Below are 240,467 nucleotides of genomic sequence, written 5' to 3'. Positions count from 1 at the left end.
CCGCCCAGCGGCGGCTGAGGGGGCTGAGGGGGTCCGGGAATGGCGGCCTCGGGGTGGGCTCCCTGCGGCCGTTCCTGGCAGCGTTTTTTGCGTTAATCCCGTTTGGGCGTCAAATAAAGCACGCTTCTCCCAGTCACACAGCATTTCTGGGCAGGGGGCTTGTTCTTCTCACTAGCATGATGTTTTCACTCCCATGCTGCTGCCCACAGTGTGTTCCACAACCACATTTAATAAAATACTTACACATTTAACAAAATAATGTCGATTCTCACCTTCATGGCTGTGGGTTCAGGTGCTGAGGGCTCAGGGCAGGCGTTGCACAATACCAGAGCCTCAACCACTGCATGGCACCAGTTGGGCAGTGCCATGATCTGAACTCCCTGGATCCGGGTTTCTACCCTAAAAAAGGCACTCAAATTGCTCAAACAACCCCCCAGGTTGGCAGCAGTGGGTACAGGTCCGTTTCTGCATCCCCCAAAGGCCTGCATCTCCAGAAAGGGCTGCCCCTGGGGACCGCAGCCCTGGGAGACTTCCTTCCTCACGCCAAGTTTTGTAAAGCCATGAGATGAAAGCCGTGCAGGCACACAGCTTGTGTTTGTACTTCAGTGTCCTTTTTTTTTTCCTCTTTCCTTCCGAATAAACAAGAGTGTTCTTGTTTCTTCCCTTTCTCCAGTATTTCTTCCAGTTCTCTTTACCGCTTGCCCTTTATGGCACAATTGTCGTTGTTGTACTGAAGGAGGTTAATGGCCATTCCACGCTGGTTCATAATATTTCTAGTGTTTCCTTCAAAGACAAATCTGAGGAAATTTGACATTTCCTTAACTGTAAACCTTTTTGGTGTTGTGCCTAGTACCATTGCAGGCACAACAACAGTTGAATGGATGGCCCTGGTCTTAAAAGCAACTATTCATAAGCTCACAAAGTCATTACACTGTTTCCGCTAGGGAAAATTATATAAGATGCTCTCTAGATTGACCATCAGGTAAGGACAGAGTCTCACTCCCATAAAGTCTACCACGACTATATTTTTTTAGTTAATTTTGAACTGCAGTAATAAAATTAACATTCCCAAATACCATGCCTATTATTGTTCCAAAGGTCAGAAGTTTGTACAAGTTCTTTGGCAGAACATGTTATCCTTTTTCAACTTTAATAAATAAAATGTTATTTCCGGTAGTGTGGGAATCTTCCGAGATCCCCTGCCAGAAATCCAAATCGAGGAGAAGTGGAAAAGAATTGGAGCATGAAGCCTTCTTTATTAAATGATTATTTTTCTTTTTTTTTTTTTTCCTTCATGCTTTCTTTAACCAGAGATCTAAGAGTGAATCAAGCAACTTTTTCTTTATCAGCTCAGTTTATAGTTAGGCATCATGTAAAAGATTAGTTAATATTCCCCAAGTGCAATTGGCTAAGAAAAAAACTTAATGGAAGACAGAACAAAACGTGTAACCCGAAATCTACGCCATGGAAGTTCTCATGGATCTGTAATAATTTAAATCCTAATCCTGGCTGTTAGAAATTAACTCATTCTACCAGCTATTCTAGCTGTTTGGCATTTCTGCAACCAAAATAATGCAGAAATGGGTACTCGACCTGGGAATAAAATTAGTGGCCTAAGAATCCCTTTCTCTTTTTCCCACAAATTCTCTTGCTTTTTGTACATCAGCCAATGGACACACATCGAGCAGTGTATGTAGAGGTACCAACTAGGATCAAACGCTTCTATTCCCATTTAATTGCTTAGCTCAACTGGCTCGTGAAACGAGACTTTCCTCACTCCAAAAATACCTGAATTTGGATGCGTAATGGCTGTAATAGCTGCAATTATTCCAGGGGCTATTTCAGCTGTCAGGTTTATTTTCCCAAATATCTCGGGAACAATGGAAATGAGTGTCATGATCCTAACTGCTTACTGGTGTTACAGCTAATGTCTCCACATGGTGAAGCCTATGTATTTAAATACAATTAAGAGGCTTTCACAAGTGAGTAATTTCAGGGCTGGGATTAAAGGATGTGGTCAAGCAGGATGCCTGTTGTCTGTGTGGAAGGGAAAATCTGCTTCCCTTTTGTCTGGATTGTATCACTACCCTAATTAAGCATCACCACATCATATTTTATTTATCAAAAAAATAATCATATGTGTAGCCGTACATATAAGAAGCAAAGGTGTGCTGCTATTTATACAGATAAATCTCAATCTAAGGAGATTAAATGTTTCTTCTTCAATTGTCTGTGACTTTGGAAAGATCGGCTAAACTGCGTAGTGCGTGGCCTCGTGCTGATGTGTGCCTGCGGTCGTTTGGCATCACCGCCACTTGCAAAGTTGCCTTTTCATCTCACACCTCTCACCATCATGCACTCGTCCCAGGTTCTTCAGGGTAAAAATCAATTTCCTCAGCTCTCCCAGTGGGAAAAATGCACAATCATCATACACCAAGATATTTTTTCTTGTATTTTCAAGTATTATATACAATTCTTGTTCCCATGTCATCTATTATAGCCGGCCAATTTCCTTCTTTGCTCTCCAATATGGCTTTTAGGCTATCGGTTTTGATTTCTCAGCTTTAAAATGAATAAATAAACAAACAAACAAACAAACAAATAAATAAATAAAAATCCCCTTCAGAGATTCATTCACATCACTGACAAAGGCTAGTTAAGGATATGTTCACCACACCGCAAGGAAGGCACAAACTAATTCTCCGCCTGACTACAGTAAAACAAAATGTTCTGGGGTCCCCCAATGGGAAGACACTGTTCAGACAGCTTTACCATGTTTGCTTATTCTGATGATTAATTTTCTGTGTTTGTTATGGCTCAGTAAAAGTGCCTGAAATGGTGAATGCACAGAGACAGTTGGGAATTTTGTGCAATTTTTCGCAGGGCAGTTACATTTCTGCAATGTTGCGACACCAACCGCCTACCCAGATAAGACTATTGACCTTCCCAAAACAGCCTTTTGCCACTCCAAATTTCAATTTCTGAAATTACGTTCCAGAAATTGTAAGCTTGCACATCATTTTTGCAAAATGAGAAGTGAGCATGAAGCAGTCATTCCGTATTCTACCACTTACTTTGCCCCTTGCGAGGCACAGCTCCCCACGTGCAGTGCAAAGGGTCAAGGTAAAATGTCAGAATGCATTACAATTCTGAGATCTTTAACTTCACCTTTCTGCTGTATGATAACAAAAAATTTAAACATAAAACCCATCTTTCCTCTTCTGTTTAACTCAACGCTAGCACAGGTTTCCTTTCCCACACACACTTTCCCCAAAGGCTGAAACTAGAAGACCGCTTACATGCCAGCAGCTATAGAGGTTGTCATCACAGCCAAACCTTTATTTTTCAGCCCTAATCATCGAGATGGGAACAAATGGGAAACCTAACGATTTTTAAATACGAGGCACACGATTTTTCTCTCCTTACGCTTTGCCTCTGGTGACAATTTCCCTGGATTTTCATGCTCCCTGGTCCCTGCTGTTCCCCAGGAGCTGAGCGCTGGTGGTGGGCATGGGGATGGGGATGAGGAGCCGGAGCCAGAGCTACTGTGGGTGAACACGTCCTGTGGAGATGGTGATGGTCACTGCACCCTGGTTCTGGGCAGCTTTGGGCATTTCTTCTGTCCAAGGGCATCTGAGGGCATCTCCATGGGCAGGGCTTTGTGGTGGGGATGGGAGCCAGCAAGCGGCTGCGCTCCAGAGCCCCTTACACCAGGCGTTGTTTTGGGCAGTGCCTACACGGTCGTGCCTTTGGGACCGCAGTCCCGTGCTAGGCACAGCCTGTAAAGCAAACAGCGAGCGAGGTTGTTTGCTGCTGGCTTGCTGACCTTGCTGTGAAAACAAAGATGCCCATTAGACACGGAGCCTGAAATCTGCCAGCGAGGACAGGGAGCGCTGCTCGTATCAAAGCCCTACCGGCTGCCCCATGGCCAGCAGCACTTGCTAGCACACAGCTCCTCACCTGCCTCTGACATTTCCGTGTCCAAATGTGAGAAGGCACCGTCGAGAGGTGCGTTGCCCTCTGGTGAGTCCCTGGAAAGGCTGGGCTGAAGTCAGAGGGGGACAGCTGGGTGCCCGCAGGGCTGCCAAAGGGCCACGCGCCAAGGGCAGCAGCCGGGGCACCAGGCCCTGCTGTCTGCCCCATAAAGCAGAGTAAGAACTGACAAAACCATTCAAAATTGCTTTAAAATACCGTCTGAAATAAAACCAGCTGATTTGCTCAGAGCCAGAAGTTTTTACCCCACCAGAGACTCGCACCGTGGTGGAACAGCTCCGTTTCCTTCTGTCTGATCAGGCGCTTTTATCGAAGGGCTTGTCTTCCTCCTGCCGTTTCACTCTTTGTGCACAAAACCTGGACGTATTTGATTCCAGCCTCAGCACTTTGCTGGCAAAAGCTAAAAGAGCATATGGACCTGTCTGGATATTTGAGGCATCCAGCAACAGCATACAGATGTCCAAGCTCTAGGCTGAAAAAAACGAAGACGGGGAGGGGGAGGAGGGGGAAAACCTGCCCTGACAGGAAGCAATCTGGAGCCAGTGACTCCACATTTGCATTTCCTTTGTTGTTGTAATCAAGTTAAAACCTTAGCTGAAAGATATTCCTCGTTTATGGGAAGCCCTGTGCCAAGAGCCACTAGAAAAGGAAGGGTGGGCAACAAAACGGGTTGATAAAGCTGAACACCAAAAACCAAAAGAAGAACTGATTCTTTCCAGGGCTAACCCTGCACCAGCAATCAGTGGCCAGTTCAACACATCTGATTCCAAAATCTGTCATTACTTCCTTAATTAATGAAAAATTACCGTAATTAATTTCTGGGTTCTGCTTAGAGTTGTACATTTAAAGGTTGCAAGATGATTTCACAAACGCTGGCGATTTCGCGGCTGTGACCTGTTATAACCCGGAGAGAACAAGTAATGTTATTTGTATTTTTCTCCTGAGTAGCTATTTTCAGAGGCATAAAGCCAAGCACTTGCATAACTCAATGTTATCCTTCCCTGCATCTCTGACATTTGCAAGTGGACAACGCTTTGGCTGACAACGCCGAGCCCACAGAAAACACGGTTTGCCTGCGGAGGGGAGCCAGTTCAAATATGATAAAGAGCAGAGTAAATAGGATTGCAGCCCTCCCCCCTTTTAAGCAAACGGAGTAATTCTCCGAGCATGTGGAAGAATAATAAACAACCCCCGCGCTGCCAAGCGCCAGGCCAGCAGTCTAGACTTTTTCTCAACTTGCAATCAACTCGATTAAGAAATTGCTAATAAGTGCCTGACAAGCGATTTCTCCGCTTTATGCAGCAGAAAACAGAAATCGTGCTCCCCGTCGGTGACACGCTACGAGAACCACACCACCACTTGAACAGAGCCCGGGGCCGGGGAAGGCTCTCGGCATTTCCTCGCTGCTGGCATCAGCATCCGCGACCCCCTCGCAGCCACGGAGCCTTCTCTCTGTCACAAATGTCCGTAGGAAGAGCCGTGGCCGGGTGTTAGTGTCCCTGCCCGTGTGTACAAACTATAATTTGATTACGAAGAAACGTTGCATAGTTGAGGAGGCTCCGAGCCGGCCTGGGAGCCAGGAATGCGCCGTGAACTCACTGCGAAGCTATGTAGGCCAAAATTCCCTCTATCATCCTCTGGTTTTAGTCACATCTCCATGCTGCCGGCCTGATTTCTCTGAGGAGCGGAGGCTTGAAAACAGCTCCCACTGACACGAGTGAGCTCGCAAGTGCTCAGCTCCTGCACGCTGCTAAATTTTGTCCCCAACACCAGGGCAGCCCTCGGTAGCGGCAGCTTTTATCACCTCTCCGCACGGTGACAGAGCTCCTCGTCATCCCCTCTGAGCTGCTCTCTGGTATTTAATGACCCCGCGGAGCTAACGAGGTGTTTGGTTCCCCCACGCAAGCACAACCACAGGGGTGCGATGCTATCAGGCGGCTCGGCGAAACCATTCGATCTCAGGCATGCGGAATAGCCAGAAAGTTCCCATTTTTGGCATGGTGCTTTTGGCCTTCCATGGCAGAAGCGTGCAGCGTGCTCGCATGCCGTCAGCAGCACAGCAGAACAAGCCGCCTCCTGCGAGCAAAATCCTCTTTATTTTTAACTCCGAGAAGACATGCAGATGACTCTCCTTCCACTCGGTGTGGTTTTTCTGCCTTCCTCCCCTCGGCAAAGTCTCCCGGCAGTTCCGCCTCGTGGCAGATGCGGTGGCAGGAAGGCGACTGGAGGTGGCAGCCGGTGGTGGCTTCTGTCCCCATCCTTTGCAGCAGGCACCACGGGCTCCCTTCCACCTCCAGCACCAAAGAGCCCTGACTGTGTCCGTCCTTTCCCAGCTGCAGGGGGGATGCAGGAGGGTCCAGGCACAGCACCAGCTCCTGGAGGAGCCGCTCATGGCTCCTTCCAGCACACAGCGTGGGCGCAATGCTCCCCACGGACCCAGACATCCCACCCCAGCCCCACAGAGGGAGCTGCCTCCTTAGGAGGCTGCACCCCAGGGGCAGAGCTGTGAGGGACAAGAGACAGCGCCTGCAGCGTGCATCGCACCTGGGGGAAACGGGAGGGGAGAGGGAAGTGCTCCTCCGAGCTGCGCTTTCCAGGCAGCTCCCTCTGTGATTCTGATTGCGCCCCTTGGGTTTTTGTGTGCTGCAACGCAGCCGCTTGGGGGTCTCCTCGAATGAAAGGAAGCACCGTGTGCAAGACACAGGAAGAGTTTCTCTGGCTGCAACCTGTGGGGAGCAAAGGACAACGAGGTGGAACAGAGGCTAGAGGAAGGGCAGGTGAACACATGAATCATGCGGTGACGCCAGGTCCTGAGTGTGCGGCTCCATGCGCCATCCCTGGAACCGGCTGCCTCCTGAGCACAGAAATACCCTCCTGTGGGCACCTGTATGGAAGGGATTCCTCTTGCCGAGGGCAGAATGGGCTGTCTTTCTTGCCTTGCTTTGCTTCGTGCTGCCATGCGGTGAATTGAGAAATTGGACAAGATCTATCGGGTGGGGCAGCAGTGATGACACCGAGGCAAAAGGAATTTATTTCCATTTTCAAGCACTCCACCTAGGAGAAAGCTGAGATGCAACCATCCCCTGGCCTGAAATACTGAAGCAGTGATGGAGGCTGCCACCTGGGTGTCAGCAGAGCTGCATCTGCAGAGGTGTTTGGTGTTTCCATCAAAAGGGGAACACGATGAAATTCGTGCAGAGCTCTGCCTGGCCTGGGGACACTCACTTCCAGAAGTACTGCAGCACCAAGAGTGATATTGTCAAGGAAAGATGAATTTAATAATTGCATATGCAACGACTGCAACTGAACCAGCAAACTCTGAGTCTCCTGGGCCGTGCAGTCGGGCTGCCTGCGCTCTGATACCACGCCGAGGAGCTGCCCTGCGAGCGCCCCAGGAACGCTCAGCGGCATCCCAGCGAGCGGAGAGCCGGGGGTGTTACCAGCACGCATCGCAGCAGCTGAGCTCTTCAAACCGTTCTAGTGACTAATGCTCCTCTCCGAGTCTTGGCCAGTGGGCAGATTCTTTCCACAGATGTCTGCCTTGCGTTTAAACAGTTGGGTTTCACTGCTGGCTTTGTCCAGGGCAGAGCTGCCTCTGCAGCAGAAGTGTTTTCTTTTACATAAACACTCGCAGTAGCAGTTGCTATTTTGTGAACTACTAATTGACTCTGTCTCCAGGAGGGAGTTACAAACGAGCTGCACTTTTTAAGAAGAGACCGAGAGAAATGGAAACAATTTGTGGGCTCGTAGTTAAAGAGACCTTGAGGTAGCAGGAACCACCCCGGAGATTTTTCCAGTTGCGGTCTCAAAGCGGGATGCGCACAAATGGTAAAGGAGCTGCGACCGAGAGCAGCAGCAAGAGTAATTCAATAGGAAACTGAAGAAAGCAAAGCTCGACAGGAGCCTGCGCCCAGGAGGCAGAGGAGGGAGGGGTGGGAAGCGCCAGCAGCACCGGGGCAGCTCCTGGGGCCTGGCACCGCCAGCGGTGAGCGGTGCCGGGTGCCAGCAGCAGCACAAGGGGGAGGTGACAGCTCCACAGCCCTTGGGGAAAAGCGGTCCGGAAATCCTTGGTGACACGGGCACGCTTCGGCGAGGAGGGGGCTGCAATCCTGCTGGAGAAAGTAATTTCCTCCCTGCGCCACCAAGACCGCCACACGCTGCAGTAATGACGCTCAGCTGCCTCCCCGCTTGATGGTCCAAAGGGGAAACAGCCGAGTCACAAATTAATTAGAGATGCCTAACGAGCTCCTGTGCTGACTGCAAGCAGGGAAAGCAGAGGGCAGACACTGCTGGTGGAGGACGTTTCCCCTCTGACTGCCCCAGCTGAGCGTGTTACAAACCCGGGGCCTTCTCCCGTGCACATGCGGGCTCCCAGGAGCGCTGCCAAAAGCCGCGGCTCCTCGGCGGGGCGGGGGGCAACCTGCCCCAGGAAGCCGCACGCAGCGGGGTCAGCACTTTCCCAGCGAGCAAAGCCTGGGAAAACACAGGCGAGGATGTGACAGCCCACTACGACGTCTTTGAAAAGTTGTGTTTAGGTTAAGGACTGTTTCCCCTCCCAAAAGGGGAATGGGAATGCACGGCTGCGAGGGGACGCAGTCGGACAGATGCAGCGCGGAGCTCTCCAGCTGAGGATGGGGTCCCTGATTTTAATACCGAATCACTTCAGTTCTTAAAAAACTCTGTTTCCATGGGAAGAGCCGGGTTTATCCTAACCTATAATTTAAGAAATGGTTCGCAGATTTAAACCCTATTTTGCAAAATAAATTTGCCTGCAGGCTGATGGCTTTTGCAGCCTCACCAGCGTCAGGACAATGTCATGTGAAACGACAGAGATCAAGACCTTTATTGAACTGTTTGAGCTGCACAAGAAAAACAAGCCCGTGGAATAAAGTGCGGGATCATTAATTATTGCAGCACAAGGAGCACAGCTGTAATTATCTTGGTCGCCAAGAATATCTCCCTCCAGTTCTATCAGGCTTCCTGGTAATGCGTGCAAACAGGAGCCCTCGTTCTTTCTGCTCTTTTGGTAGTGATCAGAATTAGGCAGGATGTCTAGTTACAGCTGCTATTAATAAACCTACTCCTTGAAAACTTGGGGCTTAATTTCTTAGGATTCAGTGCGCCCAATAAGCTGCTGGAAAACATAATTGCCTGTGGCTGTAATTCTGAAGTAATTGTGGAAGAATTACCACGTCTGTTCTTTGCGAAGGAATCTGAATTCTCCGAAGTGAGAAGTGGCTCTGGCAAGAAAAAAAAATCCAGTGGGCAGCCCCTTTTGCACCCTGTTCCCCAGCTCACCCTTCGCAAGCACCTCTGTGGCGCGGTGCTGCCCACGCGGGGGCTGCTCAGCACCAAAGCTCGCGCCAGGGAGGTGAGGAGGGAAACGAGCCCCAGCTGAAACGTCTGGTTACGGTGGTTGGAAACCGAACAAGAGCAGCCAAAGGCGGGCGGTTGAGGAAAGTTCCCCTCTCTCAGCGCTTCGGAAAGCGTGGGATAGGTGAAGCCTGGGAACAAAGCCCCCAGCACGGAGCATGGCCCTGCTGGTGGGGCCGGGGTGGGAGGTGCACCTCACCGGTAACATCTCCAAGCCCTGGAAGAGCTACGTGCTGGCACTGCCTCCTTTCTGGACGTTTTTCTGGTGCGCAGTCCTTACGGGTGCTGGGAGCGCCCGGTGCCCTGCCGAGGCTGCCTGCCCCGGAGCGCAGCTGGAGCTGAAACGCACGCGGTGACGCCCGCCCCGCCGAGCAGATGTCTTCAGCTCCAGCTGGGAACAAACAGCTGGAACAGGCAGAGGTTTAAAATACAGCTCTGCTGCTGTACAAATATTTTGGGTAATGAAAATAAACAAAGAAAGGAGCGTGACATGGGTCCATGTGCTACTATGCTTCCAAGGCGGAGATGGGCTGCAAGAGAGCAGAGGACCCGTGCCAGACCCCAGAGGGTGGCACGAGGCCGAAGGCTCCTCAGGAGCGGCTCCTTTCCAGGATGCACCCGGCCACGCGGGACGCACAGCAGATGGTGCCCTGGCAGAAAATGCTGCCCAGCCGTGGTACCTTGGGTCCTGCCAGGGCAAGGAGAGCTGCAGCACCTCCCCGACACGCTGCCCCTCACTGCTGCTCCCCGGCCCGTGTCCCAGGGGCACCCGCAGCCCCTCGGGAGGCTCCGTGGTGGCAGAGCCCACGTTGCTGGGGAATCAGGTGCTGTTCCAAAAGCCTGCAGAGATCCTACCAGGGTTTGTACTTTCGTTTCTTTGTCAAAGCTGAAAAGCAGCGATTCCGGGAAAACAGCATCTCCAGCGAGCCAGCGACACATCCCCAATCCAAGCACTGATGCAGTTCGAATTGCCTGTAGCGATAGCAAAGATGATTTTGTTGTACACAGGCAAGACAAGAAGAATACGCAGTTGGTGTATGAAGCCTGTAGCTGTTATTGTAGCACATGAAAAAAGTCAGGGGATGGCTGGAACAGAATGTGCACACTGCAGAGCATAAACAGAGGCGTTGCTTTCAGCACACAGCCTCGGAAAGACACGCGCATCCCCAGGGTGCGTGCTTGCATTTAACTCCAGTTACAAGGCCACTGTTTGGAATGGGAAACGCTCAAATTTGAGCATCACATTCGCAGAGACAACACAAGAGGGGTTCAGGACGAGCTGCCCAGCAGCACCGTGCTCGTGCAGACCTCAGTGAGGGCGCGAGCAGCCTCCCACCCTGTGCCCCCGGAGCGGTGCCGCTGTTACGGTGCCCTAAACTGCACAGGACAAAGCCACTGCTCCTCTGCGGAGCCGTGGGGAATCGCACAGGGTGTGCATGAAGGGTGCTGCAGCACTTGCACGCCTGCTTTTGGCCAGGCAGCAGTTAGTTAACTTCTCCTGTGTATCAGGAAAAATCAAGGGAATTCCAGAAGAGGAGCAATACAGGAAAAACCAGGGGCTAGCGAGTGCCGTATCCCTGTCTGGCTGGAGATCTAAGAGGGAAATCAGTTCTGGGCATTACCATCAGCATTTTCTGGATGCTGCAGCGATTCTATTGCTGAATTTACCGCTAACAATCTCTGGCCAAACACCCACATGGAGACACATGATCCCCACTAACCTCGCGCATCCCCTGTCAGGAGGGCACCTCATGATCATTGCTCTGGTAACACCGAGTTCTCCGTGCAAAATTCTCTTCTCTTGTAGGGAAGTCACTACAAACACCCTGCTAGGGGACACATTTCGGAGCGATGTGCAGCCCAGAGAGGAGCACTGCTTTTAGCACACATCTCCTCCAGCATCAGCAAAGACGCTCAGGACCACCTTCCTATCTGATGCCATTTTTTCCACCATCCCCATTCACAGCCAAGGGACAGCGAGCACAAACCTCCATCCGAAATGGCCAATTCCTTGAGAGACCCCAAAGTAAACAGCTGCAGCACCACGAAGCAGACCTCAAAAGGGACATGTGGGAAGAGGCGCACAGGTGTCAAGCTTGAGCTGCTTAGAGATTTTAGCATCACCAGCACGCTCTTACTGCAAGCATAAAAAATACAGAAAATGTTCCAGGAATAAATTGACATACTGTATTTATTGCACAAATTTCCCCTAAAATTGGGAATGGTTATTATAATACAAGTGCACATCTTGGGAAATATATACAAAAACAGAAGAGAGAACAAGTATGTACATTTTACCCAGCATTTTACAAGTACCACCATCTAAATAATTTAGAGAAAGCAAAAAAATTGTCATAAAACATCTATAATATCTCATAGGGAAAACAGAGGCAAGGTGTAAAATCCTTTCTTTGAAATATTTTTTGTTCTTAGCAGCCCAGTGTTTGCCAATTGAAACAAAAAAAAACAAACGTTTGCTAATTTGCGTGCCTAGTACACTTTGTTTTCAGCCAGAAAATTAAGACATGTTAATGGAGATTGATAATAGTGGAACAAAAGAAACCAAACGCATTAGTCGCCTATTCACATAAATAAACAACTGTGATATACTTTTTAAAAGCCAACGCTACAGTCCTGTAAAAGATCCCTTTTTGTATTATTCACCAAATCGACACACGTACCACGTTGTTCACGTACCCGAGAAGTTCACTTCCAGAAAACCTCTCCAGCACACAACAGCTTCGTTCGCGTTTTCCCCACGATGGCAATAAATGAACACGGCCGGCAGTGCCGCGGGGAGCTGGCAGCCCCGGGCACACGGCGAGGAAGCTGCATCCGTGACCTCCTCTCCATGGAGTGACCCAACAAATCATTGCAGCGACGGTAATGGGCTGCATCAGGCAGAAGGCAGCAGAGGAGGATGCCACCGAACACCAGCTCTCTTCTCAATGCTAATCTCAAGCTGTGCCAGGGCTTCTCGTGCTCCAGGGTCAAATCCGCTTCAAAGCACTACCCATGACTTGCCTACTGATGGTTACATGGAGAGCATGATGCGTCCTGTCCCAGTGCGCTGTAAGCACAACCGTGAGGTGCAAGGATGATGGTGCAGAGCTTCCCAACCAAGCCCTCAGGTTGAACACATCCGAGCACATACCACAGGCAGCAGCAGCAGCATCCACCGGCGGCTCCAGCATCGGGACCACGGCACCAGCACCCGGCAGCACCAAGCCTGGCGGCTCCGCCACGATGAGGTTACGGCTGCAGATCCACGAACGACGTTCAGACTCGGAACTAGCGGCTACACCATGGCAAAGAGTTAAAAATTCGGATTCTGAGCTCAATCCTATATTTCATTAAAAATGTGTTTACACAACTGGGCCCCTGCATTCTGTGCTCATTCCAAAAGCCAGATGTAACAATTGTGTGGCGAGGAGAGGACGCTTAAAGAATAGGGGAGAAACATTTCCTTAGATCACACAATAAACACAAGTTTCTTCCCTGCAGCAGTCAGCATTAGATTTTATATACAAAAGAGTTTCAAATGACACTGCCTGTATTGAAGTCGGGTTTGCTCGCTAACGTTGACTCAGTCCTGCACGGAAATTGGTGTGGGTTTGCCCATGTAGCTCTTCCCTGGAACAGAGTCTTGAGTTACAGATTTTAAATATCACTGAAAAAACACCCTGGGTGCAATCTGGCCCCAGCAAAGGAAGGAAGGAGAGTTTTGTCATTGACAGCAGCGGGGCAGGGATCTCTCCTATTGTTTTCAAGTTTATAAAATGGTTAAAATAGATTGTATGTAAAATAACTCTGCAAACAACAATAGAAGGCGTGCTATGCTATTGAAAATATGATTACAGAATGGCATATTTGTAGAATCACTTATGCAGTTCAGTGACCAAGTGAACACGTATCTCCTACTTCTGTGGATAATCCATGAAGCTCGATATACTGAATGCAATCGATGAAAACAGAACCAAACATCAGCAACATGAATTGGCTGCTAGGACAAATAAGCAAAGAAAAGCCCATAATGAAGTGTCCAGTTAAACTGAGGTAGTAGAGCCTTTGAAAACATAATCCACCTACCACTGGATATTTACATTACTTACACCAGATTGGTTCCATCAGCTATTCTTACAACTGTTGTATATACAGTGACAAAACGGTGATGGCTGAGTAAAGGAGAAATGCTGAGAATAAAATAAACAACATTTCCTGCTGGTAATTACACGAGTGAGTAGAAAAGGGATTAGAGCCATCTGCATCGAGGGTATACTTTGTCCAAAAATAATTTTGATATTACTACTCTATGGAGTAATCAATGTTCATTTTTTTTTGTAGAATGGTTTTAAAAAATATATCAATTAGTTACCTGAGCAATTAAGGGTAATAGTCTGTTCATTTTTTCCCCAATGCTTTGGTACAGTTACTTCTAGCTCATTATTTCAATAGCTGGCTGACTGCTGTAAAAATAATAAGATGTTGCAAGAACATTACAGACCGTAAAAAAGTTAGAGGTAATAGTCATGTCGTTCTGGGGGCCCCATGGGGAAACTTCAGCCAATGTTCTTTTTTTTTTTTCCCTAACATTTTGATTATGTTGTCAAAAAAAGCATCACTTAATATAAAGCAACATTTAAACATTATAAACATTTAATACTGGTTACGACATCCAGCCAAGAAAGAGAATCTCCACCTTTAGCTCGCCCTTTGGCCTCTCCCTGCCTCCTCCCTGTCCCCCCACTATTCCCTCTCCTCAGGAGAAAGATCATAAATAAATTTTGGAGCTGAGTGTCATTCATTAATAAGCTTTTTACAAAACAAAACAGTCCCCCTCCAACCCTTGTTCTTCCTCTGGGAAGTCTCCAGAATTTGACTACCAGGTGAAAAAGTAGAAGCTGTTTACAAATTGTTGTAGCTTGAGAATTACAGATCTGAACACGATCCTCATCGATATAAGCCAGTCTGAAGACAGCTGCTGCCTTCTCTTGGTAAGTTTATAATTGGCAATAGCATCAAATATTTCTCAAAGCAGTTCTTCCTTGCGTTCCCCGGTATAAATTACAGTTAGCCATTGTGGCAGAAACTGATAAAAAAATGCAGATCTTCAGCTTTCGCTAAAATCTTCACTTTTCCATGGTTGAAATCTTGGGCTTACTCATTTTCCTTTTTTTCCTTTCTTTATCCTTTTTTTTTTTTTTTTTTTTTTTTTTCTACAAAAGACCAAGTGGGAGAGGAAAAGTCTCCAAGCATTTGCACGATGTGCAGTCATATATGGAGATGGTGCAGCTCAGCGAGCAGGCTGTTTCGGCTGCTGCAAAGAGAAAGGATCCAGAACAAGTTGTCTTCCACTTTTGTTTCCAGGGGGAAGAGGTAAACGTCTGTGCCCTCTGGCATTTTAGAGCAGTATCTGGGCAACATACGGAGAGTGAGTGCTTGCTACAGCTGCCAGTAAAGGGAGGTCGCTGGATTCAATCCTGAAAGGAAGCAGAAGAGTCACATTTATCTGACCCAAAACACAGCTGGGCTGAGCAAGTGCCTTAGGAACTCTGCTGCCTGCCCAAGCCCGAGTGTTTGTACTGGGGCTGGGAGTGTGCACAGCTCGGAGTGGCAGGACATCCCCCAGGTAGAATTAAAGCCAATCGTGCTCCTCTCCTAATGCAGTACTGCCCGCTGGGTTACAGACTCCAGCCATCGGGGTGTTTTAGCATCCAGCAGTGCCCGCTCAGACTGAGAGGTGACAGACCTGCACCAGCACCGCTGCACTCTGCTCCTACCTGCCTCGCTTCTCACAGGGGCAACAAAGAGGTGAGGTGGCAGATGGAGGGAGGAGAACCAGCACATCCCCTCCTGCCCTCCACGCAAGGGCAGCAGCAGCTGGGGAGCAAAGCACAGGAGCAGAGGGCCAGGCTCAACTCCTGCTGCTACCAGGGAGCCCTGGCACAGCGCTGCCGCTGCTCCCTGTCTCCAGCTCCGTGTGCCTTGCTGCTCACCCTGCTCTCCTGCACGGAGATATTCTGAGCCTTCCTATAAACACCCCATAAATAGCTCCTCTGCCTGCGCCCCACGCCCACGGAGACATATTATGTGCCTTACATGACACGGAGGGTGCTTTCTGCCATGCAGGGAAAGTCAACCTGGAGGACTCGGGTGCCCCCCGTTGCTCAGTGCTGACTGACCAACTGAGGGACGACTCCGATAAGCTCTGGAGTGCTGAGCCCAGCTTCCTGCCCGGAGGGAAGAGAGAGAGGCTGGGGGTTCCTCGGGATCAAGCAATGGCTAAGGAGAAGCCTGCAGCCATGGGTGATTTATGCCACACCACGGTTCCAGTCCCATTTAGGAATCCATTCTCTGTGCTTAGGACAAACCCAGGCGGAGGATTTGGCACCAGGAAACCCAGGGCAGCACTGCTCTGAGGAAGTTTGTGATCGTACCCCAGCACAACACCCAGCTCTTTGACGTGAACTCTCATCTGGCCCTTGAGATATTCAGACAGCATCTTGCTCTTGAAATAGAGCTCCTGCAGCCGATCTTCCAGGTGCATAACACACTAGAAAGCAAAGAAAGACGTCGTGTCAGGGACAGCACAGCACTGTGGACAAACTGCACACAGCCCCAACACCCCAGACTCCAAGCATCTACTGCCTTCTCTTTGCCCGTGTCTAGGTGAATAATTAGTAACACATTAGCAGATATTTCTTTACTGGCAAGACTCCCACTTTTGAGCAGAAGTTTTTGATTGCTTTTTAAATCAGAATTAATGAGACAGCTGTCTTGGATACAGAGCAGGGTTTAAACAGACAGCTCAGGCAGCTACAGCAGGGGATGTGCTGGCTACTAAAATTGTGGCTATGGACAACTAAACTAAGCAACCTTACAACATCTTTAGCCTCTGAAGTGAAAGGATGCTTTAAGAACATCACCCCCTCGATTTTCATTCATACTTACGAAGTTTGGAGACAAGTTATGCTTGTAAAGCTGCAGAGTGGAATGAAGCAGGTTAGAGACGAGGCTGGAGACTAACACTTCTTTTCCCAGCTTGTTATCGATCATCCGTCTCTGGCTACTGGCCACTTGCACCGTCCATTTGTCCGTGTCTGCAATAATGCAGACGGCTTCTGCAATCGGCTCATCCAGAACAGGGTGCTAGGAACAAAAACAGAATAGCAGACCTCTGAGAAAAGCAATTGACAAGGTCTCCTCACAAAGCATCGCTACCCTGGACAGCAGGGGCAGCATCCCACACACTGCCTCATCGAAAGCACAGTAACGTGCTAAGGATTGTGCTCCATCCATTAAAAACAGACCTCTATTGTAAGCAAGGCATGGTCTTGGAAGGATAGTTCTTATTAAACATTTTATCCCAGGCTTGAGAGCGTGGCACTGGCTGACAATTTTATCTTTTGGTATTTGATATAAAGAGTTCTGACTGAATATAGGCAAAAATGAGCATGTTTAAAGCATATTTTAAAGTATATTGTTTGTATTTTAAACCCCTAAAACCGAAAGCACCAGAAACCCTACTTGCTTTTGAACACGGGTGTGTTCATGAGGTCAGCTCTGTTCCCATTTGGCACTGGTTTGCTGTGAGAGGAGGGCCAGCAGAGGGAGCACCCAGCTCAGCTTGCGCTCAGCTCAGCTCCTTCCAGCCTCCTCTTTAGAGGAGGAGCCAGGGAGGTTTTAAAAAGGGAGCTCATGGAGCCCCAGTGCATCTTGTGGGTTCAACAAGCCCGCTCAGGATTCTTGTTTGATATCAATCTCTCCTCTCCCTACAAAGCCAGCACCCTCAGAAACTGTGACAAGCCTGAAAGGAGCTGGTGTCCCTGCAGGACTGGGTGCTGCTGGTGGGCTCACCACAGGAACACGTCGTGCCCTGCGAGCAGCAGCACGGTGGCCAAACGTGCACGGAAAGGGGGTGTCCTGGGGGAGCACAGGGAGTTCAGCACCACTGCTGCACACTTCCATGCCTGGGAAGGGAAACACAGCAGTCTCCGTGTTTAATCTGGTTCAGCAGCATTGCATCCTGTGGGCACTCAGCTCTCAGCAGGCTGCAATGTCTGCAGGACTCCAATTTCTCAGCGGCTCAGCACAGAGATCCATCTTCCCAAGGCCACAGGCCTCTCGGGTTTATTTAAATTTTTGTGCTCCAGATTTGCAGGGAAATAACAATGTTTTTCAGATACATTAATTGAGAAACGAGAAAAAAAAAATGGTGATCTGGGAGTGGAGACACCTGAAGAGAGCTGTGACTGTAAGCGCTTCCCCTTCCTGCAGATCTGTGGGTTTGAAAACATTTACCTTTCCTACTGCGACAAACACATTTACCAAATATAGCTTAATTACCTGCACAGCGTGAGACAAATCTGACACCAAACAGTGCCTCAGCTTTTCATCACTTCCTATTCCTTGCAAAACAAAGTCAGGGACATACGACGAACAGTAGCCACCTAGTAAGGATCTTCCAAAATTGGCGATACTGGGCTGGACAGAGTTCACTTCAACTAATTTTGACCTGCAAGGAAGGCATATCAGGGAGATGTACAATCGTATATACCAAATTCAGCTTTCAAAGAGGTTGCACTCGCACATTTATCGTATCTACTTTAACTTCCATTCAAGCACTTTTAAAAAAGAAACATTTTAAAGTCAGCTTTTGCAGTCAGCCATTGCGGAAGAAAAGGATATGAGCCAAGATCACAAAAGCACAATTAATATTTTTTTCCAGACCACTGATCTCTCCGTATTCTTTTACAACCAGCAAGCTCAAGAGACACTTTTCCAACCGCTGATGCCAAGTTAGCCTGCATTCCTCCCAACATGTGACATAAGAGGCTGCATCTTTTTTGGTCTCTGTTACTGCTGAATAGCACTTACCCGGGAAAAGGAATCTCATATTCTTCTGCCCAATCTTCCTGCTCTCCTCCGTAATAGTTACTGCTTGGCCTGGTTAGATCATGACCAGCATCCTCGCTTTCACTGTCACCCAGGGCACTATCCGAGCTCTCATTTCTTGGAATGTCCCAATCAATTCCCGGGGCGACCTTTTTCTCTGTGTTTTCTCTGTCCCCATGGGGGACACGAATAGAGATTTTCTCTCTTTGGTCCTGCTCAGCAAAGCAGATTTTGTACGTCTCCTGTTGAACGGAGTCCATAAATTTACAAAATTCACTAGGTGGTTTGCTAGTCTTTGTACACAGGTTTTTAGAAAACTCTAAACTACTGTTGTGAGCAAGAAGGTCCGTAGCTGCTTGCCCTGGAATATCATCAATAGTCCGGGTTTCAATTGAACTGTCATCAGTAAAATATTCATCAAACAGACTCATGCTCTCAGCGTTGTACGGGTTTGGATTCCAGCTCTGATGCTCGTTAGCAACTTGAGGAAAGGGTTCAGTTGTCCCACAGTCTCTATTTTGGTCCTCACCAGTTTGTTTAGCTTCACAGTTCTGATCAGCAGACACTCCTCCTTCCTCCGCTGCTGGCGGGCTGTGATGCCTCGCAATTTGTTCCACTACTGCCTGACTTCTGAGCTCAATGTCTGAATCAGGTGACATGGAGTCTCCGATGAGGAAAGTCACCTTTGTCTGAGCTTCAGCAGCACTGCAAGGAAATGCATCGCAGAAGAGCTTATCCGGAGGCTTCTTTTCCACAGCTATACCGGGTGACCTTGTTGCACTGACTGCCTGGTTGCCCGATTCCAGCGGGTCTTCATCCCTCCACACGTTTGCTGCTGGCTCCAAACCAGATTCTGTCGATACACGTTTTTCTGGTGAAGCCGCCCCTGCGCACACCACGCTCTCCAGGTTGGTGTCCAGGCAAGTTCTTGGTGGCTTAACATCAGCAGCATCTTCCTGGCAATCATCAGGAACAATAGTTCTGCTCTCGTCTGAAGACGTTTCCAGCTCTACCTTAGGAGTGTTTTGCGTGTCTTCTCTCTCTTGCTGTGAAACACCTTCTATGTTTTGTGCGAGGGAAATGGGACATTTGCAATATTTACAGCTACAGTTGGGAGTTCTCGTTTCTTCAGACTCCCTCGGCAGCAAGTTGCCCCTGTTCTTGTGCATTGTGACAAGCACGTACTCGGATTCTTCTACTTCTCCTTTCTCCAGCGTGGTCGTTATAACAGTTCCAGGCATGACTATGGCTTCATCTTCCCCATTTTCTAGAAGATGTGTCTCCTGAAGTTCTGAGCATCTGATGAAGTAAGTGAGGAAATAAAGCAATCTCTGTACCAGGTCGTGCCTTTTGCCAACCACAACTGTTTTTGCTAATCTCACAGGTGATCCGATAGCCCCGTACAAGTCACCTAGAACAGGAAATAAAACAGACAAATGTTTTGCATCTTTAAAACAAATGGTTCCTCTAACGGACAACTGTTGTCCATCTTTCAAAGGCCAAGCCCACAGCAGAAAAACACTGAATCAGAAGAGGACAGCTATGCTAGTATTTTGGTTTTAATACAGAGAATTCTAACTAGGCTGCTGGTATGGTACGTAAGGTGACACGCTGGTAGGAGACATCTGATCTCATCTATTAGGGAGTATTTGCACCACCTAACTTCGGTGCCTGGCTCTGGAGGCTGGTCTCCCAGGTTCCTTATATAGCTAGGGAAGAGAGGAGGCATCTGCTCTGAATTACCCTGGATAGTCTGGAAACTGGGCTGAACTTTTCCCTACCAAAAGAAAGCTGTCAGTAGACACAATCCTATGCCAAGAATGAAGGCAAAAAGTGTCAGTGGCAGGTGCCTAGCTGAAGCTGCCTTCTTTCCCTTCCCCTTGAGCCCTCCGATGGGTCATAAGGGTTTTTTGACAGCTTGGAAGACCGGGCCCCAGGTTCACCTTTGCCTGCTGTACTGACAGTATGGCCACTTTGAGGATGAATTTCTTCGATTTGTTCTTTCTAGAATCAGGCTTATCAATAGCAGCATCCCAAAATACCAAAACGGAGTTTCTTTATAGAGAGAGGAGAGGAGAAGGACCAGGATCCTCCATCATCACCAGGGCAGGTGACCTTAAGAGACCTGGCATAGATGACTAAAGAGGGCTTTACTTTTTGGGTGCCATTTTACAGTTGATACTGCAAAAAAATAATACAGCATGTATAAAAAAATACAGTGAATACCTGAGCCTGAAATACACGCTTTTGTTTTGAGTGGGAAACCAAAAAGTTTGAACATGCGGGGGGAAAAGAAGCAAGGATCCATAAAAATCACCCCGCTCGTACCCACTTACACCGCGCTGTTACATGGTTTAGACGTTTGCCACGTACCGAGCTGTGCCCACAGCGGGTTGTAGGGGTGAGTTTTGGCCAGCATGTCCACGCTCTGGGAAGAATGCTTTTCCAGGAAGATTCGTATAGGCGGCTGGCCGTTCGGCATGACCGTAGGGACCCAGGCCAGGTGGTTAGTCAGGACTGCAGTCAGTAAGGCTGGTAAGAACCTGAAAGAAAGATGTTCGACAGCATGTTTTCCAGGTGAACACTCAGCATGTTAAACTGACAGCACTTCCATGGTCTGCATGGATCCTGGATGGCAGAAACAGCCTCATGAAGGCACAGGACTGACCTTTGGTCCTCTCCCACACCTGCAGAGCTCTTTTTTAGAACACACATCTGAAGTAAAATGAAATAGTTTAAACTTGTGGCAACCCAGTTCCTCTCTTTGGCAATAATTATGAGACTTCCTATTTTGAAAGCTCTGTGTTGTAAAACACCTCAAAACCGACTTCTGCTGTTCACTGAAGAAGACAGTGGCACTCTGTGGCCTCTGACATGACCGCTCCAAGCTGCAGGTCCCACATCCTTAAGGTCTGGGACTGTTGATGAGGAGGAAGGCTGTGATATTTGCTGTCATACCTGTAAAGTAGCTAGGTACTGTGTTGTTTCATAAAACTGTGATGCAATTTAAGCACGTATGGCTGCTCCTTTTCAGAACTACCACCCCCCAAGTTCTGTAACACCATCAGGAAAAGAAAGACAGCTCAGCCTGAAAGGCTCTGTCCTTAACCAGGCTAATCAGTTTTCACCAGCTAGACAAAAAAACCTTTCTGAAAAGTGTTAATTATCTGATTTTCTGTACAGTAGAGCACAGTTTCTGCTGCCAAGGAGGACAGGACAGCCTTTCCCTCCCAGGCCCCCTTCCCTGCAGGATGAGCATGTGGCAGCTCAGCCCAAGATCCTCCCGCGCACCGACAGATGGTGCTGGCGGCTGCTGCAGCAGCTCCAGTGCCCAGGGAGGAAAACAGACAAACTTCACTGAGCCTCAAAATAACGCTGCTTGAATATTTTACAACTATCAGAATCCCTACGGCTTAAATTTAGCCCTGCTTCCTGAGCAGAGACAGCCAGAAGAGGAAAGCAGACTTAAAACCAGACTGCAAAGGATACAGAGCTTGATTTTCCTCTGGCTTCCATCAGTGTGGATCTTGCTATATTGAAAATAAACCAAACAAGCCCAAACAAATGGCCATTTAAATGTAAATAAGAAGCACAGAGCTCAGAGTGACAGGGACTGAAAGAGGCTAATCCTGGGGAAAAGCTTCCAGTGCAGTGGGAACTTGTTGTAGGAAGGTGCATTTGAACCCCCTCACAAATCCCTACAGTTTCTCCCTTGCACTGAGGCAGGAGAAAGCACACACGCTGCCCACTGACTGTGTCCTTCCCGTCTGGGGGAGGGAAAAGATGACAAAATTACCCCTGGGTGGCGAAGCTGAAGGCCGTGAGGAGCAGCGGGTGCCACCTCCCCTGCAGCTGCGCCTTCCCCACCGCACACCAGCACGTTCCCCTGAGCTAACAGCTGGGCTCTCTGCTCATCCCCACTCAACTCCACATGTTTGTGCTCGTTTTAGGATTTTCAGTACAGCCAAGCACTTGAAAAACTTCCCCAATTCATGCCCTGGGGAAAAAGGATGAACTGTTGACAAAAGAGTAAATTTATTCAGATTCTGCTGAGTTTATCGAGAGCATTCTCTCTCTCAGTTTTTAACAACTGCTCAGGGCTTTGTCCAGAGGGCAGAGAGGTGAATGCTAGCGAAGCAAACTATTTCTTTAGGGACATTTTACAGAAGTCAGGTTTAAAAGCAATTTGCGGTCAGACAGCACTACACACGTGGCTCTCTTTCTGAATGTCTAACCTTGCTCATCATATGATAACCGATTTTGAAAGGTAGATGAATGCATTTCACAAGGTATGTTCATCCCCTTCCAGACATACACACCCATCACGCGCTTCCTATGGACGCGTTTCAAATGTTTAGCCTTTACCAGGATTTAGAGGATTATGGAAGGAGGCTTTTCATGGGGATACTTGCTTACTACACTTCTGTTTAAAAACTAAAGCACTTATGGATGGCCTTTTGATTCTTTCTCACTTACTACCAAGATCTAAAAATTGATTTTAAAATTGTTTTTTTTAAAAAAAGACATAAACACATATACATGTAAGAACTGAAATCCACCATACTGGTTTTTAGCAGCGTTTTCCATCAAGAAAGTGAATTCCTTCATGAAGCGATGGCACAGCTGGTTCTTCTCCGGTGTCCCCGACATCATAGTAAGCCAGACGGGCTCCCCGATCCGCGGCATCGTGTAGAGGTTGCAAATGGTCGTTCTAGGAAAAAAAGAATAAATCTGGAATTAAACCAAACAACGAAAGGCAGAGATGGAGATGGACGGAGATGAATGAGTTTTTGTTGTGGTTGCTTCCCTGCTTTCACTACATTTCATTCAAAACACAGAACTCCTCCATAGCTGGTTTGTGACTGGTGTGAATTTATGTGCATCTGCTTTATAAAAATGCTTTATAAATGCTTTAAAAAAGCTCCCCCCTTGCTTTAACAACCAGTGCATCTCCACCCCAAACCTACCAACGTGTGGCTTTGCAGGGAAGGGGCCCAGGTCCCTGCTTTAACTACAAACATATCAGCTACCCCACGGCTTCAAGGATTTTGCACCTACCCACATCCTTTTTGACTTCACAGAGACCAGTAAACGCATGGTTAAAATACTGCCTTTGCAGCAAAACGCCAGATTAAAACCCCTCAGATCACTGCCAAACTCCTGATCTAAACCAAACGATGGCTTTGCTCTGAGCATAACGCCTGCCTTACGACACTGCACGGAGCTACGTTTCCATCATACTAACAACATAAGCCTAAAAACAAAACAAAACAAAACAAAACAAAAAAACAGAAAATCCAACAAAGGAAATGGCTGATCGATTCAGGTGTCTGCCCACCTCAGGTACTGCTTTTTCTAGAAGAGAGATTTTGTGTTACAGGACACGGATTTACGTCTCGGAACGCCCCAGATTTATACAGATCCTCCTTGGACATGCTGGCCTGAAATTCACAGACACTTCCAGAACTGAGGCAATGGCTGAGCACGGCAGGCAGGCAAATGCTCTCGAGCAGCAGCTGCCAAACCTTCGGTGCCTGAGAGTTTAAAGTGAAAGCCTGCAGGAAGCAGAGCCCCACGCGTTTTTGTGCACCGAGGCTGCAGCAAGACGGGATGGGGCGAGGAGGGCAGGTGGGAGAGAGAGAGAGGGGCTGGGCCCCTCTCTGCCTTAATTTTTTTCAGCATTTCTCGTTAAAAACAACATCCACGCTACGTGCTGACAGCAGCCAAAATCAGCCCAGTCTTCCTTACAAGCCGGATTTTCTGACAGCTTCCCACTGGAGCAGGAGGAGAGGCAGGGACACCCTGGGGCTGGCTGGGGAGGGGGAAACCGAGGCCAGGGTCACATCCAGCAGCCCCCCAGCACCCGGCTCAGCATCGGGCACAGGCTGGGAACACACAGCCTTGGCAGCAGAGAGCTGGGGCTGGAGGTGGGATTATTGAGAGAAAGCTTTCTGTTCACAGCCCATTAACTGGAGCAGAGGCTAAGGAGGCCCTAACAAAGGGAGAAACCCCCCAAGAGTGGGAATTTCGGAGCTGGACGAGTTTCAAAGCCCAAGCCAAGTATCAAAATGTACAGCGCAGTTGCAGCTGACCAGAGAAGCTGAAGATAAATGAAAACAACTCAACCTAAAATAAGGCTGGTTTCTGCTTCCTATGCAAACTAACCGCGCCGAGCCTCTTGCAGCAGCTCCGCTGTTTGGAAAAAAGAAACTACTTCTAAACTAAACCCAACGTATTAAAATATTTGTTTTCGTTGAAAAGATAGACCGGGTCTTGTGATTCGTTATTTACTATTCTGGTAACCCTGGCTGCATCTGCAGCTGATAGTGTTTCCTCAGCGCGAGATCAGATTGCACTGGCGGGCGGCCAGCAGGCATGTGACTGCAGCGCAGGGAACCCTCGCTGCTGAGCAGCCTCGGCACACACCAAGGGCAAGGATTAATGCCTCCCAGCTCCGCGAGCAGGCGGGGAAACGCTCTCCTTCGGCTGCTAAAAAAAAAAAAAAAAAAGGAAAGAAAAAAAAAAAAAACAACAACAACAAACCAAAAGGAAAAATACCAAAAACCAGAACAATAAAAAAATATAATAAAATAAAAAAAACACACTGCAGGAAGCTAACCAGATTAAAACCCACTAGGAATTAAAGCTGAAGTCGACCCCTCCCGACCATCTGCAGCAGCAGCCCCCTCCCCTCGCTGTGCTCCAGCACCCCCGTCCCCGTGCACACAGCACACCCTGCTCTCGTTGGGCTGCAGTGCATTAAAAATGGTTGAAATTTGGAAATGTTTCTTGGAGGCTGAACCCAGCACGGGCAGGAGCGAGGGCTGGTGGTGTGCAGGGGCTGGGGGGCTCCTCAGGAAGCACCTCTGCACCCTGCACAGCTCGCAGCTCAGCACCAACCAGCCGAATGAAAACAAGACCTGAACAACCTCCTCCCGGCAGCCCCCTGGGGTTTTGCCTGCCCTGCGGGTGCAGATGGCTGGGAGGAGAGCGGCACAGCCCAGCCCAGCCCTGCTGCCAGGCACGAGGCTGCTGCACTCAGCTTCCTGCTGCTGCGGGACGGATCTGCTGGTGCTGTAGGGCCCACGAGGCAGGAGCTGCTGGACAAGGGGCTGGGGGCTCTCTGCAGCTCCCCGTCCCCACCAGCACAGCGCTGCTGCCCCTGGCGTGGTGCTGAGAGCTGCTCTGCTACCCACCGGCTGCGAGGTTATGACAAAGCCAAGCATCTCTTTGGGTATTGCTTCCAAAGTGAAAATACAACAGTGGTTTGTAACACAGAGCAGCTGTGAATTTGCTCCCTTCCCTCCTGCCCTCGATCTTTCCCCCCCTTTTTTTCTCCCCTTGAAAATAAGCTGCTTAAAAGTTACTGGCATAAAACAGGATCAAACGTGGCTGCCAGAAAGTGGAGAAAGGTGTTTCCCTAGGCCTGTGTTCAGGGCTCCCTTGCCAGTCTACGTCTCTGCCACGCAGGTATGAGCCAGCTGCACCCGCAGGGTTGTTGGTGTGCGGCACTGGCCTCGGGGACCGGGGGAGTCGCAATGTTTATTTCAGAAGTCATGTGTCTGCACATCTGACATCCAACGAGTTTTAAGCCTTTAAGTCAAGTGTTAATAGCTAAATCCATCGCTGCTTTACAGAGTGAAAAGTGTTGCAAAACGACTCATGGCGCAAGGGTGGGCCTGGGGCTGGGCACCGCGCTGATGGCAGACGTGGCGATAGCATTGGTTTGTGGAAGCAGTCTAAGCCTTTCAGGGAAAGCAGCTGTTTTCCTTTTTCCTTTGAAATTCCATTAAAAAAAAGTCCTCCTTCCAAAGGGGAAAAAAAAAAAAGAAAAAGAACACCTGCAAGGAGTTAAAGCAGCATGGGATTATGTTTTAGAAACACCAGCCCACTGCAGTCAGCGCCCTTCTTCCCTCCAGCGGAATTTGCTTAAGAGGGTAGAAATCAACACAAGTCTCAGGTTCACCAAAGGACTCGAGCTCCTGACTTCCCCGTGACTTCAGTGGGAACGCAGACGCCTAAAGAGATAATAGTGGCCTAAATGGGTTTGCTGAACCCATGCCAAAACAACTTTGCATCCAGCCTCTGGTATTTAAATACGCCTTTTTTTCTTACTATAGGCATATTGCTCTGCTTTGAAAGGTTCCTGCACGGTACAGGAAGGCTTTCCTTACGGTACAGAAAGGTTTTCCTATCATCACAAGACTTTCCTTTTGGTGAGCAGCCTGCAGTGCAGGGCTCGGGGCCGTGCCAACCTGAAGGACCAGCCGGGGGCACTGGCTAGCGCTGCGTCAAAAAACGCAATCGCCCAAGTCTGCCGCCCCGGGAAATCCATTTATACAAAATTAAACTGGGTTTAATTTACCTCGCTATGCTATTAAAGAGTAATATTTGTATCGCCATGGAAACCTCTGCACCAAGTAGCAGTTACACACGTGCTCCCGGCGCAGGTTACGCAATGGCCGGGTCATGCGCGGGACCGCATCCTACAACGCTCGGCGAGACGAGACGAGACGAGACAGCCGACCCTGGAGGGGATGGATGGGACAGGACACGGGACTTTACCTCCCTGCCCTGCAGGGCACAGCCCCGTGAACCTCCCTTCAAGGAGGAAAAAGCCAGCACGGTGTTTTCAGGCTCATTTTTCCTGCTTGTGACTCTGGACACAGTGCCCCTCTCCACCGCCCCGAGAGCGTTTAGCTGGGGAGGAAAAGAAGGGACAAAGTCCACCAAATGTATCTGGGGGGGGGAATGATCTGGGGGAAGTTTTGGGAAAACAGCTGGGCAGATGGTGTTATCAGGGGATGGGAATGCAAAGAAATTGCTCGGGGTGAGAAGGGGGAGGAGAGGAAGAGGGGGAGCAAAGAAGCCTGTGGCTGCTCAGAGTTGCTTAACCCGTCCCAGGCCCCCTGGGCAGAGTCTGCGGCTCTCAAAAGTTTCGTGCTCCCTCAGCTCCAGTTCTTGGCACAGCTCATCCCATCTCGTTCTTGCTGCGGGCCCACGTGCTCTCTGCCTTGCCTCCTGTCCCTGCCGAACACATCCTGTGCCCTCCCTCGACACTTCCCTGGGGAGAGGTTCTAAAAATAAAATAAAAAATACTGTGCCTTCCTCCTGCAACACCAACTAGTTCATGGCATCCAGGTAGCACACAGAATTACAGAAAAATCGGTGAGAATGTAAAGTAAAATGCATCCTGATGACAATTTTCTTTGTAAAGCATCAGAGCCTTGTCTTGTGTAACGTCTTTAAGAAGTAGCTCGACGCTGGTTGTAAAAGGAAGCATGCTGCCACTCCCATCTGAGAGGAGATGAATCACTTGAAACAGACGGATTTCATTTTATTTCCCTCCCCATTACTTAAACTATGGAAAGAACACACGGTTAAATGCCAGAGATGTGCTTATCTGCATTACTTTGTATAGTAACTGCTGAACAGAGACTCTCTGCAGGTACTGATAGCAAGAGATTACAGCAGTGCATTTTTCTGTGTGAAGACGATAGTCCTCCTTCTTCGTAGCTGGTTATCTGAAACTCATTTAGAGCAAAACTTAGAGCAGGGTAAAGGTCTTGTTTTGTTCATACATCAAGAAAATACCAACTAGAGGAGGATTTCCCTAATGTGGATTTGCAGTTCGTATCCCCCTCTCACTGGGTCTCAGTTTAAGAGGTGTCTGGGAGCTTCGTTACCACTTAATGCACAGAAAACCTTGGTCACTTACACCCTGCTCATGCTCAACCCTTATGGATACAAGCACTTGACAAAATCTAAAACCACACAAAGAATAGACTGGCTTGCTATCACCAATACATTTATGGCACTTAACTTCAACAGAAGACATTGGACATCGTACTTTTCTAGGTGTCAAGAACATTTTCCTTTTCAGATAAGAACTCTAAGGGCTGAAAAATCCTGCACTGCGGAGGAGGTCCTTCTAAACCACTTCAGTGCTTTTGAAGAAACAGGCGTAAAAGACACAAGACAAACTGCTCACCTGAATTCATTAAGGGCATCAACAATTCTGTTATACGCCAAACTCCGCTGACTGGCATCAGCTGATCTACGACTCATTTTCATAGCCTTGAAAACAATCATTAAACAGATAAGTAACACCAGACATAGTTATAGAAGCACAGAAAATGGAAAACAAAGTCATGTGTTTGACTTTATCTTCCATGGAACCAGTCATGCAAATAATTTTTTTTTTAAGTGATAAAATGATGGTACAAGTGCCAACTTTCATATCTGAGGGAAGATAGGTGAGGCACATGCATTTGCAGCCTCTGATTCTTCAGTGCTTTTCATCATTCAAGGCATAAAAGAGGTCAAAGTTTTTATTGCAGTGGTGAAGTAACCACTAAGTATTTCCTAGAAGAGAGATTTGAAGCAAATCTAACCACATGTTTGAAAGTTTCCTACACATCAGAATCAGGGGCTTAAAACAAAAGGGGAAAAAAAAAACATAGGGAAAGTGAGAACTTGATATTTATTTACACTCTGGAATATCCTAGAGATAGGCTCTTATCTTGCAATCCACAATGTTCAGATATAGCTGAAGCAGGGAGGCAAAGGTGGCCTTAAAAGCAGCTTTCCCCATGGCTGATCCTGGGCTTGCTGGGAGCCAACACAGCCTACTGACTGTTGTAGCTTTCAGCAATCCCTGCAGCACAATGCAACATGTCCTGTCCTTACCCCAAGTTTTGCTTTTTCTAGCAATAAGAAACATCAAAGATGTTGTGGAGCAAAGTTCCTTTCTGGTGCAGTTCCAATAGCAGGCAGCAAATTGATCCCTCTTTTGTAAACCAGTAACAAGAGTCAGAAATTAAATCTGAAAGGGCTGAGGGGGAACGTATAGCAACACAAGTGCAAGAATCAAGAGAGATTGCATTTACCTGTTCTATTGCACTCTTCAGTTTGTTCATGTGACTCTCAAAGAGTGGAAAATGTGAGAAGAAGAATTCATTAAATTTGTTGTTCTCATCTTCATCTCTTGAGAGTGAAAAAATAACTCCAATTGCTATCTTTTTCTTCCTAACAATTCCTGGGCTAGGACCAGAGCTGTCATCTGACAAGTTAAAGCTTTCATCCATGGACCTTGAAGCATAGAAAAAATAGAAAGTTAATGTAATCCACTGTTTAAAGTTGTACCTTGGTTTCCTGTGCAATTAAATTCTAGAACATTTAACTTCAATGAACACCATTTGTTTGCACGTGTTGTCAAAGCAGTAACACCCTTCAATAGCACCCATTTTGCAATTCTTTAAAAGCAATCATTAATTAATCCTGCAATCACAAAATCTGGAACCAGGTTCAAAGCATTTGTGGGATTAGAATATGGCATCCTAGTTCTCCTTTACCTCTGCCAAGAATTTGAGTAGGATTTTAGGGCTTCTCATCCTCAAAAGTACAGCCTACAGGTTTATGTTTTGCTAAAGGTTTTCCCGTTAGTGCAAAACAGTGACTGGCATGAAGAAAATGGACACTGAAAAGATCAGGTATTGAACTGCAGCCTGACTTACACCTTTGTAAATACCTCATGGAAGCAACAGCAAGAAGAGGGGTATATATGCAAGAGCAGAATCAAGCTGACAATGGTGGGAAATTATGGGAAGCAACCCGCAGTATCACTCCCAGCTCACCATCGAGGGAAGACCCCGTTCTCCAAGCTGGTGGTCTGACTGCGACGCCACCGCCGCTGGTAGCTGCTAGCACAGCTCTTGTTAAACGAAGAGCCCGGAGATGGAAACGGAGTGATGAGCAGACTGCTCAGAGATGCTGCAATAACAAGAGCAGTAAATAAAAATCTCTCCAGGAGAAAGAATATTTGGAAAATAATACCAGCAACTTAACTATGACCCTGAACATAAACTGGCGTTGCTCATGAAGAGCCTTCTCTTTTGCTTATCAGTGCTTCTTATCTAAAAACAACCGGTTTATAACAACATTAACAAGCTATACAAGCACTACAAGGGTGGGACAGTCCTGCAGTTGTATATAATAGCCAACTTACAGGCTGCACCTTGCTCATCAACCCCAAGCAGCGGGAAATAAATTCTTTGTAGATAGGAGTAATATTAATCACATCTTTTAAAGGTCTTTCCACCCCCAGTGCCCAATACCCTGAATGAGGGAGGAAGGGAGGGGTTCTTTGAAGGCAAACTCATGTTTTAGCATCAGTACTCTCCTCAATTTGGTAAAGACATAACAAGTGTTGTATAGAAATACTGCAAACTCATTTCAATATTTAATCTGGCTTGTTTATTTGCAGTATGCTTTAATAAACCGCACTGCTGTTCAGATTAGCTCTGTGACGTTCCTAATGGAACACCCTGGATGCCTAAGGTATTTGTCCATATGTACTATGTACACATTAATGCTTATATATAACAAAAAAGAACGGTCACATTTCAGGAAAGCTATTTGATGATGTCTAGATGTCTCAGTAACAAGACAGATGACAACCTAGTCAATAGTACTTAATATTTTCAGAGTCTATAGGGTTAATGCAGAACTGACATTACCAGATCTCGCTATACCACTGTCTCTGTCCTCATTCTGCTCCCTCCCAGGCATATCCATAGGGTTGCTGTGAACTGTAAAACAAGGAACACCAATTAGCAGGGGAATATACAGTTCCTTTCTTGTTTGCAGATCTCCGTGTAATTATTGAAACAAAAACATGCTCATTAATTCAGATCAACAGCACTGCACAAGGCCATCACCAAGAAAGGCTTCTTAGCTGAACAAGCCAAGGCACTTATTTGAAAAGCTCACATGTAATTTTCTGCAGTCCATACACCTACTTCAGTACAAACTGAACCAGGCTCACTTTCACTATTTCTTTACATGGGTATTTTTTGATAAAATTTTAGTAAAAGGATGTTAGCCACATAGGTAATATTCAGTGTATAAACAAAAAAAAAAAAAAAAAACAAAAAACAACACAAACCAGTATCAACAAGATTTCATTCATATACTGGCCTTCTCGGCTCCTATGTATATAATTTTAAAAGGATTTTACAATGATGTCTTGAAGAAAATAAATACTTTGAAATGGTGAGCAGTGTATTGGCTGTTCATCTAAGCCATAAGCTATCCAGATTCACAATCTGCATATACAGAAGATCAAAAGTGTATCAGGCTTAACAGACTAAAACGTGATGTATTTTACAAATGTGCCTGTGAAATAGAAGCTACTCAGCCATGGAAATAAGACCCAGACACTAAAGGCAAGAAAAATCCATTTTGTATCAAGCTAGGTTACTTTTAGATTTTAGTTGGTTTGAAACAAGTCCAGATCAAAATAGCTTGACGCTATTGCGAAATATTATTTCTAGAAAGATGAAATCGGGTATTAAATCTGTGTAAGTCTTTCAAACAAAACGAAGCAAAAAAGCAACCAAGCAGCCCCAAAGAGGACTATTTAAATTCCTGCTGTCCTCTGGGGATTTAAAGCATGTACCCAAACAGATAAGAGAGCAGAAATCACTGTCCCTTTTTGTATTAAAAAAAAAAAAATCTTATTTCCAGGGCTGCACTACAAATCCACGTTTTGTCACCCCAGCTAGACTAGCCACACAGCACAGCACACAGCAAACTGCAAACCTGCAAAGAAAGAGGCGCTCCGGATCAGGCGGAGCGGACCTTGTTCAGAGAATGCCCGCCTAGGGCTGCAAAGCTGTGAAAGACCTACATGGCAAAACGTAAAATACACATGAAAGAATGAGGTTAGTAAAGCAGAACAGTCTGTAGGGAGGGGGCCAAGGGCAGGGAGAAGATATAAGCCAACGTAAATGCAGACTAACGTACGCAGGAAAATAGCTCTTACACTTAACAAGAACGTTGAGTCAAGGAGTATGGCTTATAGCTGAAATCCACAGTACGTATAGAATAAAAATAATAGAGCCAGCTTTACACCGTCTCCCATATAAGGATGGGCTTCTGTCCATGGGCTTTTATTTATTTTATTTTTCTCTGTTGAAAATGATTAATTTATGCAGGCTCGAAGCCGAACTTGATCACAAACAGGAGATTCATCTCAGAGCACAATGTTTGTTTTAACATCCACACTGGGGGGGTGTCTGAGGAACGCCGTCGCTGAAGGCGATGGGGGAGGAAGGGAGGGAAGGCAGGAATAATTCGTCTTGGTGGAACCAAGAGAAAATTACAGGCCGAAGTAGCTGTTCTGAGAAGTACATCGGGGTAGTGAAATCGTATAGAAAATAAAATGTTAGCAGCCCTAGCGGTTTGGATTAAAAGTAACACTGGGGCATAGATCTACAAGGGGCAGAGTGTATTTACTGTACACAGAGCTGGAAAAAATAAAGGGGTAGTTTTAATGAGTTAATTGCCAGTCCCTCTCCCAGATTCGAAGCTCCTGCTCCAAGTTTACTGACTGCAGAAAACGTGAAGGCTGCAGTGCCACAAAGCTCCCTTCCGTCCTCCTGGGTCTTCGCTCCTCATTAGAGGAAAGGCCATGAGTAGCCCTTTTTTTTTTTTAAACCAGCATAGCTAAAAAAAGCAGCTTGTAAATAGTTCCCAACCAAAACACATAGAGCCTTCTCCTATCACAGCCTGGCAAGAGTCGGCGAGTCAGGAGCAGCCTCTGGTATTTAGCAGAGTTGTCAGAAACGCTGCAGTTACAGATTAACCTCTGTGCCTGCCTTACCCAAGGTTCCCTCCGCGCCGAAATGGGAACTGTAAACAAACGCCCTCCGACAGCCTGAGAACCACAGGGCTCAGTTACAGACATTTCAGCATCCTCCTCCAGCAGCCCCCTCGTTGCTTCTTGTAGGTGCCCAGCAGTGCTCCTCCTGGGAGCACGCAGCTGGCACCGAGACCAGCTTTGGTCTGTGCCTGAGCTGCAGAAGAGCATTTAAGCTCAGGCTTAGCTTCAAGAATTCTACACTGTGCGTTGAAGTCAATGGGAAGGAGAGAAGTGGACACTTGCATCCAACAAGAATTAGGACCATGGAAGAGCCAGAGACCCCGTCAGGGTAACAAAGTCATCAAATCCACTCCATACCTCCAACCCTAGATTTTACAGACAGCAATATTCTGTAATGCGTAAAAAGAAGTCCCTTATTCCACCTACCACAAAAGACATTTTGTTTGGAAAGCAGACCGTCTAAGCCAAGGGAAAGGGAAGACGTGCTTCCACCTGAGCACTGAAGTACAGAATCTTTACTATCAGCTCTATTGCCTGCATGGGGAAAAGTCAACATCTTTCACTCTGTTACCTAAAGCTTGTGAAGCTTTCACCTACAGCAATTCCACAACAGCTGAGAATCAAAGACTCCAAATCATTTTTCAAGACTGCTTAACTTCAAAGATCAGACCAAAAAAAAAACAAAACACCATCATCCATCTAATCTGATCAAAAACTAAAGTGCAACTGTGCAAGGTTAACTTTGTACGGAATATGCAACCACATGTGCTAAGGTGGCCAGAGTACAGAAGGGAATGGAAATTATTAACAAAAACAAAATTGGGGAACTAAGCCAGGAAGAATCAGTCCTGCCTCATCTGAGATGTGCTGCTTAGAAGTTCTACAGATTGTTATTTTCCAACACATTTCTCTATGTATTTTCACATACACATGCATAGCTGCATATATTATTCCTCTGTCAATTCCTTGAACTAATTTATTCTCCTCCTAACCTCATCAACATTAATTTTCTGTAAAGTTCTTAGCTTCCTTGTTTTTTTATTTGATTCTACTTAGAAGACTTTCATATTCTAGAACCTGTGATTACTCAATGATAATAGGAAATAAAATCATTTTGTAATTACCTATATTCCCGAGAAGTCCATTCATAATCGTACTGTGGTCGGGCTTTAACGTATTGCTGTCTTGATTAATGAATTCAAGACTGTCCTGCAACCTAAAAAATCCAGAAAACAAAACATACAGCAAAACCTGTGATTTGTGTTTCAGTTTAATACAGCATCACTTCATCATGGCTCAAATGGAACAGACAAGGTAAGAATGCAGACTTACACTAGAACAAGCCACATTCTGGGGTGGGTCAATTAACACACAGAAAGCAAAATATCAAACAGTCCAAAGCCCGATGTTTTTGTAACATCTTTTTCTTCATCTTGGACTGAATTCCCCAACTCCACTGTTCTGTTCTCATCCCGTTCTGTTCTCATCCCGTCTCCTCTGTACCTCACAATACCAAGCTCCAAAGGAATGGCTCATTCATTCGCTTAAAGCAAACTGAGGTGAAGACAACCACAAGGGAAAGGTGAGGAGACCCATGGCAGGATATAACAGATGGCTATTTTTCCAAAAAAGGTCTTCCATGTTTTTTACATTCATCTGGTCATAAGCAATAGATAGGATTTCTAACAGACTCACGTATTCAGACTTCCATAGATGCTGCTTCCAGTGCGAGCTGTGAAAACTTTGCTGAGCATGAGCTGAGGAGGTGAGCTAGAGGTCAAAACGGAAGATGTCAGTCAGAAGCAGTGCCAGGACAGGCTTTTCATCTCCATTTCACAACCTTCCAGATTTTATAGACCTAAACACAACTTAACAACCTTTTGTGTACAAAGTGACATCAGAATAGCTTTAAAGCAAACCAGAAATTCCTTTTCATCTACACTTGCAGCATTCAGTTCATTCTAAATTGGCACCGAGGATTAAATCTGCTGAAATGACCAGCAGTAAAAAAATGCAACTTACCGGATCTGGTGAATTTTCAATGTGGAGCCCTTATAGCTCATGGCCACAGAGCCAAACATCATCTCTCCAAGCATGTTAGCATCTGAAGAGCACCGAGAACCCTGAAAAAAAATCCACTTGTTTTTAGGCATTTTAGTAGCACATTTCCATTTGAGGCAACATAAACCAAAGGAAAATAGGCCTCATGTAAAAGATGAACATGCAAAATCTCTCTCTGTATAACACTGTCAACACTAAGTTGAACAGTTCAGTAAAGATAACACTAGAACAGAAAGTGATCTTCAAATGGGCTGTGCAGCAGACCACTAAAATCATCCAACACACCTAACCCATTCAGGGCAGGGGGGCAGATTCAGGCTGCACTGAGCCTGGGGACTAAGAAGTTTAAAGGGTGTGATTACACACTTGGATGAAACAGAAGCAGTAAGCCCAAACCTCGTAACTGGTGGACAAGAAGAGGCACAAGTTCACTGGTGATCTTACACAGATTGCCCACTGGAGCCATGCTGGACCTGTGGTTTCTCAACAAATATTGATTTGTAACTTAGCCATGGATGGTGTTTTGTGCTTGATACATCTTTCTCTCTTGTTTCCTGGTACCTTCTCCTGCGATGGCACCAGGGAAGAGCTGCAGCTCTCCGAGCTGCATGCCATGCTGGAGATGAGCATTTCCTGCTAGCTGGCTGGCCAGAGCCTGCTGTAAGGCACGCTGCCCAACTACAAAGGAGGAACGCCACTGCTCAGGATCACAGGCTAGATCAAACGCTGCAAACAAAACCCTAAAATTACAAGGTTACTCAGGGCAATCAACTGCAGACGACTGCTCAGATGACAGTCATCTAATTTGTATGCTGTCAATGCCTGAGATTACCGTCCCTTTATGCAGGGCTGTTTCTTCTCTCGGCTAGCAGCATGCTAGCACTGGCTCTCCATTTGTGCCTTGCCCTGATTAATCTGAAATACAGTGGTCCTGCACCCACAGAGCTCAGGCAGCTCACAGATGAGGTACTTTGGTACTATGCAAGAGAGCAATACACCTCCTCTGAGGTGAGTGATAACTCAGATCACTGCCTCAGAGCAATCCTTCCAAAAAATGTTCCTAAAACCAGCCATGGAAATAACCTTGTTCTTGGAAAATGCTAGGTGACGTATCCCCGTACCCCTTATCAAAGCCCTGAATGCGCAGGATCCCCACTCGGATTCCTAAATAGGCTTGGAATATATCTCGATGTTTGCCCAGCGTCAGGCAGTGAGCTCATAGCACAATCAAGGACAGGGTGTCCACACCACAGATTCCTACCAGGAATAAGGAGTGATACGGAGACGACCACTCAATGCTAGCCCGCAGAACAAGGGCAAGAAGAAGGAAATGCTAATCGACCAAAAGGCAGCACACTTGTAACGCTCCCTAATTTCCAGCTCTTCTCAAGCACTCTCAATTAAGATGACAGTCCTTTAACAGACATCCTATTAACCTCTGAAGTCTGCTATCACTGCAAGAAAGATAGGGGAGAACTAAAAGGAGCAATCAGAGTTATAATAATGAGGATGTAATTGCAAGGTTTGCTCGTGTTCATATGACAAGGCAAAATCTGGTCGTCAGCTGAGTCACACAGAAATTTCCACCCTTACTTTCCAAGATACCTCCCTGCCTAACTGTCTGGGTGCACTGTAGGTAGGACTGGAAAAACTAGACTTGAATCAGTCAGCAGGACCCAGAAGCTCCAGGGAAGTACAAGAATGAAATTTAATGGCTCTGGGAAACGATGGCTCTGTCAGCATCACGAAACCTCGACGCGAGGAAACTACCAATTATTACAGCCAAATATTCTGATTGCTGTTTTTTAAATCTGCCGCAGATCTCCAATTGAAGGCCTTGTTCTGAATAAATGTCAAGCCCTTGATGGTCAGTTTTGGTTTCTACTTTCTGCTAGTGTGAAAATCTATTTCTACAGCTGAGGAAATAAATGCTTGAAAGTAAAATATTGATTTTCCTTGTCAAGAAACCAAATTAAAAAAAGCAAGTGAAAATCAGCTGCTTTCAAATTTAATTATAGGGGTTTCCCTTCCCTCTGAGAGACACAGACAAGCAATGCTGAAGGCAAAGAGTGTGGTAAGATGCACCCATGGTCTCTTTCAGTCTCTTTTCATCTACACTTCATGGCAACTATTAAGCTATGCATAACAGAAGACGCACATCTTTAATGCACTCAATATGGAAACACTGCTGCAGCTCAACTCCTTGCCTTTAAATCTGCAAAATAAAGGTCACTTGAGACCAAAGTAGAGTGCAATCAGCTGAGGAAAGAGGTTAAATATTAAAAACTCAAATGAAAAATAGCCAAGGAGCATCTGGTAAAAAGGGCAGAACCTCCAGCATTGACAGCTTGGACACGAACCAATTCCCTAGGTCATATTTACAAGCTCACGTTAAAAAAGATCATAAACCACCAGTAAGTGTTTGTTACTGCACATTACCATATTGGAGCTAGTAACATTTGCATTATTTGGAAATTACTTTTCTTAATATAACACCTCAAGCATTTACTATTCCATATGCTGTACATATTGTCCTATTAATAGCTAAGTACGTATATAAATCAAAAAGGCAATACGGAGATAATCTCAAAATGTTGTGATCAACAGTTCTAGAAGACTTTCAGTCTTGAAAACATTGACAAGCAGGTACAGAAGAGGTAACGCTAGTGTAATAATGTCCAAAACCTTAGATTTCACCTTCCAAAGAACAATTAGAATTGCCCATCTCTTGTCAAAGTGTACTGAAACGAGGAAACAAGAACTACGTAACCGTCCTATTAACATTGTATTATGTGGACTTCCATTTTATACCATTAAAAAAAGCAACAGAAGAACTTATAAATACTGCAAACCCATTAAGTAGCTTCTGAAGGTACAAAACAGAGCAGTTAGAAGACAGGAAATACCAGGCTGATGGACGCCTGGACAAACTTACTAGGGCCCTTCCATATACATGATAAATTACGATACAGATTTTATCATGCAGTAAAGAACTCCTGTATTTATGGATCTCTGCTCACTTGCTGAGGAGGCCTGGAAGGAGTACTGGCCTCGCAGTAAATAATTTACAGCGAATACTCTGTGGAAGACCAATTTAAGCTGGAAGATTCTCGCACACTTTCCGAGCCAGACACATGGCCACGCATCAGTTCACCTCGGTGAGATTTTGACTGGGAGATATGCATGAGGAAGTGAGGACTTAAAAGGGAAAACTTTCCACAGCTTTAAATTACGCTGCCGTGCTAACCACTAAAATTAATTTCCTTTAATAACGTTGGACGTTGTTTGTAGAGAGGCTGCCCAGCAGGAGAGAAGATTTCTGGCTAGCGGGGAGACATCGCTTTTCTTGGTCGCACAGTGCATGAAGGGGGTCACCCCGTGCTGGAAGAAAGTTCTTCCTTCCATCACCATGGCTAAATGCCCTTCCAGGAAGGGAGGAATGGAAAACAGACCTTCAGGCACCTTTTGAAACTGTAGAGAAGCATGTGACGTGAAAGAGAAAACAAGAAGAATCTGCAGCTCACCAAACACAGCGAGAGCTAGCAGGACAGCGGGAAAGTCAGCACCGAAAGCTTCTTCGTTTCTATCTACAGTAGATGAAGACATCAGTAGTACTGTACTTCAGAATACGTCGTGGAGATAGCAGCCTCCCTCAAACACACAATTACTTCATTACAAAGAGTGGAAGGGCTTAGTTCTATTTCAGGATGGCTTAATATAAAACACTTGTGATCCATGGAAGGGGAGATGACAGAAATATATCCGTGTCAGATGACTCTAGCTACTCCCAGAGCCAAAATCTCTTATGTAAAATGTAACTCAAGTGTGCTGAAACCCTCGTTATAAAGCTGTTACCCAGACTATCCTTTCACACCGCATATTTCTGTGTTGCTTCCCTGGCATTTAGCTATCAAGTAAAATACACTACCTCACTGGTACCCAGATGGGATATTTGCGCCAAGTCTGCTCGCACTGACTGAGCGTTATCACCCGGGTCACAGGAAAGAACAAACGTCCTGAAGAACCTTCTGCTATTGAAGAACCATCTGAGAGTCCCAGCTGGTTGGTTTTAAACTTGTTCAAACCCAAGGCTATAGAATTAAATAAGGATCAGCCAGAATCAAGTCTGATTTTGACTAGAAATTGCTCTCCCCAGCCAGCATTTAATTTCAAGTGTTTTAAAACATTCAATACCTCACCTGTTGTATGTATTTGACATAGTTATATAAAAAAAAAAAAAAAGGAAGAGAACTCACCTGATATTTTGGGCATTGTTCTTTTGCATCAGAGAACGAGGAGGATGAATTGATTGAACTATCCAAGGAAGAAGAGCTGTCTCCTCCGGGCTTCAGTTGGCAACATTTCCCAAAAACTCGCACCTGAGCATCGCTGCAGAGTTTCTGAAACACACAACATATGTGCCACACTGAGACCCCCAGCCACAAAATCACTGATTATTGTGATGTTTATTGCACTTACCTGTCTGTGTAAAACATTTAAAGACATTTAACAGCAGAACGGCTTATGCACCAAGAAAACTTAGCAGAGTAGTTATTAGCATCTCTCACAGCCTGGCTGTAGGAAAGAAAGCTGAGCTGGTTTACTTCCAGTTAGCCAGGAGCCAGCACATCACTCCAACTCCATTTTCCTAAGCAGACATCCCTCTCTGAAGCTCTACCCATCTCTTTTTTAGGCCCAGGATTACGGGAAAGGAGGGCATCAAAGTGCTCAGAGGACAGCAACAATAGGCTCCACCTGTTGCACCCCACTGCCTGTGCCCACTGGGGCAGAGGTGGCAGCGGTGTGACGTGCACAGCCAGACCACACCACAACACAGCTCCCGATGTACAGAAAAACACCCAGACTGGGAATGGCTGAGCCAGAGCAACACAGAATTCGGGAGGGATTAATGTGACAGGCTTAAGTGGGAAGAAAGGTGTTACTTTACAGATTTCTTTCTAGCTGCGTCCATGTCCCCGTGTCTTTCAGAGCAGTGGCACGGAGGGGACGCGTTCCTTTCCTTCTGTTTTCAGTATGAGCGCACTGTGAGGCTGAACACGACAGCTGAAAACCACAGCTGGTGTTACAGAGAAGCCAGAGGAGTTCCACAAAAGGAGGGAGAAATGGTCCAAGGGTGATTTCTGATGCGTGATTCAGACAGAAAGCACAGCAAAAAAGGGAGCTAGAAAGGCTCAAATGGAGCTGGAACTGAAATGTGGGATCACCTGGGTGTAGGAGTGTGACTCTACACACACATCATCATCCGTACTAGCACTGGAGATGCTCCACCAATATTTTGTTCGAGATTCAAAAATATGACTTCACCTGCGAATCCCAGCAGCCTGAGCAGGATCAGCCCACGTCCATGCCATTTACACTGGTATTAGGCAGCCCTCTGCACCTAGAGATCTCAAAGGACTTCTTGTATACTCATTAAACTTGGAAACACCCACGCAAGGTTGACATTATTTACATTTGCTAGTGCACAGCACTGAGAGACAGAAATAGTCTACACGGCTTAAAATTACATAGTAACGCTGCCCTGAGACTTTCTCAATTAACATTTCCCATACAATCTCCCAACCAGGGAGAGCAAGCTGGAAGCAAAGAGCACCGCAAGCAAGGTTCAAAGGAGAGATGGAAGCAGCGACGTGCCATTACGGGGCACAGCTTCATCTCTGGGCTCACGGGTTTTCATCACGAGCTCCCACTTCAGGGAAAATCATAAGCATGTCTCAATCTTTAATAGCTAGAGAAAAAAAGGGCGGAATAGGGAAAGTGTGAAATACCCAGCTCATAAGGGTGGTAACTTCATGTCTCCGCTCCACAGTCAGCCACACGTGGACAAGGAGGCTACCCTGAGGGCTGGGGAGGGCTGGCAGATTTTGGTCAGGGACAGGATGGGGATCCCACATGTCCATCCCGCGCTGTGCAGGTTGTTGGTTTGTCCGTTTGTCTTTTCCCCTGCTGTGTGGAACACCTTAGACACCGGATGGCTTTTCCTTGGCCCTAACTATGGGAAGATTTAAGCAAAGCAGCAGCAATGTCAGGGATTATTGAGCTCCCCACTGAGCTGCTGCTGCAGTTATAGAGCTGCTGCCACAGAGAGCCCGGAGGAGAAATGTGCAGGCAGGTCAGCAGATCGGTGGCAGAGGGGAAGGAAGCATTCACCAGCCACCAGGTTCTGTGTTTTACTGCCTTGTGCACCCTCCACAGTAGTACCCTGTCATTACGACACGCTGCGAGTACGTTGGATTCCTGCAATACGTGGATTTGCTCATGGCAAGTATCTGTGGCTCGAGCACAGTGCACAATGGCTGGAACATGTGAATGATCATCATATGACTGCAGTAGGAACTCGTGAACTAGAATTGCATTTTATCTCTGACACAAACAACAATGTCCTAGGCTAGGCAAGCATCATGTGATAAAACCACATAAGATCCACAGGGTTACAGAAGCTTTTGCAGGCAAACCACATTTCAGCTTGCATTTTCCATCAGATGTTGAAAGTTCCCTCTAAAAAGCTCCCATTGTGAGCGAGCTTCCTTGAGACTGTGAAGCCAGTAAGTGCATTTCTACAAGTGACAAATGTTCTGTGCGCTAAAAGAACAGGCTTAGTTTGCAAATTACTGACATTTAACTAATTTCTTTTCCTTTCCACTGCATTTTTCTGCACAGCAGCTTTCCCCAGACCCACTGCTGGGTCTGGTATCTTGAGGTAAGAGTTGCCTAATCTAAATAGGAACCAGGAAAATAGTCACTTGGTATCTGCAGTGGTATTTAATGAACCAAGACTCCTGTGAGGCGTCTGTAAAGGTCAGGATCTTTCAGATACCCAACTTTTTGGAACCTTGCAAGCAGTAAATCCCTCCTAAAATGCAAACCACTGGCAAACTTTGGTTGTTGCGCTGTTAAAAACTTACCACGTGCTCAAGAGTAACCTGCTGGACAGTGAGATCAAGTACCTGCAATGCCCCTCTCCTCCGCAGTCACTGACTCCAAAGGTCAATGCAACGTTAGGTGCAACCAATCCCGAGCTAGTACGCCACAAAGGAGTGGGGTTACTTGCATTCAGTGTAACAGCTGAAACATATTCAAGCCAGGTTTCCAAAACTAAAACGGTAACCGAATTATTTAAGAACTGCATAAGGACAAATTTCAAAACTCTGCATTTTCTTTTCAAATATACAGTTACAGTAAAGCAGCTCTCTAGGCACGGCGCTCCTGGAGTGCTCTGAAATGCACATTTTGCTGGAGAGCAGCACATCTGCTGGAAGGATGCTGCGGGCAGCTGCCGCTCCCGGCTGCCACGCTGCCTTCCCCACTGCGACCGCGCTCTTTGTTCCTTCTCTGCCAACTCTCTGCAGATACCCACAGCTCCAAAGACTTCCCGACAGGCACAGTTCTTACGTTAGAGGTCATAATTTGCTGCGAGTCTTGGAGACCTACCAGGTAGTACTGAAGGTAACGTACAGCAAATTACCTTCATAGTAAGGCAGGGTACAAAATAGGTCTCTGCCACGGTTCTGCTTCTGGAATCTCTTTTCTGCACCTCTATCAGCAAAGACCTTTAACTCTTTGCCACCGTGTCTATAAATTCCCCAGTGAGTGGAAAGAACATGCACGGTGCTGTGCACAGGAGGAGGAGGCAGAGGAATTTCCACTGAGCAAGTTCTGGTTCGGGGATAACAAGACAGTGAAAAGGAGCCTGGTGCACTGAACTAAACCCAGGCTGCGCGTGTGTGTGTGTGTTAGGGGCTGTGAGTAACAGAAGGAAAGAGAAATGTCATCGTATGTTTTATATTCCTCTACCTCTCTGCAGCAGCCTGTGCTCAAATACCACTGTGGCGGTGGCGACAGAGAAATCCATCTACTCAGATAAAGCCACCATTCTTCGGGAACTCTGTACCCCACTTCCAGAGCACATTATTCAGCAAAGGGAACTTCACAAAGCTGAAAAATTCCTCCAAAATTGTTAAGTTAACTCCTTTGCTTTATTTTTTGGTCTAAATGTGTAGTTAAATGTGTTTCTGTCTAGGACAAGAGAGTAGCCTGAACAGGCACTCACACTTTCCCTTTGAGTCCTGCTGTAAAAATCCAGGTATCTTTCCTAAAGGCAGCTCTCAGGGGCTGCTTTCTCACTGTTTCCAGAGTTGCCAAGTTCCTCTATTTGTCATCGGTGAGTGAAAGAAGTAAAAGGACAAGCTGCTGCTCCCCCACTGGCGTGCTGTTTCTGTGCAGAGAACAGGCAGAGCTCCGAAGGCAGGGCTCCTGCTCTTACAGCTGGGGGCTTTGTCTGCTGGCCCTGGCTCGCTGGAAACCTGTCCACTGGGAGCGAGATAGAGCCCAGAGTCTTGATTTCACACAACTCACCTAAAAGCAAAGGGCTCGCTATCCGATTACTAATCCCTCAAAGCAATTTACTGCTCACCATTTATCCAGTGCTGGAGTGTATTAGAACACGTGGCTAATCCCCGCTTGTTTAAATCAGCATGCCATTTTTCTGCTTTGGGATAAATGTGACATTTGGAGTGAAAGAAATTGCCGCAGTAGGAGATCAAATATCATCTGACCTTTCGGTTATGTTATCCCAAAGATAAAGACAACTAGGTTACATGGCAAAATGAACTTTTTGCTCTCCAAATCCAAACCCACTCTTTTTTTTTTTAAGGTTGTACCTCCAGATCTCAAAGCGTGCACCCTTGGCCCTCTCTCTCGCTTTCACTTCTTCCAAACAAACAGCTTCTGAAAATCGTCTTCTGTCTCTGCATCCTGGAAACAAGCCACGGCCCTTTTCCGATTCATTGTCTTTCCCCCTTCCCAGCCAAACCACTCCAGCTCTGGATGTGAGCTCAGCACAGTGCACAGCTTGCCTCTTGCTTTCTTTTCTCCCTCCTCTTCCCCTTTCTCATGGTCCCTCTGAACCCTTTCTTCCACACTTTCCTCTCGGCTGATCTTTAGACGTAGGAAATCTTCTAGCTCCTTACATGTCAACCAGCACCTCTCTTCAGTCAAATCCCTGGCAGTACACGTCGCCTTGTTTTGGACAACACAAAAAGAAAACAAGCAGTTAAACCAGACAACTAGAAACCAAACTTGTCCTCAAACTCATTCAGTTTAAGGAAAACACCAAGGCAAACTCCTCTCTCAGCTTCTTTATTTACTCCACACCTTGTGGACCACTCCTGGGGCATCCTTATCCTGTCTTAACATCCCAGTTAACATCCCAGCCAGACCCAGTACAGACTGGCAGCCCTTTCTGTTTCAGCGGGTCCTTGCACCATTTCTGTGACATAACCCGTGCACACAGCAGCAGCACAGCGAAGTACGCTCACACTCTTCGCAAGGGTTCGTGTGAGCAGTGGTTGGCTTCGTGGTTGAGAAGCCAAGCACTCAGGCAAGGGCCAGGAAACGCAGGGTGAGGGCTGAAAGCTGGCCCAGCTGGTGCATGCACCCCGAAGGAGCTGCCTGTCACGCCTGGCCTGCAATTCAGCCCTCAGAGGACCTGTGGGCTGAAAACTGGGCAGGGAGGTCTGGGCTGGACCTTGCATGGACACGGGGAAACGAGCAGGGAGGTGAGATGGGCGAGGTGGTACGTGTGAGCAGGAGGCAGGCGAGGAGACGTCACAGGAAAAAGAACAGACAGAAGTGAGTCTACCAGCAGAGATCTGTCACAGGCTGCAATACTGTCACCTGCAAATCAAGGAATCCAGCCTCACTAGGAACCAGACGCCTATCAGCACGAGGAGCAGCCTCAGACTTAGTTCCCTAGCGGAGGATTTGGAAGAAACCCACCGGAGTGCAGTGGAGGTGCATCCCCATCCAGTGAGGCAGCCCCGGGGACGCGGCTGTCTGGGTGGGGACCACGGCGGTGAGCAAGGGCGGCAGCGGTGCCCACTTCTCCTGTCACATGCTGCCCTCGTACACCCAACATGCAAACGCCTGTGCTGAGACATCTGCTCATGATCTGGTGTCACAGGGCTGAAAAAGGCAGGCGAGCTCTTACGGGATCCCCTGACAAAGCTAAAAGAGGAGAGTTAGCTAATTTTCGGGTGTTTGTGGGGAAAGAGGCAGCTGTCCAGGCGCTGCACCAGGTATCTGCTTGCAGAGCCCGGCTCATCATTGGCCATCCCCTGAAAAGTGGGGGAAGAACCTCTCGTGCTTCGGACCAAAAAAGGTGTGGGGCTCGCAGAGGGGAATCTGCCTCCCTCCACAAGCCAAGTGCCCACAGCTGCCTAGCGCGGCTCCGTCTGGGTGGAAATGCCTGGCACAGCCCGGGGCCAACATTCCCGGTGCCGAGTCACCCGGCGGCTTCGCAGCTTTGCTCGTGAAGCTTAACTCTATCGGGACCCGGGGAAAACACGGTGTCTCTGCAGCGTGTGGCAGGGCACGGGCACCTGCCGTATCAGCGTCCCCGAAATTAGAAGTGTGCTTAACGAGCCCACTGGGAAGCAGGGTTATTTACCAGTCATTCTCTCTCCAGTCCTAAAGTCCTGGGAAAAAGATGTATTTTACCATTGCTACAGAGACTCTAGAATTAAATTTCCAGCAAATTTACCACCTTTTAGCACAATTAAAATATTGTAACAGCAATACCAGGAACCTCTCGGCTGCCTTCTGTCTGCCTCTGCACAATAAGCTCTCTCCAAATTCTTGTTTACCTAATATTTAGCTTTATTGAAGACAAGAAGAGGCTGATTTAATGTCCAATGAAAACACAAAATCCTTATGTGCGTTATAATCACATGTCCCTCACAGAAAATATAGACTCGGTAATGCTTTATTAATTAAAGCCTAGCTTGGCATGAGCACAAACTCTGTGGTTTTTACTTACCAAAAAGTTGAAGGCTAGTTTTATTTCTTTAAACATCTGCCTCTGGACAAGTTTGCCCTAATGCTCCTTGAGTTTTATAACTTTCCCTTATGGAATTCAAGCGACTGAGCCTTGGTGCACTGCACGCACCTCCTGACATACACCGAGTTTAGATATGTAAAATATAAAATAGAGAAAAATGTATCAGATGTTGCTGCAGGCATACAACCCAAATTATAATTGCTTTCAATCAGACACTTGTTACACATCTCAGAAACAACAGAGGACAGGAACTGAAGAGCACAGCTGCCAGCACAGAGCAAACTGGCACGCACTCGGCTCTCTGAGCTACACAAACTGGTCAGACTTTAAGCAGAACAGCCTGGCCACCGCCGGGCACTCTCACAACCTGCCCCTCGGTGTGTTTGTAAATCCAGAGGTATAAATCATGGTAGGAAACGGGGGGCGGGGGGAGAAGATGCAGAAAGCGCTGCCCTTTGTGGGCCACTAACAGATAGCCTTTCACAAGGGAGAGCGCCCAGCCCACACACACGTCTCGCTGCAAAAGGGCAAGAGTGCCTTGGAATGTGCTTAGAGCCAAGATCTGGCTTTGTACAGGCAGGGTGTGTCTTTGCTAATGAAAATCGTGATAAAGAACGAGGAAAATAAACAATGCGATTCCTTGAAAATGGCCAGTGTGTATTGCTAGCTGTGCAAGGCTGTACTCGGCTTGCAGCGAGCTGAGCCCAGGACTTGTGCACATTTTCACCTGCTTAATGTTTCTAATAATGCAAAGTTTTGTTTTATGAGGGAAGAATTGCCTGACATTACATTATCTGAGTGCTGCAGAAGGCAGACACCATAGCAAGAAAAGGTTTTCGATATACTCTCTTTCTAAGTCTCTTAGTAGCACAGAAAAGAATGAAAATGTACTGACTTACCAGACACAATCAGGGGCACTTCAAATACTCTGGGAACAGTCTTTCTCCACCAGCCTCACATACTCGTATCAAAGGGAATGTGATCATAATTTATTCCCCTCCCCCCCCCGCCTTTCCCTTAATGAAGAAAATAAAGAGGAGATAATACGGAACCGTATTAGCCTCATTATCTGCTGTTTGTTCTGTTGCTACTGAGCTGCCACAGACAACTGACTGTGAAATAACCCGAAACAATGAACTTTGCAAGCTAACTGTGCAAGTACAGATCTATCTTAAAGAGGCTTTGGGCTTTCAAGAAATCAATTGAAATACAGCAAGAGGGTTCATGCTGCACAATGCCTTTCCTATTAATGAAGAAATGGTAATAAGCAAAGCCAGCAATTAATCACAATAAAGCTCTTTAAAGATCTTCTTGAACATTTGTTCAACTTGCCTTACGTCACACATTCTCAAAAAGAACTCGGAAATCAGGCCCTCAGTTCATAATACAACCGTGCCAGTACAGGCACGGTGCAAGCCTGGAAGCTGGTGCCTGATGACACACAAATCGGCTCCCCGAGGTTAGGATATGTGGAAGAAGAGCTCAGAATCATGATGGGAAGCATCAGGCTTGCAGTATCCAGCAATGGGCTGGGGGAGTTCACAAAGCAGATGAAGAGCCTTCTTCTGGCTGCAATCCAATACCCAACACGAAAACCAGGGCTTGGAGGTAACACGTTATTTCGTGTTCTCCTGCTCACAGAACCCAAGAGGTCTTAGGGTTAAAAGCAGCTGTGATCATAAATGCCATTTCACGCAGTGCTCTCTGCTTGCAGAACTTAAAATGCTTTGCAAATGTTTGCAGAGATGGTGAAAGGGAAGTTCAAAGCAGTGAAATAAGTTGTCCAACCTCACACAACCACTTACAATAGCACTGTGGCTAGAAATTAATCTTCTGGCCAGAGCCCTTAGAAGGAAGTATCCTCCTCTGACTGCATCCATTACAGTTTCAATTAATAGATTACCATGCAAACCATGCCAAAAAAAAAAAAAAAAAAGTTTTCAAGTAACTTTGTGTGAGAGCCGTCAGCAAAGCATGGGAACAACAGTTGGCAAAAGCTAACCAAACAGGACATGAGAGGACACGGGACTGGGAGCACTTTCTGACTCAGAACACAGGTCCCGCAGCGGGAAGCGTCCATGTCATAAAAGCTTGTCAATAAACATTGGATTATGCCCTGCCTCTGCCTCCTAGCATCGCCTGCTGCAGCCCCGCGGAGGAATCCTTCTCTTGGAAAGAGCAGAAAGTAGAGAGCACAGGAGGAAGAAGATCACTTGAGTATCTAAAGCTGTTAAGAGTGAAATCAGTGGAGCCTGAAAAATTTGCAACTTCACAGGCATTTAAATATAGCCCTGCATAACACCGATGTTAATATGGCTAAACCGGAACGTTTGTATTTTATCAGTTTTATATTAAAAAAATACAGAATACAGCCACGTAAATCGCAATACTCACCGACACTGAAACGTCCTCGATTTTCCTTTTAGCGCTGGAGTCAAACAAGACATTCCGTCCTCTTCTCTCGCAGTCCTGATACACAATCAGTCGGATCTGACTTGGGTCAAACTCCGGCAAAGGCCAGCTTTAATTAAAAAACACCAAAGAGATCAAATTACTACAACTCTGTAATACACTGCTCTTTCTACATTATTTCTATATCCAACTTTATTAAAGCATAAAATCCAGCAAGTGCAATGTCATTTCATCAAACGCTTTGATCCTGTAGCCAGAATTGTGTCTTTTTGATTTTTTTTTCCTACACTTGCAAGTAGCCAAATTACAGTGGCATAAAGGGCACCAGTCTGCTACAGCCATTGCACAAGGGTGTGTGCGGCGTTACAGCTCTCGTGCTCTGTCTTGTGGTACTTAACGTTTTCCTCAAGTTCCAGGTTCCTGAAATCAAAGCCATAGGAGAACTGCAGTAAGACACACGTACAGAGCTAACTGCAGCGTTATGAACGACATTGAGACCAGGATATATCTGTCACGATGCATGAGCAGACAACCACGCATAGCTTGGACCTGACTACACTCAGGTCCTTGCTATATTCAGAGCCAGAAATAATCTCCACTTAAGCCACCGTGATTCAAGGCCGTGTTCCTGCCCGGGTCAGCAGAACGCCCACGGCAGCCCTCTTCTAACACACCTATCCCCAAATTGCTCCGCAGATGGTGAAGTGCAGCAGGGCTCTCCCAAGCCTCTGCCTTCCCTCGTGCCGCTGACCTCGGAGGAGCTCTGCATCATCCTCAATTCCCAAGGCCCAGAACAAATGGCTTTCTATTCTAAGCAGAATGGAAAAGGACACGCGTTGTGACACCACAGGGTGTGTTTACAAACAAACAACAAAAACAATACTAGTAAAAAAAAAAAAAATCATCAAATATTGCCAACCAGCCCAGCAAGTGTTATTACCCTTGGGCCTGGGAATTCATTTTCGCTGCTACCTGCTCAGTGCTTGGCAGACAGGAAACAAGATGCCTGCTCTGTCCACGAAGCCAGGCGGAATCACCTTTCAGCTACTTACGAGCCATTTCCTAGATCAAGTGAAATTCTATCTTGCTTATCCCTGGCTTTTAGGCAAGCAGCATTAGCACGAAACACCAAGAAGTGAGAAATGAGAACCTGGAAATTTCCAGCCGCTAACGGAGGATAGCGGCTCCAAGTTTACGAGAAGGAGCAAAAGACTTTGAGCAAAAAGACTCCTGTTAATGAGAATACAGAGTAAAGTAATCTAGGCATGCTAGACTCCAAGACCATGGTAAATTTTACTCTCCCCTGCCCTCCTAATTCACAAAAGCAAAGAAGCAAAGTCGTGTTCTCTGTGCCCATGCCTCACATCATCGCTACGTTAATGATGATTGTAGCCAACAACTTTTACAACAGGTCACAGCAGAGAATCAGTTCGATTGCCAAAGCCACGGATGCCCATCAGAAGCTTTTAAGACTGCCCAAGATAAATTCATGGGCCTTACAACTAGAGTAGTCCCAGCTAGCTGAAACCAAGCACCACTACATACAGTTACTCAGCCTTGAGAGAGGAAATCCATTTCCTAATCCTCTCAGCCCCACCATTTAGCAACCGAAGAGAAAAAACAGAAGCTGTAGAGGAGATGGTGTGCAACAAATGTCCAAAGCGACTTATTACAAGAAAAATGCTTGAGCAACTTGAAACTGAAATAACTTGGTTTAGCTTTGGGGGCAAAGAGCCCTGCACCCTCTCTGCTAGGGCACCGAAAGCAGTGTCTGCAGAGGGACACGGCCACACGAAGAGCTGACTGCCACGATCTGAGCAAACCGTACCAAAACCCAAGCACGATGGCATGATCAGAGCAGAGTTTACATCAGCAGGGGTCCCTGCTAACAAGCCCCATCTTGCATTTCAGAAAATGTAAGAAAACCAGCAGAGTTTGGGAGGGCTCCTCGGAGAGCCTGAGATGGAGGCGCACGAGGCTGCCAGCTAACCTGGCTTCCCGGGGAGCCATCTCCTCTTATTCTGAAATTACCAGAGGGCTGGAAACTCATCGCTCGAGGTAAGCCACTGGGGGTCCCATAAAGAAGCGGGATGTGACAGGAACAGCAAGCTGCTTGCCAAAAAGGTACTGCCACTCGCTCCACCCTTGCAGCACGTTTGAGTTTCCTTCATGCTGGGACAAAGGCCTGTCTTCCATTACCTCGTACTTCTGATATTTGACTTTGAAATTACTGGCAAAGAAGGGCAGTAGCTGTTCCAGATCTTAGTAAAGTCTACTTATAAAAAGCTCCAAGAGCAGATTACACACTAAGAGGAGAGAAAGCTAAATATAAAACCCTTGCTGTATTCGGAAACATATTTGATCAAGGTAACAAGAGCTTGTTTACTTCTCAGCTTCTTCACATGACATTTCCACTTTCTCTAGACAAGCATTTAGCAGATATTTCAAATCATAATTTGTGATAATTCCAAATCGCCGCTATCTCTGTTACATAACCCGGTCCTCAAGCACGTTGCAGCCTTGCAAAAACATTCCCTGGCAATAGCGGGCCGCTTCCCAAAGCAGCAGAAACTTTGAGAGAGCTGGGGGAAAGTTCATTCAGACAGACAGTAAACATGGGCAGCCTGGCACCTCCGACTCGCCCCGACCACCTCCCACATTTGGGGAGGAAAGGGAACACGGAGAGGCTTTGCTTTGGCTGTTGACAGCTTGAAAGCAGCGTTAAGCTGGCTATCTGGATAGATTATCCCCAGAAACGCATAGATTCCTGCGTGCAATACGCAGGGCACGTTCTCAAAACAAATAGAACAGGGCAAAACTCCAGCGCCGCTCTTCAGCCGGATGAAAACTGACCTACATCTTCTGAACATAATTAGTTCTGCTTATAAATGGAAACTAACTTTGACATTTAGCTGATATTTTCTCCAGATTCTTGCAGCAATCTAGGAGATGGAGAATCAAGTGTTCCAGTAACGCTAAGGAGAGGTGAGCCTCCACCTCCTGTGCTGTTCTGGCTCTAGCAGCTGTCCTAACGAGGAGCTTCTCCTGCATCACCTGTCTGCTGTTGCGTGGTCTTTCCTTGGAGCCGATTACATCCAAAAATATAAATTCCACCCTTTTCACCAGTGCCTTTGCCACAGTTAGCACTGTAAGGGCAGAAACCGCGATAAATGGTTTCTGAGCAGGATACTGGTCCTGTGGTGATCTCTACCAAACAGAAAATAATTTGGCTGCTGGAGACCCTGAAGAGAAGACCCCGGCACCTCTCTGGGTACTGTGCCAGGGCGAAGCACTGCCTGGTGTTCGGGGAACCCCCTGTGCTCCGGTCTGTGCACTCTTGTACTGGCACTGGGCACCACTGAGACGGGCCCGGCTTTGTCTTCTGCATCCCCTCCCCTCATGTACTTGTACGGATCCATGGGACCTCTTTACATCTAAAAGAAAAAAATGCAAAGGAGACTAAATTCAGAGGATTACCAAAGGCTGGTTGGATACTGGGCTGGATACTCAGCTCTGCCGAGAGACTTCACACCACCAGAGTGAGTTTAGCTGGAAACTGCTGTAATCAAGTCATGTATGTAGCTAAAATGGATCGCAAAAAAACTGGAAAGCCAGGGCCCCTTCCCTCCTGCGGCATGGCTGCACAGACACTGATGCAAACACAGAGCATGGACAGAAAGGAATAACTGGACAGCACAGCAAGCTTCCACTGGACCAGCAAGGAAATTATTAGAAACTAACGATAATGAAACTAAGGCCTGGTGAATGCTATTTTAATGCACGTTCACACTTACACCCTACTATTGGTCAGCTTTTATCTCTCTCTTGCCCCACTTTGTTCTGTCTTTTTGCACCTAACCTCCAGGAGTATCTGCAGTTTACATGAGCAGATCCTTTACGTGCTCTGCGACATCTCCACGAGTCGCCTGGCAAGCCAACTCCCAGCTCTCCCCAAGGATGGATTTTCTCATGCATCCAATTCCTGCAATTTATTACTGCTGCCATGGCCATTTGTCAGCAAGAGGAAACTGAATGGCTTTAAACTGATACTACTACACTCCGGGCAAGTTTTAATAGTTGAAAAAGCAGACACAGAAATCCCTCGTTACCACGCCACCAATTAAAACACGAGGTTTTCACCTGTAATGGAAAACAAATACATTCCTTCCTCCTTGCTTCCACTACAACACAAACAGCGCTTTTTCATTAAAATAAGGGTGTAGTTTAATACTATTTTTCCTTCTGCTCAAGGCTTAACTTTTCAAACTATTTTATGTTAACACAACTTAGGTAGTGACTGATTACTTTTTAAACAATTAACAAATACTGTAGAATGCTAAAAGAAGAACAACTGAAGCAAACTGATCAAAATATTAATCAGAAAGGAATTGCAGAAGAGTTTTCTAAAAAGTAAAATTGCTCAAAACCAGACCCTGACTAATTATTGAAAAAGTAAGTTGCAACTATCTAACTATTGTTTTCCTACATCATGTTACCCATAGTTATAAAAATCGCCCGGTGATGAATCACTTCAAACTATTTTTAAATGCATCTACGCAAATGATATTTATAGTTTATGCTAGCTTATCTGTTCTGCATGTTTTTCATGTTAGCACCTTTTTAAAAGGCTGACAGGGACAGCCATGGCAGAGCAGACTGCAGGTCTACCTTGTCCGTGCCCCCCTCGTGGGCTGGGCTCAGCAAACCAGCAGTAGTAAAACTGTGTGGAAGGAAATGCTTTCCTTCACTCCTCTCTGATGAGCAGCCGAAGAGAGGTCCAGGGATCCCGAGAGCTTATCTGGAACACCTGCACATGATGTTCGTCACCTCTGCTGTTACGGTGGCGCTTATTAGACCCAGGCAACTTCCACATAAGCATCCTTGTGTTGAAGAGCTTGAAACACAAGCCTGCTCCAAGACGTGCACTGGGACACTTCAGATGCCGATTATCCACAAGTTCCCCAGATGTTTACACTCACACAGAAGCACAATCACTTGCACATATATGGCCCAGTAGTATATAGGATCCTGCAGCTGCTTTGTTAAAGGGAAGGGTGAACAGAAGCACGAGGCAAACAGTCCTTGTCTAGCCCAACCACTGTACCATACAACTCTCACCTCTGAGATGCCTGCTGCAAGGGATTCCCTTCTTCTGCCCAAATTCCTCCACACATTTCTAATATCTGCTACTGGAATTTTTTCTTTGAGAAGACACAGTAAAAGTTGAGTCTATAGGACACGCAGGGAGGGTATTCTATACAATTTAATACCTTCTTATGCAGTTCAATAATTCCCTTATTATTTGACCACCGTTAAACAAAGACAACAGTGTAGATCTTTCTGAAAGAGCACAACTAAATTGAAACCAGAGAAAACAGCAATGTATGGCAAGTTAATAATGCTTCCAGCTTTGGAAGACCTTTCATTAACTGAGCATTTTTTTTAAGCAGGCATGGGCAAGTTATTTAATTTTTAATAGGAACACCTGAAATGCAAAAGAACATTATCAGGATTCACACGATAAGGACGATCCAGACTGCATCACTAATTTGCAAAGTTGGCATTTTCAGTGAGAGATTCCATGTAACTCCTAGTGACATGACATGGCCGTAAGGCCGGGAGGAGGAAGGAGATCCCTACGCTAGAGAAACCGCGGGCGTATACTTAGAAAAAAAATTTTGCAAGATAATTGTCTTTATAAGAGCTGAGGTCACTCCAGGGTGTTGTGGTGAATGCCTGCTGATTCTGCAGGGAAAGCTGGTGTTTGTGACTTGACCAAGGCCACTGCGGGAGCCTGTGACAACTGATTGCGAAGGAGCTTACCGAGCACTTCGGGTGACGCTGCCCTCTATCACTCTGACCTCAGCTGGGGTTTCGCAAAAAGCAAAGGATCTGTCTCTGGGTAGCCTGGAAGAGCTGACCGAGAGCGGATCGCCTCAGGGACAACCGCTCACCACAAGTGCCTGGTTCAGCAAGGACGTTTTTAAGGTTTAGCATGAGGAAATAACATTGCTCTGAAAATTTAAAAAAAGAATCCAAACCACCTCCTTGCCATTTCTTGAAGGAAGGATGAGGTGTCCACAGGCATCGCCGCGCTGCAGAGGTCAGCTCTATGCTAACATCTATAAATCTGCCTCATTCAGTTACCAGCTTAGCAATCCTCACCTTGAATAGCTGCACTGCTTGAGATCCAGGAAACTTTTGCTGCTTGTGCTAAGCACCCTTTGTACGCTAGGCACAGTCACTCAGATATTTCACACACAGTATAAGAAACTTGGACCTAAACGTCAACTTCCTTCCACGGTCCCTGGCTCTGTCCAGTCCTGTAGCTGTATATGAAGCTGACTTTAGTTTGTTTTTATTTTTTCTCCCCCTCTACTAAGTCACTCGGCTCTCATTAAGATACCTAATTTATACTCCGAAGTCTAATACACGAGCCAGCTGCCTTTCCACAAGCAAAAAGGCGGAATTCATACAGGTTAGGTGCAGTCTAGTCAACACATTAATCATAACCTGCAGTGTGATATCAAAAATAAGTAGGCTGGAGGTTTTGTTAAAGGCGTGTAACACGTTCAGGAACTTTGCAACCTGCACGGCTTCGGGACTGGCAGTCAATCTTAGTAACTCGATAAAGTATTTTGGGGACTATTCCATACGTGTCACTCAAAAAGCACCTGTTCGGTGTCTAGATGATTTAGGCACATATGTGGGTGCAAATATACGCGTGTATGCACACGCACAGGCTCCTGCTCTTACAAAATTCAGTATAAATTTCTGTAAATTAATTTCACCAGAAGACAAACAAGAAACACCTCCTTTCAGTTAAATGCCCTAGCGCTACACACCGGCTTTCACATTATCCATCGCGCTCCCTTTTGCAAAACTACAAGGCGAGAACCCACCGAGGGCGATCCCTTTGCCGATACCCCCCTGGGGGCAGTGGGCACGGAGCTGTGACAGGACCCTCAAACCCCTGAGGCTGCCACAGCCTCGCTGGGCTCCCTCACGAACCCCTCTGAAGGGCTGCAAGAGCGGCGCGGTGCCCGTACCTGGGAAGCATCGCTGGACCCCCTGGCTCCCCGCCGCTCGGGGCAGTGCCGTGCCGAGCCGATCCGTGCCGATCCCAGCGGATCCCAGCCGATCTGAGCCGTGCCGAGCCCGGCCAGCAGCGGCCGCCAGCCCCGGCCGGGCTCCCGGCACCGCGGGGCCGGCGGCCCTGAGGCAGCCTCCCGGCAGCCGCCCCGCCCCGCCCCGCCCCGCCCGGCCCCTCAGGGGGCCAAGGGGGGGGGGATCGGAGAGCTGAGGGAGCGGGGAGATGGCGCCCATTGGGGGCTCCCGGCCCTCTGAGGGTGTACATGGGGTTCTCCCCCCCACCCCGGGCATGCCGCCAGCTGGTGGGCTTCCTGCTCGCGGTGTGGGAGAAGTGATGTGCCTCACAGCGATCTTGCCCAGCTTGGGTGTCCGTGGGGCTAACCGCCCGCCTCATGCTCTGTGTCCTCTTCAGACATCAGGCAGCAAATGGATATAGGCAGGGGAACAGCCCCACAGCTCCTGCTTCCCTTCTTTTATCTGACAGCCCACCACTGGCTTCGCCAGCACTGCAGCAGTGGGAGACCCATGGCTCTCCTGTCCCCAACACAAAGCATAGGGCTATGGGCACACAACAGCTGAGCTCCGTCCCCAAAATCCAGCAATGCCACCGCCCCAGGCACCAAGATCCTCTCCTGCTGCACATCCCCTGGACACAGCCTGTGAGAGGTCCCTAACCTACCTGCACCACAGGAGTTTTGCCATGGCCTTTTCTGTGGAAAAAATGTCTTCGTCTTTGGTGCTGTGCAAGGGTTTTGATGCAAAAGCAGTGAAACTATGACACAGAGACTTGGTTTCAAAGCCAGAACTATGATCTGCTGCGAGCACAGGTGTTTCAGGGGAAATTTCTCGTCGTTGAGGCCTTGATCCCACAAGGACAGACACCACAGGGTTGGCTTTTCGTGTGCGAGCAGTGCCAGGGAATTCAATGGGATTACTCACATGAGTAGGGCTAAGCATGTGCGTGACTGCAGGACCCATGCCTTACAGCCAAGCCTTGCCTTTAAAGCTTAAAATGCCACCCCTTGGGACCTGGAAGCAGCAACATTTGACCTCTGTCTGCTACCTTCGTGGTGCAGCGAAAGGAATGTGCCGTACACAGAAACCTCCTTTACCTGTGTGGCAAGCGCACTGCTCTCTAAAGGTTACTGATGTCAAAAGTGACCTTTTTCTTAGAGATGCAATAGTGAGAAGTTCAGTGTGATGTATTATGTAAACATTTATTTACAGGAGTAACATCTAAAGTTTCCATTTTACCTCAGGGTAACCCGACGCGCGCTGAAGACAAGTGCTTTGAAAGCAGACCCAGCCTCCATCCAACAACTGACCAAGAAAAATTGTTGGAAGGAATTCCTGATCAAACCCAGCCACAAAGCCGACGGGCAGCGGGCTTCAGCCTCAGCCACACCACCAAACATTTATCGCTGGGGGAAGGACTGGTGCTGCTCGGGGCTGCCCCACCCCCGGACCCAAAAAATAGGCAGCCCTTTTTAAGATCAGATGTGCACCACGCGCTCCTCCAGGTGAGCATCCAGGCAGAGCGAACCTCCTGGTCAGAGCTGGACCAGGGGAGAGACCTGCTCAGAAATACAGTCTCTTAAGATAGGGAGATTTTCTGGGCACACCTGGAGGTACGTGGGGTATTTCAAAGCTGAGTCCAAGCCCGCACTCAGATCCTAGGCTAGGATCTGAGGTGGTGGCTCCTTATTAAACATAAGCCCAAATCCTCAAAACAGCACAGGAAAAGAAAAAAAAAAGTTACTTTCTTCATTTTATCCACAGGCACTTCTGAAAACTTAATTTAAAACTACAGCAAAGGCTCATATGCAACTTTTGGGTATAAATCAACCGTTTTTAAAGTCAGCAGGCAACAGTTTGCTCCGACCACAGGCTAAAAAAGTAATGAAATGATTCATTTTTGTTCTCTGCTGCCTTAACAAGTTTTCTTAGTCTTTCTCCTGAAAGAAGGCTTCCCTCACACACGTTGTAAAAGCACACAACAAAGAACCAGTAACTAAGCCAAGAAATGTTTATTGCTTAGTAATGCATGAAGATAGGAGCTGGAAGCCACACCAGACAAAAAGAGAGAAAACCAATTAGGAGTTTATTTGAAATCTGACTAGAAATACTTGGATACCATTTCTCTACAAATATTTGCCTTAGTAGAATTACCACTGAGCTAGACTTTAAAAAAATGTGCTTTCTGTGCATTTTTGTATCCCTGCAAGAAAAAATAAAATTCCACTGAATTCCTCAGTGCTGGAGAGGAAGAGTGGACAGCATTAAAAAAAATAAAATAAAAAATAAAGCGCAAGCCCTCTGTATACAGGGAGCACATACCTGCACATACCACAGACAGGCACACACAAACACAAGCCCAGGCAAAGGTCAGTAAGAGCCAATACGACACGAAAGAGCACTGCACGTAGTCCATAGGTTTTTCAAAATCTAGGCACAATTTCCTTTAAAGCAAATCGGATTTTAAGGAAACGAAGTGCTTCTGATAAGCAATTTAGAAACAAGCAAACAAGCACGCGCTTAACACCGGAGCAAAGCTTATAAACTCTCTACCCGCAGGATTCACACTAGCATCAGGTCTCATGACTGGGATAAACTGTCTTTACGGGAGGCAGAAAGGAGCATCAGCATAAATACAGATCTGTCTCGGAGCATTCCTGGAGGGTGTGATAGGGAACATTTCTTTCTTTTAAGAATGTGGGTACTGAGACCTCAGCAGCTCGACCATCCCTTTACAGTTATAATTAATTGTTCAAGTCCTGATAAAAGCTGCTTAAAATAAAAATAACCAGCAGAGTAAAAACCTGGTGCACGGTTAAGCTACTGGAACACTGGTGTTTGTTTTGTATCACATTTCCAATTGCAATCTCCTATAAATAAGCCACCAAACAAACCTCCATAATACCAACTGGTACTGCAAGACAAGAGGGCATTTTCCCCCCGCCGAACAGTTCTGGTATTGTGCACCCTCGGGTGTGCAGAGCAGAATAATCTTTCACTGCAACTATTAAAAATAAATAGCTCAGCATTGTGCGTGTCTAATGAAAAGTTGGGGAGAAAATAGAGGCAACACACATTTCTCCTGATGCACACAAGTAGTTGCTGGAAATAAATAATTTGCTGAAAGCTCCCAGCATTGCCCGGGCTAGCAGAGGAGGGCTCTGGGGGAAGTCCCCCTTCCTCCCCTAGCTGTGCTGTGGGATTCTGGAGATGTCAAAATAGGTTTTTCAATCTTTAAATCCAGACATAGAACTAACTTTTGTTTTCCACCCCCCTCTTCAAAACACAGATGACACACGGCACGGGGGGACACGCAGCACCCAGCCTTGCCTGACACGTGGGAGTTTCCAGTAGACAACGAGGCGCGCTTCACGCAAAAAACCCTTCTCTATGCCACATGAGACACCTGATGCAACAGCAGTACTTGGTGAACAATCCTAAGATTCTCATCTTTAATACACAAACACTGAATTCTCTGAATTTATCTTCAGCTTCAAGTCTTTAAGGCTTGTATTTTCTGCCTTGCAACTGTAAGGGCTACGGCAGATTTTATTTCTTTTCACACAACTGAAAACTCGAGGTTCTCACTGCGTTATTTCAGAATGAGACACCGCACAAAGCTCTAAGGTGCACGCACAAATCAGATGTGCTCCAGCTACGCCCGACACACCATGAGATTTCTGCTCCAACACCGAGTAATTTACATGTTCAAATGGCCATTTCTAAAATCGGAGTGATGTCTCAAGAAATAAGCAACTTCTGCATTCTAGCTTTTGAGCCTTCTAATGGCCGATTTTTATTTTATTTTCTCGATGCTTTTCAAACCAGAAGCTGGGCAGCTGTGCCCAGGAGGTCGAGCGGGGCTGGGTGCTGCTGTGCCTGTGCACCCTAGGGCAGCTCCTGGCCCCCGCTGGCCCCAGCACTGCCCCGAGCCCCCCGGCCTCGCAGGCCAGGATGACCCCTGGTGGATAGCTTCAGCTGGGAACGCTGCACCCCGCAAACACCCAAGCAGCCACCGCTGCCAGGGCACGATGGCAATAACTCCACTGAGGACCAGGGTGTGGGTGGCACGGCCCAGCCAGCCCCATACAATGCCCAGGAGCCCACTGCGGTGTCAGGGTGGTGGGGGCACCCTGCTCATGGTGCTTAGGGCACCCTGCTGCACTCATGGGAGCTTTTACGGGAAAGCATCGCCTCAGTGGTGAAAGTAATAGAGGCTGAACAGGCAGCTTGGAGCGCTCCTTGGCGGTAGTCCACCTCCGTGTAATTGATTAAGGCGGCTGCACTTGTGACTGAGTGAGAATTGAGAGCCCAATAAATCTCCAGATAAGTATTTGCTGCTCAGATGTGGAAAGCGACTCTTAAGGACCCTTTGTAACTTGCTGCAACAGATTTTGAGAACATCCAGAGACCTCCCCGACCACTCAGGACAGCTTACTGTGCTCCCTCAACCAGCAATCACATTTTCAGATACAGCATCAAACCTGCAAGGACCTCAATTTCAAGCCTTCAGCTCAGCTATCCCCTGCCCAAACTCGAATCATTTACACTTCCCACAAATTTTGCCCAGTGCTTCCAAAAGCGTTCTCTTTCCCCATAGCCAGCTCTCATTTATCTGCTCAGACAGCACTGCTTTCTCTAAAGTTTATGTGAGCTTTTTTTTTTTTTAAAATAGAAGAAAAAAATTAAAGAAAAAAGCTGCAGCTGTTCAGGGTTCCTCAGAGAAGAAGGCAGACAGATGTAAGTAGTTATTCTCCACGGATTCACGACGATCAGTGCATGAGCAGCATTTTACTCTGTCCCTCATGTGACTGTTTAATTAGGTGTTGATTCACTCAGTCATGAGACACAAGGAAACAGGGCTGCAAGCCCTAACGTCAAAGGAAAAGTAATGCCTGTTCTGCCAGTTTCTGTATTAGCAAAGCACAAAGGGGACATCCAGTTCTGAAAAGCAAAACTCATGTTTCCTTGCCCATAAGCCAAACCATCGGATCACTTCAACCCTTCCGCATGAAAAAGAAAACACCCTGAGCTACGCTGGAGGCAGCTGCTTGCAGAGCCCCCATTTTTCCCCCCCCAGGAGAGCTGAGACCAGGCTGAACGCCGTCCCTACAGGCTTGGAGCTGAGCAAGCCCTGCAAGCAGGGTGCGCCCTTGTCTGGTGATCCAGGTCCAAGCTTCGGGACACAATGCCTGCCTTTTTGTTGTTGATTTTTTTTTTTTTTAAAGGAATACCAGCCCTGCTGCTGTGCCTTCCTTCCTGGCTGTAACACCATTCCTTATTACCAAAGAGCTTTTCTGTTATGGGGTCCCGTTGCCACAGCAACAGGCTCTTAAAAATATCACAGAAATTTTCAGCACATGGTAAACCGATTTCTCAAACTCCGTAGATTTGTAATAGGAAAAGCTGGAGGACAATTATTTATATGAAGTCGGTCCAGCCGAAGCTTGATGTACGGATAATCCCCAAATGCTGCTTGCAGCCTAAAGCCTGGGTTTGCACGCTGGACTTCAGCTTGTTATGTTACCAGGTCACTACCAGAGTCACACAAAACCATCAAAGGTGATCATTTTTCCAACAAAGGCCACCTTTAAATTCAGCGTGCCACCAAAATGTACTAAATGCCAAAAGCTTTTCTCCCACAGAACATGACGTTAACCCTTCAGCAACATTCAGCAACATTTTCGATGTGTTTGCAGTCTCACCCTCACTTGGGTAGATCTTTCTCAAAAAAAAAAAAAAAAAAAAAGCATTAGGCCCTGGATCAGCAACTTATTTAAAACACATGCCTAATGCTAAGCACATGAGCGGCCGCGTTGGGAGCAATGAGGCTCCTCACGTACTTAAAGCAAAGCACATGGCTGGGGCTGAGTGCTGACTCAGTCCTATTCCCCCCTCGGATTTCACCAAAACCCCGTCTCGGTTACAGGGGAACAACTGCAAAAGGCGGACAGAGGGTAACTGTACGAGGCAGTGTGAGAACCTAGCGCTTGTGGAACAAGATCCCGGTGTGTGTACGAGGTGCAGCAGTACCTACAGCTGGGAAAAGCCACCGGTGCTAGCGTGGGGCACTCCCAGGAGCCAGCCACAGGGACACCACCGGGACGGCCCTGCTGCTTGTGACCCAGGCATCCTCCAGCACCTGTGTGAAGCCCATCACGATCCCGGCCCAGGCCCTGCAGCTCCAGTTTCTTGCTCCAGGGACAGCTCTGCACCGGGGAGCCCTCTGCCAACCCCGCTGCACTTCAAGGTGAGTGCCAGGCCGACCCAGAGGCAACCACGCAGGACAGCAGAACTCCCCCGCAGCCAGGAGGAGCAGGGAGCAGCCACGCGGAGGGCATCGTCCTGCAGGAGATGGGCTGCTCTCCAGGAGAGGAGCCTGCTCTGGCTCGGCTCCCGCTCGTGGCCGGAGCACCGCTCCCCTGCTGGCTCTATGAGCCGAGTCGAGCCTGCTGCATTTGTGGAAGGGCTGAGATCTCGGTTTGTGGAGCTGCTGCAAGAGCCCTAAGACAGCTGCGAGGAGCCGAGACTGCTCAGCTCTCCAAGGCGAGAGTCATGCTGCTGGGTTGTTTTCCAAATTAAGCAGGCAAAGGTGACCTGAAACTATTTCAGGTAGATCTATATAGAGCAGACAGACACTGAAGGCACCGCTCGACTTCGCTTTTATGTAACTCGTGAGGACATGAGGACAAATATAAAGCAGATGCTCAGACAAGCCACCCAGCCACACAACTTCACTTAACGGTAGCTAAAAAACCAGCCTGGCACCCAGCACACATGCCAGGACCAGGAGGTTTTGGTGCCCCACCGGTGGGGGTCCCGCTGGTTTTCCAGGAGCTGCTCCATCACAAACCAAGCTGAACAAAGTCCCCTGCTGGGTCTGCAGCACTCACCGCCGCTCGCAGTTCTGTACCCTACTTTCCCGGTGTCCCCTTTGGTTTTCTAGGTCTTGCTCCATGCTCGCAGCCTTGGGTTTCTAAGAACAGTAGGACAGTGAAGGACTGCCCACTGTCTTGTGATTCTTAAAGAAAAAAGAAATGAGGAATTACAGCCTCGAGCATGTCAGGAGGTGGGACCAGCTCAGGGCTTCTCAGCCCTACCTCTGCCTTTTGGTAATTACTCACAGCTTAGGAGGGACACAGCAACTTCCAAATTAGCTACTCATACAGGATCCGCTGTTCTACCAGCCCTAAGACGAGCCCTTCAAGTTAAGGGACTGAAGCATTTAGAGGAGATAGATTACATACAAAATACATTGTCACTCTTTTTTTTGGATAGCATTTATTCAAAACAGATAAAGGGCCTAATTTTCATGATGAAACAGACAGCGAGTTTTTAAACTCGGGAGGTTCCTTCAGGGCAAAAATTGCAAAAGAACTCACATGAGATTCCAGGGCTATTTATCCCAAACCCTAATCCAAATCTAATCCAGATCCAGGCTCTTCAGGTCAGTACTATATAAAAATAGCCTTGAATGTCAAACATGCTGAGCAAGAGCGGAGCATGGCCAGAATGGGCTTTGCGCAACGTGTTTTAAGGAATCCCACTGCTGTCCCCATCCACTCTGAGGCATTCAGCGGCTCTTTTGTCCCTTGCATGTGATCCGTGCGCTTGGCTGGGGTCAATGAAAAGTCCAACAGGAGAGCACTAGACCTGGAAAACAGCAGGGCTGGATCGCTGCTTTCTGCCTTGAACTTCTGATTGTGCTCTGCACACCGCCACAGTGCAAGGAAGACTATGCAAAGAACACGTGTTATGCTTTAAAATAGTTTAAGAGATCAAAACCAGAGAAAAATGGACTTGAAAAAAAATAATGTGTAACAAGATTTTCAAAAACTTGGTAAACCTGAGACCCCTGAGTAAGGGCTGATAGCCGGTGTCAGCCAGCCGAGCACCCAGCCTCCCAACTAAATTAACCTCCTGTAAAGGTGCCTTGAATCGAAGGCACAGCACGATTTTATAAACCAGGCTGGTGTGTAGCACTTACGCATGTATCAAAAGCACTTCTGTTGGTTGGATGCCTGTTCTGTATTTCTTCATGAGAAAGAGCCTCCAGTGACATTTTAATAGTCTCCAATGGGCAGGAAATTCTAGATATTTGAGGCCTTCCAACACACACCTGCCCATCCAGGGGGACTTTCCGGTGCGGAACAGCTCAATTAGCCAAGTCTTACAGAAAATTCCACCTGACAGATCCGTGCAAGCTCTGGGCATCTTTTGGGACCAGCCCACAAGGCTTTTCTTACTCCTAAAGCCTTGTTCTGTCTGCGATAAAGAAATGGCAGGTTCAGACCCACGTGCCCTCGCTGGGTATCGGCACCAAGGCCGAGCGCACCCCTTCCTCGTCACGGGATCCTGCTGTGCACAGGCTCCGACCCAGCTCTGCCTCACAGAGTCAACAGCAACGCCTGATAAAGCCAGCACTGCCACCGGGAGAGGCTGCACTTCATCAACACATACACCGAGCACATGTTTGGGAACCCCCTTTTTGACAGCTTTGGGGAGAACGGGGTGCGAGGCACTCCGGGACGGCACAGCCAGCCAGCAGGTGAGGGGGGAGCAGCTCCAGCCTCCCGGAGGGGCTCCCCTGGGGCTGCAGCACACCAATAAGCCCTTCCCAGGAGAGCTGCAGTCAGCTCAGCATCACCACGTGCATCTTCTGCGGTTCACATACCGCAGCCTGACACGAGCAAAACCAGCTACTCCCTCCCCTCATCCCTACGGAGCGGCACGTCCACTCTGTGCTCTCACCCAAAAGCGTTTTCTGGCCTCATCTCTGCTCTCCTGACTCTGCCCATCCACGCGAGCATCTGTAAGATGTGGGGACTGGAAGAAACCTGGCGCTGCGGGTACCCCGCTGCGAAGCAGTACCAGCCCCGCAGGAGGCTATTTATTCTGCTGCAGCAACAGGAAAGAAAGATCACGTGCTGGACAGCAATAGCTGTCAGTGCCACCGGGATATTTCAGCCCGGGTTGGTTTTTTGTTTTGGAAAGGAGCTGTTGGCAAAGTAATCGCTCACTTGGCTCTTCCTTTCTCTTTTCCCTTCTCATTCCAGTGCATGTCATTTAAAGTGACACAGCAGTGACCCCAAACAGGATGCGCCCAACTGCTTGTGGCAGGAGGAGGAGGGGACACTACAGTGCCCAGGGGAAACCTTCAGAGAGGAGAGGCAGCACTGCAGGTCTCAGACAGAGCAAAACTAAGAAAAGAACAGAAAAATGGAAAAGAAAGCAATCTGGCCTTTAACGCTTTTATTCCTCTGCATGCATATACCAGTTTCCAAAGCAAAGGACCCAAAAGGGTCAGTGACATGGTCAGGGAGAGCACCACAAGGCTCAGGGAATACCAAGCCCATCAAACACGTGCCCCGAGTCATGGCAGCACCCCCGGCTGCTTCCAGCTGTGCTCACACCCGGATCCTCCTGAGCGCAGGGCAACTCCGAAATGCCACTGCTTCATACTCCTTACACCCAGCTCAGCATTTCCAGCCTCTGCTATACACAGCAGCTGCTGTTGCTCATGTCACACCTTCCCCCGTGCCCCCTGCACCTCTCGGTGCTGCTGCCCAGACGGGGAAGGAGCCCGGGCCATGGCCAGCACCCGCCGGGCCCCTTTCCATCAGCAGAGCCCCGTGGTGGGCTCCAGCTGCTCCCGGGCAGCGAGCGCTGCACTGAGCAGGCAGGGCACCATCACTTCTTGGCTGGTGGACAAGAGAAAGCGATCGAAAATAAAGATTAGTTTTCAAAAAAGTCTTCCCATCTCTTCCGCTGCCAACATCTCCGCTTATGTTTATTCAGCACCTATTAGCGCCATCAATCCTCACGCTGAAGGCTCACAACAATACTCTTCTGATCAAGGAGGGGAACGAGTCCGTCCAGCATGATATTAGACAATTTCGGCCTACCTGCTGTGTACACACACACCCAATTTAGCTCTCACCGCCTGGGGGAACACACAAGGCCTTACTACAAAGCAGCGGGCGCTGTGCTGGCCGAGGCTCTCACTGCTCAGCCCTCTGCCTCGCGTCGCTGTGGGCGCACGCATGCTCTGGCCACGGGCAGAAAGCAAAGATAGCAGGGAATGTTCTGAAGCACACACGTGTATGTACACACACAAGACAGAGATCTGAGGACAGGGTCCTTCTTGCTCTCTGGGACCTCTTTCCTTCCAGCCTACATCTCCTCTTGCTGAGCTCAAGGCTGAGACACCGAAAGCCTTCAAACCTCACCGAGTTATGCCGAAAGTGAGGACGCTCACCCCTTAGAGGGCTGGGCCTTTTTGTATTTGTGTTAATTTCCATTTGTTTCTCTTTTAAAAATGTTAAATGGAGACAACCTCTTGTCAAACAAAGTGCCTATTCCCTCTCCGTCTGAGAACAACTCCACTCATGAAGTCCTTTCCCCTGGCATGGCTTTTCCTCCAGCGTGGGCATCACCGGTGTCACCTCTTAAGTGCAATTTAGCTTATTTCTCTGGTGGCTACCTATAGAAAAGACCAGTCTTTAAACAAGCTTACACCAAATCCAAGTGAGTAACTGAATAAAAATGACTTAGGACGTGGTGTTAAAGGGAAAACGGCATTTAGCACATGCTCAGCTCCTGAAACCTTACCTTCTGACCCCAGCATGGAAAAAAGGCTTACACAACACCCAACCAGAAGCCACCTAGCAGCTCTGTGACTGCTTTCACCGACAAGGTAATGTGATGACACGTTTTAAATAGATATGCTTTCAGACTAACCAAAATAACCAATTTGGAGACAACTGTAAATAGGATACTATGAAAAAAACACTAGAATTTGAAGCAGGTAAATTAAAGTCAGCCTTATACCAAATTGGTATTTTGCTTATCTGAAAAAGGAAGCTTACTAAACATTTTGTTCACATAAAATATAATTTTGTTATAATCTCATAAAAATTTATCTTAAGCTGTTTTGATTTTTTGCTCTATCAATTCCATACTTTGCCACTACGTCTGTTTTGGAGGAAAAAAAAGAGACCATCAGTTCGTGACTGGTGCCTCCTGCATGCCCGGGAGATGCACGCAGTTCAGAAACCAACGTGCTTGTTTTCACAGCTTCTTAACCCTCCACGCTGTCAGTGGAACAATTTCCTTTTCTACCAAGAAAGTAATTTCCAGTAACTCATAGCAACTGAAATATGTTTAGGTACTGAAGGAAAAAAAAACACACACACAAACCAACACAGCACCTTTCTCTGACTGCTTCAGTTTTGTGTCAGAGCTGGGACTGCCTTGCAACAGTAAGGCAGGCAGCACTGGAAGCCAATTCACTGTCCGAAGACTTGACGTGTTTCTTTCAGTCTGTCTTTCAGGGGGTAATGCTGCTCTTTTTCCTGTAGCAACAGGAAAATTCTGGCAGAAAAACTGCCTTACAGATTCTGATGTTCAGATAACGTCATTCAACGAGAACAAGCTTCTGAGGAAAGTGCGCTCACCCTGTGTTTTGCAACTTATGTTCTCCGTGCACACAACCACCCACAGTTCATCAGCTGTACCTACTTTTCATTAACACCTGAAGTAATACCACTTTCCTACCAATTCCTAGTAGACCAGGAGTAAATAAACCATTCAGCTGAACTCTACGAATTGAAAGAACATCTTCTAGGTAGGTCTTCCTGGGGGCATCACAGCCAATAAAATTTTTAAAAATAATCTCATTTCTACTGGATAATTCATTTGCTAACAGCTCAAATGCTTTCTTATGACTTACCATCCTCTCTCACAGCACACTGTGCTGAGCCCACTGCCTCTGGAGGCCTGTTTTTGCCTTGGGATAAAGCTGTGCAAGGAAGGCGTAGCAGGCAAGAGAAATCTGGGCAGACGGTGTGTATTTTAGTTCTAGATAGAAAGCAGAACCACCCAGCAAATGGAGATCTTGATATTCCAGTGTTCACAGTAACCTGGGAGTGGCCTTTCTGGTGGCTGTCCACAAAGCCACACAGCGGGTGTCACCTCCCAAGCCACCCAGACTCTGCCTGTCCCCACGTCCCTCCCGACGTGCCCGCCGCAGCGCATCGCCCGCCGGAGCACCGTGGCCACCAGGTGCCCGAGGGGACACCCAACGGCACCCGCACGATTTTCAGTACAGGTACAGAAACCGAGCTGGCTCACACTTCTGTTCTCACAACCTCCATCACACATGACCGAAAGCGACCAAAAGGTTCCGAAATTGCTAAGAGGGCAGCAGCAGCACCGCATAAGCCACCGCTTCCATAAGCACCAAGGCTAAAAACAAAAACAACACAAGCATACAGCAAGGCGACAGCTCCTGGGGGCGATGCTCAGACAAGACACTTTCTCTGTTAAAACGGAAAATGACACAGGAATTTGGGCGAAGATACTGCTCTGGCTTGAACAGGCACAATGCCAGGATCTTAAGTCAGGGCTGAACTGAGCTCGAAGTTTCTTCATTTATCTACTAAAACAGATGGCAGAGAACTGCAACTTGGCTCCTGTTTCTTTCCAGTTATATATCACACAAGCTGAAAGGGTAGAGGCTTTGATATAATAAAAAGTGTTAAGTTTTGTTGACGTTTTAGCTGGGCCAAGGGAAAGACGCTGCTAACGAAGAACACATCTGGATTTGCGTCAAATACCATGAAGGGGCAGGGCACAAACAGTACCTGTGTTACAAGAAGTACAACCATTTCTCTGATGGCTTTTACTCATTTCAGGTCAAAATCGCCAATGACGATGTTGTGGAAATATCCAGAGCCGATCAGCAGGGTGTGAGGATCATTTCCATGTGTCAAGACAGCTCCTTTCAGCAGCCCAGCGCTCCAGCTACCAATGTGGGGCTGCTGCTGGTTCACTCACCTGCTCAGGCTGGAGCAGACAGAAGGTGTCTGCAGCACAGCTTGCTGCCACTAAAGGCCACGGGCAGCACTGCAAAGAGCCCCTCACCTGTACAGAGTGAGGGTTTCTTCCAAGGCCATAGTTTCAAAGAGAGAGCATGCACAAAAGGCTGAGGTTACCTAGGCTATCGCCCCAAAGCCATCAGGCAAGGCTGTTTCAAATAAAGAGCTTTTGGTGTAGTCAAGCTACTTAAGTCCCAAAGCTTAACCATCTGATATCGGCCACAAGATCACTTCTTTCAGAAAAGACAGAAATATTCCGAAGTAAAAATTCCACTGTACTCATGGCCACGTGCTGCACACACACACCATGTAGATCCTATATGCAGTTTGTGTAGCATTTTGTATAATTCACATGTTTGAACAAGTTTCTCTGTAGTGCATTGTGTTCTGAATAATAATATCTACAGAAGCTATCAGTTTCAGAAGAGGAAAAGGTGGAACTTCTTACGTAAAGGTGCAGAATTACCTCCATTAAAAGCTTTGGTAGAGCACCAAGCACCAGCACAATGCATTGTTGCAAAAATAAATAAATCATTTTTTGATACAAAGACTACATAGTAACCGTTCACACTTCCACCCGCACAGAACACATCTGAGCAGGTATTTTTAGAAATAAGCGAGTAACCCTGCAGAAAGGACTGCTCCTCTTGAATGGGATCTTTATGGAGAAATTCCTTAAGCACAGCAACACCGCGTGCATTTTGTGCGAGGTTCTCCAGAGTATTTCCCCTTCGTGAATCTGTTACTGCTCGGTGTAAGGTGGAGCAGCTGGTGCATTAGCAAGTCATTTACAAACGACTAAAATTACTTCCTGTTTTTAATGGGCACAACTTTTTTCCCCCCCTCCAGCAAACAGTACACACAGGAAGGTTTTCTACGCGCACCACCCGCTCAAACTTTTTGTCAAGTGCTCGGAGAGGAGCTGTGCTCTCAGCTGATTCTGGAAGTCCACCGCAGCCACCCTGGATGTGCTAGCGAGACCGAGCTCTGCATTTTTCCTGCCGTTACTCACAAACATGTGATCTTGCAGACATTCTGCTCCAGATGTAGCAAGAGGAGAGCGCACAGCCGCCGAGCACGAAACCACCGCGCGCGTTACTTTCCACTTGTACAGCACGTCTCTACAGCGGTCGCCTCTTGCATTAAGCCAAAATTACAGCAGAAGTTTCAGGCTCCGAGTCACATTGGGCCGGTTTATTCCAGCACAGAAGCCTGAATTTGTCCAAGCTGTCACTAGGAGCGTATGCTTACTCTGAAGTGTGCACCCACCAAAGGATAAACCCCTCTGAAAACACATGGAGGGCAACCTCTCAGTCACTAAAGGAGCTGATCATTGCAGGAGAGCAAGGTCTGGGACCTGGGTCAGGTAAAAACACCTTCAGTCACCAGAAGACAAATGGTGGAACTGCTTCGGAAGAGAAGGAAGAGCTCGCAGTGGACAAACTGGAACAGACACCTCTTTGTGCCCCTGCGACCTCATCTAGAGGAGGAAGGAAAAACCAGCACCTGTAGCTCTGCAGAAACACCTCCTTTCAGCGCTTGCCAAGTCTTCTGTAAAGCACACATAAAGGAGCATTTTTATTCCAGCACAGCTACACGTACGCACAGGGACCGTGACCAGAAGCCTCCCACCATGGCGATCAGGTGCCAGCTCACCTCGGCTCCACAGGAGCAGAGCCCACGTCACGAGACCTCTATTTTATTTTATTTTCGGCAGCAGGGACCCCTTCAGATGACAGAGGAATGGCCCAACCCGTGGAGATCCCAGTGCTGGAAGGCACCGCAGGGCCCACCCGCTGCAGCCTCCCCTCAGAACCATTTCTCCCTCAGAGGAAGGAGCTGAGGCGCTGGAAGGGGAACAGAGAACGCCGCCGCCCCGGGAGCAGCACGGCCAGCCAGCCTCTGGCACCTCGTGCCATCCGTGGCGAGGAAGCGGCCACGTCGCCTCACAGGGCTCTGGAGGCACCACCAGGGCCTTGTCAGCACATGAGGAACCGACATGAAGGGCGCTAAGGCAAGCTCAGGCAGGGCCTGGCACCCGACCGTCCCCAAAGCGTTTGGTCCCTGTGAGATCTGCAGTCACACACCCCTCACACCACGGGGTTGCTGCTCCTAATTAACTCCCGGCACCACGCAGTAAAACACGAGGACAGCCATCACAGCCAGGCTGCTGAAAACCTGCCTCATGGGGCAACGCTGCTCCTCCAGGCACCATAGCCCCGGCTCCAGGCCTGACAGACATTTCTGACAGACATTTCTGACAGACATTTCTCCATGACACGCTGGATTCGGCAGCCCGTGCCCACCTGGAGAAGCACCGGGAGACCTCCAGACCTCCTTCTGGCTTGGAGATCTTCACCAGAAAGCGTCAAAAACCCTCCTGTCTCCAGAGGAGCTTACTGGCAGCGATTCATTTGCATCTTTCTCCTTCCTCGACGAAACTCGACTGAAAGCACTGGAAGGTATGTAAAAGCCCAGATGACAGGAAATGCAAAACAGAATTTGGCAACACGAAGTCCTCTGGAAAACAGTGATATATTTCAAAACACAGGCCAAAGTCATCGTAGCAAGAGAGAAAACTGTGCATAAATCAAACATCTATCAAAAACTGGCTGCACTCAAGCTAATGAACACAACCAAAAAGCCAAAAACTCTTCCAGAGATACTACAGAAGAGACAGACAAAAAAAAAAAAAAAAAAAAAAAAACTTAAGGGACATTAAAAGGCAGAAATGGGCTTAATAAAAACACAAGAAAATTTCTGGATTTCTTAAAAATTATGGGACAGCAGCTTTTAAGATTCACCAGATAACTGGAAATGATGAAAAGCAGGAGCTATTATAAAGCAAAGTCCAGCTAAAGCTCTTTTTGGAGGTGTTAAGGCTGTGAGGTGGTAATATTTCAGTAATTTTACAGCCCCGGTGAACAATTTGTGGAATGGCAGAAGTGAACAAATATCAACACACAGCATTTCACTAACAGCAGTTGTTGGCCAGACTGGCTGTCACGGAACAGCCTGAAAAAGCCTCGTGAGGTGCTGTTAGGCTAAGAAATTTGCAGGCTGTGCAGGACTAACGTGGCTGTGTAAGAGACTTTGGGCTCGGGCAGGCTCTGGTGCAGCAGAAAAGCCCCTCACTGGGTAGACTGGGATACCTGGTTTGCTGGAGGTAAATCCAGTAGGAGCTCTGGCAGTGGTTTTACCAAGCCAAATCTCCTAGCTCTCTCAGACTTCGGGTCTGATGACACCACGGTGTCCACATGCTGCTAGCTCTGAACTCCTGAGGCTTCTAATAAAGCCATACCTAAAAACTGCAAAGCAAGACAGTAACCTTTGCTGGTTACCCCTGCTCAGAGCACAGGAGGAACAAACGCAAAATAGTCCCTGCAACGATACCACACCATTTACGTCAGCGCTAGCTACCTTCAGAAATAATGCGAGCGCTTACCAAGAAGTTCTGTGGGTAAAACTTTGACTGGAAAAAGAACGTGAAGACAACTTTCATGTTCCTCCTTTACCTTACTCCAGCCTCCTTCACAAAAAGTCCACCATAACATGTTGCCAGCTGTCTCCAAATCCCTTTGCAGTTTAGATCACTCTAGAAGAAAGCAGCTCCTGGCTCAGCAAGCAGTTATGTTGGTGTAAGAAAGCACGCAGCATTCTTACTGTGCAAGGCCACCAGCTCTGCAGAGGAGCTGCCTGGCGAGGCACCCTTGTATCACACTACCCACTTCCAACTCTAGGTTTATTGCAATTCCCTTGATGAATCCAGCTGCCAAAAGCTATGTGAAATGAAACAATTCTCAGGATACCACTTAAAGTCACTGCCACAGCGAAATAAAAGGAGTCTGGCCTGATGGGGGATACTTGTCTAGACAGACCCCAGGAAACACCACCTTGCAGCCAGCCTCAGGCCCTTCATATCTTGGGAAATACCAAAATACCGCCAATAAAGGCACAGCCCCTCTTACAGAAAAACCCCCAGAAAGCACTCTTCCAGAATGACTGGAAATGGCCTTCTCCATGTAGAAAGAAAGTAACATTTAAAGTTACTTACTCCTGTATCTTCCCACTTGGAAAACTGCTCTTGTCCTCAGAAATACCCAGAAACCCAAAGCAAGCTGCTAAAGGAAGAATGGGCCCAAAAAACCTCCATACGGTTGGTAAGACTCGAAACTAGAAGGGGTTCTTTCAAGCTTGAACAATTACCACACAGCTGTACCTCTACAACAGGTGCTTTAACAAGAGCAAAACAGAGTTTGCAAACATTAGTGGAATGCCCCTCGGGGTGAGATGGTTCTTTAGAGCTCCCTAGGTTAAAAAAAAAAAAAAAGACACAAACTTTTATCGAGGATCAGTGTAAAAAGAACTCCTAATTGATAATCCCGTTAACCTCTCACTAGGTGGGAAGGATGTCTAGATATCCAAGAGAACAAGCACTGAAACTTGATGCACAGGATGGGAAGAAGCACTGACTTTCCACCCATAACCCCAAAATGTTCCAATACTGTAATTCTGTACTACAGGAGTATCCCTCTCCCTCTGCAAGAGGTTAAGAGTGCTGCAACCCCAATTACTGTCTCAACAGACTCACCCTCACACAAAGCTTCTGCTGCAGCCCTTACAGCTCTATTTACCATCAGAAATACCGTCCACAAATTTAACAAGTTAGGAAGAAATGTTTCTTAACAACAAAGACATAAACTGAGACCTCGCAGCAACTTCCTGAGCTTTGGGCTCATTCTATGGAGTGAATTTTGAAGAACAAAAGGATGGCCAAGGTCTCAGTGCTTTCACAGCTCCCTCCTCTCCAAAGCACTGAAGTGCACAGCGAGGAAGCCAAAAAAATATCAGCTTGTGAGCAGCTTCTGTGGCAGTCGGGAATCCAAGAGCACGGTGGAACACTGTGTGAGCACGCACAACACTCAGCAGAAACCTGGGGCTGCTTCTGCTTAGCTTAAGGAAGTTTTTGAAAGGTTGCGTCCACCTTACTGGGGAGATTGATCAGAAACAGGGTTTCTAATAGGGTTCATTTCATTGGTATTTAAAAATGTATCTACATTTTAGACACTTGCACAGCACACGATTCGTACAAACAGCTTTGTGTATTTTTATAACATGAATACTTTGCCTCTGAAATTCTAGAGAAGAGCATACCTGGAATCTCATGTTCCTAATGACCGTAACAGCCCAAGCCTGGGCTCAGCTAGTCCCGTCTCCTGTCACCAGCAGCGGCCACTGCCAGATGCTACAACGCAGCCAGGGGATCCTATTTATAGCTGAAGTTGCCCTCGGGGAAAATCCACTCACGTGAGTATTATTTGCAGTAGACAGCTGGTACTCTACACCTTACAGCTTAAGGGGTTGTCTCTTCTCTAGAACACTTGCAGGTGTTCCTTGTAAACAGATTTTACTATTAAAACTTTGAATGTTTTTGCTCTTCCTGTGAATGCCTCGCTGTGCAGAGACATTTCAGTGTAAGGACCCAGTCTGCCAACTGTCCTCAGCCAAGCTGCAGGGCTGAACTACCAACATGTATTGGATCTGTTGTGACTTCCTGACAGTGCTCCCATAACATAAATGGCTCCTGTATGTGGGGAGAAAAGAAGACAAACTGGGACAAATGCTTTACAGCTGCTAACTCACTGGTCCCATCACGGAGTTGTTAACTGCTCCAGCACCTAGCTCTGAAGGACCTCTGGTTTGGCTGGACTCACTCTCAGCACCCAGAGCAGACAAAAAGATTCTAGGCAGAAAAAAAATACTAAAGAAAATACTTTGCACCTGAAAAGCATTATGTTATTTTTGAAATAACGTAAGCTCAGATAAGTAGAATTTATGCCCTAGTAAATTTTCACAATAAGCCTGAATGAAATGCAAAGTATATTCACAAACCAAAAAAAAAAAAAAAGAAGAAGCATCAAAATCATCCTGATATGTTTTGTTATACTGATATCGTTGCCAAAGTAGCTAGACTTTTAAACATATTAATCCCTAAATATATTAAGTGAATTCATGTATTTTTTTATGGGTGTTCTACAGCCTCCTCAATAAGAGGACCAAGCTTTTGCAGTGAAGGCAAACAACAATAACAGAGTTCACAATATTTGGAAAAAAAAAAGTTTTGCTATTTAGAACATAAGCAATAATAATATATGAACACAATTTTGTATCACTGAAACCAATGAGAGTGTTGCCCTCATGTTTGCTGGAAACAGACTAAAAATCCAGAGCACTTGTTTGCAGTCTCTAAATTCACAGCCGTACTAAGTAATGGTCTGTGTTTTGTGCATTATCCAAAAGTTTCACCAGTAACTGATAAGACCATATATAGTGAGGATTAACTCCAGACTTATCCCCATTTGGAAAACAAAAGAAGCCATTAGGCACCATGCCTAGAGGGCATCTGTATTAGTCCTCGAAATATAATACTTGGCCCTTGTAAGAGAAAGCCAGGTCTCGCACACCCCCCAGTCTCCGCCAGGAGAACCTTCAGCCTCCTCTTGGGATTTTACACAGGTCTGCCAAAAAAATAACTAACAACTGCAAATTCACTGGTTACTGGTTGACAGATCACATCACAAAGAGAAACGGCTCTACGCAGGCGGAGGAGGGTAAGGCAGACGGCGTGACATATCTTTCTGAAAATTCACATCCAGTTTGGCACAGAACGATGCTTGTTGAGAGGGAAGAAGAGCCGCCTCCTTGCAGAGTACTCACTTTCGCTTCTTTCAACACAGGCGTGATCCCCACACTTCTGCCCCAGGGTCTGCATTGCAGCTGTTGGATTAACCGCCAGTCTCCACACAAATTCATCCTTACCAGAAGTCTTAACAGAGTGGAAAAGGCACGGCAGTTATAGAGACCAGCCCTAGCGACCCTCCCCATCAAGGGTCCTGAGCCAAGTATTAAGCTGATTTCAAAAATTGGATGACATGGATGCAATTGTGAAGTTTTGTCTCTTAAAAAATACTACAGAAAAGAAGGGACCACCTTCCAGTAAGTGGCAGAGAGGCACAGGAGCAGCTGTGACCAGTGTCTGTGGAAGGCACGCTGCACCAGATCTCACGCAGCGTCCAGCCACGTTTCCTGCCTGTGTAAGGACACCACGGACCCGTCAGCAGCGGGATGCCTCGGATACTGAAGTTATGCTCCTGACCACCTGAACTGCTGTCTGAAATTCTACCAGGGCACTTAAACATGCCACCACGCAAGCTGAGCGCGTCAGCCAGGTATCTCCCCTTACAGGACAACCCAAGGGCTGGTCGTTTCTGAGCTTGTTGGTTAAGAAATGTCAGGACGAGCTGGAGGAGTGCTTTATGACATTGGCAGAAGACTTTCAAGAAGCTCGCAACTCTTAGAAGCGAAGCGCGTTTGATTTGCATTCGAGTTGCAAACTTTGCACTTTTAAACGATTTTGCAGGCTACCTTTTGGCCACTCCAGCCAAGCCTGGGACCGCGTCGCCTTCCAGCGGAGCAATTACCTGGCTGGGTAACAGCAGCACCTCGTTTCGCAGCCACAAAACGCTCCCATCCCTACCCTCACCTCTGCACCCAGCCCTGGGCAATGTCTAGGCCCCGGTGTAGGGGTGCCAAGGGAAACGTCCCCCTGCACAGCAGGAATTTGGGGGGACCCCCAGAGCCCAGCGTGTCCCCGGCGCAGGATGCTGAGACGGGGGCAGACCCCAAGCAGCCCCTGGGGCTCAGGACGGGCTCTCCTGCAGAAAATATTCCCTTTTTTAACGCCTGCCAGTGTCGTGCTTGGCACCTTTCGGTGGATCCAGTCGCGCTGCGGTTAGATCGCGACAAACCCCACGGGTAACCCCAATTTCGGCTCGGCTGCGGGGGCAAACTCGGCGTTTCCGAGCCCTCCCCTCCTGCCCCCCTTTTTGAAGGCTGCTCCCTGCGGATCACGAGCCCGTGACAAGCGGCATGGCCGCCTCCTCGCCTCCACCCCCAAGAGCCCCGAGCATCCCCCGGGGCCCCACAGCGACCCCGGGGGCCTCACAGCGGGGTCCGGGGGGGGGCTCCGGCTCCAGCCCCCGGCGTTGAGGGACGGAGCCCCGGGGCCGAGGCAGCGGGGGGAGGCTGAGGGGAAGCGGCGCCAGGAGGGGCCCGGAGAGGACTGCGGGGGAAGGGGCGCTGCCGCCCTTCTTCCTCCCCTCCTCCTCTTCCTCCTCAGCCCCTCAGCGGGTGCAGAAGTTCAGGGCTGTGGGTAGGGGGGGGGGAGCCCCGGCCCTCTCACCTGAAGACGCAATCGTCCCTCGCGTCCCTGGCGGGGGAGACGAGCCCGTGCTTCTTGTTGAAGAGCTTCTGGAACAGGGTGGGCGGCATCTTGGGGCCGCTGCCCCCCGGCCGTCGTCGCCGTCGCCACCGCCACCGCCCGCTGCTGCTGCTGCCCCCAACACCGCCCAACGCCGCCGCCGCCGAGCTGCGCCGAGCTCCGTCCCCTCCCGGCGCCTGGTTCCGCCCGCCCGCCTCCATTCGGTGTCACAGTCATATGACGGCCATTAGTCACCCGCCGCGGCCAACAGGGGCGGGACGGGGAAGGAGCCGCGGCCCCCGAGCCCGGCAGCGCCCAGCGAGGCGAGGGGAACGCGGAGCCCCCGGCCGGGGGGTTGGGGGGAGAGCCCCGGGGATCCGCCAGGAGCGGCCTCGCTGCCTCCTGCCCGGGGAGAGGCGGTCGGAGCCCCGCTTCAGAGCCTCTCGCAGCCCCGCTGAGGCTTCCCTGCCTTCCCGTCTTCTCCCTTAAAGCCTGGAGCTGCACGACCCCCGGTTTTGGACCTGCAGCTGCCCCACAAACCCGCTTTCTGCCCCCTTTTCTTCTTGCCCGGCCGGGGGCAGCTCGCAGCCGCTTCTCCCTTCCCGCAGCCGCGGAGCTGAGCCCTAGCCCTAGCCCTAGCCCCAGCCCTCCCCGAGTCAAAGCGCCGGGCAGGAAGGCGGCCCGCAGGCATTTGCATGCAGAGGAAGCCATCATAACAAATCCAACAGCCGGCTGCAGAACGGCCCCGGGGACGCGATGCGCTGCGGCTGGCTCCACAACAACTAGAAGCCCCCCAGAAAAGTTCATTAGCTTCTATAAAATCAAAAGGAACTGCAGATTTTTTAAAATTATTTGTTTTTTTTTTTTTGCAGAACTGTTGATTAATACAGCTTTAAACGAAGATGGCAACACTGGGTACAGTTAACAGCCTCCTTCACTGTCTCCCTCTGTAGACACAAGACCAGCAGAAAGTTAATTAATTAAGAACTGGGTAAACAGATGCGATTCATTACTTTCCCCTCGTTTAGTTCCATTTTCTAAGGCAGCATATGATGTAATGTTAAATTAAAACACTTTTAAACAAGGATAGTTTAGTGGGTAACACATGCAGGGGATCACTCTATAGATAGATGTAACCAGCCACCTGGAGGAACTCCGGCTTCTCACATGCTAGAAGTTGATGATGATTATAACAGAAACTAGGAATTAATGTTCAGATGCATCTTTTCCCCTGTGCTCTGTGTGCAGGATACACCTGCCTGCTGCAGATACACAGACGATTGATCTTTGGGCTTTCAAATGGTGAAAGAATATAATACCTTCAAAGTCAGCACAGAAATACAGTTTCAAATAAACCCTTCAAGTAGGGAATAATACAAAATCAAAGAATTGGGCCAGGAAATGCAACTGAGCTTTCAACAGTTCCATAATTTACAGCATTGAAGACAGAGCTAATCTCAAGTGCATTAAAATTCAAGTTGACAGCGTCCCTTTAAAATATTAATCTGTTCCCAAAGCTCCTAAATTAACAGCAAGGGATTCTGAGGCTTGGTTAACATACCTTCATCAAGGTAGCAGAGATGATGGACAGTAAGAGAAAATGAGATGAATATGATTAACCATTCATTTTCCTGTAAAAACCTCCCCACAGATAAATCCTTATACCTACACAAAAAACATGAATTTCTATTTATCTGTCCAGTCTCCATCGCCTTGGGCATCGGGCCTGGCCTGTCTTTACAAAGATTATGGACCAAGATACGGAGCCTCTTGTGTATAAGGGCTTTACACTCCAACAGCAGGCACACGTACCCTGTAGCATTTCAGTGAAGAAGAACCATCCTTCATCATCTCCAAGCACTTTGTCTCCCATAAGTACCATTTGGATCAAAAGTAACCGAAAAGTATTAATGAAAACCTTCTTAGCGTTTTTTTGTATAATACATTTCTGAAACATTTGTCTACAATGCTGATTTTCCAGTGACAAAGCACTATCACAGCTCTTGCACAGACTGACTCACTGCGATTCCTTTCAAGCCATTAAGATTTCATCATGTCTAGGTCTGTGACAGAGCAGCCCTATTGATATCGAGCGGACTTCTTTCCTGAATCACTGCATAAATAAGCTCTTACCATCCATTAGCTGGCTGTGACCCGTAACTTTTATCCACTAACATGGAAGAGCCAGTTTCCACTGTGAATGAAATTTTATGTAGTCATTCTTCAGTTTGAAACCAAAACATGGGAAAATGCCTACCCTTTCAGAAAAGGGGAACAAGAGGGGATATTGTCGTAGCCTCAAAATGATGAAGATTTCCTTCCCTCGGGCAGAGTGCTAGCCTTGCAATTAATTATACTTTCTCTAAGAGTCAGACAAAAGATGAAAATAAGAAGCAGCACTTTCGTAACTGAAGGGAAGGACAAGATCGTGGTTCATGGTATTTCTGTCTTCCTACATAACCCCATCACACTGAGAAAAAACAAAAGCAAAATTTGTCAGTTTTCAGGCTGATCCAGCCAACCCCCCAGTTAAGAGTTGCTTTTTCCTCTTGCACTCTCTAATTAGTTTGTCAGCCTATTTCCTGAACAGAAACTAAAAATGCTTTGGGGACAAAATAAGTTTTTTCCTACGACTCTGAGAATAACCCTTACAATAGACACCTCTTTTATTCTGGATCATCCTTTACTTTGAACAATCACCATAACCACAGCTAATTAGATACATAACTTAATTTTCCTTAAAGCTGTATCAGGGAGCTAACCTGCATCTCCTAGGGGCTCTAGATTCTTGCATACCTAATTATCAGCAGCTTAGCATTTGTAAGAACAAGGATATCGATAATTAGAAGCTTTCCTGAGAGGGCTTCAACAAGTTACTGGCAAGTTACTTCCCTCTGCTAATGCTTAAAGGAAAAATAATGTAATGGCATCGTTCTTAACCTTGAGCCATACAATATATTTATACAGTATTTGTTTGTAGACTAAACCTATACGGATAATACTGAGAAACAGATTTCACAGTGTCTAGAAAGATAAACTTATTTTAAAACATGAAAAAACTTCCTTTATTTCTACAAAAGAGCCTGAGCAAGGGGTGTTGTTAGTGAGAACTTTGTAGGGACCCAAATTACTTTAACTTGCAGTAAATACACGTGGAGAATAGCCGAATGACATCTACAGATTAACAATCCACAAACTGAACAGGAAGCACTGGGAATCTAACCTATGTGCCATGGAGCACGAGCATAACTGCAAAATCCAGAACACCACCAGCCAGTGCTTGACACAATTCATCTAATTAATCTATGAAGGTGGGTTTATTTTTTTTTTTTTGAGTTCTTGTATTCATGTAAGGCACCTACTTGCTCTGCACAAGTCTGAAGCTACTATAAGACACAAGCAGCTGGTCAGCTTTGGCTATCAGATAGGCCTTCTGAGCCTTTATCCACAGCTCGTATCACTCCTCATCCACAGAGCATCAGATCAACCTCTCTGCCAAGAAATTACACTGTATCACAGCATAAATTCAGTGTTGAGATTTCCTATCACACAAACAAGGCTCAGACTTATGAAGTTATTGCTTCACTGTGGAAATCCATCAGTATCAGCCCAAAATTTGCACCACAAAATAAAGGATCAGGTCCACTGATAACTGATATAAGCAGTTCCAGCCTGCTGATACAATACAAAGTTAAGCCAAAAGCATAAAGAACTGCCAAAAAAAAAAAAAAAGTAGGGAAGTAGAGAGCAACCTGGGAACATGATGGGGACATGAGCCAAGAAATTGTAAGAAGCTACAGATGACTGATGTAAGCACCCCAAAACTGGGTATTCCTATCTCATGCAGAGGTCACATCTTTAAATGCTAATAGCACTAAGAAAAATATCTGTAAGTCTTGGCACAACAAGAACCAAAAACAGATCCATTAATGCAATTTGGTCTGCTGTCCTTGAATCACGCTTTTTAAAAATCTAAATGAACTGAAGAAGCGTCTTTATAGAGTTTTTAAAGAACAATGCCCAGAACAAGATCTAGTTGCTTGTACAAAAAATTTAATATTAAAGTGTACAAGTAAGGGATTTACAGACTTACTGCAAACAGTATGCCAAGTTTCAGATAATGCATATGCCAAAAAATATGGCCATTAATTACTCATTAGTACTTCCGTTTCACCTCCCTTTGCTTCTTCTGTTGACTCCTGCCGAAACCCAGAAGCCTCATCTGCGTTTACAGATCCAATTTTTGGTACTTGTAATAATATCTGGGAACAAAAACGACAAGTTAAATCATATTTTCAAGTGTAAGAGAAAGCTTATTACTCTGACAAGCTGTTGAAATGTTTAAGAAAGTTTATTTATAACTTGTTTGGAGTAACCTAAATCTTCTAAGTCAGTTGCCAGTGAGAAGAGAAAAAGTTTTGAGCACACGTCCATTCCTAATGAAAAAAGAGTTATCACCCAAAAGACTCCTCAAGTAGAGATGGAAAGAACCAGCATACAGAAATCCCCCCACCCTTAAACAGTCGAAGTTAATTCTTGATTCCCAGATTCTTCTAGAAAAGTAGTAACAAAAGAACAACTTCTGTTCTGATAACAACACTTTCTAAGATCCACTCGCCTCCCAAGTATGACCTATGGTCAGTATTGCCACAATTCTCTCAGGCACATGACCTTACATCCTTGTCACGCTGAGTTCCCTGATCTGTGCGGAAGCATCACATGATGGCCATTAGTTAACACACACACTCAGAGCACTTCCCTGCATTCTAGATGCTGCACACACTCAAGCTGTGTTAAAGCAGGAAAATACATGTATGTGGAGCTAGAAACCTGCAATTCCATCGAAAACTTGTGCATATTCAGCATTTCTGAACGCTATTATGCTTATACAGCATCAGTACACTGAATTAAAACAGCATACATGACGAATACAGCTTGGAGACACAGTCTGTAAAGAACTGTTTTAAATTTAGGAAGACATATGCCATCCAGTGGCGCACTGAGAAACTTCAAGAGAGATCAGAAAGGGAGGGAGTTTTAACTCTGTGGTAGCAATGAGACAATTCTGTACACAGTTCTCATTCTTGTTTTAAAAAAATCTAGGAAGTGAAGAAAGGAGCTTCCCCCTGTGCTGAGGGTCTCAGAGAAGAGAACAGAAACCTTTAGGGAGAAATAGACAATCTTTAAAGAAAAACATAGCCTATTACATGAACTACTTTCAAAGGAAAAACGTGGATGCTAAAGAGCTTAGTTTAGCTGAGAAAGACATAAAATCTGCCAGCAGCTGAATGCTAAAGTCACACATCTTCACCTTAGAAATAAGATAAAGGATAATAACTTACTAAACAAATTGATTTCTTTTCTAGGGAGTCTCCATATGAAGCTCAAAGCAATGAAGCTCAAAGTTGTGTTTAGGAGCAACTTGAAGAGGTGCAGATATTCCCTAGTAGCACCTCCTGTCTCTAATGATCTAGCCTATGAAATGGAAACACTGCTAACAGATCTGAATAAACTGACACTAAGTTAAAAATGCAAAAAGTAAACTGGAGATGTGCAACGCAATGCCTTGTTCTGGAAGTTTAATCACAGCTTTGAAGACAGATCAGACAAAAGCAGCTCTTCTTAAATACCCGCTAGGGACAGTCTTTCTATACAAATCTCTCTTTCCAAAAACTTATACATTAGTGTAAATTAGCCATACTGAAGTGCAAAGCTTTAGTTTTCTTCAGAAGAATTCACCTTCAACTTGTCCTGTACCTTAATCAGTAACATAACGCCCAGTGCCCCCTTAGTGGCCAAGAGCACAATTTTGCTGAGCCCTGTAATAGGCAAATATTTTCCAGCACATTTTTTCTGCTACAAGAAAACACTTAGCAGAAGTTTCAGAATATCTTGTCTAAGAACATCGAAAGTGAAGCTAACACTACAGACAGGAAAGAGGGTTGTTCAAATACAATTTGTTCAACAGCTGATATCTTAACAATGCCAACCAAAGTTACTCCCATGATAACGAAACAGAAAACATGAAAATTTTATGAAGAAGTTGAGATGCCGACTGAGTAGTTAGCAAAACCTGTTCTGTACCATCTTATTGACTGGGCAGTGGGAGAAGCAGCTTTAGGTACTTAAAAGATGAACAGATAATCAAGACAGATAGAAAGTTATCGGCTTGTAAAGACAAAAGATCTTATTTTAGTATTACCTTCCAGTCCATACTGTGACATTTCTATAGGCCAGCTGGGGAAAGAGTCAACTGACTGTAGTGAGACGCAGGCATACGGACAGTTTGTGAACTCTTTCCACTGTTACACTGGCAGGTAAGAAGCCTTTGTATTCCTAAGACTGTCTGCATTGATATATCAAAGACCCTTAGAGCAGAAAGTGTTAGTGTAGTTTGTTTGTAAGTACTATGGGTAAACAGCGTTGTCAGGATTTGAAGTTTTCATGGCATTTTACCCTTTAATGCTGTGATTCTTCCAAATATTCAGATTTTTAAAAAGCCTTTAAACATAAATAGATAGTTATCATTTACAGTCAATCAATTCAATATTCCATTACCTTCAGGCACTCCTTTAGGAACGCAGAACGCTTTTGTGTTAACTGGAATTTGGTGACACCTGGAAGACCTGTGACCTGGTGAAGTTCTGACAATGGAGCAGATTTCTTTTCCATAACACAAAGGCTGAAAAAATAATGACATTTCATTCACACAACTATTTAATAGTACTGTACACACTAGCACATAGAGACTGGATTTAAGGAGTGCCATAACATTAGAACTCTTTTCTTCTGGACTCTGAAGATTTTCTTTTTCTGAGCTCCGAGATGCACAAACAATTTCTTCTGAATTTACATACAGACAGGTGCTATTCAGGAATAAGTTTTCCCCTGATGAGGCTGGTGACAAGCTAAGCTATAGCTCCATCAAAATACAAAACATGCAGCAATAACCGCCCAATGAAAGAACAGACAACAATTCAAATTAGATAACATTTGTTGGCTCACATGAAAGATGTTCTATTGCTTCAAAAATGTGATTTAGGACTCCAGCCTCCTATTTCTTGTTTTCAGCCTATAACAAGACCCTGATCTTCTCTATTTGTTAATCTAGTGCTCATAAACTGGAGCTTGTTTGCATCAGTATATTAAGTTCTACAACTTAAATCCTTCCAAACCACCTGGTGCAAAATAAATGTATCGTTTTATTTAAAGTTTCTCTTTTTCTACAAAAATCACAGTTTGCTGACTTGTTGGGAGCTATGGCATGAAAGTAACACAGACATTACTTCTACTCCCATACTGACAGAAGTTGTAGTACTACTTTTACTGACAGAGAATCCAAACTGGCATTTAAATAGCAAGGTTTTTTTTGGAAAGAAGAGGTAATGCAAGTAAGGCTAAGTGCTGCTTTTCCATTAGAAGATGTCGTAAAAATGCAAAAAAAAATCTAAGATTTTTTTTTCTTTTAAACTGTTCAGCTGATTGTATTTAACAGTTTGTTATGTAGTTTGTATTGTACCATCAGCATAGCAAGAATTGGATTGTGCCACAAAGACCGATTTGTTTTTAATCACTAAAAAAGGTATAGCAGGATACACACTCACATCTAGCTTTGCACGCTGAACATAATCAATGTTTTCCAGGGCTTTATTTTTCTCCATGATCAGCACAGTAGAATTCATTTGCTAAACAAAAACAGAGAAGAATTAAATACAAAATTCTTGTCTACTCATTATTATTCCTACAGTATTCCCTTAGTAGACTATACTGCTTTATAGGAGCTACATTAAAAATTACTAACAGTTCTTAGCATTTAAGTACTGAATTCCAGCTGTTTGCTTTTTGTCTCATGCACTCCAAAATTAAGACAGAGAACCAGTTCATTGCAGCCCAGAAAAAATACTTTTGAGTTCCCCTTAAAAGTAGGGGATAAACCACTTCCTAACACTTTTCCTATTTAATTGCTACTTTTGCCATGATTCAGAATTCTCACTTCAATTTTATGCCTTTATTCATCAGCAGAGCACAATGGAAATACTTACCACCACAGCATCTGTCTGTCTGGATGGCAGTGCTTCTGCTGGCATCCTCACTGATTTGGCTGAAACATTTGCTGGGACAGATTCAAGCTGACTGAGTGATGATGCATCATCTTCTAACGGATTAGAAAACTCTTCATTTCTCTTGCACTTCACCCCTTTGGGTTCAGCAGTCTGAATGTCAGGCTAAAGGATGAAACGATTATATTTTATGTTCTAAAGCAAATCTTTACAGCCTGGTAAGCACTAACAAAAAGAATCTTAGTGTCATACTTGAGCTCTGCACAACTGGGTTGGTAGCAGTGACACAATCAGTCTGAAAAAACAGTGAGCCCAGGGAAACAGCGAGCCCAGGGGCACTACTGGAGCTATCCAGAAATACAGGCAAGCCACAAGCTATGTCCTCACTCTGTGCCATTGCCTGCAAGCACTCCTTGCATGGGAACTACACTTGAATGCACATCAACAATTTCAGGTGGGGACTTCCACCTGTACAAGCAACAGGCAAGTCATTTGTGTCACAACCTAGCTGCTTTACTGAACATCTTTCACCTTTCTTTCCGGTCCTATTCGTGAAGAACAGCGCATACCAGTTTTTAGGTCTGGAGTTCTCTCTCTTGCAGTTGTAATTTTACAGGCTTTTTTACCTGTGATAAATTTCCAACAAACAAATTAATTTTGAAACAATGACCATGGCTACTCTTCAACCCATGTCTTACAGGATGGTTTTTAAATAGAGATTGTTCCAAATCCACCCATAGAAATACCTACTTCAACATAATTCTTATTCAACATAATTCTTTCTCCCTCCCCCCAACAGGGCAGCTTTACTCCTTTACTCTCCCTTTCCTTGAGGAACTAAGGTTGCTTATTAATTATATGCTCACGTGGTTATTTACTGCTACACACACATACTATGGGAGCAGAGGAATTGCATAATCACAGCAGTCTTTGCCAGTGGCAACTTCTGCTGCTATTATAGGCCAAATTAAGCAGAGGAAAATTATGTGGTGCCTGGGCCAGAGCCAGAACTGCATCAGTCACCTTTCTGAACTGTAGTTACAGGAGGGACTCCTCATGCTGTTTGTGAAGGGTGACAGAACCTAAGTTAAAGTAAGTAGTATGACTCAGAGTTTTGCTGTTGGGTAAGTTAAATAAGAAAATGAAGTTTCACTGAGCATCACAGGTGATTAAATGTAACAATGCAGTTTTATTTTTTGGCATCCCCTAACAAGTTAGTTAGAACCAAGTCTTATCTGCGTGAGATTTTCAACTCACACTTTCCCTTCTAGCTACCTTGAGCGTACCTCGTGATACTTCACCTGCCAGAGTAGTTGAAACACTTAATTCTGAAGACCTATCATTGCATTTTGATGGTCTCTTTCTAGGGGAAGAGAAAAAAAACAGTCATCTGTTCTGAACGAACATTAATGTTCATAAAACAACATACAAGAAAATCATAGGAAAATACAGAATGAGTGAAACGGGTCTGTAAAATTACTAAACACACTTCACAGTTACTTGTTAGGTTATGATCTATCATCAAGTAACAGCTTATTCTGAAGATACTTGCTATTTAAAAGCTACAAAAGACAGTCACTGAAGAAAAGTTCTCAGCATCGCAACGTGCTAGGACAGAACATATTTAAGGAGGATGCAGGGGAAAATTTAGGATCACAATAAAATTCAGATTGAGTTGTGTAGAGATGTGTAACATAGTAAGATTGTATCAAGATCATTTACACAACATATGAATGGAAATGTGTGTGTGTAAAACTGAAAACAGCAGCACAAGCGTTATAAGAAAGGATATCATTCCAAGAAACAAATATGAGGAACATGAGTCTATGCCAGAAGCACAAGGCCTGCACTGTGACAAAGCCAGCATATAGAAGGCCATGCATTGTGATAAAAACCACAGCACAGCTGATTTGCCAAAAGAAAACCTGGCATCCTAACGACGGGAGGACAGCAACAGGGTTGCAGCACATCACATATACCGTTCCTGTTAGGGAAAAATACAACCCCAATAAAACAAACAAAACAAAAATAACGGGCAGCAACCTGGCCAAAGATTTATGAAAGCTGAACTCAGCAAGATCCTGAAGCAAAGGAGGGCCCCCATGTTAGCTAATGACTCCCACAGAAAATAAAAGATCTACAAAAGGCTAATTTTGTCCTGTGCAAGCACTGAAAATAAGGAGCTGATAACAGGTGCTCCTCTCAGTCTGTACTTCACAGGTAATCCTGACCAGACCACCTGGGCATACACACCTCATGTTTTCAACTGAATGAAATCTGACAAAGGGAGTACAAGTGGATAAAAGCAACTTATTCAGGGATTATGCAGATAAACACCCACTTCCATGAAGTCCTGTGCTGGGTTTTCTGTCACCAATTTCCCTACAGCTGCACTACTGAAAGAGAAGTCCATAAAGCAAACTCATACCTGCTTGTCTTAATGCATCAATTTGAAAGTTAGTGGGGACACAGGCAGTTGAAACTCACCAGAAGTGTTTGCAGGATCACATGCTTATTCATACTGTCCAAAATATCATTTAAAAGAGGAAAAACCTAAGAATTCAGGTGCATCAAAAGTCTGCTTTGCGGATTACCTTGTGTATTGGTCTTGAAAATCTTCCAATACAGGTTCTAAAAAACACAAAATCTAAACTTTAAAACAAAAAGCTAAGCAAGCCAGACAGTGTGTATGCTAATAAATTATAAAGCAAAATATTAAAAGCAAACATAGAACTCCAGCAAGATGCTATTCCCCATTACTCAGACACGTGTTAAATAAAATGATCAATACACATTTCATACAGGTCCCTTGTACTACAGTGAAATTTGTTTATGGATATATTATTTAGTATTGTAGAAAATAATTACCTAATATTGCTGAAAGATTTGAGATCTGTGGTATCTCATCTATGGCCACTGCTTTGCTGGAGTCCAGGAGCGTGGAGTTCTTGTATTTAATGAAGTCCTCAAAGTAAGGGTTACTTCTCCCTGGACACAGAAGATATAAATGCAAGCTTCCCATACTAAAATTGAGTGAGTAACTAAAATTTTGACCAAATCAACAGAAATCCCATTTGCAAGACAACCTTATTAGCTGGTCATTCCCTTCAAACAGCTTGTATTAACAGCAAATACTTTAAGCTTACAGTACAATTCAAATTAGATCAGGTCCCGATTCACTCTGGATTGGAAGATCAGACGTACAGTTTCTACATTAAGCACAGTTTGGCTCATGGCAAAAATCTGTCCTGGTGCATCACACGAACAGAGACCACTAATCTTTCTATTGTAGATAGTTCCCTGATTTTTTTTTTGGCATCAAACAATTCAAAAAAAAAACTGAAGTCTCACCTAAACCTTCGTCATCTCTGAAAGTTTCAGGGGATGGACAACTGCTCAGGCTTTCACTTGCACCTGTGTTATAATCTTCAGTTGAATCTGTATCTAAACACTCCAGGAGAAATGTTGAAACGCCTGTGGGAAGAGTCATTCCTGTATCTGGAGAGAGAGGCAAAAAAAAGGATTCCAGATCTTGTACAAACCATTATGACTTCCTTATCTAAATTCCACTCCCGTGACAAGTTAAATATTACCAATTCAATATTTTTATACTGATTCATAATACAGTTAAAAACAAAGGACATCCTGAAACCTGTTTTATACTACCATAAGCTACTAGAAGACACCTTCCTTATCCAAGGCTCACTAGAAATACCTGAAGAATTTAGCCTCTGATAAACCTCAGCCAGATTTATCTTCTGAAGAACCATTTAGAAACAAGCCTTTAAAAATGAGTGTTTGAGTAAACTGAAGAACTCATGTCAACAAGTAGTTCTGTCAACAACGAAACCGAGATCATGTGGTTTCACCAGGCTGGACTCAAGACAGTCTCAGGTGTTGTAGCCTTCCCCTCAGCAGGTAATATTAATAAGCCTCTTCCCCATTCCTCTCCCCTTTTTTCCTAATGAATAAGCTAGACAGTTCTCTCAGAAGATTTTAAAATAAACACAGGCACAGGAAGTTTGAGATCAGTAGCTTTTTGACTTGCTGGAAGTATGCTGGCCATGCAAAAGACCTTAAAAACAAGGCACACTCAACTGCTTGGAATACTTCCTGTGCTGTTTTGGCTGCCTACAGCCAAGTCATGTGAACCAAGCACATGCTGAAATAAGAGGCAGAAGTCTAGCCAAAGATCACAACACCTTTACTGTTTCATAACATACAAGAACAGCACACCAATACTATTCTAGAAATACCATTACAATTCAATGATGATTTTTTACATTTAGTTTTATACAGATACAATTTATTCTGTAATATAATGTAGTATCACCATACTCACCCGAAGTAACATCAGCATTTTTCAGACTGTCTCTACTTTCAAAGTCGATTATCAGAGATTCCTGAAATTAAATGATCAATACAAACAACTTAAGAAAACCGGACGTAGACAAATAAATGCAGTTACACGTATTCCTGCATTAACAGACACTAACAAACTTCCTGTCTGGTACTTTATCGCCTAAACTCGCTCTTCAGAGCATAATTTGCAGCACTGTTTTCATGTGCCATCAATGAATCTGCAAGCTGACATACAGTTCTAAAATCCATAACCAGTACCCATTAATTTGATCCTACAGGCTTTGCTGGGTGAGAATTCCAGTGACATTCTGACATCAGCTGAAGTTATACGTAAGAGCAGTGGAGTTATGACTTTCCTTGTCTTGAGTTTTAGTTAGGCACAACTCATGCTGCACGTTTTCAGCATCCCAGACTGGTCCTACAAACACAGACAACTATACATGGTTTACACAACGTATTCTATGAAACATTTGCAGGATGTGTAAATTGGCAGACTCTAAGAGAAAGCTAATTTTTTTTTTTTTTGAAGTAAAGTATTTTAATCACTATTGCTCAATGCCCTTGTAAAAGATTTCACTTCAAACACACATGATGACCTATTTTTTATGCAACTGCAGCGTTAACTGTCCTGGAACAGTTCTGCTCAGTCCTCTTGAAATTCTTTGTTCCAGTTGTACAAATGTGGGGAATAGCACAACAGTGGCTTGCCAAAGACAATTTGTTTGACTCGATGATCTTGAGGTCTCTTCCAACCTAGAAATTCTGTGATTGATTCTGTGATTCTGTAATTTGCATTGGTGTTCTGCCATGCTACCAACAGCACCAACAGCTTCTCTGCTGGCAAAACCACAGGAAAATGCCACCGAACTAGAGGACCACATTATGGCTGGAAAATGTGTGCACGCATGTATATAACTCACAAGAAGCTCTGCTTGAGTAGAGAAAGAATTTAACGTCACTTTTCAGTGTTAGGTAAATACCAAAGCAGCTTTCTCACCTCCGGCGGTACAGTGCTGTCTTCTATATTCTCCTCATTTTTTTCCAAGCCTGGTATTTCTTTGACATTCACTTGTATGCTGCATTTGAGAAAGCAGAACAGAGTTCAGCTCAATACATGGAGCTAGAGGAAGCTGACATAAACTAAAAAATGTGTTTATGAGCTGTCAACAACTAGCCTGAGAAGTATCAGTTTGCCAGGAATTCAGACTGTGCATCTCCAAGAGGCATCTCATAGAGGCAAAACAATATAAATTATTAGGTAGCATTAATTATGGTGCATTTAAACATATTCTAACAGACCTTTGGTTGGATGAATGGCTCACTTCGGTGGCTTCAAGACCTTCTTTAATTTTTGGTAAGGTTTTCACACTGGATTTTCCTTTCAGGCCTAGGGAACGAGAAGTATTTAGTTTGGCAGTTTGAGTTTTAATGTTAGCATTTAACTGAGTATTTCTAATTACAACACCTTTAAGTATCTTAATCTCTCTTGTCCATGCTCACAACAGTTTTTGACCCTATTTTTTCACAAATACAGCAAAGTCTAGATTTGGTTTATTATTTCTACCCAAGCTTTTTTTTCCATCAGCCTATCAACAAGACCAAAAAACAGCAGCAGGTGTTTTAGAAATCTGTTAATTGAAAGAAAAACAGACCACCTTGGAAGTGACCTTTGTTATACCATGCCCAAAAGAACTTTGAGTCTGAACTAGCTTTAAATGGAGTTTATTAGTAACATCATAATCTACATACTTCTACATAAAAATTGGTCCTCACTGTATATAACCCAAAGGTGATGGAAAAATTACTTAAGAAACAGCAAATTATTTAAGAAACAGGCCAGGCTGGATGGGGCTTTGAGCAACCTGGGCTAGCAGGAGGTATCCCTGACAGTGACAGGGGTGTTGAATTAGATGATCTTTGAGGTCCCTTCCAACCCAAGCCATTCTGTAATTCTCTGATACATATCAGAGACACATTTTAGTATTTTCAAGCTAGCTTTTGAGGCTTCAGAGCTTTATGTTTTATTTTCAGTAGCCTAGAGTTCGCAATAGCCTACCTAGAGTCGCACATTTAGGACAGCAAGTTAAAAAAGCATCTCCATGCTAAGAAACACATCTGAGTGCTGCATTGCCCTAGCACCACACAGGGCCCTTCAGCTAAAACTCCCTGGGTTTCAGGGCTGGACAATGTATGCTCAGGACTCACCCCTTTCCCTCTTTCTTCCACATACACCCAAGTATAAGCAAACAGACCCCAGCAGCTGCTTGCTGTACAAGAGAACCACACACCACCACGAGCACACGCCAGCAAAGCAAGGCCAAGACCAGAAGCGATGCTCACTGCACCCTTTAAACTCTCTAAATTCCTTTAAACTCTTACCCATAGACCACGGAGACATCCCACACTGACCTTCCCCATTTACGTTAGCAAGTCCCGAGACTCCTGTCAGTTTTTAATCCCGTTCTGACCACATTTTTTTTTCTTTAAAGCCTCCAAATCCTAACGGGAGATGGGCAAACTTCTACACTACTGTGAGGCCGCTCCTTTCGAGGAACAGCTTTACGCAAATTTTTAAAGCCTCCTTCCAGAGGTGGGCAAGGGCTTTGTCACGCTGTCTCCAGAGGAAGTGGTTCGCTGGCCAAAAATAGAGAAAGAAGTCCCTTCCGAAACAGAAAACTCCTTTTTATTGCTCACTAATGGCTAGGACAGAGCAGAGGGCCATGCCTCCTGCCCCGCTCCTCCCAGGCAGTGAGGCAGAGGCAGCACCAACCTGCTCGGCCCACAACGAGCACAACAAACCCAAACCAAGCGACCCCAGCCCGCCCAGCGCCCCAACCTGCCTCCCAAACTGCCCCAAAACCCTCCATTTTGGGCCAAACCCCGCGCCCCCCGCCATGGCGGCGGGGAAGGAGCGGCGCCGCTTACAGGCGGGCTGCGGCCCGCGGGGCGCCGCGTTCCCGAACAGCCGCCGCCGGCAGGGCTGCAGCGGCCCCGGCCGCCTCAGGGCAGCCGCTCCGCCGGGCAGCGGAGACGAGGAGCGCTTCTTCCTCGGAGCCTTGCCGCCGCCCGGCCTCCGGCACCGCTCCATTGCCCTCCGGGGAGCCCCGGGGCCGCCCTCTCCACAGCCACCCGGCCACCTCCAACCGCCCCCGGGCGTCGTTGGGCTGGGACAGCCGGAGCCCGGCTCGCATGCGCGGAGCCCGGAGGCCCCCCGGTGTGGCTCCGTCCCTCTCGGTCCCCTCCGTGAGGGGAGCAGCCCCCGGGGGTGCTCGGCGTGGGGTCGGGGGGGCGCCCGGCTCGGCTCCACCTGGGCTGAGGTGGCTGCGGAGGAGCGGGGAGGGGTGAATTTTCCTGGGCGTTGCATCAATAAATGTTGGGCCTGAGGGGGATTTGTGTCGGCAGGGGGAGAAATCAACGGCTCGGGGGGGCGTGAGGGAGAAATGGAAGCTGAAGGGAGCTGCCCCCGGCTGGGCGCGCCCCTGGGCTCAGCCCTGGGTTCCTCAGGCTACGGCCGGCTGGGAGGTGCTGGCAGGCTGCAGCTGTAAAGCCAGCGCCAGGCCCTGGTTTCTGGCGAAAAGTGAATCACCAAAAAGTACCATTTCCCATGAAACTTCCCGCCCCGTCCCACTCTTCCGTCTGGTGGCTTTGGCTTGTGGGCTCGGACCGTGACTAACAAACCTGCAGGTGGATTTAGGTCGGCGACACGCCCCGCAGGCAGAATCCTTACCTTAAAGTCCCTTTGGTGATCAGACCAGATGCTTCAGCTTGTGGTTACAGAGCAGAGGAATCTCGTTCCTTCTTTAACAAGGCACAATAAAATAATAAAGGCACAATAATAAAATAATCCCTTGGCATTGCCGGGTGAGCAGCGAAGGGATAGATGCAACTGCACGCAAAAACTGGAATGGAGACTGAATGCTTTTAAAGTTTATTGTTTTAGACACATAGTCTGAAAAAATACTATGCATTCCCAATTGTCAATTCATATTAAACAAGCATATACATTTTGTTATATTATTATTGATTTAAAATAATAAAAAAAAATGAAACCATTACAGAAAGACTGCTGCATCTTCAGAGGACTTTGCAACTATTTTTTTTTGTAGAAGATTGCTAAAATCAATCTCAGGTTCCAATATTCCTTTGGTCGTTATTTTATTATTTTTTTGTACAACGCGTTTCGTATAGGCACACATTCTGAATGACTTCATACAGAGGACAGAGTGCTGGAGTAACAACAGATTTTAAAAAAGAGATTTTATTGTATGTCAGTCAATGAGAAAATCTTAGGAGCAGTTCTGAGAAATGTGACAGTTTAATTCTTTACAAAAGTTTCCATAGCTGACTTTTTGATATACATGCTAATATACCAAAACGGAAAAATTTACAGTTAATTATTTTTTTTACACAAATGTATATGTTCTATTTTGATCCCTTCACTTTCAGTCAAAAATAGAATAGGCAACACTTAGGAAAATGCCTCATTTGTTTGCTGCTTGTACTTTGCTAAAATATATAACAAAAGCTGAAATGAAGTGAAGGGCTTAAAGGGGCTCTAGATGCCTCAGAAAACATTTTATTTTGGAACAATTCCACAGATCTGAAGTTGTATTCCTCCCAGTTACTACAGGTATCCAGATCTCTCCTCCAAAAAGAATAGGTTCAGCTTCATCATTTAACAGGAGAAAGTACAGAGTAGAAACCATTAAATGTGCAAAGTACTGAAGAATGTTAATTCCAAGAAGAAACAAAAATCTAATTCTGGTATCAACATTTTTTTTCCCCCCACAGACAAAACCAAAATGAGATATAGAAACAAAGAGTATGCAGATAGAATTGCCTCTAAATAAAATGCTTTGCCAAATTTTACATAAGGCATCAAGAGATCTTTAAGTAATCCATTACCATGCAAAAATAGTATATTATTTCCCAGTTTACATTCATCTTGTAGCAATTTATTTACATATAGATCACCAGTTTGTGCTTTTAACACATGGAAAATAATAATAATAACATTAGTTGATTTGTTTCATTCCAGAAGATTGTGTAAGTCAGGTTATTTTGTTATAAGCAAAAAAAAAAAAATCATATCCATGGCAAAAAATGACATTGGACTTTACTGATGCGGATACATACTTACTAATAGTGATGATAGATTGCAAAATAGTACTTTATCAATAAACAACTCACCATTTCTCTTTACCTGATCTATATCAACTATTTTAACCTGTAAATGTGCCTTTCAGGACAGAATAATTCTGTGCAATTCTGCCAACGTGGCATTAAGACCTTTAAGACTGTCTCATGGTTTCTGTGCACACTTGTGTGTGTCTTTGACCATTTCTGTGGCAGAATGGTATTTTGTCTGTGCAATATATTGAGCAAAGAACATACAAAATATATAACGAAGCAATATTCTCTTCCTGGAAATAGTATGTTACTCTGATTTTCATATACAAGCACTGGAGGCAGTCTTCCAGTGATTTCACAGGCATAGCACCAGGCCCAGGAAGAACCTCCCATTTTTAACAAGTCAGAGAATACAGAAAGTCGCAATCTGCAGCACACAAACTACCAAGCCTTCTGGGGAAAAGGGGCTGTAAAATTACTTTGTCACACTTGACTGCTCAAGGCAAAGGTGTTTTTTGCACAAATCCCACCTGCAGTACCAGAGCAGAGCTGTGCTGATTTCAGCGGGCTGGTTGTATTTTCTCACGTACTTGGTTGCAGAATGAACGCCGTAACGACAGTAGTTAAAAACAGTCATCTTTAAGCCATCAAGAGTAGAGCTGTTTACAGAGGAGCGTAACATGCATTGCCGTTTGTGCAATGGCTCTTGAATCTCAACTCCTTAAATAAGAAGTGTATTAGAAATTAATTTTGTAATTGGTTATCTTGAGAAAAAAAAAATAAACTGGTTCCTGGACAACCCTGGGGGTTTCCTCGGTGGTCACAAGAAGTAGATGAGTTTAAGAGAGCTCAAAGAAAAACAAACATTCCTGGAATTTGAAGAGAAGCATGTTTATGCCTAGCACATGCCTTGTGCATGTACTCATGGCAAGTTTTAATCTCTTGCAACATTTGTTATGGTTATGGTGAGAGAGTCATCGGCAGAGGAAAATCTGATTACACAAGAAAGTAATAGAGACAGCTTTTAGTTTATTCGAACAGCTTTCCACAAGCTCTGAAAATAATCACACTTCAGAAGTGAATTTCTCTCAAATTTATCTCAAATTTTGCTTCATCCTATTGTGGTCCATATTTTTCCTTTTATTATCGAGTAACAAAGCAGCATTACACGCTTACAGATAACAGCCATCCAAGCCTTAAGTAAACTCGTGCTGGGAGCTTCCCTTCTTGTACAGAGTTCAGTGGTCCAGAAAAGTCTGGTAAACTGAAATCACCTTAGGAGAAAATTGAATTCAATTCAGGTGGTAGAAAAAGGTCAGTGGAAAACAGCTTTTCTATACTTTCTTCGATGCCTAGTTACCTTTATTTTAACTCAAGGGAGGGAATTGTACTGAGTCCAGCTCTTCCTTGCTTTGAAGCTTGTGACTGCTGTCTTTTGGCTGATACAGACAGGAGACGGACTAGACTCCTCAGAGATTAAACTCCTATGTGACCTGATCTAAAGAGCCAGATTTTGTACAGTTATTCATGCCACACACCCAAACTCTCCGGAGATGCTGTTGCTGTGTATATTGGAAAAAAATGAACGTACAATACCATCTGGTCACATCAGTGATATTTCTGACTTGCCTTGGACTGATATGAATCATTACACTGGAATCAAATGAGGAATCGGGCACAAAAGGGACTCAGACAAACACTTCCACATTTGATAGTTCAGATTGCCTTGTTCTGTGTGTGAGTGATTATGCTAACAGATACCATTTCCTTCGTACCACTTTGTTCTGAAATTACTGCAATAAATCAGTCTTTGTGTAAAACTAACTCATTAACTCAATTTATTTAATTTTTAAAGCATGCAGTGGAATTTCAGAGGGAAAATGAGAGATAATTCAGATTAATAATTTAATCTTTTAGCTTCAAAAGCCTACAATGGATTTCAGTCTAAGAGAAAAGAATGTGTGCTCTCACTGTCCTAGCAAGGAAGATCTAGCAGGCACAGCTCCATGCTAGCACGCTCTGGTGCAACAAACAGCAGCTATTAACATACACGGATATGTGTAGGACCCTGTTCACAGGAGGAAGCCACCAACAGTCCCAGTATTCACAGTACCTGACATTACACTTTTCTGGCTGCTTTGTACTGTGCTTTACATCAGGAGAGAGCTCCAGCATCCGTTCCTGTCCCATGGGGGACTTGACCCCTTCCAATGGCTGCGGCTGGTTGTGAATCCAAGGCTTCATCCCGAAGTTTGCTGCTTTTCCCAGAGAGGCCACTGGCAGCGATGTCAGTGGGAACAGAGGCTTCAGAATGTGGGGATGTTTTCCTAGCAGCCCTTTCTGCAGCCACGTCCAGGGCTCTACCACGCCGCGTCACCTTGCAACCAAAACAGCTCTCGCAGCCCATCCGGAGCAGTGTTCCTTCCTCATCCCAGTGTGCCCGAGGATATGCTCCATCTCCATAGTGCTGTGCTGAAAGGGAGCTGGCCCGACCGGACTATGCAGTATTAGCAGCATGTAAAGTAATAAATTAGGGACCGAGAGCACATGGGTTAATGCAAGCTCAACTGCACTGGCTCTCGTGCAGGCTTTTTTGCTTTGCTCAGCTCCACAGAGCCAGCAGCACTCCAGCAGCCTTTGAGTCGCTGGGATGCCCACGAGGGCTGTGCTGGAGGAGGCCCTGGGGAGAAGTCAGCATGCCGTGGGTGGGCTGGGTTTGGATGGAGAGGAACAGGGGGACTTCTACCCTACCGCTTGCTAGAGTGTTCTTATAACCTCAAGGTAATATTAATCCCTTAGGTGCAGTATACTACTAGGCCTGTTAAGTACAAATACCAGGAGATTTGTTCCTATTTCTATTCTGGTTGTTAGGTCATTAATGATTAAATCAAATCGATGTAATTTACGTCCTGGAAAATATAAAAACTATCACTTAATATATAAACCAATATCCAGCTTGAAGTTCCAGATCAGGGAAAATAGGCTTTCACCATCAATCACTGATAGCTTGAGGTAGACCACATTATTGAATTATGCACAATTTTAGTCTCTAACATGTTAGGTTATATACAATCAAATATCAACAGACATACCTGAAGTTTTCCCTAGTTTAATTTGAAATATTTGTAGTTATTAATAAGATAAGTTTCCATAATTTACTTGGTCATGGATTGAAATTGCTGTATATTTCGTGGCAACTTAGCATAATTCTTGGTAGTGCCCTACTGTGTACATAGAGTAAAAATTGTATCACACCTGATGGAAAAAAAAAAAAAAAAAAAAGGAAAAGGGAAAACATGGTTAGTGGTGAAATCCTAAAACAAAAGGCTCAAATGTAAGATTCAGATGCTTATCCGTTTCAGCTGTGTCATTCTGGCTCTGTACTTTTGAGTATTACTCTAATATTGCTACAAAGTCCATTATTCAGAAGATTCTTCCCGTGGTTTCAGATGGAGATGCTGGAATATAGCTCTTCTATTTGTTTTTTGAAGTAATCTCTCAGTTCTGGTCTCTTAGCCTTTAACGTTGGTGTCAACAAACCGTTTTGTACTGAGAACATATCAGAGTGAATGTAAATGGCTTTTACCTGGAATGAAAAAAGGGATATATTTGTAGCAGAGATCACAGGCACCACATTCTGTGAGCAAGACTTCGTACAGCACCTTGTCCCTCCTGCATTCCTGGGACCCTTCGACAGGCCCCCAGGATTTCCCTCAAGTGCCCAGGTGGTGACACCGAATCCTGCCACCGCACCTGGCCTGTTCCTGCACTGGCCTGCCCCCTGGAAGGGACACTCCGAAAAATGGAGAACATAAATCTCTTTTCTGCATGAAACCAAAGCCAAAACCTGGGGAGGCAGAGCACCAGGGACAGCATTGCCACATGTGACATCGTGACTGCAGCTTCACACAGCTGAAAAACCATGCAAGAGAGGATAGAGGAGGAGAAGAAACATCATGCTAAGGAGCATCACCTTTCTGAAGAGCAAATCAAACTGCAAAGAAAGCAAGCACCACTGATTTGGTCTTGCAAAATTACCACGCAGCTTTGCAGGCACAAGGAATATGCAGGAGGATCGTCTCTAAAAGAAAAGAATTGATGGTGTCCTACAGGCTAATTAAAACGATGTGAAATCTCCTGTCCCAGGCAAACAATGCCACAGGGCTGCCCTCAGTGGCTGCAGTGTCAGAGCCCATCAGGGAGCCTGCAGCGCCAGTAGGAGCCAGCTCATGGGAACAAGCAGAAAGCTGCTGCGTGGCTGGTCACAGGCCACCGAGTTCAGGCAAATTCCCCAGCCATCTGCTGCTTTGCTGATTTCCCAAACCACGCTGTCTAGCATATTGGTAGCTTGGGAGTTGCAGGAATATAGATTGAGGATCAGTTTTAAAATCCCTTTTATGTTATGTGATTCATTTTTTCCCCTGTAAGCTTTGTTGAGCAGTGCCTTCCCCAGGGACATCCTTCCCAAAATCAGCGTTGATAAAAATCAGCGCTTCCTCCGCTTTCTGCAACAAATTTCAGAGAGCCTGCTCCCTGGAAACATCTGGCTACAGAAGCCAGAGCTGTCCTTTCACAGCCCAAGGTCCCAGCTCAGGACTCTGGTGCTGTGGACAAGGACAGAGACAAGAGAGTGGCCCTTCTGTGTGTAAGGGATCCCCTCCTACAAAATCACTGGCCATATGATCTGGCTCAAGGGTGGGTTTTAAGATTACCTATTGCAACAAAGATCTAATTTTGAAGGCCTTTAGTTCTGAAGTTAATCAGATCTTAATTGTAAGAAAGATGGCAAGGCTTTCCTCACTACTTTATGAGCTGCAAAATGCTGATAGAGTAGATGGATTGAGAATATTTCATGCTGTGAATGCCACAGCAGGAGCAAACCAGACTTATTACCACAGACAAATGTGTGCTGTAAACCATGTTTATATTGAATTTCCTTTTAAAATTAATTTCTTTTTAATATCATTTCATTTTCATGTGTAACAGGGAAATGAAGAATAACAAGTTTATGTTTTACGTTGCTTCTGCTCCACTCAGATACGGTGAATTACTCATTGGAGTTACCACCCAGAAACAGACTACACAAAAGCAAAAAGCCCCTTGCTACTTATATGTATTGATTAAGATGTTCATTATTTTAACAGAAATATGTTATTTACACGTTTTTTACTGTATTTTTAATGCTATATATTTCATTATTGATTTCACATCTCTCCTGAAGTGTTTGTCGCTCTTTTGCAGGAATATTTACACAAGCATCAGAAAACGATTAGTGCACAGGCTGAAAATAAACAAAACAGCAGCATTTCCTATGGCAATTATAAAAAGAAAAAAAAGGCAATTACAGCCCCATTTTCTTATGGTGGGAGAAGAATCAAGAGTCCTCCAGGTATTCATCTTGAGTCCTGCCTATCAGACTGGAGACGTGACCCATGCACCTGGGTTGGATTTTTACCTCTGCACACACAACTTTCACTAAATTTAATTCAAATGTCAAGCATGACTGGAAGGCAAAATCATGGCATGTATATTCTTCAAGGGAACAAATCCAGCTTGTCAGTGTTAAACCTCTTTTTTAAAAGACCTTGTATGCCAGCTACAGGAAGAATATGCAATAACACAACAAATGCTACAAATCTGTTCAACATACACAGACCAATCCATCGCCTGTCTGACCACAGTGAACAGTGTATTAATTGTTTCATTTTACCTGCTCAAAGGAGTGAAGTCCGCTCTCCTTACCTAACCGTACCATGTCTTCCATTATTGCTTTCTTCAGTTCCTGGGTTAAAACATAAAAATTCCCCATGAGATATCAGAAACAACATCACATGCAGTTAATACCACTGGTCATCATTAAACATGTTTCTGAAGAAAGTTCAAGTGCCTTACTGACAGCACATAATTAGCAAATACTCTAATAAAGCAAGGTACAAGCATTAAAACGAAGTGTGGTGATGTTAACTCTTTCCTCAGTAGGAAATGTAGGGTTAGTACATCCACACAGCGAAGGGCTGAGGGGTGGATGATAAATCTGCAATCCTACAGCCACTTGCCAGACTTGGAGGCAGAATTACTCCTCGCAGACACCCATGGGGGGACACAGCAGCACCGGTGCTTGGTGCTGTGATCCGGCTCAGTGAGCCAGTGTTGGAGCAAGGCTGGGATCCTTCCTTAACACCTACACGAGCACAGCCTCTCCTGCTGCTGTTCTGTTCCCTGCTGGGCAGACATCAAGACCCCAAGGCCCACAGCACTGCGCCCCAGTCAGCCCTGCCTAGAAGATGGCTCCTCAGGGCTGGCTTCCCGTGACAGGACAGTTTATGCTACTGCAACCACCAGTAGCAGAGACCACCTCTGACGAGGTTACACACAATGACACAAGGCCGGACTGCCGACAGATACAAAAACAAACCTTGTTTTTACAGAGTTCTGAGTATGTTCCATCAAACCCTCTTTTCTTTGCCCAGCCTGGCATAACTTCGGAGTCTGGCACCACAATTCCCACCAGGAAGGCCTGCAGGTGAAAGAGAGCAGCAGTTTCAGGCAAAGGCTGAGCCACGTTTAAGGCACCACGCTGAAGTGAATGCATAAGCAGGTTGAATTCACTAAGTGTTTATCACTTTTTGCCCAATTACATCAGTAAGTCACGGAGCAGCAGTGGTTTAGTTTTCACCTGGCTTACCAATGCTGGCATGGCAAAGGAGGGCTTTACAGAATCAAAAGGTGACACCAAAGCTAATTTTAAGGTGTGAATTTTGGCTGCAACATCCCTCAAGCTGCTTAGGGTCACACCAGCAGCTCAGCTCCAGAATTGGAGAGGTGTTGAGAAGTGTGGCATGACCCACCCACACTGTCCCCCCATTCACGCCCAGCCCTCTGACTAATAATTACAAGGAACAAAAAAAATTTTCTGAAAACCTCATTTTTACCTGCAGGCTGTCTCCATGGACATAGATCTGGGCAACAGGATCACTACGGATATAGATATTCTCTATCTTCTCTGGTGCAATATATTCTCCCTGAGCAAGTTTAAATATATGCTTTTTCCGGTCAATAATTTTAAGAGTCCCATTCTGTTAGGAGAAAAAAAAGAAATGACAGTTCCCAGAGAAGTTATTTAATCACAGAGGCTTGGTAAACAGTCTGCTCTAAACTGCGCTGTTTAAATTGTCAGAAAATGCTTCACTGATGCATTGAAATTATTCTGAAAAAAAATAAGCTTAATCCTTTGTAAAGGTATATCTACTTGGAAACTTCAATATTTGAAAATTTATGTGGGATAATAAGATTGGCATGAGAATGAGCAGCTGGTCAGTACGCACAGGTAACCATTTCCCAATGTCTCCAGTATGAAGCCAGCCCTCCTGGTCCAGTGCCTCAGTCGTCTTCTCCTCATCTTTCAGATAACCCTTGAAAACATTCGGTCCTTTCACACATATCTGCAAAACAGTCAGAGTTGCTAATAAATTATTTTATTATTCTGCTGTAATTGCCGACAAGCTAAGTAGTAATTCACTGATACTGAAATATGTTAAAGGTTGATTTAATGACTGTGTTCCATGAAACTAAAATATATGGAGTTATAAAATGTAAATAATATATGGAGTTATAAAAAAAATGATTTTCATTCATTTTGCAGTTAAAACCAAAAAAGTTATTTCAATAAATTTAATTTCTATGCGATATTTAAAAACAAAAGTAATGTAGAAATCATAGAAATTTGGGTCCTTCTGGCTGGACTAATTAATTCAGTCTTAGCTTTTAAAGTAATCAGGCATGACATTGGCTGAAGGTACTGTTGTGGCCCTCTGCTAATGAATGCTTCGCTGCTCTGTTGGTGAATTGGTGTTTTCCTTCTGGGATGTAACATGCAATAAATCTGCAACCGTACACCTTGGAAAGGTAAAATGCTTCCATAACTACATTGTGACTTAATAAGGGAATAACTAGTGTGAATTTTATATTAAAATATGAGTTGTTACCTCTCCTTCTCCTTTGGAAGCAAAATAATTCAGCTCTTCCACATCCTTCAGTCTGATTAAGTTGCAGGGCAAAGGGGCTCCTACATGACCTGGAAATCAAAGACTGCCAGTCACTTGTCAGCTCTCTCACAGACATTTTATCAGCATTTCAATAGCAGTTGCTTGCATGGTTGTAGATACACTTGATTTTCTTGCAGGAATTGCGTCTGTGTGCAGAAATAATTTGGAAAAGGTGGAAGAAAATAGCTACCTGATGTCCAGTCACCTGGGGTGGTGAAGGTGCACCCAGCTGTGCACTCTGTTTGGCCGTAACCTTCATAGACCTGGCAAAGAAACAGGCACCTCTGAAGCAGCGCGTGTGGTTGCACCGCTGCAGAACACAGTGCTGGGAACTGTCCTGCAAACTAACCCTGCCTGCTGCAGTGCACAGGCACAGCTTTAACACACAGGTGCTTTCCCTGGCCCCTGCTGTATACAAAATTACCTCTATTTTGCTATTAATCACTGTTGCTGTGTAGAGCTGAAAATAGTGTGAAGACAAGTTCAGCAATTAGTTTTAAAGCCCAGAAGTATGTTACTCTGCAAGAGGGAGGTGTTGGTGGGGAAAAAAAAGTGTTATTTTTCTGGGACATTTTGAAAATACACCTTTTAATGTTTTTACACTTAATTTTAGGCTCTTGAATGAGGCCTTTTAGTTGCTTGGGGCTTCCCAATCAGAGAGAAATAACACAGAGGAGATCTGAACAGGGTTACATGGCCACCTGAAGGTTACCATTCCCCGTTTATATATAGAACAAACCTCATGAAGTTCCTAGCACATGCACGGGCCTGCTTAATTGCACAGTCAACCAAATGCTGGGACAGGTGGGATGACTTGATGCTTTGTGCTGGCAGCTGCCCGCAGTGACAGCAGTGCCTGCCTGCCCAAGGCCACCGGCTGTCCCCTGCTGCCCCGCCGCCACGGGGACACCGGGCTGTTGTGGCCACAAACCCTGCTGTCACGACAGATGCTGGCAGTCCTGAGGTCCCAGCCCAGCTCCCCATCTCCCCACGGGTACCCCCGGCTCACCTGGCACCCGAGGGCTGCCCGCAGGAAGCCCAGGACGGTGGGAGAGGCAGGGGCAGCACCGGTCACTATCATGCGGACACAGCCACCGAGGCTCGCCTGCTCAAACACCAGAAAATGAAATCAGAAATACATCATGGATCAGGACAGATGGCAAAAACCAGGCGTATTTCTCCTGCAGAATCTGCACAAAATGGCCCCGCGTCTGCTCCCTCTAGAGCAGATTCAGCCGTGCTGTGGAAATGTGAACTGACCCTGAACCTTGCCTCAGGAATAAAAAGCCAGCTAAATCTTAAAAGCAGTAACTCTGCCCTTCAGGCAGAACTAATGCCAAAGACACAGCTCTTGCTCTGTCAGATCCTTCCTGTGCTGGGGGCGAGCATCCAACGCTCTCCCTTTTTAAGGGAAATGACTTTCCAATACTTGTGAAAGTTACCACACCCATTCCCATGCCAACTTTTACTTCTCCCCCCCCCCACTTCGTTTCCTTTTTCTTTTTCTAAGAGTAAAACGAAGCAAGCACAAGACAAAACAGCTCCTGACTGGCACGTGGGCTCCCCAGCTCCCGGAGCACCCTGTGGCCCCGCTGCCCTCAGCACCACGAGCCCTGCTCTCTGCACACTGCGGTCACCTAATCCGCAGTTGAAAGACACGGTCAGTTTCTGCAGTTAAAAATGAAGTGGCGTGTCTTCAGATAAGTTATCCAATTAAAAAGTGAAGTAATCAGAGCCTCCTACAGCAGTACAGTGCCTGGAAAACCTGATTTAAAGCTATTTTATTTTATTTTAATTACCAAGGGGATGTATGGCATGCAGCAGGGCACTCTGATTTCTTTCCCCTGTTGTTAAATAAAGATTTACACGTGCATTTTTCTCTACACCCTTATTCTCATTTTCCTAGGAAAACAAGCAGTTTTCAATATACCCAGCTGAAACCCATCCCTAAATCCAATCGTTATCTGTAGAGGATTTGCAGGGAGCTTTGGAGCCACATCCCTTCGATCAGTCACTCCTCCTTCCCCCTCCTGAGTTTCATCCCCTCCAGGAGGACACAGGAGCTGCTGGATGCCCTCATCTCCCCCACCCCTTGGCAGGGTGTGAGAGGGGAGAAACCCTTTACCTGTGGGGCATGGGCAGAGCCCAGATAACAGAGGAAGAGCAAAATGCCCCAAGAGCAGTGCTGCTGAGTCCATCACCTGTCCAAATGCAGGCTCTGGCATCATGCTGTGCCTTAAACACAGCTTCAGACCTCAGAATGAATATATAAGCAAAAACAGAAACGTAGCAAAAGTTAATGGAATGACAAACTGCTTCATTTCCTTTTTCTATTCAATTTTCACTCTGCAATTTGCCAGTGAGCAGCAATTGGCCCCAGCTCGCTGCAGACAAGCAGATCACACCAACTTCAAGGAAAACCAGTCATTACTAGAAGAAATGACAGTTCTTTGACTTTTGACTTACTTCAGAAATTCCTTACCTGTATTTTATTAAAGAACAGCTTGTCCCACAGGCTGTCGTTTCTGATGATCCCATTTCGGACTTCTGCTTTTTTCCGCTTGGCGGCAAACTCCAGGATCCAGCGCTTCAGGGAGGTGTCTGCCTGGCTGAAGATCTGGGCAATGGGAGGGAGAAAGCATCACAGACTCAGTGCCATCATCTCCTGCTTGTACAGTTACAGCCACACAGCTCTGCTGGTGCCAGCAGGGTACAGGGATGTCAGAAATACGGTTAAATAAGATGTCACTGTGGCTTTGCTGGGGTAGGGAAGAGGGCATCCAAACCCTGACTTTACACGCTTAACTGCAGGGGAAAGTCAGCCCAGTAGCTTGTGCTTTAAGCCCATCTTTAAAGGATAAATCTTCTGAGGAAGAAATATTCCCTGCTGCTCAAACAGGGAAGACGATGACCAGACATCTTTCTAACATAGTTTTCAAAACCATCTCTTTGTTTAAAAAAAAATACCTAGATGCAGAAGCCAACCTCACATCTGCACTGCCTAAATCTTTCTCATCGTTCTGCAGTTCCCAGTTTTGAGCTGTCATTGGCACCAGAAAGATCCCAGTTCCAAAGCCTGTCGAAGGGCACGAAGTGTCTCAGTGCGTGCAGGTCTGACTGGTGTTGCCCCGCCGAGAAAACGCCTCTTCTCCAGCAGTGCCACTGGCAGCCTCAGAGAGAGCAGGGCAAGGGTCTACACAGAGGGGTTTCTTACAGCCACATCTGTGCCACACCACATAACACAGCCCCACAGATCAGAGCAGCTCTATCGCTTACACAGGGTAAGAACGTGTGTGCAATAAGGCAGGAACAGTATAACCCGCCAGGGAAATCCCCAGGACCAAGGGAACTCTTTCAGATATGCACTAGAGGGACAGAAACGTCCCTATTACAAGAAGAACAAAATGCAGCTCACCTTGTCGTACATCCTGTTTAACAGCCGTGGCACGACGGGGAAGATGGTGGGACGCAGAGCCTTCATGTCGTCCGATAAGAGGCGGATGTCTCCTTGGAAGAACCCAATCCGCCCCCCGTGGCAGTACACTACGGACTGTGACGGGAAGAAAAAAAGACCCCATGTAACCTTTTTGCTTGTAATTCCCGTGGTTCTGCATCCCTCCCAAACGCAGGAACGCCCTTCCTGAAATCCTGCTCTCCAGCATGGCAAAAATGGTGCTTTAGAAGTATGTATATATAAATTTTACAGACAATTTAGCACTGAATGGAAACGTACACGTAGTTCTGGGCACTTATCAGAATTTCAGCATCCACCAAATTTGCCACTGTCTGGAAAAGCAAGGAGCCAAAGCTTTGGGAAGGGATTTTCCCTGAGGTAGGGTCAGACCCGGGTCCGGACTTTACCCCTGAAGCCCGGACCTACCCCTGCAGCTCACGGCATGAAGACTTAAGGTTGGTAAAGAAACACATATTAAGAAACGTGAAACACAGTGAGCAGCAGACGGTTTTTAGATGTTAATACTTTAGTTTTGTTTAAACATACCGATACAGACTACGTTAGCAATACAGTGCCTGATCCTGTATCCCAGAAATAGGCGCCTGCTTCTTAAAAGGTGCTTTGCTCGCACAGATCCAGAAGTTTCATATTTGGCAAGAAAAGAGGCCACTTGGTTCATCAGATGAGCAAAGAGCTGGACGGGCAGTAGAGCTGTGATAAGCCAGCTGGCAGTGGAAGGACAGCCCTGGTAGCCAGTTACTACCTTGCTAAAACTGGAAAGATGTGGTTTGTGCACCCACTTGAGTGCGTTTAGGGATGAGCATCCCTGTCCAGCTTGGACAGGGAGCGTGTCCTCGGCCAGGCACCCACGGTGCTGGGAGCTGAGCCCAGCCCCACTGAGCTGTGTGCTATCCCACAAGGCTGGAATATGGTGAGAGCATCAGCTCCTGCTGGAGCACTCTGCTCCCCCAGCAGCCAAAACGGCTAACCATGCCTTAAGAGACACCTAAGTTTTTCTGTGCTGCGCCCAAAAGCCTGCCACAGCAACCGGAGCGCTCTCCCTGCGTTGTCAGCCAGCGAGAGGCTCCCTCTCCATGGGCCGAAACCACAGGAATTTCATACGTGTGATGTGGGTTTAACAGGCACCGCACTGCCAAATCGTGTGCTACATGGCACAGGCATGTGAATACGAAGAAAACAAAAAGGAAAATAACATCACTGCGGGCTCACTGGGACTTGCGAGTGACCAGCAGAAAGCTTTAACGAACAGATCTAAGTTTAGCTGTAAGTTCCAGGAACTAAGAATGCCAGCTAAAACCAGGGAAGCTGATACGGTCTTTGCTGTGCAGAATAATTCTGGGAACAATTTCTTAGCCCTTTTGAAAAATCTCTACGTTAATGAGCTTTTTCAGGAAAGGGTAAACCTTCCTTAACCTTTGAACTGCCTGCTTCGGAGGGCTGCCCCTGTCCGCCTGGCAGCATCCTGTGAAAGGAGGTGATTTCAAAGGCTTCTATTTTTTTACCCCATCAGATGACTTTTTAATAATTACATTCTTATTAGCTAGCAACGAGGTTTGCCTGAGCAGCGGTGGCATACTGACCAACTTGCCTCTTAAAATTAGGCTTTCAAGCAAAAATATGCCGGCTGCAATTCCCCAAATCTTTCATGGGCTTTCAGTTCCAATTTGCAAATGTTTTAACGTGGCAGAATGTATTATTTCTGGCACGTTACTGAGAAGCGGAAGGCTCATATTGGGATGCCTGTCTGACTAGAAAGCACGCTTCCAGCCCAGAACAGCCCTCCCTGAGAAAACACAGAGCCACTGCTCACACACTGAATCGGTTTCCAGCCCCCAGCTTTTCGGGCTGAAGGGCTGATGTGCTCCTCTCACCTGACCTGCACAGCACGCCAACCACAGCACAAATTTTCACCTGTCTTTTCAGACAGAGATGCAAGAAGCCAGCTCTGCAGGCTGGCGAGAACAATGGTGCAGAATTGGGTTTGCTCCCACGATCGCTGACCCTAGAGCGCTTCGCGAGGCTGCAGGTGACTCCTGCCCGCTGACCAGGGGCCGTTTCCCAAACCCACAGCTTGGGAAACGCTCCCGGCCCCGGTGTTACCACGTGGCACTTCTGGAGTACAAGCTTTTTTAGTGCTACGAGATATCACTGGTTATTTAGTATTTTATTTATTTTTTTTGGCGTGGAAAAAGGCGATTTCCACTGACGCTAGGACCTTACCTGTACCATTCTCTCAAACATGTGTGCTAAAGGCAAATAGGAAATGTGTACATCCTCACAAGTAGGAGACCACTGACTCTGGAAGAAAGCACAAGGAGCCCCACGAGGCCTCGTCAGTTCAGGCAGTTTCTTACCTGTATAACTCGTTCAAACATGTGAGCCAGAGGCAGGAAGGAGATGAGCACATCGTCCTGTCTCGGAAAGATCACTTTCTGCAGGTGGAGGGCATGGGAGACAGAAAGGAAAGAAACACTGACAGGAAGACAACAAGAAAGTCATAAAACGGTAAAAAGAAAAATGGCACCAGAGGAGCAAAAAGGGGAGAGATCATCGAGAGAGGAAGGGAGCAGCGCACGAAGTGAAGCGTTAAAGCCACAGCGTCAATGAGCTACGTTAGCAGGAGGAGTACAGAGCACGGAGATGTACACACAGGGCACGGAGAGGCTCTCCACGGCGAAGGCACGCCGTGTCCATACAGCTCACACTGGAAACAGGCGCTCACCCCGACAGACAGCCCTGCTGCCTGCCACGAGGTGCTCAGGCCACGCTTTGCACTCTCGGATTCGTGCAGACCTGCCAGAGCCTCCCCGAAATCAGCAGGGCTCCGTGGACACATCATTTTTCGAGAGCCCGTCAGAGATTCCCAGCATTATTTCAGTCAAAGAGAAAAGATTTTTCCTCCCCCTCCCCTTAGGTTAATCATTGATTCGAGGCAGCGTATGTTGGATCACTTAGCTGCAGAAATTAACGATTTCTGTTAGTGTTTCTCATCATTTCATCGATTCGAATGCGATTTTAAGTGCATTATCACTGCCCCGCAGATGGGTGCAGCAGGGAAAAGGAAGGCAAAAAAGTTATGCAAAAAAAATACGTAACCAAAGACTTCGGATTGCCAAGGTTTTAATTCTGTCTCAGAGGCTGGACTTAGCAGTGGCCCCAAGAGCCTTACTTGGTCCATGCCCCGAAGGAAAGCAACCTGCCTGCCTGCAGTTCCAAGGCTAAGGCTTGCCACAACATTATGGATTAGAAAAACTGAAAGCTTCATTACCCACTGACTTGCACCAAGGCCAGTGGTTAGTGGAAAATGGGTATAAAAGCTTTGGGCTCCTGGCATTAGTGGTTTATACCCACTTTGCATCTCCACTGCTGTGACGGAATCGGTACTCCGTGGCCTGGGACACGGCGGTGGACGGAGGAGCACCACGTCCTTCCTCGGGAGATGTTTTACTGGGGTTAAATCTGGGCAAGTCAGCTTTGGGCACGCTCTCCCGACCATTACCTAGTGAAGTCAAACAGGATTGACCACCCGGGTGTTTTCAGCATCCCGATCCTTATTATGTGTCAATCTGATCTGCAGATCTATTTATATATTATTCCAAATTGGCCTCATTTTCTGCACGCGCCGTAACGTAAAACCATTAGCACCACTAGCTACGCTGCTCTTTTCGCACTGCTTTAAGAGCCCAGACAATAAATGGCTTGTTTTGAAACTGGAGCAAAACGCTGCGATTTGCTAATATTTCACAGTTGGCACAGCTGTCCAGTTAAACAGATAAAATGAAAACAGCTTCTTGGCTTTTGAGAGTAATGTTGTAATAAAGCTCTAAGTTCACGTATTTTTTTCCGTTTAAGGAAATCACTGCACTAAGGAAAATTGTCCCAGAAATATGTAAGCCCCTCAGCTTTCGGTATCTGTATTTCACTACCTGATACTGCTGTCAAGTGTTTTGCACTTTGCTTGACTTTATTGCTGCAGTCAGACATTGCCCTTCCCTTGCAGGTTGGCTGCGGGTGTTTGCACCGTGGCCAGCGGTGCCCTGGTGCCCGAAGCTTTGGGTTGACAGCCACACACAGCAGACTTACGTCTGAATCTGATACCTTGGAGATTAATCAAAGAATCCCACTGCCGTCACTGAACACTGAATCCATCTCTGTGGGCCAGTCCTGGAAGACGCCATGTTCCCTCAGCTCCCTGCAAAGTGGTTATCTTCCAAAATAAACGCTCCTGCCCTTTGAGTCTCAGAGACATCCAGGCATCAGCTTCCCTTTGCGCGTCTCGCTGCCTCCGAAGCCAGAAAAGCTCCACACTGCAAACCCCGAGGGCTTGCTGTGGTGAACACAGTGACATTTCCTACAGCAAGTTACCGGAGTCACCGCCCTACGAGCGCTCGAACAGGGGAGCTCAGGGGGGTTTCATGTCATGTGTCCAAGTTTCTTTACAACTGTGGCCTGGAAATCTCAGAAAACTTGAGGATTAAGATAATAAGGCTGCAGTATCTCCAGCACCAACCATAAAACAAACAAGGGATTTGCTGTAATAAATTGTGCATCCCATGTGTATGCTGCTGCTTTACAGAATTGCCCATTTACTGTGAAAAACTGGATTATTTGTATTTGATAAGCGCAAGCTGCATATAATTCTTTATATGATTTGCTAAAGCAAATGTGCTTCCTATACTATTTCTAAACAGAACTTTCCATGTTGCATGAACCATATTATACATCTATTTGACCAGTGCTGTTTTTTTTTTCTTTTTAAATGCATATCCAAAACTAAAGTATACTTTAATATTAAATTGACCATTCTGTTAAAAATAAAGAAATAAATAAATATTTAAGTTCCCATATACACACACACTTAACATGCGGAAAGCTTTCAAATAAAGGTTGAGATGTTGCACGGGCATCCCCAGGAGCGGGCACTACTCTCTCAGGCACCAGTCACAGCTGTGCAGGATTTGCAGGAGCCAGCATTGCTCCTCTGCAGCACTTTGCACCCTCCAGGGAGCCCGTGCTTGTAGCATGGGGATGTAATGCCCACTCAGACCTCCTCCCACTGCTGTGAATTTGGCCCCAAGTAAGAGAAATCTGGCCCGTTATCCAGAGGGGCACATCCCCAGCCCTTGCAGGGACACCGCTCAACCCCACACTCCGCACACATTCTCCAAGTCAGGGTATTCACCTCCGTCACTTTCAAAAAGCCTGAAAAATCGGCGACCACGTTCCCATGAGTCAGCATAGCACCTTTGGGGTTTCCTGAAAGGAAACAGAGAGGGTGATTTTAAAAGCCAGCAGGTCATTTCCAAAAGCTTAAAAAAAAAAAAAAAAAAAAAAAAAAAAAAAAAAGCAAATTGTTAAAATGTTAATTTTAAATGGATTTTAAAACTTGTGTAATTTTCAGTCATTCATGTGCAGTAATATTTACCAAAGACACTTATTGCAATGTTCAGAAATTAGTAAAATACTGCAAACACACTATATCATGAATATTTTTCTGTTGGAGACACTGAACAAGGGTTTCCACCAGAAGCGAGGTGCACACACGAGGCAGGGCTCCATCCACAACACCCTGCCCACAGCACTGCGTCCTCCTGTCCCAGCACTGTCACTTTGCATCACCCTCAAGGGGTTTATTTCAGAAAAGAAGGTGTAGCTCAGCTTAAATAACGATTACAGAATCACCCTCCCCCTGCAGTGTGTTTTTAAGCAGATTGCTTTAATTTGATCACGCTGCTGCAGCGCTGCACCGGGTGGAGGCAGAGAGAGGAGCTTCAGCTGCAGGCACCCTGCACGGCCCCGGTACGGCGCGCACGGGGACACGTGCCAGGAGCTTTGTGATGCTGCTAATGACGGATGCAGCAGCCTCAAAAACCTGTAAGTCAGCCAGATTTTGAGTCTGGCTTCTGGCAGTGCTGAGCCCTGTGCCCTGCGGCCTCGCTGACACTGCTTCACTCCTGGCACCCCGATAGTTAAATAAAGACCCAAGTGAAAATAATGATTACTGCACACGTTTATTGCAGGGCGTTTTGAACACGACACAGTTTACAAAAAAAATCCGTACTCGGTGTTCCAAGTGCCTTTGAATAACTCAGTCCCGGATCCTTAGAGCTGAACGCAGCCCACAGGAGGCTGTTTGGTCTCGCGTACATCCGTCTTCCTCCAACGCTCCCAGGAGGAGCTGGCATCTCTGCCAAGAGCTCCCACCCCAGCGCCTTGAACACAGGCTCACCAGTTGTGCTTTGAGGCACTTATATTCACAGCTAGGTGCAAATCCAGCCACTTTTTTTCCAGCCCTCAAAGCTCGAGCCAAGGCCCGTTGTTTGTACGTGCACGCCGACCACCCAGAAATTGCTCGTGGTGTTCTGGCTGCGTCTGGCCACGGGTGCTTGCTCAGCCTTGGTGGGTGCAAGCATCTCTTTGCCTGCAGGCATGCTCAGCGCTGCTGTGGGAATTTCTCTGGCTTTGCTAATGGGATATCACAAACTGCAACTCTGTCAGCTCAGCCGTCCTGCGCCCTGACACAGCTCCACAGGCTCCTTGGGAGGTTCCTCGGGTGCTTTGAGACCCCGGGCTCTTCATCAGGAGAAATCCAGAGCAGATTGTGCTGCCACCAGGGAGGGGAAGCCTTCAGGGCTGGAGGATTCCTGTGAATTTTCACCCTCTTTAGTTCCTCCGGCTGTTTAGGAGTTAAAGGAGTAAGTGCCCCTTGCCACGAGCCGTTTCCCAGAATGACCACTTCTGGAAGAACAGACTTCATGGCACTGCTTGTTCTTTCTTAGAAGTCCATGCCACATCCCTGACACTGCTCTTAAGCTTGAGTTTCCTCATAAAGACACAGCTTGTCCAGCCTGTGATGGAAACGGGAGCACGGCGATCCCGGCCGGGTAATGGTCGGTATGGCAGCTTCTCTTTATCTTGGTGCCAAGCTGCTTTGTCAATTTGACAATGAAGAAACTTTTTCCACATTACTAAATGGGTCTTTCCAATAGCACCTCCAGCGCTGTCTCGGTGCTGTGCTCCATCAGCATGTCGGGACACAGGCACCTTCCACCCCCGGGGACCCTCCACTGCCAGGCTGTGCAGCTGGGAAGCATTTTTTTATCCAAACACTTACAGGAGAACCCTTGTGGAAATGGCTTTTCTGGAGCAGCTGGCATGCAAAATTGTATTCTGATGTTTTGGGGGCATCTGTGCACCTCTGGTCTGTCTGTGAGTGCCGATGATTTCTTGGTGCAATAATGAGAGTCCACCTCGTGCTCCCAATCTCTCCCTTGTCCTTGTGGAGGCAAGTGGGCAGCTGAGCCTAGCAAGGAAAGAAAAGCATGTGTTCAAATCCACTTCTGGTGCTTTTTTTATTTTCTTTTCTTGATAAACAGCTAAAATTGCTCCCAACTCCACAATTTCCGCATTAAAAACTCTACAGCAAAGATTGGTTTCACATCACACGAGTATACTTGGAGACCTTCAGAACAGAAAAAGCCCTTGGGAACATGTTTCTTGGAATAAAATTCTAAATCTGGTCATTAAAAATATCCTAGCATGGTCTATACAAAAGCCAGGCATTTTACAACCAAAACAGAGCATGGAAAATGGGTCAGAGCATTGATACAAGGCCTGGAAAAAAAAAAAAATAGAAGGTGATGTGAAAAGCACGGGGATGAGACGGTGCTTCACGAAGCTTCCCATTGCTCTGGGAGAATTTAGTCTGCAGATGGCACACAAACTGAGCTTTGGGTGGGAGAAAGCGAAGGGGCTCCCTGGCTGTCCTATTTCTGTAACATCAGACACGGTGCCAGGAAATGTAAAAAGCCAGAAACTGGCCCATGACTGCACTGCAAATAAATAAATAAATAAATAACTTTTCTAATTAGAATAAAGTCTAATTTAGAAAATAAAATATCAATAAAAAGATGCAATTTGAACAGGTAATTCAACTGGACTTTAACATCAGCCCTCTCTCGTTAGGTTCCCACCACCAAAGGCTGAGCAGTCAGGCTCCTTTCACACCGTGCACTGCATTGTGCAGCCCAAAATGCACAGATCTCAAAAGCCCTCCAAGTAAAATGATGTACGAAGGCAAAAGCAAACACAGCTTTTTAACACAAACCGAGCAGCAAGGGGTTGTACTTGATAAAAGCCACTTACCTGACTGCAATATTGATCTTCTTCCAGAGGCAGGCGATGTTTTGGGCTCTGCAGGTGTCAAACAGCACCTCCCACCTCCTAAGCCAGCAGGGCCAAATCCAGGGTGCTCTGCGGCAGCACCAAGCGCTAGGCAGTCCTGAGAGCCCAGGGGAACCTGGAAGAGCTGCTCCAGGGGTCCCTGGAGCTTTGTCTTCCCCTGCAGGGAAGGGAAACGCTCTCCCAAGCGCTCACACCTCGTGTATCTGAGCTCTGCTGTCTCTTCGTCTGCCTTTGTAACTTGTTGGTGGATGGCAGAGTTTGCCTTTCATGTCTGCCCCAAGCAGGAGAACAACCTGCTCATCCTCTGCCAGGAGGCCGGGGCTTGGCTGGGGACGCCGGTGTGTTTAGGAGAAAAACAGAAAGCTCTGGACGGTCATTTCTCTTTTTAAACGTCTGCAGAAGATAAATATCCTCCAGCCAAGGGCCTCGTATCTGCACTGCAAAATGGGAGGCAGAAACGTAGGCAGATTCCCAGACAACCGCAAAATTGTACTGCCCAAGTGTGTGTCAGGGGATTCCAGCTGCAATCTACAGAAACGTAGGTATACCCAGATACTACAATACGCACAGATATCATTGTCGTGTCAGTACAGCAGCATGTTTGCACATATTGATGTGGTACTAATAACAAATCCGATAATCTATTCCACTATTTCATGAATAAAATGCCCATTCCTTTACCTGTAGTGCCACTAGTAAAACAGACAATTGATAGATCTTCTGGTCGAGGAGGCTAGGAACATGAAGAAAAAAAAAAAAGAAAATCACATCAATCAAATGCACAAGGGGTAGAATGTTGTCACTGTATAAACATAAAGATCAAACCAATTATACTTCAGCTCTGCTATAAAATGCTTTCCTTGCCCTTGGCAAGTCTCTTTTATCAGGTGTCTTCGCTTGACGCAGACCCTATTCCTCCCTGATGATCTGCTCCAGCTGCATTAAGGTTGTGCTTTAGCGTAACAAGGCTTTGATGGAAGGTTTGCATCTCAGAACACGCCCCAACACTTCTTAGTGCAAAAATTCCACCTCCTTAAAACGCTGAGGTATCTGTATTGTACCTGATATCAGTGAGAGTATTTGTTAGAAATATGGCCACACAGGAGACAGTAACAAATGGTGTTTGCTATTCCTAGGGTTTTGATATCAGCCATAACTAATATTTCAGCATTTTGAAAATGTGCATTTTTTTCTTTCTTTTTTATTTATTTTTTTTTCTACTGGTGATTGTGTAGCCATAATCTCCACCCAGTCACCAGCATTTTTAAAGGCACTGTCAGTACCCGTGGGTGTCTGGGAAAATTTAGTTCACTGACTTCCAGATAAATGCTGGAAAAGTGTGGTTAACCACAAGAGGGGACAACTAGCTGAAGCTGCTGGTGGCTCACATTCCCACTAGCATCATTCTCAGCACCACGGTGCGTGCCATTTTGGGTCACCAATGATTAAATAAATGACCTGAAAATTAGAAGCCTCTTCTGAAAGCTTTGTAAGAGTATGAGCACCCTTGGTGAAAATATCAATGCAGTTTTCCAAAAGGAAGTATTGCCAAATATTTGAGTGAAAGGCACCCTGCCACACAGCCAGTGCTACAAACACGTCCCACTGGCACCACCGGGGTAAGGCAGCGGAATTAGTGTGGCTTAACACTGGCATTTAATTACTGTCCTGCTAACACGTTCAGCAAGGATGAATTATCTCATTTAAGAGTCCCAGACGGAGCGTATGAAGCAAACACCGCACATCTCCAGTGCTCAGCACTGCCAGCCCCTGAGCTCCCTGGCTGCCTCTGCACAGGGGGGGGTTGTGGCACGCTGCCCTGACCCACACACGCCTGCTTCTGCCCCGAGCAGCTCGTCCCTCGTTAGTGAAACGAGTTTGACACAGCCAGCTGCAATCCTGAGTGGGAAAGCCAGCGTGACAGCACTCACCACAGGCGCATGTCGACTCTCCCGGCCACAATCCTGAAAGAGATTAAAGTAACACAAATGATTTCCACTACCATTCATGTGGTGTAAGCCACTTGCTAATAATCTGCAAACCACTAAGGGAGAGCAGGAGCCAGAGCAGAAATCTTTGCGGCTAGCACTTAGGTCATCCTTTGTGTCCTAAACTAACTGCAAAGGTATCCCTGGATTCAAGCAGGGCTTGGGCTGGTTGAGCTGGAGCCAGGCTGTTTCATAAGAAGCGTGAGGACATAAGCCTACAAGGAGGAGGACTCTGTCTCAACCAGGCTCCAAGAGCAGCTGATGTCTTATTTGAGCCGGGAAATTTAAAACATTGGCTATCCTGTCAATAAGGGATAATACTACGGGGAACTGCACTGAGCCACGCATCAATATCAACAGCCACGAGCCCCAGAGGCTGAACCTGCCACGCAGTTCACAAGTCCCAGCATTTTTTACTGTCTCTGCAGAAAATACAAAGTGTATGGAAAGGAGGGGGAGAGCAGGCTTACCTCCACCTCCTGCATGGTCTGGATGCGGACCCCACAGCGCCTTCCCCTCTCCAACAACTCCTTCTCGAATGGGTCCATCAGGATGATGGAGCTGAGACCCGGCGTTTCTCTCCTCTCCACGTGGTCGAGGAGCGTTCTGGCTTTTTCAGGTTTGTCACAAATGACTGTGGAAATGTCAGCTGGAAGGAAAGCAGCCAAACAAGTTGTTTTCAGTAAATCTTTTTTTAACACAAGACTGGCTGCTCGCTCATAGCTAACATCATGTCAGTGCTGGTACTCACTTTGGGTTCACATCAGAGCTCCTAGAACATAACATATTTCTCTTAGAAAACCACTGCAATTTTAGCTAGCATAAATCAACACTGAAGCTGTAGCTGACACCAAGGAGTAGTCTGGGATTCAGTTAAAAATGCCAAAATTACACACCATGTGGGCTAGGAAATCTAGGAGGCAAAACGTGAGGAAGTGCAGCAGTGGGGAGCCCTGCAGCAATTCCCCCCACACCTGAGGACAACCAGGCATGGGAAGTATAGGGGCAGCCCTGACCTGGTGTGGGGCACAGCGGCCCCCCAAAAACCTCTCCAAGTGACTTTAAGACACTTGGTGAGTGAAACCACCCATCTTTCGGGAAGCATACGACAAACGGACCATTCCAAGCAACAAAGCTGTTTCTGAGAAGATTATGCTAATTTTGTTTTTACCTGTGTTGACGATGTAACGAATGGCTCCGGGGCCCAAGGTGTCGTAGAGGGGAACCACCACCATGGAGTAGGTGTAGCAAGCCAGCTCGGAAATGATCCACTGCCAGGGGACATCAAAGCACGGAGGTGAGAAGGGGGAGGTGGGAACAGATTTAACACACTTGAGAGCAAGCTTCAGACATAAAGCAAGCTCACAAGGCAGGAACATTAGTAAGGCAGCATCAAGTTAAAATTAATCTCACCTCTGGGCGGTTTTGAGCAAAGACCCCGATGAACTGCTTGGTGCATGGCTTGCAGCCCTGCTGCAGCAGCCCCGAGCCCAGAGCTTCTGCTCTTTCAGCCACCTGGAAGATGGAGAGAAAAAGGTCCACAAAAAAGCAGAACACAAGCAGCAGCAATTAAAGAGAAGACTTAACTGTGTGGGCAGGCTCTCCCGTTACTCCATCGGCTATCTAAAAACCCAATTTTTCACTTTATTGCTAGCCTAGGATGCCTGTTCACCCATTCCTTTGCAGGAAGGGCGAGAGCACCAGGGGATAGGGCTCTGGGGGGGCTCACTTCCAGCTCACCTCTCTGTATGACAGCCACTGGTACGGCTGCTTGGGCTTCCTGAACCCCAGGCAGGGGCCGTTTTCTGCAAGACACAAGCAGAGACAGAGGAGTTAGGGGGCAGAGCTGGGAGCTGGTGCCCGGTGTCGTGGGGCTGCAGCAGAGCCCTGGGAAAACAAAGCTGTCAATACCGGGGTGGGATGAAGCTCACAGAGAGCACCATCAGCCCAAATGCCAGCTCCTGAAGCTTTCCTTGCCTTTTGATATCAACGCTTCAAAGTGAAAACTGCTATTTTTAACACAGCCACTTGGGAGAAGGGCAAGACAACACACGACACTACGTGACAGGAGGGCTCGAGGAGTTTAGTTCATCTTTCTGACTACTTGCCTGCATAAAACCCACCCCTCCGTGCACCTACTGAGCTCCTGATCTACCTGTCTCGTGGGGTGGAATATTTGTGTTCCTCTGAGGCTTTCGGTGGTACCAGAAATAATAACCTGGTAACAACACCGGTGTGTTCAGCAAGGCGGGACATGGCAAGCAGCAGACAAGAGCAGACACAGATCCCTAATGATTACTCAGTTATTCAGTTATCAGTAGAAGAGACACTGAAGCTCTTTGGGCACCTAGGGCCAGGTAAGTGCTGCGGCTCTCCTGGCCCAGCTCCCACAGATAAAAGTGCTGCAAAAGGCAGGGGGAAGCGTGGCAGGGAGGAGTGGGGTAGGAGCAAACCTGCACCCAGACCCTGCCCTCTTCTGGCCTCCAACACTCTCCGTGGGCCTCTCACAATTTTCTCCCTTCCTGCACTATTTGGGCTGTAAAAACTTTCTTGGCTTCCCACGTTTTGGGCCTCTGAAGTCTTTCAGTGACCACAACGTAAGGGCCTCATACTCTCATTAGGTCTCTACCCTTTTGGGGCCTCCCACATGCTCTGAGCCTCCCCACCACCGTGCTCCTCACCGGAGATGCTGAATCCCCTCCTGAAGACCTCGTACATGGTCCTGGCATCGTCGTAGTAGTGCGTCAGCAGCTGCGGGCTGTCCCCGATCACCGAGCGGCGCGCCCCGTCCAGGCCCTGCGTGACAGACGACATGGCACCACAACACAACATGGCACCATGACACGACACCATGACACGGCACAGCCATCAGCACTGCCTGGTGCTACCTCTACGTCCACTGCTGTGTTCCTGCCCTGGCACCCGAGGGTGCCAGAGGGGTGTGATGTGAACCACAGCACCCATGTAACGTGGGGAGCCGTGTCACAGGGATGAGCGCTTGTCCTTGCTTGTCGGCAGAGGACGTGGCCGGTATTCCCCAAAGAGGAGTTCTAAATCTCCAGATAACATGAGGAAAAAAAATATAAATAAATAAATAAATAAATAAAAATAAAAACAAAACAAAATAAAATTAGATTAAATTAGATTAAAATAAAATAAAATAAAATAAAATAAATAAAATAAAATAAAATAAAATAAAATAAAATAAAATAAAATAAAATAAAATAAAATAAAATAAAATAAAATAAAATAATAAAATGCTGGGCTCAAATTATGCCAGATGGAGCTGGGACGTTTGGGCTGGTGAGGATGATGGAGTGGGGACACCCTGGGGGGAGTGATTGCTCCGGGCTCTGCAGGTCCCCAGAACCACAGGCACCTTGTCAAGGACATCCAGACCAAAAGGAAGGACATAAAGCAAGCTCAGGCCACCAGGAGATAACGGCAGGAAGATAAAAGCAGGGCTGACGCCACAGGCAGCCAGATAAGGAGGGAAAAGACAAGGAGCAGTTCCTGGTGGCTCTCCCAGAGGTGGGGTAGGATGGGCAAACAGATGCCACCATCTCTGTCACACAGCAATTGAACAGGGACAGTGCTGCAAGTCAGAAGGGAGGCTTGGTAAAGCCCCATCCACAAGGGGAAATTTTCTGAGAAAAGCTAAATTCCTCCCACCCTTTTAAAAAGTTGTTGGAATTAAAGATAGTAAGGTTTCACAGGGGGCACAGGAGAAGACTTTGAATTCTTGCCTTAGAGTTTCAGACATGAATTTAAGTTGAAACGATTTTCAGAAATATTTCTCCTCCTTAAAATGGAGCAGCTTCATTAAACTTTAAGGCCTCTTAAAAGCCTGAAAATTAATAACTCCTCAGCCTCACCCATGGATCTGGGTATATTTTCTTATCATTGCAGAACTTGCAGCAGCCAGCACCAGGAAGAGGAGCTGACCGAGAGGTCTTAATGCTGTTGCAGGGACAAGGGGCTGTGGATGTGTCCTGTAAATGTGCTGCTGGAATTTTCAATCATTGGAGGTAAAGCAAAGTTATGATTAAAAAGTTATTGAAAATCTAATAATCTAATTTATTAAATTAAAATCTAACAAATTAATGGGCTGGATTCTAGTTTTTTACTTTACAGAAGAAGGTGAATTAAGAAGTGAAACAATCCTTAGCCCAGTGCACCATGTGGCTGATTACAAGGTGAGGCTGGAGAGCTAAACATGAATAAAAACACCTCCCAGCACCCGCTGTGGTCCCAACCTCAGACCTGGTGGAGGCTGGAGGCACCTCTGGGTGCCTCTGGCCCAGCCCCACTCCCTCAGCACATGTCCAGGTGGATGCTGGAGACCCCAAGGAGGAGACCCCGGCACCCCTCTGGGTACCATGCCAGGGCTCCATCACCCACAGAGCACAGAAATGCTGCCTGGACGTCCCCCCCTTGCAAACCCCGGGTGAAATCCAGCCTCCCCCGTGCCACCCCAGCCTCACCTCGACCTCCTCCGACTGCATCCGCAGGTCGCAGGGCGGCTTCACGGCCTTGGGCCGGCTGGCGAACCAGTAGGCCACGACGGCCGCGAAGGCACCGATGCCCACCAGCGCCGTGGTGGGCAGGTTGCGGAAAAACTGGCTGAGGTCATCGAATTCGGGGAGCCGCAGGCTCCGCAGGATTTCCTGAGCTTGCATCTTCTCCACGAGCGACACGGCAAACTCTGCAAGAGCCAAGAGGGGAGCCTCTTCAGCCGCTGCCAACGCACCGCTCTGCCTCCTTGCGGGGCTGCCCGCCAGAAAATACTTAATGTGAGGAGAACGGCGTCCATGGAAGAGGTGCGAGAGGAGAGGGAACATCCCTGAGAGATCCCTAAAGGACACCCGAGCACCGGCAGTGCAGCCATGCTGAGCCCTGGGACCTGGCTAGGAGCACAGCGGGGAAGCCGAGCACTCCTGCTCAGGACATTGGGGTCGGGCCATGCGGTGCCATCTCCAGCCCATGGCACACGTGGAGCAGGGCACAGCCAGCACGGCTCGGAGCACAAAATACTGCACAGACATGCTCCCAAGCACCGCTTTTTCTTTGTTTATGCCAGCTTCGCGTTCTCAGCTTTGAGCTCCTTATGGTTTATGTCAGGTTAAATTATAGGTGATTCGAGCCAAAGAGAGTTTCACAGCGTCGCTTCAAAGTTTCTTGGAAAAAAAAACCACCCGGGAGTGCTGGCTGGGGATAAGGGAGCGCCGGGTATCAGGCTGGGCACAGGCACCACTTGGTCCCACCCTGCACCACCCTGGCTGCTCCAGGGGGCCCATGCCAGAGCCCCCCTTGGGCACAGCCCTGGCACGGAGAGGATTACACTTCAGCTGACAGCAGGCAGCCGAGGGGACAAATTTTGGGGCACAGGACAGCAGCACTTGATCCCCAGCTCTCTCCCTTCGTACCCGCCCGCGTGGCTTTGCTGCGGGTACGAGGAGGGCGGCTCGGCCAGGCGAGGCCGTGCTCCAGGGACTGGTGGCTGGGTGCTGGGTGAACACGAGGCATTTTAAAGAACTTGTATGTGCAGTATCAGCTCCCTGCCAGGGAGCCTGTAGCAACTGCCAGCCCTGCAAGAGACAAGCCAAGCAGATGCTGCAAGGGGAGGGGGGGATCCAAACAGTTAAGGTTTCCTGTTAAGCCCCACGGCGCTATTTATGACTCTACCAGCAGTCAAGATCTTAAAGAAAAAGCTTTTCTGCCACGGGAGCCTGGGCAGCCCCTTCCCCTCGCCCTCTGGTCTCGCTCCAGCTCACAGAGGCACTGAGTGATGAATGGAGGGGCTTCGCCCCCACGGGGCCCGGGGCCCCCCACACAAAAGCACCACTGACGTTAACACAAACCAGCTTTTTTCCTCCTGGGAACAGTGTCTGGGACATGCTGAAGGTCAGGACTACCCGCTCGCAGCCCTTCCCCGTATTCATGCAGAGCGAGCTCCGGAGGCTGCCTTGTGCCAGCTCACAAATAGCCCCCCCTGCACCGGGCTGTGGGGGAAGTTTTCAATTTTGCAGAGCACAAAGACACAGAGAACAGCTCACCTCGCCAACTGGGCTAAAGGTGGGAGCAGCACCTCTCCCTTCTGGGGGCTCTGGCCCTGGCCTCCCCATGGGCCAGATCCTGCAGCTGCCCAGCTCCCCCCCAGCCCCTCCAGGACCAATTGTGATGATCACAGAAAATAAAGCAGCATCTTGGTGATGTTTCTGGGCCGTGCCCACCCAGGCTGTAATTTTCTCCTGGGTTTTGAGCATCTCTCCAGAAAATTGCTCATCTGGTACAACCTGGCTGCAACGACGGCAGGATGAACGGAGGTGGAGCACCGGTCTCTCCCCTCACGGTACTTCTCTGCACCAGGTGATGAAAAGCAGCTTGCAAAACACATCAGTACAAGCAGGCTACAAAAAATGAGGGAGCTCTTCATTTACAAATGAATTAACTATTTGTGCAAAAGGATCTGGGTTAGTCGCACTTAGAACTGCCTGCTCCCAGAAACACAATCAGTCCCACCAAAACTTGCCGCGGTTACTGGTTACACTCAAAACTTGAGAAGACTCCATCCGCATCAGCCTGGGAGCAGTGATTTGCAGCCACCTGTGCAGCCAGGCTGAAGGCAGAAGTCTCTGGGAAATGGGAAAGCAGCGGCAGTGCTGGCACGGGGGCAACTGGGTGCACCAGTGCTGGGCCCTCCCGCACATCCATCCCAGTACAGGGCACTAATGGGCACTGGGAGCTCACAGCACCAGCAAGAGCATCGCAAGAGCCAGGGTTGTAGTAAAAAGAACAAGTGTTGGCAGCCAGACCCAGCAGCACACCAGAACACAAGTATTGCTGTTATAATACGGGTAATGGGGGACGTGTGATCACACCTTCCCTCACTGACTTCGCATCCCTCTGACATATGTTAGGGTGAGATTTACATCAGTACCTGGATTTGGGAAAAAAAAAGTCATCTAAAGACATCAAAAAATGTGCTTTTCAACTCTGGAAAAGACAGGATGCTCTAACACAGAAATAAGGATCGCTTGTGATTACCAGGAGGTATTCGGCTTGAGCAAAGAGAGGGGCACAGCACAGCCTGGGTTTGCACAGACCTTTTTTTCTTCCTACTGCAGCAGCAAGAGTGCTAGGATCCCTGGGAGAGCTAAATACAGCTGCTAGCATGGCAAGTAGCACCACGCAGTCATCTACTTGTATTCTCCTCTTTTCATTTAATAATCTAAGTTCAATGAGGACTCAGTACAGAAACTGAAGGCAGGACCCTGCTCCCAGGAGAAAGCTTACTCCGTGCAGGGGACAGCCCGGCACCTCTGGTTCCTCCCATCCACCCAAGACCTGTAGCTTCACCCACCGACCCCAGTTTCCAAACACAGTTGATTTTGGCACTTCAAAGATCACCCGGCTTGGCTTTTGCAACAGTTAATCTTGATTTTCCATCCCCAGGTGCCTCACGATGAGCCCGTACTTGATGGGCTCGGGGCAGCGAACCTGCTTCGGGATGGGGGCCAGGAGAGGGGCCCAGGCGTGTCTGAGAGGAGCCGCGCTGCCGGGCACCCTGCTGCCAGGACAGGTTGTGCCTCCCTTGCCTGTATTCCTCCTATAGATCACATAATTAAAAATAGTAGTAATATGAATGAAAAAAATCAGCACATTCCTTGGGTTTGGTTTTCTACTAGCACCACAGCATCACACACCGGAGCACACCGTGAGCAGCTGCTGCTGTCACCCCGGTCTCTGCAGCAGGATGCTCTCCGCACCCCTTCTCTGGCAGTTCTGCCCCATTTCTGTCACCTGCGGTGAATCCCCGGCCCTGCAATGAGCCCTGGATGCTCGGGCTGTGAAGTGGCACCTCTCACCCACAGGGGAGCTACGGAAAACAGCCCTGGGAGCTTCACATGGAAGCACCAACACGGGCATTTGCTCCATACCGCATCGCCACTTGTGGAGTACCCCCATGGCAGAGAAAAGAGACACAAACCTGAAAAACAAACAACCAAAAAAGCTTTTGAAAAAGGACAAACCCGGGTTACTTGCTAGGATTTAAGAGCTGTGTGTGAGAGGGCTGGGGCTGGCCACAGCATGCCTGACACCTCCAGAACAGCACGTGGATGGGGGTGAAAAGGGCTCTGGCCAGCTAGAAGAGGCGCTGCGCTCTGCACTACCAGCCAGCTTTGTGAGCAGCAGGCACCACGGCGGCGGTTCCGAAATATTTTTCTGGCACGCAGGATACAAACGGCACTATTGTGTGAGTCGGTTTTGATCTGATCCTGCTGGAAGTGATGCTGTAACTGGAGATTTGGCGGCACGAACCCGCATGGGAACAGTCTCAGCCTGCTGCTGTGTGCACGATGTGTGCACAGGGAAGCTTTGCTCACCCCACGCAGGCTGTGCCATCATCCTGCTGCCTATTTGGGAAGGAGAACACCTCATGAGATGGCCTCACCAGCCCACCACACATCCCCAGCAGGTGGGAATGGGGTGGGATGACCTGTTTTGTGCTGGAAACAGGCAAAGTTTCTATGGCTCTCCCTCTATCCGAGCACAAAAAAAGGCCATTTGCCCACGGCTGCACAGGATCAGCCGGGGCTGGCTGCGGCTCAGCTGCTCCCTCCCCGGGGCTGTGGCACCAGCAGCTGCCCTCTTTCTCCAAGGACACGGAGTCTCCAGGATCTCAGCTGTCCCAGTCCCAGGAGGCAGATGTAGAGGAACCTCCCTCCAGTGGAGCAGCACAAGATTTCCGTGCTCTGAAAGATGCCTTGTCCCTCGTTCCGGCTCCATGGGCCCCAGACTGAGATTGCTGATCCCAAAACAGGGTCAGTGGCAAAAGCTCTGCTCAAGGAGGCACAGCAGAAACTGAGTGGGATTATCAGCCGGTGCAAGGTTAATACTGCCTAAAACTTCCTTAGATGTTACCTGCTTCTGCTCCTGTGCAGTGGCATGGTTCACTACAAGGCTTCTCCTTCAGACGGCTCACACTGAAGCCAGCTCCTCATGGCTTCCTCGTGACGTATCATTGCTTTGATCTTTGGGACACTATATTATCATCAAAACTGTGCTTTCTGTTAAAAAAAAATGTCCCCAACCCACCAAAACCAGATCAAAACAAGCTCTTGCACGTGCTTGATTTTACCAACTGTGAGCAAAAGTGGTGATTTCCAAGTACATAAAACACAATTACCATTCTTTACTTACACTATACCTAATTCTTTGCAGGGTCAAGTCACAAAGATATATTTCGTTCAAGAACCAACGCAAAAGTACCAGCCCTCGTGGTTGCATTACAGCTCAGTGAGTCAAGATTCAAAAAGGGAAAAAAAAAAATCAATTTGGGGGGGATTATTACACTGGGACTCAGCATAAGGAGCAAGAGGCAACTGATGCAGAGCACGGATTTGCTCTTGGACAACTATTTCCATTGCTAGCGAACAAGGGAGGAGAGGGACACAGCGCTGGTGAGGTGCAGCATCTCTCCAGGGACACCAGAGCAGCACCCAGCAAGCAAGAAATGAAAGAGAAGCACGATGCGAGTCTTATTTTTACTAAATGAAAAACGTCCTTCTCCCCTCCCTTTGGGAATCAGACACGTCCAATCTGCTCGGCTGGCCTCCTGCCAGCGGGACTATTAAAGGCTGACGTTTCGATGGTACACAAGCCTCTTCAGCCCCAATTGCTTTTGTGCCACAGAGCCGGGGGCTCAGATGGATAGAGCGGGGCTGGGGGAGCCACGAGGCCGCCTCCTGCCACCCCCCCCCAGCCAGCACAGCGGTTATCTGCCTCGGAAAGGGGGCGTCACATCCAGGCCAAGCCTCTTTGATCTGCTGAGAGGAATCAGGCAAATAAAGTTCACGGCGAGGGAGCTGGCGATGCTTTGCGTGACCTTTGGTTACTGCAGGGAGAGGACGCGGAGGGACGAAGGGGAACGGGGCAGCACGGGGCCGGGCATCAGTCTGGGCTGGTGGTGTAAGGACTGGGTCCTAGGGGAGGTGGGCAGGTTCATGCTGGGTGCAGAAAGCCTGCTTCCAACACAGGGCTTCCGAAGGACTTTCTAAGGCACTTACATACGTGTGTGTATGTCCATGTACGTTTATATATGCACACACACGTGTATCACTTTGGGGGAGTGATGCTTCCCACTAGTGCTCCTGCAGAGACGTCTCATGCTCCTGCACCGTGTTCCTGAGCAAACTCCTCACCAAGGGTCTGGTGCACGAGCAGCACGGCTCCTCCGCAGCACCCCGCACAGCACCGTGCCACTAGGGACATTGCCCAGCCCCGCCGTGCCACCAGCATCCTCAAACCAGCGCCGAAGGACAGGAGCAGACAAAGGACACAAATCTCCAGGCAACCCGCAGGAGCGGCACTGGCCTCCTGCTCCCGGCCCTGCTGAGAAATGCATTTGCAAGGAAACGCATTTGCAAGACACAAGGGCCTTGCAGCCATCCGCTAAAAAGGGAAAAATGCTAACAAGGGGCTCCACGTCCTGACGGGCCAATTTTACAGAAGGAGCACAATGATCACAGCATAAACAGAAGTATTTAAAGTATCTGAAACATCTACAGCATACCAGCCACTTGCCAAGAGAAATTACTCGATGAATAATTCAGAGGCTGTGTGGGGATCTTACTTTACGTGCCCGTAAAGCTGCAGAGAGCAAAGCCCACCGCCGGCCAGCAGCACCCCACGGCCTCATCCCTCTGTGTCCGTGCCACCTATTTGCCAACAACACCAAACCCTCCCCGGAAAGCTTCATCCTCCACTGCTCGCCTCCCCGCCGTGCTCAGGAACAGCTCACAGATGGGAACCAGCCTAAAAATACGTCTGGCACCACGAGCGGCTCAGCACAGCGGTGCTCCGGAGCCACCGTGGCTGAGGAGTGCAGGAAGGCTGAGGCTGTGGGGCTGGTCCCAGTCTGCCACTGCTCCGATGGGGAAGGGCAAGGAAGCCCTGCAAATATTTCAAGATTCCCACCAGAATGGGAAAGCTCATGGGCTCAGAGCTCTGGTTTCTGAAGCCTACCAGACCCGAAGGCACGGCGAGGAAGCGGCTCACCTCCGTGCTGAAGTGCCCTCCGCCTCATCGCGAGGTGATGTGCTGCAGCCACAGGGCTCTGGGCTTTCAGGGGACAAAGCTCAGTGGTGCCTGGCCTATTTCTGTCCCCATCACAATGCTGCAACCCTCTTGTGCCAGCGCGACGTCTGCGTGCTCAACCCACGCAGGCTCAGGCGGCTCCTCCAAGCCAGCCAGACCAAACACAAACCCCAAAGCCGGGGGTGCTTCTGGCTCTTTGGTCTCCTGCCTGTGCTCGGCGCAAACCCCAGAAATCCTCATCCATAATTTCACCCTGTGAAACCACAACCCGCAGGCTGCCTGCAGCCTCTCAGCACCACGGAGGTGCCAGGAGCACCTGGAAGAGCTGAGCTGGAGCTGCCAACCTGGGGGTTTGCTGGGGCTCGCCCTGCCTGCAGCCCCTGTTTGGTGCGGGGCTGTCTCCTGTCCCGGCACTGCACCGCGTGCTGCTCCTGCCAGGGCTGGGCTTCAGTCCTGGAAGCCGCCTCCAGAGAGTCTGCAAACCCTCCCTGAGGACCCTGGTTGTTTGCAAATCCTATTTCTTGTGAAGGAGACTTGTTTTGCTTTTTATTTTTGAGTGGCATTGACGCTCGATTGTCCTGTATACTATATGGTGCTCGGATGCCGCGTGGCAGGCAGAGAACAAACAGCTTAAATAACTGCATAAAAATAGTTATCTGGGGCAGAGCACAAAGAGAAGCCCTGAATAGGGAGGGAAAAGCCTTCTGCACCCGCGGCAGCCAGCTCTGCAGAGCAGGGAAGACGGAGGTGGCTTTCTGCACACAGCCCGGTGGCTCGCTGCCAGGTGAAGTTTTGCTCTTCGCCTGCAAACATCGGCTGGATTTAAGCAAACCCTAGCGCTGCCTTTAGAGGCCAAGTTCCAGCTCAGGACCTCAGAAACCCAACTTGTTTCCCAGCACGGCGCAGGGCATTGCACAGGCACACGGGCTCCAACTGCAGCACCCAGCACGCGCCTGCCCTGGGGACGTTCAGCTCCAGCCCTTGCTAATTCCCACCTCAGTGCTCTGGTTTCTGTATTTTTAATGAAGAGCACACCTTTAATTGCTCGGTGGAGGCTGTAATTTGCAGCAGTGCTGTTTACCTCAGCCTCAGCTGCACCCGCACTTCCAACCCTAACCCAGGGGCATCCCTTCTGTGCTCCTGCAGACCCCGCTCCCCGTGGATGGATCCACACAGTCAGCATGTGCGAGGCTGGCAGAAGGGACCAGGGGGGTGAAGGGAGGCCAGGAGGCAGGAGCTGGCTCTGGCTGCTCTCCTGGTGTGTGCACTGCTTGCACAGGGCCCGGGGGACCCAAACCTGCTGGATGTGCCACGGGGCTCCCCCCCACAGGTGGGTGCTCTCCTCCGCCTTACGGAGACCTCCTGCCCCCCAGGCAGCAGCTGACAGCATTTTCTGAATCCCAAAATAAGTGCCCTGCATGGCCACCACGCTATATTTGGGCAAGCATGGCAGCCCTGGCAGCACAGCCTCCAAAGTGACGCAGAAACCTAAACAAGCTGCTAACAAAAAACCTTCCATGAGGCTGAAGAGAGCGCAATGGCACGCTCGGAGTTAGTCCTGCAGGGGATGGAGACGGACAGAAGCGTTTTGTACAGCGCTTCTCAGCGAGGCGTGTGCCTCCCTGTCAGCTCAGTCTGTACCAAAACTGACTTGGTCAAATCCTAATTTTGTCTCATTCTGTAATACTGAAAGTTCTGTAGGAAGCGGGTGCAGAAGGGCTCAGCCAAGCTGTAGCCGTGAAGCGTGGTCACCTGCGCGCGGTGCGCTCCTGGAGCTGGGCTCGGGGCTGCCTGCAGGATGCTGCCCATAGGATGCTGCCGTGCCACGGAGCTGCACCCGCTGCTGCAGGACACCTGCCACATAACAGCTCAGCACAGCGCTTATTATTATCAGGAGCAATGCTCTTTAAGCCAATATTACAGCTTCAAGAGCTCCCAAACTGACCGACCTGCCAGCGCAGAAACACAAACACCCGGACAGACAAAAATCTTCCATGCGTTGTGCCAAGCGTGCGCCCATGAAGGCAGCGCCGTGGCTGTCACTGGAACCCGAAGCTGGAAAACTACACTGAAAATGGCAGCTTAAAAAAGTAACAGTCGTGTCATGATCCAACTATAATAAATACAGTTGTATCCCTCCCAGTAAGCCGTCTATAATTAGATCAGGTTAATTACCAACCAAGTGCCCTGCAAATTGCAGAGCTTTCTGAAGGACCCTGTGTGCGCAGAGGGGAAGGAGCAAAGACCTCGAGGTGCACCCAAAATGAGCAGGGCTGCATCCTGCCTCTGTGCTTGTGCAACACCAGAACCATGCCAGCTTTACCCCAAACCAACCAGCAGCTGGAGGTGGCTTCGAAAATAACTCGGAGCTCCTCCAGCAACTCGGCAGTGGAGGAAGGGGCAAGAAAACAAGGCTTAACTTGCCAAAAGACCCGAAGGCAAGCAACTGGCAGACGGGGAGGCTCTGCACCACCACGGCTGGGGCGGGCAGGAGGAGCAGACACGGCACAGCACAGCACAGCCTGCCGCACGGAGCTGCCGCATCCTGCCCGCCTGCCTGGGCCCCTCGCCAGCCCCCGTGGGCATCGCCACCACACCGTGCCTGCAACCAGCCCCAGCTTCTCAAAATAATCTCTGCATGGTTTCTGCACACGAGGATATCACGGTGCCATTAAAGGAACACTGCATTGCTTCCTCGCTTGTGTGTGAGGTCAGTGAAAGCTGGCCCTTCTCTGTAGACATTGCTTTAGGGACTGCTCTCACTGCACCATAAAACCACAAATAACCGGGTCTGGCAAATAACTGGGCAGGTTTTGAGGATGCCCTGCAGCTCTGCACAGGCACGGCAGCAGTACCGACCTGCCACGCTGTAATCCTGCAGGAGCAAAGCCCTCTGCCCTCCAGGAACATCCCCAAGCCCCTGGCAGCACCCTCCTCACGTCCCCGACCCGTCCCCAACGGCAGGCACACACCAAAGCAATGCAGCAAGGGGTATTTCACGGCCACAGGTAAGTTTTTCATTCTGTGCTTAACCTCCAGGGAGCACCCCGATGAGCGTCTGCACCCCACACACTGGCAGGCTTCTCAGATGGGGCACCCGCACGGTTGTGTGCTGGAAGGCAGTGTGAAACCTCAGTGTTTCGAAATGGATCATGCATAAATTTAACGCTTGCAACCCACGGTGCCTGCAAAGCTTTGGCAAAGACACGTCACCGCCTGTACCAGGAGATCCCAGCCAGCTTCCCCGTGGCCAGGCCAGCACGGACAGACCCACAGATGGCTACAGCCATCACGGAGAGCCTGCCTTGAACTCAGGGTGCTAAAAACTCAATACACGCACAGCCTAGAAACCCGCAGGGTGTCAGACACAATGAAATGAGCTTGCTGGTCTCCTGCTATTCAAAGCAAGCCGTGATACCCACACCGGGGCCAGGAGCTTTGGGGAGTAAAGCCCAAACCGATGGCTCCAGCTGAGCCCTCCCAGGCAGCCCCGGGAAGCAGCACCCCTGTGTTAAGTGACCTTGTCCCCAGCACGTGGCCGGGGCAGCGCTGCACCCACGAGGTGCTCCAAGGCACGGGGCTGGAGCCCCAGGCTGGATGGAGAAGCCACCGCCGCTCCTGTGGCTGCAGCTCCCAGCCCGCACGGGGCTGTGAAATTCAGCCGGAGCTGTGGCTGCAGCATTCCCCCCTTTCAGGCTCTTAGGAACATCTGAAAAAACAGGAAACTGCAAAAGCCACAAACCCTTTCGGCCACTTGCGCTTCATCCCCATCCTGCCGGCAGCACCACCGGGCTCTCCCCTGGAGCAGCCCCGAGCAGCGCAGCCCAAACCACCGCTTCCAGCAGCAGCAGCAGCGCCCGCTCCCTCTCTGCAGCCCAGCTTTGTTTTGCTCAGCCCCATTTTGGCAGTTTTGTTTCGCTCAGCACCCAGAGCTCTGCACACCCCAGATGGAGCAGGGGCTGCGGGGGCTTCCCCCACGCTGCTTGCAGCCCCCTGGGGTGCTCGCAGGGCCAGAGCCAGTTGCACATAGAGCCAACACATCGCAACCAAGCAGCAGCAGCAGCAGCAGACTCACCAGCGGCAGCAGGCCGGCCGTCCTTCGCTCCCTTCCCAGGCAGTCAGCTCATGGTTGGGGCTGCCGCTGCCAGCGCGCCCGTCCACGTACTTGTTGAAGAACTGCTGACTCCAGGACGTCCCACCCCCTTCCCATCTGCAAACTGCCGAAAGAAGTTAAGCTTGGCTAATATCAGCTTAGTCCGTATTAGCGCAGCGGCAGCGCCCGCCTGTAACCCTTGAGGCACTGGAGATCCGCAGCTGGGATCCTCAGCCTGGCTGTGGGAGGGTGCGCGGAGCTCGCTCGCTGCAAGGCTCCCCCCCGGTGCTGGGGGCTGTGGGGTTTGGACACATCCATTTGTCAGCCCTCCCAAAAGCTTTACAGCTCCTAGGGGAATCCAGACAAGTTTTTAGGGTGTAAAACTACAAAGCCTTCCTGCAAGTGCTTGGTTTAAAATGAAAGGCAGCATCCTTTTTTCTTTTCTTTTTTTTTTTTTTTTTTTTTTTTTCTCTCTGAGAAATCCCATCACGAAATGAAGTTTTACAGAGCCTGACAATGATAAAGTCTGTGCTGCCAGTCCTGGTCCACTAAATTAAAAACTTCAGAGCCATAGTAGAATAAATGTGAACCACATGAATCAATAACACAGTAAGGGGATATAACCATGGCCAACATATTAAAAGCAAAGCAAAAAACAGCATCTGAGCCCCAAATAGGTTCTGTTATGTTACGCTGATAACAAAACAAAAGCTTCACAATTCACTAATGCTGCTTCTCTGCAGAGTCCTCAAAGAACTCTGAGCATTCATGAATGAAGGGGCACAGATATTTAATGAGATTTTGGGCAAGTCAAACATGATGCATTTGGTTCAGCTGTGGCTATTCTGCAATTAGACTTAATTTATCAAATTGCCAGAGCAAGGCTGGGAGCACCAGCCTAAATGGCCTGCTGGTGTAAATCAGCATCACATCGCAACTTTCATGGGAGCTCAGCAATTTTTACCAGCTCTGGTCCTTGCCCCATCGTTCCTTATGAGCTACAGCTGGGGCAGGAGCTTGGTAATCAGCAAATAGCTCCGGTTGGGAGCAGCCCCATCGTTTTCCACCAAGAGGTTTATGGAGCAGAGCAATCAGGAGAGTGTTTTAGGGGAATACAGTTGTCTTCCCTTTTTCAGGTTGGCCACTGAGGAAAGCTGCAGATCCAGGCGGCTTCTGCTCCTGGAGAAGCTGCCAAAAGCTGGCCGTCACCCTAGCGAGTTAAGTAGCAGGGGTGTCTGTACCCTGCAGGTACAAAGGAAATAAGACTTCACCTCTTGTGCTGATTACTGCTCAGGGTAAAGCCCAGGGAGATCCAACTACCGGTAAAATCAATGGGAAGGCTTCAAAGGACTGTTATGTGCTTTGGCTGACACCCCACCTGTTCAGTAAAAAAATAATTAAAAAAAAAAAAAAGTGATATCATAAAGTCACAGTGCTTTTAATGCTCGTGACCGAACATAACATGAAAGAAAAGTATTGTCAGAGAGAGAAACCTGTTGAATTTCCCTATGCTTTTACATTTTATCAAAGTTAATGAGAAACACAGATTAAGGCTGAGTTTTGAACCGAGCGATGCTTATGGCCAGGAGGATGCAGCGCCGACCGAGCAGCTAACCGAGGCTGCACACCAGGAAACCACAGCCAGAGGTGCAGCCACTGCTCCTTTCATCCCACGCAGCACTTTGAGACCAGGTGGATAACACCCCAAAAACCAGTACCTGGTCTTTCAGGACATCCTGTAGCCCAGGGCAATAGGTTCCTTAAGGGCCATCTATGGAAAATATTGCCCTGACCATGATTAAGTGCAGAAAACAGCAGCTGATGAAAATAATGAGTCACATCAAACCGAGAGACTGCACCTTTATGTTTGACTATTTAGCAGGCTCTTTTTCCTTCCTATGACTTTTGGTCAGACATTATGCTTGTATTGATTATGCAGTGTGTATTTCTGACCACTTGCAAAGAGCATCAGGAAGGAAAAATGCTGTATGAACAGAGAATCGATTCAACAATTAGGTGTGCTAATATGAGCCTACCAGACCAGTGTTTGTGACCCTCCTCCTACCAGCCCTCAGTTTCCACACACTGCAAGGATGCCGATGAGTGGCAAGGGAAAAAAATAAACCCACAATGATGATTTGGTTGCTGATGCATCTCTTCCCGGCTGCCACCCAAAAAACACCTTCCAGGTGCCGAGAAGTGGAGCATCCATTTTGTGGCTGAGCACAGTGGGCAGGGCCCTGCACAGCTCCTGCCCTGCTGTGTGGTGCTGCTGCCCAGCGCTGCACCAGAAAATGAGAGAAAAGGGTGTGTGGGCATCACCACAAGGGAGGTTTTTGAGAAATCTGGGGCTGGACCGTGCTTGGAGGTGTTCCTGGATACCCAAAGTTAAATACTTCACTGAACTGATTGCTTTTCTTTGGGTAGTAAGAGCAGGTGGTTGTACTGTTTGAACGTTTTAAAACACTTGGATTACGTTTCAGGATCTTTGCTGTTGATTTAGTTTGGGGAGATCTTTTAAACGTTAAACTAAGCAGCAATTAGCTGGCTGTGGTTTTGTTTCTAGTGAGTTCTGCTTTCTGATTTTCACACCCTGGAGCATGCCCTACGTTTGTGTTCCTGATATGAATGCGACTTGCTTTTATCCAAACTCTATTTTCACAGATATCCTCAAGTCATCTCAAAGACGTTTCTGCTCGTGCCAATTTCAGCAGACTCTCCCCGGATCTCTACAAATGCACACAAACAAATTTACAGTCCAGAGACACGTGGGAGCTCTGCCTCCTCCTTGCCGTTGGGCTCTTCTTCACCAGCACTTTCCCCTTTCCAGCCTTCAGAGCCTCCTTTCTGGGTGTTTTAAGATGTCTTTCTCTACAACATTGCTGTTTCTTGCCCTCCTTGCTCTGCCTGGAGCAAGGCTTCAAAGAGTTAAGGTGGAGGGGGGGGGGCTCACCCTCAGCCCCTTCCTCCGTCTCAATGGCTGGGAGCTTTTGCCTTTTCAAATGTGTTTAACCAAATAAAGCGAATAGAGGATATGCAAATGCCTTTTCCCAAGCGAAACACAGGCCTGAATTGTTGCTGGCAGGTCACAGCATCACACCACCCTCAGCAGCCTCTCAGCTGAAGGGATTTGCTTGGCCTGTGCGGCCGCCGGGAGCGGCAGCCAGGAGGAGGCCACGCACAAATCCCCCTTTCAGGCAGCTCCAGACGAGGGCCGGGGCACCACGCAGCGCCGAGGTCACTGGGGATCGCTCACCTCGCGTCCCCGGCTGGCCTCTGACCCCGTCCCATCACGGCCAAGCAGAGATCGGAGCCAAAAATTGAATTATTTCATAAAAACCGCCCTGGCGCCCACAAAAGCGATGTGGGGTGTGCCAGGGAGGGGCCCTCCAATGGCACCGAATGGGCACGATGGAAGCCACTTTGTGAGGCTTTCATGTTCATCAGGCTGCCGGTACAAGGCAGGCAACCCTTCAAAGCAGCCGGCAGGAGTTATCTGAACGTTTTTCAGGATAAAAGCGACCTTGCATTAGCTCATCTCCAGTTACAAATAACGGTTTTGCCTAAAACTGAACTGTACTGCACATAGAAGCTAAAACATATTTAGAATTCCAAGAGGGATTCTGATATATATATATTTTTCCCCATCATTAAAACAATCTTCAAAAGATGTCTAAATAATGTTTTCCACTTGCTATACCTAAATACTGCTCTATGCAGAATTCTGAAAAAAAGACATTGAACATCATTCACATCATTTGTTATTCCAGTGCAAACGTGGCTCAGACCAAGTCATTGAAATCAACAAAATAATGGTTTGCTCTCTTCCTAGATGTCTCCAAAGGAGAGGAAAAAAAAAAAAAGGCATTAATCAGCTTGGTAATGTCAGCACGCCAGCCAAGTGAATGCGCGGCGGCTCTCGCATGGTGCCACCTAGCAGACACAGGCAGCACGATGCGGCTGTCCCACCCCACCCCACCCCATCCCAGGCAGGGTCTCCATCCCCAACCACATCAAGGGGGTGATTTTTTTTTTTTATATATTTTTTTTTAAATTTCCAAACAGAAGCACTGCTAGGGCTGCAAGACCCCCGCAGTCATTGGTCTCAACTCCCCGCTTAGCAGCGGCATCACCCACCTTGCTGGTGGGTCTGATCCAAAGGGTTTGGCAACCTGGGAGAGGAGCTGGGGATTGATCTGGAGACCACAGGGAGACCCTGGCAAATCCTCCCTGGGGTAACTCAGCCCCCACGGCTCTCCAAGGGAAGCAAAGGAGAACAAACGGATCGGCTCAGCCACTGCTCTGGCACCCAGCAAGGCAGGATCTAGACTGGTCACAGGCCAAATTGGGTTGAAGTTTAGATTTCAGAGTCTAGAACAGTTACTCTGCCACACAGGGACCATTGGTCCCGGTGCCAAATGACACCGCTGTCCCAAGGGAGAAAAGCCAAATAACGAAACCCAGACATCCCTGGGTCGCCTTGACCTCCCCAAGGCCAACCCACCTTACACTGATTTTTGCAGTGTTACTTAGCAGTAATGAAGTGGAAACTGCTTCCCTGTGGTGTGGCCTGTCTTCAGATCGTATCTACACCACAGCAGCCGCACGGTTGAGCAAATGGAAATGTGAGCTGCATTCTTGCAACACCATCGCACAGAGATCTAGATGTAAAAACTTTTTCTCCCTTCGCTGGGGGTTTCCCGATGAGATGGTGTTTTCCACCGCACGATACGTTTCTTTGAGAAGCTTCCTGTGGTGCAAAGGAAGGTGGCTTGGACGAGAGGGTTGGATTTATCTTCTTTCCGCATTTTGGAAAGGGGGGCAAGGCTGACGAGCACCCTGCTGGCTGACAGCCCCCACCGAGCTGGGGTTGCGTTTTGAGACGGATTGGGTTTTCCAAGGCATCTGCAACACTCGGCAGCATCATCACTGCCCGTAAAACCCCGCGGGTGGGGTGGGCAAAGCGTGGCCGCAGCCCCGGAGCTCGGTGACCAGCACCAGGCCCTGTGGGATGAGCAGGGACACGGCTTCCCACGCGGCTCCGAAGCTCTCTTCTGGCTGAAAATCCCCTCTTGTCCCCCTGCCTTCCCCTTCTCATCACCAGCCACCAAGTTTTCCATCGTGCAGTCTCCAGTCCAAAGGTTACATGATTTTATCTATACGCAGAGCGCATGGAAGAAGCCAAAAGCCGAAATTCCTCCTTCCTCCTGCCTCCACCGGCCACAGGTCACCTTGAAGGCTCTGTGACAATGTTTACAGTGAGAGGAGCATCCGACACAGCGAGCGTCTTGTCATCAATAAGCGCTGATAGCACACGCTACGACGATCAATCTGAGCTCAGCAAAACACCTACCCATGTCACGCTGTAGGGAAACAACGCTCGGTTCCTCAGAGGCTCCAGAAAAAGGATTTGCAAGGACTCGGAGTCAGCGCGTCTGGAAGGAAAAGTCCCTTGGGAGCCAGGCTGGGCTCACAGCAAGCTACAGGGAAGCTCAGAAAGAAGCGTGAGGAATCCCACTCTTAAGGTGGGGTTTTATAGATTTGAGTGATAAAATTCAAGCCTATTAATCCACAGTACAAAGCCAGGTGCTCTCTGGCACACCTCACTCCGCTGCATCTGACCAGCTCCCATGGTCTGGTTCATGGGCACTGCCAGCCCCTTGTTGAGAGGGAGAGGAGCAGAGAGGCCGAAGCAGTTTGGGCACCAGGAGCTTCTCCGGAGGGCCGAGGGCAGCAGCAGAGCACAGAGCACGTCGCTCCCCATGGACCTGGTGCCTGCAGCCCTGCAAAACGGCACGGGGACAGCTCGAGCCCTGGTGCCAGGGACCTGCAGGGCTTTGGCTTCGCTCAGCAGCACAAGGGCCGTGAAGAGCAGCCATGAGAAAACCTCATTACTTGTATTGATCCATCGCCAAAGGAGCGCACGCAGAGCACTTAAAAATACAAATTGTATTAATAGATGCTCTTCTGTCTTCTTCCTTGATGATAAAAAAAGAAGGTGATTAAGCCGATCGTTTTGTTTGGGTCTGCGTGGAGGACTAATCTAGCAAAGCCAAGATGAAAGCCATGGGAACAGAGCCATGCTTGGTGCCTGCATCCTGCTGCTTCCCTCTCACCCCGACCTGCTGCCAGGTTGCTTGCAATGGTGTAGTGTGGAGGAAGGAAGATGCTGATATTCCTCTCAAATTCCTCATAGAAATGTAATAAAAAGGAAAGGTTTAAACCCAGTGGTACTCTGCAGCTCTTGGTGACGCGAAAACCACGGCAGTTGTACCCTTACTGGAGCGATGTGGTATTTCTTTGTCCCTGGCTTGCTCCCAAGGCAGCTTTCCTACATCCACGGATATTCAGTTAATTCAGTTTACCATCTGTCTTCAGAGCTTTTCTCCTCTTTTCATTACTTGAATATATTTATTATATCCACAGTAGAGTGAAGACAAAAATCAAATCAATGTCTAGATTAGTCCAGAGCAGCAGAGAAAAATTGCTGTGCGCTGCCTTCCCCCCGCAAGCAAGCAGAGAAATCCAGAAACATTTCCTCTTTCCTTTTGATGGTATCTAGCAACTGTTCAAACAGGAAAGTAATAGAGAGACGGAGAATAAAAGCAACTAAATATAACCCATCAAATGGCAGAGGTTTGCCTCCCCTGCAGCAGGAGCACTCCATGGGTTGGTCTGAGCAGCCCTGGGCATCCGCTGTTTCCCACACAAAGCGTGGCAGGAAACGTTCCTTACCCTGAGACCTACATTTTGGGGCATCCTCAAGGACTCCTGTGTCACAGTGCAAGAACAGGATTTAGAAAAGGGACTGTGGAAGTCTCTTGCAGCGCCACGTTAACCTTCTGCTTCCTTCGCAAGCACACACTGACAAATATTTGGGGACGTAGCGGTGGTGGTGGGGCAGAGCCTCCTCCTTGTGTCTCCACAGGTCCTGCTTGGCCAGCAGGAGTCAGGGGAGCACAGGGCCCCCCTCTGTGCTGAGTGGCAGGGCTGACGCAGGGACACAATGACATGAGGTAAGGAGGGAAGAGAAGAGTGGGGAAGTCTCCGGGATTCCCTGTTTTCGTTCAAGGGGAGAGGAGCAGGGGACTCAGCTGTAACCTCATCATGCTTCAGTCAAACCAGCCCAAGGCACAGCTCCCTGGGGCAGGGGTTGTTGTTGGGCTTGTTTGCTCTTACACCAAGCCAGGTAACAAAGCTCATCTGCACATTAGGAAAACTCTGTCTTTGTCCTTCTCGGCCTTACACCTTTATTTCACTGAGGTGAGCACTACAGACCCATCCTCAACTACTCAAAACCTTTGTAAAGACGCAAGAAATTCACTTAAAATAACCTAGAGTGCTGGGCTGGGCTGTGATGGCCACCCAAGAGCACCTCATTCAGCAAATCGGCACAGGCACCGCGTTTCCTTGGCAGCACGGAGCGGTGCCTACGGGATGGAGCCACCAGAAGACTGAGACCACGAGCAAGAGCAGCAGCCAGAAACATGCAGCTGAGCAAACGTGGCACTGCCGGGTCGGATAGAGCCCCCCTGTGCCAACAGGATCCGTCTCCCTTAGGTGAGTTGTGCTGTGTCTGCCAGAGGCAATAGTGGCACATCTGTCTTCCAAGGACACCTATTCCGTAGATCACGTTAGGCTGAAGTCCCCACCCACTCTAAAATCAAATGGGCAAGGAACTAAGGGAGGCCACGAGCCAGGGCAGTGCCCAAATGGAGGAACGCTTTGGGACAGCAGGAGCCAAGAGGGAGATGCATTTGGATGCAGCAGAGCGAGCACTGAGACGGGAGGCACGGGGACGCGCTGGGATCGATGCCGCAGGGTGCGCACGGAGGCCTGGGAGCAGGTGCTGGCCCACGAGAGGCATCCCCAGCCCGCCCTCCTCTCCTCCTGTTGTCATAAACAAGCCTGCCCCAGCCGGTAATGGAGCTCAGAGCAGTCCCTGGGGCCCCGGGCCCAAAATACTGTAACAAACACTTGCCTGCAGCCTCCCAGCCAAGTCCTGCTTTCTGATTCACCCATCTAATTCCCTTCGGGCAAAATTAGCGCCGCATGAGTTTTGCTACAGCTCGGAAGCAGCTGATTCAAGCTGCTGATATAAGCAACTGTAAACCCACCGACTTTATGGGAGCTGCCAGGATATTTTCAAAGACAAAATGCAGGCCAGCAATACTGGGGTCCCTATTATTTTCAGGGTGAAACGTTCCTTTTCAGAGTCAGAAGCAGCAAGCAGACATGCACATAAACAATCGCTGTATGTTTTCCATTCCTGGTGCTACCCAGCAGAATATTTACCTAATAATGCGAAGATGCTGTCTTTAAAAATCATTTTCCCTTTTGTACTTCTTCCCCTTGGAAGTCTGCTTGTTTAGAGGAAAGCTGTTGGACAAAGGGGAAACAGCACAGGCATTGAACCTCACCTTCCTTTGGAAAAGGCACCGCTCCCGGATTCAAAGCACCCACACCTGAGCGAGTGCAGCAGACCGCTTAAAGCTGAACCCCTAAACACCTGCCAGAGAGCCTCCTATCTCAGACCTGCGGTCATTTTCTAACCCAGACACGCTTAGAAGCGCCGTGCCTGCCCACAGACAATGGGATTTGAACACAGCCCCCTGCCCAGCGGGTACAGCGCACGAGCACGCACACGCATCCACAAGCACACGGACACCGCCACGAGCACACGCACCCCTAGCAGCACACCCACGCACGCTGCCCTATTTCCCAGCCCCACTCCAAATAAATCACCGGACCGAGAACCCCTGGGACATAAATCTGGGGGCTACTTGGGGGATGGATGAAGCAGCGCGCCCGGCCGAGCCCCCACCGCGCATCCCCAGCCCCGGAGCCGCCCCCCTCCGCTCGCCGGCTGCCGCGAGGATGTCGCGATAGCCCGGCCCTGTCGCGATATAGCGGCGGGGGGGGCACTCACCCAGCAGCAGGCAGCCGGAGCCGGCGGAGCCCAGCAGCGGGCCGAGCATGCCTGCGGCGCTCCCCGCTCCGCGCACTGCGGCGCGCTCACTGCGCAGCGCAGCCCGGCCCGGCGCGCTCCCCCGGCACAGGGCGGTATTTTTAGCAGCCCCCCTCCTTTTCCTTTTTCTCCTCCTCCTCTCCCCATCCCGGCGAGCCCTCCGGCTTCGTCTTGCCAGGGCCGGAGCATCCTTTCCTTCCCCTGAACGCGCAAAGAGGGCATCAGGGGAGGGGGAGAGGAAGGGGGGAAACTTTGCTCCGCCATGGCTGGTGCTTCCCCTTCCTGGTCCGAGGGAATCTCTGCTGCACAGGAGCGGTCCTGAAAGCCCTGCCCAGCTGAAATAGCGAAATACCTCCAGCTCCAGTGCCTAGGAGACGGATGAGCATCGCTTCCAGATATTTTAACGCCTTAAAACGCAGTGAATGGCTGTGCACAAAAGGAGATAAAAGGCGCTAGTGATGGCAAATAACGTGAGGGGGGTGTGGGGAGACAGCAGATTTATGTTCTTAGGGATTCCACCTTTCCCCCAACAAGCTGGTAGCAGAAAATTAATCTGGGCTCCATGGTAAGAGAAAGGCTTTGCAGAAAAAAGGCTTTACATGGCTGTGCCAGCAGTGACTCCAATGTTACATCCCCTGGTAATCACAGCACCAGGGGGTAAAGTGGGTCAGGAATGGCACAGGGAAGGACACACATCACAGCCTTGTTCTTCAGCCTTCTGAGCGAGTAACATGGCAGATCTGCAAGGCAGGCAGAACTGGCTCAAAGCTGTGATGTGCAGCTGCTTAACTCTTTGTGAGCATGGAGCAAGGTTCACCAAGGAAATCCCTGCATGTATGAGGAATTAACACTTGTTCAGCACTGATTATAGCTGTCCAGGGTATACGCTTCCTTAGAAAATAAAGACTTTTGGTTTTCTTTAAGGTGAAAATGAAGCTGACATAAATGAAGAATTTCCATTTGAAGGGAAAAAGACACTTTTCAAGTGTGGTTTCTGATTCACTGTGAAAAGGACTTTAAAAAAAATCCTGCATATGAAAGACTAAACTGATGTCACTTGCATTGGTGTCACTGCTGCCCACTCTTGCAACCTGTTAGGAAATTGCCACATCCAACTGCTCAAGTAAAGTGGGCTTCCGAGATCCTTGGTCTCAAAGCAAAAAGAGATCAAGTGTGCTAACAAGTAATTGTGCAGCTATTGTGACTTCAGCCACACCTGGTGTCAAAATCAAACAAAACAGCTATGAAATTGGACTTGGAAAATCATCTCTGCTGCTATACAGTCTATTTTAATTATGAGCTGTTGTCTAGCCTCTCGCTGCTACCTTATTTCTAGATAAGGAAGAACATCTTCTACCCCACTTTGTATGTTCCTCCCTGCAACAAGTTTTGTGTGCTTGAAGACTGTCAGCAGATCTTGTTTTCCGCAAGCAACCAAAATCCCACAGCCACTATGTCTGAGAATGCCCAGACTTCCCCCAAACCACCAGTGCTATTTGCTGAGCCCTGCTTCTAGCTAATGGAAGTTTGCAGGAGCCCAGAAATGGCAATACTGGAGCTGATGGATAGGACAAGTTAAATCATCCTAATCACATGGGATCACTTGGCTTTTCAGGCAATGGATCTTTTTAAATAATATTTCTCTAGGGAAGTGGAGGGAGTAGCAGGAACTGGTTAAAGTCCACCAGCTCCCAGAACTCCGCTAAGCTTTACAGCAAAGATTGGCACATCCAGTTGTGCACTGAGTCCTGAAAACACCTTTCCTGCTCCTGGCAGAGAAGTGAAGATCACTGACAACAGCTACCACCTGGACCTCTGGGCACTCACAGGGTGTCTGCCTATGCCCTGCAAGGAAGAGCTTTCCTGACCTCATCAGTTCCTGGAGCAGCTCCTCCGATCTCTATGTAGATTTTAAAAATTTGGTGACATCCTGTGTTTCACCACAAGCTTCCTGCCTCTGTGCATGTAAACCCTCTAATGCTTGACTTGTATTTTCTGCCTTTAGTAGATTTCTGCTTCTCTGTACACTAGACCCCAGGGCAAACTTAGCCCAAATGATCACAAGGTCCATCTGAGGTCATTTTCAGAAGTTGCTCACACCCCTGTAGCAGCCTATTTTGGTGCTCTCACTCATTGTGTCCCTCATTAGGATGATACCAATGGAGATTTTGTTTCTAGAGGTGTCAGTGACAGACACCTGTCATGATGCTGAAATTTTCCCCACTCAGGATCTTACTCAGAACTCATGAGTCACAGAAGTGTCCAAAATTGCTACAACACCAGAGCCATCTCTGCTGCAGAGGCCATACCTTACACCACCAGGAGATTTAAACCAGTAACAGACCAACAACAATCTTCTTAATATCCACACCAGAGAAAAACATCAGAAAAGATCAGCCAGGGACTTTGCACTCACATTCCTCTCTAAGCTATGAGAAGTTCTCAAATTCATTCCCAGACCTGTCACTACCAGAAGATCCTTCTACTCTGTTCCATCACAGCTTGGTCTGGGTAGTAGGAAATATAAACTATGCCAAATCCTTGTGAATAAACAAATTCAAAGTGCTTCCTACTTCTTCACACAATTAGGTGCAATAACATTAGTCTAAAAGAGAAGAAGATATATCATCAATTTCTTATTTCTTCATAATCTTCTATGCCCATTCAATAATCTGATGTAATTTAGTTGCCCCCAAGTAACATTAATACAAAAAAAGCTTCTTAGAAAGTGTTCCATTCTGATAAATTTTGCTTTTAAAGATGTGTAATCTTTCGAGCTATAACTTGTTAAATTTCTATTTCAGATTTTTCAATCTCTCCTCACCCCCAACCAGGTGGTAAACAGTTACTATGGCAGCACCTAATGCAGTGACTCAGCACTCCCCCACATCTCAGTATCAGCTGTCTGCCCTTCTGGTTTCTTATGATGGTAATCATGCCCTCTTTTCTGTCTCATTGCAGAATTATCAGATCATGTTGCCCTTGTATAATTCAACATCAGTTGAGGCAATCAATGCAAGAATCTGCTAAGTAAAGATGCTATTCAGGATGCTATTTCAGCTTTCCTTTTCTGTTGATTCAAAAGATGTTTGATGGTATTCCAATCATGTCTCAGTGTTTCTCTGGAGCTTTATATTACCCCTTGCCAAGCAAGCTAGTCTAATATCAAACCATTACATGCCCGGTTCCAAAATGTCCCAAGCCTGTTCAGTGAGCAGAAACTCCCTCTCCTTTTGTTGCTGTTCAGAGCTCCTTGCTTTCTGCTCCTGGGCAGGGATTTTCCCCCCCCGCCCCCTTCATTTACCTTGACTTGCAAGTTGGTTTGACACCTTGAGTTTTCACCTTGATCCTTCATCTGGTGTTTAGTTGTGAACTGGTTGGCCAGTTCACATTGTTACCAGCAGGGCTACTGCTCACATGAAGGGAGAAACCACAAATTTTAATCTATACCTTAAAGCAAATTGTGGAGAAGAGGAATCCACAACATCACCCAATTTGCCATATCTAAAAGCATGAGAAGGCTTTTGTGAGTCAATTCAGAAACAAGTAATTTTGATAACAGGGGAACCCCAAAAGCCTGTAGCTTTCCATCTTATGATTACCTTGTCCCATAGCTAGAAAAGTGTGAACCACTTGTTCAGGTCTTTTTCTTGAAGTTGAGATATTTGCTTTACCCCCACCTGCTAGCAGTGATACAGGCGAGTCTCCATCAGCTGGCTCAGGACCTCATCCAAGCCCATTTCTTGGCTTCCACTTTCCAGAACTACGCCTCACAGACTTTCTGGAAAAAAATAATACACGTACCTTGGGGAAGAGCTACAGCACTTTCCTGCTGGGCTCGCTGAATCGCCGCCAGCTTGGGCTCCCCCCGCAGCTCAGGAGCCGCCCCCCGGCTCTGCAGCACCACGGACAGCGGCGGCGCCCGGCCCCGCGCCCACCCCGGGGCCCCGGCCCTGGGCTCGGCTCTGCCCTGCTCCGCTCCCCCTGCTCCTGGGCCCGGCTCTTCTCAATCAGCCTTCCTTTCCACCTGGGGAAGAGAGTAGGGTTGAGTCCCTGCGCTATTTACCCGCGGTCACCTCGTACGGAGGGATTTGGGGAGAGCTGGGGAGCGGCACGGTGTTGGGGTGGGCTGATGATGTGTTTGCTATGGGCACAGCACACAGATCTGTGCTGGTTGGCAGCCCAAATCAAGAAGAAGTGATGGGATTGACAGTGTAGTAAATCAGCTTTGCATACCATAGCCAAAAGAACAGTACAAAGCATTGCTAAAATCCATATAGCCATGCTGTTTGTTGCCAGCTCCCCTTATTTTTGTGACTTTGAAGATTTAAGAAAGGTATTTTGGCTAGATGAAGAGGTAAGATCAGCCCCTTGAACTCAAGTGTAAGTCAGCCCCCAAGTCAAACAGAACAAAGGCTTCCTCTACACACTACATTGATACCCAACACATCCTAAAGTTTTGTATTACCAGTTTTGGTTGAAAACTTTTGGATTTGTTGACAGCTGTTATTTCAGGTATGATGTACACTAATAGCAGCAGTTTTATTGGCAAGAGAAGACTTACTGTTTGAATACAGCGGGGGTCAGCTGCTCCCTACAAGCCAGGAACCACGCTCAACACAGATGAAAGGCAGGAGCCTCAGCAGCCACGGTGCAGCCTCTTGGTACCCGAGCACAGCAAAGCAGGGCTGGGGATGGCAGCCCAGCACCAAGCCCATCAGTAACTGTGCGGTGATGCAGCAGGTCTGAGGCAAGTCAGGAAGTCCATCCACAGGTTAGGGTCCAAATCACCAGGGTGCATGGTCAGGGAGAGGCATGGCTGCAGCTGAGCTGGAGAACAACACTTCTGAAACACCAGCAAAAACCACAAAGACCCCAAGGCTGAGCTTAAATGGGCTGGGTCCATGGGCAGGGTGTGGGCAGAGGTCCAGCTGAGGCTGGTCAGAGCCATCAAAGCCTGTTAGTGCCCCTGCAGCTCTGACAGGTGCAAACTTTCTGCAGAAAAAAAAAAAATAAAGTTGTTTCTTAACCTTGTAGCTCTACTTGGTATAATGAGGGTCCCACCTGATGTAGGAACAGTGTTAATAAACTGACTTTTATCTGATAAGCTTTCACAGTAAAGACATTTAATTTGGTAAATGCACATATGCACATAAATCGTAATTCTTGGACTCTGAAGCAATTTACAAAGGGAGAATTTCTAATATCTCTCCTTAATTTCATTTTCTTTAACCTATGCACAAGTGCTAGCTGAGATGAATGATGTAGTGACAAAAATCTTCCTGGCTGCAAGAAAAGGCTGGAGACAAAACCATTATTTAACTATTCACAGGAAAAGTCAGTGGACTGCCTATGCAAATGAAGAAAAATAGATTGTTTCATTCTGAGGACACAAAAACACCAGCAGGTATCAGACTAGAAGTGATGCAATGCCCTCCTTTATTGATTTGTTTCTGTTCGCGTGCCTTCATTATCATGAACTCTCCGAGCTACTCCTGGTAGGGTTATGCAAGGAGAGAGCTGATGCCCGTTCAGAGGGCTCCAGCTACAAAAACAAAGTCAGAACTTACAAGAGCTTTTTGAGAACAATACGCTCTAGCCCTGCTCTTCCTACATTACAGTGAGAAATGAGAAAACAAGTGGTACTGTTGTGGGTTTTCCGGAACAAATTAAGATATCAGAGTTAGACAGAACAGTTGTTTAATCTCATAACCCTTCATGCTGCAATCACATAAGGCAAAAAGGAGATATTTAGCTTAACTTCTTCTGGCTTAGAGGACACACTTACAGCCTGAATCCAGAAGACTCCTGCCAATGAACAGGAGCACACTTTTATCTCACTGAGGCTGGTCAGTAAAGGTTAATACTCTTGAGGCAAATTATGTTACACCTCTATCTGGCAGTAAAGCATCAACTCCCTTGTATAAATAGAAACATACACTGCAATGACCTTTGTGCCTCTGTTAGATTAATTCTCCTTGGGTTTGGATAATGGAGAAACACAGATATGGTGATTTGGGTTGTGGCTAATGGGTCGCACCTCTTGAGTAAAGAAATGACAAAGCTAATGCCTTAGCCCATGTGAAAGTGCCACCTTCTGACAGTATTGTAACTCAAATTGGAGTTTTAAAGAATAATATTTACCTATTTATTTATTTATTTTGTCACAGGTTTAAGGTGAAGGATTCATAGGAGCAGAACAATTTTATTCTGTTAAATTACCCTTGCTTCTCTTTCTCTTCTTCATCAGGCCGCGGAGGAATCTCAAGAGGAGGGTGAACAGGGAGCTGAGGCAGATCTGTTGACACCAGTGTTTGCAGCATTGTGCAGGCAATGAGGTTGTGCTGTGACTGTAAAGTGACAGGTCATATACGCTGGTGACTCGATGAAGTGTCGATCGTATTATTTAAAAAGCGACCAGGCTCCTTTTAAGCTGTAAATGTTACACAGAGAAGCAAAGCACTTCACTTCCCCAGCCTAGGCAAGCACAGAGATCCCTCATGGCTGAATTTTGCTGTTGATCAATGATGTGACCTTGCCAGCAGCAGCAGGCTGGCAGAGCGTGCCAGCGATCTTTCTGCTTTGTTTTCTCCTGTAGTAATCCTTTTTGCCCCTCTATTTTTGAGTAAGCTGCCATCTGCTGTCAGAGCTCAAGCAGCCACACAGTGCTGGGGACTGAGCCAATGCCAGCAAAAGCAGCAGAAGTCAACGAGCAACAGAAACATCCCATTGAAGGTGCAGGTTGAAATGCTTTTTGTATGACTTCTTATTACTATTTCTTTCATACATTTATTCATGATTTAATATATTTAGGTTGTACTGAAATGGAGCATCTTTTAAACAAGAGCCCACAGCATTTTCATTGCAGACAACAAGATATTTACTGGTTTTTTTTGTGCTGTTTCTCCACTTGCTATGAGTGACTGCCAGCTGTTTGTTTATGTTGGCTTAATTAGAAGATAGAAAGGATAGGTCACATAAGTTTTGTAACAATAAGGTTAAGAATTTAGAAACCTGTTCAAAATTGAAGATAAATGAGATGTGAATATCAAGGCTGAGTCTGAACTTGGTGGTCACTCTAGAAGCACTGTAAGAGCATCAGTGTGGAGTCCGGTGGTGCCACCTGGAAAGAACAGATCAGTGTTAGGAACATAACAGCTAAAATGGCTGTGAAATCTTTCATTACTGATGGAATGAAAGAATATATCTTGCAGTGGAATAAATTCCACCGTATGGTCTAACAATGTAAATGAAACAGAAACGAATCCTTATCTGAATGCATGGATGGAGAACTGAACGTGTAAAATAGAACATAAACAAAATCAAAAGGATAAAGTGTTTGCCTGACGTCAGTCAAAATAAAGGGAAAATGTCATTTTATGATATAATTACTTCAGAAGAACTACTCACAGCAGCATGTGTCATCAGCAGGACTAAAAGCCAGAATTAACAGTACAAAGGACTGGCATTGTGTAATGTCATCTGGATGTAATTTCAGAAAGCATGCAGTGATATCAAATACTCTCTGAAGCTGAGTAGGAAATGTTCTAGGATGATTTTGCTATGTTCGAATCACAGAATCATCCAGGTTGAAAAAGATCTTCAGGGCCAAGTCTAGCCATCTAAGTGATGATGAGTGGCTGGGGAAGCACAGGAATCTCAGTGTTGGTAAGCACAGACATGGGCGTGGAAACACAGCATCACTAAAACCAGCAAGGGGCTCTACATGAGTCTTACTCTGCCCAGGATCTCAGAAAGAAAAACTATGCTTAGGTTCAAAATATTGTTAAATTTACAGAAAATAACATTATTTGCGGCATTAAATACAACAATCAGATGTAACATTTGTCTCGGAGTTTTCTTATATCACCAAGGGCCATCTGTCAGGAAGACATCACAAGGAAAGATCTTTCTGTGTACTCCGTATCTCACACCTTTTCCTTAAATATCCACTGCTGCTCGTAGCACACTGGGTCATGACAGACCTTTGATCTGCCTGATTCATCTTGTTTTTTATGTTCTTTGGTAAAGTTAGTATGTTCTTTAGTAGTAGCTCAAAAAGCTGAGGGCCATCTCATGCTCATTAATTACATTTAGACGTTCATATTGAATGACATGTAAGAAGCTATTGCATTTACTATATACAGCAGATGAATAATTCACTTCATTAATGACCTCAGGAATATTTCTGTTGACCTGATCTTTTTATAGCCAACAGGAGAGATGGTAACTCAAGTAATTTCACTGCTGCTAAGGCAACAGAAACAAAGGATGGTGCTGCCAGACAGCCAAATGCCCATAGCATAGTTAAAACCACACAGAAATTCAGAGTGGTCAGTGAGCCAGTTAGATGTGAGCCAAGAGCCCATCATCAAGTAATTTAAAAATGAAACAGCTATTTTGTGGAGGGCTCCAAAATGCATGGTCACATTTCTGAAACCTGTCTTTCCACCCGCAAATCTGTAAGCACAAACGCAGTGATGCTCTCTGTGAAAGCAAAGTTGCAGGCACTCACATATTGCTTGTGTCAGGTTTAGTATAACTCATAATTTTAGAAAGTGTCTCGGGTTATACCTCCCAAACTGGAGAACGCTGCAGAAGCAGTTGTTATCATTCCTGAAAACCATGGGCTCAGAGAGCAGAAACACGAAGAGACTTTGATACCTAAGTGGACACTGAAGTGACTGTGGAGTTGTAAGAAACCTCAAAATTACGCTCTTTGCTCCTGTTTCTTGGGCTTCAGCAGTGACCTAACTTATCCCACGGGGCTGTGCTTATTCACACACTTACCGGTGGTGATTTTCTTGGGAGAGGAAATAGCAGTACAACATTAGGTTTATTTGAGCAGAGTTTGAAATAATGGAACCAAAAGGAGGAAGTTGGTTAGTGAAATGAAAATGGACAAAATTAACAGGGGAAAAATAAAATTAAAAAAAAAAAAAAAAAAAAAAAAAAAAAGAGAGAGAGAGTTATTTTTGTCTACTTTCTATGAAAGAAAAGCAGAAACATGAGCAGGTAAATTCTGGGATTACGCCTTTCTCCCAGGTGGCATTAAGAGTTTCAGACAGAATTTCTATTTTTGCACGCCTGCACAAATGCATGATGACGTTATGATGTAGCTATCGATACAGATTTTTGGGGCTTTCATAGCCATCAAGTAGAAACATGCCTGAGCCGAGTTTGTGTGGTTGAGCATAAGCGAAACATAGCAGTGCTGAGTTTAAGGACGGATGATATAAGTGTGTTGGAAAACCAAGTGGTCTAAGAAATGCATAGAAGGCTTTGATTTCCATCTATGTTAGAATTTGGAAAACACCTCCTGGATGCTAAAGCAATTACTTGTCTTCAGGCACACTAAAGACCTTGAGAACTTCTAAGCCAGGATAAGGCTTTCCCTGCAGGGAGATGTTTTCCTCTCTCCCCCGGCGAGAGGGAAAGCAGCTGGAGCTGCCAACAAGCGGCACAGGAGTAGGAAGGATGTTGTGTTTCCTATGACACTTCTGGCCAACGGTGATAAAGGCACTGCTTGCTGCTTGCTTCCAAATGACATCATCATAGCCCCAGCCTAAATCTCTTTTCCCACAGGTGGAAAAAAATGAAACGCTGCATTTTATTAGACGATCAAGTGAGATACCTATTTCTCCGCACCCAGGTGGGGAAAAACAGGGTGAAATCCTCACAGCAGTGTCAAGCATCCCCTTCCTTTCTCCTTTGAATGCCCTCAGCACGACAGGCTTTGATTTCCCAGCACTGCATCGTTGCTGTCAGCCCGCTAGCAGCGGCGGGGTGCTGCCACGCAGTGCTGCCTCTCCACCACTCCACCACGGGCACCGGCTTTGTGCGACGGTCTCCATGGCTTGGTGGGACAAACATTATCAGAGTCACAGAGAAAAAATTTTGTTTGAAGTGTGTGACAGACAAATTGTTGTTTCATTGCTTAAAAATAGCACAGCAACTCTAAACAGTGACGTTGCTCTCAGCTGATCTGGATATGCCAGGATGTGATTAAACTCACAGGAAGGATCTTGCAGCTACTGTGGATCCAGGAAGCAATTTGAGATGCTTTGCTCCACAAACTTCATTCAGGGCTCTCTAACGTCTGACTCCCGGGGTTTTTCTTGGTGAGGCATTGCTGATCGTGGAGAAACTCCTGCCCAAGAGGGTTCTGCCCGCAGCCGTGCAGCAGCCGGAGTGCAGCCACCACAGCCTCGTTCCAGGTGGGACGGCGAAACGTGACCCGGGGGATGAAATTGGGTTTTGCTGCCTCACAGCAACTTCTCTTTTTGGTTTCACTCATGGTTTTGACAACTACAAAACAAAACAGTAGTGGAACCATGATGATTTATCCCATATAACTCGTGCTGCTTTTCAGTTAGCTGCCTGAATTAGAAAAAATGTGATTTCTATTTCCTAGCAGTTAGAAAAGGGAAAATTTTAAAGTAAATGGGACACTCATTGTATACTGCCTGGTTCACAAAGCGGGAAATAGTTAATTAAGTTACCTTAATTTAAATAAAACCAGGGAAATACAGGTCAGAAGAATTTTGTCGTTCTTTGGAGGCTACCTACCTGTAAGTGAGAAGAATCATAAAATCACAGAATCAGAGAATAATTAAGGTTGGAAAAGACCTCCAAGATCATCTGTTCCAACCACCCCTACCACCAATGTCGCCCACTAAACCATGTTCCCAAGCACCACGTCCAACCTTTCCTTGAACACCCCCAGGGATGGTGACGCCACCTCCTCCCTGGGCAACCCGTCCCAGTGCCTGACTGCTCTTTCTGAGAAGAAACATCTCGTCATTTCCAACCTGAACCTCCCCTGGTGTAACTTGTGACCATGCTCTCTAGTCCTATCACTTGGTATCTGTGAGAAGAGGCCGACCCACAGCTCCCCACAACTTCCTTTCAGGTAGCTGTAGAGAGCAATAATGTCTCTGAGCCTCCTCTTCTCCAGACTAAACAACCCCAGTTCCCTCAGCCACTCCTTATAGGATTTGTGTTCCAGAAAGTTATTTTGATTTTGCCAGAGATTTCCATGAATAAGATGGATAAAAAGTAAGAAACATATGTGATATAGCTTGAAAAGTGATATTTCTTTCATAATTTAGCTTAGAACTATGTCCAAAAATAACAATAAAATAACAAAAAATAACACGTATTAAAGATATCATTTATTTTAAGGACTAAACTTCCATACCCTGACCTTTTCTGCAGTGTGTGCCAAACTCGGTTTGTGTTCAGCTGTGCACCTGCACCATGCCCAAGAGCAGCAGATGCCCCAGGAGGGATGGGGACACATCAGCCTACATGCTAGGTGCATGTCACCGGCTCCCACACAACCAGAGGCATTTTTTCCAACGTGCTGAATCCCACCGGTTTTAGCAAGTGTGCAGATCTCTCATAAGACAATTTCAAAAGATGCACCTTTTCCCTTTTTTGGTGAGCCTCATACGCTGCCTGTTATTTCTTTGCTGGCAGATTTACCAACATGTAACCTCCAGGCTGAAATTTTCCGCCTTGACTGAGTGGTTATCTTAAAGATGTCAGACAAGGTAGTTGTTTCTAAAAATAGGCCTAAGGGGAAAAAAAAAAAAAAAAAAGTAAAAAAAAAAAAAGTTGCTTAGTAAGACTGAAAACATAAAAACAACCTTTTGTTTGAAGTCTCTCTGACCTTATATAGCGCAGTTCACCCAGTTCCTAACCATACGATGAACTGTGACTCAGCAAGGTGTTTTGCCTGGGACTTCTGTTTTGTTTGATAAAACATTCAAAATCAAATAGCGAAAAGCTGCCTAAAAGGATTATTAAGGTAGCGAAGCAACCACTTAAAGTTAGAAAATGCTAAAACAGGACAACTGCTGGAGGCCAATAAGTCCAGCCTGAGCAAACATGGGGCCGAAAAAACCTTTCATGGGAAAAATTGTGTGAAGTAGAACTGAAAAAGTTAGACAGCCTGACATAATGAGACCAATTCAGGGCTGCAAAAACAAACTTCATTTTAGGATTTCCTTGTTTTTAAGTGTTTAACTTAGTTCTTATTAGCAATAATGTATAAAAAGTGGTCATCCAGTAAAAGATTCATTACACTGACAACAGGAAAAGGTAATGTTTTTTTAATCAGTTACGAGATCAGCTTTATCCCAAACTGTTATGAAATTGTGAAAAATGAATAGGTAAAATCCCTGACAGCAAGGATTGAATCATCAAATTTGGATTTATGACAATAGTCAAAATAGTTTCTTTCTTAGTTTTGTAGAAAAAAAAAATGTTTTTCCACTTTCTTTGCAGTTACTGTGCATAGGCGGCATCCTTCCTTGGAAACAGAAACCACCAACTGCCTCCTGTTATCAGCTCAGAATCACTGGCTCACCACCACTGGGAATGAGGAATTGCCATTCCCTTCCCACTGCCGCCTGAGTCCTGGTGCGCCTGAGGCTTTTTCCTTCAACATCAAGATGGATTTTGAAAAACATTGTTGATATTGGTCTGATGGTCATCAGCCTGTTATCCTCAGTTGGGGTTCTTTCATATTTGTTACGTAAAATATCCCAATGTTTTTTGCCCAGACAACTTGCTGTAGTAAAATCCATCTTGTCTGCCAGATACAGGACATGGAGCTTCACTGATTTGTGTTTGGGGACTTACCATGATGAGGGGATTATGTTTTTCCCCAGTTCTATTTGAAATGCCTTGCATGCAGGTAGTGCCAATGCAGCCATCTCAAGCTCGTGTCATGAAAAGTATTTATAAACAGAAGCCCTCACTGTACTTCCTGCATACAGCTACTTTCAAAGTGTTCAAAACCTGCTCTGGGCATTGGGAGACCCATGTCAACCCATCTTCCACACCTGAGGCTGTGGTTTGTATTTTTAGGATCTGAAATTGGCCCGCGGCCTTGCAGCCGCCACAGCCTAGAGGCTGCCACATGGCTCGGAGGGGCCCGTTCAAAACCCACTTCAGAGATGGGAATCTGGGGACACACCAGAACTGGCTGGTAAAGCACTCATCAAAGCATTACAATGCACAGATCAGACCTCGCAAAGATTTTGCTGAGGGTACAGAAAAGCACTTGCTACCAGCACCCGTGGTTGTTATGAGAAGGCCTCTGTAAACCTTCCATAGAAAACTGGGAACAAAATCAATTTTCTGACATGGATATTTCTGGTGCTCTTTTATTCCCTCAGGAGTTTGGTTGGTCAAACACAATTAATAGGATTATTTAATCAAGATCACCCAATAGCAAGTCTTGACAGTTCCAGGAGAAAACATACATTTGCTATTTGCAAAATGTGCAAAGTATGTACATTTTGAAACAAGTCATTGGAAGAAGAGCGATAGAATTGAGATTACTGAGCATGGGAAAAATCTACCCTCTTGCAGAAGCTCACTCCAGAAAGGGAACACCCAAAAAGCCAATTAACTCTTCAGCTCACCTTAATGGGATGCTGAATGTGAGGGTAATCCAATCTCTCAGAAGATCTGTGCTGCAGTGGGTGCAGTACATTACCCCTTAATTCATCTGTTTTGTCATCTAGTTTCCAGTCACACCGTCACCATGGAGGAAAGCAAACACCTTCCTACATGATTGCTTGTCATGGAGAATGATGACAGCTGTGGGGAGGGCTCACCTGGGGCTTGGGTTATGTACTGAAACACGAGGGTTTTCTTCAGTACATACTCTGTTCGTGTTATACTGATAGCGTGGAATTAGTACAATACGCCAATTTCAGAGAAATTTCATCTTGTAAGCATGAAGTTCAGTTTGGAGTCAGAAGAGAGGCAATCCTTCCTCCCCCCATGTCGTCTGGCACCACTGCAGGACCGGAAAAGCCCTTCTGACTTTGCTCATCAGCTGTGGTTTGTGGCACAAAGTGACAGCCCCAGCCCCGTTTCACCCCCATGCCCAGGCTGCCGTGGGTGCTGGCCCCGCATCCACAGCTGCCCCCGCACCATCCCCAGCCCGCGCTGCCGCGGTCCAGTGACCGTTCTCCCCATCCGCAGGCTCCACTGGCTGAGCACACAGAAAAATTCAGGCACTGACGTCATGGCCAACGATGACTGAGCATAAATCCTCCTCTGCACCACTCCCCAATATAGGTCAATACCAAAAGTTTGCCACGGGTTTGTTATTTCCTAGAAGGGTTTTTTGCGGGTTTCATAGAACAGACTGGTACATTATTTTGTAAGGAATCCGTAGCTTCATACATCACAAAAGTTGGTACCGTGGTTGGATGCTCACTATTTTACAAAACATTATTGCAGTTTGAAGTTAAAGGCTTTAATAAATACTATCCATCTCGTAGGACAACCTATCAGATTTCTTTGTAGGTGATAATCTGTATGTTGACCACATAGCCCTCTGCAACTGGTTATGTTTTCTGAGGCTCTTCCTTTACCACCAACACACAGCTGTTCTTACTCATCTATTGCAGAATTCGGAGCAAAGATTCTGTAAACCAGGATGTACGTAGGAGATTTGGTCAAGAAAATACAGTAGTCTTTGTGTTTTGTAGAAAAAAAATAATAAATATTTAGATAAGATAGCCATAACTTGGTCTGAGAGATGTGGTGCAACTCCTTACTTTAGTTCCTAAGGCTCTCTGCAATGACAGTGGCTGGTTGCCAACAAACCTGGAAAACCCAGAGAACTGTGGATATTCCTGGGAGTGGAGAAAGGTAAACACAGGATGGGGACAGGAGAATGGCAAGGAGCTTGCAGAGCAACAAGGCATGAGGTGTGACACAGAAGCAAATGATCAAAAGAACAAATACAAAATGGCCAAGCAGCACCAAAGGATTGCAAATAGCAGCAGTGCTTGCCTGTTGTGTTCCTCTGTGCATTTTTTTGTTTGTTTGTTTCGTGTTTTACATTTTGTAAATGTGCACGTGCTTCTTCTGGGACATATTAGCAGGCTGCACAAAAGTATGCCATGACAGAGATTTATTCTGTCCTTCATTTCCCTGGAAACCTAAGTGTCTCACTCCTGTAACGCAAAAGCCTTTTCCCAAGGGAGCACATCCTTCACAATGACGATGGTGACACCAGACGGCGACACTGCTTTTCCATAACGTCTTCATCGCAGCTATTTGCTTACGCTAACAATCTAGATTGAGTCCAATAAAGTAATCATCAAACTCATAGTCCTGGTATTTATATTTATCTCAGATTTTCATTCCAGAGTTTAGCACTGTTTTTTTTTGTTGTTGTTGTTTTGTATTTTTTTTTTGTTTTGTTTTGTATTTTTTTTTTGTTTTGTTTCCTGCCAAGTGTCTTGATTTCAGGACAGTGTGAGTAACTGCTTTATGCTGTCCTGCTGTAAATCACTTGGTGTATTTTATGTATTTTACCAATCCTTTTTACACCTACTGGTTTTCCTCCCAAACCATTCATTTATCTCTGCATGGTCTCTTTATCCTGCCCAAGCTTTCAGCCAGCCTGCACACAGGAGCCACTGCCTCTGCCTGAAAGAATGTCCAGAACACCCAGAAAACATCCTGAAATATTAATGACCCTGACAGCTGCACTAAAAAACTGGGGAATTACCAGAGGAGTGTCATTGTTTATAGCAGGAATGTGGAAGGAATTGTCGAGGCCAAAATATTAATAAAATTATGAGGAATCTGTTGCTCATTGCTGGAAACTACCCCTCAGTTGAAACTCTATAGATATGATGGAATTCTGAGGTGGATGGAAGAAAGTGTACTGACATTGAGATTTGCTAATGTGCTATACTAGGAGACATGCTCTCGACATTACATTTTTAAAGGCTGTGCAATGTCCCAGTGTTGCCTACAAAATGCTTGTCCTGGTATAATTTTTTTTCATGCCACAAAGGGAGAAAAGCAGGTTGTTACAGCAGGGTTGACATCTCAGGAGATAAATGCATTTAATGATGTTAGCAAAATACATCTTAGAAAGTGAAAAATGAAAAATTTATGTGTGACTTGAACACAGGAGCTACACCAAGAGGGGCATTCAGTTCCCTGACCTGTAGGTTAAGCAAGTACCCACACACAGGCTAAGAAGCGAGCATTGCTCACCCCAAAGATCCCCTTCCCTATGGTCCATCCGGAATAACACCACAGCCTGTCCTTGGGACAAGCTGATTTTAAAATCTCTTTCTGTTTCTGGAGGGTAATAACCAAAAAAGAGCAAAGCTGATCATGTCAAATTATAATGTTTGAGAAAAACATTATAATTTGGATTTTTCTTTGGATTTTTCTTTGGATTTTTCTTTAGATTTTTCTTTGTATTTTTCTTTGGATTTTTCTTTGGTTAGTAGAAAAAAAAAATACTGAAATTGTTACTCAAGACTACATCACACTCTCATAAGCAAACCAGGGAAAAATAAGTGAAATTTCTATATTAGGCACATATATACATAAGTTCTCAAAAGAGCAGCTATGCAACAATTCCCCATCAGCTTGCAAGGCTCTGGACAACCCCTGCTCTAGGACTCTGGTCTGGCTCTTGCACCCATCATGATTTTACTTAGCAGTACCAGAAGAAAGAGAAAAGTACACCTTAAAAGAAAAAAGTGGATGTCAGAGTGTGTACACCTGCTTCTTGCTCTGGATGTGAGCTCAGGATGGGGAAAACACCAGGAGATTGCATTGCCTTCCCAGGAGAAGTCCATAACCTCACCCCCCACCTGCGAGCACATTTTCAATAGCCCAGGAAGTAAAAAACATCCTGCTAACACTCTGATACAGAGGCTGTATTTCCAGACCCCCAGTGACACGTTGACAACTACTGCTCGGTGCCCATTGTCCCACGGAGCCCACGACCAGATCGGGTCCTTGCCAGGGCTGCTGTGCCCGTGGCAGATCTTCCTTTACAGACCTAAGGGAACAACTGTTCTTACAAAGGACGGTTGCTTTGTATTCACAGTCCAGAAAGCTTCTGAATCATTGTTTATCAAGTTTCCCCCTCTGAGATCCGCAATTAGCTTGTCCGGTGCGTTGGCAGCTCTGCCCATATTTAATGGGATCTGCTCGCCGCTTTCCCTGCAGTATCAGGGAAAAGCTCCCCCCCTGCGGGACTGACTGAAGGCAGCGGGATCTGGATGGTAGGACACGACAGGAGGAGCTGGGATTTTAGTATCAGATAACAACCTTTGCTTATGCAGACTTCCTCGGTTGCTGTGTCGGCTCAGCCAGCTGCGAAACCTGCCCTGATGCTGCGCTGCCTTTCCTGAGAACCCGGACACCTTGGTATGTCTGGCTGATGGGCAGCTTGATGCAGAGTCGAGCTGCACTTACACTCCTGATTTTGTAAATGCTCCGAGTTGCTAATATATTCCAGACTTTGTTCACAGAATTCCCTGTAGAAACTGCACTGAATAGTTGTGCTAGTTTTAAGAGAAATCTTAAAAAATATAAATATTACAGTCTTGAGCACTGTAACCCTAGTTTTCTGGGAGAGTCTGTGTGTTTTCTTTACATCACCTTCAAACTTCTAAAAGTGCTGAAGAAGAGCACAAGATTTAGTTCTCCACCACCTGCACTTGTGTGTATACATGTCTATCAAGATCTGTGAGCAGATCCTCTACTAACTTCACACCAGGGCACAAATCTCTACTTACACTTTATCTACATTAGCGCTGCCCTACAGCTCGCCTTGGGAGTACAGAAGGGGCTCAGATACAGATTTCTACACCAAGATTGCTTCTGATATAGAAAGTACGCAGACTTAATCATTTGAATAACCAGCAGATTCCATTCTTCAGGTAAATCTTCCCCGCCTCCCCTTTAGCATGAGCATGTTTGTGGTGAGATATTAATCATTTCCTCCAGCCAGCTCTGTGTATATAAGGGAAGCCAAGGGCAGAGCCACACACAGTTCACCAAGCTGAAGTGCAGAGCTGACTTCGCAATGCTGGCCCAGCTCGTGGCTCTGCTGACCCTGGGGGTGCTCTGCAGCTCTGCACCAACTCTGAGAACCACGACTGCAAAACCCTCGCACCCGAATCACTGCTTCACTGGATCCGTCATCGAAGAGCTTCTCCACACTGTGAGGGGGAACGGAATAGTGATAGAAGTCGCAGTAAGTTACACCTCATGGCTTGCACCTGGCTGCTTTCTATTCCAAGATTTGTCTGAAAGTTGCTAACTGCATTTTCTCTTTGGCCAGGGTCTTGTCGACACCCCTAAGGATCTTACGGTAAGAACCTGCATACATCTCTTCTATTTAAAATTGTTGTCTCAAATCCCCAAGTCTCTTTTTCACTTCACAAACTGTGATAGCACCGAGATTGCCCCAGAAATCCAGGGAAATGCAAAGTGGATGCAACAGCTTTCAGAAGGCTGCTGCCCCTGCTGCTGTCCTTCAAATGGCTTGCAGTGGGCACTGGCATCCTCTCTGCTCTGAGCCCAAAATCTTAGTTCAAAGTTACTGTTTGGTCTGTATCCCATACAGACCCCTTAATTCACTGAGCTGTGTTCTCCTGCAGTCTCATGGAAAGAAGGAGCTTTTTACAGAGGAGATGAGCAGCACAAGTGTGAGGAAGGAGCCCACCTCCTAATTTAATTGAACAGGAGGCAAAGAGCATCCCTCTGGCTTTCAGGGAGAAAGGTTTAAAATACTGACCAGTAGCAATCATTACTTGTATTTCACTGAGACAATTCCATTTTATTTCCAAGGAGATATGATAGCAAGAAATACATTCCTAACTCAGGGCTGACTTTCCTTTCTCTTGAGGCATATTCACCCTGTTGGACACCTGAAGGTTTTACATATCCAGGTTGTAGTGGCACCTGCAGCTCCTCCTGAAGGCAGTGTTATTATTATTATTATTATTATTATTATTATTATTATTATTATTATTATTATTATTATTATTATTATTATATTTTTTCTTTAACACATTTTCAAACAAAAATTATAGCTTTTACCATGTTTTTCTAAGTTTGGTGTCCATTAAATTGCTGAATAGAAATTCAGGGGTTGTGTTTGAAAATGCAGCTTTTAATTTTGGTAGGTTATTATTTTTCTTGGGTGTCTAAATCCCCAGGATATGATGTGTTATGTATGTGGTACTGACGTATCACACAGCTGTTGAAGATAACTGTGTGCAATTCTTTTAAATGCAGAAATGCGTGTATGAGAGCCTGAGAATATTTGAGAAGTCCTTGAACTCAACTGGGACGAAGAACCAAAATACCGTCACCCAACTGACCAAACTTTACGAGTGCGAAAACTTCTTCTCCAAAGTAAGTTTGACTTAGTGCTACTCAATAGCAGAGCATTCAGCTACAGCTCCCAGTAAGAGCACCCCCGGGGGACACAGCTTCTGGGACGGGCACTGCTTTGGCTGCAGTAGGCACTGGGAACCTCATCTGATAATTAAGAAGGGCATAAAGATGTCTGCTTTCTTCCTTAAAGCACTCTCCCCTAAGGAAGCACATGCTGCTATTTTCACCTCTATAATCTTAATTGTATGAAAGACAATGATATGAAAAATAACCAGACGTGAATGGTAACTGCAGCAGCTCGGGACACCCTTAGGATGTGCCCGATCAGCAGCCACCTGCACGACGTGGTGGGGCTTTGAGCTCCAGGGGCTGGCTCCCTGAGCCCCCCGAAATGTGCTCTGTGAGCATCTGAAAGAAATGGATGTATCAAACAGCACAGAGTTAAATGTGATACCCCTATTCAAGTTACTAAGTTGTGTTCTTATTTTATTTTTATTTTTAAGGACCCTAATCAAAAATGTGAGATTGCAAAAGTACCAAGAGATAAATTCATAAAAACGTTGAAAGATTTCTTGCTGCACCTCAACGAGCAAATTTAAAATGAGCCAGACCAGAAGGACTACAGCAAACCCAAGAAGAAATGAAGGACCATAACTCTACTGCAAATGAAAATGTGATTCTATTATCAACTTATTCTCAGGAATATGCCTATGGAATGTTTTTAGACAGAGGTATACATTGTATGTATATTTATATATTTTTATATATAAATGACATTATGAGAGCAGGCATGTCCTCTCTAATGAAGGAACATGCTGCTCAGTTAAAAGACTGAGATATTTTAAATAAGATTTAAATATTTTATATACTCCTAATAGTTTAACTGACACTGTCGGTCCATAAGGAAAAACTTGTTTGGTTGCTTGTCTATTTATTTATTTATTTATTTATAAATTACGGGTATTTTGATAAATATTTATTGTGATGTTGATGTATTTAATTACGTTGTTTAAGAACCTATTTTTTATCAGTGTGTGAGGAGTGCTCTGTGGATGCCCTTTCATTTCCCTTTCACCCTGTTTCTCTGTCACACCATCCCCGGCTGCATCCCCTGGGCTCAGCATCGCCCAAGTGCTCTCAGAGCCAGGGCAGAGCCACCCTGTGGGATGGGGACGGGGATGGGGATGGACCCCCAGGGGCCTCCGGACCCCTGCAGCAGCCTCGGGATGGAGGAGGTCGAGGTCTGTGCCCCCACCTGCTCCTCCCTCAGCGTTTTGACCCGATGGCTTAAACCACTGCATGGTTTATTTTTGACTAAGCAAGTGGTGTCACCCAAATCTAACCACATTCTGCACAATACAAATGCAAACACTCTTCTGGCAACCTTGGCTGCTGTTCCTCAGCATCTGCCCGGCTGACACGAGGTGTTTCCCACGTCCCCGCCGAGCTGACTCTATTGAGATGAATTAGGTAATAGGTGTTTTTCAAACTGTTTGAGTATCCATGGCTCTGGGAAGTACTTAAAAGGTGTGCGCGCTGTGTTTGGATTCTGCAAGTTAATATTTAATAAATTGATATTCGAGAGGAATGCCACTGCTCCAGCTGGGCTGCGAGGACGCACGCCACGCGTCGCATGCGTTGGCTTCACCTTTGTTACCTGTCTGTAACCCTTCATGAAAGCTGGTGGATTTTTACAGAAATAAACCTTCCACAACTCAGCACCTGTGCCTTTGCCTTTCTTTCTGAGCAGCGCTGGGGAGCGGGCACGGGCCGGGGGCTCCCCGGGGCTGTGGCCACCGGGCTGGCAGGGGGGAGGGAGCTTTTTGTGGCCACCGGGGGGCTGAGGGGCCAGAAAATTCCCCCAGAGCATCAGAACCACAGCCACCACAGGGGAAGTAAGCAGAGAAAATAATAATAACAATAATAACAATAATATATATGTAATGCATAATACATAATACACAATAATTTTTATTATATTCTAGTATATTATTATATTATATTATATTATATTATATTATATTATATTATATTATATTATATTATATTATACATTATATTATATATAATATATTATATAATATACAATATATAATCTTATATATAATAAATAATGTATAATATGATACAGTATATAGTATATATGTAACCCTATATATTTATGTAATGAATATATATTGTTATTACTATTATTTCAATTTTTTATTATTATTTTCCCCGCTGATAGCTCTGTGCGGTGGCCATGGGATGCCCCCCACACACACACCCCCTGCAGCCCCCCGGGCAAGCCCCATGCCCGGGGCCAACAAAAGTTCAGGGAATAGCGAGAGGTGCCCTGAAGAGAGTCCTGCTGCTACCAAACGTCAGCGGTTTGTGCTAGCAATGAAATGTTTAATTGTTCACACACGTTATCTTAAATTGCACTTCCTTATGTTACGTTAAATCTTAAATTCACTTTTCAGACAAATGGGAAGTCAGGGAATCGTGGGAGTATGAAAAGGAGGAAAAGTCAGTGTTATAAGTAGAAAACATTACTAACGCTCAGCCTTCTCAGCACAGCACTCCAGGAAACTCTGACAAACAAAAGGGAAAAGTGAAGCGTTAATACCAGAGCCAACGCTGGGCCGGTTCCAGACAAAGCAGAGCCAGCAGACACCGTACCCAGCGGTGGGCGCTCCTCTGGGGCCTGCGGTGCTCCCCGAGGTGCTCAGCATCCTCCTCGCTGCCCCACAGGGCTCAGAGCAGCCCCAGCCCCTCGGCAGCCCCAGGGAAAGGCTGATTTTGCCAGCGTTTCTTAGAGCCCTGCCCTGATCCCCGATCCCACGCAGCAGCTTGTAAATAACCCGAATACCGCTGAACCTACCGGCGGAGCGAAGTGCAAACAGGGCCGCAGGGAATGCCCAGATTCAAGAGGGTGGCACACTCACGTCCCTGGCATGACTGCCCCGCTGTGCTGCCACAGGCACCGGCGCTTGGTGACCACAACTGCTGCATCATTGTTTTATCGCGCCGATAAGCATCTTGCATCATCGCAGCACAATAAAACACGCATGCCTTCAAACCTTAGCTAAGCTGCGGAGCTCCAACTCTTAGCTAAGCAGCTGCAGGCTTGCTCGCAGAGGAAGCAGGCTTTTACTGTACGATTTTTGCTGCTTGCTCCCATCAGCAGCAGGAAAGGCGAGTGCCTGCGATCCAGTGGGGAAGAGAGTGGGCAGTGGGGCAGGTCGCATGAGCAGGGGCACACTCTGCTTTTAGGATATGTAGGTGTGAGCTGTGTGGAGCACTCTCTGATAAGCAAAAATTACTCACAGCAGTGCCTGCTGCTCCCGTGCTCCTTCCCTCCCCTCTCTCCTCTGCTGTTTGAGCACTGCTTCGAGGGACATCATTTCTTCGCCCCAAGTATAAGCCAGATGCACAGAAGTGGCACCACTGCCCCAGTGGGGATGGTGGGGATGCATTCACGGCTAGGTGAAGGCAGCCTGCACTCTGTCAAGTTGTAGTCAGCAGCTAAATCCGGATTAATACTCTTCAAGGGTAATTTCCCTGCTTTTTTTCTCGAAGCATTTGGTGGATTACTCATTTTCCCTCATTAAAGTGCTTTATTTTTGTTCTTCAGTTCTCATTAGTCATTTATCAGGATTGACAAACTGTTTTTATTTTCTGCAGAACACGGTCGTGCCTTCACACAAGCAGTCGTGTTTGGAACACGATCCATTTCTCAGTAATATGAGGTGGTTTTGCAACTGAAAAAAAAAAAACAACGAATTGTCCCTTCCTGGTGACCCGCTCCCCAGCGCCGAATCTGAGGTGGTCAGCGGGTGGGGCGATGTGCCTGCAAACACCCATTACAGCCTGTTTGGATGGATCATCTGCGTTTCTCTTGGCCGCTCAGGGTTTCAGACGGGTGCCTCCTCAGGCTGTGAATCACCGCTGCTGAACACGGCCTGGCTCTTCGCCTGCTCTCCAGCTGCTGCCAAAGCCACCGCGCACATCTGAGAGCAGCTGAAGGGTGCGGGGGGCGTGGGGCCACGGCTGCTCCCCCGGAGCGCACGGGGTCTTGGGGAGCTTGGGGACACCGCAGATTCAAGCTCAGGGATGTCCCTTAATTGCTCTCCGTGGATGGAGGATTTTAGAAATTGCAGGCGTGTTTCCGGCCAGAAAATAGGAACGGGTGTTTTGTGTTGATGGCTGAGGTTTTTGGGTTTTGGCTTGCTCGGGAGGGGTGTGCCCTGGACTCTGCTGCCAGGGCTGGGGGCGGACGCATGCATGCACTAATGTCTGTCGGCCCACGTGCAGCACCCCGCAGTCCCGGGGCTGGACAGGCACAGGGAATGCCCAGGAAATCTCTTGTGGCAGAAAAAACAGCTGTTTGGTTTTGGAATTTCACAGTGAAATGACTGAGGGTGACGAGGCACCGAACAGGCTGCCCCCGGGAGCTGGGGCTGGGGACAGGGGGCACGACCAGGGCAGGGGGTGGCACAGGGGGGCTTCAAGGTCCCTACCAACCTGTGATTCTAGGATTCTATGAAATTCAGAACTTACCCTTATTTTTGCTTGAAAAGTAAAGAAATCATCATGGCTCTCTGGTAAAACATCTCGTCAAGCAAGCAGGGAGATTTTCCTTGTTTCCCAAAGTTGGTGAGCTACAAAAAAGTCCATGAGTCCGAGAGCAGCCGAGCCTGCTAAATCCCCCTTAGGACAGAGATTGCCCTGGCAGAGCCTCCAAAGGATAGAAGCAGGGGGTCTGGAGGCTGCGATGTGACCAGTGAGCTGGCCGGGGACTCATCTCTGAGCCCATTCATCTGCACAATACTCTGCTGGCCCTGTGAAGGAAGGACATGCCGCTGTGACTCACGGGTTTGTTTTTTTTGAGTAACTACAGAGGAAGTAATAAAACCCGTGGAGATCTCTTTTTTTAATTAACCAAAAAGTCCTCGTGTTACCAGGGACTATTCCCAAATGCACAGCCCCTGCTTGGTGATCTGCCCATCTCGGACCCGCGCTCCGAGGGCCGCTTTCCAGGGACACCAGCCCACTGTCCAGACGCCTGGACGTGACCCAGCGACCACAGAGTACGAAATGGGAAAGGAATGTCCTGGGGCTGGGGAGCGGAGCTGCGCATCTGCTGCAGATGCACGGGCTGAGCGCAGCCCCCAGCAGCAGCAACTTTTCCTTTCTGCTGCCTCTGAGCAGCGCTTGGTACTGCCCCGCACTGCTTGGAGAAGCACAGTTTCCTTCCTTCTGCCAAGGCAGACCACAAGAGATGTAACACTCTTAACTCCTTCCAGTGCTGAGACGAGGAGGTGTCGATGCTGCTCTGCAAAGAGCCTTATAAATGTTAAAATATATTTCAGCCTCACACATTCAGGATTAATTCAGGGTGGGAGAGACACAGAGAAGGGCCAAGGAGGGGAATGGGGAGCTCATGGTGACAGGAGCTGTTGGTTTGCTCTGCCTGGCTGTGCACGAGAACCACTGAAAGCTATAAATATTGCAAGGGCAAGGATTTGGGGAGAAACACAAACATTTCCAGGTTGCACAAGAATGCATAGACACAAGCTTGACACAAGTGTGAAGAGGATACTCAGCGGAGTGAGAGGGGCCATTGATCAATCTTCTCATAGAGCAGTGAGAGCAAGAAAATCATGTTGAGATGAAGTGCCATAAATGAGGAAAATTACTTCAAAAAGGCTGCTTTCCCCTAGAATGACAAGAGCATCTCACGAGAGGTGCTCACATCGCCCTTCAGCTGGCCTAACTCCCACTGGAGCAGTTTACATGTGGTGATGAGCATATAATGATCATACACAGATACATACAATGATCATGGTGCTGACCCAGAGGCTCTCCAACAAACCCTTCGCAGGGTGAATTTTGGTCGGAGGAGCATCCTGCACCATCACTGCACACCAGTCGTACAGAGCCCAGCTCCCAAAAACGAAAGCCACTATCCCTCCACACTCAGAAACCTGACAACTCCCATTAATTTTCAGTTAATTTCTTTGCAAATTATTTTTTTTTAATTTGCTCAGTTAATTTTCTGTTAGGCCTTCAGCTATCCCTTAATGGGCCAGGCTATTTTCTGCTCGTTAATTTAATGTGGTGTCTGACGAGGACGGGCATCCTTCGGATGGCTCTGCCCAATGAAATCATATCGGCGGAGTCATATCGGAGCTCGCATCTCATTCGTGCAAATCTTCCTCGGATTTTTTTGGCGGAGGTGGAGGTGGTCAGGGAACTCCCCGCGCCCCGGCAGCATCCCACAGCAGCTATCCCCTCGCTGCAGGAAAGGAAAGAAAGGTCAGCGCTGATCCTGCCATGAGATGAGCAGAGTGGTCACAGCGGTTTCAGTTCTGACTGGTTGCAAATGAGTCAGTGTGTTAGAGACCAACTGATCAGTGTACGTACATGAGCACACCGCAAGTTCCATCCTCCTTTCTGATTTTATCAGCTTTTTTTTTTTTTTTTTTTTTTTTCCATCCTGGCTGCAATCTAAGAACGCATTTGCATGCCATTAGCTGCTATAAAAAGAATAAAGAGAACAAGGTGGGGTTCCGACACAGCACTTCTGTTTTTTCCAGCAGTAAAAGTCCATCCTGCCTACTCCTTTCCCTTCTGCTCTTCCTACAGAGGTTTCTGGTTTCTTCAGTCAGCTGTGAGAAACAAAAAAACTAATTCGCTGGTGCTCACTGATAGGAAGTTTAGCTGCAGCCCTGATTCCCCCTGCCTCTTCCAAGGGGTGAGATTTTTCCACGTGAAACTGGCTACGCTGTACAGTACCAGAACGTGCACTCGTCCACGCAATATCTGTGACCCGTTGGTTCCCTTTAAAGCATTCCTAATTCTGCTTTCTCTTCCCAGCCTCAGCAGGGCCAGGGATGTGCAGAGCCCTGGTTCACCCACTCTCTAGGAAGGGAACAGATGGGGACGAGGGTCTGAGCCCCGGGGGCAGTTCTGGTTTCCACCGAGTGTGGTACGCAGGGGTCCAGGACGCTGTACTCATCTTATCCCCAAACTCAATAAATCAGAGGAACATGGTTTTCTTTAAGAAACCAGCTAAGCACGATGGGGACTGGTGTTCCCCCCTGCTCACCTGCAATTGGACTGAATTGATGCTCGTCCCTGGCCAGCACAAGGCAAAGCTGACCTTCCTCTGGTCACCACCGCAATAACGCACAGTGGCCCGACCTCAGCTCTGGGGTAAGACCGCTCTGCTGACTGCAGGGAAACCCAGGAACATCGGGGGGACTCCAGCAAGGCAGGAAAACTGCCACAGCCCCTGTGCCAGCAGAGGCAGGGCGTGCGGGAGGGGAGCAGAGTCTGCTCCGCACCCCCCATCTGCCTCCAGAAGGGCTCCTCCAGCTCCAGCCAAGGGACTGTCCCTGCTCTGCCGCAGGGACGACCGCTTGCTTTGCTTGGCAGTCAGCAAAATGACAGAAAGACCTGAAGCATCAGCCAAACATGCTAAAAAAATTGCCAGTTAGGTAGAAAAACTGTGGGACTGACACACAGGACCTGTGCGCCCTGAGCGGGGGCGCGCTGTGCCGGGCGCATCAACACGGGGTGCCCCTTGCCCAAACCTCCTGCGGACAGGACACGGGGAGGTGCTGGCCAGATGGATTCACATCCTCCAGAAAGCACCTGGCTCACAGAGTCTCACAGAGTCTCTGGAGGGTCTCATTTTGTCATTTGGACACGCGCATGGCACCACTGGGTTAGCCATGTGTTCCTTAGGACAATGATATCCAATGAGGCAGAAGCATTAATTAGGGTAAAAGTAAAGATGAGCTATAATATCAAGTAGGGTACATGTAAATGTGAAGATCTGGGTGATGTTCAGGTAGCCCTGCTTTATCTGCCACTAATCCTTTTAGCATCTTAAGGTTTTTTTCAGCATCTGAAACCATATTAGCCTCAAACTTCTGAACTACACAGCGCCCACTGAGTTACGGGGGATCTTTATTTTAGAAACATGTAGTTTCCCCCGTCAGATAAGAAAGTAACAACTTCCACTCTACAGGTGACTTCTCGCCTTCAGTTTGAGCATATTTGCGGTGAGCTATTAATCATTTCCTCGCACGGTGCATGTATAAAAGGAAGCCAGGAGCCAGCCGGCCCCAGCCAAGAAGGGGAGCGCGGCGCCTCACCACAATGCTGCCGCTGCTCTGCCTGGTGCTCAGCTGCTGGGTGTTGGGTGCCTCGGTCCCCCTGACACCAACCACGGGGCCAGCCTGCATTGCCAGCTCCCTCCTGCAGGAAACCATCAGCAACATTGAGAAGCTCCAGGTTACCTCGGTTCTGCTTGCTTTTCGCCGCACGGCCGGCTTTTTGTTCTGGTGGCGCATCTGCTAATGTGGTTTTTATCAATCTCTTGCAGGGCAACACAGAAATCTCACCTCCGGTAAGACTGCTTTTCAGCTCGTGTTGCAGTGCCGGTCGCTGGTGGTGTGGCTTGTGTGCTTTTTGAGGCAGGAGGGGGATCCGGTGGCTGTCAAAGCTCATCCTTTGGCAGGCTCTTGTGCCATCAAAAGAGGTGTCCCACTGGGTTATATCGTTTTGGGTAGCAGGTATTTCAGCTCCGTTAGTGGGATGCTTCTTGCACCGGTGATACGGTAAAGAAAAGACAGGAATGACCAACATTTGTTGTTGCAGAATAACATAATTCTCAGGGAGGAGTGGGAAGGGAGTGTCTTCACCTATCTGGAGGAATTTATTAAAGTCCTGGATAGCCGCAAGGAGCATCCACTGGAGATACAAGTTGCCCAGGAACTGCGGAGCATCCACGCTGCTGGAAAGAGATGCTACGGGTCGATGGTATGCTTGGGATGGACTTGCTGCTCCCTGTTTTGTGGTGCTTAGATTACTATAAAAGATATCCCGGTGTTTGTCCAGGTTGCAGTGAAATGTGTGCGTGGTTAAAGCATGCAGCTGCCTCCTGGTTGGAGTTAAAATTATTGGACTTAAAATTATTTTTTAAAGAAGTATAAAAAAAACCTACATTCAAGAAACAAAATGCATCTTGTGTGTCCAAATTACGCTTCTTAAACTCTTCTTTCTCTCTGTCCCCCCAGAAACTTAAGGAGGACCCAGAAGAAGAGGACTTTTACAGTACTTTGGATTATTTATTGAGGTTCCTGAACCACAATGGCCACTAGGAGAAACCAGCACTGTCTTCAAAGCTGATTGAAGTGCCCTTGGTCCAGCCTGCTGGGAGACCCCAGCTTTGTGTGTCCTCGTTTGGGTATCCTCACTCTAATGAGCAAGACTACTGGGAGCCCTATTTATTCCTGTATCTACCTATATTTATTTATTTTATTTATTTGCAGAAATGTCGTGTTATTTATTTTTGCAATGCAGAGATGCAATAATTATTTAACTCAGGAAACCCTTATTTATTGGTGTGTGCAGAGGGCTCTGTGGACGCTGCCTCCTTTCCCTCACACCCTTATTTCTCTCGCACTATTCCCAGCCACATCCCCGGGGCTCAGCACCACCCGAGTGCTCTCGGAGCCGTCTGGCCCCAGCAGACCCTGACAAAGTCAGATTTCCACCTCTGGGCTCAGCCCCTCTTGCCTTCTGAACACAAAGGTGATTTCTGCTGGGTCTGGTGAGTATGGCATAAGCTGCCGAAGGGAAACCCGATGTTTCCAGACGCCTTCAGTGCAGTTTTGCATCTGGTTAGAAGAGTCAGTTGTAACTGTCAGAGGAGAGTCTTGTGCAAGGATGCAACTCTTACTCCTTGAATTATGCTTAAGTGCTTATCTTAACCAAAGTGAGGAACGTTACTGTTACCGAGGCCATGACAATCACTTTAAAATGTGAAAACTGGGAGGTGCAAATTGTGGGGATGTGGCTGTTTGAACAGACCTGTGTGCTGCCAAGACACCACACAGGTAAATAACCAGGAAACTTTTATGCAGAACTCTATGAATGTAACCGAACTCTAAGGGAATCTATGCAAAATAAAACTCTTGCACAAATGTGTAACTATCATCATTTTCTTTGTTTTATGGTGATTTAAGGAAGATTCAATCTAAAAATGTTTGACGGGTCCAATCGGGGTCTTCTCATGGTGAAGTTCTGGCAGTTTCAGGGTGGGTATCGTACCCAGAAACACACAGAAACTGTAGAGATGATTAATTCCTCTGTGTAGCAGCTTACCAGGACGTCCAGACACCGCGTAACACCACTTTTGTTTTCAAATCAGGGTAGACGTAGGGCCTAAATAGTGGGTCGTGGTTTTGGTTCTTCCTTCCTTTGCTCTCACTTCGTGGCAGACAGCTCGCTGCAGCAGCTCTCCTTTCCCCCCCCCCGGTGGATATTCCGATGGCAGGGAGCTTCACCCACGCAGAAGGAAGCGAAGGGGCAGCGCAGACCTCGTTTGGGGCAGGATGGAAAAGGAGGCACAGCACCAGCCCACGGCTGTGCCCACAGCACCGTGCCTGTGCCTTCCCCTTCCGGAGGGATTCTCCGGCTGGAATTTCACCTCCTGGCCCATCACCATCACCTGCTTCTGCAGGTTTCGCCGTGCACCTGGAAAAAGTTCCCCCAAGAGCCCTGATTCACAGAGGATTTAGCCCACGGCAGTGATTGTAGGAGCCGTGCTGCGCCTGTGGAATCCCCGATCCCCACGCAGCCCTCTGCAAAAGGCAAGTTGGAAGGGCAGAACCTGCAGCAGTTACTTAAGGGAGCTGACATGTTTGAGGAATTAGCTGGTATTTTCAATAACACCTGGAGAGAAATTCCTTCGGGGCTGGGGAAGGGCAGACACGGTAGTCATTGTATCAACAGGGGAAAAAACAGTAGGTTCAGTCATCATCACCCTCCCTCCCCTGAATAGTTGAGAATAAATCAATTAATGAATACCCACAAAAAATACTGTGTGCTTAGAAAAAGAGGCTCAAGATGTCAATGGCTTCACATCCCGTGAGGGGGAATCAGGCAGGGGGTGTATGGGTGTATGGGGTGGTGCCCAAGAGCAGCCCTGGGGGGACTGGTCCCCCAGCCCCAATTTAGGCTGAGGAGCCGATCAGGCTGCACGCTCTGTGTGGGTGGCTCACAGCCCAGCACCTCGCTGTTTGCTGGGGTGCTGTCCTCAGGGAGCAGCCAAAAGCACCGGGGCTAAATGAGGAATAAATCTGAGCAGCGGCACCTTGGGGAAGGCTGTGGGGGGAGCACCGACTAAATAAGCATTAGCGAAGAGCCACGGTTGCAAAAAGGTGATCTGACTTTTACAATCGCGTGCAAAGAGCCATGGTTGCAAAAAGATGATTTTTACAATTGCAAAAAAAAAAATAATAAAAAAATTCCAGCCTTCCAGGGAGGGAGAGGCTGCCCCGAGAGGGACCAGCACCCTGCGGGATGCGCGGGGGGAACGCGCCGAGAGCGCAGCTCGCTCCCCAGCCTTTGCACGGCTTTGCAAGCACCTGCGGTAAAGCAGCGGGCTGGGGGGCTCCGGGAGGGGCTGGGGCTGGCAGGGGCCCCCCCGGGGCCGTGCCGAGCCCGGGACCCCCCCTCCCCGAGCGGCTCCTTTTGCCCCCGGCAGCCCCTAGGGGGCAGCCCCGTCCCGGCGGCTCCGCGCTGTCAGCGGGAGATGCTGAGCCTCACATCAGAGAAAGGGAGATCATTTCATTGGTTTTACATGCCAGTTCTGCACGTTTAAACATTGCTTTCAATGCCACTTTTTAATCACCTCTGCATGCTGTTGGACAGGAGCCTGCAGGTCCCAAAGGCTCCTTGGTGTCCCATCAGCAGTACTGGGAAGCAAGGGGCCTGGACACCAGGGAGCCTTTCCACGAGCAGTTTGATGCTAAAATTTTACATTTTAAGAGAGTGAATCGGGGTCTTTGATAGAGAGGGGAACCCAAGCAGGACTGGGCAGTGCAGCTGTACAAGAACCTTTCCCGCAGTGCTGGAAGAGGGGAACAGCCTGCTCTGCAAACCAGGCACCTTAAATGAGCAGCGAAGCAATGGGAACAAAGGGAACATGCAGATGGGTGTTTATAGCAGGGGCACTGCAAAACGCCCCGACAAAGGGCTCAAAACACCACCCTGTCCCAAACTTTCATATTGCATTTATAGGACTGCAAAGTGAAACGTGTGCCTGACCCAACAGTAAAGTTTTGCCTTATGAAATCCAGAAAAAAACCAATCTGCCACTTCTGCACCTCATCAGACGCTTTGCATGAAACACCACCTCTAAAAAAACAAACAGATTTAGAGAAGAAACTAGAACATGTGGGAAAGATTTGGGCCAGACCTTCAGCTGGCACAGGCCGATACGGATATTTGCAAAGCTCTGGGCTGATGTGCTGCAGCTGAGAGCCTGGCTCCTTGCTAACCCCGTCCAAGCAGCACTTGCCAAGCATATTTTTTTCTGGCATTGCCAAATGCCTCCCTTACAGCTTTCTGCTGAAGTCAGAGCTGCTGTTGAGCAAACAAGAAGGTGAGGCAGCACGAGCCATGCAGCGTCCCCAGGCAGACGCAGACTACCAGACCACCAGGTACACTTGGCCCTGAAGCTGGTTGTTAATAATTTCACTTTTCACACTGCTTCTTGACGGCCAGAAGTGATTCCTCACCGAGCCCCCCCTCGGGGGATACTTCTTGTATGAACCATATTCGTTGCAACCCATTATGGAACAACTAGATTTATGTATTTTTTTTAATTTTTTTTTTACTTTAGAGTCGCATTATCTCAGAGTTATCTAAGCCCTGCTTCTGCAATTGCTCTCATGATATTGCTCCTCAAACACCAAGTTATCTGGAAGTGCCCTCTCTCATGTGGTTACCCCACCCTTAGCTGACTGAGCCGAGGAGCCACAGCCCGCAGGGGAGTGGGGAGAGCTCGGCCACCTCCTGCTGCATCCCACCCCGAGCACCACTGGGTGGGTGCCTGTGGTGTTCCGCTCGGGTTTCGGCCCCTTTCCCCCCTTGCTCACATATTCCCATAAAAGCCAGGACCTCACTGCTCCTGCAAAGTGCCGCACAAGTGCCCAAGTGCAATGAGAGAAGCGGTGAAGTTTTCCCCCAGAATGATAAGCTGCAGTTGGCAGCTGAGAATGAAGATTTATGCAGCACTGTCAGAAAAATTAGCGATGTCAGGATAAGGTCCAGTCATCACTCTAAGCAATTACGATGAACAAACCACCTTCTGCTTTATTGTCAGGTCAGAGAAAAAGCATTTCCCCCAGAAAATGTTTTGCAAGGCAGCGCTATGCATCGGTGTGCACCCCTGCTCCCACACTCCCACAAGGTCATGCTGAGAGATGCAGAGATCCTGTGACAAGAAATGATGATCTTCATGGCTGTGTTACTCCAACTTCCTTAGATGTTAGTAAGTTTTACAATAACTTGCACGTCGTTAGTGCCCTTGCACATCGCTCTTCCTTGCATGGAAGCATTGCCCTGGAGTTAGCGTCTTTAGGAAGTTTGCTGGAACACTAATCACAAATGCTTCTCAAATGAGATATGTTGCTAATTCGACAGCTCAAGTTGTTGTCTATTTCCTATTTTATTGATTCATAACTGAGATAAGATAGTAATCACATCCTGCCCTTACTAAGCTTCTCTATATAAGTGAGCTTAGCATCTGCCAAGGGAGAGGAGCTTGAACTCAAGGCAGATTTCAGACCAAACTTGAGCTCCCAGATACAACACCATTAAAATGTATCTTTATATGTTCTTGTTACTGCTCAGCTGTAGGGCATCCAGTTACTTTATTCCTCTGAAAGAAACGCCATATCTGCAGAAGATCGATAAAACTACATTAATTAAGGAAATAATTTGCTTACTGGACTCTACAAATACATCTTCTAATGTAAATAATTTTCCGCTTCCCCCACCCCAGGCTTGATTTTTGAGATGATTTAAAATTTGTAACACGCTGATTTCTGTCTTTTTCAGGGATATTTCTGCACACCGGTCAACCTAACGGTAAGGAGCTGCTATTTCTTATTCTATTCTCCAAGGAGACTCATGGATTATAAGCTTAAAGTATAACCGCTGAGAGGAGAGGTCTGAAGACATTTAAAGGCAACATATAGAACAGCAGCTAAGAGAGGGATTGCTGGGCTGGCAAAGAGCCGTGGTTCTGGGAGCCGTGAGGGAATGGGAAGAGGGCTCTGAACCCAAAAATTTGTTCTAAGAGGGGCACAGAGCCACCGCTGATGGGAAGAGCATCGGCTGGCTCAGGGGACAGCCTTTCCTCTACAAGTCAGCAGCGCTCCTCTTGCTTTCTGAACACATCACGCCCAATTTTTAAAAGATTGCTTGACTGTGGCTAGTCCTAACTGCTCTCAGTTACAAATGGCATGCCTTTCTTCAGTTTTCTAAGTTCTTTGTAATACTTTTCAGGAGAAAGTTCTGTTGATGTTTGTAAGATCTGTTCACTAACTGATGCAATACAAAGGAAAATGCTCAAAGCAGCTATCAGTAAACGTCCTATATCTAAGGAAAACAAAGAAACAAACAAAAAACTCTCTCTGATTTCAATAGAATTGGATCAAATTTGAAATGTTGTCAAAATCCCCACTAGCAGAAACTGGAGCACTTTTATTGCAAAGTTTGTGGTTGTAATAGTTTCGAATACTGCACTTACAATATGACTTCTTAAAAAGGTATGAAAAAGACTTCAGATAAAAGAAGTTCAGATTTCCAGAGAAAATTATAGTTGATTTATTAAACATGGTTTATTACCAGTTCCTTTGTTCTTCTTTCTGTAAAGTAGAACACCATTTGCTCTCCCTTTTTCTCCTAGATCACAGACTGTGCACACAAGAACACCAACAAGTTTATTGAAGTGCTAAATAAACTGAACCAATCATCTGAATGTATGAGTGTAGTTTCAAAACAAATTAAAAAGCTAGAAGACATCTGTTCAGTTTTGAAGGTAAGCTTTCACTATTGATTTAATTTTAGTTTCAAACATTTTCCTGCAGTTATCAGTTTATCCAGGTTGGGGATTTATCCTCTTGGGGATTGTTTTCGATGTCTCATTAGTTCTCTTGGACACACGCAAAGCAATCCCAGACACTGCAAACAGTGGATCTTTCCCAGCCAGGCAAGGCTGCTGCAGCCCTTGGATTGCACCAGTTTTTACATATGATGGTGGATAAGGCATGAGCCTTTAGTTAAGTCTATGGATATGCTGAGAAGACATCGCCACCAAGGTTCCCCAAAAGTTACTTTCCCTGAAGGAATTAGAGAACGTTAGTGGAAGTTGTTCAGTAAAGTGTCACCTGTCACACGATTTCTTACTCACTTTTTGGTAAACTCGAAGTCAATGTTTTGAGATCTGGTAGCCAAGAAATTGTTCTTCCTTTTTAATTTTGGACCAGCTGTAGCTCCATGGAAGAATATCAAGGTTTGTCTATAATGCACAAACTCATTCTTACACAGATGATATTAATATTTAGACCTGCAGTAATTATGATGATTTACTAGGTGCAAAAAGAGAGAAAGACAGAGAAAATAAGGTGACGGAAAAGAGATTTTGCATATATTCTCAAAGTGGCTATACTTGCTGACCTGAAACAGGCTTCTTTTTGGAAGAAAAACAGATATGCATCAGTTTGCTTAATGCCTGCAAGTTGCAGACGAAACCGATACCCAGATGCTGAGCTCCACACTGCTGCAGCTGAAACCCCAGGGTTAAGACCAAGCAGGCTGGGATGCTGCTGGGACCACACAGCGCATCCTGGGCTCCCTTTGTGTCTCCAGAATTTGGGTATTATAAGGGAAATTGGATATTACAAGTGAAATGCTCTGACCTGTCTTAAATCTGCAAGATGAAATTATCTGAGACCAGTGAAGGACAGCTGGCCTGCTTCTAGCTCTGTACCAGTGAGTTGGGGAGGTCCTGGAGAACATGCAGCATTTGGGTGGAATTGTTCCGTGACTCTTGTATCAACCAGCATCTACTCTTTTTCCTTAGAAAAAAACAACCCATGAAAATAACTGTGAAACTGAGGATGTAGAGTTCCCAGAATTTAAAAAAAAAATGATAAGATTCTTGGAATGGATCAACGAGAAGCTCACGTGCAACAGCACTGTGAGAAACGAGGTGGATCTGGACGTCTACAACTGCTCCCTCAATTGCTGGCAGAGGTACCACAAGAGGTGGCTCTAGGAGAGGTCCCATGGGCAGCACTGGGGCCGGCTGGGGATGGGGAAACAAGAGATGCCTCTTACAAACCAGAATCCGTGCTAAGTGTTAATGCAAGTGGGTGATTGTAAATTGTGCACAGCAATAAAAACCTTTCATGCCAAGCTCAGCCAAGTGTTGTCATTTGTATCACTCAGTTACCAAACATGAAATTGAGCTCACCAGGGATGCAGAGAAAGGCATGAGGCTTGTGGGTTTTGGCACGTAGTGACAGAAGAAGTGTTCACTCGCTTTAGCCGGGGCTGGGAAGTGATCCCACAGTGGGGGGGGGGCTTCAGGTCTGTGGTGCCCAGCGGGAATTGATGGGACCCAGCACAGCCCTGTCCTCAAGACTTGAGGAACACAGGGAACCCAGACTGCTGACATCTCTAAATCTGGGTAGAAACACAGTTTGCCATGACAACGAGCCAAAAGACAACTGGCACATACCGTAGAGGAACTAGCTGGCATCAGTTCATAACCCGATGTTCTTCTAACAAAAGGCTGAGATAGGATTCGAAATTACTGTGACAAAATGTGACCGAGTCACTGAATGGTCTTCTAACCCAGAATCATTGCAAATAACTTTGCTAGGTAAAGCTTATCTTGGTGCTTAGGCGTTTGCTGCCATCGAACGTGCTTCTCCCCTCTGGCACTCATGGCCTACCCAGCTTCTATGAGTTTTGGACAAGGATATGTGTTCAAGTCACTAACAATAATGGAAATGACTCATAATGAAAGTAGGATTTATCACATGTAAAAATATAGAAAATTCATATGCAGACACAAACCAGAAGGTTCACACCATTTCCCATAAAGCCTTAATCACTAACCAGTATCTAGAGTGGGATGTCAGAACTGATTTTTGTAGCTTACTGAGTGATGGTGAGAGGGAGAGACATGGTATGTATGGTACACAGACAGAAAACCTGCTGAATTGCCATGCTACAGTCCAAACATAAGTAAGACCTCAAACCATCAGGCATCTCCGGGTTAAACCATTTGGGATGGGATAGGCGGGCCTGTTTATCTGTCTGCATCCTTCTGCATCCAATGCAAGATGAGCATTTTGGAAACACCCTCACCACGGTGATGTTTGGAAGCTGAAATTAAACCATACACTGACAATAACTGTTCAAAAAACAAAACAAAACAAACAAACAAACAAAACAAAACAACAAAAAAAAGAAACAGAAAGCAATCAAAGAGCACTTAGTTTAGCTTCACAAACCCTAGAGATGAAATAAATACTCCTGTCCAACACTATGGGAAAAAACAGAATGAATCCTCAGAAGCGCCTGGAGCCAGTCTGTTCGAATACACATTTCACTGATTCACACCCATTTCACATTCACTGATCCATATTAGCAGAATCTGTTGGCATTCATTTCCGGGTCCTTTTCTAAGAATCACAAACGTGACAGAAACACAGAAAGTATGCACCAGTCAATGTATGAACCAGGGATGACAGAAGAAACTTGTTTTTATCAGAAAGACATTTATTCTGGAGGAGTCCATGGTTTTAAGGAGTTCATAGTGAAGACTATCAATCTATTACCTCCTACGGTCAGGTTTGTTGAGCTAGGTCTGGGTTTTTCCTCAGAGCACCCAGTCTGCCCCCGCAGCTCTCCAAGACATTAGTTTTAACTTAATTAAATTTAATTTTTAAAATTCTGGACATGATGCTTGGGCTTACCTCTGAAACGATGGTGTTATGATATGCCATTGACCTTGTCAGAAAGTCCCATAGCATCCCCAGCATGATTCATTCTTGTTTTAAGTTCGCAAAGAGGTAAAACCACAGCCACCCACTGCCCACTCATAGCTCGAGCTTATTATCTCTGTACAGATATTTACTTCTCAACACATACACCTGCAGCCCCTGCACCAAGAAAAGGAAACCAAGTTAGAATTAAACCTTAACCATTTATATCGGGTACGTAGCAGCAGTTCCTTCTTTATGGATGCATTAGTTCTGCCTAGGTTAGCTCCAGATCATGACAGTCAGTGTTTGACTTCTTCCCCCATGAACAAGAGTGATTTGTACAACAAAAATGACTACTTTGTGAGAACTGGGCCTTGCTTTTGCTCGGAAACCATCCAAGCCGCAAAGCACAGAAAAGCTCCACAACTCCGGGTAGGGAAAGCAGTAAAATCCCAGCTCATTACACAAGGACAACACTCAGGGACTTAACCTCAACTTGTAAACTAATAAAATTTCATTCAGAATTGCAGATGAGAAATTGAAGGTGATCTACCCAGTAACTTGCAGTAGTTTCACATTCTGTTTCAGCACCACCTTATTTCCAGAGAAATTGTGTGTGTGATTTCCAGATCACACGTGGGAAGTGTGTGTCATCCCAACTGTCCCGTTCATCTTATTCATCGGTCACCAGGATGATGGCACAGAGTGGCTGACACCCCAAGGGGCCGTGCTGCTGTTCAGAGGGACCTGCAGAGGCTGGAAGGTTTGGCCGAGAGGGACCTCGTGAAGTTCAACAAGGGCAAGTGCAAAGGCCGGGCTGCTCTCCCCTCTCACCCCTCCTGTGGCAGGTGTTGGGGCACACAGGTTTGGGAGATCCCCCAGGATGGAGGCTCCACCACCTTTCTGGGCAGCCTGTGTGCTTTTTATCCCTGTTCAGCACTTTTATCCCAATAGTTCCTGTCCTACCCCAGCTCCTGCCTGGCGTTATCAACCCCTCCAAGCAGCGCGCAACAGCAGCTGAAGCACGTAACATTCATAAAGCACTGCAGAGAGCTCTCACATCCCGACCAGGAGCTTTAAGTGGAAACAAGTAATACTGCAAGTTTCTGTTCCAACAGATGAATCAGACTTCTGGTGCAAATTATACGAGCAGCCCAGCCCTCCCTTCCTGCTGTCCCTACACTGGGCACCCCACGTCACCGTCTCGCAGTGGTCGGCCGAGAGCGGGGCGAACAGTAAAATGGAAGGGAATCAGACCCAGCACTTGCATGGACACACAAACGGTGGGATTTAGCAGGAAAAGTGGCCTTCCTTTCCTTTCTCATGTCATCTAAAACCCATTAGATACAATTATAACCAAGGAGGACTTTCACTGAGGCTGCCTGTGGTTTGCACCCACTGAACAGGGCTGGCCTCACACTTGGGGTGAGGGAAAGGTCCCTGGGGACAGAGATGGCCCCAGCCCCTGGCAAGCCACAAACCCTCAAGGTCAGGGCCATGCCTGGCATCCCACATGCTTCTACAGGGTAAAAGAACCAAGCATTTAACCAAGCAAAAAATTAATTCTACCCCACTGCCCCACATCTGGATCTTAACATCTTAATCAGAGTACGTATCCCATAATAAAACAACCACAGCTGGGCAGAAACATTAAAAACAAAGACTCTGATGCAGGTTGCTCTTAATGTCAATGATTCTATGGAAAAATGAAGAGGTCTCTTTTAGAATGATCACCACAATCATCTACCACCATGGCAATCTGAAAGTCCCTGCTGCAGTGATGTTAGGGAGAAGACTTGCACACACCTAGCCCATGGGATTTTACCCAAAGACACAGCCAGACACACCTTCAGCACTGAAATTATTTCTTTCTTCCCATAACTTTATCAAAGAGTGAGGAAACAGGACAGACACTGAGGTTACAGTACCTATTTATCACAGCTGAAATATTTCTAGCTTTTTTTTTCCTCTTTAAAGATAGAGCTGTTAGCCACATCCTTGAGTCATGAATGCAGAGAGCTGTAGTGGGCAAAGAGCATCGTTCTTATTAAAAGGTGCCATACGTTTCTCTAACAATAGCACTAGTAACCACCATACAGAATGGAAAAATCGTTAAAAAATACTTTACTAAAAAAGAAGTGAAGGGGAGAAATGTCAAGCATTAAATCATTTGTTTGCGTTAACGCTCCATCAGTAATCCACAGACTAGAACCATGGCTGCCATCGCCAGGAACCACGTGTGACAGGTATAAAAGAATTCATTTGAAAAATGCAATTCGAAAAGACTTGAGGTCTGCAGAACCCCAGCCTAATTCTGCTCAGAAACAATCCTGAAATCACCCCATTTCTCCATATCCAATTTCCTAAGTTATTTGAATCTTCATCCAGACTTCAAGACTTTTCAAGCACAACGCTCTGAGCATTCTCAAAGGCAATGGAAAAAAAAAAAAAAGAAAAAAAAAAAGAAAAAAAAAAAAAGGAAAAGAAATCTGGATCTCATGTTCTTGGCAGCAGCACAATCTTAATTCTAACAACTTCCATAAGTGTTGGGCTCGCGTGTCCTAAAGCATATTTGATCTGTGATACACTTCACATGCGAGGTTTTTAAAGTTTTATGGCTTGTTATGAATGTTTTTTCCCCACCCTCACGACAGGGCCTGAATGCTCCGTGCAGGACAGCACCCAGCGGGGCCTCTCTGCCTACAGGGCCTGGCTGAGCACCCGCAGACAGAGCAGAGGGGTGGGAGCATCCTGCCCCTGCCTCCCTCCCCCTCAGCTCTCTGTCAAAACGCCACCTGTGTCACCGCCTGGACGCTCTCCTGGGGTGTCCCAGAAGATTTCTGGTACTCAGCTCCAGCCCACGCCTGTGGGTGCCTGACACCTGCATCCCCTCTGCAAATCCAGGCACCGTGCTCTTGGAAAGCCACCGTCCTCCCCCAAACCCAATTGCAATTTCCAAGTATAAAACTAGTGGTTCTTCCTCAGCTCAAACACTGCCTTCCAAAAACTGCATATTTCAACTGAATGGTGAAAAAACCTCATGGTTGGTGCCAATCACATTCCCACCAGCCAGAAGGGAGGCCGCCTCAATGCCCCTGGCAATCTCCAAGTGGTGTAATGGAAATACACTTACCTTTTGGCTTCACCTTGGTGACAAGGTGCTGCATGCAGCAGTCACTTAACACCAGTCTATAGTGAGAGGAGTTTACAAAGTATTTTAGCATTTGAGATGGTATAAAGGAAGGCTTATTAGCTTGAAAATAGAAAAGAGAGAGGTGTGATGTAGTGAGAGAGACCTCCCTCTGATAACAAGCCTGCGGTGAGGCTGTGGTTGCAGAGCAGCAGGAGCTGAGAGCGCACGCAGTGGTCATTGCCTTGCCTCAGCTTCCTGTGCAGTCCAGTCTTCACTCCCAGAAAAGGGTCATAAAATGCAACGAGGATGAACTTACCGCAGTTTCCCAGCTGAATGCCATGCTGCAGCAGGGACCAGCAGCAGGATGTGGCCGTGCAGCATCCCCACACCATGCCATGGTCGGAGGGTCTCGGTGCGGCGCCTGCTCCCCATCCCCGCAGGGCTGTCCCGTGCTGCCAGCTCTGCTCTGCGGGCTGGAAATCCAGCAGAGTGCAATTTCCAGAAGTTCAAGCGACTTCTTTGTTCTGTGATCTAGCCAGGACTCAGATCACTCATCAGAAACGTCCTTCATCCTACTGTTACTCAGCCGAACCTCTCGTTTCTGCAGAGCACGTCCTTACGCAGCCGCCCTTCTGCTTCTGCAGCTCCCCAATAACAACAGCATTTCCCTATTTGAATTAAAACACATAAAAATGCAAAGTTAGGTATTAACTATTTGCACTATGACTATTACTTATAAGCAACACTGTTCAAGTTATACTTGATCGATTTAATAATGCAACATCTCAGGAGTTTACACGTCTGCAACCGATCCACTTCACACGAGAAGTTCTGCTCATGCCTGACACTTGCAGAAGTGAGGGCTGCTCCATCACAGAACACCTCTAGCAGAAGACACCATTTAAAAAAAAAAAAAAAAAAAGCATCATTGCCAGCTCCAAATGGTTTCTTCAAGCACTGCTTTGCTGCTGGGGTAGGTCTCTTTTATGACAAAAAACTCGTGACAGTAAAATTCTACCTTCGTTGCCACCTCATTTTAATGGAATTTTGATACTGGCTTCTACATGCAAATCCCAGCCAAACTCAGACATTGAGCTGCAGGCCTGCAACAAGCAGCTGGAAAAGAATGGGATCAGTCCCTTGGGAACGAGCAGGGTTTGCCCGCTGCCTCCACGGGAAGCCCCCAGCCAGACCCCCAGGTCCTCGCAGCCCGCATATTCTGGGAACACATGGACACAGGTGAGCGATGCTGGTGGCTTCCAGGGGAAAATGTTGCTGAGAATAGAAGTCAGCAATGACTTGCTTCGATGTGCTGCACACCCCAGGTTTCAGGTGTGCGGGCACCACAGGGTGACTCAGCTCAGCCCCAGGGCACAGGCTCCCCGCAAAGTATCTTTTGGTTAAAATAAGGGTGCATACAGACCTTGTTCCCAAACACACTGAATCACCCGGGGCTTGAGGTGCACCAGTCTTGCCCCGTGCTGTCCCTTTCCCCCAGAGCTGCTCTCGCTGTTGCTCGGCCACCCTCGGGTAGGCTCCGGCTGCTGGGTGCTCACTGCTCGCTGCTCCCAGAGCTGCCGTGCGAACAACAGCAGCAGCAAGAATCTCTCTCTCTCTCTCTTTTTCCTGTCCTCTGTGAACTTTCATTTGCAAAGGTCTCCTTGCCCTTCAGATGCTGGTCTTCTGCCAGCTCAGAGAGGAGCTCTGTGACTTCCCTTTGCATGTAGAGCATCCACAGGTTTTCCTCTCTCACACTTTGGGGGCAGTCGTTCCAACATCCCTCAAGCTCTGGGCATCTGGGGCCCTCCTCAGCCCAGCGCCTCCACATGCATCGCTTGTCCTGGGGCTGGGATGCGGCAGGGGCTGTGATGTCTGGATGGGGAGCCATGGGGTCCGTCTGCCCCCGGTTATAAAAGTGGCTGAAATACCTTGTACTTACCACGAGTAACAAGCCAAGGAGATGAGGGCACTTCTATTTTCCTGCCCCCTTCACAAGGATACCCCATCAGCTCGCTGTGCAGCAGTGAAAACAAGGACTCTGTTTTAATGTCACTCGGGGTATTTTAACATCTACTTTTTTTAATAAAAGTGTTTTAAATAAGGGCAAGCTGTTTTCGAGGAAACAACCCCTCCCTGCCAAGCACTCAATGCTCTCTCTCAGCCTGCTTGAGTCACAGGCTGCAGCTGATGCCCAGCTCACCCAGCTGGGTGCCATCAGACCTGGGTTCCTCTGCAGCACCTGCCCATGGCACCGCTGCTTGCAGGGGATGCTCGCTGCTGGGAACCCTGGCGAGCTGAGGTGGTTGAGGCGGCAGGAAAAAATGGGTTTGTGTCCTTTCTGGCTGTTGTGGGTGTAGCCTCTCTGTTCTGTTTCTTTTTGGCACCAGAACACGTTTGTGTCGTTTTGTTTACAGAGGCTGTCTCCGTGCCCAGGACTTACTCACGTGTCTGTCTTCAAATTTAAGCCTGGTGCGGTAGGAATGGAAAAGTGTCACACTGGAAATAACCTGCAAAGAACCAACTTCAAAGGAAGTGATCAGTGAATAACGATGTGAGAAAAATTAAACCCAAATTGCAGACTGGTGTGACTTTGCATTCAGAAAATAGATGGGTCAAGTGTTCGACTAAGAGGCAACACTACCTACGGATTAGCAGCCCAGGGCGTTTTTCTTATGACACCAGCATGGGTTTAAAAATCCTTATTTTGAGCAGATAGATATTTCTTGGCAACCTCCTCCTCAAAGACACATGAAGAGTTTGATTTGCAAATGTGTAGGAGAAAGGTGGAAAGGACACAGCACTGCCAAAGGAAGCCCGGGTGCATTTGCAGGACTGAGCCCCAGACCCCCCAGCGGGGGACAGAGCTGCTCAGCCCCCCCAGAGCATGACAGCACCAACCCAACCGCAGCCCTGCTCTGCTCCAGGCACCCGGTCCCGGTGCTGAGCAGTGCTGAGCTCTCCCAGCCCAGCCGATGGGGCGGGAGATGCGGTTGCCTCTATCTGTGCATCGAGCCAGCGCTTCAAGAACACCCAGTCCCTGGCAGTGGCTGCTCTGAACACCACCACCTCGTGTCAAGCGGGCTTTCTGAAGTATTTCCTAGAAACCAAATGCTTCCTCAGCCGTTTCCCCTGTTTTCAGTTCTTGCGGTAGTTTCTGCGCGAGCCCATGCTGGTGGAAACCAGGCAGCTGTCACCAACCTGCCGCGGAGTCAGAGAAAACGACGTGCTCACGGGCTGAGCAGCAGCACCACTCACCCCAGCCCCAGGTGTGATGTCTGGTCCGAAGGGAGGGAAGGTGCTCACAAGTCACCTGGAGCTGTGACAGCTCCTGCCTCGCCAGGAAGCGCTGGATTCAGCCTGTCCTGGGGATGTGGAGCTCGCCATGCTGCTGGAAGCTGCTGCAAGGCCCTAGAAGAGGCAAAGCCCAGGTTGGCAGCAGCAACAAGCTTGAACTATAGGAGCCAGGACTGCTGCGGGGAGCGCAGGGCTTTGGGGTGTGCCAGCCCTGCTGCAGGCAGATGGGGCTTGTGGGTTTTTGTTGTTGTTGTTTGTTTGTTTGTTTAATTGAATCTCCCAGCTCGGTGTAAGGCAGGCTTCTGACTTTGTGAACTTGGAGCTGCTGTTTCTGAAACACATCAAAGTGCAACCGCAGCCATGGCCGTGCACTGACGGGAGATGAGCATCAAGTGAAGGAAAAGAGGCACTGATTGCAAAGATTATTTGTAAGCAGCTTCTGGTCTGTGTGAAGCTACGAGCTTGTGGTTTCCCAGGTATGAGCTAAAAATGGCTTTTAATCATTAAGGCATTTCCTCCTAACTGTTCTCTAATTCTTTTATTGACTGACATTTCAGAACAAAGGCAAGCCTTCATCGTGCAAACACTCGTACACATCCCGGGCCTGCTCGTAGGCGTGGAAGGGTTTGTGGGACTAAAGAGGACAGACGTGGCACAAGCATCCCTGCAGCAGAGGTCCCGCTGCTGAGGGCGCTGCTGGGTGCTCGCCCTGCAGAGCAGCCACCCCAGGTGTCCAGGGAGCCCCTGATGAATACGTGGTGCAGCCCCATTCCTGCTCCTGTGGCACTTCAGGTCAGCATCTCTCCTCCTTAGCAGCTGCGTACTTTGCAAGTGGGGCACACAAATACCCAGAAGGACGCCTCTTTTGCCAGGACTGCATCTTGAAGCTTTTCTCTTCAATTTCAGAGATAGGGACTCCAAGCACAGAGGTGGCAGTGCACAAAAGCAGCAAATCTTGATTTAGAAGTTTAAAAACTTATAGTCTTTACATGCCCATAATTTATTCTTATTGAAACAACACTTTGGGGCTGAAGTATGAGTTTATGTGAAACCACAAACCAAAAGGCCCCACTGGAATTCCTTTGCATACATTTTCAGCAGTGCAGAGGGAAGGCAAGCGAGAAAGGAAGTGCTGCTGCCAGGCCTCAGCTTTCACACAGCTCTGGTTTTATTTGCAGAGCTGGTGCAATAATTTAAACGTTTCGTCCCCCTCTGTGTTTGCAAGGTGCTTGCAGGTTCCTGGGCACACGGGGGGCAGCAGCAGCTGGGCTCCCCCCAGGAAGCAGCGCTGTCTGGGCAGCTGCATTGCCACAGGAACCCCACCTGGGTCATCCTCCCTCCTGTTTTCACTTGCTGGGAAAGGTGCAACACCTAGGACACTTTTACTCATCTTACTTTTTTTACATATTAAAAAAAATAAATAAATGGTTTAACATTAAGAGCAGTGACACAGCTCTACATGACAGAAGCAGGCCCAAGCACCCGCACACCCCAACACTCACTTCACTTTTAGCAGCCTCTGGGGGCAGGTCAGGACCAAGGAGGATGGAAATACTGCTCCAAAGCCAAGGCACCAGCTGTCCCTGGGGACACAGCCAACTCCCTGCTGTCCCATAGTGTGGGGCCAGGGCCAGAGCCCCCTCTGCTGCAGCCCCCAGGGCTGGCGGCCCCACTCTGTGTCCCAGCATGGTCCCGGCCTGCTGTTGTTTTCCTCCGTGTTTAAATGCACCCACGTTCACAAGTATGTTTCTTGTGTATCACTTCAAAACCAAACACAACTCACCATTTCCTATTTCCTGTGAGCGAAACGATGCTCGTTATCTAGAAAAGCCAGGTTATCGCATAGAGCAGGGCGCACAGACAACAAAGCAGAGCGGCGCTGCCTGTGCAAAGCCTCCCACCGAAAGCACTGAGGGGCCGATGTTTTTCTGTCATAAAACGATTCAGGTGCTCAGGTCTTACTCAGACACCATTCCCAGTCACTGAGGAATCTGAATTCCTGTGCAGGGTGCGAGCACAGGCAGGGCTCCCCTCCGGCGACTGACAGGACACACAGACTGTGCTCAGCCCCATGGCGTGCTGACTGCAGCCAGCGCTGTGTGGGATTGAGGGAAGCTACCAGAAAACATCTGAGGCCTTCACACGATGGAGGACACCCCAAAGAGGCTCTGCAGTGAGGGTGCTGCCCCACAGATGTGCACAGAGGCCACCCAGCCCAGGGATGGGAGCTGGGGACAGCCTGGCTCCCCCTGACACAGCCGTGCTGCGCTGCTCAGCACCGCTCCGGTGTAACACAGGGGTGGAGGCAAAACGAGACCTGAGAGCATGAGGAATTTAGCACTTTTGAGGAAGTGAGAGACTAGGGCTGTGTGTGGTATTCGGGCTTACAAATTCACCTATCTCACTGAGTCAGAGGTGTTTCATCCGTGTCGCTCATTCAAGAGCTAAGATGAAAGCGAAGGAAGCCGCCGTAGACCCAGCGCAAACACTGCGCTGTGAGGCCACGGCGGCAGGGCCTGGAGGAGATGGCAGCACCCCGGGTCTGCCACCGAGGGACCGGTGGTGCCACACGTGTGGCTGTGTGGCTGGTGGTGGCCACACATGGATGGTGGTGACCCACTGCCACGCTCAGAGGAAAGCAGGGACACGGGGCTGGAGGCAGCGGGTTGATCAGCCCTGCAGGCCCAGCCCATCTGCAGCAGATGGGGTTAGTGCCAGAGGCAGCTCCAGCTCCTCCTTTCAGAGGATGTGGCACTTGGAGAGCGCTCTGGCCTGTAGATGAGGATTGCTGCACCCCAGGGGACTATGGCTTCATGAGTCACTCCAGCCCCGGCCCAGCCAAGCAGGGAACGCTCAGAAGGTTCACGAGGTCCCCTCGGGTCACTGATCCCCGGCTGGCAGACTGGATACAAAACGTGACGCCTCCGATCTTCCACAGTCTTTGCAGTTACAGACTACAGACACTGACAGCAACATGCTCTGCAGCTATAAGGAATGATAAAGCACTCCAAGGCCTGAAAAGATTAACAACTGGACAAGCGGCCATCTGCATTTGCTCAGCTTGCTCTCATCTAATTGCACATCACCACCAGGCTTCAGCCACCGCAGGGCTCTCACCTCCCCACAGCAGCACAAGGCTAACGGCATCACGGCTCTGTTCGACAACATCAAACATCACAGCTCTCTTCTACAACACCACGGCTCTGTTCTGCAGCTGGGGCCTGGCACAGCAAGTGCTGAAGGAGAAACCCTCCCAGCCTGGGGCCAGAGGGGACTCCCACTAGATTTGATTCCTCTATTTTTCATCAACAGCCCGTCAACAGCACCACAGTGAAGGTCTCCTGTTCTGGCCCAGCTCCCATTAAGAGAAATGCTTGAAAGCAGGAACACAAAGATGCTCCTAGCAAGAGCTCAGCCAGGGGCTCACCCAGACCCCAGCCCTTATTGCAGCAGACGGAGAGTGGCAGCGCTCAACCATTCTCAGGTCAAAGAAAGGAAAAATGAGCAGGTCTGAAATGGTCGTTTAATGAATGCTCCTCAGCAATGCCCCAGGATGAGCAAGGGAGCTAGAAATGCCCTGGGTTATGCTGAGGGTACATTCAAGGTCTGTCATTGCCAGACCACCCAAAAACACTTGGTAAAGTATATTTTTTAGCCCCCCAAAACCTGTTGGAAAACAGTTTCACCCCCATTCTGGTTTGCCAGCAGAGCCCTGAAGCATGGCTGGGAGGTCCCTTCCCCACGGTTCTCCCAAGGCTTTGCAAATGAAGCTTCACCGTGGCGATGCTGTGGGCAAAATGACAGACCAGAAGGTTACAGGGTGCAGGCTGCCGAGCTCTGCCACGAGGTGAGCTTCCAAGAGGCAGTGCAGGGGAAGGCAAGATTCTCCTACTGCCTGCACCAGCATCCCAGGTACGTGCAAGGGGTTGGAGGCAGCCTTGGGGCTTCAAGTAACCCACAATATTCAGCATCCTTCCCACAGCCCCAAATCATGAAAATCCTCAAGGTATGAAACTCGCTTTCATTATCCTTCCTTAATAGGCTTTACTCATGCTCTTCCCACAGCAGGTAAACACACACAGTGCTAGGCAGGCACAAAACAATTCCCAGCTGTGAATACCTAGAGTACGAGGTCAGCAGCCTTGCTCAAAGGGCTCGTTTTGTCACAGCTAAACCCTTTCTCCAGGCACCACCCTATACATTTTAGCTTGGATGTTGGTTTTCCCCTCTAAGGTGATTACATAGCAGATGTTTTTCCACTGTACCAGGAAAGCAGCAGCTTCTAAGGCAGAAGACAAGATCAAGTACTTCACTGAGTCTACACAGCTAAAGATTTATGCTTTAGGTGGTTTCCTAACCCAATTGGAGGGCTGCATTACTGCTCAGTGACACACGGTGTGTCCACACAGTTGCAACCAGGCCAGGGGTTAAGAAACCACATGCTCAAATTGGATGCAGATTACTGGTATGGGCTGGGGGTGGTTCTTCTTATGACTACAGAAGTCATGATAAGAGACCATCTTTCCATGAGAGCTCACATGCTATCTGCTTTCATCAGCACCTATCACGTAGAGCACTGCCTTACAGACTGTGTCAACAAGTAGCTAATAGACAGCCTGAAGACCTCTGAGAGATCCCCTCTGAAAGATCCCCAAGCACTCCCAAGTGTCTGGCAGGCACTTGTCTACAAGCCTTTGCAACGTGTATGAATAACTGTATTAAATACTTAAACCCTGTGGAAAAAAAGTCAACAACATGTCAGAAGACACTTTCTCAGTCTAAACCCAACTATTGAGTACCTACCGTACCAGTGATATGTTTACAAGAGCTCCCTGTCCCTGGATGAAGAAAAATATATTTATTCCAGCATAAAGTTCTTCTCAAGGCCAAAATGCACAAACATGCCTGGGAGGTTACAGAATGCCCCAAACTCAGTATGCCGTTTTCTCTAAAATAGCTATTTTTCTTCAGCTCAGATTAGCAGCAAGCCTATCTTGCATATGACATAAGAAGAGCCTTAGCATTCAAGCAGTTCTGCATCCACACTTCTCCCATCCTACTGAGGGATGGTCTGAATAAAGGTAGATGACTCAGAATAAAATATGCTTTTTCCTTGAGAAAACAAGCAAGCAAAATTCACTTTAAAGGTTCAGCATGATACAACTCTGTTAACAATGGTATTTGCAAGCCAGCTACAGTTTCAGAAGTAGATTCGGTACAGATTCTTGGCCAGAGTCCTGACATGAACTTTATCTGTCAACGTGGTAAGTTAACAGAAAGTCTAAGTAGATTCTTCTTCCTCCCTCTGGAATCCAAAATTGTCCAACTAGAGATTGTGGGTTTGGCTTATTCTCATTTCATCTTCACATCTGTGAGGCTGTCATATGTCAAATGCTTCGTTGTAAACTTTGGAAATAAGGGTTCTGCTTTATGTTGTGCTGAGAGATTTTACTAAGAAACCTAGAGGTCAGAAATGAAATATTCTGAGCAGTTAGCCAACAACCACAACATTCATGGCAAGCAACAGAGTGCTGTGAGAGATTAGAGAGCAACTATTAAACTATGTCCTGCAGAAGGGAAATTTGCTGGACTGCATCAAGTCTGAGGGCAGGTAACATGGGATCTTTTAGGTTATTAGGAGAAATGCACAGCTTTTTCTGTTTCTCAGCTTAAAGTAAGGAAGCTACAATTTACTCTGCTTTGAGAGAGGATAAGATCCCATTTAAGTGAGTTTAACGTTTTGCTAGCAACACAATTGTCCTACTGACTTCAAGTTCAGTAGGTGTTGTGCTCTGCCAGATCAAGTGCTCTCGTGGTAAAAATGCAGGGTCTCACCAAAGCTGCCTGCTCTTAGAATCAAGAATAGTCAAGACTGCTGAAAAGGCCTTCAGGTCTCTCTTAACTGCTTGCATCAAGTCCAGATAGCCCCTCAATATAAAACTAACACTGGGCAGGGCTTCTCATGAGTGTTGTACTGAGATCACTTGTCCCACTGGCCCAAAGTGCAGTTTGTCTGCCCTCATGTATTAACAATATGTTGTACCACGAGTTAAATACACAAGTTAAACTTTCCAGCTTCAGCAGAAGGTGCAAGAGTTGTGTTGTGCTCTAGCCTAAATAAAGCATTGTCCAAAACAACGTCTTTCTAAAAGTAAAGGACAACAAAGCAATAGACCTTCAGTGAAGGACAAAGCTAATGCCCGCTGCTCCCTGAACCAAAGCACTGATGGACTCATTAGGGACACAATAGAAAACCTTTTTTTTTGGAAAGAACATTTATTTGTTTCAAAACTCATGATCCATAGAAATACAATAAAATCAACATGTACACAACTTAAAAACTTTGGTTCAAAGAAATATTTAACATCTAAAACTTCTGAGGTACAAAAGGCACAAGACCAGGCACCCAAAAACACCGAATCGCCCACAGCGTTGTTTGCACCATTACTACAGAGGAAGCTGAGGGTCGAAAACTGGTAAAATAAGGGGGGAGAGAGGGTGGAGAATGGGACACGGAGACTGAGAAATAACAGCAACCAAAACACAAGTATGTGTACAAAGCCATTTACTTTCGCTCCAAGTGTTACATATTTTATCCTCTTTGGGTAAAGTGCCAGGAATCTTGGGAAAAAAGATGGATCATTTCTTAGAAATGAACTGGAAGAACGAACGGTAGAAAAGGAGATGAAGAAACAGAGGCCTGCAGCAGGTCAGATTTCAGTCAACTTCTGTTCTCCCACAAGGTCTTAAAAATTCATTTCCTCTTTCGTGAAACCATTTATTTGAAACTGTGGAACAAAGATGTGAAATGAGTTACCACCATGGACCCAGTCTGTACGTATTACTGCAACCTGGAGTCTTACTTCAGGTAAAGCCTTCTACCTGCTTATACCTCCTTACCCATCCAATGCTAAGTGGGAAGATTCCGAGTGCTGGGGAAGAAAAGATCTTCCCAATTGCACAACTGGGCAACAGGAACAAAGCAGTGTGTCGTGGGTCTGGTGTCATTTACAGAGCACTGTGCTCTGGCACTCCAGGGGAATGCCATGGAGGCTGTGGGAGGTGGGTCCCAGTGACCAAACAGATGGACAAAGTAGGAAACAGCCCCTTGTTGACAGACTATGGACATCTCAGGCAAACAAGAGGTGGCATTTATCTCCTATTAGCCGTGCCTATCAGAATGTTTGCTTCCAGGAAGCATAGTAGCACTCATCTGATCAGATAACATGAGCAGAAGAGTTCTTGGGCAAGCTAAAGGGGGAGAGTGCTACAGGAAAAAATCTAAAAACACAGAAGCAATATTACCTGGTTTCTTTCTGGTATGTATTGTTTTAAAAAAATAAAAATAAAAACATTCTTACGTCACTTTCTAGGCAAGTGGCTCATTTAACTGGCACGTTGTTGTGGCTGAAGAGATTCCCTGTACATATAATCCTGAGATACCCTCCGCAGAAGTACTCAGGCTCCTTTTAACTGTTTAACTGTTTATTCATGCCCTTAAATCACAGAGTGTGTAAGGTAAAGGACCTCTTTCACAGTTAGAGCTATGTACGAGTTTTGTAGGAACAGGCCTGATTCTAATCAACTGATACTTCAAGTCATCCTGATGCCGCTATAGATCATAGCGATAGGACAAGTGATAACGGCTTTAAACTAAAAAAGGGTAGATTTAGATTAGATATTAGGAATAAATTCTTTATTATGAAGGTAGTAAGGCACCGAAACAGGCTGCCCAAGGACACCCCATCCCTGCAAGTGTTCAAGGCCAGGCTTGATGTGGCTTTGAAGAGCCTGGTCTAGTGGAAGGTGTTGCTGCCCATGGCAGGGAGGTTAGAATTAAGTGATCTGTAAGCGAAAGCACTCTGTGACTCTATACTACTCAAACCCAGTGACACTTTTACAGGCTTTGTGTTATCATTGCCACAAAAAGATGCTCTCACTAGAAAAAGTGATAGCTTACTGCTACACAGATGGTGAGAGTTTTCATTATTGACAAGTAATTCCTAAAGTTAAAACAGCAACACCTAAGTTATTAAATGCTGTTAAGAGTATAGTATACCACCACTTTTGTATGCATACAAGGTTTTGTTCTTAAAAGGATTTTACTTACCCCATTTACACCCTACTAGTACTGGACAAGCTGCATGCCTTGTTCTATAATCACCCTCTCCACTTCTGAAAAGATTGTACCAAAACACTGCTGTTCCCTGCAAACACAAAGCAGTTTGAGATTAGACAGAACCCACCCCACTTAATTATTCAGGTTACAGTAAAGGGGAAGAGGGGTAAGCACCCAAGAACCCATTTTCAGGCTCTTACAAAACACTTCAGCACAGGTCACCTATAGCAGCACACAAACTTAGGAAAAAACACATCTAGTCCCAGCTCTAGTTCAGCCACGTTCACCACAGAGTGAATACAATCCTTATTTGTTAAGAACACCTCTGCACAAACTGTTCACATTAGACACTGCCACATTCGCTGACTTAAATGGATGCTAGACCGTACTGAGAAGGACAGTAAAAGGAGAAGAGAACAAGCTACACACATGAAGAGACTTTACCTTCTTGGGCCATATCGCTGCCCCGAAGTCTGGGAAAACTGTAGCTCCTCCAGCTTCTACATCGCTCATCTGAGAAAACAAAGTGAGCAAACTGACCATTTACAACACTTCTGAACATACAGTCCCACAAGCTTAAGTGCCCCATACCCTAACAGATTTCTACTGGCACCTGTCTACTAAAGAAGAAAAGGATGCATTTCCATCAGCAGGAACTGCAAAGCCCGCTATTCCAGCTGAAGGCTTTTGTTCAGCACATCTTCTAGATTATGAATAATCTATTACACAAACTAGCCATAAAAAGTTGTGTACCTGCAATGTTCCAGAGTACTAGCTTGTTAACAAGGGAGAAGACTTCAGAGTAAGTCTGTTTCAAGAATTTCATTCTGGTTTATGATCCAATTAGGAAAATAAGTGTCTGTTAAACCACACATTTCCTCATAAATTGGAACCGTGTCCTTGGAACTTATTTTCATAATTTAGTTTATGCATCTTGGTCAACCACTTCAGAAACTATAAACCATTAGAAAAATCTCACTTTTCCTCTCTGTTTCTATGCTGTTCAATGACTTCATGCCACTTCAAGTGCTTTATGCATCTCAAGCTTTAATACATATAGCAATGTATAGTTCTAAAGAAATGCTTACATCTTTACACTTTGCTCTTCTACACCGCAATAAATTTAGCCCTATTGAATTTATCATTTATGGTAGATTCACTAGAAGCTCTACTGAGTTTATTCAAAACCCAAAGTTACTGGAAAGACTCCCATTAAAATAGAAAGTCTTACCACAGTTTCAGTAAGTTTTTGATGAGGTACTAATTACAAGAAACAGCTGAGTCACATCCAACTCCCACCAAATTTAAAACAATCATGAATGTAATCCCCCAAGTCCCCCATATTCTCTATTGTAACTTGGATTTCTGTTTAAAGCAGATGTTATTACCACTCTGGTGTCCTCCTGCTTGGTACCTACAATAAAAGGGCACAAGATGCCATAGGTGCACAGTGTTTTGCCCCTTCCAACTAGAAAGCACGTGCATGCAACTTTGCCAGTTAATACCTACATCTTAGCAACAAACCACTCTTTAGTAGGGACATTGGTACAAGTATGGTATGTTCTACTTGGACATACAAAGGGTAAATTGCCTTTGACCATGTACAACTGGCAGAGAATACGATGCAGAGCACTCACTCAAAATCAAGATTTGTCCAAAAAGTCTGCGAAGGAAGAAAGATTGAGGCAATTGAATTAAAGCCTCTTAGCAACAGTATCTCACAGCTGTTTATCTTATTCTGACTCATTTCAGAGATTTTTCTGCACTTGAAAGTATTTCTGATTCTGTTTTGAGATGCACTTTGCACTCAGAATACTAGCTCAGCCATAATGATCTCATCACAATTTATATTTGAAGTTATCACTCAAAAGTTAGATCTAGCTGATTAAGTGATCCTAATTAACCATATAGTTGAGTAGAAGTTGATCGAGTAACGTCAGAACAAGACTACTGTGAAAACATTAGGCCACTAGTATCAGTGCCAATTAAGTGCCAGTGAGGATCTCAGTGTACATGGTCTGTAGGCTGTATAACGCATGCAACTAATGGATCTTTGCAGTTCTGCAGTTATAACCCCTTCCCCAGCTGCACCAAGTTTATTAGCTATGTCTCCTCCATTTACTGAAGCAACAGCTGTGCAAGAGCAATTCTGGCTTTGGACAAGAAGTTAAAATGGAGGCTGACAGACCACAGCATCAAGTGCTGTCAAACACTGGTGGAAGAACGTGACTCTCAGCCATTTACGGTGAGGCAGTCAAGTTCTCAAACAGAGCAACATATGAGTAACCCACATACTCACCTTTGAGAAATAAACCACATTCCTTTCTCCCACCAGTGGGAATCCAATGAAACCAAAGATTTCATTGTAGAGTAGCCAAAAGGGGAAAGTGGGCCCTACTGAAGTTTTCTGCTCTGAGAGCATCGATTCTATTAACTCAAATGGGACAGCACCTGATGCTGTAAGGATAAGTACAACCCTATTTCCAGATACCAGGAAATCTCTGCAAATAAACTGTACCAGCTGTAAACAAGATGCTGCTAAAAGTTACACTCAATGCATAAAGGATCATCATACTTACATAGTTTAAAAAAGTGGCCACACGATTTCCAGTCCCTAACCGCTTGAAAGCATCTGGCTCATCTTTCTATAAAATTAAATAAGAATAACTGCAAACTTCAAGCTCACAGACAGCAGACAAACAGAGGTACTTACATAGTTAAGAAACGTCGCTAGCCTATTTCCTTCCGATTTGAGTGTGCTGTCAAAGGGTCGCTGTAACAGACAACAACTTTAACCCACGTTCCAAACTGGCTCACACTAGAGTTATGTGTAGCTCTGAGACAGAAACCTTGGACTCAATTTAGAGTCAGAATAAAGATGGGACTTCACCCAGGGTAGCACTAAAGCCATTGGAAATTGCAGCCGCAGTGCACAATGCATGCACATTGCACTTGGATGCTACAAGGAGAAACAGCAATGAAGCAATTCTCAGGGCATTAGAGTAGAAGCAATGCTTTCTGGGCCTGCAGCACAGATGCCAAGTGACCTGAAAGTTATCACCAGGCTAGGACTGTACTGGACACTGGTCCAAAGTCAACAGCTGAGGTGAATACGAAAAATTCAACATGAACATGCTTTAGGTAAAACACTAGATTCTCATTAAATGCAGTAGTGATTCTCAGAGAAGTAACGTCATGAGAAAAGGAAATGCATTTCTCACTAGCAGTGATGAATTAGAACAGCAGTAATGAACTTCTCTCAGGTGGTTGCCTATCTACAATTAAGGACCACATCAAAAAGATCAAAGAGTTTTTACTCTGCAGAAAGTGTTTTGAGTTTCATTTGTTTAAGTATGAGATCATATTTGTGCCAGTTTAGAAGCAGAAAATATCTAGAATCTCAGTACATCTCTGTTCCCTTCAAAAAAATGCAATTAAAGGTTTATTTACATTACTAATAGTCAGGAATTAATTTAAGCCAAATGACATTAAGGTGCACTCTTCTACACAAAAACAATCATCTTCAACAGTCAAAAAAGCAGGAATTGGTATCAGGAAAAACAAACAGCAAGGAAACCCACCATCCTTAAGACAGTTCAGTCTACTTGAATATTTCAAGAAATAAAAGGTCTTTCCTGAAATGGGTTCAAAATGTAACTTTGTGCATCAGTACATGCAAATTTAATTTAAAAGCCAACACGACAGCACAGATATGGGTCTCCCTTTTTTCCACCACCTCTGCCAGACCCTGGTGCAGCCATGCATTTCTGAACTTTGATAATATCAAAAAGATCTTTTGGTAACTTTTGGGCAACCAGTGTAATCTCAAAGTTGTAATATGCAGTTAAAGTGTTTCAATTTGAGAGCTGTAAGGAAACAAAAAGCTGTGAGGCTGATCAGATGGTGAGACACAGCAATGCCTCTGGATTACAACACTGAAATCTGTGATGCACAGAGAGCCTGGCGGACCAGTCCAAAGCCATGGCAAATTCCACAATTGCCTTGCTTTAACCGATGACTGCAGCCAAGGTTATGTTCCAAATGAAGCTCTGTCCCAGCTGCCTAATCCAAAAGTAAAGACCATACTGGCCAATTTGATGTCTGAGGTCCTGGAGTTCAAAGGCTCTAAAGAGAATTTAAGAGCATTTGCTTGACTCAGGAAACGAAGCAGCGTTAAAGTTAACAGCAAAATTCTCTCAACAGGCCAAAGCTAACGAATATGAGCTTCCACAGCACTGAAAATCAGGATTGATTTTTTTTTAATAGTGCTATGTAAGGTAGCTTCAATTCCATACTCACTTATTGGGCTGCTCTATGGCTGCAGCAACCCATTCTAACAGGTAAAAAACCACCAGAATAGTCTGCATTAAGATAGATTCAATTGAAGACATGGCTCTTACTTGAAAACAAGGCATCATAAATGGATTTTGTATTTGTAAGCACTGGTCACCATAGCTCTCCAGAACGATTGGAGTTCCAAAACCATTTTAGGGTAGTGATGAAGAATTTGTTACTCCTCTCCTCTCTTGCAGCTAAGCAGAGCTGTCACTTACCAGGTAGAGCCCTCTAGTGCCTGGTATAGATCCAGCAAGTACCAGCTCCAAGTTTTCCTGCTTTCACCATAGCACAGCCATCCTGGATACAGCTGACAAAGCCCTCTTTACAGCCCCCGTAGCTGTAGCCACATTAAGGGTTTTGCCAGAATGGCTCTAAAACTCAGATTTCCATAAAAGCTACTTTTTAAAAGCAAAGTGGGAGGATGTCTCCTGCCCAGCCAGTTCCTGCAAAGTGCTTTAACATACCCAGCAAAGGAGGACTCAACCCTGCTAAACTCATAAGCCTCATGGAACAACTCAGATTCACAACTCAAAGCTTGCAGACCTAAGTTTCCTAATAAAGTAATGGAAAGAGCACATACAACTGCTGTATGAGTTAACATCTCTACACTGCGCAAGGAACCAAAGGGCCAAAGATAAGCAGGCAGGCAGATTTGTTCTTTGTTCTCTCTTGAACTCTCAGCATCAGAGAAGGGAGTGTGAAAGCTTTCCAGAGGTCATTATTCATCCCATGCAACTGGGCTACATGTTGAGTGTTTTAGTATACAAGGCATTTTAATAAGGGTTTCAACAGTTCTCAGAATAACCTATTCCCAATGCCACCCACCCCCAAGAAATAATTAAGAGCAATCTTACCCTAGAAAAATCGAAGTGCGGTTCATACTGCCCTCCCATTCCATAATTAGCAACCTATAGCAAGGAAGAAAACACTGTCAACTGCAAATGACTGCTGCAGAAGATAACTCTCAAAAATCTAAAACATTGTTTGAAAAACAGTACTTTGTGGCAAAGATTGTTATCTACAACACACTTAACCCTATTTTTCTTTAGATTACCAGAAATGAGGTATGCAGATGAAAAACATCTTAAGCACTCTTTCCCTTTCATAGTTTAAGGTTCCACTGAGAAGAAGCATTCAGCGCTGAGAAATTTTAACAGCAGCACTCTTTACCTATCACTACAACAGCCTATTTAACACAAACAAGCCACAATAGTTTTATTACAACCGTTCTCCCTCCTCTGAAGAGGGAAAATGTGAGCATATGTATTTTACTAGCTTTTGCAGGCTTCGAAAGTGTCACGCATTTCCCTCAAAACAAGCTGGTAAATCAGATTTGTGTGCAAAGTTATCTGGTATTCTTTACATAGCCTCCATTTGTCTCTGCCTGTCGCACAAAGGGAAGGCATCTACCTGGCAGGTCCTTACAGCCAAGGACATCCCTGCTAGTCTTCATGAGCTCCTTACCCATTTCCTGGGAACCTATGTGTTCAGTCAGCAGACAACAGAACCCCTAGGAGGAGCTAAGATCCATGCCTACACTTGTTTGTGCAAGTAGCACAACATCCTGACCAAGAAGTAGTTGTTAGATTTCATCCTGGTAAGAACCAAGCGTACTGACCTGCAACAGTTCAGCTGTTTTCACTGTTAACCCTGTGATCTGCTGCATTCGTTGGTTCACCTTACCCACAACAGGATCATCATCTTCCTCCAGCCATGAGCTAGAACAAGGGAAAGGGATAGGAAAGATGTAAATGTTATTTAAGAACACAAGCCACAACCACCCATTTCCCAAAGGACAGGGATTTCTTCTGTCCTCAGTTACATGGCTGAGCCATTTACCATGCATTTGTTGTGCAAGCTTTTGGTACATGCAGTGCACTTTGAATTTTCAGCTGTAGGTAGCAGATTAGGGCTCTTAAATGCAGCAATCTTAGAGCTGAGCTCTTCTCTATGCTTACCTTTTTGATACCCTGTAGCTAGCCACTGTAAGGACACCGGTTTTGGGATCACGTACTGTGGCTCGTGCCAGCTGTGTCAAAAAAAAAATCCCAAGTGGGAAAAAGCATGTCAACTACAGGTTAAAAATATATAATTTTTCTTCATCTTAACCAACATCAGCAGCCGATTTGTCAGATTTCAATATATCAAAGGACTGAAGTTAAAGCTCCAGCCTAGACTTTGTTCCAATTTCATGCTAAAATCACACATGCAGAAATGCAACTGCAATGCATCACCTGCAGCTGATCCGGAAAAAGAACCCAACTGACTGCACAAGCCATGATATTCATTAAATCCATAAGTACTCTGTGCAGAACAGCTATGGTTTTTTAAGGTACTTTTGAAACAGCTGGAGTCAATGTTAGCAAGAGGGAACAACAACAAAAGTTAACAACATATGAAGCTTCAGTTCTTGGCAGAAAGAAAATTATTGGATGCTACAGAAATTTAATCAGCCTGTTCCTCATGTGAACTGGGAAAAAACAACCTCATTCTCAGATGAAAAATAATGGGTGAAAACTTTTGCAGAATGAGCTACGAGTTATGGGGCACGCAGATCCAGTGGTAGAGGACTCCTGAGGACAAGTTTCAACATGATCACGCTCAGATTTTTCCAATTGAAAAATGCCTGGAACACCATCTCAGTGACAGCCTGAGCTATTGGTACAACACCAGGAAGGTAATTCTTCCAAAGTACAGCTCACCTACACATTGTGACCAGCAAATAATGCATCACTGTTAGGCCACGTCACTATAATTATAGGAAAAGTTTGTAACTTGGCAAAACTGATCAGATTTGCCATGGTGTCAAAGCAATTGACTACTACTAGCTTAACGGATCACTTCGCTTTCATACTTGCAACTGAGAACGAGAACTGGGACACTCCTTTGTTTAACTGCAAAGTCAGACCACATTTAAATTTAACTCCTGCAAACCACAAACACTTAAAACCATGCCTTCTTCTTCCTTCCACTAATTATAGCTCCCAGAAAATCTTAACTGTGCATCCTGAAAAAAATGCAAATATTTCCTTCATTTTTTCCTCAATTAGATGCCAACCAACCTTACAACCCACATTAACTGTCTTGTCCCTACACCAGAGTTCTTGGCAAAGCTACTCCCGTAATTCTGACTCAGTTATTTTGCTCCAGATTTCTCCTGCATAAATCAACAGAAGAGCCAGGATGACTGAATGTTGGTCTTCACTTACGCAGTGAAGCAGAGCTTTTGGGATACAATTTAGCTTTCCAAACTTTTCATTATGCTGCCATTTTTGAGCTTGTACATGCTTGCTTGATTTCTGCACTGAGCATTTGATCTAATGGCGTATCTTTGTCTGTTCAGGCTTCCACACCAATAAAATAAAGAATTTTCTTGACCCTTTCCAGTGCTGAGCAGCTGACAAAAGTCAGCTCTGATGTATTGCCTGTAAAGTTGGAACTGTTTTTTGGAACTGGAGTAAGTGATTGCATTTTGCAAAACAAGCATGAAAGCCTACTTGAATATCACGTACAGATGTTGCTTTTCTACAAGAGAAAAAAATATTGGCAAGTGTAAACTGCAGATAATGTTAAGTGCCTAGAACTAAGAGTAGAAGTTTCTTGTAAATACATTTTAGAACAAAGGAAGCACTCATCTTTCCAAGCCCAAAACTAACATACTACTTCAGAGTTCTGTCTGAAAGCTTCCATGATTACTAACTAAAGTTTCCTGGCTGAAATTAAGCTGTATTTATTAATGACCATTTCATCACAGGACTTGCATTTTCCATTCTTTCAGTAGTGCTGCAGAATTCAAAACTATTCCTACAGCAGAGCTAGACAGATTTTGAAAAAAATAACTTAATAATTGCTTTTTTAATGAAAAATTTATCAGAATCTTAAGACTACAGTATTTGCCTAGTGTTACAGGGACTGTCCCCAGTCCTACACTATGTAGGTGATATGAAGAGTTCCTTTAGTGGCATAAGCAAAACTATTAGAAAGTTTTAAGATTTTCCGTAAGTAAAAAATTCCTAAGCCATTTACTGAGAATTTTGCACAGTTAACTGCAACATTGCATAAATGCCTTCAGGAGCCTGGTCTTCATGGTTCTACATCACATGGCAGTTTCAAAATCATTCCCTTTAGGTTCACAGCTGCAGTGTATCATCTGTAGTATGAAATCAAGTTGCTCAAATCCTTTGCCTAGTCTTTGCTAATAGATTAAAGCACTGAGTATGTAGGCAATAGTGAGATGAAAGGAAGCTTACCCTTGGCTTAGCCAGCTGTTTAATTTTCTCAATTTCTTCATCAGACATGACATCATAATATCGTACAATATGAGGGCTATCCCATTCATCTTCTTCCTTAAAGGGAGCTATGAGCAGGTGAGGGTTTCTGTTTCCATTGTGGTACCTACAGAAGAGCCTTTTCTGTCTTCGAGGTGTCTGAAACAAGACATTAAGTAAAACACATTGTTTGCTCAACCACTTTTCATGAATTTAAAACAGGCAAGAAAAAGTGTGCTTTATTTCACAAATACTGGAAAAGCGGTCAGCTAACAGCTAATTTGAAGTAAGCCAGAGTGATTCAGCAATTTTCTGTGAAACGTGCACTCAAGATACCACCAAACACATGACACATTAATTCTTGGAAAGTTAAATCATAACAGGCTACAAATTAGACAAATATAATAAATACATGAAAAACCAGTGGTAAAAAAAAAAAAAGTATCTGGTTCTTATAATTGCAACTATGCAGGGGGAACAAATTGATTCCTCCCCCTGCACTGAAATTAAAGCCAGGTTTGAAGAGAGGTACCAGAAACTGGTTGGTTGAAATGACTACTGCAGAGGGACACAGTCAAGATGCACAAAAGGGAAGGAATTATGTGATTCTGTAACAGTGGCAAAGCATAACTATCTCTCAGTGGAAAACGCTTTCTGCTATATCAATGTAGCCAGCATTTGAAATTGATAATGAGTTTGTCTATTCAGCAATTTTCAATAACCTTTAAGAAGTCCAGCTGAGAGCTGCTTTTCTGTATAGGATTTACAGTAGCTTAAGAAAGAGTTGGGGACATAAGGTACAAATCTCATCCTGGTCAGGATTACATTTAGATTTTCCAAAAAAAATAACGATCTTATTAACATGCATCAGCAAGCTCGATCATCCTTATGCAAAGACAGTCTGAAAAAAGCCTTGCCTTTCTCTTACCATTTTCACCCCTTCCCCTCGGCAAAGGGCCTCATAAATATCACGCTCTGGCAAGTAGTCAAGAGGCCTCTCGTATGTACCACTTTGCACCACTGGTTCTGTTGCTGCCGTTGTCTTGTTCAATGAGTTCTCTCTTGACTTCTCTTCTCTCTCCTTTTCCAGCAGCTTCTCAAAATACCGCAGATTACTGCCTGCTCTCTCATGAGTGCTGTCTTCATTGGGAAAAAAAACACACTGGATCAGCAACTTATTTATGCATATCTCAGGAACTGTTAACACAAACAAGCTTTTGCATTAATAATTCTCCTCTTCCTAAAACATTATTAGGCAACCAAATGCAATGGCTCCAGTCTGCATTGCATCAGTGCTGGGAAGTTTCTATCTCTGCAAACGGAAGTTAGGTCCTTCCAGAAGTTTTGCAGGAATGTGCCTATCACAAAACATGCTTTTTTTTTTTTTTTTTTTTTTTGAGGTTTTGGTCTTCACAACCCTTCTGTTATTCAAACTTGATCTGCCTAGATCCACCCAGGAGAAGACCAAGCAAAGATCAAGCCAGTCCACTTGCTGCAGCCTTCTCCACGATACTTCTAACCTGCACTGCATAAGCACACTTTAACCCAGGACTGCAGTGGAGTCCCAGCCCCAAACTTCAGTCCCAAAGGCTTCCTGGAAAGTTTGGAAGCTCAGAAGTTAAGCATTACCATTTACCAGCTTATCTATAGAATCCATTTGGTGTTTATAACAGGCTTATAAGGGAGGTATCCTGGACCACTAGCATCATTAGACCTATCACTAGTGATTATCGACGTTGGTATGAATCAATAAACCTCATCAATACATGGTTTTAACTACCTATTTTACCTGACAAAGAAGAAAATTTCCTATTCATCACTAGGTTTCTGGACACTAGCACCTAGAACAGTTTTCTGACTGCTTTTGACCTTCCCAAGCTCATTGTATTTCTTATTTAACTAACCCAGAAGGCCAAAGAAGTAACACTCCTTGGAGAACAGGCTAATATTGGCTAGCTGAAGGTTAGCCTCGAGCAGAGGAAGCTGCTACTCCCAGATGGGACTGCCAAGTCTGTTCCACTGTTCGGTGCTGATAAGGATTTGTGTTCTGCTATTAGTGCTAAACATTATTGCAGAAGGAGCTGGATTCAATACATATTCATATTCCTGTAAATTTTAATCTGTGAATTCCAATGCCTGCAGATGTTAGAATGATCTTTACCTTTCACCCCCCCACCCCCCAATAAAACAGCTTCATCTACTCTCAGGATGCAGCCAGCATCTAGATTAAGAAACACAGCTGATTTAAAAAACATACAAATGTATAAGACAGTAATATTAGATGTTAATTCTAATTGAAGAGGATAAACCTTCCCAACCCAAGAAGTAGGTAGAGTTGTATTGGAAGGATTTCTTATCTGCTTACTCATAAGAAAGCTAGAAACAGACCAGAGATAAAAGCAGGCTTTAAGAAACTTGATCTATGATCTCATTACTCAGAAATACACTTTAAGATCTCATAGAATTCACTTGGCATCAAAGAGTGCTTGCACAGAAGAATAACGAGAAATAAGAGGTCAGTAGGACTTGACAGAAGAGATAGTACTCCCCCTGAGTCCATGGCAGCCTTTATCTACACTTGAGACTTCAAACCCAGGCTTTAACTGTTACCAAATGCACCTCAATATACCAAAGCACTGGTACCAGTCAGACGCATTTAGTCTTTAACAGCACAGACTATAGGATGGCTTGCAGAAGATACTTCATGTACAAGTAGACATTTTTTCCCTGTAATTTATGTTTATTACAAGTCATCTGGCAGGATATCCTTCCAGTCAGCTCACCAATACATATGGACAAGGACTGTTCTTGGCTGTTGCTGGCAATGCTTCCCAGTACCAGCATAGTGGGTCTTTTGTTCTTACCAAGGGATATGAGGCGCCTTGTGAGCTCCATGGCCCTGTGTAAGTCCCCAAACTGGAAAACAGCATAGCTGAGATAATCTAGGATCTCCACTTTACTGACGGTAGTGTCCTCCCCCTCATCATGCTGTTTTAAGGCTTGTTCCATCCAGAGCACTGTGTGATAGTAGTCTCCATCGTTGTAAGCAGTCTTGCCCATACCAAAGCAGTCACTCACTGTCAAAGATGATTTATATTTTGTTCCTAATAACAAAAAAGAAAATCTTAGCTATCTACACAGAAGCATCCTTGCCTTCAAATATTGAAAAATACCTATAAACACAATTTATCACCCATAAAAGGCTTCTAAAAAAGCACCGACAATATTTTACATTTTGTACCAAACTGATCACCTTCAGGAATTAAAGATTATATTCCATCATAATTCTGTGGCATTCCTCTCTTTGGAAACCAAGAAAAGTTTAAAAAATTAGTGTTATGCTGTTCTGTTGTCAACAAAGAGAGCGGACTAAGAGCAAACTTTACTGGAACTAAGTTAACACAGGTGATGGGAGAAGCCCAGCTATACGCAGAGTTAATTTGTTTGCTCTTCACTTGAGATGTATACTTGTGCATACAAGCAAGCTGATTGACGTTTAGGCAGGCTGGGTATCCATTTGACTGTTTAGCTGCATACAGATTTCCGGTTGCTCCAGATCAACAGATGCACAGATATGACTTCATTTTAAGTTCACTCTTAATAACCTACATAACAAACTGTTTCAGAAACAACTGCCCACGCTCTAATGAAGTCTATTCAGTTTGTAAATAGTTACTGAATGAGGTTATGGTTGCTAGCAAATCTCTTACAAGCAGGAGTCACCAAGTCACTCAACTGCCAGAACACAAACACAGAATCACTGAACCATTAAGGTTGGAAAAGACCTCCGAACCATCTGGTCCAACCATCCCCCTACCAGCAATGTTACCCACTAAGCCATGTCCCCAAGCACCACATCCAACCTGTCCTTAAACACCTCCAGGGACGGTGACTCTACCACCTCCCTGGACAACCCATTCTAATGCCTGACCGCTCTGAGAAATAAAATCTTATTTCCAACCTGAACCTCCCTGGCGCAACTTGAGGCCATGCCCTCATCCTAAATAACATCACAATATCACAAATACCATCTATGTAGCTCCCAAAACATCTTTCTGTGGCAGGTACTGTTAGTCCCCATTTCACAGATAAAGGCCAGGAGCCAAGTGATTCAGCCAAACCTCACTGGAAGATCACAAAACAAGAACAGAGCCAAGCTTTGGAAGAGCCATCAGAGCAATGAGTTGTGGAGCATCTCCTTCCTCCAGTTCCTAAGCTCTCAGGGGCAGGAAGTTGCCACGTTATTTGCCTGCACAGTAACCAGCACAAGCAAGTTTGTCTGTTGCTTTGGTATGGTGATTACAAAAAAAAAAAATCAGTATTTCCTTTTAAAACAATAGAAATAAAACACATGCTACTGGAGCTGGTCACTGCAGATCATGGCTCCCCGGCTTGGGTGGGACCAACCTCCAGGCTGTTCTCAAAACACCAAAATAAACACAACCACAAGTGCCTGAGCTGCACAGTTTCAGAGCCACGGTCCTTCATCACTACTGAAAAAGGACTTTGAGTGTTTGAGGATGTCTGTTTCCTTTTCTTTGAAGAGGAGACCTTTATACACTTGCCTGGTAAGTTTCCTCGAGACAGCGTTTCAGGATCCAGCTTGTACGTGTCCTGCAGGCGCATCAGAGCCTTTGCAGCTCCAGTCTCATCTTCTTCAGTTGGAAAAAACTGACGTTGAATTGTGAGATTTGCAATAAAGCCTTACATTAAAAGGAAAAGATTACGTTACTTCCATGGTTTGAATAAGCATCAGGTCAAGACAATACAGGAGAAATACCTTCTTTTTTGGAATTCTGAGATTCAGGTAACTTAGCTTTGAAGTCTCTCATTAGGCTCTTGATTTATTTAAGCTTTGCTTTCTGTCCCATTTTAAGAAACAGTTTGTGGGCAAATGACAAGAGATAAATAACTATCAACACAGTTTACTTGTACCACGTAACTACTGAAGTACAATGTGAATCCAATAATCTCCAGTTTCCTCAGTCTCCTTCCAGCACAAAAGCTTAAGTTTCCATCAGTTCTCTTTCTGAAATACCCAGAGACAACTGCATAGCACTGGACAACAATCTCAGATTTTTTCAACCTATAAAGACTTTTCAAATCTCAGCTCAGAACAGAAACCCTGATCCAGGAAACCCTAAACAGGAGCAGAATCTTACTTGTTAAGAGGTTTTTAAATCTGGCAAGTAAGAACAGGCAACATTTTATGCAGTGCACTTCATTTAGGAATAAGTATTATCAAGGTTGTATAGCAGGTTGGTTGGCTGAGAAGGGGAGGTAACCAACCAAAGAAAAAACTCAGCCATTTCTAGCCATGCAACAAGCAGAACTAGAAAAGGGAGTCAAATAAGAATTAGAGACAGAAGTATTCAGTTGAATTAAGTATTTTATTTCTCTCCAGGATGACTATTCCAAAAAACAATAAAAATATTGGCTGGGAAAAAGCTTCAAATGCAGAGGAGAAAGGGAAAACATGCAGTTCTGCCTGAAAAACATACCTTCTTCCCCCTTACTTTCAAGAGGTCCAGTAAAAATAAACTTGCATTTAAGAAAATAAGCTTAAGGAAGCAAATTCAAGCAGACATTAACAATATGATACAAGAGCAAAGATTAGTTGTGGAAACTTTTGATTTAGAAGGATAGGTTTACAGATAGCAGTTGTATAGCATCCAGTTATGAATCAAATCTTGCCAACTGTTAGTGATGGAGCTGACAAGAATTCCTTAACCAGCTCAGTGCAGGTCTCATTTTGATTCTTAAGTCTTTATCTACTGATCAACATGGTTTAAAAGCAACGACTGCTTACAGAAGCAGCAGATTGGGAAGACAGATGAGTAAGCTTTTACACAGAGGGATATGAAACTCAAGAAAAGGCATAAAACCTTTGCTAACACAACTGGCCATTTCAGTATATCCCATTCTCCTGTCTTAAACAGCACAAACCACCCAGACATAAGGTGCCTATTGCACTTAACAGCTTCTGAGCCTCGGCTCTGTCTGGTTCTAGCACCACAGTTTACTGGTTAGCCAAGCAAGTGAAGCAAGAGGCCAGCCATTAGTTTAAGTTACAAACAAACTTGGCAACAGTAAACCACAGCTGAGTTCGCAACTTTCCAGAAGATGACAGGAAGCAGCAGCGCTGTAAGGCTACCTCCCACCAGCACCTTCCCTGTAGCTCCTTACCATTCGTTGTATCCTGAAGAACCAGGTTCTCTAATTCCAGCCAATCCGTATTTAAACGCTTCACCAACTTGTACGCATTTACAGGGTGTGCCAGATACCCTTCTGGATCAGAGGTTGATTTGCTAGTCAGTACATCCATTTTTTCAGCCCAGCTGGAAAGAGAATTGCATGCTTCAGCCTGAGAACGATTTATGAATGCATGTCTTCCTCCTTAAGTTACCCTAATTACACCACTAGAATCAATTTATTGCTGCTTTTGCCATCATAACCAGCTGTCAAGCTTTCCACATTACGAGGATAAAGTGAAGTACAATTTATGTTTTAAATCACAATATTCTTTTAAAGGAATTTATTTCCCTGCTTTTTATTTTAAATCTTACTACAGTAGACACGTAGCTCTTGAAGTCTAAGCCATCAGTTTTCAGCACGCTGCATTTCAGAAAATAAAAGTTATATAGAGAGCAAAACACTGAGTATAATTTAATCCATCTTTGTAAAAATACAAATAGCACCCCAGAGCTTTTTAGCTTTATGGAAAATAAAGCCCAATCGTTGATTTTCAGACTGGAAACCCTCAGGTGGAGTACATAAAGAGTGCTGTTAGTCACCTAGCATGCACCAGTCAGCTTCAAAGCAGTAGTGGGATACCAGTAGTGGGATGCCATGCTTTGCTGCCAGTTATATCACTGATGCTACACTGAGAATTTCTTCTGCTACTCTTCATATGATCCCTTAATAGAAACGGCTGGCCAGGCTGTGTTCCTCTCTCCAGTACTCAATAGGAAGAAAACACTGCTGAGATAAGCTAATAATGAACATTAGAAACCCCTTCAAGTCTGATCTCAAACCCAGTAAGCTATGAATGAACTACAGTTGCAAACATTTTTTATAAGCATTGCCACGTATCCCCATACTGCCTGGCTTATTCTGTGAACCGAGATGTTGCAACAGAAAGCAAAACTAAGATTACTCACAGATCATTTGCAGGGATATCAGATTAACAATATGTTGACACAAACCTCACTTGCATTCCTTTTTTTTTTTAATCTGGCTTTCACTACTTCTAATACTTATTTTGCAAAGCTGTAATAAGTTGAAGTTCTACTCTACTCATATCACAATATTTTGAACCATACATCTGTAGAATAATTAGACACAGTAGTGAAAAATGTTACCCTGTTCAATGTTGAAATTTAGCACCTTTATTACAAAGTGTTTTGGGTGCCAAAGCTCAACTATTGTAACAGTGGCAGAATACTTTCTTATAAATAAGCAAGAATACAGTCAGCTGAACACTTAACACGAAGAAATCTCTTTTGATGGACTGACACATGCAAGTGCGTGTTTTTGTTTTTTTTTTAAAGACCAGTTTATACATGTACATAGATTAAACTCACATCCTCTTTAATCACACTTGAACAGGAGACACCTTTTCTTCAGAAGGGTAGCTTTTCAAGAAATGAATACTTATGCATACATAAGTGATGAGGAATTCATATCATTTCACTGCTTCATAACCCTATCCCCACCCTACAGTCCCAAAGGGAAATCAAACAGCCAGATATAGTCTGGAGCTCATAAAGACTTTGGAAAGCATGGCTCCAGCTACAGGCACAGAACTCTTCTGAACCTGGACCTCATACCATTCTAGTGTCACGCCTTGTTACGTATTACTTTTAGCTAGGTAAGCAACAGTCTTCCTAAGGCACATAGAAAGTATCAGTTGTCAGCAAGAACCTTTCATCTGATCTGAGCCACCAGGATAATCTGAGCTGTGCTATAGTTGGGTCAGCAACTGAAGAGAGGGAAGCAAGAGCACTCTCCCTGAGAGCAAAGGCAACACAGGAGGGAAGTCAGGTTCAGTGTGCGCTCCACTACACAGTGCAGCTGATGTTTGGCCATTGCATCAGGGCATCAGCACCACTTACAAGCTAGCAGAGCACTGGCAGCCGCATGCATTCAACTCACACAAACAAAGCTGCTGATTGACACAGGTGTCTTCTCCACAGGAGTACTGTGATGGCACAGGGACAGGGAAAGAAGCAGAAAGGCACCAGTAGACAGTCACTAAACAGACTAAGTACAAAAAATATCTGAAGCAGGGCCCCCTCTGTAGGTTTAGGGGAATAAGTTACATGCAGCTTACTACCCATGTTCTCACTGATAGTTTATTGAGGAAATGCTAACCAGAACTAACAGCTACGACTGGCAATGGGAAGGTGTAGTTTAATCCAACACCACAGGTTCTGCATTTTGTTACCCCCCACCATTATGCAAACTTCTCCCCCTACCTTTTGATCTGAGACAGCTTGGCCTCTTCTGCTCGGATGTATTCTTTTAAAGACTGCACCAAGTCTTTCTCTGCATAAATGAGATCTGTCATTTGACCTGAAAACAGAATACCACCAAGTGTTAATCACACACAAGAGAAGTTTTCCAGCAGCAGACAAGACAGACATCAGATGCTGTAGAGCTATTAAAACCAACAAAGAACAGAAATTTAAGATGCGCAGTTTAAAGCTTGTATATGTAGTAGATCTGGGGACTTAAAAGTCCAGCATTCAAATCTCAACCTCAGTTGCCCATACAGCTTTACTGTGACTGTTTTACTGCCTCTGAATTACTTTTAGTATTATAATTGTATGCCAGACAATCAAAAGAAAGGTTTGACATTGACACAGCTATTGAGTCAGAGCAATAAAAGATGCAAATAGTTGCCATAAAATCTGTTCTACATATGGATGCAGACAAGGTCACACTAGTAAGTTACTAGTCAACTATTAGCATCACTTAAAGGTACAGCTTTTCAATATGGGTATCTGTGGAAACAAACTAATGTTAAGTTAATCTGAAATTCCTCCATTTACAGACTGAAACAAAGTCTCACCTAATTAGCATTAGTGGAAATTGCCAAGCTTACCAATCTGAAGTACTACAACAAGCTTTGCTTTTCAAAGGCCAACCACTGAAGGACTCAATGTGATTTACAAACCCAACAGCAGCTTTTGTTTTAGCATTGCAATGCAGTAATTAAGTACATGGAAGTCAGCAGGATGTTATTTTCAGAGATAAGGAAGGTTCAGGAACGGGCAAGCAGAATAGTATTGAGAATGTTGAAGTTACTATCCCTGATGAGGCGAGTGTTTGATAGGGCCATGTGAGGAAAGTCATGAAATTCAACTGCAAGGATTAACAGTTTTGGCAATCTCAGGAGCTGCATCCTAACATTTGCATTGGTTCTTTCCATACCTATTGAAGTGAAGAACTCTGCTTCTGTGTGGCAGATCAAGAAGACAAGGAACACCAACTGCAGACAGGGCTTCATCTTCTAAATAGTTTTAACCTGTACCATATTCAAAGGAAAAATGGATTGAAAAGGATTAACTTATTCTCGAGGAAAAACAAGGCATTAATCTTCACCTTCAACCATTGCACCCTCATGAAAGTTATTTAGGTCATTGAAATACTGAGCCGTAACCAGTAAAGCTTGAAAAACTCTTCCTCATGCTGAGGAGCTCTTATTAAAACAGTCTCAAATATCTGAAATACTCTAAGGGACTTGCACAGAAGACATGTTCAAACTATGGATGCAACAAGCAATGTATTTGCTGACACAAACAGTGAAAACCACCTGCAAGTGCAGCTCAATGCCTTCAAATTCACAGCTGGAAAGTGAGAGTATACAAAGTTCTATCTTCCAGCAATAATAAAGGTCTAAATCTAATGGTCAGACTTGCAGCATGCTAGGAAACTGTTATATAAAAGCTGTCTAGAAATTCAAATAGCAAGAAAGCCAAATAAAGAAATACAGAAATTTGTAGAGTAGAAGTGGCAGCAAATGCTGGAAAAGTTGAAAGAAAAATTCCAGCTTTGCTTATTCAAACACACCGTCCTAGCACACTGGCCTCTGGGCACAGCTCTTGACTTTCACATCTCAGAAGCTGTGCCAGTTCAGAACCCCAGCTCCTTGAGATGGGGGCAGAAAGCCGACTGCTACGCTTCTACAAGCACAGCATGGGCACGAGGAGAACCAGCCTGGGCAGCAGGCAGATGACAAGAGGGGTGAAGGATGCAAAGTCCATGCAGGAGAACTTCTTGGGAGCTGTAATTCCTCATGCAGACCTGATGTCTGCCTGTTCCAGTGCATTTAGGAGGATCCTATGCTGCTCTTAGATCCAAAGGTCAGCCCACAGCTTGCTCTGGAGCTATAGTTCACTGAGCAGGAACAGCCACCAGCACCAGCCCTCGGGAGCCATGGGAGCTGCCATAACACCCCCACAGCAACAACAGTTCTCCTGAGTGTAACTGCACCAATTCCCAGTTCCTACCCATTGTAACTGGGTAAACACTTCGGTGGCTGGAAGTGACCGCACATGACCTGCTGTTAATCAAAAATACATTAACAGCAATCACTTACCTGGGGCAACAGGCAATCACATCTGATGAGAAAGGGGTATGGAGGGAAAAAGGGAAGGGAAAAGAGATGGAGAACTGAAGTTTCAGCAATGCAATAAGTGGGAAGCATTAATATAGGGTAATTCCAGACAACTCGTGCTCACTGTTCCCTTGAGCTCCATGTTTGCCTGCACAACATAAGACAGGAGCTGGCAGGTTCTTTCGATGTTGTATTGTGCTTTGTGCTCAAAAAAAGTCCTAAACCTCAGTCAGGCTCCTTGGTGCCACGGACATGAGCAGGCACACCACTGATATGACCATCATTAAGAACATTACAAACAGCTCTGACATATTATCACATTGCAAGATGACTTAACTTGTTTTTTCTATTGATTGCTTTAGGAGCCTACATGAGAAACCAGAAACATTTACCACAACAGTTTGTGAGCATGAGTAAGCAGGAAAGCAGTGTCTGGGAGCATCAGAAGAGGTCTTCTCCTTTCCCAGTTTTCTCACCCCCCTGCAAACCGCATATTCCCCAACGGCTTGTTTAAGTTAGCTCACAACTAGTACATGGGTAATGTGAGAACCAAGCGAAGCCGAATGAGTGGTGCCACGCAGAGGTCTGCCAGCACTAAAAGCCACAGTAAGTGATATAGCAGAAAGCACAGCGAGTCAAGAGCGCTTGGGAAGTACATCGGTCGGGATATATTCAGCCAGAACTGTCCATCTGCAGGGTCTGTTCTCGTCTCACGGAGTGTTTTTTTGGATGCACTACACAAAGCCTGGCAAAACAATTACGAGGGAGCCTTCCAGCTAAAACAACACAGCTTCGCGTTCTCCCTGCACCTCCCCACCATGTTCTCTCATGGCTCAGGATATCTGCCAAGAAGAACACTTACTACAGCTAGCAGCTTGTCTTTATAGCAGATCTTTAACAGCTTTGCCATCCTACTCAGATTTACTCGAGTCAATAAACAGAAACCCTCAGTAAACAGGGAAATCAGCTCTTGCTTGAATAAGCCGGACACCTGGCTGCAGGGTTTGCAGATTGTTTGTACACATTCTTTTCGCAGCTGTTATTCAGAAAGCCAGCAAGAAATAACAAATTACAGGAGGCTGAAAGTGATGTCATAACCACATTCTTGGAGAGCACGAGTGTGCGTGCACACACGCACGTGTGCGCCCACCCCACTACAGCTAACCCGTCTGCTACCAAAGAGGGGAAGAGCCAGAAGGGGCTTTAGCACCTTAGTAACTAAGACCAAGACATGTATAAAACCGGTGTTTATTCAGAGGATGGAAGACCTCAGTTGCACAGAAATGCCTGAACTCCACAGATAAAAGGTCTGTGTAGGACAAGCACTGCCTACATTCCTGGATTTTCCAGCATTGTCAGGTAACAGGCATGTCATGCTGCACAGGTGGATTTAAGATTTCCATCTATTTCAGTGAGAACAGCCACATTCCCCCGCAGCAGACTTCAGAGGATTTGCACAGGCCCTCTAGGCTCAGTTCAGCACTGAGGTGAGAAGAAAACCCCCGAGCAGGAGGCACACGTTGCCTTGGGAGCTCAGATCTTACAGCGCTTTGCTCCTCGCCACCGAGCGCTCGCACCGCCCGAGGGACCGCTCTCGCTGCTGCATGAAGCCTTCCCGGTGACAGACAGCTCTACATACACCAACATATTTCATGCTTTGCTCCTTTCCTTGAAGGTGCCAGCCAGCAGAGCAAAAAAGCCAACTGACTGGATATTGTATAAACAGTTTCTAGGTCTGCGAGCCCTCAATGAATCATCGCTCCCACTGGAAAGAGTACCGTCAGCCTGCAGAGAGCACTGGCAGAAGGAAAAAAAGTTCTTCTAGACCAAATAGACCAGGATGGATTTTTTCTCCATGAGTTAGACTGAGTCCATCATTGAATACGCTAAAAATTCTCAAGAAATAAGAAAATGGACCTGACCTGTGAACATTTGCATGTCTACCAAGCTAGAACACCACAAAACCCCTCTCCTCCTCTTCATCCCACAAAAAAGTTTTGACACATATTGTTTGGTTGGAATGGAAGCATATATAAGGGGACTATTTACTTTCTGCAGCTTTTTTAAATGTCCAATTAGTAGCACACACTGTCCTAACCCTCATCTTCCGTTAACTGTCTCATGGCTGATTATTCGCTCCCAGATGTCAGCTTTTCCCTTCCCAGACAAGGTTATGCTCAGAAGAACAAAACCCAAGGCAGAAGCAGCGTTCCAATTCCTTGACAGCCTAATTAGAAAGATGGAACAAAAGCAAACGCCTTATTCAGGCTCCAAATTAGCAGACACCTCATGCAGAAGAATTAAGTGGAACTGACATAAGATCAGTCTGGGCAATTTGAAGACTACATTGCACCCCTTATCATTGCGTATTAGAATGACAGATCAGGCCAGAGTGTGACACTTGCTGTGTTGTGAACTCTCATTGCAATCACATGAGCTCCAGGAAAAAAAAAACACAATAGTCTTCCACCCCCCAGATGTGCCAGCACTCCCTTTGTACCAATAGCCAGGCACAAATACAGGGCATTTCTCAATGCCTACACTACATCTCTTGCAATGTAGAAATACACCAGCATGCCAGGTGTTTCTTATACACACAAGATTTTACCTAAATTCAGTTTCCAGAAGCCAACATCATACAATTCCAACTGCAGTGCCTGGGCATAGAGGGTCTGCAGTCCTCCACTCAGACCCCAAAGCTCCCAACCCACCCTGCAGAGCTACAAGTATTTCCTTGCCTTGCTAATCTCCATCTCTCAAAAGAAACTGTGCCACTTGACATACCAAGAAGTCCAAGATCCAGATCGAGCTCTCTCACCACTGACTCCCCCCCTACATTTCACTAGGTAAACTTTTACAGATATTCAGTCTAAGCTTATTCCAGTGAAGCCAAATCAAACTTTAATGTATTCCTAACAGTTTCCCATTTCTTCCAGTTTTTTTCAGCGCACAGAGCAATGGTTTCTTCCCAGCAGTTACGGTACACTATTCTTCCCTAGCTTGCTTCTGCTCTCCCAGACTCAAATCCACGCTTTGCTACAGGGGAATAAAGCACGCAAAAAAAAAGAAGAAACAAAGTGTAACATACCATTTTCCTAAATTACAGTAAACCTTCAGAGTGCAACAACTTACAAGCTGATGACAAATCAGGGTCACAGCCTGTCTCTTCTTCTGTGCTTGCCTATGCTATTAAATGCACCTGGAAAACCACAGCTAAAATAGCTGCTTCTGTGTTGTATCTAAATTTAAACGATCGTGGTGCAAGCTAACAAGCAAGCCACTATTCCAAAGCCACCTCAGGCCCCAGATGAGTTCTCAGTGCATACACAGCTGAGGCCCATGTGCCAGGCTCTGAAGAATGGTCCGTCCTCGAGCAGCAATTTGAGGTTGGACTCTTGGACGAGCCAAGGCTTGTCTTGGGCTTCCCACCCACTGCAGCTGGCTTCATCCCCTTTCCCCTCCAGAAGAAAAAGAGCTTCAAAAGTAGGCCACAACTTTCTATCAGTCTTGATAGCTGCATATACAGCTAATTACATTTAATTGGAGACTCCTGCAAGACTCCTTACAAACTTACTTAAAGCCAGAAGATGGTCTGAATTGTAAATACATTTTCAGGATGCTGCCAAGAAAGAAATTCTCTTGATACTGCTATAAGAAAATCAGCCATAGAAACATCCAGCTTGGAGCAGTAAGATCTTGCAGCCAGCAGATGATGGCAGCTATACAACTAATTAAAATTAAATAGCAAGGAAACATTAATTTTATCCTAATAAAGCAAATTTTTACTACTTGCAGATGATGGAAAAAAGTGGTAGGGGTTAAAATCTATTATCCAGCTGTAGTCAGATGCTGCAACACTCAACCACTCCCAACCCCAGAAGTATGACCTTAAATGCCTATCAGCACCCCACCCAGGCACACCTTCACCCTCACGACAGGATTTCCAACACCATCAGCACAGCACACAGCTCCCTTCCTACAAACAGCTAGCTCTTGGTCACACCCAGGGAAAGAGAAAAGGCATTGCTTCCTTCCAACGTTCGGTGCCTCCTCACAAGTGAGCTCTTCTTCCTCATGCAACTGCTTCCCAGCTCCTTCCCTCAGTACACTGAGTTTTCTGCTCAAAGCTGCTTATGCCTACATCACTACCTTTCTTGCCAAAGGCTTAATATGCATCTGAAAACAATTATAATTGCCTAACAAATAATATAACATGATTCCCTTGTACTTTTCAAGGCAAGCCAAAAGGAAAAAAGCCGTTCATTTGCACACATTAACGAGGATAAAGGACATCCATGCAAAACTGCATGCATTTTTTGAACATGAAGTGGTTTGTATTATCCTTAGCTGTAACACCCTTAGAAAGTATAAGCATCTGGATTAACTTCCACTTTTTTAAACCATAGCAAGAACATTTATTCTGCACCCCAGCAGACAAGAAAATTCATGCAAATCTAAAGTATAGCAAACCTGCCTGCATCTTACTCCGCAGTGCCTGTGAGCTCATCAGACATGAAGCAGCCTAGAGCCAAACCCCACACTGTTACTAGAGACAAGACAGCAGGACTGCATGCTTTTTTCCCCACTGAAGCTTGTTTTCTAGCATTAAAATTCAGACTTCATTTTTCTGTGCAGAGCCCATAGTTTTAGTACATCGTAATGCTTAAGATAGCCTCCCATATGCTCAAATAACATTAAAAATCTATTCAGAAAGATTTTTTTATATGACAGGTCTGTGGTCAGTGAGGTATTCCCTTCAACTGATAACAGCAGCTGAATTAAAATGAAGGCATTATCTCAGAGATGTGGGGGCTGAATCTCAGATCACCCTAGAACATGCCTCCTAACATACCCTGGGTCCTTGTTTCGCAGACATATAGAAAGCCATACACAAAAATCAGAACTAGCTATAGAAAGAGCTATGTTTACAGCTTGCTTGTTTGGAAGCTTGCCAATATGCACAGTATGGAAATTACAAACAGACTAAATTCCTGACTTAAATCTAGAATGAAAAACTTAGACTAAACAGTAAATCATGCTCCCCCTGCTGTTACTGTCTTTGAAATACACAATCACATCCATAGCTTGTACTTCCTGCACTGGAAAGGGCTATATTAAAAAGAATCTCAAAAAATTATGCCAAAAGCAAGAAGCAAAATTCCTGCCTGTTAATGTCACAGCATTGCCAATTTACAGCTGTTACCTAGGGCTCTGCCTGTAAGACCCAAGCGGCGGTTATTGGTAGCAATTTACATTTACAACGTACCTGCAAGATTGTTTCCTAGCTCCTTGATGCCCGAAAGCTGAAGTATCAGCCTGGAGAAGATGGCTGCAGTGGTCTCAGGGTCTGTCAGATCAGCTTCACGCTCACAACACACCTACAAAATTAAGGAGCAAGAAGTTTTATTACGAAACACCTTCTGGGAAAGCCTGACTCAGGGCGATCACCAGCGAGGAACAGCAGCAGCACGAAGCCAGAGGACTCCAAAACATGGCCTGTACGTACATGTCCTTCTTCCTCCCAGCTTGTAACGAAGTTCTGCGTGTCCTGGGGCTGAATTATTCCTGGCTGCCCTTGAAGGCGTGCTGCTGCAGCTCTGGCACCAGCCCACAGCCGCCAGGGCTGCCCCAAAATCTCCCTCCTGTACCCGCTGCTGCCTGCCTCTGGCTCAGCATCGCTGCCCAACCAGTGACAGCAGCGAGAGGATTTCCCAAAAAAACAAGTCTCGTGTTAAAGCAGGAGGAGATAAGAGTGGAAGAAGCAAGTTCTGGATGCCTGCATGTAGCTGAAGACGCCGTGTGTTTCGTCTCAAAGTGACAGCAGACTGCAAATACGCAGGGAGCCGGTCAGCGCAGCCGTGACCCCACCGCTCACATCTGAACCCCAGGGCAGGGAAAAGGGGAACCAGCCCAGCATGGAGAAGGGGAAGCAGCCCCCCAGCTGCTGGTGTTTTGGGAACGGGGCTGTCCCCGCCGTGTCTCCTCACAGCCCTGGCTCCTTGCCCTTGCCCCGGCTCCCTCCAGGCCGCCCGCCGGAGGCCTCGGACTCTCCCTCGCTCCTCGGGCAGCACCGGCCAACACCGGGCGTGGGGAGCCGCAGGTGGCTCGAGGCGGGGATTTTTAATAAAAAAACGGAAAAACAAGAAGTAGGGAGGGAAGACACAAAGCGATATCCACGCGAACACCGCTGCCCCCCCCCACCCCACAACCCCACAGCAGGACCCGGGGGGTGCGGACACCCTGGCCGCGCTCCCGGCCCCTTCGCGTGCCCGAGACCCCTCCAGCAACCCCATCCCCGGCTCACCGCGCCCCCAGCCCGTCCTCCTGTCCGTCTGCCCGTCTGTCCGTCCTTCCTGCCGTCTGTCCGCTCCCCCTCCGGGCCCGGCCCGGCCCGGCCCCGCTGCTCTTGAGCCGCCGCCGCTGCGAGAGCCGCGCCCCCCGCCCCGCCCGCCCGCCGTAATGCCGCGAGTAGCGGCCCCGCCACCGCCTCAGGGCTCGGCCATGGCTCTCCACAGGGCGCTGAGGGCTCAGCCCCGGCTCTGGGATCCCCTCTGCCCCCCGGTTCTGTCACCTATAATGGTGTTTTTCCTCATAAAAGCTGCCCGCCCGCCTCCCGGTGCCTGCGCTGCAGGCTGCTGCTGCTCCGCCACAGGGAAAGCAGCGTGTGGTGGGGGCATCGCCGTCGCCTGGCACTGCCCCGTAGGCCTTGTGGGAGCTGAAAAATGTGTTTTGAAAGGGGATTAGGGCATATTTTGTGTCCTCACCCTGTTCCCTACGTACAAGTTGGTTCCACACGGCCTGGGCTTGGCGCTGGGATCTGCCCACGGCTGTGGGTGAGGACGGAGTCAGGCACTGGGGCACAGACAGAGCCGAAGCAAAGCCAGCAAAGATCATTCCCCAGCTCGCAAGGGCATCCAATTTACATTTTATCCCCTACACAAACTGATACACCCATTAAAAATGACTTTCATTACCAATCATCATTAAATCTTAGCCCAGAATACCGCCTTTTAAATGTGAAGTAGAGCCAGGAACTCAGTCAGACCATACAGAGCACAGCACTGAGCAGCCTCTCGCTTTCCAGATTTCACTGGATTTCATCACCAAAACACACACTGAACAGAAATCTAGCAAAATGTAACTGAGAAAGCAAGACTTTGGGAGATGACTCATATCAGAATGCATAGAGAAAGTGGAAAAAATAAGGAAATAAATATCTACCACAAGGGTATAATTTCACTGAAGCTTTTAGCAACTGCTAATATCATAAACCATAATAAAAGGGTCCAGCTGTCCTGTCACCAAAACTTACTAAAAAGCTCCACACGCTGCACATATGTACACTTTGTGCATTAGCATTTATTTGGGTATAGTTAATTTCCATCACATATTTACAAAAGATTACATTACTGTCAGTGACAGAAGCAATCTGTAAGGCTGTGACTGTACTCAACATCTTAGCGCATTTTAGAGACTGTACAAACAGCATTAGTCTTCAGAGATAATGATGTGATTTAGAGCCAGAATTTTTATCCAGTTCTGATCCTTTTTTTTTAACCTATTTTTTGACAAACTTTTTGTTCTTATGTTATGGAGAAATAGATTTCCCCCCCCCCTGTTTTAGTGGAAAGGACTAAAAGAGTTTTTAGAGGGAACATGAGAACACTGATCTGTCTTTTCTCTTGCAAATAACCGGCTGTACAGTCCTTTTGACTGTATATATAGACAATAGGATGCAGTATTAGCACAAAGCACCTCAACTATCCAATGTTTCTAAGTCCTGTATCATGTTATCCTTATAACGCACCAGTTTTGCTCTAGCTATATTTGCTTTGAAATTCTTCCTTTACATAAAGCTGCTGAGTTTGCTGAGTGGCCTTGGCTGGGAGCAGGAGCATGTGTCAGGTTAAAAACAGCTCCTTTGCTGCTGCCCTGGAGAGGGGGGAGAGATTTCTGGTCCGAGAGGAGAAGGAGGCACTGCCTGCTGAGCCAAGGTCCAAGGAGAGCAGCGGGGAATGGCTTGGAGGCGTTTTTTCATCATCTGATTCTACCAGTCCAGGCTGAGCTCACTTTAGCACAACCCCAGCTAGCACCTAAATAGTTGTGGCATTGAGATCTGGTCTAAAACCAGGAGAAGCAAGCATCCTGCTAGAGTTTCAAACCACTGCTTTCCCTGAGAGTGGAATCAAATCACTTTGCAGAGAGCTTGGCTGCCAGATGCACACACAAATATTTCTGGATGCCCCCCTTGCCTCTCATATTACAAGACTTTTGTCTGAGACCTTAGCAGAGGAAATATTAAAACTATCTAAGAGTACTTACATAGTACAGTATAGTATTTCCCATAAAACAATGCACTGGGTCAGAATGGAGGAGGCAGGGATAACGAAACTCCTCTGACCTCAGTGGAGCTCAGATTTCTGAAACTGAGTTTTAAAAAGTACATGTGTGAAAAGACCTCGTACACAAATAAATTCTAAAAATAAATTCTAAATTTAGCTGTGTGCCTATTGACTTCCTTTTTTTTTTTTTTTTTTTTTTTTTTAATGAATGAAAAACAATCACACCAGATCCTAGAGAAGAAAGAATGGGAAACCCAAAACAAAGGCATGCCAACATCATCTCTGTGCTGGTCAAAGGCTCAGCCAAAAGTGTGACCACTGTCTTTACAACTACCAGAGCTAACAGGTCATGCTACGCTAGGAAGTGGTGTCTGCAGAAGTGCCATCTGCTTGTTAGTCTCACCTTAGTGTGCATAGATGGATCTTACAAGCTGATGATTTGGGGCACCAAAGGGAATACTAACTCCATGACGGGCAGAAGGATGGGGTTCTGAAGTGAGGGAGGGTGTGGGCACAGTGTTCAACTGCATCTCCTGCTCTGGCTGTGCCTGCAGGCTCAGCCCTGGCTGGTACCAGCTGGTAGCAAAAATCACAGAGCCAGCTCTGACCCAGAGCATTTGTCAGGAAGCCATCCCGAATCAAAACCCCTAAGAACTAGAGAAACGTAGTCCATCAACAGGAAAAGGTGCATGGACGAAAACACTGAGGTGTCAACTCTGCCAGATTTTGTCTTCTGGCAGAACTCAGAGACCTTGGCTGCAAGCAAAATCTTGCTCCGAATGTTTCCTGAGCAGCCAAACCTGTGCCAGGTCCTCCTGGCATGGTGAAAATGCCCCTCACAGTGCTCTGCGGGCTCAGTGCTGCGAGGTGCTGAGCTCTGACACTGCTGAGCACCCGGGGAGGCAGCACGCGGTGTTATTCAGGATCGCACCCCTTGAGGACACCAAAGTGCAACCAAGAGAAATGGAAGGATGGGACGTATTCGTTAAATCCTGCTGCAGATAAGCCAGATGAGAATTAATGTGAGATAAACACTCGCCGCTCGGATGGAAAAGGTCTGTCGTGCTGAGCAGGAGCTCCAGCTGTCCCCGTGCCAGCGCTGGGGAGCTCGAGCTGGGTTTGCAGGAGAGGAGGGAAGACAAGCCCAGGGAGGAATCCGGCGGCTCGTGTTCCTGTTTAACGTAATTATGGTACGGCTGGGGCTGGTCTGGCAGCGCTCTGAACCGTGCCCAGCTGCACGTTTACAAGGTCATTTAAACTTCTACAAACATAGAAATAACCAGCAATTGCCTGACTGGCTTATTGAAAACTAAGCGCACCCGCACAGATTTAGTGTCTGATACAGGGAAGACACATTTTCTATCCTCCTTATGTTATTTGAAATGACACCGTCGTATTTTAATTGCGTTTTCTAAGTTGTTCCCCAAAAGAACTAGGAGATGTAGGGATGCAAATTTTTGCCCTCACTGAGCATTGGTGAGGTCTGTGGGCAGCTGTTTGGGGTGGTGCTCCCAATATTCTGCTCTGAGGCCAGCAGCTCTGCCAAAGCACCGGGCAGCTGCAGCCCCCATCATTTACATGCACGGGAGGCATCGTCCAGGGTGAAACATTTTCTAAATCATATCCACGTTTTATGCTTTTTTATCAAAGTCTGGCCCCCTCCCCCTGAAATGAGTAAGCTCTTTTGTGAACTTGGCTAGCAGGAAGGATGAATCACCCAGCGCTGCCTGTAGGAACCGAGGGAAAAATCCTGCAAGCTGTCTGGGCACAAGGGGAGATGCTGAGAGCAGTGCTAAGCATCAGCCCAGCTGGGGCAGGACACCCTCCTCCTGCCCATCCCTGCACCCTGGGCTGAGAGAGGTGGGGATGCACCTGGGCACACAGCTGCAGAGCATCTGACCTTTATGTTCACCGCACAGCAGCAAATGTCACCCCTAACAGATGAAAGGAACAAAAGCCTCGAGGCAGCACAGCTGGACCACCCCAAAAAGCAACCTCTGAGAGATTTACCCTTGCAACAAGTTTAACTTCAAGGCTTATGGAGGAGAAGCACATTTCGACACCAAATAAAGCCTGGGAGAGAGCGTGGAAGAGAAGGCAGATCGTCCTGGGCTGTGCAGACCTTCCTCCCTGCATGCCCGGGATTTTAACACAGATTTCGTACGAGGCCGTGCGGCCAATGTAAAACAGGCTCTGTGAGTCATCCTTTCGCAGACTCCAGCATAAATCAAATCCAGAAATAGGACAGGCCAGTCGGTCACATTATTCCTTTTAGGTTTAGGGAAAGATGTAGTTAAGAAATGTGGGTAAAAGACATTAAAAGGCCATAAAAAAAAAAACCAACTCAACCTGCATTTTATTGAGGCTACTAATTAGTGGATGACAAGCCAGGCCTTCAAAAAAACACACGTTGAATCAGGCTACAGTCAGACCAGCATGAAACTTTCTCTCCAGACAGAGGATAGTTGGCAGTCACCATGCGTTACGTGGTTGTTATCTCTGGTGCTTAACTCCTGTCTGCCTGGGGTTTGTACGTGGGACTGAGACAAGTTCCTCCAGAAGGGATTTCTTGAAGGAGGGAAGGGTCCCTCCGGCTCTGTACCGCAGGGAGCAGCTCCCAGGCAAGGTGCTAGGTTGATTCTCCTCCCCAGGGACCAGCCAAGGGTCCTTCTGAGGTCCCTTTGCAGCAGCATGACCCTGGCAGTGTCCGTCCTGACCCACCTCGGAGCAGCAACATCTGCACAGCAAAATGCAGCGGTGCCCTTCTTAACTTCGGGAGTCCCAGAAATCCTTTCTGGCACGTCAAAGGATTTTAAAAATATTTGGCTGACTTGAACAGTAGATCTTTATTCCTTCCCAGGCAGCAGAAGCAGCACAGTGTGTGCACTGTGTGCTCCCAGTAAGTAAACAGCAAATGCCTGAGCACGGGCACTGGCGCAGGGGTATGCAGCGAGGCAGTGAATTCCTCTCCCTTCAGCTGCTGGAAGGGAACAGCACATCTTCTGCCCATATCCACGCCCCAGGTCCCTCTGTAAATTCACACCGTGCACTTGTTAGGGTTCTCTGAGAGCCCACACCTTGCTTTCTGCCTGCGGTGGGACACAGCCTGCTCGCTGCTCGGGGTCCCAGGGGAGCCTTGGGGCAGAGTCCTCCCCATAATGACAGGTTGCACAGCAAGCGGTGTGTGCGGTGGCAGTGCCATTCAGCTCCTCATTCTCTAAGCACATCTGAGTAAACCAAAGAGCTTAAATCAGGATGGGGTGTGGCCTTCCTTTATGTGATAAAATCCCCAACAAAAAGGGAAAAAAAAGTAGGCAGGCAAAGGATTTTACTGCAACTGCAAGGAGTGTCATCCCGTATCTGTAAGGAAGAGATAAAATTAACATTGCAGCAGGTTCCAGGCTTCTTTACAGGAATTTTTATAATTCCTGGTATAATTATGGTGGTATAACTGTGTGCTTGTATTTCCCAGTCTGCTCTTTGTTATATATGTCTTTACTTCAGCTCTATTTAGCAATTAGTGAACTGAGGCATTTTGGCTAATGAAGAATCAGAGTTTCCTGGTTCATGCAGAAAATGGATACGTTGGACAATGTGCATTATTGCAACCAAAGAGGCTAAATAATGATGTCTGCTGTAAAAACTGAAAATGTCCCTTGGCTCTTTTGCTTCCTCTAGAGCTTAATGGAAAACTGCAAGAAAAGGAAAATACATTTTGTCTTATTCAATTTAAGAAACACATTAAAATATCATTAAAATAGTCTTCAATCACCTTTCTAGTCTGCTGAATCTGGTTTATGTTGCCTCTGCGGATGTGACAGAGGAGAGATCACTGGGAAAATAATTTTGGCCTATGGACAAATCTTCAGCTTGTGCAAAGAGCAAAACCCCACCAGTTTCAGGACAATGGCTTTCCTTTAATCAGCAAAGTTTCAAGCCCTAAGAGACAAAGCTATTAAATTAGCTGTGGCTCACACCCTGATGTCGTGGCCTAACATGCTTTCCTGGTAATGATTTTGAGGAGCTAAACGTGAAGTGAATCACCCTGGGCAGAACTACCATTTCTGCTGGGTTCTCTCAAAGGACGCAGCTTGTGGCAGAGCTCAGCAGCTGCGGTTTTACTCCTCAGCGCGAATCTCGCCAGGTGGACAGAGCCCAGCTCCGGGCAGGGCCCTGCGTGCAGGGATTTGCATTTCCCACGTCTCCTTTAGGGATCAGTTTTACTGCAGGAAATTAGAGGAAACTCTTGGGCAACGTTCCCTTGGAGCTCCTCGGCGTGGCGAAGCAGCTTTCCCTCCTACCTGTGGCGGTATTAGCGGCTTGTTTCGTGGTGCCCAGCTCAGGGCAGCGCTGTGATTTCCCACATGAGCCCAGCGCTGTGCTGGCCCCACAACGCAGCCCCAGGAAAGGTGCTCGCCAAGGGCTCCAGCTGCATTCCCTCCTGCAAAGCAAGGTGTTAGAGCTGTTCCCCCCTGGGCCCTGGCTTCTGGCCATGGGGGTACAACACCTCTCTTTTCATGGCACAGACCTAAACGTGGTTCCCCGTGCTTTATGAGCTCTCCATGAGCTGTGCTGCATGGCACTGAAAGCTGGCTCTGTTCTTCACCCCCAGGGCCACAGGCAGCCAGCTTCGTGCTCTTCTGGGGACCCCTCGGCTCTCACCATAGCCGGGGTTACCAAAAACCCCCAAAAATCCCCACTGCTGCAGGACGCTGGGAGCTGCCCTACTCCCACTCACCCTAATTTTTCCCCCGGACTCCTTGGATGCTTTTTCCCCGATCCCCTGCAGCCCTCGGGCTCCCGGGGGGGGTACAGAGGGGATGCTGCAGGCTGAGAGCCGCTGCTTTGAGCGGGGGGAGCAGGGAAATGCCCCCCGAAGGGCAGCGGCAGCTGGACCGGGGATGCTCCGGCGCCTCCCGGGCTGCGATCTCCGGAGCGGCCAGGAGGGAGCAGGAGAGGCGCGGGCACGGGAACGGGCACGGGGAGCCCGGGGCTGGGGCCAGCCCTCTGCTCCCGGAGGTGCTTCCCAAAAAGTGCAGGATCAACCGGACCCCCGCCCTACCCCACCTTTCACCACCACCCCCCCCCACCCGGAGCTGGGTGAGGGACTGGTGCCTCTCCCAGCCCTGCGTTTCCCTGCATCCGTTTCCATGCATCCGTTCCCACCTAAAAACTTCCACCGAGCGTTGAAATTATCAACGTTTTGCTTGCCAGAGGTGCTCAGAACAAACCCATTTGCCCCTCTGGTGCTTGTGTTGGATCAGCGTGGCTGCGGCGAGCTGGTTATCATCGCTGCAAGGAAAAGTCTCCGCTAGCCAAGGAAGCAGAGCTGGGTAGTATCCAGACTCAAATATAAATTCACATTTTGCCAACATGCTGTGGCTCCACACGCGAGCAATATACTGCACTACGCATCACATTTAATTTTTTACATGGTGCCAGCTTCTACTGTGCATAGTTTGGGTATGAACAAAGGAACTCTGGCACAAAATTTAGAAAGCAGGCTTAATGGTTCCAGTGGCTCCGTTATGACCCAACTGGAAAACAATGGGGATTTCTATATTGAGGATGTGTGCTCTGCTTCTCTTAAAGCAAAAGAATGGAAGCCAGTTTTTCAAAACCTGAGGATCGTGGCCTCATCCTTCGAAGAATTAACCATACCCAAATGCAGAGCAGCGAAGGGCTCAGCAGCTCGATAGTGAAACACGAAACTGGTGGGACCAATGTTCCCAGTTATCCTGCGATGGGTAAGTCCAGGTTTCTCTCCTGGTCTTGGCAGAATCGCTTCGTGTCAGTGTGATTCAGCTGGGAGGGAGCTGTGCTCACTTTGCCTCCGCCAGGCTGCCCGTGCAGGAGCCCAGATGCTGGCTCTGCAAGACAGATGCTTTGTGTCAGCCTCTGAATCCCTGGCAAAGCAAAGCAAGGCCTGGGTCCGTGCGCTGCCACCGCTGCGTGTGCTAAATGGAGCCTTTGTCACCACATCGGCACTGAGGCCAGCAGACAGAGGAGCAGGGAGGAACGAGCTCCCCAGCTGCCCTCTCACCCCAGTGACCCATGGAAAGTGTGTGACTCGAAACAGGCTGTTTCTAAATGAATCTACTTCAGTTGGCACTGTCACTTTCTGGGTGGAAAATAGGGCGAGTGGCAAGCCCACATCTGCTGCTCCCCGGCTGTCTTCTCCAGGAGCTGCACCACAGATCTACTGGCTGGAAAAGCTGTTGAGACACCGAGGCTACTTCTTTGCATCATCTTAGAGACGCTTCCCCAAGGAAGGCGAAGTGAAGTGACACCAAAGTTCACCCGGTTCCTGCCCTGCATCCCACCCACTTGGACCACGAGCTGAGCGCCAGCTCCTCGCCCTGTGGCCGCAGCTGGCACCAGCCCTGCACAGCAGCTGCCTGGGGACATGGATGGAGCCAGAGGTCCCGGAGCCACCACGGAGCTGCCTGACCTTGCTTTTGGGTGGCTCTGGCTGCAGAGATGCAGAGGGAGAAGGAACCCTGCTCCCCGCAGCCTTCTGCCCGGTGCGTGCATTCAGGCATAACCTGCAGCAGGCAGGGGCAGGGGAGCTGGGCTGAAACCCTCCCTGAAAGAGAGAAAGGAAAAGAGAAATGTAACACCTCCCTGGAATGAGCAGAGAGGCGATCCACGTGTTAAAAACACAGCAGGAACGCAGCCAGCCCTGCGCAGACACCCCTGTCAGCTGGCCCGGTTCCTCCCGCAGCACAGCGTCTTCAACACACCCTCCCCAAAAGTCTTTTAAAAGCATTTCTGAAGCGGCTGTGGAAGGTGGCCAGGAGCTGTGATGCTCGCTGGTGTGGCAGCCCCGGGGGAGTCCCGGTGGCCCAGCCATGGCCCTGAGGATGAGGATGAGTCAGGAGGCCGGGCCTTGCTCTGTGCCACCACCATGGGACTCCCTCACAAAGCCCAAGGCTCCGTGGTGTCACCGCCCCACCCTGCCTCGTGAAAATCCTTCCTCGGCGTTAGCTCCAGCTCTCTGTTCCTCCCCCTCCATCGATGTGATGTTTGGCTGTGCGGCTGGGTGATGCCTCACAGATGTGCGCGTCCTGCGCCAGCACAGGACCAAATCCCCCGCGGCTGTGAAGAAGCAGCAGTGGCTGGGGGTTCAGCAGTGTCTGGGGGTTCAGCAGCGTCTGGGGGTTCAGCACGGGGCCTGCCGGGAGCCCCCTTCTCACCGGGTATTTTCTGAGCCCTGACTCCTGGAACAGGAGCAGCGACCAGATCAGAGCATCAGCGCCTCGCGCTCACCTGCCTTTTGTTTGTGCAGGTGGAAAAGTCCCAGCAGAGAAATGCTGGGAGCTGGCTCCGTGCCGTGACCTTAACGCGAAGCCAAAGTCCTTAGTTTGGTTCTAATTACACCGCTCCAGCTACACATCGCGCGGGGTGCATCCCAGCAGATGCCGCTGGGAAGAACCAGCAGGGCCGTGCTGCCTGCGGGACACATCGGGGGCAGTTTGTCCATCCTGCAACCCCATGGGCTGGCGCTGGGAGAGCTGCAGATGTGCTCGCTAACCACAGAGGTGCTCGGCTCCTCTTGGAGTCTCACTGACGGATAAAAGCAGCCTAAGGGTAAGACTGAAAGAGTGAAAGCCGCTGCATCCAACATCTGGCTGTGGGCTAGAGAAGGGCTCGTGCAGTTGCTTGTTAACAGCAGATATTTATGTGGGCTGAAGGTGAATAGAGCCTTTCATTGCTCGATGAAGTCACAAGAAGAGAGGAAGGAGGGAATACATTGTCCCATTTACAAGAAAAATCACATACAATGCAAGATTTTATTATGAGATGGTCGTAAGAGGGACAATTTATAGTTAAAGGTCAGAAGATGTGGAAGACGAGCCCTCAGAGCAGCCCGTGGCCGTTCGTGTCTCATCCTTTTGCTATGTCACTGTTCAAGGCTGGGGCTCTCAGCATCCTACGCAACACGCAGCCTTCCGCCGTTTGATGTGCCGTATTTCTGCTCCGAGCTCCCGTTCCCACGGCAACCAAACTCAACACCATTATTGGTATTTTCCATACGATCATGCAATTTCCCCTCTTCCCCGGGAACGGAGCCACGTGGCCACCGAGGGGCTCCAAGCACGCGGGCAGGCAGCGCTGCGGGGAGCGCTGGAGCAATCGGAGCAGCAAATTAGCGGCTCAGCCTCGGGGAAACCTGACGTGGTGGTGGGAATGGCCTGACTCCAAGCTGAGGCAGCCAGGCAGAGCCTGTGATGCTCCTCGTGTTGGTACCTTGTGGCCCAGCCTGCCCACCAGGCATCGGAGCAGCTCGGCGGTGAGCACCGAAATCAGTGGAAATTCGGATACAGAGGAAATCAGGATACAGAACTTCGGCTACAAGCCACAGAAACCGTGAGATCTTGCACAGCGTGCTAAATAAGTGAAATTTTTCAGGGAAAGGCTGCCAAAGGTCATTTATTTCATGAAGTAAATGCTGCCCCAGTGGGAGCAGCCCCAGCCCCAGCGGGGCTCCTCTGCCCGCCCCCGAGAAGCTCACCCCTGCTGTGCATCCCAACAGGCTCAGGGTGCCCTACCTGCTTTGTTCATGTCCCCACCGAGCTGGACCTTGCTTATTTCAGGCATTTCTCCATTTCAACAGCATCTAATCCTTCCCTCTAACAAGCTCGCAGCCTCTCCTGGCTTCGCACCCGCTGCAGCTCTGACAAGGAGGCCGGCTGCCCTCTGCAGAGGCCAGGGCAGCGCCTGCTGCGTTGCCCTTTGATAAGGGCTGCAGGAGCTTCCAGTTCCTCACTGCCGCTGGGGACGGGCTGTCCTCGGTGACCTCCATGCAGACGCCGACAGCCCAGGGCCAGATAAATCACCCCTAGCGTGCCCGTGTTCCTTAGTCCTTAAAGCCCATCCGAAGGCAGCTGGCTGGCACGGTGCTAAATCCCAAGTCAGCCCTGTGAGAAGGCAGCGAGTGGCCGCGTTTAAGCTCTGCTAACACCTCTTTCCATCCAGCACACTTTTTTTCCTGAGGGTTGCGCACTGGATGAGTCACTTTTCCTTTACACCTCCCTCCTCCGAATGCGTGCACGGCCATCTGCTGTCCACGGCCGGGGTAATTCAAAGGGCAAAGGGAGGAATAGTGGAGAGGCTGTAGGAGAACCCTCCCCCAGAAAAAATCCCCTCATCGTCAGGAAATAAAACCCACACAAAATCCATCAAATTCCTTGCTTGCGTAATTAAGACATTACTGTAAAAATCCCCCCAGGTTGCCTTTCTTTTCCTTTTTTCACCTCCTTTCCAAAAACCTGTGGGATAGGAATCCCTGTTTTCCATAGTCTCCTGACACAGTGCCAAACTGCAGAGAGCAGCTGAGGCCGTATTTTGTCAAATAAACCAAAAGCCAGCATACTTGGCAATAAATGCGCACAAGATGTTATGGTCATTTTAATACAATGACTGGTTTCATTCCAGGCCAATCCGTTTTCATTGGGTTTAAAGCATTCGTGGCAATGCTCAGGCAGGGCAATTAGTTTCATTCACAACCAAGTTCCCAATGTGGCCCCTGCTAACACCATTATCATGCTAAATTATCAGAGGAGCTTCTGGCCCCTCCTCACATCTGCTCAGAGCAGAGGTCCACCTCGAGACCAGAAATACAGCTCCTGGGCTCCAAATTTTGAAGTTTTCTGCACAGAGGGGGAGCAATTCTGCCTTCGTAATTTATTAATGAGAAGCATTTGGAAAATTAGGCAGGGAGAAGCAGGGCAGAGGGCTGTGACCTGCCCCAGCTCAGCTCCCTGCTCCCAGCACCCGAGCAAAACGGAAACGCTCGGGAACCCAGTGCTGGCTTTGCCAGTAAAAATCCCCATTTAGGCACCACCGCCGATTTCCCAAAATACACGATTAGCAATGAGGCAATCAGCACGTGGGGCCAGGAACTCAGCTGATAGGAGCTGGCAAAGCTCTGCGGACACCAGCACCAGCAGCCACATGGGTCCGACCCCAGCGGCAGCTTCGGGATGCGGTGAAGGGCAGTGGGAAATTGCTCTGTGCACTGGTGCTGCTGCCTCCAGCCTCTTGGAGATGCTCTCAGCTCCCAGCTGCAGCCCCGTGAAGGCCGTGCCCTGACAGGAATTTGGGTTTTCTGGCTCAGATGCTGGAATTTCATGCTGGGGCACAGCAATGTGGGCTCCCGAGCCCGGACAGCTGGAAGGGAAGGAGAGGGCAGCAGGTGAAATTGAAGCGTGTTTAGCCAGGATGAGCAGAGCCCAATAACAATGAAGTGATGTAAACCCAAAGCGTATCTTCGGCAATTAATTAACTTGATTCGATGTAAACAGCCCCGCCGGTAACTTCAGCCTGCGCTCTGCTGTAAAAGCAGACACTGACTCACCGAAAGCTGCAGGCCAAGGGTTGTAATGGCCTTGTTGGCTGTGGTCACACAGAAAAAGGGTAAGAAATAGCAGGTTGGGCTCAAGGAGTTAAAAAAAAGAACAAATCTTTATGAACCTCAGAGCCTATTTAAAAATAAAATAAAAATAGACTGTAATTTCTTTAGAAACTTCTGTGAAACACAGTGCCTCTGTGGAGCGTCCAAGTGAGCCAATAATGCAGAATGCCAGGCTTTATTCTGGGGGCAGGCTCCGAAACAAAGGGGCTGTTTCAAGGGAGGTTTTTATGCCCTGAGCAAAAGCAACAGCCCGAGACGCTGCCCCTGCCCAGGGATCTCCAGGTGTTCTCTGGAGGAAGCCAGAGACTTTTCCCTGGATCGTGGTGGGGTCGGAGGCGCCGGGGCTGTGCTGGTGGCTTTATGTGTGCACCCCGCTGGTGCTCAGCACGGGGAAGGCAGAGTCCCTTAGGTGCCCCTAATCCAAAGACCTTAGCTCTGCTTCCTAGCAAGCTGATTTAAAAATTAGCTGGTTTATAAACTGATCGCAGGGAGAGCATCCAGAAGAATCTCGCATTGATGAGAGATTACCCACAGCACTAATTGCAGATCTGCGTTGGATTTCAGCAGCTTCGTGTTCTGCTCCGCTGGGCACTGTGTAAGGAGGAGCTGACACATCCAAGCAGAAGATCCATTCACTCTATTCACTCTAATGAAACATTTAGCTGAAATAATTAGAAACCCAGGTTCTGCAGGGCATTGCTGCTGCCCTGAACTCAATCCCAATTGTGTATTCAGTAATCCAGCTCAAATTAAAAAAGATCAACTGAGTTCATCTAAAGAATCCCAGATACACTAAGAGTGGTGGGAACATATTTTCTTAATGGGATCAAATTATTTGCTCTGGTAACACAGTTATTAATACCATTATTACACCAAAGGTGGAAATCATCCTACATGCACCGGTCACAGCAAAACTCTCTGCAAACACCTGGTCCTAGAGCACAAAAGCAGAAAACCTGAAGCTATATTTTTTTCCTTGGCAAAATCACAGTGAGTGGAATATATGATTTCCTCCACATTGAGAAGACAACAGGTTTCCTCCAGGTTATCCTGGAGTGAACTCAATTGAGGGCCCCAGCCTAGCCACAGCAAGTCAAAGACATCTTTCCACTAACTTTGGTGGGAACCGAAGATCTGTGAAGGGAACGTTGGCACATCTTTAACAGCACAGGAATTTGGTGCCGAGTCCTTCGGGGAGTAATTACTTCATTAAATGCAAAAGAAATATAGGACTGTGTGTGAGTTATCACCCGTGAAGAGAAGCAGGTGCTCCTAACGTGACTTCCAGGCACCAAAGGAGATGAAGCCCTGGCGCAGCACATGAGCAGCCCCGCTGACAGGTCCTCAGGTGGATGATAATGCAGAAACAGCAGTGACTGCCACAAAAACATCTCCTTACACTGAGGGGCTACAGCCACATCATCTGACTGACATCCACTGTGTGATTTCACTCATTTACAACCATGTTTTATGACCAAGGTGTGCTTTGGTATGGAGGAGACGGAGCATCTTTCCCAACAAGCACACACCTTTCACTGACTCCATAGGGATAACGCATTTACTGTTCCAGCCATGCTTCAGGATGGAGCAGTGAGTGGATGAAAAATGCCCATGAAACTAGGACTAGGCCATTGTGTGGCACAACAGTTTCACACTACGGTGCTGCTGGGCACTGTGCCCTGTGCTGAAGTCGTGGTGTGCACAAATGCACCCAGCATCAGGCGTGGCGAGGGAGCTGGGCTGGGTGCCTGGCCAGGGCCAGGGGACAGGGCTGGCAGCAGGGCTGGCTTCCTCAGCTATATCTGCTCTGCGGTGGTCTCGTAGGGGAGTTTACTTACAGGCAATGAAAAACAAATGGGGTGGTTTTATATGTCACATAATGCCTTGCTGTGGAAAGCAAACAAAGGCAAGAACTGCATTTCGCTTCGAAACATCCCTGTTTCATTAGGAACCAACTACATTTTGTCTTCAGTGACTATGAAGCAAATACCTGGGAAACATCACGAGCAATCCATTCCCTGTCCTGGCCTGATCCAAAAAGCCGTGCTGACAGAAAGGCTGACACGGCCTGGGCCCAAGCCAATATGTGGTGTGTTTAGGGCCCCTTGGTGCACGCAGCAGGGGTACACCACCCTTGGGCTCTCGCCTCCCTGCCCACATCACTCCCCAGTAGCCCCAGTACAAGTGTACAGCAGTGCCCTGGGTTCAGGTTCTGCACTGATGCCACCAAGTCTGGGGCACCACATGACGTTTTCTACACCCCAACACTAATTTGGGGCATCTGGGCATCACCTGTCACCCACAGCTCACGTCTGCCCTCACCCACCACTTCGGGATGGTTGATATCTACATCCAGAGCTGCAAAAGTCCCACACGGGATGGATTTGGGATGCCTGAGGGCTGAGCACCTGAGGCACGGGTCAGGGCTGTGGTCCCCCAGGGGGTGCCGCAGCTGGAGGCTGTCACCTTGCTGGTGACAAACAGCGCAGGAACTGAGAGGAAGCGGCTGGGAAGGGCGATGGAACAGAACCAGATTTCTTTATAAACTAACAAGCCACAGATGAACGTTCAAAGGAAATTACTCGAGTTTCTCACATAGGGAGATCTAGGTGACGGTGATTTGTCTGCCTACGAGAGGAAAAAACAGGAGATGTAAAAAAAAAAGACTCCTTTAAGCCCTTTATAACGGAGTTACGCAACACACAGCCATACACAATTACAACGTTTCTTTACCACTTAAAACAACCACTCCAGCTCTGTCAAGCCCTCTTTTTTTTTTTTTTTTTTTTCTGCAAATATCAGCACTGTAACCAAAGTTATGAGTTTTCTCAGCATAAGAACATGAAAATATATGAGGCAAAGTGTTAGCTGGCATAAAGCAGCGGAGATTATGAGACTTGGACACCGCACTGACTGACACCAGCCAAGGATCCAGCCTTGCTTATTAGCCGCCCACTAGGAGAATTATATAAAAAAGGCTTTTAAAAAAAAATCAAACAATAAACTTGCCACCTGGGTGTAATTTGTGGGTTTCAGGATTTGTTTAGGTCATCACATATTTTGTCTCAAATGAAGCAGCCGTGAAGTAGCACAGCATTCTGTCTGACATGAAATAGCTCCATAAATGGAGATAAATTAGCAGGAGTTCAGCTCAATCCCACGTCGGGGTTTGCGGTTTGTTTGGGCTTCTGCATCCTGCCTGCCCCGCGCCTCGGGTGCGAGTCAGCAGCAGAAAGCCTCTCCCTGCCCCGCCAAGCTGGTGCTCGGACCCAACGGAGCACGTAATTCTGTCTCTTTTTAGCTTTTTTACAGTGGATGACCCAATCTGGTGAGCTAACAGGAACCTTACATCATTCGAGAGCAGAAAGCCCTGTCCGCGTCTAAAAATACCTCAACTAGTTGTCCAAAAAGAGAGACAAAGTATGCTTCCCTAAGCATGCTGTAAATATTCCGCTGGACACTGGCCGTGGCGGCCTCTTACTCACGGATCCTGTCTTCACCATCACAGAAACGGAGACAAGCCCTAATAAGCCGCCTCACTCACCCAGTGAAGAATATTTTCCTGACAGCATTGTCCACATTTTATTATTTTTTTTTTTGCCAAGTTCAGCCAAGGGGCTCGCACCGTTTCCTTCGTCAGCCCCCTTCCAGGATCAGAAACACGTGGGGATTTTTTCCCCTGGTCTTTGTGGCCGTCAGCTGGGTCCCACCCCTGCCCCGCAGCAGGGACATGGCACACACAGTGGGGTCTCGGTGTGAAGGTGGGATGAAGGCCACATGCTGGCTGAGGACAGGCTGCCAGCAAACATTTCCAAGTGAGTCACCGCCGCCGATGCTCGTGGCTGCGAGATGCGGAGCAGGCCCTGCTGCTGGACTCCGCACCAGCTCCACCCCAGCCTTGGGTGATGAACCATCGGGAGGCTCCTGGGGCACTTCAGGAGCACTGCCCATCGCTCCTTCTGCTCGTCATATCTGATCTGGTTGGGAAATGGGAGCTAACCAGCAAGCTGGCTCTGCCTGGAGCCAGAGCCAGGCTCTGGTGGTCTCCAGAGGCCCAGCCCAGCCTCACACGTGCTGTGGTTGTTCAAGCTATTTCCTTGGTGTGTGTTAGCCAGCAGAAGCTCACGAGTGCACTTCTGAAAGTGATCACGGACCAATACAACAGCCACATCCCGTGATCCCACAGCCAGACATGCAGCACCCTCCTAGGATGAGTTAGCCAGCACACAGTCACTGCGAACGTAAAACCTTTCCCTGATCAGGCCTTCACGGTGAGCATCTGCAGGGGGGGAGTGGAGCTGGGGCAAGAGCAGCACCCATCCCACAGCATTCCTGGTTCCTCACTTTGCTGCTTCTCCACCTTCAGCCCAAGAGCCACGGGAAACATCCCAAAGCCATCTACAAAGCCTCTACCCGAACCCACCCAAACCCCCAGACCAACAACCTATACACACGTTTTTGCATATGAGCAAAGCAACACAGGGAGAATCCAACCCCCAAAGCAGCCTCTTTACTTTGTTATAAATCAAACCATCTCAGTAACACCATCCGAGAAGCCTGATGAAGCTCTTTTTGCCCCCAAAGTTTAGGCTGTCCTCTGTGTCCATGGGACATGAGCCTGTAAGGTGCGGAGAGATGGGCCGTGCTGACCTGGGGGGATGCTGGTGGTGGGGCTGGGCTGGGGGATATATGTGGGACCCCCCCAGACTGCCCCTACCATGAACCCAGCACTCCACTTTCTTTGCAAGGTATGGTTTAAAACACTCCTTCTGTCCATATTTTTTTTCAGCCTCTTAAAAGAACAATAGTACACCTATTTCAGAAATTCTCCAAAAGCACAACTCAGAAAAATACCTGGGGATCCATAAACCAAAAAGCTTCCTTGAACACATGTTTAAACTATTCATGGTTCTCCTGAGACCTTCTGAAACGGCACAATTGACTCCGCGTCCATGAAAACAGAAAAGCAAATATCGACCAGTGCCAAGTATTTGTATTCGCTCTCCCTCGGCTGCAGCCCTGATTGTTTTAAATGTAGTGCTGAGACTGAGATATTGAGTGGAACAGAGAGAGTTTCTTGGGGTGAACTAAAGAGCATGGAACAACCTGGGCCTGATGAGTCCTTCCTGAAAGCAGGAAGGCCGGGGTGATGCCACGGCTGCACGGGGACAGAGCTCTTAACTGAAACAACCATGGACCGACATCCGTGGTGCTGAGAAAAAAATTACAGGCTTCAGAGCAATATTAAGATTTAAAGCCGTCCAAAAAGCCCACTCCATATTAAATCTTCAAAGAGGTATGTCAGGATTAAAAGGTCCGAGCAATTCATCCTTCCTTCCCGTTTTATGAGCCCCCAGAACTGCTAGGATTTGTTTGATCTTGTAACACCTCACCTTGCATTCCTAAACAGCCATAAAAATTCCATATTCTTTGGCAACCAAATGCAATTTTGTGTGATGTCTTTAAAAGATGAAACAGCTTCATTTTGGCGAAGACATTGGCTTCTCCTGCTAACTGGTGCTTTGTCCGAACAGCCCTCGGAGCAAACAACGGGGCAGCCGAGGGCTCGCAGTCCCATGTGGGTTTCCCGACTCATCCATCTTTGGCTCAAACCTCAGGAGAGCAGATCAGAAGGCCGGGTAGGGCTCCAGCAGGAGCTGCCTGTTTGTTTTGCAACTGGTTGTTTAACCACTGGGTGCCACAGCCTTACTCATCTGTTAAAGGCATTGCTGGGGTGCCGGTGAGGACAAATTTGGAGGTAATGTTTGTAAAAGGCCCTAAAGTGCCTCAGAGAAGCAGATTGGGTTTATATTCCTAATACTAAATTAAAGTTTGGAAAAGGTTAATTACCATAATGTAATTCTGTGCTTGAAGCAGACAAATACTTAAAACATTATTACACAATGCTGGCCCTCCTTCACTTGTGAGAGTGTTCATTGCTTCTTCAGAACGCGACGTCTTTGCCCCACAGCCAGGTCCTTCCTAGGAAAGACAGAGCAAGGCTGAGGGACATGAGGAGCTGCACGTGTTAAAAAAGAAACAGCATGATCTAACTCATCATTGAGCGGAATTGATGGCTATCCTAATGCCCACTAAACTCCCAGGATAAACTCCTCGAAACGACACCCCCCCCTGTCGCTGCTGGGAGCTTTCCTACTGATGCCACTGGCTATCAACCTGAGACTTCAGTCCTGATAGACACGGTTTTGTGCAGTATCCTAATGGCCTTGCAGGTTCTTAAATATCCTTTATTTTATTTAAACTCTGAGTTTAAATAAAGTCTACTCCCGATCATGCTACGCAGCCCTCTTAGCCTAAATGAGTTGCCCAGATGCAAGCGAAGGCAGAGCTTTGGCCTGGCAGCTGCAGTTCCTGAGTAAGACATCGCATGCTCTCCGCTTCCTCGCGCTCTGCTAAATGGCAGGCCCATTTCTCTGAGTAATGACAAATCCTTCAGCATACTTTAAACATTTGTTTCAGGCTCGGCTTTTCCAAGTCTTAGTAACTGCATGCGTGGAATGAGGGGAAAGAGAAAATTAAGTTACCATTTGTGCAGAACGAGTTCCTTCGAGGGGCGTGCTCTGCCAGGGAACCTAAAGCAATGCTCTGAAGGGATCGTACGAGCGTCTTCAGTGCTAGGAGCCTGTAGCCTATTAGCTACCTCATTATGTGACCAGAACCTAATGATACCAGAGGAAGGGAACGGACAAAGATGTGTCTGAACTTCTCTGAGCAGGCATGTCAAGGTATGTTGCCCTCTGACTGAGCCACCACATTGTCTCAGCACACACCATGCCCATCCTAACCCTGATTTCAGCCCCGGGTAACCATGCCCTACAACTAAACCTGTTAAAACTAATCTTGCTTGACTGAAACCTATTCATGCAACCAGCCAAGCAGGTACGGGAAGGGTGCTGAGGAACCGAAGGGGATAACCTCTTCGCCCACGCAGCTGCAGCTGGAGAGGATGGGCACCAACACCCTGACACTGCAAACAGGGGAAATGCACGGCCCAGACCCGAGGGAGCAGCTACGGCACCGTAGGCGGGCGGCTGTGGGGCCTGACAGATGAAAGGAGCAGTGATGGATAGTGTTGTAGCAACAGTCACTGCAAAAGCAGAAAAGGGAACAAAAGAAACAGGATGCGGCTGTTTAAGGAGGTTGATATGTTACATTCCAGCAGGCATTTATGAATTCGTGCTTATGTGCTCAAATACAAATATTGGCAATTCTATTTTTTCGCTCACTCAGCAAAGTTAGGGCCTGTATTCAGGGTTTCTGGACTTGTGCTGTTACACGTTTTGTAATCTGGGTGCACAAACACTGAGATAGGGAATGTTAAGAGAAAAATACAATACAAAACAGTAATTCAAAAGACCAATCTCAAACGGTTATGGCAATCTTTCAGATTCTATTTGCATATTATTTGATTGCTTTTGGTCTGGTTTGGTGCCCAGGAGACTCACTCCCATGAATGGTGGGATTTGGACACCAAAAGCATCTTCACTTTGGCCTGCAGGCTCTGGTAGGGACAGGAAGGCTTAGTCCATTCATTTTTTTACAGTAATCAAAAAATGAGGGTTGAGCCTGTCAAAGTCATTAGGAATTTTCCTCGGTACATCTTGAATTTTGGATCACACCAGCATTTCCTCAGCTGTTTCTCCTGTATCCCCTGCTAGATCAGCCCAGCCCATGGCTTCTGGCCATTATTCCTCACAGAGGTGATCGCTGCTGACAGGACCGTGCTGCAGATGTGCATGTGTGCACGCTGCTGGGGAGCTTCTTCATTTGCTGTCGGTGTTGCTGTTACTGAGTTTCTGCATTTAATCCTAGGGAATGATGGACATTTTTCCTTCAGTCCAGCCTGAGCACCTCGTAGAGTTTCACCTCGAAGATCAAGCAAAATATTTTTCAAAAGATACTTTGGAAATCCTCCTCCAGCAACCCAATGAAGTGAGGAAACGGGGAGAGTTTGACTTGTTAAGCACGCCTCTCATACCCAGCATAAACCCCGCCAAATATGCTCTGCTTTTTCCATACTGTCCCAGGGGATGTTTGCTCCAGTTCACACAAGGCAACAAAAAAGTGGTGCTGTGCCTGTGAGTGGTGCTCAGCTGAGGCCTGAGGATGCTTGTGCCTCTGTAGGTAACTTCTGTGAAAGCCCTACAAGCGATGAAGAGCCTGAGGGGACGGGAAAAGCCTCTGTGATGGTACAGACAGGGACTGCACGTGTCCTGGTATCACACCCTCAGCAGCTGATGAACTGGCCTGCGTTAATCCTGGCAGGCTGCACGGGGACAAGCGATCGCATGGCTCATTGCCCCGTTTTTTAGCTTGTTTTTCCCCTCTGTCCCTGTCAGGAAAAGGCTGCGCAATATTCTGGAATGGATTGGAAAGGTTCTGTGAAATCCACCTACAGAAACCTCCGTGATTCCTGAGGCTTAAATACGGCATCTGTGGAACTCAGCCTTTCAAAAACAGTGAGTTTGCTGAACTTATCTCTGAACGATAAAAGGCAAACTTTCCTTGACCTGCAGAAATTGGGAACATTCAGCTTAATTTTCTCCAGTTGTCTGCATTCTGTAGCGGCACAACACCCAAAAAAGGAAGCACCACTATCAATGGGGTCCAGAGCTCGATGATAAATGCTGAAATCCTGAAGAAAGGCATGAACCTATCTGCAGAATAGTTGCGATTGCTTGCTTCCTACCACGTGAAATAATGATAATAAAGATGTATTGAGTTTGTTTGCAGAACACCCCAGCAGCTGACGTCTGTCAGGATTTTACAAGAACAAAACACAGAAGTTGGAGTGTGCACGGTGCACGGGCTCGCGTTACGCGTGGGGTTTTCACTTTGTTCTTCCCGGCGCTGCTTCTGACAGAGAATCAGTCAGTTTAATCCCATAATGGGAACAATTAGCCTTACAGAAGAAGCAGATCGCTTCTAATCTCATCTTCTTGCAGTGTTATGCCAGCGTTTCTCATTGTTTTCCCACCTGGGGCTCATCAGTCACAGGGCGCACGGTGCCGGCAGGGGAGCCTGGCTCACGTGCATCCTTCATCCATGTGCTCTGGAGCAGAGTGGGGAGAACACGGAGCCAATTCATTTTACAGCAAAACCAACGGGAACCAGCAAAGTTTTAATTCAAAAAGACTGTGCTTAGCTTCTGAGAAGTACAAGGGAACATTCTGTGAGCTTCCCATCAGCCCTGAAAAGCCGCCTTGTCCTCCTCGCGGCCTTCCTTGGGGCTGCCCTTTCTCGAGGACAGGCTGCTGCTGTGCTCCCACAATCGCCGTGTCGCTGCCTCCCGGTGCTCCCTGCCGGGAAACCCATCTGCCGGCCTTATCTCGTGTTTAGTCTGCATGGGTTCGGAGGCAGGGATTCATCCCAACCACACGAAGCTCTGGTAAGTGGCTGGCGGCCCGATGAGCAAGGACTGGAAGGGCACGTAGATGTTATCTCACCACCATTTGTCATGACGACAGAGCAAACCGCGTTTTACATCTGCCAGTGGTCTTGCTTTTCACCTCCTGAGCACATTTTGAAAAGAAAAAAGGATCTCCTGGGCCCTACCACGAATCTGCTTGTGCTGCAGAGTCTGAGAGCCTTTGGTGGCAGCAGCAACCACACACAGCCCACCTCCTCGCACAGTTTTCTCTGTAAAATCCTACAAAGATACAAAGCCTTGGGATGCAGCAGCAACCACACACAGCACACCTCCTCACACAGTTTTCTCTGTAAAAACCTGCAAATCTACACAGCCTTTGGAGGCAGCAGCCCTCCACACCTGCGGCTGGTTACAGAACAAGGACTGTACCGGACTGCCTAGAGTTCTTTCATTACCCTAATGATTTATATCACAGCTCATTTTTTTTTTCTCTGTGGGATGCCTAGATGTGTGAGATAAACTTTTTATAAATGATTTAGACAAACAAATGAATTAAACGGAATTCAGAATGACAGCTTCCAACACTTGGGCACTAGCCAAGGAACTTTCAAAAACCAAAATAATAGCTCAGATCTGAGAGATTCTGCAAAGCCTATAAATTAAGTAATCCTTTTCAAACCGGCAGTCAAATCTGCCATAGGGTTGAGATTTGCCTCGACTTAATCCAAATAATGAGTTTCAAAATTAAATGTTTTCACAGGATGTTGTTCTTTGGATAGCTCGGATTTTTTTAATTATTAAGTAAAGAAATAAACCAAAACCCTTAAGAATTTGTTGTACATGAATATGGAGAAGGTCCCACAGGGTTAGAAAGGCACCAGAAAGTGCTAATTTAGGCAGGGGAAATGGAAATTAAGATGAAACTGTCAAGCACGGCTGATTAATGCATGAAAGGTTATACTCTGAGAAACACTGACTACTGGGAGGGCAAATTAAACCACAGCTGCACAAATGCCATGAAACTTTGCTTGGAGTCTTCACTCCCACAAGAATTTTGAATTCGTGTAATCAGCATCATTTCCAGGGACTGTTTCCAATCACAAATAATGAGAGGAACAGCCAGTGTCGGAACGTACAAACGAAAACTCCCAACAACTGAATTTCCAGCACAAGACCTGTTTTTAAATGGGAGTGCAACTGCTGGGACGTCCAGCCCACAGGCGAGCACCCAGCGTGCTGCTCAGCACTGCTTTTAAATGCCCAGTGTCTGCGTTAAACTGCTCAGAAATGGTCTAAGGAGACATTATTAATCATTCCCTGCACAGCTAGGGAACCCTGTTAGATTCCCACCTTCATTTAAAAATGAAATATAGATATTTTTAAGGACCAAAAAGTGCATCCCGCAAAACATGTAGGTACATTATTTTAAAATATTTCCAACAGCTGCCACACTGAAAGAGAAAGATCTCATGCCTAGGGTAAATACCATGAGCTGAAACAAAGGGAGCTATAAAAATATTTTCCTTACCTTAATGACAGAGGCATTCTAATTCTCAGGTGATAAAATTAAGCGGAGCTTGGAATTTTACAC

General features: G+C 46.9%; 4 protein-coding genes and 1 long non-coding RNA gene across 22 annotated transcripts; all 5 read right to left on the bottom strand.

Annotated features, from left to right (window-relative positions):
• Nucleotides 1–11,539: 11,539 nt before the first annotated feature.
• On the bottom strand, nt 11,540–77,075 carry FNIP1 (folliculin interacting protein 1). 5 transcript variants are annotated; one of them, XM_027468207.3, is made up of 18 exons: nt 76,485–77,075; nt 48,240–48,366; nt 39,244–39,387; nt 34,949–35,049; nt 34,622–34,696; nt 34,051–34,142; nt 31,864–31,947; nt 30,780–30,851; nt 29,898–30,033; nt 29,151–29,352; nt 28,253–28,338; nt 22,826–22,972; nt 20,635–20,804; nt 18,244–19,672; nt 17,713–17,881; nt 16,318–16,515; nt 15,804–15,919; nt 11,540–14,846 (listed from the first exon to the last, which is right to left on the bottom strand). In XM_027468207.3, exons 1-18 carry the CDS (start codon nt 76,721–76,723, stop codon nt 14,768–14,770), a joined length of 3,666 nt encoding a protein of 1,221 aa, XP_027324008.3. In that variant the 5' UTR covers nt 76,724–77,075; the 3' UTR covers nt 11,540–14,767. The 5 variants fall into 5 exon arrangements, with proteins under 5 accessions (XP_027324008.3, XP_012947309.3, XP_071879309.1 ...); XM_013091855.4 differs by lacking the exon at nt 76,485–77,075 and adding an exon at nt 55,307–55,472; XM_072023208.1 differs by lacking the exon at nt 31,864–31,947 and having other exon boundaries at nt 76,485–77,073.
• Nucleotides 77,076–80,535: 3,460 nt separating this feature from the next.
• Nucleotides 80,536–92,547, bottom strand: MEIKIN (meiotic kinetochore factor). 4 transcript variants are annotated; one of them, XM_072023216.1, is made up of 13 exons: nt 92,521–92,547; nt 90,224–90,311; nt 89,922–90,000; nt 88,905–88,965; nt 87,914–88,060; nt 87,431–87,550; nt 87,157–87,193; nt 85,849–85,925; nt 85,094–85,188; nt 84,545–84,727; nt 84,107–84,187; nt 83,061–83,184; nt 80,536–80,764 (listed from the first exon to the last, which is right to left on the bottom strand). In XM_072023216.1, exons 1-13 carry the CDS (start codon nt 92,528–92,530, stop codon nt 80,721–80,723), a joined length of 1,146 nt encoding a protein of 381 aa, XP_071879317.1. In that variant the 5' UTR covers nt 92,531–92,547; the 3' UTR covers nt 80,536–80,720. The 4 variants fall into 4 exon arrangements, with proteins under 4 accessions (XP_071879317.1, XP_071879315.1, XP_071879314.1 ...); XM_072023214.1 differs by lacking the exon at nt 92,521–92,547 and adding an exon at nt 91,850–92,449 and having other exon boundaries at nt 85,864–85,925; XM_072023213.1 differs by lacking the exon at nt 92,521–92,547 and adding an exon at nt 91,850–92,447.
• A 619-nt stretch (nt 92,548–93,166) lies between these two features.
• On the bottom strand, nt 93,167–150,057 carry ACSL6 (acyl-CoA synthetase long chain family member 6). 4 transcript variants are annotated; one of them, XM_072023209.1, is made up of 25 exons: nt 149,923–150,057; nt 146,130–147,030; nt 144,472–144,902; nt 143,712–143,934; nt 139,869–140,735; nt 120,231–120,451; nt 118,428–118,542; nt 117,487–117,551; nt 117,160–117,261; nt 116,918–117,017; nt 116,217–116,395; nt 115,690–115,722; nt 114,440–114,491; nt 110,757–110,830; nt 107,929–108,006; nt 105,515–105,649; nt 104,582–104,716; nt 103,109–103,204; nt 102,290–102,362; nt 102,040–102,128; nt 101,380–101,496; nt 100,987–101,130; nt 100,470–100,571; nt 99,765–99,836; nt 93,167–97,640 (listed from the first exon to the last, which is right to left on the bottom strand). In XM_072023209.1, exons 5-25 carry the CDS (start codon nt 139,915–139,917, stop codon nt 97,500–97,502), a joined length of 2,172 nt encoding a protein of 723 aa, XP_071879310.1. In that variant the 5' UTR covers nt 139,918–140,735; nt 143,712–143,934; nt 144,472–144,902; nt 146,130–147,030; nt 149,923–150,057; the 3' UTR covers nt 93,167–97,499. The 4 variants fall into 4 exon arrangements, with proteins under 4 accessions (XP_071879310.1, XP_071879312.1, XP_071879313.1 ...); XM_072023211.1 differs by lacking the exons at nt 107,929–108,006; nt 139,869–140,735 and adding an exon at nt 107,795–107,872 and having other exon boundaries at nt 100,470–100,577; nt 100,993–101,130; XM_072023212.1 differs by lacking the exons at nt 107,929–108,006; nt 139,869–140,735; nt 143,712–143,934 and adding exons at nt 107,795–107,872; nt 143,588–143,688 and having other exon boundaries at nt 100,470–100,577; nt 100,993–101,130.
• A 23,930-nt stretch (nt 150,058–173,987) lies between these two features.
• Nucleotides 173,988–182,219, bottom strand: LOC110353558 (uncharacterized). Its single transcript, XR_011803394.1, has 3 exons — nt 182,026–182,219; nt 180,087–180,754; nt 173,988–174,295 (listed from the first exon to the last, which is right to left on the bottom strand). It is a non-coding gene; the product is annotated as an uncharacterized lncRNA (long non-coding RNA).
• A 7,709-nt stretch (nt 182,220–189,928) lies between these two features.
• P4HA2 (prolyl 4-hydroxylase subunit alpha 2) lies at nt 189,929–217,167 on the bottom strand. 8 transcript variants are annotated; one of them, XR_011812655.1, is made up of 17 exons: nt 217,031–217,167; nt 215,993–216,104; nt 209,541–209,634; nt 208,583–208,679; nt 206,292–206,443; nt 204,671–204,808; nt 202,970–203,209; nt 201,034–201,245; nt 200,088–200,264; nt 197,796–197,866; nt 197,456–197,555; nt 196,692–196,745; nt 194,079–194,144; nt 192,888–192,913; nt 191,944–192,012; nt 191,491–191,587; nt 189,929–190,168 (listed from the first exon to the last, which is right to left on the bottom strand). XR_011812655.1 is itself a non-coding variant. In XM_027468449.3 (17 exons), exons 3-17 carry the CDS (start codon nt 209,614–209,616, stop codon nt 190,098–190,100), a joined length of 1,680 nt encoding a protein of 559 aa, XP_027324250.1. In that variant the 5' UTR covers nt 209,617–209,634; nt 215,993–216,104; nt 217,031–217,167; the 3' UTR covers nt 189,929–190,097. The 8 variants fall into 8 exon arrangements, 6 of the variants coding, with proteins under 6 accessions (XP_027324250.1, XP_012959446.1, XP_027324252.1 ...); XM_027468449.3 differs by lacking the exon at nt 192,888–192,913 and adding an exon at nt 194,213–194,272; XM_013103992.5 differs by lacking the exons at nt 192,888–192,913; nt 217,031–217,167 and adding exons at nt 194,213–194,272; nt 216,233–216,254.
• Between the last annotated feature and the right edge of the window lie 23,300 nt (nt 217,168–240,467).

This window comes from Anas platyrhynchos, chromosome 14, assembly GCF_047663525.1.
Source record: "Anas platyrhynchos isolate ZD024472 breed Pekin duck chromosome 14, IASCAAS_PekinDuck_T2T, whole genome shotgun sequence".
NCBI classification, from domain to species: Eukaryota; Metazoa; Chordata; class Aves; order Anseriformes; family Anatidae; genus Anas; species Anas platyrhynchos.
This window is presented reverse-complemented; position numbering and strand designations above follow the sequence as displayed.

Coding starts and splice junctions, on each gene's coding strand:
- FNIP1 (XM_027468207.3), bottom strand. CDS start 76,723: ATGGAGGCGGGCGGGCGGAACCAGGCGCCGGGAGGGGACGGAGCTCGG. Junction 39,388..48,239: donor TCGAGGACGTTTCAGTGTCG/GTGAGTATTGCG, acceptor TGTGTGTTTCAG/AAACTCTGCAGCGATGCTCA. Junction 20,805..22,825: donor GAAAACGCTGCTAAAAACCA/GTATGGTGGATT, acceptor TCTTTCTTTCAG/GTTCTTACCAGCCTTACTGA.
- MEIKIN (XM_072023213.1), bottom strand. CDS start 92,288: ATGCAACGCCCAGGAAAATTCACCCCTCCCCGCTCCTCCGCAGCCACC. Junction 84,188..84,544: donor GACAGACAGATGCTGTGGTG/GTAAGTATTTCC, acceptor GTTTTTGTTTAG/CAAATGAATTCTACTGTGCT. Junction 83,185..84,106: donor TTCAGCGTGCAAAGCTAGAT/GTGAGTGTGTAT, acceptor TTATTTTTTCAG/CCTTTGTGTTATGGAAAAGA.
- ACSL6 (XM_072023209.1), bottom strand. CDS start 139,917: ATGCTCGGCCCGCTGCTGGGCTCCGCCGGCTCCGGCTGCCTGCTGCTG. Junction 120,452..139,868: donor CTCCGGCTGCCTGCTGCTGG/GTGAGTGCCCCC, acceptor TGGCTCTTGCAG/AGTTTGCCGTGTCGCTCGTG. Junction 102,363..103,108: donor GGGCAGCCCTCGGGTGCCAG/GTGAGCCGGGGG, acceptor TTTCTTTGCCAG/GTCTATGAAGGTTACGGCCA.
- P4HA2 (XM_027468449.3), bottom strand. CDS start 209,616: ATGAAGCCCTGTCTGCAGTTGGTGTTCCTTGTCTTCTTGATCTGCCAC. Junction 204,809..206,291: donor TCTTCAGGATACAACGAATG/GTAAGGAGCTAC, acceptor TTTTAATGTAAG/GCTTTATTGCAAATCTCACA. Junction 201,246..202,969: donor AAGGCGCCTCATATCCCTTG/GTAAGAACAAAA, acceptor TTCCCAATGAAG/ACAGCACTCATGAGAGAGCA.